Raw genomic sequence first — 238,076 nt, 5'->3', positions numbered from 1 at the left:
ATGACAGCGGTCGCAGTCTCTAGACCTCTGGAAAGGGATTTCAGTATGTTGGCTTGTATAATGCAACGAATCAAGGGGCCATCAGACAGGCGTTAAGGCTTTTTCCGTCTTCAAAATGAAGAGACCAAAACCCTCTTCCCCTGAAAAACTGGATAAAATGAGCAAAGTTATGTGGCAGCTGCTTTCTCCTTTGTAGGAATGTTGCTGTCTTTTTAAACCCTGCACTGAGTGACAGGCAGTAAAGAGCCATATTGCCCTGTCAGTCCCAAATGCCCCACAAATGCAGTCTCCACATGGCGCACAGAATCAATGTGGGCTCACTTTCACAGACTGCTGGTACTTTTTTTACTTTACATTCCCTGGGGCCTTAATAGCTGTAAGAATTTCCAGGTGCCCATGAATTCAAGATGCACATTTTCAAAATTGTGAAAGATGACAGAATCCTACAGACGAACCGACGCCAGACATTAGGGACGTCATCACTGGGGAGAATTAGAAACTGAAAGCACTCTTCGACTGCGGTTTTAAATTTAGAATCACAAGTTGTTTTCGATTGCTAATTGCCATATCCTTCATAGAAGCACTGGGTAAATAGACAAAATACACACACCGTCCTTCGGAAAGTCTCCTGTCAGGTCAGATGCTTTTTTTGTCGTGACAGGAGAGCACAGAATCAACAGCATGGCTACGCATTCAGGCGCAGGAGTAGGGTAGCTCTTACTGATAACACTGCAAACCCACCGGTCACTGCATACTACACAGACAGCAAGGAAGCGCTTACTGACCTCAATTCCACTTATCTTCAACAGCTGGTGTGCAGGTAGTTGCCATCCCTTGCCATCTCTCAGTCAGCTAGTGGCACTGCCCAGATATGAGCCACTGTGGCCTTTACAGTCTCCGCGAGGGTCTTTGCAGGTTTGATTGATTCCAGAGCCCATCTTTACTTCTCTTTTGTGTGGACCTGGTGATTAACCATTACAATCTTCCTGTTTTTTGCTCAGAGAATGTTCTCATATAGGGGGCCCTACAGTTACCCGGGCCAAGATCCCTTTTTCCATTAGTATGGCGCTGACATGATGTCAGAAACACTTATGTTGAAAAGAGCAAACTTGACACAGGTAACACAACTGAGTCACAATACTTAGCAAAATATGAAGCAGGCACATACACAGCAGTATGTGCTACCTTGGCCATCTTAGGTTGTATATCTTGCAGGGCCTGATGCATAAGGAAGATTTATCCATATCCTGGTATTTATACCAAGGATGTGAATTTTATACTGCAAAACTGGTATATTCCACTCTGTCTGGGGGAAGATCTTTGTGACATGATAGAGGTGTGTATGCTGCATTTTGTTTTTCTATCCTGTCAATCTCTATTATCCAGAAACATCCTTAGATGAAGAAAGGAATACTAATTATTCAAAAATCAATTTTGTACTTATGAAAATTTTGAACGCTCTTGTTGTCTAATGAATATCCTAACAATGTGTGTACTGATTCATTAACTGAATCGGGTTTCCAGCTTTTCCATTTCTTCTGATGGTGGGGAGTCTCATTATAAACCTGCTACACTCTGCAGCATCTTACTTTTTCTTCCTGACGCATAATAAGTTTTTATTTAGGAAATAAAATCAGAAGTTCGCACTGGTATTTAATTTTAATTTCACAAACTTGTATTTTATATCTACTGACTGAAAAAAAAAATCTGAGAGGAGAACGTGCAATAATTCTCAGCACGTGTATGTTCGTCTCCAGAGCAATGAGGGTGTTTTCACCTATTTGATTTCATACAGAGTGTCCTCGTGTCTGCAGGTTTCAGTCCAGCTGGACTCTTAACGACCCCAATCAGTTCATTTTTGGGCTTACTTGGACCAGGTGCTGCTGCTTCAAAGAGACCCAGAAAATTCCTGTGGACACACCGGTGCCCCAAAACCAGGACTGAGGACCCCAGAGTTTACTGTATGACGTTTATGCGCAGAATGTTTCGTGCACCAGCTACCCAAAATGTCAGCTGCTATGAAGTTCTCCATGAAGGTGCTGCAGGCTCTCCATGTTGCCCAGGTGGGAGAAAACCAAATATGCTGGAGCCTGCCCTGTCCATTATTGTCCTATGGAATGGCATGAACCGCGGGCATGGAGAATAACAAGACAGGATGTGTTGTGGCACAGCTGTTTCTGCAGCTCTCTGGGGGAGGAGTGGCTGCACTCCCCAGGGGAGGCCGCCTCTCGGCCTGCTTGTGCTCAGCTGTGCCCAGCCAGTGCTCAGGCTGGAGCTCCCTCTCCTCCCACCTTAGGGAGCAAAGAGGCGGGGGTGGGGCGGGGACTGTGTGGAGTGTGCAGAGAGCGCTGATGAAATGTATTCGACGGAGGGTGATTAATTGAAGGCGCTGTGTTGAATCCCAACACCTTAATTACCGGCACAGGAGGGAGATTTATCGGTGGGGGCCGGGGGATGGATATTGGAGGCGGCGTGAGATAGAATGCAAGGGAAAGCTAATTATAGCCTCCTCACTGGAAACATTTTGGAAAATTTAAAGTGAAGGAGTCGGATTGTGCTGTGCGGCGGTAAATAGACGCAATTATAAGGGCGTTTAAACAGAGGAAGGCCACCCTGACGAAGGAAATGAGCTGGTAGTGAACATTTGGTGCAAAAGTAATCATAGTCTTTCTCTGCTGTGCTGAAACGTGAAGAGGGGAAGAAGAGGGGACTTGAGGTGAGGTGCAGGCAGAGGCCTTGATGCCCCAGTTGTAATGGGAGCCGGTTCTGACTCCTGAATGCGTTGTTTAGGACCCTACACAGACGGTATAATCCGGAGGTGACAGGAGTAGGACAGCAGGGGAAACGCGGGAGGAAAAGGACAGGGTGACAGATAAGGGGGGCGTGACGGCTGTGATCCGGTGCTCTGGGGGCGTGGCGCAGACGAACAAGTCCAACACAGTCCAAAAAGGGAAATCGGGGCACAGTCCATAATCCAAAACTGGGTGGTCCATCCAAGACAAGGACGATTAAAATCCCCTGGAAGGGGGAACTCGATCAGGAACACAAAGGTTAAACGGGTAACGAGGCCAGGCGCTCCGAGCCCCGGACCCAGATGGTCTCAGGACCAAGTTCTGAAGCCTATGCCGTCGGGTCACTCCTGGACCCGCTGGTAGGCGGGCTTCCAGATGCTGAGCCAAGAGCCACGGAAACGCCACACTTAAATAGCCATCGGCAAGCAGGGGGCAGGGGGCACATAATAACGAAAATAAAATACGAGACGGTAGGAGCGCCCTCTAGAGGAGGGATGACGACTGTGACATCAGTGGGGCTGTGAAAACAAGCACACCCCCAATAAAAGAACCAAAAGATAATACACACAGCGCCTTGCAAATGTATTCATCCCCTTCCAAGGATATCCCCTTTGGCTGAGTAACAAATGGAGGATATACGTTTTCTAGGTTGACACAATGTTTTTGGTATCATTTTTATAGATTATTCAGATCACGCAGAAAGCTGACTCTGATATGAGCCATTTACTTCCAACAGCCAAGGTCAAGCAAACATGTAGAAGAGTAGATTTCTGGTCACACTCTACAGAGGTCAAACTAGCCACAAATCAGCGTATTACAAAAAGAGCTAGGAGTTATAAAATCCCAGAATATTAAGAGACTGGCAGATGTTTGAGGCAAAACTGAAGCTCTTCTGCATAAAAACAAAATTAGTGCTTTACACACTTAAACTGCACTTCAAGCACCTCTATAAGGAAAATCACACAGATCACTACATATCAGCCTCTTTAGGAATAGTGAGGAGAAAAAAGCTAACTTTGTAGCTTCTGGAACTTCTCTCACCACATAAAACACTAACGAAAGTCCAATTTTTTTTACATTTTGAGTTAACACATTCGACTTAAAATTTTACAGTTAAAGCCAATTTAAATTTAAAGGACAATTTGAGATAACACAACAGCATCTGACAGGCCTGTAGAGTGCCACAGAAAGAGTCTGCTGTTTCTGTTTTCTTACGTCAATAGCTCTTATGAACACAGCTCTGCAGACTGCAAACCATACAGTAAGTCTGGAAAGCCAAGTTGGTAAATGGTTCCAGTTTCTCTGCTGAGTTCAAGAGTCTTGCTTGTGTTGGGAAACAGAATGCAAAGCATGCTGGGTCTCAGGGTGCCCTATGGCTTGAGATCACACACACAGTCAAGAGACGCAGGGCTGTGCATGAAGAGTAACCAGTCTGGATAACCTTTAATAACTGGGCTCAGGATAATGGTGAACAGATGGTTATCTGAGAATATAGACATACTAATTCTTCCATTCTTCCTTATTTTGTGTTGCTCACAGTCTGTTTTGAAGGTCCAGAGATTCCATGCTACTCAAATCTCCTATACTCCAAGGGGGCTGCCATCTGCAAGTCTTGACATGTGTCCTGATTTTGGAATCTACTGCTGCAGCCCGTCTGCAAGCCTCTGTCCAGTCACTACTGGATTATGTTGTCACACATTGTCTATATCTCATCCTAACCACCCCATCTCATGCTCCTAATGGCATAAACAGTAGGATATATAATAGGATGCTGTCCTGTGAGAACAGTATAGAAGCAGGTGGACACAGCAGGTGGCTCTATACGGGAGGCTGCATTGAGGTCTGACCCAGCTAAGAAGTCAACCTGCAACCCGTGGAGAAGCTCCTACTGGGAAGAAGTCCATGTTAAATTACCAGCAACCCTGGGCACTTCACCTCTGATTAATCTCATTTACAGAGCACCTGCTAAGCTGAAAAATGGATCAGCCATTTTTCAGCTTTTTCAGCTCTCTAGCCAAAGTGTAATAGACAAATAATGATGAGAGGCAGCACCAAGATCAAAATGAAGCAGACAGCAGTACATCCAGATATGGCAGCATCCCCTTGTGCACCATGCAGGGCCTGATGCAGATGCTGATACATAGAGCTGTTATCTTGCATACCTACAGAAGAAGAGGACAGAGTACCTGTAATGTCCTGTAATGTCAGGAAGGACTGAGGCTGTGGCACCTCAGAAGAAAGCCCATGAACACCCGTCTGGGTAAGACCTCTGCTGTCTTCTCACTGTGACAAGATTGTTGTTTCTCTTCTTGTTTTTGTGATCAGCTTCTCTTAGAGAAAGAAACAATACAAAACAGTGAGGTAACTCAGAAAGACACTTCCCTTTTTCTTCACCCCCCTCAGTCCCAAAGCCACAGGTAGAAAACCAGCCCTCCTCCCTGCCCTCCTATAGTTTCTCTTCTTAATCGGTTTTAGCTTTTTCTTTATGCAGGTTTAACAGATTCACTGTTGTTCTAATTCAATAAAATGCGTCCCCTAGCCATTTTTCTTCAAGGATAAAGATGACAGTGTGCCCACCTGAGCACAGTGCTGTAGAAAGGGCTGTGTTTGTGGAAGCAGGAAGGCCGTCCTGGGAGCAGTGCAGCAGAGGGGACGCAAGGTGAGAGGCGAGGATGAGTTCATCTTGTTCATCTCAAGCTGGAGACAGCCGGGGAGAGCTCGTGGAGAAGGGCTTTACAGTTTGTTTGTTTGTGTCTGCATTAATTATACTTTCCCAGGGTTGGAATCGGCAGTTGGTAGTAAACTCGGATTACCGCAGCATTGCCCATACCGCGCAGGCAGGCAGGATGTTGGCCTGAACATGTCATGTCCTCTTGTGCTGTAGTAGTGCTAACTGCACTGACAAACACCACAACAAATGACAGACCTGTCAATCAGGCCATTGCCGTGACAATGAGATAGGACTAGAGTTCAGTCCCACCTGAACATTCTCAATACCTGGCTATTTGAGACCTGCCCTTGCGATATTATGGTGCTCAGTCTTAGTGCGTTCTCAGCTGGTCTCTGCCTTTTTCTAGTGTGCTGCTTTGTCTGTTGATCATGCCTGTGTTTCGACTTTGCTTCTTGGATTTCTCTTTGGCCTTTTGCTTGTGCTCGATTTTTGCTTTCTCCCCAGTTTGCCTTCGGATCTCCTTTGGTATCTTTATTTGTGCTTCGTGGGCTTGCCTATTTGCTGACGTCTACCTTTGAAATGTGCTTCATGGGCTTGTTTGCTCTACTCGGCCACCCCACGGTGTACCTGGCCCTGGATCCAGTCTTGCGGCTTGAGATTGCTGTGCTTTTAGACAAGAGCAGCATTATTACAGAACGTGCATGAAACCCCTGCCTAACCCCCCCTGACACGCCCACCTGCCAAACGCATCCTCACGCATTGCCATGCTGCAGACTCCCCGGTCTCCTTATTGTAGAGTTCCGTTGGCGCCGATGTTAGGATGGATGTGTCTGTCACTCTCAGCTCACAAGGGCTTGCCACATCCAGCGGGCGGCTGCTGTGTTACAGGCTGATGAGCTCTGAGATCACTCAGCTTTAGCAGTGCCACGCCAACTTGCGTGCCACTTCTTGGGGAATCCCAGCCACCGGCAGCTGACGACACAGCCCAGGCATGCTCCGGTAACCGTGATGCTCAACCTGCGCTCTGAGTAAACTTTTTCCAGTTAAACCACCTGGGAGCCCCGACTACTATTCAAATATAGCTCTGATCTGTGGCAGTGAGTATTATTAGTGACTCACAGAGCCTCCTCTCTCTTCAGCTTCTCAAGGTGGGTTTTGCCTAGAGCTGGTGGCAGTTGTATTTGAAAACACTACCATGAACTGTTTTAAAATAACACTCACATGAATGCACAATGTATTTTATTCAGCTGGAATGAAGCACATCTTTTGTAGCTTCAGTAAACCCCATTTGGTCTTTCTGCTCATTCTGGTGTGTGGTGTTCATTTTAGGAGCCACATTTTGATGTCACCTTGGTATTAATTGAGATATACAGTATATATACATTTTTATATCTCACAACAATATCTAAATACAGCTACACCATCCACTATTTTATTTTTGTTATTTATTTAAAAGGGCTACAAGAGCAAACCAATTTAATATATTGCAATTTTGTTAGACAGATATAAAATATTTAAATGATACTGTATATCCATGAATTTTCTAATTGCTTTATTCAATACAGGGCTGTGGACAATGGGCACACCTAAGGCAGGACACACCCTGACTGGGCTAAGGCTCACACAAACACAGATACAAAAACACTCACACCAGGTCCAATTTTCCAAGAAGCCAATTATTCTCTTTGGACTGTGGGCGGAAGCTGGAGCTCCTGGAGGAAAACTCATGCGAACAGAAGTAGAAAAGTGTGTGAAACATACAAATTCAGAGACCATGCAGAGAGCACCCCAGAAATTGAACCCTGGGCCCCAGCATTGTGATGCAGCAATACTAACTACTGTGCTAATCACTGTGGTTGCTTGCCTTGTTAAGCTTCAGCTCTCCTGCAACCTTGTACTGGATAAAGCAGTTTAGAAAATGGATGGATAGATTTTACTGTTATAATGCTATTACCTTCCCAGTTTTTCTCTAATTAAGATACAGTTATGTGTGCTTTGTTCACCAATTTATGTTAAGGGCCAATGTGAAACTAACGAATATGTCTCGAAATGTTCTAAAATAATAGGACCAGGAGAGAATGCCAGTGTGCAAGCTCTGATTAACTGCTGTTTTATTAATCCAGTACGCATGCAGGCTAGTCCATAAGACAGTATGCAACAATTCTCTGATCACGGCTCACCAAGGCCCAACCTTTGTTTCATGCAGAAAATGAATAATTTAGAAGCAATAACTGCAAATGGCTGATATGCTTTATCTCTCGGGGAAATGAAGTGACCCCCTCCAACCCTTCCAAGCCTGGACCACAGCCAGAGAACCTGGCTCTTGTTAACACTCCTAAATAGCACAAACTTTATCTGTCGCCCTCTTTACAGCAGCTTGCCATGGCTGTGCTAATACGAGTCAGCAGGGGCAGTTGTGCCGTATGAGAAGCACTTACAGTGGGTAATAGCTGTCATCAGAAAAATCAGCCAGCATTCATTTTGTTCCCTTGAACACCCACTGGAATTACTGGTGACTGCTAGACAGCAGGCCCCTGATGGCCAGAGGTGTCACACTTGCTGTTTGACTCAGGTGTGCTGAGAAGAAAATGTTTTTTTTTCCCATTAATACAGTCTGGCTTTATTGTTCTCTGGTTGGGCTACTAACACTACAGACACATACCCACGCATGCCTTGCATTCTTAAGATTCAGGGTTTTTGTCTTCATTCCAATGAATGGTAGGGCTAAGGCTAAGCAATATCAATCTCCCTATCTCTGGGATGCCAGGCCATTATAGCCCTTGTCCCTGAAAAGAAATGCAGACATTAATTAGCTCCTGGGGAAGAGCCTTGTCTCAGCTGACTGTGGATAATAAAAACATCCAGTCATACAATGCCACACCACCTGACCCAGGAACATGGAGGTATGCACCCTTCAAATTTAAGCATATAAAGGAATCCCTGCTTTTGACTGACTACGTTAAGTACATCCAACACAATTCCTGGGGGGCCAAGTTCTTCTGGCTTGTGTTTCACATCTAGCTTGTCTAATTATTTAATTAACAGTATAATTGTTAATACTGCTAACCAGGCAGGAAGGTGTTTTATAGGTCTCACTTTTTAGTGAAGTTCATGTTTTAAGTAACTGTAAACGATATAAAAGATTATATGTCTAATTAAGAGAATTAATTTGATCAGAAACTGAACTTGACACTCCTGCACTAGGGTTACTGATACATGGTCCAGTAGCAGAGGCTCAGCTCCTTCAGCCTGGTGTACAGCTTCCTGCAGCCCTGCACCAGGCAGAGGAGATCATCCTTCCTGAGAACCAAAAACAAGCAGGACAGAGACTCCGTGCCACATCTGAGGAGTCTGTTGGGTGGGATGGTCAGGAAAAAACGAAGCCAGACATGGCTGCGAGGGGGATTTCCAGAATACCCAGAAAGAGGGTGATTTGATGGAGAACTGCAGGAGATAATCCTCCCTCATGGTGGACATTACCCAGGGATCCAGTGCAGTGTTTTGCCAATGATCTCTCTGGCTGGGAAGCATGCAAAAGTCCTGTAATCCCAGATTTAGAACCAAATTGTATTTGGAATTGTAAAACCACAGGCCATTCTTGAATATGTGCAATAGTAAGAAATACAAAAATCTCTCTCTACATTTCATTTAATTCAGTATCAATATATTCAATCCATTTGTAATGGTATAAATATTCAAATATTTTAGGACAAAACTAAATTGGTAGAACACTGTTCTTTTACGACTTTTAAACGTAGCTCAGTTACTTTCTCTGTAAAGCTCAACAGGTTTAAAGGCAATAAAAAAGAACGGTTCATAGGACACAAAGAAAAATCACAATCCGACTCACAATCTGACGTCAGAACTCACCTGTTAAAGCTGACGGCACCTGTGGGGGAACGATACCGACGTCAATCCTCAGCAAACCCCTCCCTAGCCAGCGGAAACCACACCTATGATTGGTCCCCTCCTGACACCTGCCTCCACTTCCACCAATCAGGGCCCAGCTCTTTACAACACTCCAAGATGGCGACTCCCAGTGCTGTATTTTCTGTTTTCTGCTAATATAAAATAATAACTCCAACAGTATTTTCACTTTGAGTTTTCAACAACTTTTAATTTTTTTATCAGCGCTTTTAAGAATTTGGATCAAGTGTTTGCTTGAAAAGAATCGGGGATTTCTCAGAGCATGACAACCGATAACAAAATCCAGTTTTGGAAGAGGAACACCAAGGTTCCGGGGAGGTAGGTTTCTCTGATACTGTGCATCACTGACATTGCTGGCCACAACACAAGGAAAACTCTGGCTGTAAAAAAAAACGAATCTGGAAAAAAATAAACGTAATAGTTCTAGTAATAATAGAATGCATCTTAGCTTTTAGATTAAAGGTTAAGAGGAAACCACTTCGTGAACTTCACCTTTGGAACACCAGGTGAACATTGATAAATATCATCTTGCTCCGGCAATGAAATGTGATTATATTTCAGAAAATCCACAAGACATTGGCTTTATTTTGAAATAAAAGCATGAAAAAACAAAAACGTAACAATGAATATTGTTATTATAAGTTTAATTCTGCCAAAGAACAGCTGTCTAGCATATGTAATGTTTTCAATTTTTGTAAACATAAAATACACCCTGTATTTCTAAATTTATTTTTGTTAATTATATAAAGAAATGTACTGGTAATAGGTGTCTGAGTTTATATTTTCAACTTATTTTATTGATATACGTACAAATGCTTGTCTGTTTTAACTGTTGCATACTAGGGGTTGCTGGTAAGGTTCAGTTTCGTTTCTATATGCAATTAATGTTTTACCACCAAGCAAAGCCACGCTGCGGTTAAACTAAGTTTTTGCGTTTGAAGAATATTCATATTTAATAATAGTAAACAGAAGTGCAGAGGGATTCTGAATAAAGTCATTTCTTCCTTTCACCATATACTGTATATAACTCGTGTAGGAGCTGTTGTGTATTGTGCTGTAACTTCAAACACTCATTGCTCAACAAAAATGAGCCCAGAGGCAGCAACGGATTTCAAAGAAGACTGACACATTTCAGACTTTTATTTTTGCTTTATGCTTCGATCCTTATAGTTTGAGTTGCATATTTCGCTTGTGTTTTTCTGGACTGGGATTGAACGTGAGCCTCTCATTAACTCTTCAAATTGAAGAACGTTAAAATGAAACCGAACTGTGTGGGAGAAGGGAAAGAGTGTGATTCACCTGGCGAGAGAGAAAATGAATTCTTTATGCACACCTGTGATGCTTAGGACGTTTGCTGTAGTCAATGAAATAAAAATTCTGTATAACAAAAATGTAATTATTTCTTTTCAACTGATTAGTTTGAATAACATAACTAATAAACAGAAAAACCTGTTATAGTCATGAAATAATCGATTTGGACATTTTGCTTTCACTGTACTATAAACGAATAGAATACTGTTGTGCTGTAGTGAATAAGGTAAAAGAAAAATGCAGTTGCATTAGTATGCAATTGATCTGCAGGGTAATGTGCACAGTCTGCTGTGCAGTTTCTCTGCTTTCACAATTTCCCCCAGTTTCCCTCCTGCGTTTATCTTTGGCACTTGTGTCTTCTGTCGAATACACACTTCCTGTCTGTGCTGGGGTGGAGTTTGCTCTGCACAGGCCTTTTGCTGTCTGACGTGTCAGAAGCTGAAGAGGGGGCCAGTGGTTTGGATTCTGTGCTCTAGTATGTGGAAGCTGTGTGCTGGAGCTGTCAATGGTCCCATCAGGTCTTTCCTTTCTGAGTGGATGGAGCATCTATTGCAGCCATGTTGCCTGTTTTTTTTATGGAGGCCTGGGTTCCAAGTGTACTTATTTTTTTTAATGCCAATGTTTAGTTTTAAGTCACTACATTTACATTCTTAGCATTGCAGCACAGTGAGGCACTACATTCACCGAAGCCCTGGCTCAGTTTGGGCCTTCTCAATTCTTTGTCATTATTTGCAAACACAGAGCCTCCCAGTGCATTCTGTCATGGCTTATCTTTCTGAAGTAGCTGTCAGTGATCAGAGTGTCAGAAAACAGCCAGCTGATCACGTTTGGGCCATCTATATCAGAGATGTGTGCGATACAGGAGCAGAAACATCTTTCCGCAGACAGGAGCAAGGCTGGTGCCCTGAAATATTCTTTCCCTTTGTGACCTTTCAGGAAATATCACACCTGGTCACCTCTTCTCTCTGCCTCCCACTGTGCAGTTCAATGCAGGGGCTGGAAATAACTGTCTTGTAGATATTTTATTTGTTTCAAGTCTTAATTGTTGCTCCTATTCCACTAATGAAACAAGCAAGTATGGATTTGTTTTCTTAACACCAATGGTCTGGTTTTTCCTGTGGGCAAATAGCCCATGTTATTAATTTGCTATGGAGTGGGTACTTTTCCATCACATTGGCCACAGGAAAAATAAGGAACCACATGTCCATTTATGCGCTTACTCCAAATAAGTGGACAAGCGTGAAATATCCAGCGTCTGGTGTTGGCTTATGTACAAGAGTCTGCATCTTATAAAATCTGGTACAGTTCAAACTGCTGAGTGATGGGGTTTATTGCTCGAGAACTGGGATGAACGGCGGCTTGCTTTGTTTTGGCCTTTGTTATTGTCCTATGGAAAAAAAGGTCATTGTGTCGGAATGTAATGTTTCTGTAATGGTGAATACAGGCCAGGAAGTGATGTGTATGGTGAGGAAGGATTGATGGGCAATATCTGGTTTGCAAAGAAAAGGACTAACCATTGCCATTTTTTTCTGATCACAGTGTTCACGTTTGTCTTTCTGAGGGGGAAAAAGTGCCTGGCTCATTTATTTGGCGATGATTAATCCCTGGTTATTTCAACTATTTATCTGGAGATTTTAGGGAAGCTCAGGAATTGCACTTAAGCCAGTCTCCTCCTGTCTGGGAGGAGTCCAGAAAGAATCTGAAGATTAAAAATGAACAACTTTCTAGCAAGCATTAAAAGTTTGAACATTTGTGCCTCTTGAGCTGCCACAGACACATGATGTACACATTTCAAGTCTTCTACTGCTATTGATCTGTGCTGCTGGGATGTCCCATAACACTGCTACCAAATGAGAGCAGTGCTCTTTTTTTTTCTCAGTCAATTCAGATGTGGATCATATTTGGTTGGAGTTGTCTGGTGAAAAATGACTGAGCTATGGAATATCCAGGAGTGGTCTTCGATATCTCCTTGCAGCTTCAGACAGTTTTTCATTACAGGTGCTGATCCAGACTGCAGTGTCTAAGTGTCCCAGAAGAGAACCAGTGTGGTGAAGAGCTGAGAGCCGATTTGCTGCTCTTTCATTCTGTGTTGATTCCCTTGGGCGCTTGTCTCTTGTATCACTTTAGAAAAAAAGAATCTGCCACTTCCAATTATGCTGATTTTGTACATTACGCCTAATTTCTCATGCCTCTTTAATGGAAGTACATGTTTGCTATTTTGTGCATTTATGCATATTGGTTTATTTGAAGAGGCATCTCTGCTCTGCAGTGTGGGGCAATCAAGATCAATGGAACTTTTAAATATTTTATCACTAGAGAGTTTTTTTCATGTGCTTTTGCTTATCCTTGTTAACAAACAGAGTTTGGATTTATATATATATTTGTTTGTTTGTTTTTTTGCTTTTGACAAGCTTGGCGGATGTTAGCGTTCCAGTGGGATATTTATTAATGTGAAAGGAAAGAGCCCCTCTGGTGTCTGTCGGAGGCAGTGCTTGAATGGAGTAAACTGAGCCCGTGACTCTGTGATCTTTGAATGCGAAGTGCAGCTGCAGCCTTGCAGCACAAATGAGAAACAGAGGAGGGACTGATGTGGTGTGATGTTCCATGCGGGGAGGAGAAAGCTATCAAATCGCAGTCAGTTAGCTGGTGGGGGAAGAACAGGCACAATTTGTTCACAGCAGAGATGTGCCAGACTCCCTCAGTGTCTCGGGGAGATTAGGAGTAGTTTAAGCCTGCTTGTCTCCCGGGGGACTTTGTCGATAAGAGCATTGCGTAGTTATAAGACACACTGCCAGCTCTTGCAGAGTACCAGCCCATCAGAACTACTGTCTTAAAATCTTTGAGACAGGAAAAAAATGAACACTGACTCTGACTGGTCACCGAAAGCAACTAATACGGTATATTGATGAAAGAACAATGCATTAGCTAATCTTGGGAACCATTGCACCTGAGATTATTAAATTCTATGAGTGCAGGGAAGTTGTATTGCATGCATTCCTTGCATGGCGATTTCTGGCCGGGTTAAGAATGACAATGACTGGGGAGCTTTATCACATAGATGTGAGGAATAGTGGTGAAAAATGTGCATTAAGCAGACTACTCTGCACATCATAGGGAAGGAAGGAAAGGCATGGATTTGCTTGGCAAATGAGGACTGGGATCATTCACACCCATCCCCTTTTTTGTGTCCTATTTTACAGTCCTATTCAAATGTAGGAATGTTTTGAAATGGAAGTAGTCATTGCGTAACAGGTAGGCCTAATACAGAGAGGCGATGCAGAGACTGTCATGTCAGTTTTTAATCCTTCTAGTGAGTTTTAGTGTAGTTCTGTTCTGTCCGGAGCCTTAGACTCTACTGCAGGGTGTTCTGGTGTCTTCAGAAGGGCCCTAACTGCCAGGGCAGGGTTAGTCTGATTGTCAGCCTCTGTCCCCTGCAGGTGCTCACAGCTGTGTTGCCCTGGGCAGCCGCACAGACCTGGCATGGAGATGAATTTGGCCATAGTGCTGGCAGACGTACGATACAGTGGCAGTCAAGGAGATGGAAAACCAGAGTGAGAAGAATTTCACCTTCTGTTGTTGAATCAGGGCAGAAAAATAAAAATACGTTCTGAAACTCACTTCTAAAAACTTTAAGTAGTTGTGTTTAAAGGACTTTAGACAGCACCACACGTTCACTTCTTCTCTCAGTTGGTTCAAAACTGGAGTTGAAAAACTTTTTCATTCTTAACAGAATGTCTCCCCTTGAGCTATTAAAGTGTCTCCTGGGGTTTAACCTGCATCATCCACTTCCTCATTTCTGGAGACAGGGGACTCTGCAGGGCAGTGTGTCCCTCAGTATTATCATTATTGTCCTGTCTCTTGGATAATACCCTGTCTGAATGTATCACCTCTGTCTTCTGTCCCTGGAGTTTTCCACAGAAGCTGCTTTTGCCTGTATAGCCTCTCCACCGTCTCTTTCTGCTGAGTCTCAGCTCATCACTTATTAATACATGGCCTCTAATGTCTGCTTTTGATGAGTTACTTTAAGTAAAGTTTAATTAGAACAAAATATACTCTTAGTAGAATCCTTTCTAGTGTTTCTGTTAGAAGTGGGCTTTAAAAATGCTGAGATTAGTGAAGGGGTTTGCTTTGAAAAGCCTGAGAATAATTAGACCCATGGCATAAAGACAAAGGACTGTTTGTGATTTTTAATTTTACTTTTTGTGTTCTCTAACATTTTTGATCTTTTTTTTGAAACGCAGTGTTGGCAAACATAAGTCTTGGAACATTATGTCCTTAATTTAACTCGCTAGAGTTTAACACTGCTTTCTTATGTGCAATGTTAGTTAATGAGCTATTTTGATACATGAGGTGCTAATAGTTGAATTGTGCAGCATTGTTATTTATGAGGAAGTGTTTTTAAAACCAAGAGCTGGAGGCATGTCTTTATGCAAAGGGTTGCAGGAGTATGGAACAAGTTATCCAGCCATCTATGTCAAAACTAATACCTTTGCTTTGTTCAAGAAACATCTGGATGAAATCCTTGGAACAGTTAACTACAAACTACTAAACACAGAAGTAGGGTCTCAAGTTGTTTTTGACCTTTCTTGTTGTTGTTCAGATTTCTGAGGCGCTGATATAGTTTGCAAGAGAGGAAGAGTGGGGAAAAACGGGGAGAGAGAAAACGAGAGAACACTAATGCTAATGTACGTTTGCATGCCTGGTTTATTATGGGAAGGAATGGGATAAGAACATACACTGTAGGTTTGAAAAAGAGCAGGAAAAGAGAATCAGTTCAGTTAATTCAGTTAAGTCGTAAGTAAACAAGGAAAACAGCAGGAGGCTAAGCACACAGCCGAGGTGCACCTATATTGACGGTCAGTGTGGAAGAAGGCTTTCCATCGACCTTCATAGTCTGTGGTCTGCCAGTCAGGAATCCTAGTCGGGATAAGGAGAACAGCCCAAAAAAAAGGTCATGTGTGTTTCTTGCTAAGGAGAGACTCCTCTAGGAATTGCACAGGTCCCCCCTTAAGGGGGCCCTTTTATCTGGAAGGGGTCCCAGAGGGGGACACGGAGGACCACGACTTTGATTTATCTGTGGTCCTGCTAGGGGGAGACTGAAGGAGGAAGTGATGGGAAGAGAAAAGGGCAGAATCTGCCTATGACGGCGAGAGCAGTTGCACAGTTCCTGTGGGCTGTGTGCTGTGGCTAGGGAAGATCTTTTGTATTTGAAAGTAATAGAGGTTAGTAGTGGCACTGAGGCCGTTTCTCCTGTAGGAATCCCTCACTATACAGTACTGCGCTCCGCAGCAGGAGCTTTCTGGAGCACTGTGCTGCTGGGCTTAGTTCACACAGACTCGTAAAAGGCAGGGCTTCAGGAGATGTCAGTGCTGCACATATGCTCATAGCCCAAACATTATCCCTTCCATTTGGCAGAATTAAAAGGTTTACTGTGTCGTATGTTTTATAGATTACATGGATTTAACCTGCTCGCACAAATATAAGTTCATTTTCCCATGGGTTTTTATTACAGTAGGCTTTTTTCAGGTTTTTATGCTTTGCTGCTATCGGAATGATTAGGGATAACATTATGTCACAGGGTCATCGATAATCCCAGTCCCAGTCTGTCATCCTCAGTGGCAAGGGCATGAATTTAAACCATGAAGATATGCAGAAGACACTGAAGCGTTAGATAATTCTAAAGGTGAAGACTGTTATCACACCAGTGCTTAGTAGTGACTGCCATACAGAGCAGTACAGTCGCCTGCAGGTATGATGTGTTAATTAGCTATCAGCAATCAAGCGATCAGAATTAATCAAATGGCTTTCTCTTGTTTGAAACACTAATGTTTTATGTTCTTACAAGGCAAGAGATTATATTTTAAGATCCATTTGCTGTTTTCCTTGCAGTTTTTAAGAGCTAGGCATCACACCTAGCAGCTTTTTTGTTTCTGGTTCTTGGTGTGTGCACATGTTCAATGTGTGCATAAAAGATCTGTTTCATTCTGGTTTAATTGAGACCAATTATTTCTGTCCAGCCTAACAACAGCCCACAGTTACAATACCATCTGCTCTTGGACTGTTGAAGTTACAGTGCAGTGTTGACCATGAATGTAAAATCCGGTAGTTTTTTTTTTCCCCATATGCACAACTGTGCTCACTGCCTATTGCCTTGTTTCTCCTGCAGTATACAGCCTGTTTATGGAGCTCAGCATCCTCCTCTTGATCCAAGAATACATAAAACGTAAGTGTGCTATATCAGAGATGTGTATGATATGAATACATTTTGTTTGCATGTGCATCTGGTGATGTTCAGCCACTCAGGGGTGCATGGTTTCAAAATCCTGTTGGTGTTTTTTTTCGTTACAGTTTTATTTCAGTGAGTTTGCACCATGTTCATAGCATGCTGATGTCTCTCTTTCTGTTGTACAAGGAACCCCTTTCAGAGTTATGGTTATGGTGAAACAGCTGTCCAAGGTTGCCAATGTTGGCTTTAGTTAGCAGCCATGGTCTGCTTTTTTGCTTTTATTAGGCTCATCTGCTAACTTTGACAACTGAAGTGGACATTTACAGTATTCATGTCCTACAACTAACATCTTTTGGGCTATGATGACTTTTAAGAGCAAGAAGCTACTTTATGGGAATGAATCTTATTTAGCCCTAGCCATCACTATATAGTTATTTATTATTATGCTCTGTGTGTACAAGGTAATTATAGGATGAGTGTGCAATAATATCTAGAAGACTCAAGCTTAAGTCTCACGAGATTGTTAATCTGCATCTTTTTTAGAGTATACTATTGTGTATAGCAGATTCCCCTGTCTTCAAGAATAAGAAATCCTTTTAGAAAGGATGCAATTTCTCTTCATGGACTTAGTAGTGTTATTATTATTGTGCTGCATTGCATCAGGTGGTTTTTAATCTTGCAGAAAAAGGTCATTGGAGTTGAGACCTTAACAAAAAGAGTGCATGCTTGCTCAGTGCAGAAGCAGTACAGGACAGTAGGGAGGGACACCATCTTGTGTCAGAACTGTCTCAGTTCAAAGTCTGATAAAGGATCTCTGTGCTCTGCAGCTGTGTGACAGCTTATCATCATGAACCTTCTATGTGCTGCGAAAGGTCAGAAAGATTCTCATTTCGCTGGCGACAAATTTCTATCTGTGAAACTGGATGGTAATGAGATTACAACTATTTGAATTGAATACAGTATAGATTCAAAGGCATTGAACATTGATCTGAATTTCGACAGAAGGGAAAATGCTAGCTGATGACAGGCTGGAGTTTTAGATAGTTTGAGAGGAAGTTGTGTGTGGGTGTCATATGGCTGAGCATGGCACTCAGTTGTGCAGGGAACTGTGGGGATGTGGTCTTGGGTAAATGCAGACTGGACTGGAAAAACGGTTTTATTTATTTATCTGTATGCTGGCATTAAAATACAGTAAAACGCCAAGCGTTACAACTTTTCCGAAAGTTACAAAGTGAAAGGTCAAAAATCTTTGTGATGTTCTTTTAATGTGATAAAAAGATATCTTTGAGATATCTGTGATGGGTAAACTATGACAAAACACCATTCATAATATGGAACAGACACAAACATAACAGTGGCTGGCAGTCTGACCTAGAGCGTCATGTAGGGCCAGATGCAGATGATCATGTACTCTGCAAGACTTTTATATATGCTGTGTCCAGGCAGGGATGCATTTTGCATCTCGAAACTTATGAAGTTACACTAAATTGTCTTGCCCCCATTGAAAAGCAGACCAGCGTGTGTCGTTTCCTGCGTAAACCTGCAATGCTCTCTGAGTCTGCAGGCTTCACTGAGATCGTAATGCCATTGAACAGGAGGTAATTGCGGTGATTATAAGGGCTGGAGCAAAAGTTGTGTGGAATCAATGGAGCATCACATTCTAAAGGCAGCAGAATGCAGTGAGGAGAGGGGTAATTGATTTCAGAACCTGCTCGGGGACAGGCTTTATCTCAGGGAATAGACGCAGGACAACGTGTGGCCAATGAAGATTAATTAGCTCCTGTTCTGCTAATGAGCACGTGTGGGATGTCTTCTGAAGAGTCATTTTGCAAGGTCCCTCCCAGTTTTAAGTGCCGTGCTCTAGAGTGGAGCACAGCTATGCGTGTGCAGAGCTGGACATAAATCAGGCCAGAGTTTTGGCCGAGTGTCTTCGCCAGCTCAGCTGTGCTGAAGGACGATGGGGCTCTGCACGTGTTCTTCTGTGAATGTATACCTGGCCTGCTCTTGGGCATATTAAAAATGTATTTTTCTGGTGCTTCACAATATCCCCAGCCCTCTTCATTAATAATAATTGTAATATAAGAAGAGTTACGACTGAGTGAAGGCAAATGGTAGCTTGCTCAGTAGTTAGTGGCTCATTGATCCAGGGAACTAATCTAGCGATTTCTTGGGGAAAAAAAGCTAGGCTGGTGTTACATACTCTCACAACTCTTTGGTTCTTAAAAGGTGTTTTAAATGCACTTTCATGTAGTTACTTGTGTCCTCTGGTTTGTATAATTATGGTAAATCCTTGCATTTCTGTAGCACTTCTCACCCAAAAAGATCCCAGAGCACTTTACATTCAGTGAACAGCTAGCAGGGTGACACGCTAGACAGCAGATCGGGAGGAGAAGTGAAAAATTCCTTCACCATTATACCTGCACCCTTTCATCGCTGTCAAGGGACTGAAAGGTCTGGCAGCCTGGGCGCTAAAGGGGTCTCTGCTTAACTTTCCTCTGCATAAAACAGGTGCCATTGCAGGGATGAGAATTTCATGTGCAAAAAGTGTACATGTTTTATTCACCTTGCTTGTAACCCTGTCTGGTTGGTTGATGAAAATGTTGTTTTTTTTCTTTGTTTTCTGTACACAAATAATAAACAATTCTGCTCTGGAATGAAAGCCCTTTTGTTTTTTTAGATTACATACTGTACTTCATGGACAGATTGATTTTGGGGTTCTGCATGTATATGTAGGGTATATACATGTTCCCCCACATGTAAAACGAAGGAAAGCTGAAACCATAGATTCCGTTTTTCTTTTTGAAAAGAAAAGGTGGTTTCAGAGCTGAGGCGAACTGGGGGTATCGCTCCCCTGGACTCGTTTTCTATTCTGTATTTAAAACTGTACATCTGATGCGCTCTAGGAATGAGAGCTGTCAGCCCCAAAAGGCATTTTGTCCTTAGCTTCTGAGCTTACCTATCAAAGAGATGAAAACCCTGCTGCAGATGTGATGCCTTCTTAGCCTTGATTTAATATCAGACCCCCCCAGGGATGCTCCTCGGCTTAAGCACCCACAGGGATGAAACTGAGCTGAGCCACGGCAGATTCATTCGTGCACTAACATGAAATTGCTGTGTACATCAACACGCAGTACATGCGCTTTGTCTAAAGTACAAATAAATACGAGGTGAGCCATTAGGTGGCAGCACTGCACATTATTGAGCCAGAAGAGCCAGATCTCAGGGTTAAGAGAGAGAAATAAGATCAATTTATTAGCCATATACAATTTCTTTCATTAGGATTTCGTCTTTTCTCATACCCCAGCTTGTTTTTCATTAGACACAGACCGGGAGAGAAGCTTGGGGTCAGAGCGCAGGGTACAGCACCCCTGGAGCAGTTGGGGTTAAGGGCCTTGCTCAGGGGCCCAACGGAGTAGGATTCCTCTGCCGGCTGCGGGTTTTGAACCGGCAACCTTCCAGCCGCAGGCACAGCTCCTTAGCCACAAAAAAAGCCACTTTTTATTTATTTTTTTTATAAGATGATCAAGTCTTTGGTGAGGGGCTATTTGTTGGAGAATGGAAGCTTTCATGCACTCCAGGACAGTGAGCCACACTCTGTCTAAAATGAGACATTCAAAATGGCACGGAACTGGGCTGGAAGATGGTTGAAAATTAGTGTTTGAACGACTGAGGCTGTAAACAATATTTGTTTTCAAGCTTCAAGTACTCTGTCACCACCAGATTCGGACTGTGTTTCTGTGTTGTGGTATTGCACTGGGCACCTGCTCACACTGGGAATATACTAATATTAAAAGCAAAATAATGTACTTGAGTACTGAGAACAGTTGCTGTGGGAATTCTGAGCTGAGAGGGCAATAGAGCAGTGTTGTAATTTAAGGGGGAAACTAATAATTTTACGTTTATATATTACCTTAATGTTCCTAATTCTCATCCCAGTCTCATGTCTTGTTTAACAGAGCTTTTGTAATGGTCAGGCAAATATGCAGACTGGATATCCCAATCAGCGTTTTAAGAGCTGAACCAAAACGTAATTGACTGCCTTGATTAGAAAATCGAAGCCAATTAGTCTGCGATTAAGAAAAAACCCCAGAAGGGACAGGAGTTCCCCAGGATCAGGATTGGGAACCAAGGCCCAGGATACACTATTTGTGTCAGTGGGCGTCTGAATTCTTCACTCAGTGGTGCAGAGCACTCGCAAAGCATTTTTAAATCCCAAATGAAGCTAATCGCTTCATTTAGTTGGGCACTAAGTGTTTGAGAGGACTTTAAAGAGCTTTCTGAACATTATCACTGATGTTTGTGCTTACCTGAAGGTTGAGCTGTGTGTTTTGAAAATGCGTTGTGTGATCTTTGACTCTCCTGGGAATTAATAAAAATGGCCGCGTTCATGAAAGCAGATACATGTCTCCTAGGAGGCATTTTCTTAGTGATGACAACAGTTCAGCTGGTTAAGCCTTCTGGAGGTGTTAGGTGACAGGGTAAGGCTTCTTTACAGCTGAAACATTGTTTTTTCCCCACTTTTTAAAGTGGAATTAACCTTTAGGTGTTCCGTCTCAGCTGAATTATTTAATAGGTAGCCTATTTCAAACGTGATTAGCACCGACAAACACAATATATTGCTGGTCTGGCATCCCCTGGATCCTTGTTTTGCCAGCTTTACTGTGTTTTCTGGTGATACTGTTGTAAATTAGCAGTGAAATTTGCCATTTGCTGGATAACTGGACATGCAGTAACTTCAAATGTCTTGACTGCCCATTTGTCTGTGTGGTTGTCAAAGTTAATGGAATCATGTCAGGTGGTTTTAATTCTCTTTTAACTGTGCTTCAGTCTGATTACATTATGGGCTTGATGTGTGTGTGTGTGCATGCATATATATGTTTCATTTTGTGTGTATTGCATTACCTATAGATCTTTTCCCTATGATATCCGTACCTGCCTTTAGTCTCTTGTTACCTGAAGATTGTTTGAAGCTTTGTACACAGGATCTTCTAGTGTTATGAGCTGGGCTGCTCTTGTTTTAACCCCTTTGATGTAACAGTGTGGAAGGAGATGCTTCTTTTAAATGTATTTATTATTATCGTTATCATAAAGCCTGAGCCATGCCAAGGTCTTTTCACATCCTGTTTTGATTCACTCCTGGTTGCCAAGAAAGTCTTGCTCATTCCAGTGCTGTTCCCCAGTTCCGCTTGATGTGTTTTGGTAACGCCTGTTCTGCTATCTTATTCCGATTGGAGATGAAAAGCCACACCGACCAAACTCTGACTTCAAAACGAAGACATGCAGGGATGAGAGAGAGTGTTCATCAATGAAAGGTGCACCACTGGACCTTGTATACAAGGAACTGTGTGCTGGAAAATATGTTTTTGTACATCAAATCTAAGGAGTCCAGAATTAAGCAAACATATGAAATGACTACATTTTAAGGTTTAGTCTACTGAAATGTTAGTACCACAGGAAATGGTATCAGTGTTTCTAAAACACAAAGTAGTGGTCACTGCTTCTGGAATTGGAATTCCCTTTTTTTCTCCATGCTAATGAGATCAATTACTTTCCTAACCATTCATTTTCTGGATTAACTGCTTCTTCCAGGGCTGTGTGGGGAGCAGGGGCCTATCCTGGCAATGAATGCGTGTCCAGATACGCCCTCATTCCCGATTCCTGACGGGATGCCAGTCCATTGCAGGGCACACACAGACACAGACACGCACACTCTCAGCAGGGTCAGTAATCCCAGAAGCCCCACCAGTGTGTTTTTGGACTGTGGAAGGGAGGAAACTGGAGCTCCTGGAGGAAACCCACATGAACAAACACACACACATGCAAACTCCACACATATAGTTCCCAGAATTGAACATAGAACCCCAGCACTGTGAGGGAGCGAAGCTTACCGCTGCGACACTGTGCTGCCCCCAGTTACTTTTCTTTTCTCCTTTTTTCATCTTCAGGTCATACCACAATCAGGTGTTGCTGTAAGTGGCTCCTTCACCCAGTGCTTTTTAATGGTTGCTGCATGCCAGCGCTTCTTATCAGCTCTTGCTCTCTCTGTCTCCTCGCAGGTTTTTAAAAGATGGCCCCCGGACTAACGCACTGCCCATCAAATCCAAGAAGGCCTCCAGTTTTCACGAGTTTGCCCGGAGCACCAGCGACGCCTGGGACATCGGGGATGATGAGGATGATGACTTTTTAGGTGGCCCTACCCTTCCTTCTCTGCCGCCTCCTCCTCCGCCCTCTGGCCACATCAGTTCCAAGGTAGCTGTGACAACGACCAATCCAGCCCCGCACTTCCAAGGCTGGGGGCGGGAGAAGCTGAAGACGGACGGTTACCAGAGCAATGGCAGAGTGGTGAAGTCACAGAGCGAGGCCCAGCTCAGCACAGCCACAGGTCAGAGGGAGAGGAGGGGGTTGAAAGTGAACTGTAGAGGAGAGGTAGGAGGCCAGGAGGGAGGGTGAAACACTCTTCCATCTTGATAGATTCTGAACTAAAGAGAAACTTTGTAGAGCTAAACTGTGAAAAACTCTAAATACTCTGCTCAGTGATACTGTATATCCTATCCTATATCATCTCCTAATATATCCTTCTATATTTAAATTGAAACCCCACCATGCTCATTTTTATTGTTATTCTACAGCAGTGTGGTTTTTGTATTCTACAAATGTTCTCATCATTTTTGGATTTTTTTTTCCTTCTTAATAACTTTAATTTAGCTTACAGAAGTTTTTTTTATTCTTTTTAAGTGGCATGTTTATTTTCACTTGTTCCCATAGCTGAGGAAGATAGACATTTACAGATAACTGGATATTAAGGATACGTAAATATTGTATCATTTGCATCGTAATTGGTGGATCATATTTAAATGACTAATTAGTACTGCAAGGCTAAACGTTTTCAGCAGTTCTATTTTAGAAATTAGCACTCCTTACAGGAAGCCTGTTTGTCACAGAACATGACTGGAGTTGTATTGCAGACAATTTAAAGCGGGCCAGTTGGTTTCTAGTTTCTCGTTGAGTTTTTTTTTCCACTGTGGTCTTTAATTGGGGCCTCTCTCCTCCCAGGCTCGTTTCTCAGCTATACTACTGTGAATTGCCCCCGTCTCCCAGTGGCTATAATGTCAGGCTGAGCTCCCGCGTGAGATAGTGGCGAAACAGGTTAGACATATACATGATCAAACAGGACTGTGCAGTAACTCCCTGGTGCGTGTGGAGCACAGTGTGCTCTAATGAGTGAGCTTGGGGAAGAAAAAACAAAAAAAAATCACTCTCGCTGTCTTCTTCCTTTATCTCCGAGTGACCCTGCTTTTTATCTCGGCGGAATACAGCACATCAGCATAGTGCCTGACCGTGCTGCACAGCTCAGTCCACTGGGTTTGGGCCATCAAATTGCGGCCAGCTTCACACAGTGATTTGACAGGTGATCTCTCATGAAAAGGACAATTAAAAGGAGAAAAAAATATGCTGTGAAATCCCAAACCTTAGTGTAGCTTTTTATGGGTCTTTGGGTTGATTTCAGGTTGACTTTTTTTTTGTGTTTCCCCTTGGAATGAATGCCTGTACTTGTGTTTAAACCACAGTCCCTCAGCCCAGATAGCACTATTGTTTTTTTCTGCAGCTTGGCCCAGGAGAGGGGGTGGTGTTGTTGAAGAGATACCCTCCAGTGTCTGGGAAGAAACTTTAGAGAGAGAGGGGGTGAGGAAAAGGCTGCTTTTTCTTGGTAGAGCTTGGTATTAAGATGCAGCTTATATGCCATTTCTTGAGCCCTTTCAAATATCTTTGAATTTTGTTGTGTGTCTTATGGGCACACTTTCCCACGTGTGTAGATATGTCGGCATGTCCTGCAAGGGAGAAATGGTCCTTCTTGAAAACGGGGAAGAAGAAAATGACCAACAAATCCCACTGGCTGGCTTTTAATGAAGCCAAATCACTGGAGGGGACTATCTCTTCCTTCTTATTGAGTACTGCTGCTGTGAGTGCCGTACTTGATAGCTGGACTGTGTGTGTTGTGGGCTGCAGCGATATTATTTTACTTGGCGAGGCGCTACCAGTGAGTGGGACTGGGAGGTCTGGAGGGTTACATGCTGTGTTGTGCCACAAGGGGCAGGTGTGTCTTTGCCGCAGGGTGGTGCTGATCTCTGCGTTGGTGCAGGCCACACGGGCAATGGTGCCAGCAGTGGAGTTCCCAGAACCAACCAGACATGTGTCACGTTGACCAGAGTCGAAGCTGCAAGCTCCTGCTCCCCAGGGGGTCAGCCCTAACTTTAATTGGATTAGTGTTTTTTTTAATAGCATGTGTTTAGCTAACAAGTTTATTCCTTGTTTATTTACTCATGTTGTTTTTTTTATTTAATCTGTGAGAGACTGCTGTCTCCCCCCCCCCACAGAAACTCTTTAAAATGATTGCGTTCAGCAATATGTCACTGAGGCCACAGTAGGGATTGATTTTTTTGGGGGGGTGGTGAATTTCGATACATTCTCAATTCTCTGATGCTTCTTGGAGATGAAGGAAGGCCTGGGTTTTTTATTACAGATAGCCCTCATCTGTGCTCTGTGGACAGAGCGATGAATGATTAGGGTCCAATGCTAACAGGATCATTGCTGTATCTATCATATTTAATGCCGGACTGAAGCAATTACAAGGGCGCACTCCCTGGGATAGTGGGTAATTTTAGGCAAAGCTAGACTCTGCCACTCAGCAGCCAGTGAGCAGATATAAATTGTTTCTGGGATGGTCCTGTCCCAGTGGGGGGTTCACAGCTCCACTTTCTCCAGAATCTGGGTCACTTCTATTTATCCGTTTTTATTTATTTACCCCCCCTCCAGCACCCCACTACCGTCTAAATTTCATGGAAGGTGGCTTTGTTTATTCTGATGTGTGCAGGACTTGTAATATGTAGCATCAGACGGCAGACGGTGATTTATGCCCTCAGTTTGGCTCTCTGACAGTATAAGGATTCCTGGATGTTTTATATCTGTTAGTGTTTTTGTGAGAGGGGGATGGGACAGATTGCTGCTCTCCACATGCCTGTCTGGTACAGAGCCGTTTTATGGTAGCTCTTTTATATATAGCACCTTTCCTAATAAACCTCCATGTTTAAACTCTTTTCAGGTCTTCACGATACACTGGGCTTTTCAGGTTTTATACCGCATTAGTGACCAAGTCCAGTCCTACAGGTTTTCTAGTATCTGTAACTCCTCAGTTGGTGGAAGACTTGGAAAAGAAGTAGTCAACAGATCAAGTAATTATGTTTGATTCAGATCAGATTAGGAAAAGTAAGACACCCCTTTCTCTCTCTTGAGGCCAGACCAACCAGGAATCAGTCATAATACCGCCATGCTGGTCAGTTAGGTCACTGGTGGTCAACAGCGGGTTGGTTGCTTTTCTTTCTAGTTCATGTCTTTATCAGTGGAGACTTGCAAGGGAACTAGGAAACAGACTGAACTGTGTATCTCATTGGCTACAGGGTGCAGACTAAGTGCCTTGTTGGTTTTCAGTGTTTAAATGAGAGCACAGCTGGAAGAATAGATATTTTATGTATACAACAAAAACTAAGGAGTGAAACAAGAGGTGGGTGAAGATGAGAGAGATGAGAAATAAAAATTACCTTTCGGTTGCAAAAGTTTTTTTTTTTCTTAGCTTTTGTTTCAGTCCTTTGTAGCTTTTGCATGTCATTATGTGCGACTTTGCGTATTATCACACGACAGTGTGTTTGCTTTGATGCAGCAAATGTTTTCTCTCTGTGTTAATTGGCCTGCATTGCAAATCTTTCCTGGATTCAAACTGGCATAGAACAATGCCCGAGTGAATGCAAGGCCTGCTTGATTCACTTGAGATGCAGTGCACACAAAGAGGCAGAATGGCTTCCACCTGTTGGAAGTTGGAGAAATGTGCTGAATTAATAATAATTATAATAATTGCTTACACTTATATAGCGCTTTTCTGGACACTCCACTCAAAGCGCTTTACAGGTAATGGGGACTCCCCTCCACCACCACCAATGTGCAGCATCCACCTGGATGATGCGACGGTAGCCATAGTGTGCCAGAACGCTCACCACACATCACTTACTGAAGAGCATTGTCTTCCTCTGCCTGCCTGGGTGTTTCTTTAATGACGGCCTGCAGGGATACAGTTACTAATTAAGTAATTAATGAGTGGTTTTAGCTTTATTCTAATAAGAAGCAGCTGAAAAGAACGTGCCAGTGACTTGTGGTTGGGCAGCCATGTAGGGAGCCACAGCCAGCAGTGTGAGGTCTGCAGCCTGGCCCCAGCAGTTTGGGGAATAACTCTTGCGTTTGGTCGATACAGTGAGTTTTATGTCCTGACTTCATGCCCTTGCATCTCCATGTTACTTGATGCAGAAAAAAGGAGTGAAATACCAGCATCAGTATTTTGTATTGTCATTATACGACTAAAGGTGATGGGCTTCCTTCAATAAGGCAACATTTTTCTGTAAAACCTTTTAGCAGGAATCTGGAATCTCGCCATTCACCCTGAAATGTAGTGGTCGCATCGGGTCACTACAGCAACATTCTTCTTTGTGCCAATTTCTTTTTTTAATTGTATAATTAAACAATCAGAACATTTCAATTCCATGCTGAGGAAGAGGCGTCGAGGCTTTGTGTGCGCTTGCTTACATGCGTCAGCTCTTTTCATACACATGTATTCTTTCATGTTGCTTCCAGCTGAAAAGTATATGTAGCATTTTTACATTGCATGACAGTGAATATTAATATTGGACCCAAAGAACTACAGGTAGCACCTCTAGTTTCAAGGGGCACTGGGCTGTCCTGTAAAGGAAGGCTGTGTGCTTGGCAGTCTTTAGAGGCCATGTGCTCTTGCTGTGGCTTGTGGAGAGGGTTTGCTGTTGGCTCTAGCTGGAGGTCTGGAGGCCGGACACAGGCAGATGGCTCTGACAGGAAGACTGGTGAAAGGTGGCAAGGGGGCAGTGGAGCAGAAGGGAGGGGCACGGAGGGGGTGGCACTGCCTCTGCTGCCCCTTGGAGCAGCAGCAGATGTTTAATGCCAGGACCCCCACCCTTAGCCCTGTATGGGATATTGTCAGCTTACAGATGCCACTGTAGAAGTGTGCCTGTCAGGTTGCAGTTTCTATTTGAAGTAGCAGGTGGAGAAGGGGAGAGTCTGTTTCTCCGTTTGAATTAAGGGTGAAATGTAGGTATGCTAGGCTGAGCAAGCCTGAAGCTGAATATAGCCAGGACACTTGGGTCAATGCCTTCTGTTACAATCATTGCCAGTGGTCTGAAGCAGTCATGACCTTGGGTTTACATCTCATCTGAAGAATCACCCTCCTAAAGCAGAGTGTTTCCAGACTACCACACTGGAGTATTGGTTTGGAAATTCTGGTCCGGAGGGAAGAGCAGCACCTGGTGTACCAACAAGCACCCCTTACAGCAGTAAGATGGTTTTCATTAGGCGTCACTCATCCCTGTAGTGACCATGCCCAGCCTTGCTTAGCATCTCAGTTCCGATGAGATCTGGTAGTTATGCTTCTTTGAATGATTAAAAAGCGTTCATTATGGTTTAAAAAGGACATATGTAGCTGGAAAAATAAAGATGGAACTGAGTTTATTGACTGAAAAACAGTTTTTTAACTGAGCATACAGCAGCCATATCATCACAGGCTGGAAAGGACTTGCAAAAGACCAGCCTTCGTCTTCTCCATATTAATGCCAGCATTCAGTACTTGTCCATTAAAAATGTATTTCCCCTTTGAAGCATTGATATATAGCATAATTTTTTTAAATTTGCAACGAGTGAAGAAATTGACATGTGACCGTGCTTTCCAGCACTAAATAAGTAAAGATTCTCTAGGCAGCCATTCCACTTAAAAATATATAGACTTTTCTGAGTTATTTTTGACTCTCGTTTTTCCTGTCCTTTTTTCTTCTTTCATCTGCCAGTACAGAGAAAAAAAAGCACTCACAGAATTTGTAATGTTCTCTTCAGATTTCTTTGTTTAACGCAGAGCAACATTTGAAGGTCAGTGTTTGTCTTGAGAAATTCTTCCTCTCGTCTTTCATTTACCTGTAGTGTGACGGGAGTCCTCATGTCTACCCAGAGTCCTCTGGGATTCCTCGCTCTTCCTCCGCTGTCAGGAGCAGGCCTATTCACACACTGGCAGTCCCTTTCCTTGTCAAGCAGAAAATAATTGAAAATGGATAAAAGACAATGAAATATACTGAATACACATCATGGAAAAATGCTAGGATTTGTATTCTTTGAGCAATATGTCTAGACATTGAGTACAAACACAGCAGATAAGTACTTTTATGTGGAATATTGTAGTATGTTCAAATGTGTTGTGAATTTGGTGGACTGAAAGGATTTGAGAATCAGGGGTGAAGAATGTCATGGCAAAATAATGAAAAAGCAACCCACTTTAGGCACTCTGTCTGCATGCGAACTGTTTGTCTGACCGTGGCCTTTACTTTTGTCTTCCAGAAGGCCCTCCAGTCCGGAACACACTCCAGAAACAGCAGTCCCTGCCTCTGCGGCCCATCATTCCCCTCATCGCCCGCATCTCCGACCAGAACGCCTCGGGGGCTCCTCCCATGACCGTCCGCGAGAAGAGCCGGCTGGAGAAGTTCAGGCAGCTGCTGGCCAGCCCGAACACTGACCTGGGTGAGTGTCGGAAGACAGCAGCTCAGGTTTCTGCAGTGCCTTTCCATGCTTCATCTCTTTGATTTGCAATTACTGTTCCAGCATTGTGTGTGGGGGGGGGAATCTTGTCACTTTCCAACAATTTTCTCTGATTGCAGCCTCTATTGGTAACCATGGGCTCTTAAAACTGGTCCTTGAGGGACACACGGTCCTCTGGTTTTCATTACATCTAACTGATTTAACTGAACTCATTATTTGCTTGACTGGACCATTCTAACTCTTTTGCCTGTGTCTTAAGGGTGATTTATAGAGTCCCTCAAGCCCGGTTGGATGACAGTGCTTGCAGACCAGAGTTAAGGATACCAGTTCAGGCCCTCATACCTGTTAACTCAGGATTTGACTGCTGTTGAAGTGCTTTCAGCCTGGATTCTGGCTTTTTCCTAATGCTGACCCGGCTTTGGTGATGATCATTTAATCTCTCCAGCACTGAACTCTTCTCATTTCTCACCCAGCCCCCTCGGCACTGCTTCTATAAGTTGACCCAATAAAACACAATCGAAAAAATTTCAAGTTCAGAATGCTCTAGGGTGAGTTCCCTCGTTGCCCTCCTACAGATCCCACAGACATTGCCTCTCCTCTAAGATGTCTGCCCTTTGTCAAAAACTGCCACTCTAGTCACTCAATCTATTGCTTTAAAAAATTAGCTATACTTGCAAGCAATTTAGCTGTTGCGGCTGTTAATAAAATCTCTAACTAACACCCTGCATTACAAGATGGATCCGAACCAGATCAGCAGCTTCCACGCCTTCAAGCAGTCTGGCCGACACCAACTAACAGATGTGCTTGAAAAACACGCATTCCAGGCTTTGAACAGAAGTGTTTACTCTTTTCAAATAATTGATTTCAGCTTGCACTCTCAATATTTATCTTATTGGATGCCTGACTTTTATTATAATATTTCTGAGATTATTTTGAAGGCATATCCTTGTATACGTATACATTATTTATAATTTCTCAACAAAAATATTTCTCATGCCTAAAAAGGGCCACGTTAGAAGATAACTGTTGCACCAGCAAAAAATACCAAACACCACACAGTTAAGTAACATTGTTATGTGATGTATAGCTTGGACTGTTGGGCAAAATAGTGATTTAGGAAGGTGTTAATTTTACTAATGTTGTTAGTAAACAGCTACAGATATGTGCTGTGTTGTACTTTTGATTCATTAACTACAGGTATCTTGCACTTTATAACGTCTTTGCTGCTGTATTGTAATTCAGACTCATTAATCTCAGTCAATGACATATTTTTGTAGGCTTACCTTTCACTACAGCTGTACTCTGTAAGTGTACTCTGTCATGCACTGAGGTGAAGTTGGAATTGATTACCGATGTATATGTTGGTAATATGCAGCTTTGTAATTTGGTTAAGGTGGTGGTTTACTGTACTTATTGAGTTTCAGTAGTGATAGTGATCGGTAATAGTGTTTTGTATTTCTGAACCTGTAATGGTGTTTATAAATGTCCTATACTCTAGCAGATTTTCACATACGGTATGAGAGTAATTTATGATCATATGTATACATTATCATAAAGCTGATTAGGTCATGGCATCTTGGAGATAATCCCAGAAGCAAAGGGCACAAGGTGGAACTACACCCTTGTGGGGATCGGTGTCCACCAACAGGGATAAACACACACACACACACACACACACACACACACAGCTCATGGAGACGATTTAGAGTTCCAATTAACCTTTATTGTCCGAGATCACAGTCTTGGTCTTTTGAAAGTGGGAGGAAACAGGAGCACCCAGAAAAAAACCTGCGCAGTCCCAGAGGGACAGGTCAAACTTCACACCAGTCCTGAATGAAACACAGTGCATACGTCATTCTGGAGCCCCTGATGTAATGCACTGTGGATGTGATTTAGCAAAGACAATCTTTTACACTGTTTTGCAGTTGTAATTCAATGTTTTCTGTTTTTTTGTTGGAATATAGTGCAGTGTACCACATTGAGGATGCAAGTCAGTAATGACAGGGGTCTTGAATAGTTAAATATGGTGAAGAAGAGTTTTACCATTTCTGAATCAAAACACCTTTTCGGTAATAAAGTGCTAGGGCCAGAGTAGATGCTGCAAGTAAATACTACAAATGAAATGCAGTGCCGTCGTTACATTTTTGATGCTTGAGAATGAACCAAAGCTCGTTTATGGGATCCCGGCGCAGGAGCTCTGCATTGTCAGAGATTTCAAGACGGCACAGTCCCTGAGTTTTGACAGGTCCTTCCCTTCCTCTTCGCTCTTTTATGAGTTTTCATTAATTGCAAAATGCCACATGTGCCTTTCCCCCTCCCCGCAGCCCTCAGGGGAGTTGTCGCCCGCCGTCTCGCACTGGTGTTCCAGCTGCTGCGGGAGCGCTCCGATTTGAAGCAGCGGCACCAATTACCGCTGTCCTCCGCCGCTCCGCAGTGGCGGGCGGGTCAGGCAGCGGGGCCCGAGTCTGCTGTCCGCCCGAGACGCCAGTGCCCGCCTGCCTTTAAGGTCGGGAAGCTGGGCGGCAGCAAAGCCAGAGCGCCTGTGAAATGACTGTGTGTAGATGGAGAGGGAGAGACCCTGCTCACCGCAGTTCAGGTGGTAGCTCTCTAATCACCAGGCCCGTTCACTAAAACGATTTGAGTAGTGGAAATCGGCAATCTTTTCACATAACTTGAATGATACCCAAGGCACAGTACATGTATTCTTCGATGTACCGTGCAGTGACTTAGAAAGGCCAGAGAACAGAGCTATGATTTTAAACCCAGATTGTTGTTAAAGTAAAAAGTAAAAACAGTTTTAAGGAATTTAACCAAAGTTCCTTCATCCAAATTAGGGTAATCTATATTTAATTGTACATTTATAACTTTCTTTTTATTATGCCTTTCCATTTTGTGTCCGCAAGTCTTCACTGAATTTTGTCTGTGATTTAAAATTTTGATGCCCTTGCTGATTAAATTCTTACCATCCTGAGAGAATCGGCCCTTTAGGTATGAATGATTGGATTACAGTGGAGAACATGAAATCTGTATAATGGACTTTTACACTAATGTGTTTCCATACTGCAAAAAGGCCTTTTTTTCAAAATTTGGAGTTGTCATTTAGTTTTATTTTATACCTACCCAAATGGGAATTTATCATTGTTTTTTTAAGATTTGGGTTTCCAGCAGCAAGCCCTGTACCTACGTCAAAGCCTTTGAGGATATTTAATACTTAAATTAGTCTTTGTGGTCTTCTTTGCTGAAGACTAAAACAAAGTTCAGTTAATTCAGCTTGTCAGAGTAGGATACTCCCTTAAGCCTTGGTCCATAGCAGAAATATTTTGGACAGTATTCTAAATGAGGTCTTATTAGCTCCATTGTGCAACTTCAGTTTTGCGACATTGGCAAAATTACTTAAGTTACTCTCGCTTTCAGTTGTAGATCATAACTGCCTTATTTATGGTTTCCACATCTGTGTAGATCTAAATAATGTCAAGATAAAAACATAAGTTTTTTTTAAATAGCTTCCTCATGCTCAATGTTTCCCATCTCGTAGTGTTTATGCTTCTGGTGCCTGCATTAAATGGAAATCTAGTAGTGCTTGTTGTCCTCGTGTACGACAATGTGCTTAGCCAGCCTTTGTGGTCTCTGTTCTTTGAGGAACATGCAAACTGAGGTCTCAATCCATCCAGAATTGCCAGGGGCCTTCTTGCTTAAATGCACCCTGTTTAAAGACATGCTTAATCATTGGTAAGATCTGGTTCTCTAATTTTCAATGCATTTGTTAATATCTGCCAACAAATACTAGATGTACAGTATCCAGACAGCGGAGGCTTTTCTTGAGAGTTGGAAGGAGTTATTAGCACCAGAGAAGAATTCTTCATACCAAAGAGTTTAGTATAACAATCTGTCAAATAAATTAAGTTCCCTCTAGCAGGCTTTGTCAGTCTCCAGACCCCGTTTAATATCTTTTCGCATTTGTTATGCTAGATATTTTTACAGGAGAGAAGAGTGAAGTCTGCCTAGTTGTTAGGAAAATGGCTTGATTGCACTGATTAGCGTCGTAAAAAAGTGAAAATTGGATCTCATGGGGACTGCAGAAAATCCAGATATGTCTGAAGTATGTTATATCCTAACCTGGAGGCCTGGTAATTTGCTCTGCTGTACTTACAGCATAGCTAACCCACTGAGACACAGGCCCTGCTGCTACAAATACAAAGAAGCAGTGAAGCACACAGACATAACATACAAACCCAGGTTAGGGTAAAGTTTAAACATGCGGTTCTGTCACTGACTCTCTGTGCGTCATTCTGAGCCCAAACCCTTTGTGCTCTATTGCTTGGCTGAGATGTTTAACCTGAAGCCCTGTTGTAAGTGATTCTGCAGCAATAGTAGCTGAAGCAGCGTCTGTGAAGCCGTGCTCTTTTTCTGAGGCTTCTGCATCTCCAAGTAAATCTGCTTAGGCTACTGCTCTGGAGGAATGAAAAATAGTGCAAACCAGCTCAAGGATATACCTCAGCAACCAGCAAACATCTGGCTGTGCTCATGCCCTGCTGTCCACTCTTCACCTTCAGCAGGACACAGGAGTGACATGCACTTCTCTGAGGAGGACAGCAGGGGGAGCTGGCTGGCAAGTATAGGAGAGCTGCAGAAAAGGCACAGCTCCCCTGCATCTTGTCGTCACTTAGTGATACTGTTGTAATACCACTACCATTGCTAAAAATAATTAGAATAACGCTAAGCTCCTACTGGGGCTACTGCTTTATAAAAAATGCTGTTTTACTGTGCTTAGAAATAATAGGATTTCTGCTGCTAATAATAATTTCATGATGGAGATAATAATTACAGATCCATCACAAGGACAATAACGATGATGAAATTATGATTATGAAATAATGAAGGTTATGTGAACACGAGTAGTAAAGGAATGCATGCTTGGACCATTATGTTAAGAATCCCTTCTGTGGTTTGTTTTTGGCATTGACAGCTCTGATTATTGACATCCTTTTACAGTCACCTGTCAGATTAACCAGCATTACTTTGCATTATCCCAAGCAGGGGTTTCTGACGGCACCTAAAAAGTAGTGAATTTTTAATACTTGGCCTTTGTGATCTTTAAATTAACCCCCTCTTGCTGTCAGCGAGCGGTCTCTCATTTTGTCAGTCGGCGCTGTGCCTGCCTGTTGTAAATGCACGTAAGCTTCTAAGGGTGTGTCGTAGCGCAGCTCACTGGCTGTGTCCTTTCTCCTGTCTTCACATGGGCAGCAGCAGAGATCACAGAAATCTTCGGTACCTGGGGACCCTCCCACCATCGCCCTGCAGTTTCAGTTGAAGTCTTTCCTCGCCTTCCACGATTATTCCTCATGCAGGCGAAGGGAAAGCTGGAGAAAGAAAGAGCTACAGGGGTGCCGTCCTTGACAGCCCCCTGAGCTGCTCTGTGTCTGCATTCCAGCACCTTACGCTAGAGGGAGAGGCAAAACGATGCATTTAAACCGTCTTCCACTCCAATAGAAGTTTAATAGATCTCACTGTTACTTTACTTTTAAATGTGTGTCCTTAAATGGAAATTAAAAAAGCAGCTAGTTTCAACTAGCATACAAAAAGTTTACATCATAAATCTTTCATTGACGCAGATTTGTGTTTTTTTTACATTGTGCCAAAAAAAATGCAGCTGTACTGTTTGATTAGTGATGTAATGATAATCAGTGATACGCCTTCATGTAAAGTGTTCATTGCGTTCGTTAGTACTGGGAAAATCCCTCCTGCCAGGATGATTCGTCACTGTTGTTGCAGCCTTTTCTGCACCAGAGTGCTCTGTCCAATGCAGGACACTGAGCAGACTGTACTGCTTGAATTTGCATCTTTGGATGCAGTCACACTTAATACCTTTATAAATGCTGTTTGTTATGGCGATTCTTCTGTTATTTGTTAAGAATAACAGTGCATAGAAGTTAAATGAGCACCTTCATATTCTGCATGTGAGTACTGTATGTGACATGCTGGTGATGTTTTGGCCAAGTGGCTGAAGATGTCTAAATAACCTTGACTGTATGATCCAGTAGTCAATTAGAAACCTTGGGAGAATGCAGCATTTCTAAAATTGCCATTAACCTTTAATGACATTAATGTGTCATTTGAGGAGGAAACTATATTTGTATTCATTTCAATATTGCTACCTATTTACAGTGCACACATTTGTCTTTATGAATGTAAGAAACTAAAGCATGAGCTTCAACAATATGGCAGGTTAGCTTGTTACTGTAGGTCCAGCACCTGATCTCAGTTTTAAATGCACTTCCTGTGAAGTATGTAAGCAATTGAGAGTTCAGATAGTGGAAACTGTGGAAAAAGGTGTTCTCCACTGCCTGGTTGAAAGTTTAAAACTTGGAGCTGTTTGATTATGCATCGCTGGTCAGGTGTGCTGGTTGATTGGCACTGCCTGCTTTTCCCATACAAGTACGACGTCGTCCCCCGGATGAAGTATTAATGTGCTGAGCTGGGAAGTGTGCTGTGCGAGCTGCTTCTCCTGCAGTGTTCGTGTACTCAGAAGTTGCGGAGGTATTTCTTTTTCAGCTAGCGCATGATCTCATTTGAGCTGGGATCGTAATCAGGCACTCAGATCTGGTGCCGAGGAATGTTTTGCCATCGGTGGTAAAACTCTGTGCTCCACTTTCCGAGTGCAGTATTTTCTTTTGATGCACAGCAGGAGAATCTCCGATTATCATACAGTGTCCCGTTTCTCATTCTTTTCCCTCCTCCGATGAATCTAGATGAAACTGCAAAAATTACAGACTTTTGATATTTTTGTGCGCAGAGACATCACAGTTTTCTTTGCAGTGTCAGAAAAGGCAGTCACGCAGAAAACACAACCTGTGTGGGCATTTCAGGTTCAGTAACGCGCTGTGTGGGCATGTCACTTTGAATAGTATTAGAGATGCTCTCCATTGGGTTGAGGAGGGAACTGAAAATCGGTCAATGTGCAGCCTAGTAAAGTCCTCTGTCATCTGCCTTTTCTGTCGCTACCCTCTGCCTGCCGCAATGCACTGCTGTTCTAGAACCAAGGGTGTGGGGCAGCTGGGAGAGCTGACTCGCCTGCCAGTATGATGGAAAGGAAGTGGCCCTTCACCAGGCCTACAAGCTTCAGTGGCCGAGCACTTTACATGTCTGCACTGTGGTTCCCTCTACATCAGTGTGTCGAAGCAGAGAATGTTAACTGACCCGGTTGCCTGATGTGTTCTGTCTGCAGAGGAGCTGAGGAAGCACAGCTGGTCAGGGATTCCCAGAGAGGTGCGGCCCATCACCTGGAGACTGCTGTCGGTAAGAGTGTTTCCAAGCATGACACCTCAGAGTGACACTCCACTCTCCATCCATCTAAATTCTAACTGCTTATTCCAGTTTAAGGAGACACACAGATACTCATGCAGTCACACCAGGGCCAGCTTTCCTAGAAGTCAGTTATGACACTGGAGCATCTGGAGGAAACCCATGTGAAAACAGGGAGAACATGCAAACTCCACATAGATAGCACCCCAGGTCTGGAATTGAACCCGGGGGGCCCTGTGCTGCAAGGCAGCAATGTTCACCATTGCGTCGCTTGCTTCCCTCTCTATGAAGCAGAATGTCAGCCTCTGCACAGACCCTTCATGGTTTGTGTTTGGCATTTTCCACTTGTACCACTGACTGTGCAGGTCAGAGCTGCTCATTTTATTTTGGCTGGGTTCTGTTCAGCACGCCTGCAGTTGCATATACATTTCTACAAGACGAATCATTGCAACAGTGTAGTGGCTGAGCCTGACAATCAAGGTCCCCCCTCCCAAAGCTCAGACTATTTATTATTCTCCCTGCCAGTATCTGTGCCTAAAGTACTAGAGGGTTTATTCATTTTTGTTTTGTTTTTTGAGTGTTTGAATGCTGCTTGGCAAGGGGCTTTAAAATGCTGCCTGCTGCATAATAACTCCTTGCCAATAAACATATCCTTAAGGTAGGGTTTCTTCAGCTTCTAATTAAGGTTCATAATTACCAGCTCATTGATATTAGTCTGTCATGCTTACAGGGTCTGCTGTGTTTGATCATTCCAAGTATTCTCACATTGTCACACATGTTGCCATTGACAGCCTGCCTGTCACCAGCTCTTTCTCTGGAGTTCTCATGCGCTCTTTTAGTACGGATGACCTGTATTATAGAACAGTGCACAGCTTGATTTTGGGATCTCTCTGGTCTCTGTTTATGCCTGTCTGTCAATGAAAGATTCTGGTTACAAACAATAGTTGTTTCAAGACAGAGCTTCAGGAATATTAACCTGTGGCTTCTGACTTCTGTTGCTCCTGGAACAACTACAGTAGTTCAAACAGAAGAGTTTCAGCGTTATACATATTGTTGGTATTGTTGCTGTGTTTAGCACTGTATATATGGTTACTTGAAGAACTATTATAATATAGTAATATTTGTTAGTTTATTTGGAATATAGGTAGAAATTTATATATTGTAATGAGACTGTTATTTTGATCAGTTCCCAAAGTGTTTTACCCTTCAAACCTTTTCCAATTTTGTGACACATATGGTCAGAAATCCATTTTTCCTACAGCTTTATTTTCTGGTGTGGTATTTTGCAGTATCTAATTTCTACACACTGGCCTCAACATATTTCACATAACAATCAGATATAGAACTATTCCTGTAAGATAACAGGTTTCAAGCTTACAGTTGACCTGCTATCTGAGGTTAACAAAAAGCACAAGATGAAATAGATCCATGGTTATCTGACAGGAACAAGGTGAGAAAAAGGGTGACTAATGAAGGCCTCTCTGCCTCTGCCACGAGCTTGTTTAACTTTGTGTCTTTTGAATAGTAAAAGATGAAATCTTGGCTGCAAAGACGGTTTGACTCTGACATATTGGGGAAACTGCTCCCAGAGACGGCCCCCGATACGCGTGACCAATTTCAGTGGGACGGCCTGGACTGTAAAAGAAAGAGCCCCCATGGCAAGGACACTGAACTGCAGCCCTGTGCTCCCACAGCGCGGCGAGGCAGCTGCTTGTGTAATACTTAATTAAGGTATTATACCATAGATGTAAATACGTGCTGCTACCAGTAGCACTCTGTAAGATGCAGCAAGATGTAGCGCTGCCATTTCAGAAAATGACTTTCTAAAAGCAGAGGTATTGATCCCCAGCCTTCATTGCCTATTTACACCGTGTGTTCCTGTGTAGAGCAGGATGTTGTTTGATTAAAATAAAGTGTTCGTCGTGTCTCATTTTGCTGCACTCTGGGGTCCTGAGATGCAGGGATCCTTGTTGTCTTTGTTTCCTCTGGGGATTCCGCTATCCAGCTTGTGTTTACACAGCTGGATGTTCTGTCACGAACGCATGTTCTAATATACATACTGTAGGATTCATCAATCAGTTTTATTCCGCTATAGCGCCTTTCAGTGCAGATCACCCTCAAGGCACTTTACATAATATATACATTAAAAAAATAGTGTAGCAGAGAGAGTGTATAATAAATACCAGGCATAAATAAGTAATTAAAGGAGTGAAATAGCTTGGTCCTCTAACATATGATGTCAAGTCCTTGGAACATTAAGGAGCTTAAAGCCAGCTTAACAGTGTCCTGCTTCCTTTGTTGTGCTGCCTTGAAAACTACCCTGTGAAATTCTTTAATTAATTCCCACGAGTTGCATGTCCTGTAGAAACTCAGTCTGAAACTAAAAGTTTTGTCGTCTTTTTTTCTTTCTGTTGAAACAGCTGATGACAACAGTCCAGACATATTTGTGCCTTTTTTTCTTAACATATCTACTCCTCCTGCCCCTTCGCGTGTCCAGTATAACGTTCTGAATATTTGTTCTTCTCGTGTTTCTCATTGTGAAACTCTACAGCAAGTCAGACCAAGCTACACAGGTATGTCCATTATTGGTGGTTGTGATATGAATTAAGCTGTTTTTTAATCTACAGTTTGCTTTCCACTTTTTATAGGTGGTAGATGATTTTTGCTTTAGTTGGTTAGATGTCTCTGTAAGTGACAGCCCTGGTTTGACAGGGTGCGTTTTAACTGTGCTAGAAACTCTGTGGCAAGCAACCATGACATCTGCACAGTATTCCCATTTGGTTGGTGAGCACATGTGTTTGAAGATTAATGTCAGCTCTGTGTGCAGAGTGGTATTCCATTAGCAGTCTTACGTTGTGAGCAACAGTCTCCACTTGTGCTACAAACCTTTCCGTTCTCAAGCCCTGCATCGCAAGCGAAGGTATGCTCTCGACAACCGTCATTCATCTTGACATTGTGTGATTGCATTTCTCCCTTTCAGTGATTTTCCTTTGCTCCCAAGTTGCTTGGAAATGCTAATTAGCATCATGCTCAATAAATAATGCAGGGGAAGTGTCTTATCTTAGTGTTGCACAGCGCCTGAACGTTGTCTTTGATCGCTCTCGATACATGTGCCCTCCCCTCCTGTCTTCAGAACATGCCATTCCCCAGGTCACTGCATCAATAATGACCCGCAGTTTGGGAATTCTTTGTCCTGAAGCCAAAGAAAAAATCTTTTTGAAGAACAGCGCAAGTTAATCTGAATATTTAACCTCCTCTCTTGTGGAAGGAGCACGTTGTTGCAGTTCAGATGCGTGGTTTAGCTTGTCTCTTATCATGTCAGAGCTGCGTTTAACCTAGTCTTTTATTTTACAGGTCTTCAGTATCTTGATTAAATGCATTTGGCTCCACCTCTGTTGCAGTGTAAGAGAGTCACCTACTTGTATACCACTCAGCTTTATCACTCTGATTCCGTAAAGGTGATTAGTAAAACCAAGTGTGGGCCAGTAAAGTGTGATTTATATTCTGAAAGCTAATCTCAGCTGAACCTGTCTTATGTAATGAGTAAACACTGTAAAAGCATATTCATAGTATGGAAGCCTGTCTGGTACAATTGTAAGAGTGGTGTTCCATCTTATATACTGTATCTCAGTTTCCCACCTGTTCCTAGTGCAGGTACTATTATCATAAACGGTCTTGTGTATAGCTATCTTATAAGCTAGTCTATGGTCTGTTTTTTCTCCATTTCTGTTCTGATATGGCTATGAAATGAATGTGCGAGAGGCCTACCTCTTTGCCCTTTGCTCTGGTCATGTGCACAGGTGCTGCTGGTGATGAGGAAGACAGTGAAGCAGACAATGTTCCTGCAGGAGAAACAAGGAGCAAGAAGGAGAGGTTCTCATTAGCTTGTCACAGGCTTTGCTGTGCGATTAAAAAGCTGTTTGTCTGTGCTAAACTCTGCGGCATGATGGCTCGAGGCTGTGAGGGGTGGGGCTGCCCTTTTTTTCTTTCACCAACATGCATAGCTTCAGGCTACGGAAACATTAGCAGGGATGAGACAGTGCAGTGGCAGCTGTATCCGTGTTAGATGAAGGTGGCCTAAAGTCAGATCTGGACTTGAAGCTGAGGTTAGCATCACCCGCGCACACGGGGCTGCGAGACAGTCCGCCCTGGTGATAAATTCCTCCCGGAATTATCCTCCCACGCAGCAGGCGGACATTGAAAGCTGCAGTCAAGAATGCTCCTACACTTCAGATGGGTTTCATTAAGCCAGAGCTCAGTGACAGCTCCTGCCTGATCTGCTGGAGATTAATGAGCTCCAGAAAAAAATACTGGAATTCCAGTTCAGTCCTGGTCCTAACGGGAGGCAGTTCCCCTCCTGGATTTGTTATTCACACCACAGGGATAGCTTACCGGACAGCCAGGTACAGAGGACTAATGGTTTCAATTAAACAACTGGAACAGAAGTGAGATGAGAGAACTGTGCTGCATTGAAAGAGCCAGCTCTGCAAATCTCATCAGTGTTTCTAGAAGCAGTTCACATTTAATGTCCTATTTCTAGCCCTTCTGATTAAGGCACACTCCAGTCTTACAGAGTGGAACACCAAGCTAATTGTATGAAGATTTGGTTTTACTCTTTGTAAAGTGTCTATGCCTGCCAGGCTGCCTGAGAAATAGCACCTGTAATAGAGAAGCCCCCCCCCCACCACTCCTTTTTGCAGCGAAATACTGGATATAAAAAGAAGTTTAAATGCACACCCCACTCCTCCCTCCCCCCTTGGGCATTTCATACTGAATCGTAATGAGAAAAAGGAACACATACTTAAGAAGAACTGAACAATGCAATTAAAGAGACTTGCATAAATTATGCACTCTAACATTTTGCCGAACCTAATGGGATGCTGAACGGTAATAAAGAAAGCACCTGGGGAGCCATCTCTTTGCAGATGGCCTAGAGCTACACTTAGAAGTTCTTCTCTTTGACACGTTCCCGATTTTAAAGTAATAAAAGGTTACAGTTGACTTTAACGCAGACTCCAGCCTCATTTTGTTCCCAGTATCTGCAAACAAGAAGTGCAATAACTGCCAGCTCAGTCCTCATTATATGGCAGGCTGCTGGGCTTTTCTGCTCTAATAGATGCAGGCAGCGCCACCGTGGACGTCTGACACATGCATACCCACGCCTACTCTCTGTCTTCATCTTTTGCAGAATGGGATGTAGATGGCTTCTTTAATATTTCTAAATAAATATGTATTGATAGGAAGATTTGTTAATGTTTTCTAGGAGTTGCTTCAGGAGGAGGAAATCTCTTTGTGCTGATTAACTCATGGGCGGCAGTGGAAACCTAATTAGAGCCTAGCAACTGAGCTGGATCAGAAAGTGTGTGTCTGTGTGTGCGCGCGCGCATGCATATGCATGTAGATCAGTGTTTCCGAACGCTGCCATCAGCATCAACTGGCTAAGCTTTTGCGAGACCCAGTGCTGCAAGGGTCCAATCACTTGACCTGCCCTAATCTGGCCTTTCTCTTATATTTTCAGTGTTCTCTTATCTAGTATAGTGAACAGCAAGCACTGCATGAATAGAAATGAGACTCCCATTTCAAAGCAGTTTGATCCACTTCAGGTTCTGTGAGCTGCAGATCCAAATGGTTTGTATAAAGCAGAAAACACTGTCATCATTAGTATGCTTTTGCTTGCTTAGCAGACGTCTTCATCCTGGGTGGTAAATCTTATCCAGCTGCATAAATCAATACAGTATTGCGTTAAACAAAATAGATAAAATTCCAGACTTACAGTATATCAGCATAAATATAATACAATGAAGGAACAGATAAGTGCCAATAAATCTTGTGTAGCTGAGCGCTAATTGGAGTGGAGTTGTGGAAACATGAAGTTGATCAGTAATCTCATGAAATGGTCCATTCTTTAATGCAGTTCTCTGTCATAAAATAATAGTAGCCCTACATTTTATTGATCTGAAATTTATTTTGGATCTACAGTACCTTAAGTGACACAAGCAGTAAACGAGAATGCAAACTTTTGCTTTTGGAAATATGACAAAAAGACACTGCGCTCGCTGGAGGAAGTACAGTACTATGACAGTAAAGAAACCAGTTATATACAGCTTCAACCACAGAACAAGCCAGTCTGGGTGATGCAGGCTCCCCTGTTGTCTATGTCTTTGGAGAATGAACACTTTCTTTGGAAAATGAGCTGAGGGGCCTCCAACTTCTAATGTTTGTATGTTTTTATGGTGAACTGTGTAGGGGTGAACTGAGATAGTTTTACCTCATACTATTCACCTGTCAGCCTACAGGACTACATCACTGCAAGTTACTGTCCTGCCCTGTTTTTATAACTTATCTTGCTGAGACTTTTATGTTTGAGGTCTTAAAGGAAGGAAGGCTCAATCGCCAAAATGTTTCAGCCTTTACTTGTTCTTTTTTGCAGCCAACGCCTGCTGACTCAGCTCCTCACTGGAGCTTCATTGATATAATGCCAAATGACTAAATTTGATCACCTGTTAAACAGTTGTTTTTTCTTGAGAAGTCTGTGGTGGACTTGACTCTCTGCACTCCTGTCCAGAGGGTCAAATCCTTTCTGATTGAGATCACTGGACTACCACTCTCTCTTGCCTGTACCTTGCTATTGTATGTGTTCTTGGAGTTCAGATAAATAAAGCTCTGGCAACAGGTTAGTTAAAAGTATAAATTGAGGAATGATGTATTACCTTGTATGGTCAATCCACTTAACTCTAAAGCTATCCATCAGTTTCGGTTCTCCTTTATTTCTTCCTAGTCTCCTTGTCGTTGGGCAGCTGAAGCATAGGGCTGTATTATGCGATGCTGAGAGGTACAGCAGTCAAGGCTCTGCTCCCTAACACCTCTCTGCCAGACGTTTAGTCAATACAGGGTATGGTGCAGGGAGAATGCTGGAAGAACTGAGAGACTGCAGCCTGGGGTGGGTGGAGGAAGAGATTGAAAATGTGTCCTGAATCGGTGAAGTCGTACTGAAATAGAACATGAGCAGCCTGAAGCAAAACAAAAAGTTTGAGTCCCGTCATAAATATCTTATTTTTTTGTGTCCCCTGCGTCTCTCAGGGTTGTATATAAAAAAAAAAACACTGCATTGAATTCTAAATAAATCTGAAAGTTACAAAATCGGAAAGAAATGTTTAAAGTGCCTTGAGGGACCCTTAAATGAGCATTCTGAAAGATTTATGTGACACTTCACAAACATATTGTTTTCTTACGGAGGAGAAAAAGAAAACGCAGGTGTTTAAATTGTGGTGGTAAATTTTTGATGAATATGGCGCAGTATTTGTCGCCATGGTTCAGGTTTCCTTTCTCTTTCTGCAGAATTGAAGACCTGTAGCTCTGGATTAGACGCTCACAACCGAAACTTTGCATAACCGGGTCTGTGCTTTAGTGATCGCTCTCCTGCGTGCTCTTCTGCGCAAACATTTCCTGTATTACTCTATTCCCCACGGGTTCTGCTCTTGTCTGGGGAAGGGATGTTGTGATTAGTGTCCTCTGATCATCAATTAGTTGTCTGTTCCCTGCAGGATTTAAAGCAGAACACAATCCTCAGGTAGGTAGGAAAAAACACTTCTCACCCCTTAAGCGGAACATAATGCTAATTTGTCTCCCTTTTATATAATTGGCGGATTTTAATATTCATCATGAGCTCTGCTCGGTGTGAGCATGCACGTTCATAAGATGTCATTTCCTTCTGTGTAAGAATAAAAATTAAAAGGAAGTAGAAGCATGAGATAAAATGATGGGGGCATTTGGGAGAGACGTTGATATTTTCAATTGTTTCGTGTAATTTTACAGTTTCATTTATATAAATGTATGTGTAGAAGTCATGGTAACTGCAGAAAGGCCTGGCATCTATTGCCTGTTTTGCCTGTCTCTTTAATGTGGGAGACTAAAACTGCCCAGCCATGTTGTTGCATCAAATACCTTGGCATCTTTAAAAAAATGACTGCATCAGATCCTAAGATCAATTAATTTCTAACTCCCAAATGGACTAGATGGAATGGGCCTCTTGTTTGAGACCTTTCTTAGTTTTTTTTATTGTATATTGTCGGCAAATGAACATGTATTGACAGGCATGAAAAAAGAGTAATGTACCCCATATTATTTGGTGTGCTTTTAATAACGTCCGCTTGTATAAAATGTGTGTGTAATAAACACACTAATATATATTATTTTTCTTATTCCCATTATTTGTGGTGACCTCTTGCTTTCGAAAACACTGTAACCCTGAAAGGTGTTTCTTATTATATATATGCATATAGAGATTAAGTGAAGTCCAACAGATGCACTCTGACTTCTCTCATTTATTTTAAATACTATTCGCAAAGTGGCTGATCCACTGAACTGTATTTATAAACTAATCTGATGTCCCTCCACCCCCCTCAAGAATGCTGGAGACATTCCAGAAAGTGAAGCTTCTTCTGATAATGTACATGCACAGGCTATGTATAGCGATTGCCTTTGGCTAGAGACCTGATTTTGTGACTTAATTCAGTACCTGGGATCTGTGCCAGAGCATCTTAATTTCAATCGGAATATTTCACTTTGACTCTGACCTTCTGTTTCTCTCTGGAGAGGAAGATATTTCCTCTGCTCACTCATTTATTTAATTAATTTGTTCAGCCGCTAAAAGAGTGGAGCAGGGCTATTTTCCTCCAATGATGGCAATACAAAAATGGAGTGCTCCCATTCCAAATCAGTTTAAAATAACATGCTAATTAGGGCTTTTCAGAGGCTCCACCAGTCAAGGTACTTGTTTGGAGAGTTGGTTGAGCCTTGCAGCCCAGTCACTGATCTGCAGGTGTTCTGAGTTTTGTACACATTATGTGGAGAAAAATCTGAATGGTGCTGTGGCTCCTTTAATACTCTTTTCAGCTGGTCAGACAAATTCAAATTGCATTCAACCTCTTGCAGGCACACAGACGGGATGATGCATTCATATATAGATAAAATTCAGGGGGACATACCTGCAGTTCTTGAGGACAGTGTATGTGCATGTGTGTGGGTGGGCACGCAGACTTTATTTAATTAATCCACTTGACTTTCCAACCATGCTCAAACTTGTAAGAGTTTTCCACTACTGGAATGATTAAAGCAAGAATTTGCAAAGAATAAACACAGGATGGGTTTTGCTTTGGAAAGCTATTCATAAACTGGATTCCATTTTGGGAGAGTGCTGTTTGAATTACCACCTGTAATTAATACATTAGGAAAATGTTTTATTCAGTACAGTTGCTGTTTTCTTTGTCATTTTTTATTGTACTTACTGAAGCGTGCACATACACTGTACAAGAACTGCAATCATGCACCCTGTGTTTCTCTGATAAAAGAGAGAGAGAGTTCTGAACTCAACAGCAGTGAGGCTGTCAAGTCTGTATAATTGATTGAGCAAAACAAGAAGCAGAAATATCTGTATTTTTCTTAACTTTCTAAAGCCTTGGAACAACCTCAAGAAAGCTGATAAATGGACAAAGCAGTTTGATATATGAGAGAACAGTTTGCTTAATTTATTGCATCAAAACTCCTGTCAAGGGGGGAAAAAAACAAAAAAAGCTTTGCACAGAGTATTGAAAGATGGGTTGGAGAGCAAGGGTTTTGAAGGAATCAGCCATTTCTTCTAGTTAATAACTCAAGCCTTTTGAAAATAAAAAGTGGAATCAAACAATAAACCACTGCAAAAGAGCTTGCTTAGTAAATTGGGGCTCTAAAGAATACAAGAAAATTGATTCATCTTGAGTATTAATGCTCTCTGATGCTATACTTGTATTCCAGGAAACATAAGTCTGGAGTTAGGACAGGCAGAGTGTTGTTTTGGGGCTGGTCCAAGATGAACAGTGGCTGAGAGGAATAAACCAGTTGTTAGAATTTAAAAATGTCACAAGGAAACCATTTATGCTTCAGGAGCTGTTGCGTTAATTGGTGCGTTGCGTGGGGTAATGCGTAATTAGGAGGTCCAGCTGCACAGTTTTGCGCAGTGAGTACGAAGAACAGGCGTACTGTATTTCTTTAATTTGATTTGCGAAGTCTGGAATGAAGTCAAAAAGGCTTTGCCTCACTAACAGGCACACATGGGTGGCTTTTTGAGCATGTGTTTTCAAATTGTTGATAAATATCAGGGAAAGCTAGTTACACGAATTCAGACATAAACTGTAGAATAGCTTAGCAGCAAGTGCCTTGTGTGTAGGAAAGAATCTATTTTGCTGCGAACTCTGGTCCAGAACTGAACCCAGGGCCCCAGCACTACAAGACGGCAGTGCTAACCACTGTGCCTCCTAGCCACCCCTTGTGTGACTTTCTAATTACTTTTTTATATTGTCTTTTGAAAAATAAAATGTGGTAACATTTTGTAATTCCATTCCATTTCCATATTAGCAAAAGAGAACAGTTTGGAATTTCTGTCCGAAAGCTTGTCTCTATTAGAGCAGAAACATTTGAGGTGCCTGTAGTATCATTTCTCATACTTGATTAAACTGAGGCCAGTTGGTTCAGGTTCCTCTTATTCACACTCATAAGGGTTAAAGGCCTCTGGTATTCCTGTGTTGAAGGGAGATCTGTAGGGATTTCAGACACCTCTGCAAAGACACCCCCTCCCTTCTGACTTCTGTCCTCCCCATCTGTAAATTTCTGACAAGCGCTAAGGAAAAGGCCGATCAGGATATTGGAATCTTTTGTATCCTTTATTCGTATCTTTTTTTTGTTAATTAAAAGTGTTATAGATTAGCTATTCGGGCACTTGCCGGGAGATCAATACTTTGTTAGAGTTGGGCTTTCTTTTTAATCTGCAGCTGTAGACATGCAGCTGTCAGGACAGGGCCCTGATTAATCGCCAGGGCTCGCGGCGGAGCCTAAACGGTCAGATCTTTGTCAGCGTGAGAGTCGTTATCTTCCATCAAAGCCCTGTCAAAGAAACTGAAGTGCTTCACAGAGCTGGAGTTGGTGAAGAGGGTCTATTTGTTTGGATTGGCAATTGCTTTTCCCTTAGTTTGTGTGTCTTCAGAAACGAAAGTGCAAGGGAGAAGACAACCATCCAGTTCATGCCAGTCTACCAGCCTCCTGTCCAGGTTTTGAAAAGCTAAATAACCAACGGGGGAAGGAGACCAGGAGATTCATGGCTGGGGTTTCGCCACAAATTTAAGCAGGTTCGAGCCTCAGAATTTCAGCCCACCAACCAAGCACACCATTCCTTTAAAACACATTAAAACCCTGATTTTCCAGTGCTGATAATGGGTTTGCTAATTAGGAGGGCCGCTCCACACGCTCGTTAAAGTGATGAAAATGGAAATGGGAGCCTGTAAAAATCAATCTGGGAGATCACAGGGTAAGACCTGCTGAGCAAGAAAGCAGGAGCTTAATTAGCATAACGTTTCTCTAGAAAATGGTAAAACAATCATTGCACAACACAAAGTGCTTTTGTTTTTGATTAGTGCCCAAAATTAAAACCTTTATTCCGAACTGGTCATTGATAAAGCACTTTGGAAAGTGTTAAAACGTAATTATTTAAGAATTAGCTTGTATATAGGATATGGATAGATGTGTACTTTTCTGGACTGGAGGAGCTGTGTCAGAGCGGTTGGACTTTATATAATTTATCTGCCTGTCATTGTAGTCCAGGAGACAGATCTGGCAGTAAGGGGTGGGAATCACCTAAGACCCTGTGCTCATGGGCATGCAGTGAGGTGGGGAGCCCAGCTGCCTCCCTTATGGGGATATATACCCAGCAGGACACTTTTCAAGCAGCCAGTCTTGTCATTAGGAGGGGTGAAGGAACCCTGAGAATCTGGTGCAAAACCCACACAAACATGCAGAGCACATGCCAAGGCTGTTTCACACTTAACGCCAAGGACCCCTGAGCAGTGAGGTACAACTGTGCCAGCTAGCTGCAGCGTCAACAGGGATTAATGTTTATCTGGAACCCATTGATCTTCCAAGGGAGGTGGGGATCTCAGAGTAGCTGACGTGTCAAGAGTCTCTTTTGTGTTAGTTCATTTATTTGTTGTTTGTGGTGGGTGGGGTGGGGGTGAATAAAGTGACTTCTTGATGGTTCATTTCAGCATTTAATACAAGTCTTTAATAAAAGCTAATGGCAAATGGTTTGACCATAAAGTCACTTTCTTGCCCTGTGACGAGTGTAGACTCATTGCACTCCAGGCTGTGTTTTGGAGTGGGCATGCTCCCTTCTGGCCTTTCCAACTCTGGGCAGGTCAGAACTCCAGCTGAACCCCGAATCTTGCATCTAATGGCAAAATAAGGGAGTGTTTCTGCTGTCTGGTCCTGTGTGGCCACTGCAAGGACTGGCTGCTCATACCAGCTCACAGATCTAATACACCGGCTTTGATTTGCAGTGTGCTTTACTTGAAAATTCTGTGGAGTTATCTAAATAGGCAATTTATTGATCATCTAGTTTTCTCAATGACCTTAATGCGCCATGCGTGCAATCCATTTAAAATAGAAAAACCACCAACAGCAAAGTCCATTTACAGTAATTTCACAAGAGGGATATGGAGATACAGTGCTGATATCAAAGGTGAACATACAATAAATGCCGTAGTAGCTAAGACATTCTTTGAATGAACTTGGAATTTAGAGCAGCAGTAAGAATTTATTGTGGATACTAATATTAATTATCTGCCTAATCACCATGTTAGCATACTAACTTTGCCTTATATGTGCAAAAAGGTGTAATAAGAAGCCATTAGGCAGTTCTGTGTCCTGTGGCATTGTGATTAGCTGAAAAGCTAATGAATATTCATACCCATAATACATTGGCTAAGACACAAACGCATTGTCAGACATGTCCGGGTGTGATTAGCGATTTGTTAGTTCCGTGTACTGTACCATGCCTTCTTTGCAAATAGGTCAGAAGAATATATTTTACTCAATGTGTATTTTGTATGTGCAAAGCTCACTAAATGATATATGTGGATAACGAAACCAGTATGAAATAGATGCATTTTCAAGTTTGTGCTCTAACATAAGCATATATACATAAAAAACATCTGCAGTTTTTTGTGTCAGTTAAAAACTAAACTCAAGATGAATCTTTTCAGTGGAAAGTCTCTAAGCCCCATGTGCACTTCACTATATAGATTCAAAAAATATTCTTTTGGGGGATGTAATGCTTTTTCATATAATGTGTGTATATATACAGTATGTGTGTGTTCTTTTGCCAGCAAAAACAGATTGAAAATAGAATTACTTTAAAAAATCATCAAAATGTTAATGTTAACAAATGGGCTGTTTCTTATCTGTGCACTCCAGTCCCACTAGAAGGCAAAAAAAAATCCTCATTGCATATCTCCATGTACTTGCAAGGGACTCTTGTGAAATGTATCCATTCACTCATTCATTTGATCAGTTAGCCAATCAGTCATTGACGCATTTTGCTCTTTATTTCAAAATGGAGGGACAAAAAAAAACCCAGATACATAGTAAAATCTGAAATTCCTTCTACCTTTGTGAGCCGGTGTGAGTTCTTTGAGAGATTACGTCTGCCTGCTGGTGTCTGAGCTGTGTTTACGTTGGCACGGCTGTTTGATGTCAATTCCAGTGATTTTGGGATTACTTTTCAATAACGGATTAATTCTGTAAGTGCCTTTGGCTGCCTGTGCCCAGACTTTGTAATGCATTACAGTGTGCGATAGGGGAGGAGGGGTGGGAGAATAACTGATTATACACTGTGTTTACTGTAAACATCCTTGGGAGCAGAAGGCCATAGGCTTGGAGTATTAACCTTAATGCCTGAAATATTCAATTTCCTCACAGGGTTATCTGCCTGCAAATATGGAGAGGAGAGAACTAGTCCTGCGCCGAAAGCGAGAGGAATATTTTGGCTTCATCCAGCAGTATTACGACTCCAGGAATGATGAGCACCACCGAGACACCTACAGACAGGTACGGTCCCAGGAGTGTTCCCCCCTCTTTCCCTGAACTCCCTTCCTGTTCAGTAACTTACTGTTTCACTCTCAGCGTTTCTCCTCAAACTGCAGGCCTTCAGTCAGTGCAGTTCCGCAGTTCCGCCAAGAAGTGTTGCAGGAACCTCTGATTGTTTTTCTGCATTAAGCGACCCTGTTCCGACTTCTCCCAGTTCTCCCACTCAGCCGTTTGTCCTCAGACACACTGTCAGATCTGTACGACCGTACAGGTGAGCTGCATTTGGAGGAGTGGTGCCTCTCTCTCTCCAGGAGCCCAGTAAGTGCCAGGGGCACTGTTGTGAGGCAAGCTGTGGACACTCTGCCTGATTGAGGTCCCCTAAGTGCACATCATACAACTATCCCAATAGTGCGCTGCTGCCTGGGTAATCCTGGCCCTAGTGGGCTAAAGACACACCCCAGCTCAAACTGTATTATAAGGTTCAGCTGGCACACTCATTAGGTCCTTTTCTGTATGAGACACATGGGAGCTCTAGAAATGTCATGTTTCATGGTGGAAATAAATATTCCTGCATGGCCCTCCCTTTTCAGAGAAGCACAGGGTGCGTCAGCCTTATGAAGGACATTCATCATGGTTTTGAGTGCTAGTCAGGCCCACAAACTGCTCTGTTTCGCATTAGTGAGACATGGGAAGTTACAAATTTATGTGTCCATTGGGGACACCTCAGCTTGTGAAGGCCCTGCTCAAGGACTCAGGTTGGGCTCTATAGTTCAGAGGTGACTGCTTCGAATCCGGGCTTTGCCATTATGCAGCTGTGAATGAGATTTTTGGTGGGGTGGTGCACATTTTACTGAGTGTCAGCTTCTGTGAGCATAAAGCAGTAAGTGAAAATGAATAGATGATACATGAATAATACATCATTAAGCTTTACGTTGCATTCATAAATCTTATTCATTGTATCTTTTTTATGCCATTTTGCACATCAGACTTCTGAGATTTTTGGAATAATTTAAGTCCTACTTAAGTGTCAGCACGATTCTTGTGCTGAATTACTGCCGTCATGATCACTGGACAGGTTAGGGAGAAAATGGAGGAGTGAAGTGCTGGCTATCTGGGATTTATTATTGACTTCCCCAAATTTATTTTTAATAATTTTTGAGGTATTGACGTGGATAATCGCATTTAGAAAGCCATTTAGGAAATTCCACATCTTTTAGCAAAGGTAAGAATTTAGTAATTTTTCCGAAAAATGCCCTAGCTATTGGAGAGAGCTGCGTTGGTCTTCTTTTTGATGTCTTAACCCTGCATTTTTGCTGGCAGTGATAAGAGAAGCAGAAGAACTGAAAGTGTGTGGGTTGGTTATATCTCTCCTTCGAGGGTTGTAGTCATGACCTCAACAGCTTAAGAATTAGGGTCTCCAGAAGAAGGGTTAATAGTTGGCAGTTAAGACATTGTGGCATAGCCTTGCCCATCTCCTGGAATAAACAGAATGCCCTTTTGCCCTCTCTAGGGAGAAGTGACTTAACATTCATGCCTTGATGTACAAAACTATTCCTCTAACTAACTGGCAAAACAAACTCTTGCCATCATTTTTTTTCCTCCCCTGAGATATTGTTTAATGTGTGGCACATAATCCTGCAAACATCGACTGCCTTTAAACATTTCCCATGGCCTTTTCTTGAACGTTTTACTGAGAACTCCTGCAGACCCCATAAATAAAGCATGAGCTCATATGTTATAAAAATTTGTACAAGTTGAATTTTAATTGCACATGTTAAATATTAGCCATTAGCTTAGGCTGTCTGCCCTGTAACTAATGTTAGGCACACGTCTAATCGCAGTGCACAGCTCCCTTGTTGATGTTCACTTTGGAATTGCTGTTGTTTCAATGTGTAGTTCTTCAATTATTAAAACACATAATTTCATATCCAGGCTTTATGACAGAGGAACGGTACTGATTTACAATGTTTTACTGCAAACAAGAAATGTTGCTCAGAGCTGCAGGTTATGATTGATAAAAAGGTTAAGATAACATTTGCAAGTAATCTGAAGAAGTCTTCTGCTTGGAGAATTGCTTTTGTAAATTGCCCTTTTCTTCTCATCCCAGGCTGTTTTCAGATTGGTGGCTCTTGGCATGGCAGGCAATTACATCTCAGAATTGGGGTTTTCTCAGGTGGAGCCTCGTTTGCCTTGCCTCTGTTCCTCCTCTCTGTCATGTTCTCAGCTGTCAACATTAAATCAGGGAGCTGGGAATTTCTCCTCATTCCTAAGGAGACAGATATTTAGCTTTGACATTTTGTGCTGTGGGGCAGCATGGTGGCACAGTAGTTAACACTACTACAGGTACCTTGCAGTGTTGGGGTCCGTGTTCTGTCCTTGGGGTGCTATCTGTGTGGACATCATATGTTCTCCGTGTTCCTGTGGGTTTCTTCTAGGTGCTCTAGTTTCCTCCCACAGTCCGAAAACACACTGGTAGGTTAACTGGTTTCTGGGAAAATAGACCTGTGAGTGTGTGTGTGTGTTTCTCTCTGTCTTCTCTGCGGTGAACTGATGTCCTATTCAGGGTGTACCCTGCCTTGCAGCCACTCCTTGCTGGGATGGGCTCTGGCTCCCCTGGGACCCTGAATTGAATAAAGTGGTTAGAAAATGGATTGAAGGGTGGAGGGATTTTGTGCTGTGTGACAGTGTCCTTCACACCCTGGCCCTGCACTGCCCAGAGATCTGAGGAACGTAGAAGGTTGGCAAGGGGAGAAAAAAAAACCTGCATTCTTTCATAGTATTTCCTCTGAATGCGGAGCAGTTCAATGATTTCATGATTCCGATGATAAAAACAGTCTACACTCCAGTACAGAGATGTGTACTGTAAGTCTCTTAAGTAAGCACACTCCAATTTCCCTGTGTGCCACTGCAGAAAGGGTAGTGTTGATGGACAGTTGCTTAAAAATACGGTATATTAAGCCTGTATGACTAGGATGCTTTAAAGGAATAAATAAGAAGTTTTTGATGAATCATAATGTGACAGACTTTGCTGTCCACACTGTTTATTCTGTAATTGTTTCAGAACATCTACATAAAGGCACATAGCCAATGTCCCACATCAACACTTTGCTTCAGCTTTTTCTGCGTTCCTCCATGAGACTTGCCCTTTGGCCACCTCGCGCAGATTGACTCCTGCCCATCCAGACGTTGGGTGCACCCACACCATAAAAAAGCTGTGAGAACACCTGCATGGTAGGCTGGTGCTAGGTTAGTGGTTGTGAGGGAGAGAAAGACTGATGAAAAAGTGTTTTTTTCTCAGAAAATGGACTTAGACCTCCAATAGAAAAAGTCTGTACTTGTTGCAGCTTACTTTTGTAGAAAAGCAAATTTAGTGATAGATATTGACATAAACTGACACAGCAGAAAAGGCATTGTGTGGTTCAGAGCTGCACTGACTAGCACTTTGTCTGTTAAATACTGTAGCAATTGATGGGCAGAAGTAGAGTGAGTTTTCAGTAAAGTTTTTTTTATAGTAAATTAATTTGAAAAATAGATTTTTTATGCCTAATGAACTCTAGAAATAACATTTCTTAGCAGATACTTATGTCTGCTGGTAGATTTTGACTGTACATTTTTGTTGCGAGTACATTCTCCTCTTATTGGGAGGTAAACCAGAGACATGAACAAATATACAAATGATAAAAAAAAAACTTTTTAAGACTGCGTTAGTGCTGCAGCCTGGTCTTTTCTGGTGGTTGTTTTAAAGGAGACCCCATTGCTTCAGGGGCAGCAATCCATTGGGTTTTGTTGACATAAATGTCTGTTATCAAGTATATCGATGTTTACGTGTTAAATGTTAAGGATTGTCTCAATATTACAACATCTGTACCATTAATATGTGGAGTTATTGAACTACTTTTGACTGTTTTTACATTTTTAATGAAGCTACAGAAATGTTTTCTGAAATTACAGTGTTTGTAATCTGTACAGCAAACAGAATTTAAGAGCATTTGTGTCATCCTGCCTTTTAACATAACATCACTTTATTAGCCCTATACAATTTCTTGCATTAGGGAATTTGTCTTTTCGCATACCCCAGCTTGCTCTCCATAAGACACATAGACACACAGAGAGGGAGAGAAGCCTGGGGTCAGAGCTCAGGGTCAGCTATTGTACAGCGCCCCTGGAGCAGTTGGGGTTAAGGGCCTTGCTCAGGGGCCCTGTATTAGAGTGTTAGAATATGGAATATTAGATCATGTTACTGTGTATCAGTAAATTTAGTTTTTGTGTAGTACAGACATAGATTACTTTATTTACTAAAGCAGGTGTCTCTAAGCTTTAGATAATCTATTTCTAAAGACTGATAACATCTGTATGTTATTGATGAATGAAGCTATTTGTTCATTTAAAGTAGTTTGTTCAGTTAAATACACACTGGTCCTTAAGGGCCAGAGTGTACTCAATTTATAGTCCCACATGGTCTCGATCTAAATTAACAAATCGCTGTCTTATCTGGTCACAATGAAATTGTTTCAGATCTTTAGGAATATGGTGGTTTAATGGTGACCTAAAACAGTTGCTGGTCCCTAGAACCAGGGGCAGAGACCCCTGCCATCTACTACAAATGCACACAGTTCTCATCCAATTGCTTTGAAAAGAGGAGTACCTTATCCTTTGAAGTGATTTGATAGATTATAGGAATCTCTTTTTCTGTTTGAGATATTCAGTTTACGGCAAATGAATGTATAAAGAGATTTAGATCTCTTTATATGTGGTAGATGAGTTCAGATTGAATGATATAACAGATACTACCTCAGCCTGGGTTCAAAGCGTGCATTAATGCACACAATCACTTAGTTCTGCTGTTGGTCTCTACGCTACTGAAGAATTATTAAGTTAGAGTTTATTAGTGATGACACGAAGCAGGAAGTGTTCCGATTTAAAATAACACTGGTTGCGGATTTCTTGATGACTGTGGCAGGAGTTTGTGTTAAAGCATGACAAAATCTTTAATCATTTATCAGATGTGAAAATGTGGCTTGTTCCTTGTTTGTAAGCTCTGTATTACTTTCCATTCACAGTGTCAGTAAAGAGGGAACATGACCACACATTCCTGCACAGGTGATAAAGGTTGAACTTCATTCTATTGGGAACATAAATCTTCATAACAAAATCTCTTTTTACATTACAAGTGATTATTTGTTTAAACAAGTAATTAAGAAACATAGGCATATTTTATGAGGGGTGATTAAATTTGTATTTGAAGAGTTTTCTCTTTCTGCTTATTAAAGAGGTTTCAAATTTAAAGGATGACTTGGTATCTTCAGATCTGGGACATTTCTTTCTGCTTTGAAATCAGTCAGCGCTATAGTACATTTCCATTGGACTCATTACAATAATAGTTTTACACAACCTCAGTCTATTTGGCCCTTCCCAATCAATTTGTATTTATATTGTATAAATACTTTTATTATTGTTTCCTTGGAAATAAATGTTAACTTACCACTGACCCAGCAATAAAATGCTTCACCATGGCAAATATCAGCAAAATTATTGTATTGCTAAGGCTTAGCTGGATGTGTTCTCAGTGCTACATCATTTTGTATGACTCACAGAAATTGCAGGAGTTTTTTTATTTACTTTTGAACTCCTTTTGCTCCTTTAACCAAAATTAGTCTTTCTGTCTACATTCCCAGGTGATGTAATTCGTTTGACTGCAATTGTATTATACATTCTTTGTTTTTAAAGGATTCTTTCACATTTCCCTTTGCCCTTTACCAGTCATGTTCTCCTTATAATCCCTATCAATCAAATGACTTCGTGGCTACCAACTGGTGTCGGTAGAAGGCAGTGCCTATTACCTGTAAAGCGCTTTGAGTGGACCTTGAATCACGAGCTGCTTAACTTCTATCCAGCTAAACCATAACCAATCTACTGTAACACTCTTCTGAAGTCTTGTGCTGTTGATGAGTTCAGGAGATCTAGTGAATGGTTGCCCGCAAGGATTGGACTTGGGGAGTTCCTGTTTAAGAGCATAAATATCATCAACACCTGTGGACTGATTCAGGTGGTAGTATTTTCAAATACTATACAGTTTGTGGGAGGTAGAACTACAGATTAATAAACTGGATCCTTATGGGTCAGTGAGTCTCGGTAGCTAGCTCTGTAGCTTTACCTTTTTGAAGGGCAGAAACATTTGAATCATCTCTTTATTCCAGCTGACCCATATCTGAACTTGAGAGCGTCTTTGCCCATGAGAGAGCCTGAGAAATGGCTGATTGTGATGCACCGTTCTGCACCATAATGACTAGAGGAAACGGTGCTGCTCTTTATAAAGATGCTCGTGTACAAATTGGCTTGGTTTGTGCAGCAGTTAAGCCTCTATGAAAATCTTCACTGTAATTTCACATGGCAGGAAGGACAGACAATTCTCAGAGGACAGACATCCTCTCCTGGATGAGATCGAGGACCACAAGATCTTCAGAATCTTCTGTCCACACTCCACATATGCCACTCTGTGGTTGATGCTGATGACGATGAGGATGCTGTACATAGTGATAAAGGAAAAGACAAAAACAAAAAATACTAAACAAGAACATACCAGATAAACTGTAGTGCGTCAAACATAGGCCCTAGTAAAAAGGTGAATTTTTAGTTTAAATTTGAAGAGAGTCAAAGAATTTGTTTCTCTAAGAGTCGGAGGTAGAGCACTCTATAACAATGGGGCAGTGACAGAAAAAACTCCAAAAGTCCAAGATTTACTCCAGGTTACATCAAGCAAAGGACCAGCCTCAACTGAATGTAGCCTATAGTAGGGAGTGCAAACATGAAGTTCAGAGATGTATGATGGGGCCAGATTATTTAAAGCCTTAAAAGTTAGTAACAACATCTTATACTGAATATGTGATTTTACAAGTCACCAATAAGGAGATTTAAGTGTAGGAGTGATATGTTGCCAAGGTCTGGTGTGAGTTAGAAGTCTAACTGCAGAGTTTAGGACATTTTGTAAATTACGGAGAAGAGAGTTGGGGAGCCCATAAAGAATTGCAGAAATCAAGCCTAGATGTTATAAATGCGTGAATCAAGAACTCAGCATTGGACATTGATAGAAATTGCCTAATGTAGGCAATATTTCTAAGGTGAAAAAAGATGACTTAGTCTTACTTTTTCCTCATGGGGCTCAAAAGACAAGAGAGGATCAAGAGGGACTCCCAGATTCCTGACTACGATAGACATACAGTACAGTATGAATGTGGAAGCCATCCATGTTTACAGTGAAGCTCTCCATCTTTTCCAGCTGACATTTGCTACCCAGCAGTGAGATTTCTGTTTGGTCACTATTTAGGTTAAAGGAATTTAATATCAAATAGAGCTCGATGTCAAAGATATGAGATCTGAGGAAGATGTTGTAATGTAAACCTGAGTATCATCTGCATAATGGTGAAACTGAAGACCATGTTTGTGTATAATTTAGCCAAGAGGAAGCATATAAATAATAAAAAGTAGTGGGCCCAAGACTGAACGCTGAGGTACACCGTGATTGACTGGGGCCATTGAGGATTTACGAGGACCAAGGGAAACAACATGCTGCCATCTGGGGTTCCATGTGTGTTTGTGGTGTCCCCCCTTTCCCTCCTGCCCCCTTTGTGCAACATGGCAGTGCTGCTGGGGAAGGTGTAGTGCAGAGGTTGTTTCACTGGAGCTGGAGCTAATGCACAGACCAGGGACCATTGATTAGTGTTGCCTGAAAAGTGGATGGAGAAATACAAGAATAAAAGGATTATTGATTGGGTTGAATATCTCCACTTGAGCAGAGGTGTCTGCGATTGGTTGAGGTGTCCCAGGAAATTCTTGCATCATTGGATTATCATGTGATTGTTTGTAGTGAGGAGGTCAGGAGGAAAGCACACTAAAAATGGTTAAAAACTTTCTGAGTGGCCTTTTCGATATGTGCAGGCTCAGGTGTTTTTTGGCAGAGCAGTAACACACCTGGGCCTTTCAGTAGATCTTCGTGATTAATAATTCATGGGCCACATTGTTTTTGGGTATGAGTGACTGAAACCACTTAACCACAAGTAGTAGCAGTCCTTCACTGCACAAAAGATGTTCATAGATGTTATTAAATGGCTTGTGAAATCACTGTGTCTGCCATTGAGCTAGTGCTGGTCAAAGTCCAGGTTGTCTCATAAATAACCTGGCACACAGACTCTTAAGTGCTCAGGCAGCTACAGTAGGCTTTGCAGAAATTGGCATATAATTGTCAATAAGGAGGATATTCTGGCTCTTCTCCCTGCATCTGTGCAACACAAAGGTTTTTATTAATATTGACAGACCTGCTTATATAGACATCATATCCCCCCATTGAATGTTGTAAATTCAGGACAGCGTTAAGCCTCTTAGGTCTGTAGGAACCTAAGTCAATCTTCTGTAGGTCATTCGCAGAAAAGGCATATTAGATAGGATATGACCATTATTAGTGAGTGAAATTTGGACTAGAGGTACTAAAGAACATACTGTAATAAAATATACAGATGCGATGAGGCCATTTGACAGATTTTGAGCATCCAGTTCTAAGCAATAAATAGCTAGTTAATAAGCCTCTCATAAGGCCTAATTTAAAATACTGTGAACAGTTTTGGTCATCACATTATAGAGGAGATATTGCTGCTTTGGAATCAATCCAGAGAAGAGAAATTTGATACATTATAGGACTTAGAGGAATGTCCTATACTGACAGGCTGAAGGAACTGAACCTTTATAGTCTTGAATAGAGAAAACTAAGAAGAGACCTGATATAAGTGTTCAAAGGCACTGAGTAAGTCATTGCAGTAGACTTCTTCAGAGCCAATAGTGAAACATGAACCAAAGGACATATTCAGAAACCAGATGGAAGTACAATTAAAACTGAGAGGAGGAAGCACGTCTTTAGACAAAAGGTTGTGGGTGTCTGGAACAAGTTATGCGGCTGCATTGCTGAAGACAGTACCCTGGTGTCCATTAAGAAACAGCTGGATGAGATCAGCAGTCAAATTGGATAGATGACCTCTTTTCCTGTGTAGCCTTTCCTATGTTCTCAAGAACGTCATGAAGATCGTTCTTGAATGACCCCCGATTCTCAGCATCCACAGTGTGACTTGACATTTCTTTGCATAACCCATGCCTGTTTAAGGAATTGTCTCTGTTTCAGACCACATCTTTTTATTAAGCTTTGGAATCTTTCACAATTAACTATATTAGTTATCTTACAGTAGGTTCTCCATCACCCCTTCCCCAAAGAAACAAACAACAGCAGCAATGGTGTGCAGAGATGGGCAATGCACACATTTTATGTTCACTGTCCTTTCTCCTAGCTGTCACTTATTTCATGGTCAGTGTCCTTTGGGTCAAATCCATGCATTTATTTTCTCTCCTCCTGCTTTCTCTGTATCTCTGCCCTATTCCACAGTCACAGCTGGTTTGGTGTGCTTTTCCTGTGTGGATGAAAAGCATTGTATATTTGTCACAGTGTTTTCAGACAGGACAGGGGCTTGGTGTTTGGCATTCATTTGGCTCCTTGTCAGCAGGTGAGGTCATTCATATAAATTCATCTTCTCATGTCTCTCGCTGGACAGTTTAGACTAAAAACACCTCTCTTGCTCTTTCCAGAAAAACTTCCATCTAATGTCTTTGTAGGGAATAAGGAGATGGTACCTTAAATTTGTTTTCAGCTACACCTGAGAACTCAGTTTTGAAATATCTGCTTTCTTTACCTGGAAGTTTTAAATATTTATTGCCCACCAAGGGTTTCAAATAGTTTATAAATATTCCAGGAGGCTGTTTGAATGTGAACTCTACAGAGCTGGTGTCAGATACATGGTGTAAAGAGACTGAACTCAGCCTCAGTAATGTATTTCTTACTGTGTTTCTTTCTGTAATGCTGTCCTTAGTGCTCCATACAATCTCTCTGTTGTTCTCCCTCTGTGAAATACAAATTAATTAAAGCCCAGTGTTTAAGCTCTCGGCATGATTTTTTTTTAATATACAGGTGAAAATGGAACATAATTAAAAGACAATCCAAAACATTGACTAGATCCTCTGCAAAATAGCTCTTTTGTCACCGCAGAAGAAAATGCGTCTAGCGGCAAAAAACCCAAAACAAACAAAGCAAAAAGATGCTGTGCCGCTTGTGTGATTATATATCCTAAACCCAAATGAAAAAGGGAAGAAAACATATTTTACAGCATCTCATTAATGATTCTGAGCAAAATCGATTCCCTCACAGCCTGTAAATCTCAAGTTAATGGTGCAGGGTTGGTGTTCGATAAGTATTGCAACTCCCCCTTTCCTTTGTCAAATAACTTACAGAATAGCTATCAAGTTTATTTATGTAGCATTTCAGCTTTATCATAATGGGCCCTTTGTCTGAAATGGGCAGCTAATATTCCAGAAAGCTGTTTTTCTGGGAGTGATGTTCATTTTGATGAATATGCCGCCTAGGAGATGTTTAAACAGTCGCCCTCCCATCAGGCAGCTCTTGATTCCTGGTTTATAATGGGAGCGTCTGAGTGCAGACGGACCGGGGGGGGAGAAGACGAGGCAAAGCGATTGTTATTTCCATTGATATTTCGAGCATTGATGGAAAGCCACACCGTGCTTATTGAAATTAGTGCCGCCATTCACGGCTCCAGAAGTAATTACCAAAGAAGCAAAGGACAGCTCTGCCTTTCTCCCCTAGATGCCCATTTCTAATGCCTCTACAGCGGTGCACAGACTTAAACACATCAGGCTTCCCTGAGCTTGTTGAAAAGAGCATCAGTGTTTATTTTCTTCCTTATTGGCCCAACAGTTTTCTATTGAACAAAGGGGAAAGCACAACAACAAGGAATTAAGCACAGTCTTTCCTCCATATACCACCAGTTCAAATTCAGAGGCAAGCTAATCACTAGATGACAATATCATGGCATAGCTATAATCTGGTCCACCGAGAAGAATTTAAGAGCCACTGTCCATCATACTGACTGGGAGAGGCCCACTCTTTTTGAATTGTCTTAATCAGCTGCATGGAAAGAAAGCTTGAGTTCAGCTTCCGGAGACAGAGCTCTTTTATTTGCACTGCCATCATTTTTTTTTCAACATCATTAATGTTTAACCACATTATCATCATGCAAAATTTTTAAAGAGGTTTTGGGGAGCCCAGTTAAGCTTTGGGGTTCCCGTTGCAGTGGGTTCTCCCTCCTCAATACCATTTAAAGTCGCTTTCAGCTGTTTCCATTTGCAACCTCTTATCTTGCTCCACATGTGCTGAATTTCACAGTGCCTCTTTTTTTTTCATTGCAGATTCACATTGACATTCCCAGAACAAACCCCTTGATTCCGCTCTTCCAACAGGCGTCCGTTCAGGAGGTGAGTGTGTGGACCCATCCCTTACAGTGAAGCTTAACTAAATTTACCCAGCCCATATTGCACACTTGTGCAGACCCGTTTTTCCAATCCAAGCTTCTTACCATTCCCCAACACCCTCAGGAAGAACTAGGGCATCACAAGCCAATTAAACACTACAAGATCACAGAGGTCTGCCATTTTAAAATGAGCACACATGCTCCCCCCCCAGAAAAAGCTGTGAAATAGCCTGTGATTCCTGCAACCCATCAGCATCACTAAGGTGTACATATCAAGCTTTTCAACGAGGTGACACTTTCAGATACAGATGTTTTTGCCAACTCCATTTTATGCTCAGTGTTTTGTTTGCAGTGTATTATAAGTTATTTTAATAAGTAATGTCTTTAAAAACATGATTGGAGATCAGCTATCTCCTCAGCCAGGATGTACAGTACCTGCTGACTGGACACTGAGCAATATGAAGAGACTTTACGGCCAGTAATGTGCGTTGCAGCACAGTGAATTCAGATGGGGGTGATGCTGTGACGTTCGTTGGGATTAGTGTTGGTCACGAATAGTGCTGGTCAAATCTATACATTTTTTGTTGCTGCTGAAAGTCCAAATAGGCAGCCAAACAGCTATGTGTTCGTTGTCCTTGACAGTGTGCTCATTGCTGGAGGTCAGTTGCTGTGCCTCTGACACCTCAGCCCTGATTACAATAAAAGCTGCATGGGAAGAGAGAACGACAGAGTAAATAAAAACAGAATAAAGGAAATCATGGTCTTATCTACAAAAATGTTTGAATGCACAAAATAAATGCAGTACTTAAACGTAGACCTTAAACAAAATCATACAAAGTGTTAACAGAAATACAGGTAGAATGAGGCTTAACATCAGTGCGGTAGAAGAATCTGTCATTGTCATTAAACGTCTTCCTCCTCACCTGCGGGTTCACGTACTCGCTATGTTAGACCAAACCTGGCTTTTGAGAGGCATTCGCAAACCTTCTATCTAGAGCACTCTCAGATAGAGGCCTGAATCTTCCCATGCACTCTCAGAGGCCCCAAGCTTCTGGAACACTCTCAGAGGCCTGAATCTTCCCATGCACTCTCAGAGACCCTGAGCTTCTTACACCAAGGCTCAATTTAGAATTTGCACACAAATGTTTTCATCCTCATTGTCTATGGCATCTGTCCCTCTTCATCACCTCTTCCTGAAGATCAGTGTGCTCAGTAACTGTAAAGGTACATACTTTAGGTAATTTTTGTAATATTCTTTTTTATAATGGAAAACTGTTTAGCATGAGGTTTATTTTCTGTCACAGTTTTTGGTTATTTAGTATATGTCTATTGATTTACGTGGTGTATTAGACATACCAATGGTACATCCAGTATAAGGTTTAGGAGAGATTTGTCCCAGCGTACAGGATTTCTGTACCCACAGACAGTTCAGGAACATGTTCCTCATAAGGAGGAGTAATTTTTTTTAACTTGAAATATTTTTTGTATCATTTGGAACTTATTAATAACCCCAATTTCATTATGGGGCTGGTAGCATCTGATTAATCCTTAATCTACTACCTTGGCACCTCATTTTTTCTGTTTCACCTGAAATACCCACAGAAATAATAGCATTTCCATCAGTAATGAATCTGGGCCATGGCGCATTAAACCCTCAAACTGCTTTCAATTAACAGGTTTAAGATGCCTGTAAAATTATTTCCACCTGTGAAATGGGTCACCTCACGTCTTTCTGCTGTGTTTGATTAAATTCACTGTGGCCACAGGCATTTTTAATCAAATACAATTAAAGTTCATTGAAATATTGCTCAGCTGATTTGGGGACAGTAGTTAAGGATTAGAACTGAACACTGTGGGTAATTAAACATTTTCAATTTAGGCAATAATTGATAACTCTAAGCTTCCATTGCTCAGAAGTAAGGGATAGCCTGCCATACAGAACCTATGTGACTTTGACTTTTCAGGAGCTATTCACTTATTGACATTTTCACAGCAGGAGGAGTCCCATTGCTGTTGCTGTGTGCACTCCCTTGCATTAGTACATCACTCACTGTTCATGGTTTAAATTATCTGCTGTTTATGGTTGTGTGCATTTGAAATAGAATTGTCTAAGCAGGGAAAAAAGCATATTCTCCTGCTGTAATAATGCCAATAAAATATTACAAAAGGCAACAACACTGCCGTGATTATTAATTGTATTCTAAAATGTAGATATTTCCATATCTAAGAAGTCCAAACATGCCTATCTGTAAAGAGGGTCTTAACTCTCTCAGCGATACCAAGACCAGGTGTCCGAATTATGCTAGAGGGAAAAGGATTGATGGCTGACTGCAGTTCTCCTGAATATGAAATGCGTCTGAAGTGTTCTGGCAGGGCAAAGCATTAAACGCACTCCGGCATCACACACCCACACAGAAATTGATGGAATTCTCTATGAGTGAATCATGTACAGTAGTCAGTATAACTAAAGGTTCTCGGATTGTAGTAAATTGTTTTCTCCCTATACATTTGGTAGTATAATATCTGCTGCTGTACTGAGCTGTAAATGTGGCCCTATGGGTCAATGTAATAGTCTGAGAAACCTAAACCTGTCAGATTGTTTCATCTGAAGTCATTTAACAAGAGAGAGTGCCGTGGTGCTGGGTGAAAGTGCAGGAGACAGCTGTTTGAACATTTTCATAGCTATTCAAGACCATGCATTACATTTTTTTTCTTGCAAAGATAGGGGATATGCAAAATCAGATAATTCAATTTACCTTGAACTTTGGAAAATTACATTAAACTTTAATGTACTGTTACAATAATCATGGTGAACGTTAGGCTTCTAGCTCAATTTTGAAGGTTTATATAATATGCATAGGAGATTAAAAATTCAACTTCAGCTTCATCCTGTATTAAATGAAGTGAAATAACAAAAGGCTTCCCATTCCTGGGTCTGGCATTAAAAATGCACAGAATCCCATATGGAACCCAGCTGGACAGGCATTATGGGATTCTTAAAAAGGAAAACAAAATTAAACACTTTGCTGGAACAAACTTTAAGCAAAACGGAAAATTCAACATATACGTGTATAAAGAATACAGTGTAAATATTGCAGGGGTTTATATTTAACTGATTTGTTGATGCTTGTAAAGAGCTAAATTATTTAGTAGTCTCAGAGAAAGATCGCTGTAGCTTTGCAGAGTCAGTGTGGATTTGACCTGGCACCCCCAGGCTGCTCACTCCGATGTTAGTTCAGCCACCTTGGGAAAGGGATGTGTGAGGTTTATTAAAGTGCTCTTACAGAAGGTCTTGGGGTGCAAAGAGTGGAGGGGGAGCAGAGCCCGCGTGAGACGAGCCCCAGTCTAGCTGAGGAGGTGGAGGTCTGGCTGGGATCAGGCAGGAAATTAATGATTAAAGTGCCCTCTCAAACAGAACAGGGTCTGAGAACACCATCACAACACCCAAGGGTGACGCTCCTTTTTTTCAGTCTTCTTTCTGGCTAAAGGCTTTATGTTTTATAGAAAGAAAAATATAAAAAGGTACAATACTTTTTTTTATCAAAGCACATATATTTAAAAAAAATATTGTTGCGATTTTGTTGTCCTTGGGGACGCTACCATCATTATTATTTATCAGAGATTTCTTCTATTGCCTTCAAACTGCGATCCAATTCACAGATAGGAGATTTTGTCAAACAAACTGCAGAACATTGCAGTTGTCCCATCCCCAGAGGAGAGAGGTGTTCTGAATTGTTCATTGGTTCTTATCAGTCTTGACTGTGTTTTCAATTTTTTTTTTGAGGTGCTCAAGAATAATATAAATTGAAATAATGTCTGCATTCAGATTTATTATCATTATTTTTGTTCTAGTATTATTGTTATGTTTCGGTCTCATACAGCTTGATCCAATCTCTTCATCAGTGGCTTCAGGGTGCAAGTGAACTTTCAGAAATACACATTCAGCTATTTCCATTGGAAATGCAATTTCCCAGAGAGAAAATGAAAAGAATTAGTAACGGCCAGCACCTGGTGAAGGAAGTGTTTGTATTTTACCAGTCTGACTTCATAAAGTCACACAAAACTGACCTGAAGCCAAGGGTTTTGAAGAGCCGTGTCCATTACAGCAGTTGTTCCCATACCCAGTCCTTGGAGACTACTGTGTTGATTTTCATTCCAACTGAGCTGGCAATCACTGGGGCTAATTCATGGCTTTATCTGTTTGCTTGTGTAGACTTGAGGTTAGTCAGACTCTAGTCAGTGCCGGTTTTCAAAAAGTCCCAGACTCCAAGGGTACGGTTTTCAACACAGAGCTTTAAACAGACTCTTATTAATTTGATAACCCTCATTTCTCTGTAAACAGCTGTTAATAGGTGATCAGTTGATGCTGAACAAATGCAGGCGACAGTGACTGTATCAGGTATTTTGCAGAGGTCCTGGTGGTCACATTTCAGGCATCAAAGCCTGAATGAGGTCAGTTCTGAAACTCATGGCTGATACCAATCCAGATCCCATTCAACCTTTTCAGAGCTTGAAAGCAAGTTTAAAAGTGTGCTTTAAAGAGAAAACTGAAATCAATTAGCCAGTAAAACGCTCAGTTGGAACAAAAACCAGAAGAGTCAGAGGACAGAAGGCAGAAGGGTGGAGTGTTTTCAAAAGAGAAAAGATCACTGGTTTTTTGAGGTGTTGAGTAACTGATCATCTGAACATATGTTTTCGAAAGATGCTGAAGCACAGGTCTTTCAAGAGGCTTAGTTGCTAAAGCTGCTTGTTCAGGCTGTCCTTTTATAGTGCAGACATCAAGGGATAAGTTGAGAATTTTGATAAGGTGTCAGGGCCCCGCAGTGGGATATTAGCTATGTCAGGTTTGGTTTTCTTGTCTTGCCAAATACCTGTCAGCTTGCAGTGTTTCTTTATTTGAGTCAACAAGTATTTTATTAACCTCCCCAGTTTGGAATAGCCAGCCGCGCTATAGCCAGACGGCTGGGCTAACCACAGCAGCGCCTGTTCCCACACAGAAGGAGAAAGGGCAGACTGGTTCCTCCTACCTGTGGAGCTCTTGGTCTCTGGCACACTACCAGCTCTTCAGCGCTGCACAGGAGTGTCGGTGTCTGTTGGTGGAGTCGAGCAATCGCTGTTCTGCTGGAAACCCTGAGAGGGAACTGGCAAGGCTGAGACACGTGATTGTTAGCAGTTTGCTGGCGGCATGACTAAGGCTTGAACATGCGATGTCTTGCTGAAGAGCTCATCCTGCCCCTGGAACAGGAGCCCATGCTGCTGGTGACACCTGCGAGCCAGGCTTGCCGTGTTTCATCACCAAGAGCTGGTTCGCTCTTCACTAGATGTTAACTTTGCTGCTGGCGCCGCGAGGCCAAAAGGTCAAAGAAAGAACAGTGTACATAAAGTCCACACTTTGCCCCCGTTTTCTAGAACAAGGGTCAGAGAGACGACCAGAGCTGATTGCCAGGTAGCAAGTTCAGGTGATGGAGAGCAGAAAAACTGTGAAGGTTTGGGTAGCATAGATGATGGAAGGGATGGAAGCCTGCTAGGGAAGAACTTTGTGTCAGTTTTGTGCAAGAAGGAAGGATCTCAAAGTGTGACATGGGGTGACATGGGGCTGCAGTCCTACAAGTCCAATCCTGTGCTTGGCACCATGGTCCAGATTAGCTCAGTGAGTTTCATGTGCACTAGCATGCTCCTGCCAGTGAAATGTTGTGCTCGAATGACCCTTTTGAGGTTATTTAAACAAATAAGTCATTCCCAATAGGAAGAGACAGCAGCAGCAGCTAGGCATGGAAGATGCAGTTCTGATCGAAAGCACCACAAGCTTGCAGAGCCCAGGAAGCTCATGGGGTCATAGTGGTGTGTGAGGATGTGGATAGCCTGGCAGACTGTGAGCCCGGCCCACCCCTGTGATGCCAGCAGTGCGCCACTGCTGGGGTACCCCTGATCACAGCCAGTGACATTGCCTAGGTATAAGCCACTGGTCTGGAGCTCAAGTGTGACGTCTGCATAAGCCTTGTTGACTGAGGCACTTGGGCCCCCCCAGCTGTGTTTTTGTAGCACCTTATTTATTCCAGACACTTCCCTACAATGGTTACCATGATCTTGTCTCCGTTCTCTTCTGACTTTCGGCAGTAAACCTTACTCCCGCAAGCTTTAAGATAAAACTCTTAAGACAGACAACAAAAAATGGTGTGCTGCTACATATTAATTCTGAGTTTAAACCCTGGGAATGACAGTTTACACAAACAGCGGTTAAGCATGCTTTTGTCAAAAGACACTGGTGTGGCTCTCTCTCCTGGCTTCTTCTTAACTCATTTTGCAGGGTAACTGCTGTGTGAGCTGAGCCATTTAATCCTGTTAAAACGGCCTTGGGTATGTCTGTAAGGAGGAGAACTTGTATGGTAAACATGATCGGCACCCGCCTGCTAAGTGCAAAATGTTCCTGTGAATACTTGTTCAGCCGAGTAGAAAAGCCAATTTAACTGAGCCTAGACTATTCCTCTAATAACATTATAGGCAATTGTACCCTTCTGTTACAAACACAGGCCATTCTCTTCAATAGGTGGGAACAGGCATTTCAGTAAATGATATCCATACAATTAATCTGGGATATAATTAATAAGCTCACCTGCTTCCCCATGTTCTCCCAAAGCGTTTGGTTTTGCTTTCATTTTTTCACAATGGGCTCCACTAAGCTGCTAGCATTTCAATACAGAAACTGCTTTCCGTGTACTTTACAACTGCAATTACTATTGAAGCTGTAATTTTCTTCTCCTGCTGAAATTCAAATGCCATTTTTACCTTGAGCATTAACCTTTAGACTCACAGCGGTTGATTTTTTTTAGAGGCGTTAATAATTAGTATCAGGTTTTTCTGAAAAAGGAAAAGCAAAGAAATGTACTGCTTTTGTGAAAGTCTACATTGTGCTTAGTTCTTTGACCTCTGCCTAGGAAAGAGCAGTTGTCCAAAATAAACTTTGGACAGCTAAATGGTAAAATGTTTTTTTTCCCTCTTGCCTGGCTTTCACACATCTAGTCTTTTACTAGAATGATTATTAGTGTCCTTCTGGAGTTGAGCACTTTGTCTGGGAAAGAATGGCAACATACTGTATATTATCAAAAAGATGATACTGATAAAAACTTTCTCACATGGTGAACTCACCTGTCACATTTATTAGTCCTATTAAACTTACCATGCTTTAATTAGTATTTGTTTAACTTTTATCAAGGTTTTCTATTTTTACTGTACTTGACCTTGCTTTCATCATACTGTGCATTCCCACACTCCTCCATTTACCGTATTAGGTTGATAATCGCTTTTAACATCTGTTGTGTGAGACCATGGAGTTCTTGTAGTTTAATGTATTTAAGTTTATATGGTAAAATGAATAGCAGATAATAAAACCAGGGTAAAAGCACAGAATCACAATGTAAATGGAAATGGGGAATGTTCTGAGTTACATGTGTTAGAAACGTGTGTTAGAAAGAGAAAGCAGTATTTGCATTCCTGTCTTATGCAGCAGGGTTTAATCTTGACGTGGGTAATTAGTGAGATGGTTCAGTGGTTATGTAGCTATACCCATAAGTTTTATGCTATGTTTTTTTAGCATATCTATCTGAACAGAGTTGGCTCCAGAACCTTTGACAAGTTGCCATGACTGTGATTTGCTTTGATTGAACAGCTGAGATTTCAGCTGCAAACCATGTTGCCCTTATATTACATAAAAATCACTTTGATGGTGTTCACGGCAACGAGCAAGGCCACCTCTACATCTGTTATTAGTTGCCTCTGCTGGGTTTAAGTATTAGGCACAGATAAAGGGTTCTCTGTAGAAATGGATACCAGAAACGTGTAAAAAAAAATCAGAATCACAATGCTGAAGATTGAAGTACAGTGTAAGAATGTGTGTATGTGTGTATGTAAAATCATCCCCCCAACACCCTACTGCTAGATCAGTAGCAGTAAAGCCCAGCATACAGATTGAATAGAGGGTGCAAGACACAACCTCTGTTTTGTGGACAAATAGAGCAGCTGCATCTCAAGGGAGTAAAACAAAGCATTATTTAGGGATCTCTGTTACATACAGTTTATTATTGATATTTTTGCTCTTTTTCATCTGCTGTAAGCTCAAGAATTATTGGCACCCTTGATCAAGATGAATAAAAAAAGCTACATAAAATAAACAGCACAGATAATGAGCTATACTGTATGCTCCCAAAATAGGAAAACGACAGGCTTTTATTATAATATAGTTAGTTCAAAACATGTTTTTAAATGAGTAATGCTATTTTTTCTCCAAAATAGAGGTGTCAAAATTACAAGTTCCCTACGTTTTGTTAAAGGACATCAAACAAAATGCAATCAGCAATTCAATTCTGCTTATTTAAATACAACTCAGGAACCTTTTTTGGACTTCCTGTTTCACCAGGGTATAAAAAAAGGTGAAACACATGAGAAAAACCTTTGTCATCCATCACTATGGGGAAAGGAAAATAAAATCGAAAGTGACAAGCAGTAGTCAATTTTCAGGTAATGGATACAAAAATATTAAATATGCCACTTAGCACTATTAGGGCAATAATCAACAAGTTCAAAATGACCGAAATGGTAGTTAACCTACTAGGAAGAGGATGCAGGTGTATCTTGTCTCCACACACAGTGAGGCAAAAAACAATCCAAGGTCCCAGTTGGAGTCACTTGGTGTCACCAAGTTTTCTAATCATCAGTTAGACATTACATCCATGCCAACAGGCTATTTGGAAGAGTTGCCAGAAGAAAGCCCTTACTGACAACAAGAAACTGAATTGGCTGGAGTTTGCCAGATGAGTTTAATTGGAAACAGGTGCTACACTCAGATGCGAAGAAAATTGAACTCTCACACCATCAGCACATATGGAATTGGAGAGGGATGCATCCAAAGAAAAGAATCTCATACCCACTGTGAAATATGTTGAGGTAGTGGGGCTGGTTTGCTGCCACTGGCTCTGGGGCACTTGTTAAGCTCAATGTACTAAGTATCAGGATATTGTGGCGAAAAACCTGGCTGCCAATGCCAGAAGGCTGCAACCTGGTTGCAGGTGAATCTTCCAACATGACAGTGACCCTAAACACACCTCAATATCAACAAGGAAATAAATGACTGAAGACAATGGCCATCTCAGTCTCAGGACTTAAACCCGTTTGAAAATCTGATGTCTGAATTGAAGAGAGCAGTCCGTACGAGTAGACCTAACGACATCAAGGATCTGAAAAATGTCTGCATAGAGGAATGGGCCAAGTTCCCTCCTGATGTGATCTCCAACCTTATTAAACATTATAGGAAAAGGCTTTGTGCTGTTATCCACACCAGAGAGACAGGAGATCTAATCAATTTTGACAGTTATGCTTTTGAGAAAAAGTAGTATTATTACTTATTTCTTATTTTGAAAAAAAAAATAATAAGGACATTGTAAAAGAGACAAAAGTCTCCTTTCATTCAGAGAGAAGGGGACAGTTCCCTGTGTCAGAATGCCAATCCATTGCAGAAATTACCCCCCCCCAACAATGCTGGTTCCCACTTATACCTCTGGATGGACTGGGGCAACTGGGGTGAAGCACCTCACTCAAGGTCCAATACCAGTGTCTGCAATGGGGACTTGAACCCACAACACACCAGTTATAAGACCAAAGACTTGTTCACTCTGCTGGACTGCCCAAGGACACAGGAGTACTGGTGGAAAAATTATTTTTGTGGGTGCTCATTTATAGAAGAACAGTGACTAATGAAATAATTGTGGTTATATATTGTTTTGTGTCCAGTGCACAGGTGTGGACAGGTCTTTGTGATGACTGCATGTCTCCATCAGAGTGATGTGGGGTTCATGGGTCGGTCTGTGTCATTTTTCTCCATGGCTGGCCTGGACTGCCCTGTCCTTGCTGGGCCACTCTGGAGAGAAGGAGCATTCCCATCAGACAGCTGGACTGTACTTTGCAGACACCTGTCCGACAGAACTCCACATCTTGAACTGCAAAGGGGTAACAGGTGTGGGAATTCAAAAAAAAAATATTACATCTTGGTGCCCCCTTGTCCATTGACTTAAAAAAAAAGTTCTGGCTTTTCCTGTGCCTGATTAACAGAGAGCAGCATTCTGACTGACAAGGAAAGTGTTGTTTTGATATCTTATTATTTCCCCCTTAGCGCCCTTTGTAGTTCCGTCACGCCTGTCAAAAATCTTGTCCAAACATTGGCTCTCCCATCTGCCCTGGAAAGAGGTTTAAGGACTCCTAGGTGAACTTGAGAGACCTTGTGTTGACAAGACTCTGAATGATAACGCAAGGAGCTCTCACAGCATTTTGCAGAAAACTGTCAAAGGCAAATAGAAATGGGTAACTCTTTCTCCCCCCTTGACATTTATGCTCCGTGTCTTTGGCAGTAAAATCAGATTCATCTTGACAGAAAGATGTGTGGGACAGTAATTAAAACGCTTTCTTTCTATCTTCTCTGTGTCATTGACAGAAAAGCTTTTGGTCAGCGTTGGTAGTTGCGTCGACAATGGCATCAGTGAGGAGCTCAAGCAGAGGAGCAGTGGGATTATGAGAAATATTGATTACTTGCAGTGTTCCTGTTCTGCCATCGCATGCTGAACTAGCATCTGCATATGAAAGTTGAAAAGGTGTTTGAAAAGGATTATTCAGACGAGATTCAGCATCATAATGCTGCCCAAGGCCCTCAGCTGTGTTTGATATTTCAGAAAGGCGAAACGAATCTTATCTGTGCTTTTATTCCCTCTTCGTTCTCACAGTTGTTGAAGTGCTCATGGCTGTGGGAGAGGAATGTTTGATGTATCCCATCATCAGTTACTGGCTGGGCTAGTGCTGATGGGTAGTGACAATAGACTTGTGTGCTGGTTTCCGGAGGCCATGAGCAAAGTCTTGCTCTGCTTAGCTCGGATACCTGTCGTAAGAATAGTTACTTCACATCACCAGTCACCACTGGGGAGGATTGAAATCTTCTTTGCACACTGATGTGTGAAAGCCACAAAGCGTATTTTAACTTCAATGCCTTGAATTGGAAACGGTGTCCCATCGCTCTGTGAGTCATTTCCAAAGAGCAGCCTACACAGCTTCTCGGAAGACTCTCCTGCTCTTCTGTTTTCAAACAAGTACCCAGGGAAGCACTACAACCACACATGAGCTCTAAATTGGTTCAATTATGTAATTAATTAGTTCAATTAAGTAATTTAGAGTTAAATTGCAATGAAAGCCAGGAGTCCCAGTGCGTGTGTAGCATTGAGATGCTCATCCCAGCAGTGCACGTTTTCCTGCAGGCTTGACGTCTCCCTGCGTGATGTCTCTGTGTTACTGATCTTATATTCCCTGGACTCAGCTCCTGTGGGCGATGCTGAGATACCCATTTCCTTGGCAGAGAATTTATTTTTCTTTCTTCTCTTATTTATTTCTCTTTGTTCTTTTTCTGTCTTTGCTGTTGTTTTAGTTTGGTGCCTTGAGAATCATCTGCCTTGATCAATAGCCCACTGAACAGGACTGTGGTGTTGCTGATGCAGTTATTGTCATTTGTGTTTGAATGTTGGATGTTGCACTGAAGCCGGGCAGGTGTTTAAGATTCTCATTACCTGCAGTCTAATTTAGCACAGGCTAATGAGCCCATTCAAAGAGGCATCACTGCTCAGTGTTCCTGGACATGGCTATTAGTTAAAAGTGGACCACAGAGAGGCAAGTGAATACTCTAATTACCTGCTGGGCGTTTGATGGTATACGCACTTAGTTTTGTGTCATGCTTTATTCCATCAAGGTTTGGGATTAATCGTCTAATTAGCCATGTTCCACAATAACAGATTCAGTGCTACCACTTGTTCCCCAAACGACAGATTCCATTACTCACTCCTCTTCTCCCTCCTCACAGGATGGCAGAGTAATTACAATCATTTACCACCACTTACAACATTGAATTTCATTTTTTCTTTTTCTTTCATTCCTTCTTTGCCTCTTTCAATCTACCCATTTGTTGATAGATGGGAGATTTTTCAGAGTGTTAAAAACTACTGTATATACAGTGTGGGATGTATAGCTTGCAGTTCATGACGCTGCTGCCACAGGAACATGAGAATAACAGAAGATAGCAAATTGCAACATTTCTGCAGTTTTGAGCCATTTGTACTGGGGGCAGACAAGGGATATTGTAAAGATGCAGTAACAGCACATTCATTTTTAGAGTTGCTGCAGTGTACTGCTGTCTATCCTATCATTTTGCCCCATGCTCTCTGACTTAGCTGTTCCTATTGCCTGTTTAATTAGATCAATGTAAAATGTCTTTATTAATTTTTGTTAGTTTACTTGAATAGGGTTACATTACACTGCCATAACTCTTTCATAAACACTACGCAAGATCACCACATGCATAAAAACCTAAATATAAATTCACTTTAACGTACTAGGACCGCTGTTACTGAGTTGCAGAAAGCCCTTGTCACCTCTCAGGTCACTCTTAAGGTCTTCCATCAGTTTTACCTCTTGTTTTTATACCTGGAGTTCTACTCTTAGCTTTTGGCTGAAGCTGTGTCTGATTATGAGCCATTATGAGTAATTGAGAACCCATAATGTCTTTTGCACAAATGGATATACATTATGATATGTGTTTTTTTTTGGTGACAAGTTATGATGGTGTTATGTAACTCCACTCAATGAAGCAATACCTGCAATGAAAAGCAACACATAGCAATGAAGCAATTTTATATAACAGCTATAGTTGATATATAGTCTTCTGCCACCTTGGTCATGTAATTGGTCAGGCACTGAAAACTGTCAGTAAGTAGGGATGATGTTATTCAGGGCTGGTATAAAGCAGGTCCACTACAAATTGGCACAAAGCCATGTCAGAGAGAAAAGTGGACGACAGTGATATCAAGGTTAGAGATTCCTGCAGACGTGGTCATAGGTTGTATTGCTGCAGTGATTGCTTCATCACCACAATTGCTGAACTTACACGCATTTTGTCATCTTACTGCTGTCACAGTAGGTATGTGGGTTTACCTGAAACATACCGACCCACAGCAGTCCAGCAATTGGACAGTGGTCTCTGATTACGTGGAAGAATGTCATTTTTAGGATGCACACAGCAGAGCAGGTGTCTACATTTGTGTGCACCTTCATGTAACAGACACACTTGATGACATTGTCACTATTTTTTAAAGACAAAAAGCTATGAGTGGGGGGAAAAAAAACAATAAAAAAGCCGTCAGAGTTCAGAGTGATGGCTTATGTGTTGCGTTCATAACTTAAAATTCAGGACTAGTGAATTAATGGCATTTAAAATAAGTCTACTTAAAAAAACCGCTCCTGTTGCCCCGGCAGGTGAATCCAGGTGCAGTGCTAGTCTCTGTCAGGGCTGCTGTGCTTCATTTCCTGTGGCCGCACTGTAACCGCACCCATGCTGATGCCCCTCTGCCCTGTTGCAGGTCTTTGAGCGGATCCTGTTCATCTGGGCCATTCGCCACCCAGCCAGTGGCTACGTGCAGGGCATAAATGACCTGGTCACCCCCTTCTTCGTTGTCTTCCTCTCTGAGTTTGTCGGTAAGTCCTTTGCTAAATATAGTATAAGTTACAAAATGGTAGGATAGGCTCTGTGATTCTGTTTTGAAAAAAGCAGTTGAAAATGGATGGATGAATGGAGAATGTTATTTGTGAATAATAACAACATGGTACTGACTGGCTTCCCAGGTGGCTTTGGGTTACAGTGTGGTCCTGTAGTCCCAAAAGCGCGGGTCCAAACCTGGGATGGAGCAGGCTGTGGCAGTTACTCCAGAACTGTCTGCACTCAAATGGTGGATTGCAGCCGGTGTTGTAGTTTTAAATTGCTAAGGATGAGCTTGGCTCGCCCTGTAGCAGTGGCCCAGGGGTCCTTGAGTTCTGTTCCCCCTCAGTGGCTCTAGGTTTGCCCCTGGTGGTGAGGGGCTCGTGTGTTGTCTGCAGGCCCGTGGGTTCTAGCAGAGAGCTGAACCTGGTTTACAATTGACAGTCACAAAAACAAGGTACCTGGAAAGAGAAGAAAGTGCAATGTTTTGTTGTAATAAAAATAATTCCCTGCATTTTTGTTTATTGTCTGTCATGCAGAGGATTCCCAGAGCACTTTAAATCTAGGGAAGGAGTCACTTTATCTTTCAGTGAAGTGCAGCAACCACTTGGGTGGTGCAGGGCAGCCATTCTTCATGAGCGAGCGAGAAAGTACTTCAGCAGGTCAGCTATTATAAATAAGCAGATTAGAGAGCCCGAACCTGAACTAGAATTAAGGTCTCATTAAGGACACTGAGGTCTACTCTGGACACCCCTGCTCTTCTGAATATTTCTGTAAGCAGGCAGGATCTTGATTCAAAATCTCAAATGCCATAAACCCCATCTTGGCTGAGCCTACTGTCCTCTGCAATGTGACCTGCAGTATCATGGCTTGAACAGTGTTAGACCTGTGCTCCTCTTACATCTACACTTTTCCATCTGCACAGAGGAGGAGAGAGGTGATGAGGGACATGAGATGAGAACAGAACACTTTAGTATCTCGTTCTTAAGTCCAATAAAAAGTAAGAAAAGGAATTTCAGGCAACAATCTGCCTTTTTTTTTCCTTTTTGACTCATGTCTAATTTCCAGAAAAAATGCGACACGACTCTCCTGCTGTCTCGGTGTGCAGTGGAGCTCTGTGTGATTGAGTAAGAGAGGGACTGTCGGACTCGAGGCCTGAGGCTGTTTGAGAGCTCATTCCACATTTGTCTTCAATTTCAGAGTAAATACCTGTGTCTCTAACATGGTTTTGCCTAATAACAAAAGTCTATGGTAGTTTGCAAGACATCAGTGACAAAATGAAATGCAAATGCTGTTCAGGCATTGTCTAACTGTAGCCTCTAAACAGATTTATTGTGCTGTGTTCAAACAGGCCATTTTTAAAGCATGCTGTTGAGGAGTGTCATGCCTATTTCTTCCACAGTCTGTAGTAATAGTTAAAAACAAGGGGTTTTATTTGTGTTTGAGCACTCGAAAGTGTTTCAGGACTGGCCTGGTCATAGCCTCCCCAGTACTCCCCAGTAGAGACACCTGAGTGCTCTGTGCTTGTGAGCAGAGTGCTGAGAGAACTGTGTCTCATTTTCAGATTGCCTGGAAAGATATCTGTGCTTCAGATGGAGTTTGTTCTGTCCTGTATCATAACTGCCAGAGGGTGTTATATGAAGCAGCCGGCACTAGAGAGAGGGACCATTAACACCCATGTCAAAATAAGACAAACCACACTTACTGTAATAGAAAAAAGCTCAATTTCTCCTGGAAATCAGACAAAGCGTGAACTCCATCTGTCTGTAGAGGGCTCAGCCTCGTGTGGATTGAAGGCCTGGTGCTCATTGCCATTTGTGGATTGAAATTACAGCTTTCTTCAGACCGTGACTTAGGATACTCTGTCATTCCAGACAAGACTGGATAAACATATCAGATGCTCCTTTTTGTTTTTAACCTTTGTTACCAAAGTATTTTATTCCTGCAGGTGAATGTCCTAATTAAAAAGGCACACTTCGTTTTTAACATCTTAAAAATAGACTCTCTCTATTGCTCTGACTGGAGTGTCGTTGCCTTTTCTTGGCCCAATCCATTACCCTGCATTTGCCAGTACTCTGGTGACACACGCAACTTGACTCTTTTTCCTTTCTTTTTTTTTAATTCTCTGCAAGGTTAATTACTTATAGATAGTTAAGGATTAGCGTAGAACAAAGGCATTCCAGTGCAAATGAATTGATCTCATCCAGTCTTTACCACCACTGAAATGTCATTAGTTTACACACAGAAAGATTACCCCTACACCGATCAATGACATTGCTTGTTTTTTCCATCTTACTTTCTTCTTCTCTCCCTAAACCCATTATCGAAAAGTAGATTTTTCACATTGGCGCCTCCCCCCTCTGTTTGATTCCGGGTTTGTTTTTTCCAGTTGAAAGCGGGGCCTGGGATGCATGGTCAGAGAGCCTGTAGTCAATAATTCAAGTACAATGAGTTGCATTGATCCAGGGATTTATCTGTTTACAGAGCAGGCTGATGGAGAGGGAGAGGGGCTTTGGCCAAGATCAATTGTGGTGAATGATACTTCTAATCCTAACATGCTTCTCTGAAAGGCAAAAGGTGAAGGGCTTCTGGCATCTTGCATTTTGTGTTTATTAATTTCTGTGTATTAAGAAATGCAGCCATGTTATGCGATATGTAGTACCTCGTGAAGCACACATCCATTTTCTTTTCTTATTACGCAATGTAGGAATCGAATGTTCTTCCACCTGTTCTGGATACTTTTTCCTCTGATTTTCATTGTCTTTTTCCTTGATCTATTCTCCCATATTTGTCTTCCTTCATTGTTCTTCAACTTTCTTTTCCTCGAATTTCTGGTGCAGTTCGTTCCTTGTTCTGCAGCTGCAGGCTGATGTCTGATTCTCTCGACTCTTTTCTTAGACTCTCTCAGAGTTTCTCCCACAGACCCCGTCATGCTCTCACCCACATCATCTGCTTGGTGTCTGTGAGCTCCTTTGTTTTCCTCTTGTCTGTGTAATTTATTTTCAAGCTTAATGATCCCTTATAGCAGATGCTTGTGTGAAGTTATTTGCTCCACAGAGGCAGTTAAAGGAACCCCGATGACAGGAGAAGCTTGAGTTTGTTTTTCTTTGCTTTAATGGCCTGCTTGAGTGTGACTGCAGCCCAAGAGCAACAACATTGTGTATGTTTTGTCATCACCTGTTTGTAATAATTTATTTCAAGGAGCTGTGTAGATCTGCAGGGTAACACACACATTAAGGGGGGAAAACGAATACATACAGTACAGACACAAACATGCACCTGAGATGAGCACATCTGCTTTTTTTAGCCCTCCTGGACTCTGCAGTAAGTGGGCTCATTGCAAATTGTCACAGAATTAGAGGTAATGCAGCTTTGACAAAACACAAAGCACGAAATGGAGCAGGGCAGACATGGCCAGACTTTTGAGGTTGGAGTACACTTTGTGCAGATACTGTGAGATCTCTAACCCACACAACTTCAAGTTTGTATTTCTGTTCTTGTGAGGACATCATCCTTGACTCCCGCTGAATGGAGGCGCGAAACATTTCTAGGCATTACTATCTTGACACGGATGTTTTCTCAGATTTAATCTTCACAAATGTAGTACTACCTGTGCACACTCATTCTCGCTGAGATAACCGGGGTTCGGTTGGAGCTCAGGGCTGAAAACCTGCCTTGTGGGCCTCTGGGGGAAGACAACACATCATGAGTCCTGGAATCTATAGATGGTCGAAATCAGAGATGATTTCCCCTGGAATGCTGATGAAGATGAGTGTACGCGCCTTACAGAGTGCTTGCCTACAGGATGTACAGTAACACTGTAATTATATTCATTATTAGACTTTGTAACACAAATTTGTATACTCAAACTATTATTTTGACCCACATCCCAGAACTCATTGTTATTACCGCAACTATTTGTTTGCATGCTTTTCTTCAAGATTACAGAGCATTTATAATTTACAGTAATAAATGTTAATTGGATTATCAGTACAAAGCATGTACGTTTATTAAACTAGACATGAAAATGTACTACGTGCGTGTAAATAAACATGTTTTACTGAAGCAGCATCTGCAGGGTCTCGGGTTAGATTCCAACACCAGGTGACCATCTGTGTGGAGTCTGCATGGTTGCTTTCCCTTTCGTTGTGTAGGGTTTGGCCTTGTTCTCTGGTTTCTGCCCACCTCCCCAAGATGCGGAGGAGAGGTTTAATTGGCTTCTGTAAGTTGTACCCCTGGGGTTTATCCCCGTGGGGAAGGTAGCTGTGCTCCCCACTTCATTGCCTACCTGTGAGACTTTGGTGCCTCTCTTGCTGTATAGCCAGCTCTGGTTATGTGACTATTAGTGAAAAGCTGGCTTTGCTTGTAAGATCGAGTCATTTTAATGTGAACTGCCTCTGATGCACTCCTTACTAAAGCTGCTGGTTCTGTGACATCAGGGCTGTAGAATGTAGATGAATAGCTGTGTGGCTAGCGTTTGATCCCACAGGGTAATATCTAGGCTGCACTTCCTTGCTTATCTGCCTATTAACACCCTGTCTTCTAGAAAGATCACTGGACATATTTTTATATTACCCTGTGTATAAGATAATACCAGAATGATGTGAAGAATTTTGACACACGCATGCATTGTGTGTATATATTCTATGTGTGTAATAAAAGATTAGCAGTGTGCATCAATCTAGTTTTCAATTTCATACATGCAAACGGTACAAAGAAAAAAAAACAACAAATGGACAATTTCAGTGTAATCTCTGATTATATTTCAGAGACATAATTTTGAGAATGAATAAAAACTGAAAGACCTTCTAGCTGTTATATACCATCTAAGATGTTTCTTATGATGAAATTGTTTCTGATACTATCACTTTTACTTGTAGCAAGAGGCACTGTAATCATGTTACAGTGTTGTTCAAGGGCACTGGCAGGATTTCAGTGGAAGCCTAAAAACTATTTCATAGGCTTCCGAAAGCTTCCATCTGCGTTCAAAATGAGAGGTGGCTGTCTCTCCAAGAAAGTGTAAAAAAGTCATATGTTGACCACTCATTTTGATATGAAATTCTGTTTTCTTGGGTACTCTGCAGAATCAGCCGCGTTTTCAGCACTGCCCAAATTATATTTTTATCTTTTTCATCCACTACAACTTGAGCAATGAACTTTTTGATGACACTGAAATCCCTCATCCTTAAATAGAGCTGCAAGAAAAATTTCAGAATCACTCTGTCGACTATATTCTACAGTTATCTTGGTTTTGTCATGCTGCATAGACTCTATTCTATGCGTACTGTGGTACAGTAAGTATGAGTTTCACTGCTGACGAATGTATATTCTCAGTTACAAAGTGATGTGGATAATGCTGTTTGCAAAGCTAGACAGGAAACTTGTGCAATTAGAAATTATTATTGTGACACAGTGCATAAGATCACAAATTCCTAAATGACATCCTGAATTCCTAAATGACATTCTCCTAAAGCCTTGATTCTCAACTAGTCTGCTGCAGCACTGTGGGGCATGTTCAGAGCAGCAGAACTTTGGAAAAGGCACATACTGTATGAGAACAATAAAAAATGAATGTATGAAATGTATAGTGTTGTTTGCTCGGTTTGTACACGTCAGACAACTGTTCATGTAGGAATTGCTTGCAGGGGGGCTAGATTCCTTTTTCAGGTTTGATGGACATGCTTTAAAACAGAAACCGTCTGAAGAAGAGCTCCACGTTTCAGCATCACCAGCTCCTGCCAGAATGAGGAGACTGCACATTTCAGATTAAACATTAAACATAAAACATGGTTTTTGTTTTTTATTTTTAATAATGTGACCTGGGTCATATCTGTTGCTGCGGATTCACATGTTGGGTGTAAGAAGCATGCACATCATTGCAGCACAACCTATGCTACTCCCGGCAAGCAGTCGAGTGGGTTGATGAACACGTTTAAACCGTGCAGTTTGCATGCAAGGGGGAAACATTTCAAGAAAGTAAAAGTGAAATGTGAATAAAATCAAAACTACTTGGGCTTCTTTTATGTGACCAGCTGCCCTTTGCAGTTATAGTACAGCTCTGTTCTCACGTAAATGACACAGGCCAGAGAGGCTCCTCGGATTCCAAGTGTTTGAGTTGGCAGGCAGGTTATCTCCAGAGCTGAACTAACATACATTCTTCTGTGTATTAGCATGCAGAACAAAGGGAGGATGAAGTTCCTTTAGAAAGTCCTGCTCACTTAGACAAAAGCCCCCAGGAGCTCTTTCTAATCATCCTTTCACTGACCAGCATGGACATATTGTTTTCTGTGCCTGTTTGTTCGGTGGCTTTATCTGCAGATCCATACCAATTGATTTAATTATCTTGTGTATGGTGGAAGGAGAGTATGCAGAAAAGTGCCTGTTGGAAAAAAAATGATCCCTGTTTTTGACTTTAGTGGTTCAGGATTTTGCGTAGGGTTAAGGGAATGTTTGGGAACAGTAAACCAAACATACCTAGAGAAATAGCATCAGCTGAAAATGTTTTTTTTCTTGTTGTTCCTCTGAGGAAAACCATTCTTACTTTCCATACTTTGGTGTTTAGTTTGATGGAAAATGTTGGTGTTTCCTTTTGTTTTTCTGTATAAAATAAGATAGCTTGACAATGCCATTGTGGCCTTTCATTATCTTAAACCCGCCCCTTAATTCAATCAATAAAGTAGTTCCTCACTTCTCCACCTGATGTGCTGTGGAGTGAGGGCACTGCCGCAGATCGCCTGGCACACATCATCCAGGTGGGTACTGCACTTCAGTGGTGGATTACCACATAGATGTAAAGTGCTTTCAGATCCAAAATATTATTAACAATACTAAGCAATCCTGCCGTTTTTAAACACGGAGATATGGGAACAACAGGGAACTGGGGACAGCTGTATCATCCTCACACTTGTGGACTGTTTTTTCTGTCTTGCTTAACTTGTTGTGTCCAAATTACAGAAAGCAGTAGCTGGTAACACTGACCTCATCTGTTTGGAATGAAACCGGGAGCAGAGGGATTAGAAGGTTTTATTTGATTTTTTTCTTGAAGGTTTTACATGTGTTTGTCGTTGCAGGCTATGCAACTTGGTTTGTGGAAAATAGAGGCTCTGTTTGTCTGTCATAGCTGAGCTCAAGAATATGATTAGCCATGAAGATTAGCCTGCTAAGGATCTGTAGGTAAACTAATTGTTGAAGGAGGGGTAGAAGGTGACTTTCTTCTCCTTCTGGGGTTTAATGTATAATGTTATAGGATTGCACAGTTTGTAGTAGGGATTTTGTGAGATCATCTTTAAGCTGGTCCTCCTGGATTGGTAATAGGTTTGTCGTTGCTTGAGACTTGCTGTCTCTGTGACCTTGTAAAAGATGTGTGTCAGGCTTTGTTTATGTGGTTATTGCAAGTGATTTTTAAACAGTAAAGACTTCCATTGAGCCACTCACTCAAAACTGTGTGCTTTTAGTTCTATCAGACACTGTGGCCTGCTGCAGACAGCTGCTTCTTTACAATCTGTAGTGTGAAAGCTTTCAAAAAAGAGTTCACTGACATATTGAGTCCAGTGACTGGACTGCTTCTAGGGCAGTGGTCTTTTAATACAAGATTTCTCTGTTGTGTATTGAATTGGGGCAAATGAACCCAGGAGATCTATTTTGATAGGACCATCCCTAAGCAGTGCTGAGTATAGACCAGCCCAGCTCATCACGTCACAGTGATCAGACTGGTGTTGAAATTCACCACACAAAAACACTTAAAGTCTAGTTGGGGACGACATAAGCTCTTGTCTGTAGACTAGGGCAACATGAGATGTTCTTTTATTTCCAAGAGTGGGTTAAAATCACATTGACAGACATACTGTAATTACCACTTAAATCTGAGAAGAGCTACAGAGGCTTTGAATTTCCTTGTTAGCAATTTGTGGGGAGCAGTGAAAGAAACTAGTTTACCAAGAGTGGGGAGAAAAGAAAGTAAGAGTACAAACATTCCTGTATTCTCAGGTTTTGTTCACTGTTAGTAGCAAAGTGCAAAATTGTTTTTAAAGCAGCAGTTTTCAGTTGATGGCATAAATATTGAAGTCTAAGAGATAATGCATATGATAACCATACATTAACAAGCTTTTTTAACTCTGAATTTGAAAGCTCCTGCAATCTTTTAATGTTGTTGAACACTAGAGGCTTCACTGATGTGGGGTATTTTTGTAGGATAAAATAAAAATACCACTGATTGCATGATTTTGTATGAGGGTCCGCAAAGCATATAAAATGTGAAATGACAATATTACAAAAGCTAAAAAAAAAATACGTGTCCTCCACAGTTTATTTGAAGCATTTGGATTCTGTATTGTAAAAATAAATTGTACCCTCAAGCTAGCATTTGACTACTTGAGAATATGACATTAAAACAAACAACCGAATGCAAACAGTGTTCAAGTAGAAAGACCAGTGTGGCTGGGGGTGGGGTTGCAAAATGGCTCATTTAAAAAATAAAAGAGCAGAAAAAGCAGTGAGTTTGCCTTTCATTCTTTTTAAGAATGCTTGAGCCTCCCAGGACTGCTACAGTTATGTGCAATGAGCGAGTTATTCTACTTAACAAGTCTGGGATGAATAAATGAAGAGAGGAGAGAGGGTTTGCCTTTCGTTTCTGTTTTCAGTGAAACAAAAATGGTAGGGCACATTGAGATTGGCTGCAGATGGAGCTGGGCTGTGAGCAGCAGGGTGTCGTCCTGTGACAGTTAGCGTCAGTGTAAGTTCTCACTCAGAATGAGCTGACAGGCCCAGCTGTCACTGCGACTGTCAGGACACTCAGTTCCCCTGGGCCCTGTCACTCCTGACTGTGAGCAAGCTAATTGCCACTGGCCCCGGGTGCTGTGGAAGCAGCAGTCTCACAGTTACTCACAATACACTTATCCCCAGTGTTCACTATCTCTGTGTGGCTCTTTTGTTGCATTCTTTATCTTCTTCGGCACTGGGGTATGTCTTTTTCAAGAATTTATCACCCCCCATTCATTGCACTCAGCAGAGAGCTTCTCTGCAGTGTCGTGTTGCACGGAGTCCACTACCAAGTACGAAGCTGATGTGGGTCTTGCTTTGTTTGAATGCAGTACAAGTCTATTTTTTTCAGAAAATGTAATAGGTCCTTTTCATGTGCAGGATTAACAAACCCAAATCCTAATCCCAGCTCTAAGGCTAAACCTAATATTGTTATATCCATCCATCCATTTTCTAACTTCTTTATCCAATTAAAAACAATGGGTGCACGGCAGGATATACCTTGGACAGGCTGCCCTCCATCGTTGGGCGAACAGACGCAAACACAGACACACACACGCACACACGTCAAGTCCAATTTTCCCACTAGCCAGTGGACCTACAACTGTCTTTGGACTGTGGGAGGGAACCGGAGCACCCAGAGAAAAACCCAAGCGAGCACAGGGAGAACGTTCAAACTCTACACAGATAAGAACACAGGTCCGGAATTGAACCCAGGGCCCCACTGCTGCAAGGCAGCAATGCTGACCACTGCGCTACCGCTCTGCCCAATTGGGTTGAATAATATGGTCCATTGTTAAATAATGATTCTGTCATTCGGATCCGTGGCCATTAACGATTATGAAAGCTGTTGTAGCCTGAGCCTGTGCAGACTGTGTGAAGGTGTTGCAGTGGCTGTATGCGGCACAACATTTTGCATAAAAAGGAGCCGACATCACAACAGTATCTGGTGATATAAGTCCTGATGCATACCCTCCAGCAGAAGGGTGATATTTCTATCGGCATAAACCTGGGAAAACTGCATGTTTCCACTGTGTGGCACACATGTTTTTCATTTTGTTTTTGGAAAGTGCCTCTGTGAAAGTGTTTTGAATTAGGGTGTTAATTATCGCGTAAATCTAAAATAAAATGTGAAATTGTAGACTTATTAGTCTTATTATAGTTATTGAACATAGAATTCTGTAAACTGATGCTTGTGTCAAACGAGTGTATAAATCAATGAAAGCTTATATAAAATAAATTAAATTACAAGACAACAATGGAGAGGGAGGAAAAGCAGAATTACTAGCTCAATTACTCGGTTACTCTGTGGCACTGATTAGTGGAGCAGAGGATAAACAATGAGTTAGTAGGGGCCTGGGGTGGCTGTCCCCTGTGCATTTATCAGGAAAAGGCTCATTATAGTAATGGAACAAATACAATTAAATACTTTTCACAATTAATAACTTCCACTTAAGTTTAAGAATGTGCTGCTGGCGTTCAGTGTTATGCATTAGGTGGAGAGTTTCACAAACAATTAGTGCTGCCACTTCCCAGCTTATGTACCACTCAGTTTGCTTGAATTCCACTGACTTTCTGTAAAAAAACACCAAAACCGAATGAACAAATTCCAGTTTTCATCAATTTTTACTGATACGTAAGTGGAAGCTACTTCTGGAAAGGGTAATACCTCCTTAAGTAACTTCTGCTATCTAAACCATGAGTTTTTATTTTCAATTCTGGAGAGCTTGTTTAATCCATGAATGATTTTTTTTTGCATTTTATTGCAGAATGTGCTGTATTCATTATTAGACATTCACACATTACACATGATGCTGATGTGAGCTAAGCAGTATGGAGAATGGAACAGGAAACTACTGTACCACCATCAAAGAATAAACTAGTAAACGTGCACAAGGCTCAGGAGACAAATCTGCCTAATGGAACAGTTTCCACACTGAACTGTTATGGAAGTTGAGGACATATAGGACTCTAAGTTGGCTGGCCTGTTTAAATAACTGCTGAGTCAAATGTGGTACACTACATGTACAAATGAGACCTTGATCAGTATTTTGTATATACAGTATAATACCATAATATTATATTATGCATTATGATAAAACCATGTTTCCATGATGACTTGCATGGTTTGTGGAGCGCAGCATGAAGCTGTTCGGGGTCCATTGGTGCTATCCGTGAGCACATGATCCCCATTGCTGCATTTCTTGTTGGTGTACCAATTTTTTGTTGCTCCACAGTGTGCAGTTTTCATTATGCAGTTTGAATATGCAAAGGTCTTTATGACACGCCTATTTTTATATACACTGTATATGGAGTGTCATAATCAACCATTCTGAAGGCCTCCTCAAAGGTCCTCCATTATATATTTATAGCCCTTCATGACTCATATACAAATAATAAAGGAAAGATATATTTGTATTACATAACTAATAATGAGCCCATAGTTCTTCAGAGTATAAACCCCAACTGGCCTGACACCCACTCGCTGAAGTACAGAATCCATCCCTGGAGAGGACCCCTGTGGCAGGCACTGAAAGAGTCTCTCAGTATTAATTACCCAGTTTTTCTAAACCCCATCGTTACAGCTTTAAAGGTCTTTCCTGCTGGGGTCGGTCCCTCAGTGAACAGTATGGAATTCCAAAAATAAGGAGAGATTGGAAATCCCAGCCTCCGCAGCTTCATTAATACAGTTGATCAGTTCATCAGTCACAGTTCCATTGCATTGACATTGTCTGGCTATTGTGATGCCCAGCTTTTTTCTTTCTTTACAGACAGGAGTAAATAGATGGAGCTCTTGCATTGGTCCTGTAGCAATGAAATTAAACTGAGATCTCTTACAGAGGGATATGGAGCTGCACTCTCTACGCCCTGTGGGCCTGGAGCCTGTGATGGTTCTTCTTTATGGTTGAAATGTTATTCAGTTGATTGTTGCTGTAAAAGGTCAAAGAGGTATCCTATGATACCAGAACAAGTCAGTGCGACTGGGACTGTGATTTCCAGTTGAAAGGGTTTAGGGTGGGGTTGGGGTTATCCCTCCAGGCATCTTTCAGATTTCACAGGATCTGTTGGGATCCGATGGACACCCAAAGGCTTGCAATGATGTCAGTGAGACATCCACTTGGCTCTAACTCTTCTGCTATGTGCTGTTACATTTGCAATATGTTAGATAGCAGTAGTGCTTCCATCTTGTAGACAGAAATCTACAAGTCTACAAGGATGGACTTCGTTGATTCTTGGGCTTCTAAGGAAAAACAGGTCTCTGATGTATTGTAAGAGCTCTTAGTGGACTAGAGCTTTGCTGACTTTGCTAACCAGTGCTGCAATAAGTTCACAAAGGAGCACAGTGCTGTTGGAGGTTCGAATAAGGTGTTCACCAAAGATCCTGAATACTTGAATGTTAAGGACCACATTACACTTTTAGAAAGAGTTAATCCCCATGACCTGGACAAATTTCACTCTGGTGAAACAGTTTGTGCTACTCTGTCAGATTTCCTGTATAGTTTGGCTGCTGTGCATCACACAGGTGGGTACTGTACTTTAGTGATGTATCAAACAGATCCACTCCTGTTTGGGATCCTTTAGAGGGGGGGCAGCTGCTGTATACTGTACATGCAAGGAATGTACCTCAAAAAATCCCAAGTCATTTTATATTTGACAATCCTAAATTTTAAAGAAAAAATGTTTTCATGTCAGTGACTTCTGCCTAAAACTACTTTCATTCCTGGTGTTTTGTTTGCAGAAGACTGTGTTCTATATGACCGGCATGAACAATTTAGAAAAAATCAGCTAGGTTGTTCCTAAGATTTACAACCAAATGCATCACTCACCTAGAGGCATCAGTCTTCTTTTGTATGCTGCGGATCAATACCGATGATTACAAATTTCTGTCTAGATTTGAGCTGCCAGTAGGCAGCTGGAGCAGCGAGCTGGTGAAAGTCCTCTAGCCCTCCCCCCGCGAAAGAACGAAGGGGACACTCAGATGTGTTGTGCTCTGTTGCTTCATTTTCCGTTTGGTGAGAACATCAGATAATGCATCAGTAAACCGCACTGCACGGCACTGTCCTGCATTGTTAGTGTGTGTCCGTATGGAGCATATGGAATGGGACTGAGTCAATGCTGGAATTGTCAGGCAGGATCAGGAGATTCTAATGATGTCTCTTGAGTAGCGAGTCTCTTGGCTGTTGCTCTTGACATCCATATTTTTGCATTCATGAATTCTTCCATTGTGGTATTTTACTGTGAGCCACAGCATGACGTGGGATTAGAATGTGGAAAATTGAAATATAATTATCTGAACATTAATATCTATTAATCTATTTTTCTTTACATCCACATAGTTTAAATCCAATTGTTAAGATATTTTAGGCTGTCAGGGTTCACTTTAGTCTTTAGACTACAGCACAAGGACAAGGTGTTTGTTCTGTCTTCTCCCCTTCACAGTAATATCGACATTACCTCAATTCAGTATTGCAAGCTGAGTTTATGACATACGTCTGGGAGGGAATACACTGTTTCTACTCCACTGTTAAGGGTCCTATTGACAGACCCGTCAGCTCCTTAGCTGGAGTGTAAGTGGGATGTTCAAGGCGTTCCTTCGGGTTTCATCACCTTCTCCCCAGCGGAAGAGTGGTGGGTAGAAATAGAGACTGTGTCGACAGGCCACTGAGTGAAAAATGAGAAAGTCGTTGATTGACTCTGGATGCTTTTCTAGTAACATGGCTGGTAGAGTTAGGTTTTCATTAATGTGGGGGGTAATGCAAGTTGTGTGTCTGCGATCAGTTTGCAGGTGAAAGAGCTTGCAAGGCCTGACACTGGTACTTCAAGCTGTATCTTATTAACAGCACTCACCAGGCAGCCTCAGAAACTGACCACACTTGCTTCTTTAATTTAATATGCTCCATTAACTTCTGGTTGCTGATATAACCTATTGGGTGAGTGCGAGTGCCGTTGCATGTACAGTATATTCGTGAGCCTGCAGAGGTGGGGTCTGTTTGTGTTGCACGTCAGGGTGCGTTAATTGTGCGTGTAAAAAAAAAAGAAGAAATTCATGCCAATATGTGTGTGTTGATTGGAAACACGGGCCTCTGAAAAGCCTTCTTGATCAACAATTAGACTTGGTGAAAGTGTCAGGCACTCCTGCTTTTTTGCAGAATAGTGATTTTGAATAAATTGGAGTTAGGAGTCAAATAGGAAAGTGTAGAGTGAGCTCTCAGGAGAGACAATCCTTCCCCAGCTTTGATGTCTTTGGCTTAGAGTTGCGTGTGATGTGAAGTGCCTGGAGGGAGAGAGTGCTTGCATACAACATGTGCTCTGAATGCACAATATGTAGGACGGCCTGCAAGATGGAGTAAAAATAGGTTTTCATATGAATGAATTAAAATCAGCATTTCTGCAAAAAAAAAAGTACAAATCAAATGAAGCATATTACGCTGTGAGTTCCACATTGTGCATATTAATATGAAGCACTTCATTCTGGGCTACAGCTCTGATTCTGACTCACAGTCAAAGCTTGCTCATGGGAAGATGCACTTACTCCTCTTTTGTTGTAGGTTTTCTAATTAGTGGGTTCTTTTTCATTCTGACCCAGGTGTTTCCAGGCCCTGTGATAACATGCTGGTAGAATTCTTTGTCAGGCCCTACTCTGTTAATGCACAGAGAGAGGCTGCAACAGGTTCCTTCCCTACTTAACCCCCTTCATGTTATCACAGCTCCCCTTGCTCTGGATCGGCAACCCAGGAAGGAGAGACTATAGTAGTCTTCCTGTCTACTCCTGTCAGGGATGGATATGAACAAATAAGTTTAAATGCTAGTGGGTGTGCTCCTCGCGGCTACAACGCAGAACCTAATAGCCATTTTGAGTGCAGTTCAAAGCATGCATGTGAAATGAGATTCCTAATATATAAAGAGCCTGTTATGGTGACTTAGATCTCCTGGCTAGCTGAGAGGCTCCAGAACTCCCCTTTCATAGAATCACCCCTTTTGCATAGAAAGGTTCTCATTTCAGCTGGGCTGTTTGGCTTCCACAGAGAGACAGAGTGAATCCAGGAGTCTATATGTCAGGCTACTGTGGAATTAATCCATGTCATGTGTCCTTGCTCAGCCTCCGTCAGGGAGTAATCAGAGCAAACATTTTTGTGTACTTCTTTTTGGTTGTACTCAGTAAGGCAACTGACAGAGCCTTCCCAGTTCTTTCTGCATCTGATACTCCTGCGTAGCGTCTCCTCCTCTGTAGTGAACACTGGCTGTGGCTGTACTCCTTGTGCCAAAGGCAAGACACCTGAAGCCACAGAATGCACCCTTAATAGGCTTTGACAGAGCCAGCCTGCTCTGCACCAGTTAGAGAGGTGTCAGCTTGTTTCACATCAGCTGAATTCACTCTGGGTTCTGGCAGATCTTTACAGCCAGTCAGCTCCATCTCAGATCCTAACTTCTTTGATGGTCAAATGTATTCCGGATGGACGATGACTTCAACCCCCCCCCATGGTCTTGTATTTATAAAACTGGAAATCAGCTAGATATTTTTCTATTCTAACCTCCCAAACTTATTTTCCATAATCCTATGCGCTGTCGGAGAGACGAGTGAGCAGAAACATTGTGCTTGTTTTTAGTTTTGAGATGGTATTTTCTTTTATTTTTGCTGAGAGATCCCTCTCTTCTTGCCGTGTACGATGACTAAAAGAAGCATGATATTGCTCATCCCGTGTCCCGTGTGGACAGCAGCTGCCGATGTAATAAATAAATAAGAAGAATGGTTACAATAGTAAATGAAAAAGGCACGCATTGTTAGTTGGTGGAGAGTTTGTATTGAGATTGTTATCAGGGCTGGTGAGCCATACAAAAGTGGCGAGATGTGGGATTAGCGGTGCTCCGGGCTGCGCCACACTCAGGGCATCCTGCAGGCAGCTGATAACACAGGCAGGAGAGCAGAGCTGCTGTGATGCATCTTTACCTCTGTTGAGCCTCAAAGAGAACCTGCTCTGCCTGTCTCTGATCAGGGATTTCGTGTAGCTCCATGGAGTGGGCTGAAAACAAGGCTCAGAGTGAAACCGGGTGGACAGGAGGAATACAGTAATTATCAATAAACAGGGCTTTAAAATATCTGAGTGACAAAATCACCTTCTTTGGGTTGCAGCTGTACAGCGCTAAATGTCACTCTGAACATTAAACTAGACAAGCCAACCATTTTAACACACATATAGTACAGAGGTTCTGATGTATTTTACTGCACTCTATCAACTGCGCACATCCCGTATAACAATACTGATGTCTTCTCCTGCTCCAGAACTACACTCTTCTGTGCTGATTGCAATCCAGTCTAGCACACTACACACTGAACTGAGCAGCTCATCTGTCTTGGAATATATATAGCACTGCTGATAACTATAGCTTCTCACTCAGATAAGCTCTAGTGACTGTGATGATAGGAGCTTTAGCCCATGATGTTTCCGGTCTCTGTGTTGTCACGCATTCTGATTATCACCTGTAAGTCATGTGCCTCATCAGCAAGGTGATCTGCTGTCTCTGTGTTATATTGACTTACTGCGGTGCCGTGCAAAAGTTTTATTCCTGCTTCACCAGCCTCTGTTTAATGTAGTGAAGCTGACAGGAAGTTTCCTGAGTGAACACCAAATAAAAAAAAAACCTTCTTATTCGGAATGTAGATAGTGTTCCGTTTCCAATAAATTGACTTCCGTTCCTCGAACACAAATCAGAACATTTTCCATTCCAGTATGCTCCTGGTAGAATTTTACATGGTTGTGCGAGGCAGAACTGCGATGCAAGGACCCTCAGGGGTAGTTTTATTATTATTATTTTTTATTTTTTAGCAGAATATAAAGAATCTCAGTACCATGGAATAGGCATTGTATTTTTCTCCTTTCTCGGCTCATTTGTTCCCAGAATTCTCTCCTGCTCTGCTGTTCTTGGCACCTTAGGGGTTCTCCGGCTAAGGGCTGAAACTTTACAGATCCTTGTAGAACTTCTGCCCGATCCCCAAAGACCAGCCACAGACCAAAGTTTGTGTTGTAGTAGAGACAGACCCTCAAATTGAGATGCATCTGTGTCTGCATTAAGGGCAGAAATGGCTCTAGGTCATGACTTGAAAAGACCTGTAGCTCTTTAAGTTAACATTTTAAATGTGGTGCATTATGGAAAAAAACTTAATTTGGTTGTCTTCTTCTCTCTTGCTCCCTCTTGTGCTGTCTCTTTCACACACAGACGTCTAAAGACCTCCAGCAAACACTCACTCTGATTAGAAGAAGAGTTAAAAATGTGACTATTAAACAATGGTCCAGAAGAAAAAAAAACATTTTTAGCTGTGTTGCAGCCACTAAATCAATCTAGTGAAATTAACCCGAGACTGAGCGCAGATACTGCTGTCAAAATTCAAACTGATGGAAAGGCTTTGTATTCAGTGCCTTGTGACTGGTGATGTGACATGAGTTTCATAAACACCCCAGTGTCTTTGCAAGGTGCACCATGAGATCCTTGGTAATTGTCAAGCCGGGGAATTTGCTGGAAGCTCTCATTCCCTTCATTTTTCCTCTGCATAGATTTCCATGAATGAGTGGTGTTATTCATGACCTGTAGCATTCAGGTACTGCTCTTTCACTCTTCTTGCCCTGACTCCACACCAGAGAGAAAAGCAAGGTCAGGTCTTCACTGCACTCCCTATAGAGTATCTCTGTAGAGGGTCTGACACTCCACTCTGCATACATTTTTAAAGTTTAGTCTATCTGGATGCACCTACACAGAGAGAAATGCCGCAACATTTTACAAAATATAAATAAATCTATTTTTTTTTCTTTTGTCGGAAGAACATTTAAAGGTCAAAGCTGACGGTGAGAGAAATCCAAGCAGACATGGTGAATTCTGCAAAGACAAGGAGATACCGTATGCGCAGTGGAGGTGTACAGAGGTGGCAGCCTGATAAGGTCATGAGAACTTTGGTCTCTGACAAGAGTGTGCGACATTCTACACAGCACATCAGAGAGAGGAGGTCTTAGCAATGAATAAGAACAGGTGCAGCTACAGAGAAACTTTCAAAAGCAGACAAGAACGAAAGGGAAGGGATCCAGGAATGGATCTGTGTAAAGGCAGAGCAGAGCTGTGGAGATGAGTGGCTGCTCATCTCAATTTAGAGAAGGTGCCAGATCTGCCTGTAGCCTTGAATGGGGCTGCTGATCGGGCAGGTGATTAATGAGGTGCCGTGTGTGCTGGCTGCCGCGGTCCCTCAGAGTTTCTGAAGGGCTGGGGTTTTTGAAGACGTTCCAGCCACTCCAACCACCTGGCCAAGGAAGGACAGTGATCACAGGGAATCATCTTGTGTTCACTCAGATAAAGGCAGGCTTGCATTCTGCGACATTTTGTTTTTATTGTGGGTTTATGTACTTTTTTATTAAACTTGTGTTTTTTTTTTTACCTTTCCAAGACTTTGATTCGGGTGCTTTGCAGTAACCTGCTGTTTCGTTCTCATACTGGTCTTATCGCTTTCAATTAAGGTTTTTTCCCTGGCTGGCTGAAAGGGAGCTGAGCTGTAATGAGCCATGCGGGGATGGAGGATGGTTGTGCCAGTGAATTAATAAGTACTTAGAGACTGCAGTAGTCTGCAGGGTTACCAATGTCATGAGTTCCTTTTAGGGGGGCTTTGCACCAGAGCGAGATGGCCTCCTGATGAGAGCCACTATGCCTTTGCTCTTCCTTTCCCTACCTCCCAGACCTTAAAGCTTGGGATTCTGTCACAGTCATCCATACGTAACAGTCATGACTTATATTAATCTATATACACGCCTTCTTCATGGTCTGTCCACTGGTGCCTCACCAATGTGGAGGATCGGGACAGAAGCACTCTTTCAAAAACAAAGTTTGATGCCACAAGTGGGATAGACCTTGTCTGAGTTAATATACATCCAAGGTCACATTTTATTCCAGTGTCCTGTTGATTCACACTTTCTTCTTGGATCAATTTGAAGGTAGCAAACAATCAAGGCTGATGGACCAAATGTTCTCCTCTTATTTGGCAACTTCTGTATGTGTTTAAAACCTTGTTTTTTGGAGTCTGTGCCTTCTTTCCAGGTGACAACCATGCTTCAGTGCACAATTGGCTAAAGCCAAGTGAAGCTGAAGGCAAGCTTGCTTGGGGTTGGTTAGCCTGGTCTTTTTGAGCTGCCCAGGTGCTTGCAGGCTTGAGGTGATGTTAGGGAGGGAGCTCCCCTTCTGCAGTAAGACACTGAAGCCTCTGTAGACCACTGTGGAGCTTATAGTGCACGTAAATGAATGGCTCTATCAATAGAGTCCTTTTCTCTGTGTGGGAACTGGGGAAAAGTAGGAGTGTAAATCTGGCATCCTGGCCAGATTTCCCATTTGCCTTTACCAATCAAATAATCCCCATCTATGAATTGACTTCATCACTGAGTTCTCCTCTCCACTGTTAGTTGATGTGTGGTGAGCGTACTGGTGCACTATGGCTGCTGTCGCATCATCCAGGTGGGGCTGCACATTGGTGGTGTTGGAGGGGTGTCCCCATTACCTGTAAAGCGCTTTGAGTGGAGTGTCCAGAAAAGCGCTTTAGAAGTGTAAGCAATTATGAGTCCCACCATGACAAAATACAGAGCATAACACTGAGTCTTAAACATATCTCCTCCTCCTAGCATCATGCAGGGCTTGGTGCAGGTGGTCACATGGGAATCTGCTTTGTTTACCCATGTGCAAAAAAGTCAGGAGACATAGATTTTAGAGGGTGACGGTGCTGTTTGCTGTGTGTTTTTTTTTTGCAGAGGAAGATGTGGAGAACTTTGACGTTTCAGCTCTGCCCCTGGACACGCAGCGGAACATCGAGGCCGACAGCTTCTGGTGTATGAGCAAGCTTCTGGATGGCATCCAGGTACACACGGGCACAGCCAAGTGAACCAGCAGGCATGGGTGTCTACACGCTGTTCACAAATAATTATTGTTGAAAATAATGCTCTGATTGGCACAGTCTAGAAATGAATCTGTCTATCTGTCCTTATCTGCGTCTTTATATATAATCTGTTCAAATGAAGCATGAGGCATGTACAGCAGTAATCTGAACGCTTTAGTGGTTTCATTACAGGAACAACTACACGGTCTTCAGATCCATGCAGATTGATTAGTATTACTGATATTTATTACTCAATAACATTTTTATTTGAAGAATGGTATCAAATTGTATGCTTGTAGAGTGTAATTGCTTGTTGTTATTTATGCGCTATTCCTCTCGGTGTTGCTTGTATTAAAAAAAATGCAAGTGAACCCTTTTCGCTTTAAAGTTCACACGCTTCGCACGTCATGTTGAAATGCTGGCTCACTCCAGGCTTCTTTTCTCATTAGCGTACTTCGATCGAGCAGAATGCTATCTTTGGAAATCAAAAAGCTTTTTCTGCTATATTTGTAGTGCTTCATACGTGCCTTCCAATTAAGCATCTATCATGTTTTTTTCATTTGATGAAAGAAACATAATATTATGTGATTCTTACTTTTATATTCTTTTGATGTAATATATAATATGTTATCTGTATATAATATGGATTTTTGGCAACTTAAGTTGCTTACAAGCACATCATTTACAGAAATACTAATGAATATGGACTGTATAGCACAGGCAGAAGTTCAGATGTGAGGATTTAGGAATATTAGTACTGTAAGTGGCATTTGTTTAGATAAAGAGTAGCAGGTGTCTGTTGCAAACTGCCTAGCCATGTTTTTCAGCCTGAGATTTTCTGAGAACATGGATGACGTTCTGGGATCAATAAGCAAAAAACATAACTGCATGCAAAGAAAATCGATTATATGGCCTCTTACTGTTTTGTTGTATTCATGTTATTAAAATTAAAGTCTTATAGTTGAAGAGAGGCTAGAGGAATTCTGCAGCGTGAGATTCCCCAATCTCTGGAACTCGGGACCGAGTCTGCTTTTGCTTTCCTAGCCTGCACTCGGTGATTCCTATAGGAAACCTGGCAGAACCATGCCGGGGATGTGTTTTATAGGTCAGCTGCCACCTGAGGTTAGACAGCAGCAGTTTACCAAACATGAAGGCTCCAAAGCACAAATAAAGCCCAAGAATGAAAGAAAACAAACAAGAGGAGGGAGGCGACAGTAATAGAACTCTTCCAGTCTTCATTGCAAGCTGAAACAGCTGGGAAAAATGCGGATGTGTGTTTACAGGCCTGGTCTTTCTACCGGAAACCATGAAGGGATAGAAACTATGGGGTGAGAGCAAGAGAGATGAGCAGAGAAGGTGGGAGAGTGGTAAGAGAGAAAAAGAGTATGGGGAGGAGGGAGGTGTTTGCTGGAAGCTCTTGGAATTTATTTCTTTTGCCATTCTATTTATTATCTTTTTATTTCCCTCTCCTGCCGGCTGGAGGGAGGCGGCTGCTCGTGTCGTATTGCAGAGCCTGACGAAGTGGTGCCCCTCTGGGATTTCCAATGAAAATCGGGGGTTTGTCTGAGCGATACAGACGCTCCCGACGTGAGGGTCATATTAAGCCCCCGTGGAGCCGGAGGAGCTATTAAACACGAGGCGGAAACATGCTTTATTTGTGTGATAGCCCAGACCGTCATTGTCTACATGGCATTATTAGTTTACATTGGGGAATTGTAATAGAATCAAAGCTTGTTGGAACTGCGGCGCGATTCAGAGAAGCCAGGGGAAATTAGAAGGATGTGCAGTGTTCATGTTCATAAAACCAAATCTGTCCACATTACTTATCCTTTAAAAAGGACGATAAATTAATAAAACCCCCTTTCTTTCTTGTGGCATTTTATTCATGCCATAAAAAATAACTGAGGGGAAAAAAAAGAGAAAAGGCAACTGTCCATGTTCCAAGTGAGGAACGGATACCCAGAGAAAGGTTACCAAATTAGTAAGAGGCTAATTGGCCTTTCTTGTTAATTTGGTCTCATCCATTCATTAAAAAATCTGCATCGACATCATGGATGGTCAGTGACTTCCAGACACCAGCAACCCTCTGTGTAAAGTAGTGATTCCTTTTTTTTTGCAGTCCTGGAGGTGCCTCTTCTATGTTGGCTTTCTAAGTAGCTGTCAGGAAACTGACATTGATTAATCGTTAGATGTTAACTGTTACTGTTGAAGCTGTTGATTTGTGTCCCTAAAGGGGACATGGGCTCAGGCATGTACTGTATGTGTGCGTACATATCATTTATATAACGGTGTGAGACGTCTCTCTAAATGGTTGTGCTTTCTAGTTCCAATTAGTATTCAGATTCACTTAATTGGTAGTGACCTCTTGCTCTTAAAAGAAAGGTGTTCCTTGTCAAATGCATTGGCATTTAGAAATATAACAGCAGAATTCATCTCATTTTTTTTGTCTCACTTTTGTTTTTCACTGATCTGTATTTTTTTTTTGCGCAGGATAACTACACCTTCGCTCAACCTGGAATCCAGATCAAAGTGAAGGCACTGGAGGAGCTCGTGAGCAGAATTGACGGTGAGGCCCAGGGGCTGTGGTCAAGAGCTAAGGCTTTCAGTATATGGGGGACAACACACTATAGGAGGAGAGGGCAATTCTGCACTTGCACATGGGTCTCCTGGAAAACCCTTCATTCACTGGTACTGGTTTCTGCTAAAGAGGTGATACAAGAAAAGCATTTCTGTACTGGTAATGCAAGATATTTCTTTTTATTCTTCTGCATATACCATACACCTCTTGTTTAAAATTATTAAATTATACTCTGAATATCTGAGGACTTATAATTGTTTGTAAGCAGTTAAGCAGTTCATTTGTGAAATCAAGTAATTTCAGGATAATTTACAACAAAATAATGTGGATACAACTCATCCTTCATCTGCCAGTTTTCTTACAGTTGAACAGATCTCTTGCTTAATTAACCAGGAACTCACAGGTTTTCCTAATCTATAGCAACAGCAGCTTTCTGAAAGCCTACTGGCTGATCGTTGCTCTGAACCTTTCTTTGTCTTCCCCTCACTCTTGTCTGTTCCTTACCAAGATCCTTCTTCTTTCCATATCTCTCTTCTCTCCTCTGTCTCCATCTCTCCTGAGTGTGGTCAAGTGTGGTGATCCGCTGTTTCCCGACTTGAACTGTCAGTCCTGAACACAGGGCTGACTGACTTGTTGTCCTGCTGTCACAAACACTATCACCACGACAGTAGTTTAAAGCTGCCTGCCTGGCTCTAGGAAATATTTGTCAAGTGATTTTTTTCCTTTCCTATCTGTTGCTGTAAATGAGGAATTTAAAACTTCCAAGAATGTCCCATCTTGTCACTAAGAGCTTCATGTGCTATGAGTTTTGAGATCTCAGAAAAGCTTTCTGAAGATTCGCTTTTAGGCTGGTTGTCAAACCTCAGAATATTATATATTATATATTACAAAATGTCAAATCAACCTATGACAACGGACTTGGACATAGTACATTTTCTAAGACTCACATACTGACCTTCTGTTCTCAACCTTATGGCCTGCTCCTTTTTCCGTAGAAAAGTTGTTGCAGAACACAATCTATTTTGAAAGGCGTTGTCTCATATTAGTATTTCCTACAATGCAAGCTACCATATAAAGGATGTTGTCCAACCGTGTCAATGACTACATTACATCCTGCAGGATTCACAGGGCCAGGTTACCCTATGTGCCTCAGCCTCTTGTGACTGCTCAGTTTTGTGCTTGGTGTTATGTTGTTTGTGTTTTATCTCCATGTTGTACGACATGGCCCCACATCGGTAATGGAAAATACACTATTAAAACAGCGATGGGAGATGTTGTTTGTGGCGTCAGTCATAAAGCAATGTAATACAAGCCTCCTCTGACCCTTTGAGAGAAGAAATTGATTTTCACTGAATCCCAGAGATGTCGGAGAGGGAGAGAGAGGGGAAGAAGCAGAGAGGGAGACGGGATGATAGCCTCTCGGCAGAGCAACCGTCCGTCACAGACTGATGCCGTGTGTCACAGCTCCACATTAACACTTAGTTTTCTAACTGGGGGACGGAGCCTTTCACCAACAATCAAACACTTCGCGTTCCATTCGGAGCCTTTTGGCTTGTGATTGCTGCTTCGCTGCTGCCGCCTAAGCCCAAAACAGGAAAAAAAAAGTTGATAAGATTTTTTTGGGGGGTAGTGAGAGAGAGGGGGAAGGAGCAAAGAGAAATGTAATTTACTGCTCCAAGCGCCCACAAGATTCAATTGCAAGTGAGCCCCTCAAACACTTGCCTGATTCAATTTGTTGCTGTCTTCACAGTTATCAAATGTGACTGCGCTCCGTGTCTACTGTCTCACACACATTCTCCAGGGGTGAAGGGGGCCCACTGCATTCTCCTAGTCAGGCAGAAAGCACTCCCCGCAAAATGATACACAGCCCCCACACTGCATCACAGCCAACAGCAAACACTCAGCTGTACAAGAGGAGGAGGATTAAAGAGCATTGCTTTTTAGTAACCCTCTGCAAAGCCAGAGAAGGCAGTTAAAAATCGATTGAAGTTGTATGGTGTCCTCTCATATTCAGATTTTATTTTCATTTTTCGATTTTCCTTTTAAAAAAAAGTCCAGAGCTTATTGGGGTTTCTGAGGCATTTAGCAGCCTAAAAGTAATGTGATTCCCCCACTCGATGGGACACAGATCTATTGCAATGTTCCTCCTTTTTGAGACAGGGTGCATTTGGTTACTTGAGGTAAAGTACTGTACTCAGGGATGCAGCAGCAGGGAACTGAGCCCATAACCTTCGTTAAGAGCTCGGATCCCTGGCTACTACACTGCCCCCTTATGTGTTTTACAGAATAAATGTCCAAAGTCATGTTACAAATGTGCTTTGAAAGCCTCTAGAGTTACTCATGAAGTGAACGTGCAGGATCTGAGCTCTGCTCTCAAGCCTGGGTCCCGTAACTAGCTGACTGTGACTAGGGTTCCCCAAGAGACAGCACCCTTGTGGCTCAGTGTCACCAGGGGTGGGGTTCGGACTAGTCAGATAGGGTGAAAAAGGATTTGGTGAAACAGTGATTCAGTGAAACAGACTCCGTGTACCTTGCCGCATGCCAAATGTAATGGCTGTGATGGACAGGCGAGTCGGAGGAGTGAGTCTGCCCCTCCTCATTCTTCTTGTACAGTACTGGAGTCCGAGCAATGCTGCGAGATAAAAACCATTCCAAACTGAGCGGCTATAAAATGCAGTAACGCGAAATAAAACCAATTGTGATCTGAGGTTAAATACAGTTTTGCTTCTTATGCTGTTCATATTACGCTTCCAACAGAGCTGTGATGTATCTGTTTCTGTTAATAAGACTGCGATCTGAGAGGTAAGAGTGGTCCTGTGTCTCCTCCAAAAAGCAAACGCAGTGTCTTTAATAAAAGCTTTTTCAAAGATCAAGAAATTAGACAAGGCCGTTTTATCCATTCTACCAATTTGATAGTTTGTAGCAAATCGATCCCTAAATGTTTCTTAAAGTTTCTCAGATATCTTCTGTTTTGTTGCAGAGAACTAACACTCTCCGTGTAAACAAGTGCCACCTGTTTCAGTAAAAAACACACTCTCCTATGACTCTTAATTCCTCACCTCGCTGATGCAGTCCCTTGAATTGACTTTGCCAGTACCTTTGAGGATTTTGAAAAGTTGAATGAAATCCCCCTGCAGTCTCCTCTGTTCAAGGCTAATCAGATTGTCTGCATGGATTTGTGAATTGTGAGCTCTTCCCAGTGCTGTAGTGACATTTGTTGACTAAATTAAGCTTTTAAGAGGCATTTTATGCAGATCTCCTCCCCTTGTATATGTATCTGCAGTAATATACAGTACATCCAACTAACACTTAGAATTAACTTCATTTTAAAGTATCTTAGTCCAGATCACATGGCAGAAGTGTTTAAGACAGCTGGGTTCTTATGAGAGGTCCTGACTTGCTTTAACTGGAGTGATAGTAATAATGCTTTTTTATTTAATAATGCATTTGTTGAATAACACTAGGTTTTTTTAAAGGGCACATTTTTAATTTTTTTAATTTACTTCCTTGTGAAAAGGCATCTCTCCTTGACCACTGATTAAGATGCTAGTTGCTGACTGTGTTTCATTCGGTGTGTCTGAGAGGAGGTAGATAAAGAGGTTAATTGGGGTTTTGAAGTAAAGACACTGTGTAATGTGATTTATTTCTCGGAAGCTCAGGTTTGTCTCCAAGTTTTATTTTCTGTAATTCTGGGAAATTAAAACAAATGGGGAGGGAATGGCTGTAATCGTTCCCTTCTGTCAGAGAGGGTTTCATCTGGGAGGCTGACTGTCTGCAGACCCCGGGCCAGGGGAAGTACTCTCCTTTTCAGATTAAATTAATAGATTTAGCACATGCATCTTGATTCCAGTTTGGAAGGTCTAATTCAAGGTTCTTTGGTTTCTTATGCACGAGGGAAGACTGCTGATGTGTTAGGGTACTCTCACCATAGTGTTCAACCTCATTCTTTTCTCTGGGGACCTTCTGAAATTTGAGGTGGGTGAATGGTGTAACACTGCACCCAGCCCTCCAGACCAGCATTCCTGTCCAGTCATGCCACTGAGGTCTGCCTTATCGACCTGTTTGTATGTGTTCAGACTCACAGTACAGGGCACGTCATGAAGCATGCACTGAAATTAAATTTCATTTGGGCTTTTATTTGTCTCCTCCTCTCCCGCCTTCAGAGGACGTGCACAATCACTTCCGCAAGTACGAGGTGGAGTACCTGCAGTTCGCCTTCCGCTGGATGAACAACCTGCTGATGAGGGAGTTGCCTCTGCGCTGCACTATCCGCCTGTGGGATACCTACCAGGTGAGCAGAGAAGGGGGCGTGGTCTTCCCAGCACTTCCACCACTGGGCCACAAAGCCCCTTTCTGGGGTCCTCTTCCATTCGCTGAGACTGGTGAGGTCCCTTGTGCTTCACGAAGGGCTAAACTCACAGATCTGTTTCACTCAGAGAAAGAAGGAAAAGATGAATATCAAACAGTATTCATCTCAATTGGTCAATTTATTAATTAAGTTTATATTAATGAAACAATTATTCCTTTAAAGGTTCTGGACTGTTTATTTACCAATTAAAAATAAATGTATTTGCAGATCTTATTTAATTTCTCTAGTAGTATGGAAATCTGGATGCCTGTTGGTTAATAGTGATATTTCATCTTGATATTGTCTTTGGTGCTGACAGGTTGCTGGATTTCATATGATCACGGTAAACCCATGATGCATGTAACAAATTAGCACATGTTGCCTCTATAGTGCTTCCGATGTGTGTGTTCAGCTCACGTTGTGTTTTTTCCTCACCTGGTGATCTGCACTAGTTACATCTCTGAAGTGTATTAAGATCTGCTACCTGTTGTGTAAATAACATAAGTTCTTCAGCATTCAGAAATTTGCCATTTCTTTGTTTCTTGTCAGCACTGCAGCATGGATACTGATACAACTATCTGAAATATTTTAATTCCATTAATTAATGTCATGCATTTTGTTTAGTGCTCATGCTGCGCACCATTAGAAGACAAGATAGTATTCTGTTCAACATATTTTTTGTGATGTTGTTGTACAAAGCACTGCTACCATCCTAGATTTCTTGATACTATCCCACATCATCTTTGAACTGATTCTTAAATTAAACTTTTTATTGAGAACACAAAAAGGAACCGATACCTCATCTGACCCCTTCTCATTATTTACTCAGCCCATCAGCTAGTAGTTCTGTAATGAAAAGTAGTATCATTCCTACCATTTTCTATCCTCTTTATTCATTTAATTCACGAGGGAGCTGGAGCCTATCCCGGCATGCAGTTGGCACAAGGCAGGATCCATCCTGGATAGGACGCCAGTCCATTTCAGGGTAGACACAGACCCACACACACTTACACCATGGGAATTGCGAATTGCACCAATTTTCCTAGAAGCCAATTAACCACCAAGTATGTCGTTGGTCTGTGGGAGGGAACCGAAGCAAGACACAAACTCCATGCAGATAGCACCTTAGGATTTGAACACAGGGCCCCAGTGCTGTGAGGCAACCACTACACTGCTGTGCTAATAGTATCATGAAATATTTACATTCTGTTGTATAGTATATACAGTGTGACTATTTGATGATGTAAGGTCCATTAAATGTGTGTAGAAGCTTACAAATAGACGTGAAACCAGGACGCAGAGCCTTGCACTGTGCGGAGCTGTATATAGTATGCAGTATAGACTGCAGCTTTGACTACACTGGACTCATAAAAGTGGCAGCAGACAGACATCAGATGCCTGGATAAAAACTGCAAAAATGCTTGTAATGTAAATTACCCATGGTGTATGCAAGAGAATTCCCCTATTAGAGATTCGTTGAGCTGTTCTTATTTATCATTTCTACAGTACTTCTACAAACAAAAAAACAGAGTGGGAGTTTGTGACTGGCTCATTTTGTTTGAGTTTCCTCCATATTTTGTGATGGTGATTCAGGCATTTTTGGATCACTTACATAAAGCAGAGAGAGGAAAAGGTGCTGTCTTGAAGACTGGTTTGAAGTGCCAGCTCTTCTCGCCCGTGCGGTGCTTGTGATGTGCGATTCTTTTGTTTCTGAGTTCTTCTTAAGTGCAGTCACTCTGCGGTATCTCGGTGGAAGATTATTTATTGTTGATGTCTTTTTCAGGAAATCAACAGAAAGGCAGATGAGCTGCAGTGTAGCACTGTTTTGAGAAAGGTGAGGGGGAAATGAGAGGAAAGCAAACAGAGATAAGACTCTGTACATTAAAGATGGGAAACAGAGGGAAGGAATTAGTGATAAAATGAGGTGATCAGGCAAACCGTATCAGCAGGACGGCCTCATTCATTACATACAGCACGAGTAAATTTGATCACGAAAATCGCAGAGCAAACAAGAAGCACTGTGAAGGAGAAATAAGATGTTAATGAGGACATTAATCTCTGCAAAATGTGATTTCTGAAACTCAGCACCTGGAAATTGCTCAGAAATCTGACAGCATGGTGGATCACTGTTGTTTAGGGAATACAAATATTAAAAGGAAAGATATGAATGTACAGAAAAAACTTCAGTATCTTTGACGGGGCTAATCACCCATCGGTTCAAACCACAAAGTCCATGACAGCAGAGGGCCTAAGGGAAAGAAAATTAGCCACTTGATCCATATCAGGTTTTATAAGCAGCAGGTTCATGGACTGATAGAACAGAAAAGTCAAGCTAGGGATTCCCAGTCCTGGTCCTTGAGACTCTCATGCCTGCTAGGTTCTGTTCCACCTGATGATTCAATTAAAATAACAGAGCTCTCATTAATAATAATAATAATAATAATAATAATAATAATAATTAATTTGAGCACTTTCATTTTTTCAGTTCCAAAGCATACTTGTTTGGTATTCAGTGTATTAATGATCCAAGAATTTAGTCAATCCATTTCTCAATCCGCACTCAACTTCACAACACTACAGAAGATACGGTAGATAGTTCCTGACTCCCATAGTCGTCTGTGTGAAGAAGTGTTTCCCGCTCTCAGCCTTGAATGTTCCTGAATTGTATTTCCTCTTCTGCTCTTTGGGTTTTTGTGCTGCTGCTGAACTTGAAAAGCTCTCCCAAATTGACATGTTCAACGCCTTTCAGAATAGTTGAATCAAGTCCTCATCCTCTGTTCTGTCCTGTCTAATAAAGATTCAGTCCCTGTAGTCTGTAGGAATATGACTTTCCCTTCAGACCAGAAATTAATTTTGTTACTTTTCTTTTCCCTGCGTCTAGAGCAGCGATATCTTTCTTGTCATATTATTTTAATTCCACTTGAGTCTATCTGAGAAAGAAGCTGTTGTTACCTTATACACATGAGCTTGGCGCTCATTAGGCTGAGATGGGAGTCCTATTTACATCCTTGCAGTGCTACTGTGCAGTGCCACCATTTTAAAAATTGGTTGTTATTTTAATGATGTATCTAGGAGAGTCTGAGATGACTGCTTTTTTTCTGTCATTCTTCTTATATCTTATGTCTTGAGCTCCCCACAATAAAAGCGTGGTTTACAACATTTTCTCTTGATCGCTGTGTAAATGGTATTGGAGTGCTCAGGCATGCTCTGCTGGAGTGAAACTGGTAATGACAGATCTGTAATGCTCTTTTTGCCTGCTGATTTATTTTGCATTTGCTCAGCGTTGCTCTCTGAAGCATTTCAGGGGCCTTATGCTTTCACCCACGTTTTGAGACTGACGTGGGATCAGCTAGTTTGAAATTCACACGGTTTGGGTTTTGCAGTGGGTAGGGGGAGCTGTCTTGATACCATTGCATCACAAGTGGGGATATCCAAAGGTTGCAGTAGAGAAAAATATGGTGTTAGGCTTGTTTGGGTTAAAATCAACCATTTTTTAATAAAAGTTTTTGCTGCAGAGCTAATATTGTTGTCATTTTGAAATGCATTGTCAAAAGATTGATTGATTATTCCTATAGATATTTAGTTTATTTTTTCTCTGTCAACTTTGACCCAGATTTGCAAAGGTAATATGTGTAAAATTAGTTTTGAATATTTTAATGCAGTTGTCCAATTTGAGATTATCTGTATTTAATTATTACACCTTTCCTGTAACATCATCTATAGTTAAGTCTTTCTTAATTATAGACAGTCTTACAGTCTTTCCAGCCTGTAAATCTTGATGGATTTTACAGTTTCTTACTTGCAGATTTTAAGTTTTATTTCTCAGCTTGCTGATAAAACCTTAACTAGCTTTGCAAAGTCAGGCCATTTGTCTCTAGATTTCTACCTGTGAGATTCTAAAATTACACGAAATGAAGAGCAAAGTTTGCTTTACTGCACAACCCTTTGACAATCCTCGAATTACAATTTTTTTTGTTTTTGCAGTTTAAGAGTTTTAATGCTTCTGTTTTTTCCTGTTCTCCATTGTTGTCCATTAATATGGTCTTGGAAACATTTGTGACAATTTTAAGGCTCTGGTCTGGCAGACTGGTGGATAAGGCCAGAGGATGGGGGAATCTGCCCGTAACTCATTTTCATTCTGGTAATCTGGTGTCATATTCCCCCAGTGGTGCAGAGTTCACGCCTCTCCCTGTCTAATCTTCTGCTGCAGGCAGGCGTGAAGCAGAGGTACTGCTGCAGGACCTACTTAATGACATTAAGCAATTCCTGTTAGGCGCTGCAATAGGCGAACCTGTGTGTAATCCGTTCAGCAGACAGGCGCGGGCAGCTGCTCTACAGTCTAATCACAGCAAGATCACTGCAGAGCTGGAACACATCCTGCGGACCTTGAATGGAAATTTTGGATGTGCTTTTAAGAGCTGTAAATGTTCTGATGTTCTGGTTTTTGCTGTCCTGGCTCGTTGTGGCTGTGGTGTGGGGAGTGTTTTTGCGAGAGGCCTCTTTCTTTCTGCCAAGGAGGGTGGGGGCAGTATTTCTATACTCAGCTGTGTTGGGATGTGCCAGTGAGCAGAGCTGCCATATTCAAAAAGGCAGCAAGACTAAAGAGCTGTCCTGTCTTTTCTGACAATGGCACCACATGCACACTGCGATGGGGAAAGTGCCTTCAGTCTGTCATGCAGACAGGTTTGTATTCAGCTGCAGGCTGCTTGCTGTGCACACTTAAGCTTAATGCCTCTCCCCAGGTTCCCACTCAATAAAAATCTCCCACTCTCTCCAGCAGAGAGGGAGCTGACAGCTTGGAGAATACTGGATACGGTTCTTTATAACAGTATTGTAGGGTTTGTACTCTGCTACAGTAGAAAGTACGAGCCGGTTATTAGGTTTAAGTACTTCAAGATAACAAAATGAATTTAATAAATCCTCTTTAGACAGAGTTAGATCACAGCAAGTCTCTAGCTTTTCCAGTGGTATACAGTATATACAGTATTTGATGTGTTTTATTTAATAAGTGCTAGTGCATGCAGTTTAAGTTTATAACATCTGTACAAACATGGCCAATATACAGTATTAGTAGGCACTGTGTGATTCTGCTTCCTTCCAGAGCACTGTAATTTCTCCCTGACCTGGCTCTTGCAATATAATTGAACATTTTTAGTTTTTTGTGATTTCTTGTGATAATGGCTGAATTTTGAAACACATTGAGCCTTTACCTGCAGCTTACTAACTGTATCACACTTTTTACTACAGTATTTTATTCATAATGTGATTACCTTGTACTTTGCACCTGCTATACAGTATTGTACTCCGACTTTCTAAAGTGATTAAAAGTTTCTAAAGTGGGATTTAAAGTGAAAAGCATTAAATGGAACTTTTTTTTTAACTAAACAAATTACAGTACACTATAACACCATGCAATTCAATAACAATATAACAATACTAACCATTACAACAAAGCTGAATACAGCACTACACAGATTTTCTTGTATTTTGTCTCTTGAGTTCATGTTCACCACTGTGCAATATGAGACTTCACCTCACCTCCTTCATGTACTGACCCAAATGCTACAGGGAGTATCTACTGTAGATGTAGTGGTGAGGATAACATTGTTGACAGGTTTCTCTTCCACCTCTGTTCCTTATAACCTAGTTGAAGTAATTATTAGCTTAACTGAACCACGTTAATACTTTGCAAAGGTCTTTAGTTTAGATATTTAGATTTAAAGAGAATTAGAAAATCTGTTGGATTGTGACTCTCTATCTGCATGGAGTCTGTATGGAGTTGGGCACCTTTGGTTTAGTATAACCTGAGCTGGATATCCTTATTGTAGTCAGCAGTGCAGTGTTTCTTTGACTTGTTGACAGCTCATTGACAAACTGAGTCAATTTTGCAACAGCCAGGACATGAACATGTGTGATTTCAGACGAATGATCTGCACGGTCTGTCAATCCCTGTCCGAGTGGCTCACAGGAGGCTGGGCTGAGAGCATTCCTCTCACTCCACATAGTGCCAGAGCTGCTCTTAAAGGAAGAGACAGGGAAACCCCTACCCTGCTAATGAAATCCTGCTAGGTAATGTAGGTATACACAAAGGTTTTGTTCCTGTAGTGTGATCTATTAATTGGGCTGCATGGTGGCACAGTGGCTAACATTGCTGCCTCACAGTGCTGGGAGCCTGGATTCAATTCTAGACAAGGAGTGCTATCTGCATGGAGTCTGTATGATCTCCCTGTGTGCACGTGGGTTTTCTCCAGCTACTCCGTTTTCCTCTCCAAAAACATACTGGAAGGTTCATTGGCTTCTGGGAAAATTGGATCGAGGTGTATGTGTGTGCATGTCTGTGTTTGTGTCTGTCTATTCTGTGTAAACAATTAGATTGAAACTGACTCAAAACCATAATATCACCATCATCATTATAAAAAGCAACTTTGTTTTATATAGTGCCTTTAAAAGTATCTTCTCAAATACTTAACAGGAAAAGTGCAAAACACTGTTTAGAAGAACAGTAACAAAGATATGAGATAACAGCACAAAGACACACAAGGGATTAGAAATGTAGGAGAAGATGTAAGGAACAATGAACAATCAGAGACACCAATTACACAAAAGCCTTTCTGAGGAAAAAAGGTTTTGAGATTGGATTTGAATGCACTCAGGATAGTTGACTCCCTGATATCTTTGGAGACAGAATTCCCAGGCTTGTAGGTATAGCAAGAGAAGGCCCTTTCACTCATAGAAAGTAAGCAAGCACCCCCAAACATTGCCATCTTTTCAGCTCTGTCACACCCAACTGATCATGAACATTACCCTGAAAAGGTGAGTTGATGGTGATTTAATGGATGGCAATTGACAAGATTGTGTATTAGTAGATCTCACCTCGATCAGTAGGAGAGGAGGCAGTGTTAAATTTATTAGTGTATGCAACTGCGTTAGATCCCAAGTCAGAACAGGAGACCAGAATCAGACAAACGAAGAATGCAAGGTAGGGAATAGGAAAGTAATAAGTTAGATAGGTGCAATACTGAGGTGCCAAGCAATGTAAAGCCTTGTAATGAGGATTTTGTAGTTAACGCGAAACCTGATTGGAAGCCTGTGTCAGGACTCCAGGATAGGAGTAATGTGATCACCTGGTCAGGATTCTGGCTGCTGAATTCTGGACATATTGAAGTTTAAGTGTGGATTGAGGTACCCCAGTATGTAGGGTATTGCAGTAATCAGTTCTGGAAAAGACTACTGTGTTGACCATCTTTCCTGCTATAGTCAGAGACAAATTATAATCCTAGTTCAGCCATTCATAAACTAGGAATGCTACAAAGCATATGCACACATGGCTAAAATTCTGCTTCTCATGAATAGTAAGGCATAATTTATGACAAAGAATATTAACTGATTGAAATTGTGGCAATATATTTTCATAGACATGTTTGATAGCCAAAATGTAAAGAATATTCATATAAACTGCTAAGGTTAGGTGAGCAACAGTGCATGGAGTTTGTCTAGCCTCAGACGGTCAATGACACAATGGCGTTGTTCTCTTGATAAGCTGGGAATATTAGTCCCTTTTTCTTTCCTGATTTACACCAGGCTTGATAGTCAACGGGTTAAATCACCTCATTAACTGTGACCAATCTATTCTCCCACTAATGAGGTCATCTAGTGCTTATGCAATAAAGTCACTTGAGTGTGTCACAGTCAGTCATGAATCATCTATTATTAAAACTGATGCCAAAAACATTTAATCAAAATCCATGTACTTTATTCTTATAAGAACGTGCATTCACAGAGTGATAGGTTTCTTCTGATTCTCAGCACTTGAATTCATTTTGCTTTTATTAAAACCAGTAATGCCTCATTTAGTTAGCTTGTAAGGGTGCAGTACAAAAATCAGTGAAGCAGCTGGATTTGCACATCTGGAATCAGAAGTGGACTCCAGTGCATTAGCAGGTGCTGTTCAAATGGTTGTACAGTAGCTCTTCTCTGTCCTATTGGGTGACACCTATCATTCGCACCCCCCATCTTTTCTGATCTGTCACACCCACTTGATCATGAACATCCAGGAGTTTGAGGTTCCCTTGAACGGGTGAGTTGAATGAATGGCGGTTGGTGGGAGTGCGTATTAGCAGATGAGCAGAACTCACCTCGATCAGTAGGGGAGAAGGCAATGTTAAATCTATCAGATCAGTGTCTGGAACTGCATTAGAACCCGAGTTGGAATAAAAGGACGCAAGAAGGAAGTGTTCTTTCTGACATTTTGTTTAAAAATGCAGTGTCGGAGCCAGCGCATGTCTGCCCTGCTCACTGTGACCTGCATTATCTCTCGCTTCGTTAGAAAGAGCTCCATGCAGGGTGGCTCAGACGAATGAGTTAAGAGTCGGAATTGCCAGGAGCTGGAGACTGAGATGGCCAGACTCAGAGCCCATGTGCCCAGGAAGGGCAGACTAGGGTCTGCATCTCCGATAGAGATACTGCTGCATGCCTGTCATCACTCGTTAACCTCAGTGAAGGGGAGATATTTCTTATTAGGCATAAACAGGAAAGGAGAGTTTCGAGGTTTTAATTCACAGTGGCAACCATGGGCATTTTCCCACAAGCCATGACAGGAAACGAAGGACGTGCTGGCCCTGTTCTTTTTATGTGTGTGAGAATATATCTGAGCTATGACTGTGTCCTTGCATTTTTTAATTGAAGGAATAATAAGAAAGCATCAAACGAAAACTGTTGTTTTACTAGAATTTAAAGGTCTTCCTTCCTTGCTGATCACTGCTGTTTATCCTTAAATTGTGCTGCAGCTAGGATTTGATGCATCCAGTCCCTGATCAAAGAGGCTTGCAGGACGAGGAGACTTGATGAGCCACAGTCACTCAGTTTGGGATTTCTCTACAGACAGGCATTGCTGCATTCAGCCAATAGTGGATGGATTAACCCTTCGGGTAACCTCTGAAATTCATATGCAGCTCAGTGTGCCTGCCAAGTGCATTTCCAGCCAACTCTTCCTGAGCTTTCTTGGCTTATGTTTATTCAGTTTATGGAGCCAAGGAGTTGGATAAAGTGCTTAGCAATTCTTTACAGAAGAGCCAGAATATATAAACATAGGCTTCAGGGCTACTGTGTGCATTACCTTCCTTATAGCATTACTGGATTGAAACATCCCTTTGCGGAAAGGGGATCTGAGTCAGTATATTGTGATTTGTATTGGTGAGAGCACTGCATACTGTACATTTTGCTGCCCAAGAATAAAACTTCCAGGGATGCTGGTGTAGTGTTTCATAGCCGTTCAGGGACGCCAAATATGTAATCATAGTGGCTCTCTGAAGGCACCAGTTCTGTAGGGTTTGGGCATTTACTGAGACAATTATTAATTGTAGCAGTAAATCACAAAATTGATTCTTTTGATGGCTTTAGAATCCAACCATGCGACATAACTCAAACAACGCACACACACAGGTACTAATACACGAGGATACATTTATTAATACATAGAATATGCATGTAAACCTAACAGATCTTATCGAGAGGGTTATCAGAATACAAAAGGTATATATTCAATCAGTTACGAAGTGTTACACATCAAGAGGACATACGTTCAGTATATCATTCATTAAGACCGTTTCGTAAATGAACTTGGTTATAACTTCTACATTAGATACTCAAAACAAGTACATAACTCTTAGGAATTAAATTGATATCAACTGGTTGGGATAACAATTGAATTCTCGAGCTATAATGCATTGAAGTTGAATACTCATCCAATTTCTGGGGATTCAGATCTCCTGCAGGCACAAACAATCAGCTGCAGGCTTGTTGCTGTCCAATCCGCGCTCTCTGGCTCCGTGCCAGGCTGTGCTGTGCGGCTTGCGACGGTGCGCTGCTGATGCTCACTGACCGGCTAGTTAGTGTTGGCTTTAACTAGCAAAGTTTGTGCACAGGAGAAAAGATGACTGTGGATCCCAGCAAGTCAGGAAGAGGACCGGTTCGTTCCTGATGAAGAGCTAGTTCTGAATAGTGATTCAGCTGTCCACAGTTCTGACCTGTCCACGAGGCCTGCTGCTGGTTACTCTCTGGCAACCTCCACTCTAGACTCTTAGAACAAAGGAAAGTTCTGGCACTCGGACACACTGGCCGTTCCGTGGTTGTCCGGGCTGAGTCTCGGGATGGTCAGGAGGCGCGCTGCGAGAATGTCCTGCCCTTGGGAGCCTTCTGCTCCTGGGCCGTCCTGCCCTGGAATTCTCCTTTGAACTCCCTTTAGAACAGTCCACAGAATCCTCTCCAGAATCTTACTGAATCTCCCGAATCTGAATCTTGTTGAATCTCAATCTCCAGGCCTGTGTTGCCTGTTTTTACCTGGAGGAACTTCAGCTTGTTGATTGGCTGAAAGTTCCATGGGCATCAGAGTCCCACGTGGGTTACTCAGCCCTACCAGTCCCTGATTGGTTGATCAAGGTGAGATATGAGTCACTTAGTCCTGACACTTAGTAATGCAGTCCAGATGTCCATCCGGCACTCCCTAGACTGATAGGCGCCAGTGGATGACCATTGATCATGATAGCCAGACTTAGCTAAGTGCATCCCCCTTTGGGAGCTTGCTTCTTATCAAAAGAAAAACATTTTAAATCAACTTGCATGAATTCTTTCTCTGTGGTTGCACCACAGAGATGGAGGGTGAGATGGGGCCTCCTTTAGGAGCATACCAATGCTTAACTCTGTCTTATTACAAGCATTGCCGCTACACTGGAAAGGATTGCACAACGATCATAAGCATCCCTGAATTCATTTTCTTCTTGCATAAACGCAGGGAAGATTCTGTTCATGGCTTTTCACATACATGATCCTTTCTGTGGTGAAAACAGTGCACTCTAAATGCACCCACCACCAGACTCTTTGAAACAATGCAGAGAGTGTGTCCAGGCCGTGGTGGGAAATTGAAGCGGCCCTGATCTGTAAAATTCAATGGCGACCTGACCATATGTTACAGTCAAGAATGATAAATTGTTTGTCGGTGATACGATCATCTTCTAACCATGCATCACCGTGCGCCTGTCACGGAAAAAATGTGCTGTCAAGTCACTGTCGGAATTTTTAAGGTCAGGTGTCACTGTCACTGCCACTGCCATGCCGAACATGCACTAACTGTAATTAGAAAGTCACTGTTGTGTTCTCATGGTTGAAATATAACTGTTTTCTTTCCGCTTAGGGCCGTGCAGGCAGAGAAACAAAGTTAAAGCCAGATGTGGCAGTGGCAGATTGAAACTCATCTTTTACAGTTACAGACATTGTTCATTTAATGTTCATTTTCTTTAAATTCTGTTCCCTAATACAATCGGCACAGCTTCCATTCGCATAGTTTTAAATCACTCCAAATGCTCTGTGGCAAAAAACATTATTTTAATAGATAATTTAATCCCAGTGTTTGTCAGAATTTTATGCCTCTATTATGTGAATTATTCTTTTCCAAAGTGGTTTGAACAAAAGCAGAAATTGCTCTGTAAGGCCCTGTCCTGGGCTTTTATCAGGTAATACAGAGTGATTATCTGCAGTGGCCTTTTGCTCACAAAAACAACCGGCTGTGAAGTTCACAAGCACTGGTTTGCTCACTCCCCTTGTAATGGGTTGGAGCTGTATTTTTCTTGTTTGATAGCAGTCACTGAAGATCACCGCCTTTGACTTAGTTTTGCTGAAACAAACCCCTTGGCTTTCACTTGCTGTCTCCTAAGGCTACGCTGAGCAAACCACCCTTTTCAAGCTACAGCACTCATTTCTGTGCCATTGTTATAATCTACCTCAAGCAAAAGTAAAGGAAATGTGTGTCGTTTTAGATGGGGGAAAAAAACCCAACTACTCAAAAGATACCAGACACAAAAACCAGATGCAGTGCCTCCTTTCCATATGAGAGAGATTTGTGATGGACTTGACATGAGTCTTAATGCACAAAGGAATCCAGGGAACTGTTGGGCCCAGTCAGCCGCCTCTGGGCTCCGGGAAGCGCTGGAGTGACGGCAGACATGCCCTGAGAGCAGAGGCCAGCTTCTGTCCTCTCCCTCTCCCAGGTGTAATAGATTGTGTTGCACGGAAGAACTCAGCTGACCCTTTCACAGTAAACATGTCCAAACCTATGGAGTCGGTTTGAGTATTAGAAATCACTCCAGACAAATGATTGTGAACTACTCCTGCAGCTGAGGTCAGTTAAGGCCAGCCCAGTTTTAGGCTTGGCTAATAAAAATGCTATATTTTTTACAAAAGTAGGGGTTGTGTTAGTATTAAAAGGAGGGAATCCAATAATTGTTAATAATCTTTCAAAGTAATTATGTCAATGTTAACACCCACCTGCCTAGTAAGTACAGTACATTTCTAAGATAATCATAAACCCCACATGGAGCAAGTAAAGGTTTATTCCATGCTGAAAAGAAAAGAAAGCAGACACGACATTTTAGTTGTGGAGCCTTCTTCAGGTGAAGTATCACAGCCAAAACATTGTGTCTCTTTCCTTTTCAACATGGAGTAAACCTTTACTTGTTCCTTTGCAGCCTATGCATATTGACGCAGCCACCTACCTGAACTTCATAAAACCCACATGTCAAGCAATACCAAGTAAGCCCATGTGACTTCTTTATTCTTCCATGAAAAATGTGGTGGAGGACAATAACTTAAATTACACAAACTAACAGACATAAACCACACACTATCAATAAAAAAACACACAGCTCTATTTACCACTTGATGCTTCTTTGACTATCTTTGACTAACCTAATGCATGAAGAATTAGACATAAGCCTTTACGAGGGTAAAATGGGACTGTAATACTTCGTAGGAGAGCGTGCCTTCTAACCTGATGCTAATAAACAGTCAACCTTTGGTCCAAAACAGAAACACATCAAAGAGGAACAAACTCTGCTTGACAGATTAATAAAAGGAAAACTTCATACAGTAGTTCCAGATAGGACTGTCAAGGAGGAACCCAGTGAGAAATTTGGATGGTTGGCTTATTGGCTTCTTCTCAAATCTTTTTCAGGCTCCCGATGTATCACATCACATCACATGGTTGCATTGACTACTGGTAATCTTGTCAACTTCCTGGTCTGTTTAGAGATCTAACCATCCAGCTCTCCATTTCCATTGAGCTTGGAAATTAGATAAATTTGTAGCTTGGTGAACCTTGGCTTAATACCCACTTCATCTGGAGGTTCTAGACACACTGGAGTCTCAAACTGTGGGAAGTTGCTTTTCAAAATAATCACTGATTCTTTGCACATTATAAAGACCCTCTGACTTGCAACAACATACAGTATGTAAAACTTGGGTGCAGGATCACCTGAGGATTCCAATGTAAAGAATCATAGGAACAGATGAAGAAAAATCCTAGTATCTGAGGCCTTAGCAGATAAATGGAGAAACATATGGAGCAGGGATCAGATCAGCGCGATGTGTAATTTATTAACACCTTCAGCTGAAACTTTCTCGACAGCGTCGTTTCGTAGTATAATCATTTAATTTTTGCAGCTCTTGTCAGGTAACAGTTTTTCAACACTGCAGAATTTAAAAAAGTGTTTTTTTTAAATTAAATCAAAAACCCGAAGCCACAGCCTTGTAAGATAAGCCGTAGTTAAGAAGAAAACAGAAGGAGGTGCAAATTAAGTTCTGTCTAATTGAGCAGCTGAGCAAGTAAAGTCCGGTTTAAGGAATTAAATGTGTAAAAGTAGCTGGAAGATACTATGCAGGGCTTTGCTCCTCATTAAAGAGTTTAAAGTCAATTAATGGACACCCGTGGCCATTAGTATCAACACTAATCACTGCTGTGCTGAGTAGCCACTTTCTGCAAATTCAGCACTGTGTGCTTACGCCATCTGAGATCCACTCAATACACAAAGAGCTGAGAGCTCCTCATCTGTGTGCCAGTTTGTCTCTCTTGAGGATTGTGATCTATAGGACAGAGCTGTATTGAGTCATCTGCATCTAGGCACACTACAGCTCTCATCAGCAGCATGCAAAACACTATCACAGCATTACTTTACATAGGAAACAGCTTTCCAAACCATTCTACCAGGCTGGCCTATGTTTATAAGTGTCACCTGCGTGACATCATGGGTCCAACATTGTTTTTGATCAGTAACATTAGAGGTTGTTTATTATAATCAAATCCATATCTGTCCATATGTGTTAAGCAAATGCATGTAAGTATACAGTGCTGTGAAAACGTAAGTGAAAAGGTATGGGTTTTTCCAACATGTATGGATATGTGATCTTTATTTCAACAAAATTGATAGATAAAGGTGATCTAATTTAACAAATAACACTGAAAATTATTCTTTGCAATCAGTTATTCAACAAAAAAAGTCAGAAATGGAATTGTCTGCTGTGGAAAAGATAAGTACACCCCCTAGCTTCAATAGCTGGTGTTGCCCCCTTTAGCAGAAATCACTTCTTGTAGGTGTTTCTTGTAATTGTCTATCAATCTCCTACATCAACTTGGAGACATTTTTGGCCACTCCTCCTTATAGAACTCCTTCAACTGTGTGATGTTTGAGGGCTTTCTTGCATGTACTGCCTGCTTCAAGTCCCCCCACAACGTTTCTATGATGTCAAGATCTGGGCTTTGACTTGGCCATTCCATAACCCTCCTTTTTTTTCTTGTTGAGCCATTCTTTTGTGGAGTTTTGCTTGAGTGTCTCGGGTTATTGTCTTGTTGCAAGGTCCACTTACAGTTCAGCTTCAGCTTTTTGACAGATGGCCTCACATTCTCCTCAAGTACTCTCTGGTACAATGTGGAATTTATTTGTTGACTCTATGATGGCAAGCTGGCCAGGCCCTGAGGCAGAAAAGCAGCCCCAAACCATAATGCTCTCTAATGATGTTCTAATCATTTGCACCTGTTTTGGTGCACCTGATTCTAATTTTAGGCATTTGATGCAATGATAGGTGTGTACTAACTTTTTCCGCACAAGGAAGTTGCATTTTCTTTATTTAAATAGTACAAATGAGTGCAAAATGTGATTTTTCAATGTTATTTTTTTTATTTGATCACCTTTATCTATCAGAATTGTTGAAACAACGATCAAATATCCTTTTGTCCAAAAATGTCAAAAAAGACAACCCTTTTCATGGGGTGTACTCACTTTTTCACACCACTGTATGTGTATTTTGTAATGAAGTAGATATTTAGCTTAATGAACAAACTGTTGGCTAAAAGACCTTCGCCTTTTTAAAACTTAACAGAGAAGACTATGAGGACACCCGATCAGAATATTCCAAATTCTCAATTTTCAACTCATTTCTTTAGTTATGTATTAGATATAAATGTATTGAAGGAGATCATTGACTCCCACACATGGAGTTCATAGTGCAGTCCTAGAGTTTGAGAAACTGGCTGATGGTGAGGTCTGTTTGTCCTCTTTGAAGATGAATTAATAGTTGTGTGGGTGGAGTTGGTTGCGGCTCTCTTTTCTTCTGAGGGTCTGCATTGTGCTGCCAGTTCCCAAAGTTTTCCCCCCCCCCCCTTCATCTTGAGTTAAATATGAAACATTTCCATTTAAAAGGCATGCTGCTATCTGAAAGAAGCAATTGCAGAATCATGAGCAAATCAAAAGCCGCTGAGTTAGCTTTCCTCCAAAATAGATTACAACTGCTTATTTATGAAAGAGCTGAGGACACTTCCCAACCAATCTCATTCTGGGGGCTTTTCTGTCGTCTGATCCCTGTAATCTTGCTATTCACTGTAAAGTCACAGATAAAACGTTTATGGGGACTTAAAGCATAATTATTTTAACTATCTTATATTTATTTCTGTGTGTTCTCTGAATGCTGGTGTATGCAGAGGTAATTAGTTGGGTTATTTGACAGCTAGACATGCTCACAAGAATTATTACGTGGAGGAGAACAGACTTTGTATTCTCTGCAGAATTCCCCCAATTCATACGCTTTGCATCCTAAGTACCTTTAGGAAAATCAGCTGCAGAGAGTTCAGAGCTGTTGTTAAATATAAAAATGCCAACTTACAAAATTCTATAAATATTTAACCTTAATAGCTATTGTATGTTAATATCTAGCACATGTACTGTACCAACTGATAAATCACAGATACCATATCATTTGTGTTTGGTGTTCATGAACTATACTTATGTATATGTATATCATAAAAGCAATGAGTCATTGTGACATGGGTCTAACACAAGTCCAACATGATGCCAAGCACAAAATGCAACAGACACAAACTGGACACAAATTGGATATTTCCACTATTTTGAGGCCAAACTATAGCAATAGTGCTACTAGACATAATAATGTCACCCCATGATTACACCAAATATCTTTATAATGTCACCCTTGTACAGTATGTCATCTTTCATTCTTATTTCAGTTTTTGTGCTGAAATAGATGTGTCCTTCTAAGTTTGCTTGCCTAAGACTTAGCAGTGTAATGAAGGATTGCTTCATTTATTCATTCTGATTCAGATTAGGAGAACTAAGTCTGTTGTTAAGATCAGAAGAATGTGAAAATCATTTATTTTCACTCCTGTAGTGTGGCACCAGCAAGGATGATAAAGTTCAATTACAGTTTCTCCTCCGTCTCTTACTGTGATTGGTCCATTATCGAGGACGATGATGGAAAAGCATTACATAATGGCCGCAGGGTTGCTGACCTGTGCCGTGGTGGGACTGGGGACATATGGAAGCCAGAAATTTATCTTCTGATGTTGCTGGTATTTAAATACCTCACTCTTTGCAAGAGCAAGGCTAACTTGCTCTCTGGCCAAACCATAGCAGCTTCCATCCTCTTCACTGGCTCCAGGCTCATTAATAAAATTCTCAGAGAGTGGTGTTGCATGTGCACAAGGAACAGAGCAGTATTCATGAAATCCGGGCGATAGCAGGAAAATCGTCTTACCGATTATTTGTAGATGTAGTATAAAAGCTGTTTTAAATTATGTTGAGTCAGTTGTCATTGATATAATTGTTAAAGCATTGCAGTTAGCATAAACCAGGAAAGAAACATGCAATTGTTGAAGTATAAGCGTCATACAGACTCTTACACCAGCGCTGAATTATACAGCCCTTCATGTCTTTTATTACACTTGCATTATAAAGACTAAGTGCAGGGTCACAGGAAGTCACTTGCAGCTATTCTCTAAACTCTGATTATTCACTGTGGCATTTTCAGTGACCTAGACAAAGGTTTCTCTATGACAAACTTAGATTGATTTCCCTCCTGCCATCAAGACTGACCCTGGTTTTTTTAATAAGCTAAAAGACAAACTTTTCCAGCCCACTGCTTTTTGACGGCCCACGTTGCACCTCTTTGCCCATCAGCACTTCCAGCGCAGCTGCGCTGTTTCACAATTTAATGTCAGTGACCTCTGTGCTTTGGTTGGGAAATAAAAATTAATTTGCTGTGCTTTTATCCTAATCGCAGCACTTAGGAGCCTTTGCTTTGACAGCAAAACCTGCAGGCGTGTCTGCTTTTAGTATTGAGTGTGTGTGTCCCTGCAACCCCCAGCACATGTACAGGAGTGTGCGCCTGTCTCCATGCTTGTTTGCCCATCTGTCTGCCTCTGCCTGCCTGCCCGCCTGTTTATTTGCCTGTTGCCCTGCCAGTCTGTGCGTCTACCATCCATCTGTGTGTCCAAGGAGGGTGGGAGCTGTCTTATGTCACTTCACCTCCTCTGTCATAGAAAACCACAAAGCCTTCATGATACTGTAGGGACAACCAGTCAACTGCAGCTGTGTGCACATGCTACAGTAGATTAGAAGAGACTGCTTAGCTTTCAGTGGTGCACCTTACCCCCGTTATAAAACTGTCAGAAGATATATATTTTACAGTGCATAATAATACATGATTGCACACTATAAACATGTTGCCAACCCATAGATAAGAGAAATCCATACCTGGAGGGTGACAGAGACCTTGATTACGCAGGTATAAAAATAAATGTTTATATAGAAGTCTTTGCGGGGATGTCATCAGCAGTGTGGAGTGGGTATAAGAATAGGCTTGCGTTGATCTGGCCATGAAGGACATAACAGAACATACCGAGAGGATCTTTCACAAGGGAGAGATAGATGTTGTGAGGCCTGTTCTTACTCTCCTTTCTCTTTAAGACCAATTAATGGTAATATTAAACAGCCTATTACTTAATTTAATAGATACGCTTAACTAGAGTGGTTTACAGAGATATAGGAGTGAACTGTTGCGTTTAACAATATCAGCTGTAGGAGCACTTGCAATAAGATTTTGGGTTCACATCTCATTTGACGGGTGACAAGCTCCACTTCTTCACCTCGGGACCACCGAGCATCTTGCTGTCTCTCCATGGGAGCAGTTTGTGAGATGAGAGGAGATGAAACTATCAGTGCTCACATTCCCTCATAGTGTTTGCCTCCTGTGCTGCTCAGCACCTTGGTATTTTTATCTTTGCTGTCCTGGGATCATATTAGATTTTTTTTCTTTGTGTTCAGTGTTGCTTGTGACAGACTAGAGAGGGAAGGTTCACCCAATGCACTCGATTCGCGCATGTAAATAACACCTTGGGTTACGGGTAATGCATGTTTTTTTCTAATGCAGCAAAATTTGCTTTTAGTAATGGGGGAGATTTTTTCGCTCTTGTTTTCCATTATCGTCGCAGAATTCCCAAGGCAGGTGCTCAGGATATTCTAAATTGGGGAAGACTGCCTGAGGTAGGGGTGGGGTGAGGCGTCATGTAGTAACCAAGTCAAAGCCCACACCTTCATACATGATAGTAAAATTAGAATTAAAAGATTAGAGAGTAGCTTGTGCAGAGGTTTTGAGAGCCTAGAGCCTCTCTGCAGCATGTCCAGATCTTCAACAGACTTCTTATCTCCTTCTCTGCAGTTTGTCTGTTGCTTCTGTGGGGGTTTCCCACAATCCCAGGGGTGCTTCTCTGATCTGAACCCCCATTCCCAGAGCAGCAGCCTAGATTTTCACACAACAACAGGTAGCAAGATCAGGTTGATGAAAAAGCGCAATCTTGCTTTTGGGCTAAAATGAGATTAACAGATAATCACTCATTCACTGATTCAATACATCCAGACCTTTTGCTGCCTTGTTTGTGCTTTCGGTCACATGTGCTCTGGGTGGCATTTTGCCCGGCTGACATGCTTGTACCTTTGCTGGGAGGGGGAGAAAAACGGTTCGTTTCTGTACTCCCTGAAACTGGAGAAGCTTGCATATATAAATGATTTATAGAGTGAAGAAAGGGGTTTTAATTTATTTTGCACCGGCTGAGCTGGCTTATGTGCAGTCAAGGCTTAATTTCAGAATGTCTTACTATATTAAGATGGAGGCTAGGATGCATGGAAAAATAAATGGAACATTTTTTAAGCCAGGAATCCACTATTTCCTATTAAAAATGGTTTCCAGCTCATAAACCCCATCGCCATTTATACTGTTATGCATATGCATTTATAGTTTTGTTGCCTGTGAAAAATAAGCGTCTCCAATCTGCACCACAACTTTCCTGTCTTGGCTGTGACTCCCTTAACAGTCCTAATAAAGTCATAATCAGCTGTCGTCGGTCTAAAGGCAGTAGCAGCTGAGAGCCCTTAATCTCCAATACTGATGATTTTACTCTACGTTTGACCTTTCTCTTTTGGATCACTCCCTGGGTGACCCATGTACATCCTAAAGCCCCTCTGTAATGTGAGACGGGAGATAGAGACTGTCAGCTCAGCCTCGTCTTCCTTCCTCGTTCCGCTAGGGGATTTCTCTCTCTCCATCCCTCTCGCTCTGTGGAATTGCTTTATGTTCGTCTTAATGTTCTGACCTCAATCACAGCAGAGGTCGAGGGATCACCCACAAGAGCCGGTAAAGCAAGATGTTTAGTGCGACGGCCGAGCAATTTATGAATGGGCAAAAGCCAATTTTGAAGATGAAAGAAAAAAGAGGAAGGCCCAAATGCACTGAAGGTTAATCTCTCTGTTCTTTAATGTGGCCCATCATTCAGCCCTGCTAACTGCTTCTCTGAAAAGAGCGTCTGGTGTCACCTGCTGCTATGAATCTGTCGCAAGCTGAGGGGAACTCGCTCTGACACTGCGCTTCACTGGTTCCTCCTGGGTTTATTGTTATTTGCACATCTTCGGTGCATGCAATGCTCTTTTCAAATCTCAGCCTGTACAGCCCATTTTTTTATTAGTCTGAGACAGTCAGTCATGGGTATCAGACTCACTATAGCTTATGGTGTCTACAGTTTCAAAGGAGCCTCTTTTTTCTTTTTATTCCCTGCTGATTTGGAATGGCCAGTTGTTAATCAGCTCAGCTTGCTTCCTCAAGCATTGTTGAGGAATGAAGGCTGTGCATGCTTTCGTCAAGCCAGTCAGTTTTTCGCATTGTAAGCCCCACGGGGCCTTACTGGAGACTGAGTCTCTGTCACTAATGACGCTGCAAATTCACAGGTGCCTGGAAAAGCCCAAAGCTCCTTGGTGAATGGTAAGATATTGCGTCTTGGACCTGTGCAGGCCTTCTTAATACCCACAAACCTAGGTCAAATGTACTCTGCCCCTCGGGGAGTATTAGTCAGCATAGGCCAGATATAAGCAAGTGATTTCTTTAGGGGTCGGTCAAAGCCCTGAACAAGCTGCTTTACAGGTTAATCTGCTTGGGAGTCCCAGGAATATCTGTTATTTTTTAAAGAGTGAGGATTTTTTCTGGGGTGGGGCTGGCCCATTGCGTGACCAGAATTGAGACCTGACCAGTCTTGAGAATCTGGCTGCCAGGTGGGCGTAGAATATCCATTCCATTTCCACTGCCCCTGACTGTAAAGGATGTTTCTAAACCGAAGTAAATTAACTTTCCAATTGTGCATTCATCCAATGCTAAGTTGGTAGTCTTACAGTATTTAATTGACAGGAAGAAGGAATACAATTGTTACATGAAAAAATACCTCATCTAGAGTGTTCTGTATTTTCCTTATTACTTTCACAGTTACTGATGCTATGAATTGACTGTCGCCTTGTGTAAATTAATGTATCACCTTCATTTAGATCAGAAGTAAATAATCAGCTATTTACGGTATCTGATCATTCAAGGCTTTTATCGACTAAAATTGAATAGGTTATATTGTTAATCACATTCAATTTACAGATTCATTTATTTTAGTTAAGTTGCAATTTAAAAAACAAACATCTTATATCGAAAAGGCCAATCTCGTATCTGTGGGTCATCATAGTTAATATACACAGAAGTGTATGTTTACTGTATGTTGAAGTTAAAGAAACAGGACAAAATTAATGTTCCCAAGGCGCAGCAATAAGTATGTTTTTCGTAAGCAACTGCTTTGCTCAGAGTGACTTTACAAGTAATTATTATTTAGGATTTTATTTTTTTACAAGTATTGCTCCTGGTTTTTGAGGCTCTAAAAGGCATATGTTCCCCCTGCCTCACTGATCTTCTTTTTCAAGCTTCACCTCTGTCTTTAAGATCAAGTCAATTTAACCTACAGCTGGTTCCCAGAAGCAAACAATGAAAGAAAGTGCCTTTTCCATCTATACTCCTCACTTATGGAATATCCTCCCTGATCATCTCAGACCAACTGTTTCAACTGAGACCTTTAAATGATCTTAAAATCCTTCTCTACCTATCAACTTCCAAATCTTATTCCTCCATTGTATTTTTTAAGTTCCTTGAATTCTTTTACCTACAGTATTTTTATTTGAAGCACACTTTTATTCAAAGTCATTATAATGAAATGTGCTATATAAGTTACATGATTATTAATATTACTAAGTATACTGTTGTACTAAAAGCATTTCTGCACTTTACCCAAAGTTCCTAGCTTCTTAGCATTTGTAATGCCAAAGGCGTATCCCTGGCCTTTGAGATCCATTGTTCCTTTATCAAGCTCTTCTAATTACTCTGTCAGGGCAGGAATACAAAGGCTGTTCTGTAGATCAAATAATAAGTCATTCAGTAGGAAACTTAGACGGGTTAGACAAAGACAAGAAAATGAAAAATATGTCCATGTCTGTGTTAGGTGATAAGGTGTCTACATCTTATTTTCAGTCATTAGTACAGTTTTCCCAGGGTAAAAAAAACAGAGGACTGGGCTTCTAGAAACACTCAAGCAAGCTATAGCATTCTGTAGCAGTGGCTTAGTGATCAGTTGAAATCTCAGTGTGACTATTTTTGTGTTCTTGTGGTTTTTATGATTACAACTTAGACTTAGTTTAATTAAGTAATGAATCCTTTAATCCAAATTCCAAATATCTTGTTCCACTTTAGCTTTTTGTTTGCCAGAGCTTTCTTGAAAGCATCTAATGGAAAGCAGCACTAAAGTATGGGGACTGGGTGCTATAATTTGAGTGCCAGGCATGTTAAAGGTCAGAGTTCTTATGTGCCCAAGTTTGAGTGTTTTTTAAATCTTGCACAGGTTGAGAATGTAGTGAGAGATGTAGTGCTGCACAAATCAGGCTTGGTAAAGGGAGTAGAAACTACTGCTTTAACTATGATGTACTGTAATTGCAGTTTACAGCTAAATGGCTAACACTGACAAATGCTGCAATACTAGGAGTACAGCATTCTACAGAGACAAAAAAGAGGTGGGTTGTAGCACTATATGAATTACAGGCCTCGGAATTGAATATGAATATGGGAAGGACTTCAGAATTCACAGTGTTAGGATTATGCTACAGACCATCATATTTGGATACTGAATGCAACCTAATATAATTAAATTTGCACTGAATTTGTGAAGAAGTGGTTATCATGGTAGATTTTAATTTTCCTCACACAGATTGGGAAAAAACATCAGGGTCAGAATCTAATACTGAAATTGTAGAAATGGTAATAATTTTTACATAATGCGTTTATATAATTGTTCCATGAGCTAGTGGAAAAACTTGTATTAAGCCAGTCTTTCCTGTCAGCCAAAATAATGTAAGCGAAACAGAGGTGAGAGAGCTATTTGAAACCTGTGGTTGGTCCCACTATAGGCAGGATACAGCAATCTGTCATTTGAAATTATAACAGTGACAGCTGACATCACATTGCCAAACATGTTTGCTCCACTTGAAAACAGGACACATTGCCACACTATGAATGCTGGAGACAGTCAAGCACCAGTCACACGCCAGTCTCAACCTTAGTGCCACCAAAACCACAAGAAAAATATATTATATAAAAAAGTGTAGGTTTTAGGAGGCTTCTTTCTCAGAATAACTGAAAGTGATATACTGTACAGTATGTCATCATAAACAACACACTTTCCATATGAAATGCATTCAAAGATCATGCAGACAAACTGAAGAGTAGGACCAAATCGTTTTTTGCTACCTGCACATTGCAAAGGTGACAATCGCAAATGATAATCCATAAAGAAGACATGTGGGCAAGGATGTGGTTTGATAAATAAGACTTTAGCTTTTTTGGCTCTTGGAAGCCTTTCTAATGCAGAGGCCATCTGTATAGACACAGTGGATTCCATCAGAATGCAATGAGTTTCTGTTGGTTTTGTGTGAGGATCTGAAATTCAAAAATGTTTCAACTAGAATGGAAGGGGGAGAATCAACAGGAGACACACAGGGAGTAGAGCCGAAAAGGAAAACCCAAGGGGCAAACAAAATGTCAAAGAAGCAGATAATTAAGTGTGTATACCTAAATGCCAGGAGTATGAGGAACATAGAAATAAAAAAAAGAAATATAAGGTAGTGTTAGCATGCAATTATGATTTAATTGGAATCGGAGAAACATGGCTCACAGAGAGTGATGGTAAAGAATGCAGAATTAGTGGATACACCTCCTTCCAGAGACACTGGAAAGTTGGTAGAGCTAGAAGTGTAGATCTTTATATCAAAGTAGCATCCTGGCACAGGAACTTAATCTGGATGAATTAAGGGTCTTAGATTTATATAGGACAGACATGTAAAAATATTTGAAGGGCAGTTTTAGGAGTATACTACAGACAGCCAAATTTATATGCCAATTAGAATGCAGTCTTGTTTAATTAAATCAAGCATGAATTTGTAAAAGGAAGAAGTGGTTATCGTGGGAGGTTTTCATTTTCCTCACATAGATTAAGAAAAACCATCAGAGAATGTCAGCATCTGAAACTGAAATGTTAGACACGACTAACGATTGCGTTCTTGGTTTGTCACAGCACCGACAAGAGGGAATGCCTGTATTAATCTAATTTTTTCAAGCAATCAAGTTTGAATAAGGAAAACCTTAGAGGTGAGAGAATCATTAAAGAACAGTGAATCCTAATGTAGTATGGCTTTGAAGTACTGTATATTTTGAAACAGTATAAGTAGATTCCAAAGCAAAGTTTTACTGTTTCAGGAAAGCAGACTATGAAAGAATGAGATAGCATTTAACAAAAGTGCAACAAGATATACATTCAATAAATAATTGATGGCAACATTTAAAGATATTCAACTTGAAGTTTCATTACTAGAGTAAATAAACTGTAGGCTGTAATAAAGCAGTGGCAAAAAAAGACTTAATAATTCAACATAGGAAAAACATAAGGATAAAGCAAGCACTTTATAAAATGCATAAAAATGACAACATCCGTGGTATAGAGTCTCAGAGTTAATAGTGGGGATCTGTAGATGATGATATCAAAATTGGCAATAAATTAATGCATTTACCATGGAATAAATTGATGACAAGACCCAAGCTGGACAAAGGCAAAATTCTTTTGACAGTCATTTAAGAAGGGGGTAATAGCTATTGACTGGAAAATAGCAAAATGTAACACCCCTCAACAGAAAGAATGAAAAAAAAAACAAACTGAAAGATTATAGACAAATATTGCATGTAGAGCTTTGACAGCAGGATTCTAGTTGGTAACATGGATTTAAAAAAAGATACAGTGTAGATCTTATCTTCTTAGAGTTCTTTGAAAAAGTTACGACAGTAATGGATGAAAATGTGTATATGTTTTAATTTAGATTTTCAGAATGCTTTTCATATTGTTCCACAGAAAATATTCCTTCTTCATTTGAATTAAGATAACTCAAGTTTTTGGATTAAACTGGTCAAGTTCACATATGATACACATATGAAAACAGAATAGCAAATACAGCGAAGGAAAATCAAAAAGATTTAAATAAAAAGAGCTGGTTAAACACTACAAAACGTTCAATGTACGTGATGCAGGATGATTCATGTAGTTAGCAAAAACATGATTTATAGATATTTATAGAAGAAGGGAAACACTGAGTTTGAAATGTAAAAAAAAAGTATCTATAGTGACATACTGTAATTTCTGTCTTTTAGACAATGTGATGATATTAAGATGTACAGTATAGATAAATGTGTAGAATTTAAAAATAAGGGATGTTAATATTACAATTGTACTGGGTTAAAAGAAGTGCCCTAATCTTTCAGGCTAAAAGAACTGAATCTTTTTAGTCTTGAACAGAGCAGATATGATTCAGGGATTCCAAATCCACTAAGGCACTGATCATTTCAACTCAGAATGACCTGTGCAACAAGAATCAAGGGACACACGTGGAAACTAAGGGGAAGTGCATTTAAAACTATGGAATAACCATGTTGTCAAAGCTGATACGTCGGCTTCTTTCAGGAAACAGCTGCATGACTTTCCAAACGAACAAGGTGGGCCAAATGATCTGCTCTCATTTTGCAAATCTCATATTTTTGAAGTAGAAATGTAAATATTAAGATCTGAAACTGCAGATTACAGGGATGTAAAGTATAGTAAGCTGTGCTGTGGTAGGATCCAGTAACACCTTTCTTTGCACTTCTGTTTGTGCCAAGATCTGTGTGTGTCATTTGCGTTGACCGTCTCATTCCTCCGGAGATCTGGTCTATCCCTGTCATCCCTGAGGGCACTGGACAGTGCAGCAGACACAGCAGGTTTGAGATCAGAAGCAGCAGTTTGTTTGTATCTGCTGCGTGCCCTGTCTCGCTCTCTTTTGGCTCCGGCAGCGCTTTCACGAGCTGTCACTGTGCCCGGGAACAGAGCAGCCCAGCGACTCGCTTCTCAGATGCAACACAACACGTTTACCAAAAGGGAGACAGCCGAAAACAAACAGCCAGCGCAAACAAACTATTTTTAGTTGTTGTCCTCCTCAGTGTTAAAAAGTCTGGTGTGCAAACAGAAAGGGGAGATGATCAGGGGGTGGGTGACAGCTCTGTCAACGGGATTTTGACACATTGTTTGCGGTGTTCTTGATTTTTTTTTCCTAAAGTAGCTCCCCTCAGTTAACTTTTCACTAGTACCATTTCAAGAAACTAGAAAGAGCTACAGGGAAGGAGGTATCTGACTGTTGTGAAGAAGCCTTTTTGTTGTCGGTCCGATCACAGTTCAGGACTCCCTTCCATGGGTTTGGTAAACCTTACCATGGAAACCAAAGGCCTGTGAACTAGATGGCATCAAGTCATGTTTTCTGTGTCAGCAGTACACTGCCAGTGCTAAAGCGTTGAGATAACTTAAGCATATTTTGAGACGGGGAAACATCTGTAGTGCAGTCCCTGTCAAGGCCCATTTCTGCTCCAAATAAACGATGGCACGTCTAATAAACATTACATGTAAAACAGCTTTATCTTCCATCTGACAAAATTGTCTGTCTTACATTGGAAAGTTCCATCTTTCATCTAAATATTCAATTATTCCTTAACTTCAAATCACCCAAAAGGCTGATTTGCATACGCATGAACAACAGGAAAAGCTAAAATATTGCCTCTTCTGCATTTAAGCTAGAGTTAAGTAATTCTTCAAAAGGATGATTTTTTCTAGACTCTAGATTTGTCGTGTCTGTACAACCACATAATGTTATTATAAATGTAAAAAAGTACAGTATAGTATGCAATATTAAAAAAAACAGTTAATGCACGGAACTGCTTATGCATAGTTTAAACATTTATTTTTTGCTGCTTTTATGTAACTCCTTCCACACAACTGAATAATCATTTTTTCTGTAGATTTAATAAGAGTGTCTGTATTGCTGCTACTATATATAGTTGACTACTTTGGAATTGACTGCTTGGCTTTTGGTGAAGTTTGCCTCATTTCATTCAAGAAGAGTAGTAAAGCACGTGTAAGCCTGCCTTCAAGGAGGAGACACTTCACAGCTGGTATCTGCTATTCCGGATCTGTGCTGCCCATAGTGGTGGTGGGGGGTGTGTTGTGCTGGTTTAGATCAGAGTGACCCAGTTACTGGTGAAGGCTAATGTCTCTTTGCTAAGGCTGTACTGGCAGTCCTGATTAGGCTGGAGAGAAAGATGGACAAGATTAAATCTGTGTTTGTATTGAGGAAGATTCAGGATGGAAACAGTGCAACTGAGAAGCTTTTACTTCTTCTTTTCATTAACACAGCAGCTTAGCTTTTTGTTCTATTTCTTTCCACCCTAAAAAAAGAGTACCTCCCATTTTCTCATTTTTGTGTGTCCTGCAATGTGCTTAACACCAATATACATCCTTTACTGAGCATTATTGTATATAGGATTGTGTGAGCAAAATTGTATTCTTGGTTTGTTTGTGCAGTCTGATATTTGATTCACAATGCATATGCATACACACAAAGTCCAGCAGTATACAACTAAGCAGTGTTGGTGTAGTGTCTGTGCTGCACAAGACCAAACACAAAAGGTACAGTCGGTTGAACTTGTGCATCATATACAGTAGGGCCTGATACATATGCTTAGAATGAAGGATGTATGAGAATTAGGTAATTCCAATGCGTACAGCTGCTCGTTTTAACAGTTATCTGTATTGATAACATACTGTTATTAATTAGGTTTTCCTAATAACAACAACAACATTCCTTACACTTCTATAGCGCTTTTCTGGACACTGCACTCAAAGTGCTTTACAGGTAATGGGGACTCCCCTCTTCCACCATCAATGTTCAGCCCCACCTGAATGATGCAACGGCAGCCATAGTGCGCCAGAACGCTCACGACACATCAGTTATCAGTGGGGAGGAAAGCAGAGTAATGAAGCCAGTTCATAGATGGGGATTATTAGGAGGCCATGATTGGTAAAGGCCAATGGGAAATTTGTCCAGGACACCGGGGTTACACCCCTACTCTTTTCGAGAAACGTCCTGGGATTTTAATTACCACAGAGAGTCAGGACCTTGGTTTTACATCTCATCTGAAGGTCAATGCCTTTTTACAGTATAGTGTCCCCGTCACTATACTGGGGCATTAGGACCCACATAGGCTGCAGGATGAACACCCCCTGCTGGCCCCACTAACACCTCTTCCAGCAACAACCTTAGCTTTCCCAGGAGGTCTCCCGTCCAGGTACTGACCAGGCTCACACCTGCTGAGCTTCAGTGGGCTGGCAGTTGTGAGCTGCAGGGTGATGGCTGCTGGCAAGTGGTATTTGTGGTAGTGCATTGGGAGCTCCTTTACAACAGTAGGTGTGGGGTATGGGTCAGTGAGAAGCTGCTTAGAGGAAAAACTACTGTACATCCTTACCTTTGGTAAATTTAATACCATACTAGAACATAAGAGCAGTTAGAAATAAGAGAAGGCTTTCTGGGCCATATAGCCCATTTGGTAGTAAATATCTCAGGATAACATCCAATCATTTCATGAAAGAAGCCAGGGTATTAGCTTAATAACATAGCTGAGCTTTATAGCATTCCGTACTCCCACAGCTGTTGGGTAAAGTGCCACCTGTCCTCTGTTTTAAATTAACTTCCAGGTAGTTTACAGTACCTGTGTCCTCTAGTTTGTATTTGATTCAAGACTTTCACTGCGTTGACTTCTTCAGTGTCCTTGATAGAGAATACTGTAAAACAAAAAATAAAAAATAGACTAAGACTTCTTTTAGGGCCCTGTTTGGAGGAATGTTTTTTTAGACTAGTCTAGGAACAAACACATTAAGAAAATATTGTCAGAAATTAAAAGCAAACAAGCTGATTTATCATGCTTTAGAAACATCTTCGTTGTAGAATCGGGTGGTTAATTTTATTTTTAAGCTTCCTGAAAAACAAACCAGGGTTTGAAAGGCAAGACTAGTAACTGGCTTCAGGTATTTTGTGTGAAGTTTTTAATTTAGATAACATATATATCCCATTTGTCAAATAATGCTTGTGCAGAAAATAACTATATTATAAATATACACCCGAACAGACACCCGAAGAAGGCTCCACAGCCGAAACGTGTTTTCTTTCTCCTCTTTTCAGCATGGAAAAAAACTATCACTTGTTCAATTTGCATGTTATAAATATGTTTTTTTTGCAGTGCACAGAATTGTTTTTCTCTTCATAGCATGCCAAGAACAGGCACAAATTCAAATTTATTGGGTACAGATCTCAGGTGCAGAGCTGTCTGTTCTGAGTATAATTCAGGGATTGCAAGTCACCTGTGGAAAACACACTTGATGTAGAATTTTTCTCCTTGGGGGTTTCAGATATGCAGTCTTGTACATGTCTTTCTTTGTGTTTTCTTTGCTGTTGTCTTTGTATTCAGTATTCTCATCAATTTCTCATTAGGGATCTGTTTTCTTTCCCTGTAAACAGCATATTTGGAACAAGTGTGTTTTTTGAAGTTTTTGAGAAAGAGCTTTTGTAATTATCATTCAGGCCTCCCTCGCTGCTCTGAAGCCCCTCAGTGTTTTGGATCATCATTAACCCATTTATGAAGGGTATTCAGAAAATTATTATTTTAGTCAATTATTATATTGAAGGTTGTCATGCTGATTTTTGGCACCAGACACAAAATGTTTTCTGAAATGTTTTTTTTTACTGGCTTTGCAATATGTATATCGAATATGTTTATGACTGTTAGGTCTTTGTTTTAATCACAGCACTAAAGGAGGCAGAATTGTCATCCAACTTTTTATTCTGCCCAGTCAAATTTATCAGCCAAGCACCACTGCTCCACCTTCATTAGGCCTCAAAGCTAACTTTGACCAGTGGCACAGATATACAGTATTAGAATGAGCACCTTTCCAGGTCAGGGTGGGGATTAATTGATCATTATTGTCTTACATCTATGGAAAATATTAAGCTTCAGTGTATCATGTGTGTTTAAATTAGTATACAGTGTTTGTGGTGTAAATAATATAATGAAAAAAATGGGCAGCATAAAATGAGTGATATTTTCGTTTTTATCGTTTTTTTTAGTTCTTCTTGTTAATTTATTGGATATTATCAATTGGGTTTCCATGTTTCAGCACATACTGTTATTTTTCACATTTATTAAGGCCTAGAAGTAATATTATCTGTTTTTAGTAAGAAACACTCAAGTTTAATAACAATTCTGTTAAGTGCCGCTGAAGTCAACTTTTTTGTATTGTTAAGTATTGTTAAATACTTAAGAAATCATTAATACATATTTAAATGTAAATTGCCAAATACCTTGTATATAGAGTTTGTTGGATTTGTCCAGCTGAATAAATTACATTTTTTTTAAATTAGAATGTCATTTTCTAATGATTAAACAATTACAGCTGTATTTCAATTAGAATTCTTCAGTTTCAGTAAAATAGAGAATTTGCAGAGCTGACTGAATTTTTGTAAAACAACCCACTGCTCTTCAGCTGAAGTAGTAAATTACCCCATAATCAGTATCATTTAACCTCTTACTGACAGGCTGAAAGTGACATGACTCTCCTGACTGTCCTGTTATTGACACTGCTCATCATTCTACGGGTGTCTGCTGCCACCACTGTAGTGCTTTTGGGTGGTTTTGTCTCTTTACCCAAGTTTTTGAGCCAGAATTATTTGTTTTATTTTTGCCTGAACGGTCAGGAAGCTCTCTTTATTGCCTCAACAGGAGAACATTTTCAAAGGTTAAGAATAAATTAAAATGATTCAGAAAAATAAATGCCAATAATGCTGCTGAAGTGAGTTCTGTATTTTTCCATGAATGTTAAGCCACTGTAAATGGAAAGTCAATTGCTAAGCATCAGTTTTAAAAAAACAAAACAAAAAAGGCCTGGATATGATTTTGCCAGATTTTTATCTAGGGGGCATTCACATTAAATAGCTAAGAGAGGTGCCTTATTTTTACCACACTCTTGATGAGATACAGTATATTTCAACCTTGTTTTAAAACTGAGAAATGTAGAGCTTGTTATCTTTTTAAGGAACAAAACCCCACACAAACACACCTCCATACTCATGCTTGATCTTAAACCACAATATCAGGAAATCCTGTGTTTCTGTTTCCTTAGGCTGAGGCAGAGGGATTTTCTCATTTCCATCTCTACGTCTGCGCTGCATTTCTCATCAAGTGGAGGAAGGAGATTCTATCCATGGTAGATTTCCAGGTAGGTACCTACAGTAAAGGTTGAAGGTCCTCATGCCCAGCTGAACCGGTATCTCGGATCCAAATGTTACAACTAGGGTTTGTGTTTTCTCTAGTTCTCTCTGTCTTTTTTTTTTAAAAGAATCACTATTTTGTTATTATATTCCCCCCATTTTGGGATTGCCAATGGTTGCTTTACATTTTGGCTCACAGTGACATCTGCTGTCTAGCGTGAAGAGAATGAAGAAGGGTAAACTGACTCTTCTTAGCTGCACACTCACGGAAACATTCACCTATTAATACAATGCAAGTTCCCCAGCAACCTGCAGGCGATAGAACTGACTGGAGGAGCAGTGTGCCTTTCACTGGGGTCATCACACCCTGAAGAAGCACTGGCCGAATAATCCCACTGCTAACCCCAGTGGACTGAGCATGTTGTGTGCTGACACTGTCTCAGTTGGGCACTGATGTGACCCAGACTTTACTGTCTCTTTTTAAGGTCTGTTGGCGCAGTAGAAATATGGATTTCATTATTTTTAAAATCCTTTCAGAACAGCAATACTTATGCATTGTCCAAACCCTAAAGTAGATATTACAAAAACAGCACTGAAGCATCTTCTGATTTATGTTTCCAAGATGTGTCAGTATTCCAGTGGCAGTAACTGTCATATCAGGGGTGTCGCTTAAAGACGGACATCCTTTGACCTCAACCTAGTTAGAACTGTTATACTCTTCCAGAATGTGTGCATGTTACATTACCAAGCAATACTAGGAGGGCTTTGAATGGCTCATCAAAAAGGCTTTAGCTTTTTTTCTTCGGAATAGAAAACAGACACTTTCAGACAATGGAAACTTTTATTGCATTTGAAGACATGTCTCCAGGTTGGCTTTTGTCAGACAATTCAATAATCTTAGTGTGATCCAGGCGATAGGGTGCAAGGCAGAGTAACATACTGTATCTGACCTTGACATTTCCTGATCTGCGTCATCTGGTGTGATAGGACACAGCACTTTTCTCCTCGTCCTGTATTTTTTGTTAAATACAGGTGGGGTTAACATCATGAATGTGCTCATTTCAGGCCTGTTTCACTTTCTGCAAGAAGCTTCTGTACTGTTTAGGGAGCACTTGTCAGACTGCTGGTCACTTCTAAAAGAATTGCTGTCACTTTGATGGTGCCCAGTGAAGAATTTCACACTTTGACAAGCTTGAATTTGTAGCATATTGTATTTTTCCTTCCTCTTTTTTTTCTTTTCTTTTTTTCTACCTGTTTCTGTCTTTAATTCCTTCCAGCTAAGCCTGGGGCCTTCAATGGAAGTACGACTCTCCAGTTTACACTCATTAGACTTACTCTGAACTGTATCTTTTCTCTGTGCTTGCCATTTGGTTCACTTTGCTATTTAAAGAGATGGTATGGTAAGAAGTGGATTGTTTCTATTCCATTGCTGTTCTCTACAGGAATGTTTTAATAATGAGAGGCACTAAAATGCAATGTGCTATTGGTTTCAGTACACATTTGTTGCGTATTTTATGGCTTTCAGTTTTTTAGTCATGATTGACATTTATCATCTTGGATTACTACTTCCTTTTCATTTGCACCATAGGCCACTCCATTCCTTACAGATGAAAGAATCACATTTTCAGTCTGCTTTTAATTTACCAAACATTAGAACTGCATCTTGTCTACTGTGGTTCTAAAGGAAACCTCCTAGGCTGATTGTATTTTGTCTTAATGTTAGCTTGCTCAGGTATGTAAGCATGAAATACAGTGAAATATAGTGAAATACAAAACTGAATTAGCTGTTCTTCTACCTTGGTCTATCCATGGTTCAGAATCACACTAATATAACAGAGAGTGTTCATCCAGGTTTCCCACAGCACTTAAACACGTGACAGTATTTTTTGCTTGACCCTCTACTGATCCACAGTTCACAACTTTTAAATCTTAGTTTGAGCCTGCTCCCTTTAGTGCTTAATGCTTTGTTTCTTTTGTATTATCTCAGTAGCTAGGCTGTTTTGTTTCTAGGGATTTTCAGACAGGCGTTTGGACACATTCCTATATGACTCGCTACAGTGAAGTAATTGGCAATCTTCTTTGTGCTACAATTCCATTCTTAGTCTTGATGCCTCCTGGTTGTTGAACTTCAGTGAAGGAAGGCATGACTAACATTACTCAGAGACAAAAGAGGGACTGGCTATATGGGGATGCAAGCTTTTTGAAAAGTAAGATGAAGAGTAAAAAATAGTTACAGTGCTGCTGCCTCCCAGTAATGATTAACAGCTCTTTTTCGTTAACAACTCTTTTTCGATGAACAATGTATTGTTGTACCGATCCTTAAATTAAATATACTATTGTTCTTTATTCCTTTTATGTAAGTGGAAAAGAGGGTTCCGTGCCATGATGCCTTCTAGATATGATGAGTTATACGGATGGAGAGGATGTTCTCTCGTGTGTGAGTGTCTGACTCTGTGTGTGGCATTGCGGTAATGGATGTTTCTTTTCTTCTTTCAGGGCCTCCTGATGCTTCTGCAGAACCTCCCCACAATACACTGGGGGAACGAGGAGGTGGGGCTGCTGCTAGCAGAGGCATACAGGCTGAAGTATATGTTTGCAGACGCGCCCAATCACTACCGGAGATAAGGCGCTCGCCCTCGGCGGCACACGCGCACGTGCTTGCGCGCACACACCTGAGCACAGGGGAGACAGGAGAGAGGCGGCATAGTGTGGCGTGGGCAGGGCTGGTGGTGAAACCGCATTTCAAGCCCAGTGCTTTTCAACCTTACCTTCATGTACAAAAAGTAATGTGTGATTTCCTGGAGGAAATCCAAGGAAATCCCCCCTCCAGGGGGTAGAAAAGTGATATTTTTTTATTTTGCACTCCCTCTTGGAAGGCCACTAGACCGTGTCCACTTGAAGTCCTTCTTATTTTAAAAAGTAGCCAAGGGGTTTCAAACCATGGTTGTGTACCCCAGCACTGCAAACCGATACTGATGGACAACACAGACGTAAGAGAATATAGGAGCCTCATCTCGGGTTATAGTGAGAGAAGCTCAAGCACTTGTTCAACACGGAATATCGACTTGTCTGGGCAATGGCGCCATCCTTCCTCAGAGCTCCAGTACAACCCAGGCTTTTCACTGATCCTAGAGGTATTATTTTTATTTACCTATGTTCTTATTGTAGCTCTTTTAGCAGCATTCACATTTTAGAAAGCGTAATAGAAGAATCTCCTCTCTACGGCACAAGGAGCACAGCACATGCCTTATTAAGACTACGTACGTCAGACTCCTTCGTCGTGGACGTTTGTCCTGTGCTCTGCAGCCTGATTAGATGTTGTTGGAACTCACTGGTACATGAGTAAATGCAGCCGATTGGATCCGGGTATGGAATTCATTTGAGTGCATTTGTGCTGACATGCTTTCTCAATCTGCCTATGAACACAAGGACAATCTGCTTGTTTTAAAGATAATAGCATTGCAAAAAAGCTGCAAATATGGTTCTGAAGAAACAAGAAATGGTATGGCTGGGGTATTTAGAAATATTTAGTTAAAAAATATTTAGGTATTGTTTTTTTCAATTATTTATTTTTTTAAATCGTACTATAGTGTTGTGTATACTTTCATCTTATATATAAGTGTAGATATATAAACCACTGGGGGCAGAACATTTTTTAGGACATCATAATGGAGTTTTTTTATCAAAAACAAAATTGCCTTCTTTCGAGAGTCGGGCACAATAGGTTATTTATAACATTTGGAGTTACACTGTTTTTGTGACTGTGACTGAAGTGATTTGAAGTGTAGTCAGGGGTCAGTCATAACTGCCTATTGCCCAGGGGTCAATCCCATTTTTCCATAATGCCTGGAAACTCCTGGGACATGGTTATTATTATTATGGTTGTTATTCCCAACAAAATCCCACACAATATTAAAAAAAATGGGAATATGCAAATGTGACTTGTCAAGTTACCTGAAAAACTAAGAGAAAACACAATTACCACATTAAAGTACTTGGGTATCATGTATAGTGTGAGAGTAGCTAATCTTAATATTCACAGTGGACAACAACTACCTACTGTATAGTATATTACAATTTGAGGTGTGTTGAAAAAGTACCACCCAAATGATCTGAGTATCAGCTATATGTGAGGGGTAATGTGAAAACTGGTAGAAATCCAATTAAATTTTCAAATAATGTGAATGTCCAATGTACATTCTGGGACTGGATACTGGTTTCAGACAACTATAGAATCATTTAATACTTGAATCTAAATCAATGCAGCAATGGAGCTGAAAGAAGTGCTGCCGGTGTAACACCGTCCTGTATTGTACTGAACAGCCAGAATCGTGCTGTGAGTGTTGCAGAGTCCTCTGCACTCCTCTCCCACTCTGAGTCCGTCTGCAAAATATAGGTCTCCTTCCTTGCACAGCCTGAGAATAAAGCACATTGCTCTCGAGCTGCTAAAACGGGCTTACCCTTAGGAGAATAGCATTCTTAAGAACACCTTGTCTGCTTTTCCATCTGTTGATGCCTTACAATTTACAAAGCAGCCAAAGTACAAAGTGTACATATAGATACAGTAAGTATATATTATCTGTATGCAGTGGTATTGTGCTTTGGTGCTACAGTTTCTGTTTGCTTTAACCTAGCAGGGTGTCAGCTTGTTCATGTCAAAGCAAGATGGTTTCGGCTGGGCTGTATTTTTTACACTGGTAAAGGAGAAAGTAGAATTTCGCGGAGGAACTGAATACGGCACTTAAAACCAATGACTACTGAGTTCCCGAACTGATGAGAGAATAGAATCTGCAATTTTAATTTCCATCTTGCACATTGTGTTTTTCTTTTCTTTTTTGTGTATAATAGTGTAAGCAAAGATTTGATGACACTGTGGATAGACGTTTTTGTGTAAAAAATTATTTTCTTGCGGAGATTATTTCCTATATGTGTCAAGCTGTAGAACATTGCTATACTTTTCAACTTTGGTCCTGGTTTGTTTTATATTCACTTTTAATTTCATTGCTTAATGATTTTAAATGAACATAACCACAGTAAGAACTTAACTCTATTCCTGTCTGAAGTTGTTCTGATGTCTGAGGTGGATTCAGCTGTATTTCTAAATCCAGTGTGAACACAAATAATGCTCTATGTGCCAGTGATATACAGCCTTGGCTCTTTAGTTTCATTTTGTTTCAGTCTGACCACTGCTTTGTTCTCTTAAAGGCAAACTGCAATGCTATTTTTACATTTCAGGGTTATAATGAATTGGCAATGATGAGTGTATTTCAAACCACAGTGAAACTATGAAGTACACAGTCACATGAACATCCTCCAATTTACATCATAAAGAGAAGTTTCAATGTATGCGTAGCGCCATATTGCCATCATTGTCTGCGATTCAGAACGAGGCAAAAAAAACTTCCAGTGACTAGAAAGCAGCCCTATTACATTGTAAACATGCTTCAGACCAGGGGTCTCAAACTCACATGAATATGGGGGCCGCATTAGATAAAATGCGCTAATCGTCGGGCCGCATTCATACACACACAAAATGCATCAAATCTTTAAAAATTAATTGAAACTGAAATTATTTGAAACATGTTGGTTAACGTTACTCAATGTACTCGACATCATGTGAGGTTATTTCTGAAGTTCTTCATTCTGGCTGCTTCGTTGACAGCGTTTTGCAGAGACCAGAATGTGAACGTTAGGCCTGATATCACATGAAGTAGCCAATCACAATGTTGCTCGTAAATGTTCATTGGTGAGTCTTGACGGTAAAACTGATTTGTTGATCTTCATTGACGAGAAAAACTGTTTGCATACGTACATACTGCCAACCATTGCTATGATTCTAGCAGACGCACAGACTAACTTCGGAAACCTTTCTTTCTTTCTACTTTACTTACTGACAGAACTCCGTCAGCCAGCAATCAAGCAACAGAGACGTACACATCAACTCCTTGGCTTAACACACTCACAGGAGCTGTAAATAGGACACATACAGTATGCAGGGTGGTTACAAGACAAGGGACAATACAGGAGTAAACAATTAACTACTATTTACATTAGGTTTTATAGTCACTATCTACATAGGCAGGGTGATCTAGTGGTCACTCTGCAGACCCTTAGAACATCTCCCGGCCACAGTTCCCAGCCTGCACTGCGGTGCTTGCATTGGCGGGTGTGCCTCCGCTTCGTCACCCGGCGTGGGTGCTACAATATTTCCATGGCAATTATTGAAACAGAAAATGAATCTATGGAACAAAAAATGTATCAAAAGACCAAAACAACCTAATTTTATTGGTAAATTATTGTTAATCCAAGTGAGTCGTTGCGGGCCGCAGATGATTACTGGGGACTGCGTGTTTGAGACCCCTGCTTTAGACCAAGTGAATTTTTGCTACTATATTGTAAATATTTTCATGAAACCGGCGCATACAAGGTGACTTGTTTTTTAGATACTTTTAAGTATTTTAAAAAAAGAACATCCTGTCAGTTAATTAAAATACCTTCATAATAATTTTTTAACCATTTTTCTCATTTGCTTACAACGACTAGTGAGCAAGAAGGGCAGCTTTCATGTTACAGTTCTTGTTAACTCTCTCTCTCGCTGTGGTGAAACTAGCTGCTTCTCGTCTGCCTGTGACAACATGACAGCCTTACGGTACTTTCACAAAGCTGACAATTTTACACTTCATTCGAAATTTTTTTAAATTTTGCTATACCGTCGATTATTATTTTTTTAACTGAAATTTAATAACTGGTCTGAGAAATTGAGACTGCACTTCCTCTTTAAATAACACCCTTATTTATTTAATCAACACTGCTGCAAAAAGACATGTAAGAATCAGCCTTTAAATACTTTGCAGTGGCAGGAATGGAGGTGGTAAACTGGGAACCTAGCCCTGTTGTAAAGGAAGAAGCCAGTATGCAATGGAAGATGATTGGATCACAGTGGAACAACCTTCGATACTGGACTGTTTCCTCTTCTTGCAGACCTTGCCTTTCTGTATTAGGATTAAGGCTGTATTAGGATCAACCCTGGAAAGGGTTTTCCAGCTCCAGTCCAGAGACTCCTTTACTCACAACTTTCTTTGCTTCCCATTAAATTTAAGTCACTTCTACTTTATATGCTGGGACTTTGTTAACTGTGGGAACTATTGCTTGTGTTCTGACAGTTTTGCAGTGTGTTTTTATTTTGAGAATAGAAATGGTTAATTTGGAGTGTGTCAAAGGTCACATCTTGACCTTTCTTTCATGGGCACAAAGGTGAGGGTACACCTGTCTATGAACCATACCGGCAGGACTGCAGGAGAGATAATTTAGTTGTATATTGAAAGTCTGTGGCATTTATCAGATAGGAAGCTGACAGGTCACGACAGTATATGAGCTGCTTTCACCTGTAGGAAATATACGGTGCGCTGTGTGCCATCACAGAAAATTGCCAAATTAACCTTTTAGGCATTTTAGTAAAATAATTTAAAAAGCTGGCAAACTGAAATTGGTCTCTGCGGGTTGTATTGCATGATGTTCAATTAAGTAATAATTACTTCCACAAATTGTGTTTTACATTTAACAGATTTAAAAGTAATTTTGTGCAATTACGCTATTTATATTAATAATCATTCCTTGCATTTTTATGGCACTTTTTGTCCCCGATGATTTGAAAGCTCTTTGCACATATGGAGGGACCCATGTCGTCCACTGTTGAAGGCGAGCAGCCACCTGGGTGATGTGTGCAACCATTTAGTACCAGGTACCAGCTTTCCATGACACTGCCGATCAGGTGAAGGGAGAAGCCGCTTCACCAATTTTAGGTCAAGGGGGGTCTTTGTAGATAACCCAGTTTATTCACGTCCAGAAAGAAATTTAGCCTGGACACGGGGGATTAAATTCGTGTTCATACACGCGGTTCTATAGGATCCTTAATAAACAAATTCTCAGGAGCTTGGTTTAACATTTCATCCAAAGCATAGCACCTCCTACAGCACTTTGTCCCAAGTAACCATACTGGGATGTTGGTTTAGAAGTTCTGGTCCGGGGGAAGAACATCACTTACTGGTCCACTACATCCACTTCATGCAGCGATCTGGTATACCTTAGATGTCTCCTTTCCCAGTCTCGCTCTTGCCCTGCCCTGTCCTGACCCAGGCCTGCTCGGCTTCTGAGATCTCTACATCTTCTGTTAGCTAGCCCATTCAGACGGCTGCACAGTGAAAACTGCACACTGTGAAGGAATAAAATTTTGTCCTTTACAACGGAAATACTGTATATAGAACGTGTTCTCATGGAAAGCATCAGTACACTGAGGGTGCTTTGACAAGTGTCAACCAGATGATGTACTCTACATCATACATGTGATGTTTGCATTGATCTTTATACAGCAGCCCTCTGCTGTGAGCAGTCATTGGAATACATCACCCCAGTCAAATTTGTATAGTCACTAAATTGCAGGACAGTGCATGGTTTTCTCAAAACAGATTTTCAAATGGTCAAACTATAGAGGAACTTTGTGTATATTTGAATAGAAAGTATTTGGTCTTTTATTATGCAGCTGTTACATTATAATAACAAAGTTATAATCAGCCAATTTCAGAACTGCCCAAATCCCTGCATCTGAGGCACAATAATGAGAAGCATCAATAAGAAACTGAATTTGTTTATGGTTTGCTGTACTCTGCCGTGTTTGTGTTAGGGCTGTTGTATGTGCCAGGCTTTGTTCCTGTTCCACCGCTCTGCCTGAACAACTCCAGCTGAAGCATAAAGCCTCACAAGAACACTGACTGACAAAGTCTAATTTAGCCATTGCTAAAAAATTTCTGTTGATTAATCTTCCTTACATTGAAATTGAGACATTCTGCAGCATTAGACGTGACGAATCACTGATTTTTTCAGAGCCCAGACTACGGTGTATGTCGTTCCTAGGGAAATAACTTAATAGTACGCCTTTTGATGTCATGTAGTTATTATTGCTCATTCTTACAGGTGAAGAAAATGTTGTGTGGGCTTCTTTTCAGGCCTTTTTAACCCTTTGACTTTCTGGTATGTTATCATTGCTATGTAAAATTAGAAAAAAAGATACAGAGTACAGGTTGTTCAGATGCTTAAATTCAAATTCTGCCTTACAAGTAGTAACAGGAATTCTTGTTTTTTTATGGTGTAGAAACAGAAAGGGATGCTGAGAGCTCTCATTGGAGGAACATGTGAAAAGAGTCAGTCCATCAGAGCCCTGTCCTGTCCTCTGCCCAGCTGGTATCACTGAGTGAGAATAGACTCCAATGTACTGCTACATAACTAAGTAACAAAGTTAAAGAGCTTCATGTTGTGCTAGCTGTGGCTTAAAACTAGTAACTACAGCTTCAGCAAGTGAACTGTACTTTGGCACTGTGTACGGTGCTGTTGTGTTGACATCTCTGGTTCAGATCCCTGACTCAGACTGGTGATATTGTCCTAGTGTGCAGCCTGAAACAATACAGTCAGTCATCAAGATACTCGAAGAAACATTTAACAGTTCTGCATTTCTTAACACTTGGATTATATATTACATATTTGATGGCCAGAAACTTTGGAAAAGCTTTGTTACCATTTGCGTATTTGATGTTTATTGCATTTTGGCACAAATCTCTGTGACTGAGGGGGGCGTTAGTGCACATCCCTGCCAGAAGTATACAAAAAAGACTTTAAGAAGAAAAAGATTTAAAAAAAAGTGCTTCTCACCAGTGTTAATTTTAGTTTTTTGTTACCCTTGTGAACTCTTCCTAATATTCCAAAAGAATTTGAGAAAGCTTAAAGTTGACTTTAAAAAAATATGAAAATTCTGCTTTTCCATCTATACTGCCTCTTGCAAATAGCACCTTGAAAGTTTTAAAATTATTTTAAAAAACTCAGAACAGCTTTCGCCCTGGAGCAAGAACAGCTTTGAGACTCACTTTAAAATGATAATGTGGGGTTGAAGCTGCACGGCGGAGGTAACTCTAACTGCAGAGTGGAAAACGAAAGATCATCTCACCCTGACCTTTAAGAACTTCAGTTTGAGGTCTGAAACAGCAGAATGGTCATTCTGATTTTCTGTCTTGGCCGTATTTTTGTCTTAATGTGCAACCCATGTACAGAAGGTTCCATGTATACTTGTCTATGCCCAAAAGCATTGTTCTGGTTGATTAGTTGATTTTTTAAAAGTTGACATGTGTAATATTAGGCTACACAATACCTTAAAGGAAACACTTTACCAAAAAGTCTTTTATAATTTTATAATATTTACAGTATATCATAACATCAAGAATGAGGAATTCTTGTTTTAGGTTTGGAAGTCACAAGTGTTCAAGACTTCCTACTGTACATTGGCACCACTAACATATCCCACTATTCAGATTCTGAATCTGACATTCATTTTTTTAATCTGATCTATTGTTGTATTGATTAGAAAAGGAACCCTGGTCACCCTGGTCATGAAAGCAGATTGATCCCAAAGTAAACATTGTAACATTGGAAGGTGGTCTTGGAGAAATCCAGATTTCTTCTTGATACAATCTGTAGAACTGTTTAAGAGCCAAGAGCTTGAGTCTGCAAACAGGAGCTTCAGCATCTGTTGTAGCAATTGTCACCATATTTCACCATATTTCTTTGTTGTTAATGTTTATTTTTTAATTTTTAAAGGAAAAAAAGAAAGAAAATATTCCTTCCAAAAACTGGCTTGAGATTTCTCTTACTCCCAAACACAATTTGGCAATACGGTTCCACTATTCACAGTCAAGTGCAGGATCTCTGGAGGAAGCGATTTAAAGATATGGAAAGCATATGGAACCATGGGGAGACCTAGGGCTCTTTTGAGGATGCAGTACATACACAGCATGATTATCATGAAATGTTAAAATATACCTTTAGGGGCCAGAGCTGTGTTCTGATCGACTGTTTAATAAGCATTTGAGTGCAATGGGAAGATTAGTAAGGTAGTAGGGTTCCTCTGTGAGGAGCTTTATTAATAATATTAGGTACTCTGTTTCTCCCCAAATCCCATTAAGAGGTCCAGAGAGGTTGTCCCTATCCTGCAGATCAACTGATTTTATCTTTTGTTATCCCAATCTATTGCAATGCAGGCCACTGAGATAGTGTTTGCCAGTTTACAGCAAGATTCTCTATCTAATAAGTCTTTCACGCAGTACAGTCCTCTAATCCTCTAAGGCAGGGGTGTCCTGGTCCTGGAGGGCTCATGTATTTGCAGTCTTCCCAGGTTTCTTTAAAGCTGTAGCTCCTGAAGAGCCAAGAGATGCTGTTAAACTGGTGCACTAACCAGCTGGTTTAGCTCAGTATGAGCTGAGGTGGAATGAAAACCCACAGACACATCTGCCCTCTAGCACCAGGAACAGACAGCCCTGTTCTAAGGGCTTCTAAAACTGTGTGATCACCTTTCATTCCTTGGGTGTACAAATTTAGATCTGCCCCTTTTGCTTTTGTTTCTTAAAACACCATCCAAAGTTGGTTTTATCCAGAATCTTAGCTTCTGTGATCCTTTTCCCATGAATTTCCCATCTGGTGGACATTTCAACATAAATAATGCTAATGTTAACTGTATAGACTATTCTGTGCTCCTTGGTCATTGTAGTTGTGCAGCAGTTTTGAAGTTACATGTTGTTCAGGTGCTAAATATCCTACGCCACTGTTTCATCATGAAGATACCAGTGTGCCTTTGAGAAACCTCCCCAGGCTGTTACAGGGGCCTCAGTATAGCCCGCCATGCTAGTCTCATGTCTTTGCTCTTTCTGCTCACATGCACTGTGGAACATTGCTGCAGCAAAGTTCATTCTCTTTCACATTTAAGCTTCATTCTGACTCGGTGTCTGCCTGTGCCCTCAACTAAACTGGTATTGTTGGTGGTGATGCAGGGCTCATTAGGACAGCCCCTGTTTCTAGTTTATGTATTGAGCGTGCCTTAGTCTCTATTAGATTTTTTGTTTGGTGTACTAAACAGTGGCTTATTATTGGGAAGTAATTCTCATGATCCCACGTAGCTGAGGAACTGGAACAGCAGATCCCAGGTGAACAGTAAGGGGTCAAAGCTGGAGCAAAGGTCTTTAAATTAGAAGCTCTGATCTGAGGTAGGGTCCCTGGAGTCCAAGAACAGAGCCTTGTGGAAAGCAGAGAGGAAGACATTATCAAATTAATGCTCAGGATTTATCGGTCAGGTCTTTCTGACACTGAGGTTAGGACAGTACAAGATTATAAACTATCCTCCTGACCTTTGGAGAGATTGTTCTGGTCTAAAGCTGTTTACTTTTGTCTTTCTCTGCCATTTATCAGATATTGGGACTCTAACCTTTCTCTCTGGCTGATTGTCTAAAGATCTTGACACATACTTAGAAGCAACATGCTTTGATTGTCATTCATGAGGACGTACTGTATATGTATTGTACACATACTGCTTTTTGTCTTCTGAAAACTAAAAATTTGTAGTACTTAATTTGGTTGCTTTTCAGATCTTTGGATTGCTCATTTTTTAGATGTACTGTACTGTAGATTTTTGCACAGTCAAGAGAAAATGTCTGATCCTAATCTTCTGAAACTCACCTTGATAAGATAGCATTTATGGGTTATCAGCGAGCAAAAGAAAAACAGCAGAGTATGTCAAGTTAAAATCTGAAGAGCATCATCAGCATTCAAGGAAAACCGGGTTTTAAACAGACCTGTAAACAGATGGGGGAGTTAAATAATTGAGGAATACACAATTATAAAGTTTTACTGCACCAGCGGAAACGCATGCTCATGTTATTTAGCAATCCTGCCATAAATAATGCCTCTGAAGTAATCATCCTTCATACGCACGTCACATTCAGTATTTGGCACATCTCCTCAGTGCTCTTTGCAGAAGCAGTCATCCGGCAGCGTTTTGAAAGAGGCTTACAGCTTGTTTGCAGAATTAAAGTCTTAATGGAAATGACTTATAACAGACGATTGGGGTGCCACGTTGCGCCGCTACTCTGTTAATTACATTAATTAGTATTTTCTGCAGTCCTGAAGTTTTACAGGAAAAGTTGTGGTGCCTCTAAGTAGTGTTTGAATCTCTTCTCAGCCCGCCAACACTCACAAACGGCACACCTGCAGTATGTGCTCCATCATCCTCTTTTGTCATCAGCTATATCACTTCAATGCCTCCAGGCTAACCCGCATGTCTGGGATCTGCGGGCCACAGGGTAGTGCTGCTGTTACACTCTGTGATGACGGTGGGGTTTCATTGGGTTTCACTGCACTAGAGAGCTGGGATGGCCTCCTCTTGACATTCCAAGCAGCCGGAAGTCACTGGGCTTGAGTGGACCAGAGCAAGCTGTTGAAAGAAGCTGTCACGATCAGGCTCCCGGTCTCACGCTGGACATACTGTAATCACGTTGTGACACATTACTCCACCACTCTGAACATACAAATTGTAGAAGCTGCATATACCTAAATGAAATCGGAGGGTAGAAATCCTTTTTTCGACTGCTGTCTTAGTGGCATTTATTGGGGTGGGGGAACTGTGTTCCTGTGCTGAACTGTTTCATTAACAGCAGTGTTGTTTCTTAAAAAATGTCCTCCTTCTCCCATTCCTTCTATTTCTTCTCATTCACATTACATGTGACTTATTTCATCTTGTTATACCCAATGTTACTCAGAACAGGCATTATACTGCGCACTCTGCAGTATGCAAGGTAATGTATCTTGCCAGTAAACATCACATAGGGCATGCACCGAACAGGAGTCTCAAACCTTTTTATATTTGCCTTTGTTTTACTGTTTTTTGTCGTTGTTTTATTTGTATTGATTGATTGACATGATTATTTGTGTGATCTTTGCTGTTTGTTTTAATCTGAGGTCAAGAGGTTTTGTCTTGTCTTGTCTTGGTACAGCTCACACATTGGGTACAGCAAACTGGATTAATTAAAAAAAAGCACCTTGTAAAGTATGTTAAAAATTGACAAATCTCTGCGATTCTGAACCAATCAGCAGCAGAAAGCGATGTGTCTGTAATGTTTTCTTTTCTTTCATGAACCATGCCAAAATGTTAAAGCCATTACTTTGGGTTTTATTAACGCTTCTGTGGTTGATGCTGTTATGAGCCTAAAAAGAAAAGATAGTTATCTACTGTATATTTAACTCTGATTTATATTAAATGAATTGGTTCTCTAAAAATTGTGTCATCTTTTATTTGGAGACAGGGGATCTGTTGATTCATCTTATTTCATCTCTTATGTTTTTAACAGGTTTCCTTTTCATTTTGTCTAGAACACAGTCTGGTGCAGTAAAAGTAGGGAACAGAGGTTTGTATTCACAAAGAGTTGACCACACATTTCCTATTACTGACACTTTTTCTTAAAGGACTTAAAGTGCAGGTTAAAACAATAAGTCGCAGAACACTTGATTAATTGTCTACGTACTGTCTGTGAATTCTGTAAGTCATTCTTGAGTTAAATTTACGGCTTATGTGGTCATTATTACACTTAAGAAAACATGCTGCTCACGGGGAGTTTGTGGATGGAAAACAGTTTGTGATGCAAACCTATAAAATCTTCCCTGTGCTGCTTCACAACCTCATCTCACCCCTCAGCTAGATTGTTCCTCCCACTCCCTCCTGGTCTGCCAGTCGGCTGCGCAGTGGGACTGTGCCAGATTGTGTCAGGGCATGTAGAGATGTGTGGGAGCAGTGCTGAGACTGACAGCTACATTTAACTGGGGATTTCAAACTTCAGAAGTGTCACGGCTGAGGTATAAGCGCATTGCTGCTCTCCGCTCCAGGATTCGTATGAACCAGGTGAGGGAAGATTCGAAGCTGCGCTCTGATCTCTCTTTAAACAGGATCGGATTGATCGCTTCTCAGAACAAGGGAAGCAACAATCTGTCAGTGTCCCAATTAGTGAGCTCAAAACCGAAGCCAGCAAGGAATAACTGTCTGCTAAAGTGTCGCAACTTCACTGATGCAGTTTTTCTGCTCCCTTTGCAACTTTCTTCAGGAACACTGATCAAGCACAGTGTAACTTGGAGTGCAGTTTCTGAATTTCTTCATGTGGAAAATGTTTCAGTTCCAACAAACAGTTAATCAGCACCAACCCCAGAAAGATGCTATAAAAAAGCAGTTGTATTTCTCAGGCAGCTCCTCCATCTTGAGCTCAGGTTGTTTCAGACATTTAACCCTCTCCAAATTTTCAGGCCTTGTTACTTTTGTACATCTGTCTTTCGGGCCTGTACACTGTGCACACTCACAGGTAGGGATGCTGGCTGGTTTGCAGTGAGCATGCCTGTCTTAATCGGTTACGTCTTGGAATTGTTGCTCTTTAATGAATTTGTGTGAAATAAATCCAGTTAATCCAATTACAAAAAAAAATACAATTCCTTGTCTATGTGTTTTTTTGCTTATTGATGCATGGATAAGTTCCTTGCATTAAGAATTAAGGGAACGAGAAGCACATTGGATGAAAAAGTGAAGGTTTTTTGCCTAATCGGTATTGTGTTCAAGTGAATATGTGGTACCTTGTGTCTTACACAGTGCGCCCTGTTCTGCGGTCATTCTTCATTAGAGCTCGATCTGTGGAAGGGATTAGACAGGCAACCTGGTGCGTTCTTACGGCTGTCTTGCATCATTGATTCATACCTGTGAACCAGGAACAAAAAGCTTTTAGAAGTAATTATCTCAGCCACATCAAAGAACACTTTATTACAATAAAGAATCCCATTTCTCTCGCTTGGTAATTCACAACCACTTTTCCACATGACTTCTCTGCTGTGCTCCTGAGTGACAGGACTCTCCAGTGCATTTATTTATTTATTAGCTTCTAGAGCTGGTTTTTGTAGATTTTTCTCCTTTTTTTTCCTTCTTTCTTGCAAATGTTTTAACAGCTCTCACTGGTACCTTATTACATGAGTGGTGATGTTTGTTACCGGTACATGATTATTAGATGATTGGTCACAGGGGCCTACACTGGACAGGGGCAGGCAACAAAAATGGGTAGTTTGCTACCGAGCTGACTGTTGTCCTGCCCGTCTGAACTAGATCATGTAAAAACGAAATGGAAAAATGTTGAAAAGCAAAATAGCCAAAATATGATTATAAAAACTGTTCATTTGCAGGTTTTGGTTTTCCCACACCTTTCCTCCTTTTCACCCTGGGTTTGGAAACTCATTCTCACCTGCTTTATACCCATTTCCTCACTGCTCCGTTCCCCTTCTTGCCTATTCTGTCTTTTTTTCCTGTGCCTTATTTATCTGCTACTTTGCCTGTCTCCCTCACATCGTGAAGAAGGCTCCCCAGCCGAAACTTTGTGTTTCTTTTCCTTAGCTTTCAGCATGGAATTAACCTGTACCTGTTCTTTTGCAGCCTATGCATGCTGATGCAGCTACCTATGTGAACACGTCCAAAATATGCAGAGGGGAACAAGATGTGTGGAGTAAACCTGGTGCAATCACAGGATATAATTCACCCCTTCTGCAAATTTCACAAGGGGGTGATTTTGGGCTGAATGAGTTAAACAGTAGTTCTGTTGGTGAAAGCTGTCTCAGGGCCGGATTTTGGTGATCGTAGGCCCTAGGCACTTTCACTCCAAAATGTGCAAAAAGAGGGGTAAACGCCAATTGAATTACTTTGATTGACATGACACACTTTGAACTATTCTAATGCTAAACCACGTGATTGATGGAGCGAGTCGAGCGACCATCACTTTGATACTTCTAGTTTCTAGAACAGCCGCTAGATAGCGGATGATTATTGATCTGGAGCACCTAGTCGATCACAAGCATGTTGTTTCAGCTCCTTTTTTGTTAGTCACTAGTGTTTCCCTCCTTCATAGGCCATAATGGGAAATCCGGCACTGAGCTGGCTGGGCTCTACATATTCACATATTCATTGGAGGAACTATGAGCCTGTACTACAGGAAAAAGTTAACCCAATTAGAATCAGCGCAATGTAAAAGCCATCCTCCTGTTAAACTTTTTGGAGTGTTGAATGGTATTTATGGTCTCTGAAGATTTAATGCATTGTTGACTTCAAATCTTTTGGAAGTGTTTGGCTACAGCTGGGAATTGGAGCCCATTGTATGGTAGGAGGTTAACATTCAAAATCTTCCCTATAAACTCTCACAACACACATAAATACAAGATCAGGATTCACTATGGAAACCTCTGTAGAAATTGGCCTTCCGCAAATTATACAACTTTGTGAACCTATTTACGTGGTTATGCACATGAAAAAGAGACAGTCACTCATGCATGATGAATCAGTTTGCAAAGTCACTGACTGGCTTTCTTAAATTGAGCCTGAATAAAAATGATTTATCTGTCCTTAACCATAATCCTTGTTCGGTGGTGCCCTTTCTGTCTCAGGCACAGTAGGGGTTGGCTGAATGAAGGTGTCCCAAGCATCCACAGTGGTCAGTGAGCTAAAAAAAAAGCGCTGCTGAAAATTTTAGCAAGTTCAGGCTAAGATCAATGTGTTTGGAGGGATGTGGCCGTCAGACTCCTGCGTCAGTGTGAGGAGCCGGTCATGTGCGTCTCTGAGAATTTGTGTCCCCGCATTATCATCTCCCCTAAATGTCAGCACTAATTAGAGCTCATTAAGCATCCTGTGAGGTTAATGACCTACGCAAGCGTGGAGGCTGGAAATAGTCTACTGGCTGGGCCACAGGCACTGGCTCAAATCTGCACAGCTGTCAGATCCTGTCTCTCATGGCTTCTATACAGTATGTGTGCTGGGATCAACTTTTTAAGGTTGCAGTGCAGGGAGTGCTTTTCATTGTGGTATTGCCTTATTCCAGCATAATGGAATTTCTCAGGTATCCTGAAACACATCCCCATCTGTGGTGTGTATATGATCACAGCTGAGCATCTACATCAAACCCTGTGTGAGATTAAGCTTTCAAGTTGTGCAGGGGCATTACCATGGATTTTCACATTAGAGCACCATAACATGTAGCTGATAAACACTTTATAGATGGGGTAATAGACACTATCTACCAAGGCTGATCTGTCAGTTGGCTGACCTTTACTCATATCCAATCTGTGTCTCACAGAGATTGGACTCTGAAAGCCAGGAGAGCCTATCTCTCTTTAACCAGCCCCAGTCTTCCTGCAGTCTAAACTCTCCCTACCGAATCTCCTTCAGACACTTAATTAAAATTCCAATAAAGAACCTATCGGAGTGGAACAAATGCAATTACTTTCTCTGACTTTTAATTGCCCATCTGTATTGGCAGTGTATGCCATCACTGACTGGTTATGGCCTCTTTCAGCTGTGTTGTATAATTAATATGTGCCGTGAAATTAGCCTTTATGGGTAACACTGCTCTGGCACCCAAACACACACTCCAAACAGTGAGCAACATGTTTTATTGTTGAGTGTTAGTTGTATACAGTATGTTAATTTTTAGGGTGTGGGGGGACATTGTTTCCAAAGCACAGATAAACATCTTGCCAGGCCTTTGTCAGATTCCTTATTTATGCCAATCTTGTTTATCTCAGGTAAGTGACCTTTAGGCAAGAAATAACCTCAATTGCTTTGCATTTTGTCTACTGAGGTTTGTCACAGGACTGAGAGAAAGTCAAGGTGAAAAATAAAGAATGGCATGCTTCATTAGAATCAAGACATTTGTCATCAATAGACCTTTTTAACACCAAGGTAGTTTTGTGATAAAGGCAGCCTTTCAATCTGTCAGGTGGAACTCAGAGATGGAGAGAAAGGAAACGGATTATCCTTTTCTCTTTTTAAAATAATGCCATCCCGGGTTTTGCTCTGATATCGAAGGGAAGAACAGTGATCTTAGTGTGTTCTGCTACTTTTAAAAGTAGATCAATAAATAATTATATGAAAAGCCCAAAGAAATGTGAGTGCCTGTAGCAGAAAGGACATGAGCTCACATAAGACTGTGGCCCTGGACCAGGGGGCATTGTAGTCAGGGCATTTTTCACAGAGATAGGAGGCAGAATTTGCCCTTGTCATTAAGCCAGGAAGTGATGATGGAACTTGGGAACTTGGTGTTTTTATTCTCTTCCTGTTGCCTTTAAATCTGGGGCCGAGCTGTCTGCTGCCGTAGGGATCACAGTTACTTGGCTCCTTGCTGGAGGTCTGTAAATAAAGTAATATCCTTTGATCCGTAGTGACATTTACCTACAGAAAGGTTCACAAAGCGGCACAAGCACACCATAATTGTGCAATTATTTTGCATTCATGTTGTTTTCCCATCAGTCTAGGAATAATTCACATTCCTAAGCATTCTGTTCTAAGTCTAAAATCACAAAAGGATTTATATGTTAAAATACGGTACTGTTGAAAAGAACAAAGGAGTAGAGGTTAACGTTGTTGCCTCAGAGCTCCAGGATCCTGTATTCTCCATTGTCCCCTCATTTACATGTTTCTTTTTGACTAAGGGTCTGGTTTCTTCCTACTGTACCTCTCCAAGACAGGCTGACCAGGTTTGATTGAATTAGTTGAATAGTCCTTCCTCTGTAGCCCTGTGATTGACTGGTGTCCAATCCAGTTGTGTGCACTAGCTTCTGCCTTGCGCCTTTGTGCTTCTGGAATGGACCCTGGCTTGGCCATGACCCTCACCAGGATATGTGTCGTAATGGTAAAGGAAGAATGGAATATCCAGTAGGGCTGATTCCCCACAGGAAGAAAATTCCCAGGAGTACTGCAGACCTTGTCATCTTCATATCTGTGTGAACACCCATGCTGGAATTTAGTAATAGTCAAACCAGGTCATATCAGGGGTCAGGTGAGAGTAGGGCAGCATACGGACTTGACAAAAACTTTTTTCTTGCTCAACAAATTAGATATTTATGTCTAATGTTGGTGGTTGCTGATTTGATGAAAGAATTGTCTGCTGTGACTTAAAGGCACAGGCAACTGGCAGGAGGCACTAGGAAATAATGCAGCAGAGTCAGAACACACTTGTTTCTGCAGCAGTTGCTATGATGTTATTTGAAGTCCTGAAATGAAACGCAATCAGCTCGACACTGCACCTCAAGTCAATTTGACACAATTTGAAGGTCTTCAGGCAGTTGCGTGAGAACTTGAAAATATAATAACTTTTACTTACAAGGAAAAAAAACTGACTGCTGTGATCAGAATGTGCTACTTACCTCAAGGACCTGAGTGGCAGATTCTCAGGAGCATTGAAAAAAGCAGCCACTATCAACAGGGATCATAAAATAGACAGGACACAGCAGAAAACTAAGGGGAGTGTGTTTAAAATGGAGAACAAAGGACTTACTTTATACAAAGAGTGCTGGGAGTTTCCCAGTTTCATGCTGTTGAGGAGAGTTTCACAGCTTCTTTCAGGAATTGACTGGTTGATATTCTTAGTTCAATTAGCTACTAAAACCCCAAGAATCTAGATGGGCCACATGGTCTCTTATTTTCACATTTTCTTACATTCTTGTCTCTGGGTTACACTGAAAGTGCCATGCTACATACTACAGTATTCCTTGAGCACAAAATAATGGGGAGTTTCTGCACAGCTGAAACTCCAACACACACCCCAGGAGCCAGCAGGCAAGCAGCTTTTTTTAGGTTTCAGAGCTCTTTTGAAATATTAATTATAGCTTTGAGAGGAGGGAAACAAAAACTTGTCATATAAGAAGTGCTGCTGGATGAGTCGTGGGGCACAAAAAGCGTGAAATGAGATGTAATGCTCCTGCTCCCTCGAAGGTAGAAAGTGTGTCCTTTGTGTTTCATCACAGTTCTGTGGTGACATTCTTGTTGTCTTCTTTCTACAAGGGCAGGGACCCAATGGAGCGATACCCTGACCTGCTGATGCACAGCTTACCTGCTCAGTATACAGGGCTCTAAAAAAAGTGTGTCCATGTTGCAACAGCACAACCACCCTCAAGCCTGATCTTGACAGATCACAGAAGCTAAGCATGGTTCTGGTTCTGGTCAATACTGGGCTGGGGAACTTGTAGGGAAAACCAGGTTGTTGATCTAAGTGGTGTTGTTGGACCAGTATTTGGCACTTTTACCCTCAGGACCACAGGTTCCAGTCCAATGTCCCAGATTGGTGAATGCAGATACTATGCTGAAGGAGGTGTCATCCCTGAGGAGAGACATTTTGGGTCTTAGAGATGCTACTGTTTGTAATAAATTGCAATATTAACTCTGGTATCCTTGCAAAATTCTGCTCTGAGCTTGACTATCCTGGCCGACCTAAAGTAACCCCTTATTTCAACTGGTTTAGGAATTTCTTTCTTTATCCTTTGTGTCGTGAGGCTGCTGGCGCAAAATGGCTGCTGTGTGTCACCTAGAGTGGGCTACATATCAGTAATGGATGAAGTGGACCCCCTTCCTTCATGTGCAGCGCTTTGGGATCCTTAGTGATGGAAAATGCTGTATAGGTTCAAGGAATTATTGTTGTCTTTTTTGTATTATTTTTATAGAAAAAATGTAAAAGACACCATTTAAAAAAACAAAGGCTAAATATGACGTTCTTCAGAAGATGCACAGTTGCTGTAGAAATATACAGTTGTATGCCAGCTTTTTCCATGAGCAAGTTACCCAAGTCAGCCAGCAGCCATATCACTCTGCAACTCACAACAGCAGCCCTTAAAGCTAAGTAGGTGTGAGCCTGGTCAGTACCTGGATGGGAGATCTCCTGGGAAAAAGTAAGGTTGCTGCTGGAAGAGGTGTTAGTGGGGCCAGGAGGGGGCACTCTCACCCTACGGTCCATGTGGGCCCTAATGCCCCAGTATAGTGATGGGGACACTATACTGTAAACAGGCGCCGTCCTTCAGATGAGACATAAAACCAAGGTGCTGACTCTTTGTGGTCATTAAAAATCTCAGGGCATGTCTTGAATAGAGTAGGGGTGTTACCCAGGCATCCTGCCCAAATTTTCCATTTGCATTACCAATCATGGCCTCCTAATAATCTCCATCTATGAATTGGCTTCATTACTCTGCTCTCCTCCCCACTGATAGCTGATGTGTGGTGAGCGTTCTGGCGCTCTATGGCTGCCGTCGCATCATCCAGGTGGGGCTGCATATTGGTGGTGGTGGAATGGAGTCCCCATTAAAGTGTCCAGAAAAGCGCTATATAAGTGTAAGCAATTATTATTATTATTAACCTGTAACTACTGGTTTAATGGATGAATAATGGAAATAAATACACAAAGAAAGAAAGCACTTTATAAAATGATCCAAAGAACAGGAGCAAATTATGAAAGGGATGTAGTAAATGGCAAGTACATGAACAAAAGGATATTAGACAGGGCAAAAGAAAGATAAAAAAGAATAGTATCTTAAATAATTTAAGTTTAGCTTAAGGTGTTGGCAGCTTTTTTCCATTCAGTTTCCGTTAGTAACAGTTACACAGTGAAGTAATAGTAGAACAGAAAGGCAAGAAAGTTTACAGATACTAAAAGGAGGAAATGAAGGATGTATAGTAATTCATAGACCAAAAGGTGTGTATCTTCTTATCGTTAGATGCTACAGGTTCTGGTACAGCTCGGCAAGTTTACAGTTCATACCAAATTCGGAGGATTCACAGACACTGTAGAGGAAGCAAATGAAATTCCAAAAGATTGTTAAAATTCTAGATTGAGCAAAAATCTAGCAGATAACATTTAAGGTTCAGTAGATACAGTAAGCACAGAGTGTTACATGCAGATATCGGCAACATAAACTATAATTACAAGATGGGGACCGATGAGTTTTAAGATGCTATCTGCTGCGACAGCATTTTCAACTTCTAGACAACTGGAGAAGCAAAACAAACAGCATGCAGAATGTAAGGATATAGATATAGAAAGTCCTGCAATATTTTGAAGGAAATTAATAAGCAATTTACAGATGACCTTCTGTCCTCAACTGGGAGGTTTCTGTTTCAGTTTGTGGTCAGTCTGGCCATATCAGCGGTCACCCTGACAGGGCTATAGAAGGTGCAGACCATGGATGTCCCTCCTGAGCCCAGCTATCCTTCATTCTTTTGCTTTTGTCACTACTCTAGGCACCTCTTAAAATGAGAGGCCTCAGAGTATCGGGGGGGGGGAGGATACCTTTCACAGAATTGCGTTTTCATTTCCTGGGATGCGGCAGCTGTTTGATTTACTGAAAGGTCAACCATTGTGACAAAATAAATATGCTGACCTTTCGCGGTGCGTTTAGGGCTTGGGCAGAACGGGTAAATTAGGCATTCTCGACTCACCGTGCCGACAGGATCGCTCCATCCCTGGGCTCAGGACGCAGCGCGCTTGGAAGCTGCAGTGATTTTGTTTGTTCTGGTTTTGTGTGAGTGTGTGCACAAGCAGTTTAATGTGTTTATTTTTATCATGTGGATCTCAGTGCGGCAGCCCTGGGTCATTTGCTAGAGCCAGGGACTGGGTCATGCAGCTGTCATTGTTCAAGGGAAAAGGAAAAAGGGAAGAGCAATCTACAGTCCATCACATTAGTCAAGACCCCCCTGCTGTGTGAATCTGGGGGGGTTACAGAACTCTGTCATTCCTTCTTGGTGGTGCCTGCTGGTGTTGTCAGGAAAGGCTGGTGATGCCTGCTCATCTCTTTTTCCAGCCCTGAAGTCTTGCGTGTTAGAAAACTTCAGCTGGCGTAGGAAAGTAAGAGTGAAGATACTGTGATTATGCATGTCTCTGCCTCTGGTTTCTCCGGGTCTGCCTTTATAATAATCATTCCTGGTTATGTAGCTCTTTCTGATTTGTTTTTTTTTTCCTCAGTAAGAGAAGAATGGAAAGATGAGTAAACTTGAGTATTGCTCTAATACCTTATTGCACAGGGAACTGGCATCACAATCAGCTTACCCAGCTGATCAAAGTGGGGTAAATGAAAAATGCCACTCAACAGAAGAAATAACGAGGGGAGATAGGAGACGTTGAAAGATTTTTATTAATTTGCTTGGGACATGGGGTGATGGTGAGCACCACAGCTCTTGAGGGTCGTTTCCTGCCAGTTACTTTGTAAGCACTCTGTACATACAAATTCATTTGCTCCTGGTCTGTCTTGTGTTTATTTCTTAATGAATCCATCAGTTAAAACTATGGCTGGTTTTTGTGTGGGAGGGCTTATAGTGTTTTTGAAAGCCCTTCTGATAAGCCCACAGTGTTATATTGTGATCGGTTTGTCAGACCTGCCACAGCTCAAGACGACGATGGCGTCCATAGCAGTTGGAGGTGCTTGAGAGGCCTGAAACAATCCGTTTCCTTTAATTAACAAGGAGGAGCTGCTGACAGTAAGGGTTGGCTGTGCTTGGCGAGGGAGCACAATAATGCTGCAGCTAAGTCTGCACATGCACGTACAATAGATGCAAGCATTCAAATGGCATTTAAACAGTCGTGCTGTGTTTGTGTGTCTGCCCTGCGGTGGACTGGCTCCGTTCGGGGTGTATCCCACTTTGCACCTGTTGCTGGCCGGGGTAGGCTCTGGCTCCCCTACGACCCTGAATGGGGTGAAGCGGTTAGAAAATGGATGAATGAGATGAATGGAATGGGTTCGACCCTCCTAGTCTTTGGAGGTGCCTGCAAAGCCGGGGTGCCGGAGAGACTTGTAGGTCGGAAAGAAGGAAAAAGTCTATGATGTTTCACCTTACAAGGAAAGAAATAGACAGCATTCTTAATTTTTAGAAAGCTTTTTAGAATCCTTCAAAGTTCAGGTGTGACAATTCCAGATACAAGAAGCTTTATGTTGTCTGCCGTGATAGAAAGGGAAAACGTGTTTTGTTTGCTGGCCAGTAGTGAGCCAAAAACTCATCTTGTCAGCCTCATGAGCGCTAATGCTGGAAGGGGATACCACTGGGGCAAATCTAGTTGCTGTTGTATGTGTAGATCTGCTGTCAGTTGACCAGCAAGTGGCGCTCTTTCCTCAGCACCAGAAACGTGCATTATCCTGAGATTGGAGATTACTCCAGTAAAATTCACAGCTGTGTAAATGGTTCCAAATGCAAGTCACTTTAGATAAGCCGAACAAATTAATAATAATTCAGGCATGAAGTGTAATAGACAGAGCTTGCCTTTGTTGATAAGAAGCATGTCTGTTAATAGTAAACTTATAAAGGTCAAAATCCTCTTCTCTCTGAGTGTATCAGTTTACTGATTTGACAGGCACTTTTGTCCAGGGCTCCTCTCGTATCTCAGTCTAAGAGTGACTCTTGCAAGAAAGATGCATTACAGTGACATCATAGAGAGATGTAATGTTAACTCTCTTGTCTGGTACTGTGGAGCTGTTGTTTTATATTTTTACGCACATTTTGTTTGTAGTTATACAAAACTCATTTGTAGTTATACAAATGACATTGCTAGAGCATTTGGGACAGTCCTTTGCTCAAGTGGTCCACCTGTGACTCAATCCTACATCCCTACAGTCAGGAAATTCCCTTTGGAGGAAATCTTTCCTAGTTGTAATCAGCATGTCTGGCTGCTGTAGTCCTTCCTTGCACGCTTGACAGGTACTGTAAAGTGTTTGTAAACCCTTGTAGAGAGCACTGTTCACTTTCAGCAGCATCTTTACAATTTAAAAGTGGCTTCAGGCCCCTTGAGGTAGTTATAATGCTCACAACACTTCCTCTATCAACAGAAAATTCCAGAAGATGATGAGAAACTGTGTGGTATGAAGACAGCCAGTCAGAGAGAGGTGAGAGGTGAAGGAAGGTGGACCAGAGAAGATTTGACTGTACTAGGGGCTTAGCTATTTCTGCATAAAAATAGCTAAAAATACAGATAAGACAAAAAAGAGAACTGCTGATTTGCCTTTTTTAAATGGTGGGGGCACCACAAACAAGAGGAATGCAAGACTTCACTCTCCAGAGGGACTGAAGAGGAGATTTACATTTCAAAACATGAAAAAGGAAGACAAGTGAAAAAGCAGTGATGGGGAGGGACACTTCTTTAATTGGATTTTTCTTAACCTTCTTCACACAGAGAAAGAAAAACAGCTTGGTTTCTGACAAAAGTTCTGACAAGAAAAAGGTGATTAGAAGAGACAAGGAGAAAGAGGGATTAAGGACTGCAAATAGAGGAGGAGGGGGTATTAGAGACAGTGTTGTCTTCTAAATATCGACTATAAGGTCCACTAATGAACTGGAATTGCCTCTCCTCTATGCTCAGAGCCTGGGTTTGGGTAGGTAGGCTGGGGATAGGGTAGTCCCTGTTTGACATGAGGAGTCAGAGAGGGGTTTGGATTTCTCACTGATGCTTGAGGTAGTGAGAGAGGTGTGGGAGTTAATTGAATTAAATACAACCCCCTCTCATCTTCATATTTTTCTCAAGCATCAGTCACTGTGCCTCAGATCAGCTTCACTGTTAGTTTGGAATGGATTTATTTTCATTTAGAGCACAGCCACAGTGTATTAAGGAGATGTGAAGATTAGTTCTGCATTAAATCCTTTTTTCCACTAGTAAGATAGTTTTGCTAATTAAATTATTACTTGCATTGTGAATAGTAACAGCTGTTATATTGTGTTTTAGTATTAAAATGAGCGCTCACACCTTCCAAAACTGTATAATTGTGTAGTTTTCATACATTTTACTTTACATGATCTACTGTAAATACAGCCTTCCGCAGCTGTCTCGGACCCAGTATTATACTCAAAGCTAAATGCAGTCATTCAGCTCCGTTTTGTGCCTGGTGTTGTGTCAAATGAGCGTCATCTGTTTATATCGCAGGCCCTTACACTAGTACCTCCAGTATGGCTGATTTTGGCAAATGCATGAAAAAACAATGCCAAAGCTCTGCAAACACGTTTGATTTCCTTCTCTAACAGTCTTGGATTTCTGCATGAATTAACTCAGTATTGCATTACCCAGGCGTGTGCATTTCATCCAGATGGGTGCAGAAGCTCAAACGCATTAGTAAAGGCGCCAACACTTATCCGTCTTCGCAGAAACACATTTAGGAACCGTGTGTTTACGGCCGGGGTTTCTTTCCAGTCAACCGAGGGGCTTCCTGTCATCGAAAAAATCAGCAGCACACGCTTAGGTGCGAGCACGTCACCCGGCCTGAGAGAAGTGATGCGGGCTGTCATGCTGCGAGGCGAGGCTGGGAGAGAGAGTTCGGGCCAAGCAAAGCATGAAGCCGAGCCTGAGCGTGCCCGTGAGCACAGAGCAATGAACACCTCCTGAGCCACACATTGCCCTCCTGCCAGCAGCGGTCCACACTTGACACACTGTGCTGCTTCCCTACTCCAAGTGATGATCGAAGCCACCGACCCCGCAGAGACAAAGGATCAACAAGGGAGGCATGTCAGATTTTGACGTACTTTTCTGAACTTCGTATTGACCTGCGAAGTAGTGCTCATCGTTGCCCTGAGCAATCACTCTTCCTGTCTCACGGCCAGTGAGGAGAGAGAGCGCACAGACAGGTCACAGGCCTTTACCGGCAGCTTGTCCTTTAACCCTGCAGGACCTGTGTCAGACACAATGGATAAAGGCGATGTATGTGGGCTTTCTGCGGAACACTTCTCTGGGGTTTTTCTACAATACGGTATGATACCATATGACATGAAACGATAATACTTCGTTGTTTGATTTCTCAGAAATTTGTTTTGCATCCAAGCAGCTCAGTTTTACATACATAGAGACTTGTAAAAACGTACAAAACATACAAATGCAAATGCTACAAATAAATCGTGCATAAAAAATAAATATAACATTACATAAAAGGCATCAACCCATGCCGTGCATAGTCATTATGCACCACTCCTACAAGAACCCACACACATTGCCAGAACGGTTTAAGTTTACTTCTCCTTAATCACCCCAAGCCCCTATAATTGCACAATATCCCTTCACTTTTTCATGTAACCACTAACTGCACTTGCCCATAAAGCAATCCCTCTTTACTGTGAACTCATTTATCGAAAGGTTTGACTGAATGTGTGATTAAGGAATTCCTCATTTTGCATCAAAGGACTTAGCAGTCTAATCCAGGAATGCTCCACAACAAAGGCGCTTACCTGAGCTCCGCCAAGGGTGTCATGAGACTTGTCAGCCAGAGCTCTGTCTACTCCTGAAGGCACAGGGAGCCCTGTGGCATCCTGAGTGCGACTCAGCCTAGTGAAGGGCTCTGGTAAACTCAGAACCAGATTCAGTAAGTCTTCAAAAATACCCACCAATTACAAATTCTTAGCAAAAAGCCACAAGAAGAAATAAAGTTCTGTATTTGCAAAGGATTAGATTTAAATCAATTAAATTAAATTAATGGACCCTAGTTCAAAAGTATTTATTGAATTACGGTACATTAATTTATTGTATTATCTGGATATATAATATTATTGCATTTCTTGTATACTGTATATGATACATGTCAACTGCCGCTCTCAAATTAAAGGCTTAAGGCTCACGCAACATAAAATAATAAATTGGATTTTTTATTCGGTTACAAATTCTCAAACTCTTAACTATTTCTTCTTCAAAATTGAAGAAGTGCAAATAACAAACCAGAAATATACAGTTTTTGGAGATGGGATTTGTAAACTTGAATGTGTGTCTACTTTTTCAAATCCTGACAGGTAGAAGATACTACTGTACTTGCTGCATTACAGGTGTGACATCATGTGGAAGACAATTGGCAGAAGTGAAATTAAATATGGGCTTAAGATACTCTTAGTTGAGTACTGATGGTGCTAAGCTGCTGTTTTTAGCAACTTTGGGATTTCACAGAGATAAGAGAGGTGTTTGGCCGAGAGCTGAGAATTCAAACTGAGAATGCACAGTTTAAGACATTATCCTGACTGTGTTAAATGAAATCTCTCCTTAGAAATGATTTAAGGGCTAGGAGTGTGGACAGACCAGAGTGAACCAGGAGTGCACAAGGAAATCTTGTTCTTGTGGTGGGTTTTTGTCACTCTCAGGGGACAGTTCCTGATGTGGAGAGAAGGATTTTCATGTGTCAGAAACGGACAAGTCTGCAAGTAAGGAATTAATGCCTAATCATCTGCTTAGTGAGTTGACAGGATGCCTTTCTCTTACTGTGGTCCACATAGACAGTACCGATCAGATTGAAAAGCCCTTTTGCTTCTGAATAAAATTAGCTCCGGATTTTTTAAAAGTAATTAACAAACTTCAGAAGCGTGGGCCACTGGGGTCACACAGGAGCAATTATCACGTCAAAAATTAATAAAAAGCCCAACTAAAAAAATCTATTTTTAAAATAAGGAAAGATTGTGTGGATCTAAAACACGGTTTTAGTTTTCTGTGATTCCTGTGACTTATGGATAGTTATGTGAGTGAAATGCTGCCATACTTTTTCACTACCCGATTCTCTTACTTCATGTCTTGGATCTCTCATATTAGTGGGCTTTCAAAAGACGTTTGAATTATTTACAAGGTCATTGAATGACAATTAATATGCAGGGCATTTTTTTCTAATTGACACCTGAAGCTTTTTGCACCTGAAAATATTTTGACTTCATGTTTAAAGATTCACATCTACAGAACTTTATTATGGAGAGGAAAAATGTTATGTTTTTTCTCCAGCTCAGTTTTACTCAGAGGTTATAAAACTAGGGCAGATTTTGCAATAGAGCCAAAGGGCTTTGACGTTTGTGCCATGTATCACCTGCTGTGTTGCTTGTATGTTTACAACATTTTCAGTAAACAAAGTGTACAGTAGGTAACTTTCATTCTTTGGCTAATATGTCTTTAGGGTGAAACTTGCAGGGCATCAGAGTCATTTTTTTTGCAAAAGTCTACCAAATTGTAGTATAATTATATGTTTTTTTTACTTTGCCATGTTTCTCCTGTTTGCCTTAAAATAATGCATCCTTTTACTGCACTTTTACCATGATATAAGTATTACAAGGTTTGACCAGGTCCCAGTGCATGTGGTTTGTTCATCCGTAAGGATGGTTTACTGATGGATTGTCTGAGTGTTGTGCCCAAGAATTTTTAGACCTCAGGTAATCTGAAATCCTTAAACAGAAGCTGCCAGGGCTCTGCAGGTAAAAGAACAGGGGGGCATGATTCACCTCAGTGCTGTCCATGTCACTCAAACCCCTGCCATTGTGTAATTCATTCCTGCTTTCTTCCTAAAAATCATAGTTCCCATGGTAACCATTCAAATACATTTTAATTCCAGACTCAGAGTTTATCTCTCTTCATATCTTGCTGAAATTAGCTCTGAAATTGGATGCAGGGTGTGGGCTTTGGGAACCCTGCCAATGTGTCTGATGTAGCACAACAGGCTTCTCATATCACAGATTGCTGCTTGCAGGCTGCTTGGAATGCGGAGAATGGCTTTTTAAATATCTAAATAGATTTCTTTTTATTATTTTGTCATTTCACTTGTTGATTTTGCATGACAATCTCAGTTGATAATGCAAATCCAAGCTCCAGGAGAAGTGGTTCTGAACTCGCCTGGCTTTCCAAAAGCAAGACTTTCATCAACAGTTCTATCACATCTCCACCAGCCCCTCAGTCACAGAGATAGGAGTTTAGTGTGGATATTTCTATTAGAGCCGAGGCCTGTTATCACTTTGACTTAATATGCCACCCAGCCCATAGCCAGAGCTGGATGTACAGGAAGAGAGGCACAAATGCCACTTTGCTCATAGGCAGGCAAGAAGGTGCAGAGCCCAGCTGTCTTCTTCATAGGGATAAACCATGGGGGTACAATTTAGAGAAGTTACTTTGTGTCCCTGGCACGTGGGAGGAAGTAACAGGTAAAAACCCAAGCAAACACAAGGAGACCTCACAAACCCCATACAGACAGTAACTGAAAGTCAGAATTGAATCCTGCATCCAGGAGCTGAGAGACAGCAGTGCTAAATTCAATGACACCATGCCTGATTTAGTGCTAGTATAGTTAACATCATTGGTGCTGTTATAACAGCGCTCCTTCACTGTAAACCTGTTATTGCAACGTAACTGTGGAACTTGAGAAGCATTACAGATCTGCTGGGTCACATGACAGGTGTTTTGCCTCAAAACCTCTGTCATGTGACCCACCTCAGGGGAAACTGAAAGATGGAAAGTAGAAACCGGTCAATGGCCAATGGGATACCGCTAATGACAAAAATGATTGTCTTCCATTATTATCCAGGAATGTGTTCATTGCCTTCTTCTTCATCATCATCTTCTTCCTCTGTGATTTCCAGCATGGTTAGGCTATCTGAACATCTCCTCCATCCGTCTTCCATCCCTGGCACAGCCCCTGCCAGCCTGGAGAGGCTGAGAAAACCTCCTGCCTGAACAGCACAAGAAGTTCAACACAATCTTTCCACAATGACAGCTCTTATATGAAGATGAATTAATAGTCACCACCAGTGAAATACTTGAGCCAAAACAAGTTATTTGATTGCCTGACCACAAATTAAGTTAGTGTGATTCAATTTTCGATTTGGAGTGCTCCTACAGCCATACATCATACCAGACATATTTCATTACACAGCTAAACTGGAGGCAACTAATAGTGACTTTCTCTATAGGAAGATATCATCTGCGCATTATGACATTTATTCAATAGTCTCGGGAGACTGGAGGAGACGTAAAGCTCATCTGTGGCTGAGCCTGTTGTATTTTCTCACCCCTGTAAAGGCTATTTATAACACAGAGTGTAAACATTCAAGGGAACAAGAGTGTGTCTTTCTCCACTGCGGCCTGGCATCGGGCACTGTCTGGAAATCACCAAATTTGCAAGATGGAATGATACTGGAAAAGCAGCGTCTGACAGCAATCTTATCAGCTCATGTTCAGAGCATCGCCGCCCTCCTCCCCAGTTTCAAATACCGTTTTATTCTGCGCTCTTGATACCAGCAATTACTGCTGACAGCTTGTTAATTAATCTGCAGCCATGACTGCCAGTTAGACAGGGCTGCTCCTGAGATATCACATGGGGGAAATTAAATAAATAAAAAGCAAATCACTAGCGATTAAGGAGTAATTTTTATTTAAACGCCCTGTTCCTAAAACTTCTTTTCGCCTTCTTATTTTGAATTCTAATAACTGCGACTGGACCCCAGTAATGTTATGTCAGATACTGTAGTTGCAATTCAATGTGCGTATTCACTAATTGCTGAGCAATATCAGTAGCTTTAAGAATGTTGTACAGAAATGCGATATGCTAAGCTTTTTTTCTGTATGACATAACAATAACCCTGAAATATTGCAGCACATAGACTTGTAATAATAGAATTGGTATTCATATAATTGTTTATTATTAGAAATGATTTAGCTACCACCAGCACTTATGAAAATCCCCAAACAATTTAATTTTAACTTTCTACACGTCAGCTCAGTGCAGCGACTCCCTTGCTCTCTGTATAATATTGCAAAGGACCTGATGTGGATTAATTATAGTTGTTGATGGCAGGAGCCAAAAAATTGTCAATGGTAAGTTGTTTAAATGCAGGATACACCCATTGTGTTGCTCGTTTGGCACGTTAACTAGATGGGTTTCTTATTGATTTGCCAGTCAGTGGGCTGTGACTCTTCCTGGGGAATGGAGAATTGTGGTCAGTATGCAACTGACTGAATTATGCCTTTGGACAGGAGGAGACATACATGGGAATACTCTGCTGCCAAAGGGGAAATATGGATTAAGTGAAGCATGCAAGAACAGGATACTGCTGCACTGTCACTGGCACTGCGGTGTGTCTGCTGCATCCACACACCTGTCTTTCTGTAGATAATTCCTTGTGATTTCCATGAGATCCCCCAGAAATAACTTATTGACCTGGAACTGAACCTTCACTGAATGATCTGCAGTCAGAGAGAACAGAAAGGTGTGGAGAGTTACCATGGGGACGGGGGAGGGGCTGGTGTGTCGGTGGGAATGACCACACTTGCTGTCTTCTAGGCCTGAAATGTATTCAGAGCAACTCCATCAGAAAAGTCCAATTCATTCCCTGTTATCTGTTGGATTTTGATACCTGTTTCTTTTCTTTTGACAAGCATGAAGTCCTACCAACCAGTCATGACCTACCCGGCAAATGAAATGTTCTAAACCATTATAAAACATCACCTTCACTGCCGTCACATCCTAGTGTGGAAAAGGTAGCTGTTATTCAAATACTGAGCTTAGCATTTCATAATGATTGTACCATAGATTAGAAAAATAATATCATGCTTGCAATTTTTAAATAAAAAAAGACTATGTGACTGCAAAGATCATGTTTTGATGCTAACCTTGGGTTCAGTTTCTCTCAGGAGTGTTTCACTGAACTGTACTTGGCCTTCATTGTTATTGGAAATGAATTCAGGTCGGCTTCAGTTAGCAGTTGGTGTTCTTTTCAGCAAAACAGGTCTTGAATTTACAATGATAAAATGAACAGTAGTAAATCCATTTAAAAATCCACGAAGGGGTTTTACGAGTGTTTATGGGGATAGAAAAAAAAGATTGTCAGGCTTTAGGCTTTTCAGGCTGTGTGGAATTAAATCACTCTGGCAATTTGGTAGTGTGACACCATTGCCTCACAGCTCTTCGATTCTGTGTTTGGTTCCAGTCTCGGGAGCCTTCTGTGTGGTGCCTTTTGTGTCTTCTCTTTGTGTTTGTGTGAGTTTTGTCCAGGCTCCCCAGTTTCCTGTCCCCTTCAAAAAGGACACTCACTAGGACTGGACCGGCGTCTGTAAATTGTCCACATATGCTGGTGTCTGTGTGTATGTGCATCCCATGGTACACTGTTGTCCTGTCCACAATGTAGTTCGTCTTGTGCCCTATGTCTGCCAAGTTTGGCTCCAGCTCACCAGCCCTCTCTAGAGGATGAAGGATGATCGATAATGCTCAAGTAAGGTGGCACTGTATCCTTCTCAATTCTCTGTCCCATCTGACTCTACCAGCTCTGATTGTTATATTCATTGTATCCTGCAAATTATAGAGGACGTCTTATGGTAACCTAAGACCTGTGCTCTGAAAGACCTGGAGGCTGCCTGTTTTTGGTTCCTTTTCCTCATCAAAATTGATTTTACATAAAATATCTTCTGCTTTGCATTTTAAGGGTAATAAGTGGAGGGCAACTATCAATACTTTTTTAATGAACAAAGGGAGTATTGATTGAACTCACCATGGCCTCTGCATGGAAGAGCTGCTGATGAGATTGCGAGCCGGCAAGAGGGTGTCTGCCCACACCGTCTGTCAAATTTACCTCTGCAGCATAATTGTGCAACTTGTAATTAAATAACAGTGCAGTTTAGAAACTCCTACTCTGGAAAATCCATGAGCCACTACGTATCAGCATAGCTTGCAACAGGTGTCAATCACAGTTAAAGAACCTTTAGAATTTTTAATAATGATGACATTCTTTATGATGATGTGTGTCACTGTAAATTTCAGTGTAATTGTAATTTTAAGTTCAAAGGTTGCAGCCTCATTGTAATTATTTTTTAAATAATTGGATGACTGGCCTGTGTTTGCGCAGAGTGCATGGCAGATGTCAGCCACTGCTTTCAAGGTTTCAAGATTTGAGACTGCACTTTGCCAGATATGTGAAGTCAAAATGTTGCACAGACTTCAGCCTGTCTTGAGGGAGAAACAGCTACAGAGGGAGAGCAGTATTCCTATTGGACTCCTACAGTATTTGCAATCTGACTTCTCTGGTTTTGCACCAAATAATGAAATGGGAGTTGGTAGCTGTGAATAGTGGACTTTCATCAGCTACTCCTGATGAACTAAGTATATAAGTGAAGACAGTTAGCTGTTCAGGGTGTGCAACCACAGTCCTTCAGCCTCATTGAGCCAGCAGTCATTCCACTGACTCAGAAAACAGTCTTTCTCATTTCTGCCGCCAATTTAAAAGCTATTAAAAAGAAAGGAAAGAGCGTTTTAGTCCTGCACTTTTTTTTTCTTGTTGCCTATGTAGCCAAGACTCTGGCTGGTAGAAAGATTACAGCCCACATCAATGAAAAAGGGCTAAAGACCAGAAATAATGTTTCTTCATTAAACAAATTTTGCATGTCGAGCTTAGCAGAGTTTTAATAATAATTGGCAAGATGATTCTTTGTTGGGAGAGCCAGGAGCTCAGAAATAACTAGAGAGACAGTCTGAGGGAAAGGGAGGGAGGGTGAGACTACTGCAAAGTTCAGGCCGCAGTTGATAAACAGAATTTACATTTGACCGCACAATTAGCATGGCTGCGAGCTAAGGCTTCTAAGCATTGCCTCTCTTTGTGCATCACTCAAAAACAAGTCTGTAGCTCAGAAGCCTTCAGGGCAAAACGGTATGGTCATTGCGAGCTAGATGGGAAAGGAGTGCAGAGATATTTACGTGGATAAAGTACTGTTTCTCAGCTGGGAACACATGTCTGCATGTAATGCATTACTGGTACTGGTTGTGCAAATGGTGCTGGTGCCTGCTCTACTCCAGTCACTGGAATAGAAACGGGTTAGAGGCAGTACAGTGAAACTTCCAATCAGTCTAACACTGTCTTAGCAACCACCCTTGCTTAGCAACTGCGAGGCCGTTACTCTTTTTCTACCAGCCAGCTGGTCTGGGTACAGTTTTCTCCTATGCAGCAAAATCTAATTGCAGTACACATTGTTGGATGTATTTGTACAAGTTTAATTGGAGGTCTTTCCATATTAAAATGAGCACTCAGCTCAACAGTTGTAAGATAAGAGAATATTGTACCACCCATGTTATACATTTAAATTTTCTGGATCAATATTACTTAGGCATTGTTCCAAGCCAAAAGATCACATGGTGTTTACTGTATGTCTGCTCCATTTTGTGCCTGCCATTGAGTTACTTACTCATTATGTGTCAATGGCTTATTTTAATATGGCAGGTCTGTGAACGGTAGTATACTACATGCAGAGGCATATATTTTTTTAGTGGTCAAAGTGGGACAACTAGTCTAGGTGCTCATGCTAAGCTGCCTATAAGACACTGAAGCCAGAGGGACTGAAAAGCTGCTTCATACCTCCTGATAGTACAAAGCAGAAAAAATGTACTTTGGTTCATAATTATTAAAATTTCTCCCTTTAAGTCCTTGCATCCTCAGAGTAAAAATACAAAGGGAGTTGGCCTCTATTGACCTCCAGGGGAGATGTTGGTGTATTTCAGGAATAATGCATAAATTGCTGACACTTAACAGGCTGCGCACTGGGAAGCTCTTTGTTTGACTGGTCTCAGAACAGCCTGGAGAGATCCACCTCAGCTCTGCGGACCCTAGTCTCAATCCAGCATGGGGACTGTAGTGCAGGCAAAATGACATTTAAAAAAACATGATAAATATTTAAGAGAAGGAAACAAAACTTAACTCTAACCTGAGCTGAACAATAGGACACCCTTCTTTACACAAAGGGTTCAGGAAGTCAACCAAACATATTGTTTGAAGCTCATATTATGGGATCGTGTAAGAAATGGCTGGATGAGTTGTTCAGGTGAATAAGTTAATAACCAAGAAATAAAATACCCTTTCTGATGTGTTTACATCCATTCCAGACTTTGTAAGCTGCAAATTATAAATTGAACAGATTTTACTGTTAAATTTATATTGTATTGTCTCAAATTCATTTCCCTAACTAAGAATGTGTTCTCAATCTGTATTATAGTATTCTGAATCTGTTTCCAGCTTTTATTGAAAGTGGCATCTAAAAAAGTGGTAAAACTTGTAACTCAAGCTGCTGAACAGTGGGACCCTTATTTTGAACCCTGTTTGTAATTCATATCTCCCTTGCTGAAGAGCCCAGTTCCACTGAATACATTAAAATTGTTTTTTCTCCAACATAAGCACAAATAAAATGTTTCTATGTAAAGCCTGACCGACCACTTGCCATCTAAACAGGTCAATGTTTCTGCCTCACACTATTCGTTCAATTTCGAGTTGCTTTTGCGAAAATAAAGATGATCTCCTCAAATGACTGAGGAGACTCAGAGGCTGCAAAGAGAATATCAGACTGACTGTGTTGAAGAACTCCTATTGTACGCTGATTATGGGTTTGTACTAACAGTGGATGGCAATAGGCTTCTGATAGGCATCTTACAGACCTAATAAGGAACCTCAAGGGCCATTCCTGAAGTTTTAAGGAGGGAAAGGGAATGTCTCTGCAGGAGCTCCAGTATTACACTTTACAAGCCTGGTGTGCTGTTGACTCTTTTTCCTGCAAGCGGGTTTATTTCTGTTGTGAAGCCTTCTCCTTCAGTTGCCTGCAGACATCAGAAGGCAAGAAATCAACCCCGTTACATAACTGCGCTTCTACTGATGGGCGTTAAACTGCTCTCCTGTGAACATGTGTATATATTTCGCATTCATAAACCATCCAGAAGCAAACTTCAAAGAGTGAAAAAATGCACAAGATCAAAGAACCCTTAGTGATTTTTTACATTTCCTTGAAAATGTATCTATAAGACCTATACAGTATGTAACTCCTATAAGGCACTTCTCTAGACAGATCATCGTGGATGTCTTGGACTGATGAGATCCTGGGCCAAATTGTTACTAGCACTCAGACCACCTAGATGAGCTGACTGCCCCCCTCCCCTTCCATTCATGTGTTCTAATGACTGCTGAGAAATGGCTTGCATAGTGTTGTTCCATGGGATTTCTCTGTGCTAACTATGCTATTCATTTCAGTTCATTCCACGGTCTTAACCAAACCACCACTTGTGCTTGCTCACTTTATTGGGATACATAGTTAGAGCATGTACAGTGCATTGATAGAAGCCTGAGGCTACTGCTAATGTACCCTCTTTCTGAGGGCTTTGTAACAACTGACACAAACTCGTTAATTAGTCTAGCTCTTTGGGGAGCCTTTGATTGGCTGATTGCCAATAGGTTAAAAGTCTTCGTTTTGTCCGTTGATTAAAACAATTATGGGACCTTTTCTTTTTTTTCACTCTCCAATTAGTTATTGCTTAAGGAGATACCAGCAGGGGGGAGGGTTATTTACAAGACAGAAGCGAACACTGGCTGCCAAGGTAGAGGCAGACAACTTTCGTGAACGGAAAGAAAGAAAATACCTTTTGAAATCCATGTCAAAACAATTAATAAATGCCACTCGGGGGTTGCAGTCCATGTTGAGCGTGTCACTGTGAAACCTTGCAACAGACAGGAGAGTTTCACATAAGGTTTGTGCAGGAAGAACAAAGCAGGACGCACTAGCATGTGGTCTTGTGAGCCGTGCAGGGCCTGATGCAGATGCTGACAATTGTGCCATTGTACATTGTAATTTGACCAACTGTGAAGTGTTGTTGGGAAACTTAGCAGGGCACTGTAGGTCCCAGATGTTTGTCCTGCTACAGAGGGCTTGGAACATCCATGCTTTGAAAACATCCTGGGATAGAATTCCCCATCCAGGTCAACAGCGGTGAGTTATGAGATGTTGTTGCTGAAGCTGCCAGGAAAAACAAGGAATTTTAACTTTGGCGAATGAATGCAGAGTACTTAATGAAGAGGAGTGATGTTTTCCTGGGGGTAAAATACTTGCTACTGTCGTTAGCATAAAGCCTGCTGAGTGACCCATGAGTCTCTGCTGCGCTTTAGTTCTGATTATTAAAATATGTCTCCTGTACTTGATAGCTCAATTGTTTTAAGCAATATTGCCACTGTAATTCACATCAGCGCAAACGTCTTTCAGCTGACACGACAAATCCAGCAGGAATCTCTGGAGCTGTGCTTACTGAGGTAAGTGATTCCTTTGTGTGTGAGAACCTGCCTCCCACCCAGCCAGTGTGTCAGATCGGACACTCGCTCATTTAAATTAAGACAAAAGAACGCAAACACAAATCAAGTACTGCTAAGCAACAGAGTGTAGTTAATTTAAAATCACAAGAGGCCCTTAAGATAAAAGCGTAATAACAATCTAAGCTGTAGAGTGTAAAGGAATTAGATTGTTCTTTCCAACAATAATATTTAATATACAGTACAGCTTTTGATCACTCTGATTTATAGCAGAAGCACAGTACGATCTGAACAGCAGTAAAAATAACAAAGGGTAAACAGAGTTTATCCTGTAATTGTATGAGAGACCTGTGCTGAGAACCTGTGGGTGTGTGTGCCTGTGTGTGTGTATACATCTTTCTGCCATTCAGGAGAAAAGGGACCTCTTGAAGAAAAGCTTTATGAAACTTTAATGTTTTATTTTATGCTACCCTTGCTAAACTGGGGCTTGTCAAAGTGAGGCAGCATTAGTTTAAACTTTGGAGACAGGTAAGGTGTTCTTAATAGCTGGTATCACTTAAGTGGCTGACAATTGTACATGGTCTCCCTCTTGAATCTTTAACGATGAACATCCATTCAAGAGTCTGGCCCTCTGTGTTGCCATCACAAATGTACAGCTCTGGAGCAGAGGCAGCAAGCTTCTCTGGAGGTACGCAGGACAGTCAGCGTGAAAACGTTTGAAGTCAGAGAGGGCTGATTCTCCTGTTGTGTCTCAGCAGCTTCTGTGACAGAGTTATAACTTGGGGTTTCTGCAGGGAATGAAGTACACAGGCTGCCAAGGTAAAATGTGCAATCTGGACCCAGGGCTCATGCAGCTGCAACAAAACACCAAGCACAAAAGGGAGCAGACACAAAGAGAGTCAAGATCGTCATCCCTCCTCTAGAGGGCGCTCCTACCCTTTTCGTTGAGTTCCCCAGCCTTATTTGTCCCAGCTGTTTCCTATTCCCGTTCCCCTGTTTAAGCCTCCGCGTCTCCGTAGTTCTGGGCTCAGCTTTGGTAGACGGACGTCTGAAGGCCCGCCTATCCACCGGGCTGAGGAGCAGTCCAAGGGCAAGGCCTTTTCCCCAGACGTCCTGACCTACTGAGCTCGGAGTGCCTTGTCCTATTATGGTTTTAACCTTTCATATTCCTACTTCCACGTTCCCTGTGTTCGTCTCTGATGGATCTCCCGGCACCTGGATCTTGGGCTTCGCCCCGATTTCCCCCTTCGGACTTCCTTTTGGACGCGTTCTCCTGCGCTCCCCCCATGATCACCGTCTTCACCGCCCCCCTGTCCATCATCCCATCCATTCCTTGCCATGTCTTCCCTGATGTCCTTCTCCAGTCACTTCCGGATTATACTGTATAATCTGTATACGGATTATAGAGATAATTACTGTCAGTAATTATACTGATTATACACATAGAGTCTTGAACAACATACAGTACTTCACAGGAGTCAGAACTGGCTTCCGTGACGTTGACCTTGTGCACTTTGCATAATATAATGCAGGCAGGTAACTCAAAGGCAGATATGTACATACATGGGAGTGGACATACAGTATTTTTTGGAGTATTTTATTTCACCATCCATCTATATGTCTGTTATTGTACACCCTAATATTATTAAAACAAGACAGGTTAAATGAGTGGAGCATTTGTTTCTGGTTTTCACTCCATTTCAGATCTTAATGACTTGAAGCAATTAAGTGGATAAGAAATAGATTACCTGCATTTTCCAGGCTTCATTTAATTGAAAGGCGCCTGTAAAACCTGTAAGAACCCAGCAGGTGATGATCCAATCACAAGGAGAAGTCATAGGTCCTTTAGTGTTGTGATTGGACAAGAATTAATTAAAAATCCATGCCTATAATTACGGCATGGTTCAGATACTCGTGCTGTAACCTGGGACTGTGTTCCCACTTCTTCCATACTTTGATTAGATATATAATCAATCAGACATTGCCCCATTACCCCCTAACACATCATCCATTCATAATTCCCTATACAGGATAACAGGCCATTGGACTACAAATTGCACAATCAGATGCCTTCTGTTAGATTATTAACTAAGTCATGGGAAAATTCAGAACAGGCTTTTCATCTTTTATTGAAAAACTATGGGAAAATTAGTGAGAGGATACTGGCCCGCCCACACCGACAGTATGTTGGAAGATACTTCGTGGGTGAATCCCTGTGGCAGACTCTGTACTATAGTGTAACACATTCCGTTGCAGTCCACTCTGCTGTGCTTTACTTCACTGCACTGTGCTATTCTCCATTGCATTCTGCAGCACTGCACTGTACCACACAGTACATCAGGACCAGAAGGGATTTCCCTAGTTGGAATCCCCTCTTTTGTTAACCAGTTTTCATTCATTTTATTTTAAAAAAACGGAACACCTTAGGACAACTCAGCCCTATTTCAGAATCCCTTTCTCCAAACCCTCCATTAGTGAGGACATCCCCTTCCTTGGGGTTCCTCCCAAGGGAACCCAAAAAACTGACCAGAAGGTACTACTGTGAAATAAGGTTTTGACATTGTCAACAGCAGCATCCCTCCCTTGCCCATGATTCCAAGCAGCAGAGAACGCCATGTAAATCGTGAAAATCATGTCGAGGTTTGGCAAGATCCAGTGATATCAGAGGAGGGAATGTGGAGGCTTCCAGTGCTGCGCACACATCCGGATTACTAGGAAAGTGCACGGGATATTCTTGTTGAGAACAGTGGAATAAGGAGAATAACTACAGCCTTACCCTCCCAAATGTGCTGTGTATTGGTTGCAGATCATACTAAACTATAGGAAGAGCACTTCTTTCAGACTGTGCTGTGTCCCTTGCAGCTGTGCTTTTATGTAAAAAGAGTCCATTAGTAACATTTTATCAATGCCAATTCCACACATGCATGAAATGATGAAAAATATTTGAACTGTAGGTAGTAACATGTTCTGGCCTTGAATCCCATTTTGCTGCACTACACTTTCCTATGTTTTTTCTACAGTTTACAACAGGAAAGCTTATCAGGGGATTTAAAGGTATACGTGTCTGCTTTTCTGCCTCTTTATACTACAGCGTGACTTGGAGGTGCTTTGTGCAGCAGGGCACATTAGGCTCAGGGAGTGGAGAAAAGACGATTGAAATAGAATAAATTATAGATGTGATCAGATTCATTTCTAGCACTTAATGTCACCGTGCAGAATGTTCTGTATCCTTGTGCAGATAATGCACCCTGTTGTTGGGGATGGAAATTTCCAAGGTTCCTTCAATTAAATGTGAGCAAAGTGTGCTTCTTTAACTGGAGTGCAGCATTAAAGAAAAAACACACACCGCTGCAGCAGTAAAAATAAATCTGGAATAAATCTGGAACTGGAATAGTGCGGGATTCTGAGATATAGGGTTTCTGGTATTGGTGCACTCAAAGGGTGTATTTCCTTTTGCTGTAGAGTATGCGCTGCTAAGCCTGCCCTTATAACTACCGTGGGTCTGACATAGGACACTTATTTTTGCTGTGTGTTTCTGGTCAATGTGTGTGTTGCCCAGTGTGGGGCTGTCCTCTGATTCCTCATGCTCAAGATCACTCGAGAGGCTTTTTGTCAAAGCCTGGCATGTACAGTAGCTGAATAATGCCTCCGCAGGGCATCTATATTTTGGTCAATTCATTTTTAACTTTTCCCCTCCTATTGTGCTTGATTTCTTCCTCTGTAGATGACGTGCACCAGCAGGCGTGGTTTACACACTGCCTGATTACCCCTGGCGCTGCGTATCTACAGTGCATCTCCAGGGCACCTCTAATAATTCAGTTCGCTCCATTCTGCCACACAGCTCCTGAGACGCCTCGCGGAGCCTCGTCCTAAACAAACACCTCACGCTTTAATGGAGGCGGCGCGTTTACATTTATGTTCCCGGGAGCCTCCAAGGACAAGGCAATTCAATTCCATACATATGAAATAATAACCATTTCTGTGCACCTAGCATCCTATTGTTCCTCTTCAGATCTGAGCTAAGCTGCTTGTTAACTTGAAAAGCAGAGAGTTGTTCCATGACAAAATAAGTAATGGTCTTTTAAGTCACATTTAAGTATTATGACATTAGACACTGTTGGTCTTAAGTTCAGTTAGCAAATGCACATATTATACAAAACTGGTATGTGTATATATGTGTATGCATAAGTAAATTCAGTGTGCTAATGGATTTAGTTGGCTTATTTGAAACAAATGTACAATATAAAGAAATCTGCCTTACTGACCACATGCAAATAATATGTTGGGGAGCATCTTTGAGTGGGCTGTGATATTACATGACAGAGACCACTTACTGTATATCACTGGCTCTACCACATCTGATACCCAAGAGTGAACTACACACCCTGTAATGGACACTAGTGCTGTCACCCCTTTCTAAAATGGACAATCACTGTCTGGGAAAATGTTTTCCCCCATGATCTGACTTGTATGTACAGTAGACTAAATTGCTCTGCTCCACTATGCTGCTTTTATGATATCATTGTTGAAAGAAAGCACTTAACTTCCTAAGACCCTGTATACTGTATGTGTGTAGACATATATGTGCTGACAGCGTGGAAGTAGTACATTCATGGATGTGTTTCAAGCAAAGGTGTTTCTGAGATCAGTCAGAGTGGATCTCCTCTGACCTGAGAGACGATGTGGAGGCAAACCAGCCAGGGTGGCAGCAATGTTAGAACCCAAGATCTGATGTGACAGCACGAGATAGAAAGAATGGACTTTAAACAGCCAGTCACTTCCTCAGATCAAACCATGCACAGAACCACTCGCAGCTCTTGTTTGTAAATGCTGGCAGTGAGTAAATATTCCCTTGATAACCTTGAGCTGCTGCTGCACACAATACAGGAGGATGCACAAACACAATCCAAGAAAATGAAGGGATATCTGCTGCTTGCACAGCACAGAATGTTCTGAATATTCCATTACAGGTAAATGATTGCTGAAAGACCCTGCCTTCTACACAAAGCACATCTGTAATCAGTGTCATTTCATATAGAATTATAACAGCATTGAAATGTGATCAGACGATATTGTTACTGGAAATAAAACTGATACAAGAATCTTCCTCAAGGATACAACTGCGGTGTCCCAACCTGGAATTTGAAACCAGTTCCAAATTCCGATCCAGTCCTAACTATTACTCCAGACAGCTTTCATCATACTGAGATTATCAATGGTTTCTGCGTCCAGATCAGGGCAGCAGGGTCTTTAAACATTTTGGCGTAAGTGCTTTTTTGTTCAGGAAAATTGCTGTTGATGTTGGTATATTTACAGAGAATTCAGATGTACGGATTCACTATATGTGTATCTGAGATTGATGTATAATTATGTGTATGCACAAAGTCTCTGTTCTGATTTATTTCCTTACACCTTCTCTTCTTTCCTTGCTTGGGGGAGTAGAGGAGCTAAATCTTGAGATCAGGACAAAATTCTTTTCTCCACACTGCACAAGGATGCAAGGATTCTGCATCCCTAACTCTGACATCCCCATGTCTAAAGATAAGATGTGAACTATAACAGTAGTTATCTTAACACATTCAATACTTACTTAAGACACATGAGTTACATCTTATAAACTAAAGATGCATAGTGCATTACATCAAGTAGATAGCTGTGTCAGCATGAGGAGGCCGCAAAGGAACAAATAAAGGTTTATTCAATGCTGAAAAGAGAAAAAAAGAAACACAATGTGTTTCCGGAAGAAGGCTTCACAGCTGAAATGTTGTGTTTCTTTTCTTCTCTTTTCAGCATGGAATAAACCTTTACCTCTTCTAGTATTATATTGGTCTTATTTAGCTGCCTGCTGTCCACGTGCTGTCTTCTCTGCACTCTTTATGCTAATGTTTGGTCTTCTTTTTTCAATTTGACTGAATTTTTCAATGGTATTGTTTTCTTTAAAATGCACAATGCACAATGGTTATGTTAACCCAATAAGAATGAACACTTTATTAAATTGTATAATAAAAGTCAATGAAGCACTCCATCAAGCTTTCACATACACTTGAAATGTCTACCGTGAAGAGTTCCTGTGGCTCCCAGCTAAGATTCTGTGGGAGTTATTGTGCTTTCATATTTGGTGCCTTTAATGAGACATTAAAATAATAAAATAATGTTAGGTTTATATTCTCTTATGCAAGTTATGCAAGCCCCAAGAAGTATCACTTGTCTGCAAAGTAGAAGGCATACTCTTGCAAATGCCAAGGGTAACAAGAGCAGGAAACGGCTTCTTACCACATAGATCAGAACTGTAGACATCTCACGTTTATGTGATATCTCACTTTTAATCAGATATCTGTCATTGCTCTCTCCTGCCCAGCTTCAGCTCCCAATGACAAAACCGGAATTGAAGCCACAGATCTATCATTAATAAGAAATTATTATTGGTCTGCTGAAAGTCACCATTTCTATCAAATGGCTACAGTTCCTGACCACTACCAGGCCCAAATTTCCGATGGCTCATGGAATTGATTACTATTCTGGTACTCATAAAGATAGACTTTGTACCTCAATCTTTAAATTCCTGTTCTATACTGATTGGCAGCTCATCCTACAGCCAGCACAAAAAATGTTTTGTCTGCTTAAATGATCCCATTTCCAGCTTGGATTGCTGAGTTTCCTGCTTTGTCCAATAAATCTGAGAATCAATGTCCAGTCTAGTCTGTTTAATACAGGACAAGTGGAAAGACATGTTTCAGAGAAGCTTGTCTGCTGCTCCATTGGACTCTTTATCATTAGTCATTGGGAATTGATCTTGATTTTTCCTCTCTCAGTGCGCTCCCTTTTGTATAGAATCATGTTGTTACTGTATAGTGTATTCTAGGCCTTTTTGGAATAGCAGATAATCTGCTTCAGTGATACAGAATGTATGTGAGTGGTTCTAGAGTTCTGGACTGGGGGTACTATTATGCACTGCTGTTCTGTAATTTTTGGTTTGGGATTTTCATGTTATAAATTATAAGAATTGCGTTGGGACTACATGCTTGCTGTGCAATGTGTTGGACTTCTGGGTCCAAAATACCTCAGGATGAAGAAACCTCATCTGTGTTTGAAATCTCAGAAACCTTAGATTTTGACTGCTCTGGTCACACAATGAAGGTGAGTTCAGAGTTGTGGGCTGCCTTTTATCTCTGCTAGACAGTGTAGTTCTACACAATGTTTGTTCATGTTACTTACATTGCATTTGTACTTAATAGTTAAAAAAATATTATATTCTTGTGAAGAAAGTTGCTTGGGAGGTATGTTTCTTTATCTCCTGCTTGGTTTTTCTGTGTTTTGTGGTATTGGAAGGAGGTGGTGAATACAGTAATTGGCTAAGAAGGTATTTGATAAGTATGTAACAATTTGTGAAGATAGATGATTGTGAAATCGGGTTACATTAATGTGCTTTGTGGCATTCCACAAATATCTGAATTTGGCCCTAAATGATTTGGCTATTGATAGATTTCTAAACATTTGTATATTGTGTGCTGAAAGAAGTACATTTTTAATCATGTAAACTTGGTGTACAACAAAAAACCTTCCTTTTATATTTCAGTAATTATTTACAGACTGTAGTTCAACCTCCTCTAAAGACTATCCATCTCGCTACAGCACCATTATTATTGGTTTTTAAATTCCTTTAAATTGATGGCTTGTAACATTTATAATGTATCAAAGCTACTACAGTGTAATTTAAAGTATGCACATATGATGCTAATATAATTTTGTTCACAAAGTTATCATCAGCAGCTTAGCAAAATGGTCAGTAAGGAATCTTCATAAGTAAAGTAAGACTAATTATATGTTACAAAGTAATTGTAAAATAGGTTCACAATTAAAGCCAGTTATATTGATTTACAAATAGTATACGCTACTGTGCACTATTCTTAGATAATTTTCATTCTTGTGTTCTTTTCATTCAATGTTTTTCCTTCTTTATGCAGAAATACAATTCCAATACAGTCTGTTACTGAGTAATTTTGTTTTAAGGTAAAGCTTAACTCTGATAGATCTTCATCTTGTGATACAAAAAGAAATCTTTTATCTTTATGCAGTAGATGTGTAGAGGGGAAGAAACTTTAATGACAAGGAACACCTGGCAATGAGTCAGCCTGAGCTGGTAAATTGGTAAATTTGATTGATTAGATACTACAAAACGTCATACTGGCTGCTCATGCATAGTTTATATTGAGTTGTGATTGCATTTTTGAAGATTCTGATCAATGTGAATAAAAGATTGCTAAAAGAAAAGCTTAATTTCATCTCACCCAGAGGGTATAATAATAGAAAACATTAGTGGAAGCTTTAAGTAAATTGATGCTGATTTTTAAAAGGTCCTAAGCTTTCTGAAAAACTATTATTGAACTAGTGCAATCAAAACAGTCAAAAAGTATTCCAATTATGAACAATACATTTATTATGGAGCAGTGCTCATTGTATGTTGTTTATTATGCTTATTAGTACACATTATTGTTTTTGTTTAGATTTTTTGGCAAACATTATTCAACTAATATATAGATTCTATTTATATATTACAGAAAAGAGCAATAAGTGCGGCTATCAGGAACAAGGAAACAAATTATTAAGAAATATACATGCTTTGAAGCTGAAGTGTCTTATTGAGCCAAAGGCAGCATCCATTATGTATAAATATATAATGTCAAAATGGATTGCTGGAAAAATATCAAAAAATGTCTACTATGGATGATATGTCATATGAAATAAAAAGGAATGAAAACTTAAAAATTGCATATGTCCATGCTACTAAAATCTAAAGAATGTGCATCTGTCATTTGTTATCTTTATAATTCAAAATCTTTATAGGTTTAAATCATTTAAAAGGATTTCTAAGAATAGATACTGTACAATTGTAATTGAATGAAGTGTTAATTTATTCATGGTATTTATACTTCTTTAGTGCAATAATCGATAATAATGAGATATAAAGTAAGAGATATATGTGTAGTGGATGAATAATATATAATTATCTCTCTATCAATAAATTCTACAAATGTTTAGTTATAAAATGTCCATCAACACTGTTTGTCTAAAGATGTGTAGATTGTATCCTGTAACATCTGAGTTTTTAATCATTTAAACCTGATGTACAACGGAAAACCTTCCTTTTATTTTTCAGTAAATATTTACAGAGTGTGGTTCAGTTTCTTCTAAGGACTGTCTATTCATCTCACTACAGCACCATCATCATTAGGTTTTTAAATGCCTTTAAATGATGGCTTGTACTGTTATGAGCTGAATATTTAGATTTTTACTCTGGGAGAAAATTTAAAGTGTTTTGCTTTGGGTGTCTGCTGATGTTCATACAGTAGATATCAAATTAAAATCTAATGTCATTTGCTCATTCTTGAGTGCTCAACAAAACAAAAGGTCGGTCTTGTAGCGGTTGATGGGAAGATAAATTTTACCATCAATGGTTTCAGCAGAGACCCCGAAGGTCACTTCTGTCAAGTGACAGTCATGTTTAACAGAAATAAGATGTGCCTATGCTCAGTTTACAGTACAGTATGTAGTCAGTGTTTCCGTTCTGCACAATGTTTGGATTACATACTGTAAGATGTGGGCTCTCAGCGTTCCCAGAGGATTTAATTGTTATAAGAACAAATTTTAATTAGATTTTAATCAAGTGCTGGACACCATTTCGCCAAATGCATCCCTGCCCCCCTCCTGTATTGCTAAATGCTTTAAAACCTTTTCACAAAACATGGAATCAAGAATTAATGATGTAAGAGACTGAACATTTTTCCATGCAGATTTTCAATCGCATTGACTATACGGTATGTTTGCGTCTCTATCCTCACTACATTGCATTTACATTGCAAATGTGTTTCCAATTCTGATGTCTGATCGTGCCCTGGTTTTGTACTTATTTGATCACAGGAGCCACTGCTGGCATTTGAACCCCTTCTTGCATCAGAATGAGGCCTTCTTAAGTCATGTCTCTGATAGGTTTATTAGATCTTTTAGAGCCCAAGAAGAGTCCTGAATTCATCTCTCATTCTTTCTGGGAGGTTACTAAATGCTTTATTACAGGGTGGTGAACTGCTGTTTCTAATCTGAACAAAAAAATACAACAAAAGGATTTCTCATCTAGGAGGTACAGTTAGGCAGTGGGAAAGAGAACAAAAATGTAACTTCCTGCAGAGTGAGGCTCCATTCTGAAAAATAAATATAAAATCATGTTCTCACTCTTAGAGCAGAATTCCTAATACACAAGACAAGAGGGCTGTACATGGTTGAAACCCTAGTAAGGGTCAAACAAAATTAGTTGCTGGTTTGGTGATCAAGGTCAGTAATGATGTTGCACTCCCTAATCCTGGACGGGCTAATGAAGTTCAGTGGGATTTTTGTCACAAAGCTCGGTCTGCTTGGGCTAAGTGTAAAACTTTCTCTCTTCCTCCACCTACTCCCACGACATAAGAACAGCACAGCATCATTGCCGAGGTCTGCAAGAGAAGTAACAAAGTGGCCCAGGGGTTTGGCTTTTTGTTTTAGAAGCTCCTGCTCCCCTTCATTATCACCCACAGTGACTTTTAAAGGGACAATTTCCTTTTTCACACATATTTGAACAACAACATGACAAGTAACTGTAATTTTCCCCATTGAATACATATGTACTGTATACCTTTGTGTGTGTTTGATATTTTTACAAAAAATATTGATGACAAAAGTATCATGATATTGTGGAGATTACATGATGAAACATGGTGGTTACACACAAATGTGACAATCTAGCAGAAGAGACCTGCTTGCCTCCAAACCACTAGATGGAGCTGTGGAAGCAAGCTGGTGGTCATCAGGTCACATGTGCCCAGGCTATATCTTTGGCCCTGGGATTGAATGTGGTTTTTGTCTATAGTGAAGGTTAGTGAAATTAAAAAACCCAAACCAAACTCTAAGCAAATGCCCCTTTATGTTTTAATAGTTAATTTCTTTTCTTTTCCTTTCTTTATTGGGGCCTGGAGTTGCTTTAAAATGTGTGGGAGATGGATTTGTTCATTACAGGTAAGAGCATTTAAATTTTGATATTAAACCAAAGTTGTTTTTTTCTGCATTGTCCTGAGGCGAATGGTTACACACTGGCCCCATGAGGTTCCCATTACTCTTGTGTTACAGGAGTTCAGAAACCTCTGAAAGTGACTTCAGTTAACTCCTAAACTGGGAGTTAGGATGCTTGTATGCCTGTAGCTGCTCAGTCTATAAAGAAGTGGATATCTGCTTAAGAAGACATACCACTTTAGTTGTTTAGTTGTTTCTAGTCATGTGTGACTGAGAGTATTTATGACATGGTCAAGTTTGTGCACTTTAAAGCAATTACACTTCAATACTTTTTTTTATTTCTGCTCCCAAGGACATAACTGTCTACCTTTGAAGGAGTTCAATCACTGTAACCTCTCTAGATTTGGAGAAAAATCAAATCACTTTTATGGCAGCCCTCCAAAATGCATAGGTATCTTCTTACTCGTGGGCTCTCAGCTGTTTACCTCCCCACTCTGGTCTACAAGAATATTCATACAGTACTCTTGCTCAGATGACTGCGGCGTATTTCAGGATCTCAGAACAGCTTATTCTCTCCCTCAGTTTTCTTGTACCATGAATGGATAAACATGGCAAATGACATTTAAGATACACAACTGGGGACAAATGTAGACTATGTGGGGAAGCAATACAAAAAGCAAACAGAAAGTTAGGATGTATAGTTAAAAATGAAGAATTTAAATCATGGGATGTTGTGTTCAAATTGAACACTGACCTAAAAAGATTCCATTTAAAGTCTTGTGTACAGTTTTGGTCACCACATTCCAAAAACTAGGATGGAATCAGAGATGTCTATGGGATTTAAGGAATGCCCTTCTCTTACAGGTTAAAAGAACTTTACTGAAACCTTGTAGTTTTCGATTGTTTTGGAAAAACTGAAAAACTTTTCAGCCTTGAGGGCAGAAGGATGCGAGAGGGCCTGATTCCTCACAGCCATCAACAAAATCAAACCAATAGATTTTTTTCAGAAACAGCAGTAAAACACGAACCAGAGGACACAAGAGGAAGCTATGGGGAAGGTTTTGCATTTAAAATGGAGAAGACAAGGCACATTTTTCTCATGAGGGCTGTGGCATTCTAAAAAAAGCTACCCAGCCATTTTGTCAGAGCTAAAAATCTGTCTTTAATAAAAAGGGTGGATTATTAGATCTCTTAGAAGTCATTCCCTTGTCACTCTTATGTTCCCATGTTATATCTGAGCTCTTTCTTTCTTCTAAAATAAACCCTTTCCCCTAGTTGTCTTTATATAAGACTGAGAAGAAGCTAAATTGTAATGTTGATCGGGACAATACATTCTATTCTAAAAGCCTAGCATACCAGCTAATCTGTTTTTAAAACTGAAGGTTCCAGGTGTCTCTTACTCTTGATCTGCATCTCTGTCAGAGGTGCACTCAGATCCTACCCTCACATAATTTGGGAGCATGTCCACCCATCAGCTATGTCAAATAAATATAATATTCATATCTGTGGATGGTACTTTACTTGAGTTTCAACGTAAATCGAAGAACTTGGGAGTAACATTTGATCCAGGCTTGACGTTTGACCCACATGTGCAACAAATTTTAAAAATGTCATTCTTCTACCTAAGAAATATTGTCAGACTGCGTTCTATTTTGTCATTTACTGTTGCTGAAATTCTCTCAAATTAATTACTGTAATGCCCTACTCACTGGGGTACCTAAATCCACACTGAACAGACTTCAGTATGTCCAGAATTTGGCAGCCAGATTCCTGACCAGGTCTAGTGCATATGATCACCATCCCTATCCTGGAGTCCTTGCACTGGCTTCCTATCAGGTTTTGTATTGATTTAAAAATCCTCAGGCTCACCTACAGTGTAAGGCTCTACATGGACTGTCACCTCAATACCTGTTAGAGATGCTACTCCCATCTTGCAACCTTTTCAGTCTAATTCTGGTTTCCTGTCTGTCCCCCAAGCCTTCTCCTGTTATGCCCTAACGATCTGATTTCATCCGATAATCAGATAATAACCTTCTCTGAACTCTTTCAAATCCAGACTCAAAACCTTCTTCTTTAGAAGGGCTATTATTCTACTGGTTTTGTACTGGTTTACTGGTTCTGCCCCTTTGCTTTCCGACTGTATTGCAGACCCTGCCTGTAGCTGTTCAATTCTGCTGTCTCCTCTCATTGTCTGCTTTTTTTCTGTAAAGTGCTTTGATAAGCCACTTTTAAAGGCGCTATATAAATATAACATTTATTATTATGTGCGTTCTGGTGTGACTGATGGCACTGCTGCACAGAGCCCTCAACACCTCTTTCTCAGCGATGATTCTCAGATTAATATCAGCCTGAGGCACAACCTTTTGTGATTGTGGGAATAACTGCAAAAGCAAATCTATTTTATGAGGCTGGGTGGAGCTTGGGCTACTCTTAAATTGCACTCAGTTGCATTCATTTGCTGTAATTGGTCTTCTGGAAAGCCGTTTGGCTCGATTACATTGTGCAAGTGCAGAGACTGTGACAGCCTGGACAGATGCCTTTTCTCATCTTCAGAACCTGTTTAATTAGCTCTCGTTTCCCCTGTTGTGCGTTTTTGTTTGTATTCTGTGGTGTGGCTTTCAGAATTCATAAAGCGTGTTTGAAAGCCATCTATACCAATGGGAGTTCATAACGAAAGTTCGGGAGGGATGACATCAGCCAAGTTCAATCAACCTCAGTGATTTGTAACCATTCCCGATATCGTTTCCTCACATAGAAAACACATATGTAACCCCCTTCTCTCTCTTGCATACCTCTTCTGCATCCCTTTCCCACCCCATCTCCACCTGTACAGCTGCCCCATGGTCACTCCTCACTCTGCATGGGGGTCCCAGCCTCCTTGTCCAATGGTCAGGAGCTTGGCTGTCAGCTAAGCAGGATCAGCCTGATTTACTGTGACTGAGGCACTCAACAAACCTTTCATCATGCTTAATTCTTGGGTTCTGTTATTCCCTGTGAAATTACATTTATGATGTGACAGTGCAGTCATATTGAAGCATTGTGAAGAAGCATGTCCCAATTTTCTGAATGTCACATTTCTTTTTGGTGCCTTGGAGACAAAGGTAATTTAACTCAAGAGCAATATCTTTCATGTTTTAAGAAACGCCCAAGCATTAATAGGATTTTAATGATTTCTCTAATGCTGCAGTATTCATGAAAAACAAATAATCTTTTATGACTGAAAATTGACGGATTGCAGTAGTATCAAGGAGTAAATGGAAAATTGATTGGGCCTGAAAGGGCTGTATGGTTTATTTTGCTGTTTCACACAAGATTGCTAGGCACATTATGCTTATATGCCCTCAATAATATGTTAAGAACATGTTAGGGACATTAGTGACCTAAATCCACCTGAATCTCTTCGATATGTCTATATTTCCTCCACACGATTAATAAGCAGCCAAGTCAAATGAAACGTGTTTTGTTGGGATTTTGAGTTTCCAAGGAGTCATCCATTGTGAGTAATCAAAGCACCTTCAAAGCATGAAATTGCTTTCAAGAACAAAAAGCATTTTCATTTTCAGATACAGGCTGCTGCCGAAAGTGGATGTGAGGGACAGGAATCTGGTGCTTTCTGCTTCTTTACCCAGACCTGCATGTGCTTGAGAAAGAGAGGCAGGACAGTGCTTTGAAAGCACTTCACACATTCAAGTGTTCTCAGTTCAAGTGTATCAGAAACACTGAAGTCACACCATTAAAAAAGCTGCAAGACCACAATTCTACACTTTGCCAAAACTGAGCAACGAGAAGTCAGCCGTAGAGTTAAAACTCTGTAAAGTGAAAGATGGACAATCAGAATCAAAGAACTAGAGTGTAGCTGGATCCACTTTCAAGCTTGTGCTGTTAAACAATTGATTAAATAATTATTTTTAACTGTCTTGTTCCACAGAATTTCACAAAGATTACAGTACTAAACTCATAAATGCACAGTCAAATAACTTAAAACCATAGAAATGTAAATTATTTGTGAAAGCTCAGCGCAAGAAACAGTGGAAATACATGCTAACTGGAGCCTTACACTAATGCAACAGATGTGTGCAGTGATAGCAGCAATGCAAAGGAGTGTCAATGTCACTGCAGATGCAATGTGAAGTCAGTAAAAGCCCAGATAATCATGGGAAGTTAGATCCTCCATAGAGAGCTAAAGGGAATAGCAGGGGTAGGCGTAAGGAATTGCTCATGTTCTTCTTATGTTTGTACACATTACTGTCCTGGTTTAATGGACACAGCTGCAGTTCAGAATATAGAAATACTGAATCTTTCAATTGTGTTGCAGAGGGCAAAATCCCTAAAACCTGTTATTTGTTTGGACTCCAGCAGTAAAATTGAAACTGATCTGCTTTTATTGAATTTTAGGTTGTTTTTTTTCAGCACCACTACACCAAAAAGAAACTAGAATGTGGCAAAACCACATAAATAGATGCTAATAGAATCCTAGTACCAGCTGAACTGAAAAACAAAGCATGCTTCCTTCCAGCATGAGAGAAAATCCTCATTGTTTTTCTCCTGCTGAGAGTGCGAAGAGACAACAGACGCCACTGTTGTACACTTGTTAATCCTCAATAGGTCTGAGGAAAATCCTTATTTGTATTCTTTTGTTCAGTACATCCTGAGCCAAACTGTATTTCATTTATGAAGTTAATTACAGCTGACAAATCACATACACACAAACTCACATTTATAGATATATCTCTGTTTCTGAGCTCAAGTTTTTTATATTTTTTACCTTCTTTTTATCCAAAGCAGAAGGTAAAGGGATGTTTTTGCCGCTCTGTGAATCCCAGAGCGTACTGAGATTTAAAATGGTATTAAAAGGATTTACATTCTTTTCACTGCTTTTCTGGGCACTTTGCAGTTGGCGAGGGACTTTGGTGTCCTTATGATGGAGTCAACTCTATTTTAAAAATGTCAGGAATATGGTGTGCTTAATGCAGATCTTTCATTTCTGATTAATTTTGTGCTTAAAGACTCCTGGAGAATCGTCTCCCAGGTGAGATTCCATTAGTAGCAAACGGGCCTCTCAGAGTGCTAAAGTGTGTGCACTAGCTTTGAAAGGCTGTTGCGTATGTTATAGGCTTATAGGGCTGTAAAACCTATTTAACAGGGAATCTGCAGAACTGCTGTGCAAAGCTGGGGAATAGCCATGGGAAGAGAAATTAAAAGCTGCCAGGACTGATATGACCATTTTAATTAATTGTCACCACACATGGATCATCCCAAACAATGGAAGAAGGGAACAATGGCATTGTGCCACTATGTCTGTGATGTTCTGTTGAACTTCAGACAGTCTTTGAAAGTTGCACAGAGCAAGAGAGCACAAACGGATGGAGTGCATGCAGTCTTCCCTAAATAGCTGCAATAGAAACACTTTGGAAAGCAAGCTATTGAATTTGCCTACATGTGCTGGCATCAGTTTGCAAAACCAACCACCCTTTTCCTTTCTACTGAAAAGCATTGCTGCTAAGACTTATTCTGTACCTGGGTGTTGTTGTCGTGTTTTCAATTCAAAAGAATATCAGATGTACTGTATTGTGCCTCTTTGCACTTGTACGAAATGGTTAACCAAGCTGTTTCCATGTTATAGCTGGGGAATTTCATCTGCAGACCAGATAACACTGGCAATCTCAATTAGACAGCAGATCACCCAGACAATCTCAAAACAGCAAGTGATAGCATTGAATATTTCGTCTGAACACTGGTTAGCATTGATCTTCTTAATCTGCGGCTTGATCTTATTTGTGAGGGTGCTCTGTTATTAGAAATTTCTCAAAGATGTCCAAAAAGGCAGTGTGGAAGGGTATCTTTTGTTTTAGAATAATGCTTCTTTGTTGCATTGAACCAGCACTGCTTTTGTCTTGTCTTGCATTGTACTGTTCGTTTTGAACTCAACCTCCTTGTGAAGGCCTCTTTATAGCTAATGCTGTATTAAAATATTAAACACCTAGTAGATAACCCGTGACTTAACTTTTGTGTGAGTAGGTTTTTCGGTTGGTTAACTGTATTACTTTTCAAACTGTTCTGGATCATCTGTTTGTGCTTTGTGGAGTTAATATGAAATTATTATTAAGTAATTAAGTAGTTGTTATATTATATATTAATATTGCTAGTATGTAGTTACTGTAACTAATATGTAAACCAAGAGAAATTAGAGAAGCAGGCAGGACAGACTGACTTTCTGTGTCAGGATAAACACTCTGCTGGACATGGGCTTCAGAATCTATTGAGTTCTGGTCTGTTCAGCAGTATGGATGGGACTGCTAATGGTTACAACCTGTCCCTGGACGTTAGAAAAATAAAGCCTGGATGTTCTGTCTACCCTGGAGAAATCGGCTATGTCAAAACACAGGTACTGAATAGCCTGACTGATGAATGCTCCGTAAAGATGGTCCATTGAGAGAGTGTAACATGCATGGTGAGGTATGTTTTTATTATATTTGCTTCAATACAAATCTCTCTGCCTGTGAAACAAGGTTATTCAGTGTTCTATGGAAAGTAATCCATGTTATTTGTTTAAATAATCATATTTATCTATATTTATCAGTGATGATTGGTTTACATTTATTGCCCATTCATCCATTCAAATTGTAGTTCAGAAGTTCCAGTAAATTAATTCAGTTAAGAGTCACAGGACTGATACGTCTGTCTCCAGATTTGTCGAGTATGAGTCTGGCTCAAACCATTATGTATGACTGTAAAAATAAAATCAGCCATGAAGATTCTAGGTGCATACTTTGCATTTAAAAGAGGGTGAAACAATGTTTTGCATGAACTTCAATAGCAACGAGAGAGTTTAGAATGTTTTATTTTGCTTAGCGACAGAAGCTGTATCAACAACCTTAACTCTGGGTATCATATCCATTCCATGTTGGACACATTCCTGCAGGAGGAAACTGCTGAACCTCCTGGCTGGCTGACAGAAGTGTTGAGTGGACGTTTGAGGAACCAAACAAGTGCAGCTGGAAAAAGCATTTTGCAGCTGTGCCCAGTGCCCATGGAATAAATGGAATCTCACTTGGTTCCCAGTGAAGCTGGAACAGTGATTAGCCACCTTCAGGGTCATGTTGAACATTCAATGCATGTTCTTTGTCAGGACTGTTTGGAATGACACCATTTTCCGAAACACTGGGATGAAACATGCGGTTCAGCTAACTCATCTGCATTTTTGCAATGAAATCAATCCGCTGCTGCGTGTTTCTCTTCTGACCTCGAAAAATGGGAAAGGAAAATGAAAGCGGAAATGTTTACAGATATTAGCGCGCTCTGGTGACTGGGTGAGTCACAGCAAGTACAAACAACAAACAGGGGTTAGATACCACTTTCAGCTAATTGTCGTTGTCTGCTAATATAATTAGGAACGGTAGAGATAACACAAGTTTAAAGGCTGAATTATAAAAAGAAAACATGCACAGAGCAAGAATCCGCTTAAGGGAGAAAGATCAGTTAGGATGAACAAGCAAGTGGCCTCGATCTTTAATCTAGATCTCAATAAACGTGGCCCATGATAGTGGGGACATTATGTTTACAATGCTATTTAGATTAATAGGATAAGAATAATGAACATGAAAGCATTATTGTCATGGCTTTTGTAGCTTGACCTGTCTGAGCACTGTGGATAGTGGATCACTGTGGATACCAAGGGAATAGATGCAGTCCATTTCACATGTTAAATGCTACAAGCAGTGCACAAATTCCCCCTAATTAGGGACACAAGAAAAAATCTTTTAATAGTATAAACCCAGATTCCTCTGGGTTACGTAAGACCTGCATGCCATAAAACCTGATTTGGCTCCGATTGCTTTGAAATAATTTTTATTCCTAACACTTATTGAATTTAGCTCTGTATTTGGGATCAAGCACTAGCTATCACTCTCTTTTAAGCCTCTTTTGTTCTTGCTGTTGATTAAGCATGGGCTTCCTATTAATTTTTAGTTCAGAAACGTATTTGCTTCATTATGGTTTTAACTGATTGTTTTTTTGTCAGTGTAATTGTGCTCTGCAGCATTTACCTGGCAGACTGATGGGAATGGCAGATGGGAGCAGTCAAATTAAGTTAAACTTAATTTTCAGGCTTTCAGTTTAAGAAAACATAGCTTGATCTCCCTTAGCAATTCCGTGCACACTTATTTATTAAAATGTCCTGGGCTTTTACGCATCTGCTCAACTTTAAATTGCCTTATAAAATAGAGATGGAATTCTGTCCTTAATTGCATCTTATTGAAGAAAAGAACCCACTTTCTGTGCATTGTTCAGAGCACAGATGTTCTCCTATGTTTTCACAATCCTTCTGTAACTGTGGTGTAAATTTCATTCCTACACTGTGCACAAGGCCAAGCCTTCAGATACTGCTTTCTTTGTATTGCATATGGGGTGATTGCATTAATGCAGCAAAAAAACAACCTAGACTTCTCTGGAATAGTGTAGAATTAATCATTATACATCCTTCATCATCATCATCTTTTTCATTAACCTCTTATCCAATTCAGAGTCACGGTGGCCCAGAGCTGATCCCAAGGAGCACTGAGTGTAAGCCAGGATGCCCCCTGGACAGAATTCCAGTCCATCACACAGCACATAGGCACACACCCACACCAGGGATAGTTTTCCCAGAAGCCAACTAACCTACCAGCATGACTTTGGGCTGTGGCAGGAAACCGGAGCACCTGGATAAAACCCATGTGAGCAAGGTGGAGAACATACAAACTCTATTCAACATTATATAGTTTACTGTACTTACACAAACACAGCAGGAGAAACTTCTAGAGCTGTAGTGAGGTAGAGTGACTCTGCTGGAGGGCCTCTGAAGTCTTTTTGGAGATCCTTTTGTTTACATGGTGGCTCTGGAGCATGTGCAGCTGCGGTAGATCCATGTCTGATGTAAGTGAAGAAAGCCTGGGGTCTTGACTTGAAACCCAGATCGTACAGACACATGTTCAGTACAAGCCTGATTATGCAATCACATATCCCCTCCCCCCCCCCCCCCCACACACACACACGTTCCCCTTTTCCAAGCCTCTGCCTTCCCTGAGTCTCCTAGGTGTTCTTAATAGTACGGCGCAATAAGGCCACAATGTCTTGGGCTCACTGCTCCATTAATAACTCCGCTGTCAGCACATTCATTCTGTCCTCCTCAGAGAGAGGGAACCACCTCAGAACAGAGTGCCCCAGAGGGCAATGGCAACACTTTCTCCCACCTGCCAGTCATGCTCCTGCAGCAGCTGCCCTGAATGCTAACCAGCAGCACAGCTCTTTGCTTTGATAAAACAAGCCAGCACTTCAGTGAAAGGGCCCTGCCAGAAAAATAATGTTTCTGAAAATAAAATGAGCCAATTTTGTATTTTGTTTCTTAATGTACAAAGTGATTTGGTTGGTACTGTTAAGAATCCAGAAAGAACTCAATTATCTCTAAATGTCCAGGGCATCGGTGAAAGGATTCAGACTAAACATGTGATGTCCTTCTTCGTGGAGAGATCCTGCTGGTTTTGAAACCACAAAAGAGATTTGAAATGCATCATTCATACTTGTCTAGCTTCATAAACATTGCATGCAGAGCAAATAAACTAGTATAGGCATTAAAGTTTTTTCACGCACTTCAGCATATGCTACTGACAAACATAATATATCTGTCATCTTGCTATCTGTCACCATTCAATAAATTTGACTAAAAATGTAAAAGTATTACTACATTTTATGTTTACAGAGGTCATGGCACATTGTACTGCTTCGATAATTATAGTCCAACCATAATTAAATCAGTACACCATCCCAAAAAAAGTTTTCCTCCAATACTTCCACATTCATAGTTTGAATTCTTTAGATCAAGTTCTCAGATGTACAGTAAAGGTGTTTGCTCTTCATACTTGGTGTTTTTCTTACATTCTCATGCTGCTATAGTATTCAGACTCTTTACCAAGACGCACAGAGAGACTAAGCATCATTCAGCTCATTCAAAAGCAAAGAGAAGGAGTGGGGAAAAGCAGGCTTGGTGGTAAGAGTTGTATCAAGCCAATTATCGAGCAGTTCTTAGGACATCTGGGGAGGATTGTAGGAGTATTTTGAGAATTCTATTTGAAGTGTAAGATTACTACCTGAGTATTTTCAGGCACACACCTCTGTTGCTCAATAATTTGCAAGTACCCTTGTGTTCCTCTGTAGTGTAGAAGTTAAGGCTGCCCAATGGTTGTGTTTTGAGATGATATGGTTTCAATTTCCACAACATATTTATTGTTCCTGTTGTTATTATTTATTATTAACAGTACTGTCTACATTGTGTGGTGTTGTCTGTTGTACTGCGTATGTCCAAAGAGATCAGCACAATTAAGAATTACAGTGTACATGTACATACAGTATGGCAAAAAACACCTCTATTCTACATGCTATTTTCGATGAACTGGCCATAAGGAATAAATGTGTGCAGTACATGAGCAGTCTTCTGAGTGCCTATGTCTTTGTTATGCATAAGCCTGTTAAAATGGAGACAGGTATCGAACAGGTTAACATAATTGTTTTCTAAAGCATCATACCATTCCTGTGCACTGCCAAAGGTAACTCTCTTCAGTCTGCTGATATGTACAGTAGTAATATCCTTTACATCAAGAAGGTAACTGAAAACAAAGTTGACCAAAAGTTCATCCTGTTTTCTGTTTTACTTTTACTTTACCTCAACGTGTGCTTAGCTCCAAGTGTCCAGTCTACAAAACTGTTTGTGCAACCGGTTGACCTTTTATTCAGCCTAGTTGTGGCAGCATTCGGGTTTTCTGTGTTTGCCAAGCAGCAATATCTGTGCCGACATGGGTCGTGCCTGACATCTGCTTATACAATATTCTTTTTGAAGTCTGTGTTGCTTGTGCTTGTGCCTGCTGCAGACAAGGGAATAGAAGGACTGCCTTCTGTGACATGGCTAGTGCATACATTATTCATGGCCAGGCGAATGGCAAATCTGAGCCACTGCCTGAGCCAGTGCAGGAAGAGGGATGAAGATTAACGCTTTTGATCTGCCTAGCTCCAGCGTTGAACATGAGGCCATCTCCGCTGGGTTTTAATTACCGCTGGAGTTAAATATTAATTATTCCTTGGAAATGAGGTTTTGAACTCTGGAGGTTCACGTTGGTACACAGAAAAGGCACTTTTTCCCGGCTGCAGCTGTAACTTTTTTGTGCACAGTGTCTTTGTTTCATTTCCTGAACTGGCACTGACCAAGGATGACAGCTCTCATTCTACAGTATAAGACCACATTCCACCAAGTTTTTAAAATCTTTTTATATTCCATGGACAGTTGGGCTCTTCCTCGCTAGAGTTGGTGACTTAGCATAAGGGTCTCTAACACTGGTCCTGGAAAGCTCAGAGTCTTCAGGTTTTCAATATGTTTTAAGTTAATTCTCATTAGGCTAATAACTGGCTAACTGGTGAGTAAATAAGTCAAGTAAGAGGCACCAAATGAATAGTTGAAGTGTTCATTTAATTGGTAATTGATCGTTTCCAGGCTTTCATATGGTGTTACAGTCCTTGTTCTACATACTGTAGCTTACTTCTATTCAAAGTAAATGTTGCAAAAACAACTGACAGGCACTGCAAGAATACTCATGTGTGTTCAGAGGGAGCTAATAGCAAGTGTGCCCTGTGTGTTTTACAGACTTCTGTGACTCCAAAGTGTCTGATCTAGAAAAGCTCATTTGAAGTATAGATTGCATATCTATTGTTCAGACCTCATTGGTTTGGTTTGTGCTCTGGCTGTGCTATTTGCTGACTCTGACCAGGGTTCCTGAGGGACAGAACAAGTGGCTGAACTCCTTTGGGATTGAGTGGGCTCATGCTGGCAAGGGTTTGCATATCCTGTGGGACTTGCTGTTAGAATGAGTTCCCCTGGGGCATTGTAGACTTTGCAGCTTGCCCAATAGAGATGGGCTCAAAAGGGAGTTGTCAGAGGAAAGCCTTTACAATCTACACTCCCACCTTGTCAAATGGGGGTAAGCCAAGCCGAACAACGTCAGCCAATTCCAAGAGGAGCAGATAGAAAAAGACAATGAATCATCCATTCCGAATCGCAAAACAAAACATCTTTCATTTGCATCGAATATCTAACAGCGTGTGAAGGGGGCCGAGTGAAAGTGAAGAAATTACAGAATAACTGCTAAGTATTGGCACTTCGTTATGCAATGAACACGTAGTGAATATCTTACCATAAGCACCGATTTGGAAAGAAATGTGTTAAAAGTAGCAGGAATTTGATAATGGTATCACTAATATGGTTTAATTATCCACACTTTTTAAGGGGTTTTGTGAATTTGCCCTCACTCTTCCAAATGCTCACAGATTCTGCTTTTTTAATGCATATTTTTTCATCACCTGAGATCAGATTTGCCAAGCTTTCTGTCAGGAATTTCTGTCAGTGTATTTTTGCTTGCAATCTTTATTTTTCCTGCATTGAAAAAAACAGATAAGCAGATTTTAAATCTTAGTGCAAGAAAAGGTGCTCTGGATGACCTCTTGTCTTTTGCCCTAGGACACGTACACTATACCTCCAAGTGAGCACTAGTCCTCCTGACCTCATGACCAGGAGAGAAAATCCTGAGTCATGGATTGTTGCAGTGCTGAAGGTTTTCATTCCACTCGAACTGCCTTTAACTGGAAGACCTAACTGATCTACTAATTGCTGTATCAGAATGAGTTCAACATATTTTCCTAGTTCTTTTTTTAATTGTACAGATGTGAAGAGACCTATAGTGCTGCTGTTTCACCAACTGCAAGCATGGAGTTGTACACTCCTGTCCAAGACCTGCTATTTACAGACATTGCTTCCTTTAGTTCTATGAAACTGTTTTACCAGAAACAGTTGCAGCCAGTCCTCCTCCATTAAAATGCACAGCCTCAACATAAAGATAATGCATCGGTTGCTAAACACCAAGCACAAAAAGGAGGAGATGCAAATTAGCTTCCATTATCCCTTAATTCTGCAGACACTCCACTCATGCTACAGTAGTCCCTAAAATGGTTTTTGTTTTGCATTCCCAAGCCCTGCTGTATAAAATTAACAACTCAAACTAATGTTCTGGGGAGATAGCACAATTCCTGTATGTTTAGGGGGGGGGGGTGGTATTAATTTAGAAAGGCTCTGTACTCTGTGTGAATCATTCAATGAGAATGTGCCGGGCCCTGCATGAGACAAACTTGTCAATATCTGAAGCCTGTGCTCCATGCAGGATTTAATGTGGCCATTTAGTGAGAAAGATACTCAAGTAGAGCTCCAGTGACCTTGAGCAGGGCAGGGGCCTAACAAACTTAATGTGGACTGAGACAAAATGGCAGCTATGAGTTTTCCAGATGGCTCTGCGTGAAGGAAAAGGATTAACATAATTTTAATGGGCAAGCAAAATGATACAAAACATGGGCTCTCATTTTCATACCGACTTGACAAGCTTTTCACGTTTTTATTGTTCTTTCCTTTTTTTTTCTAAAGCAGCAGCAGAAGCATTAAATGTTCCTCTGAAAAAAATATGAGAGGGGAAAAAAATCCCAGCTGTAGCTGGCCAGCGTGACAATGGCACCTTGAGCTGCTTATAGAACAGCAGCAATTTTACTGGTCATTTCTTAGACACTGGGTCCAAGGTGTCTTGGCAGCCATTAAAATTCATGTTTACATCATTTACTCTATTGAGTTATTGGACATCTCTAGACAGTGTCATAAAATGCATTTGTGTGTGCCTACATTAAAATGAGCACTAATCAGTGTATCCAGTTTGCACACAAAGTCGTCTGCACACTTTTTTTTAAAAAAATCTCAGCTTTCTACAAGGGCATCTGTGTGTTATCAGCACCTGACACATTTCCCTGGCCTTGTATATCACACAGAGCCTGATGTAGATGATCATGAAGAAAGCTTATATTTATAAAGGAAGTTAGAATATACTAAAACATTAAGTAATTCTATAGTTTCTGGGTGACTTGTGTTAACTTGATTAGAGTCTGTAGGGTCCACTTTGCTTAAAAACAGGATTTATGAGAAACCAAACATGTCTTCGTATTATGGCCAGTATGGTTGTTCTTTGAGTTAGCAAGCAGTCAGGTGTTTTGGTGAATGATCATTTCATGATATTTTCATGGTGCTTTTTTCCTTGGTTCTCTGGGGCCTTGTGCTTCCATTCACAGCCTCACTGCTCCAGCTCTGGGGAATGTACAGTATACAGTATACTACTAACCTAGAGGAAGTTGCCCAGTCTGAAGCTCCAAGCATCAGAGCCTCCCCTCTGCTTCGAGGACTCCAGTTGTATGGATAATACAATGGGAGACCTTTGAAGATGTGTGGCCTCCCTGACAACAGAGATAAAGATCACTATGTACCCCGAACCTGGACACTAGCCATTCAAGTCTTCCCTCTTGTTAAGATAAGATCACTTTATTGGCTATATACAGTTTCTTGTATTAGGAACTTGTCTTTTCGCATACCTCAGCTTGCTCTCTATGAGACACACAGACAGGGAGAGAAGCTTGGGGTCATAGCGCAGGGTCAGCCATTTATATGGCGGCCCTGGAGCAGTTGGAGTTAAGCCTCAGATGCAGATCATTAGCCACAGAGTCATCGTACCGTCCTATATTGCAAGTGCAATTTGAATTAGAAGCAGGCAGGTCTTCTGTTATTGATGCTGCAATGCACAGTCCTGAGGCACTGGTGTGAGATGGTCATTGTGCAGGAGGTTGGTGAGAATTCAAAGACTGTCTGGATTTCCTGGATCAAGAAGGGATGTGATTGAATGCGGGTGTTCTTATTTGTTCTTGCCCATCATCTGCCCTTCAATTCTTCTCCAAATTCCAGTCATCAAGGTCCATTGCTGAATACGCAGGGTTGCAGCAAAGTGTACTTTGGGTTGGATTGTGTTATTGTTCTTAGTTTCTTACAGAGCTTTGATGTACAGTATTAAAACAAGCAGCCTTGGCATAGCTGTACTGTAGCTTTGACACAACAAGGCTGATAAAAAAACAGGCATAAAACATTCATACTGTATCTGGGCACCATCCATCCATTACAGGCAAAAATGGTCCTTGGGTGCCATTGGGGGGCTGGCGGTTTAAAGAGGTAGATTAAGCTGTGAGGTGTTATTGCTGATATTTTTTATATTATTCTTAGAGGACAGAAACATTTTAAGAGTGATGTCATGGATTTTGTCTTCTGAAGTTCTTGGTGTTGGTTAATTTAGTCCTCCTCCATCTTTCAAACAAGAATCAAGCGAACAGAGCTTAACAAATATAGATCCTCATGTGTGCAATTTGACTTCACAGGCAAGCCCAGGGGCACTGGGATGCTTTTATCTCCTCTTGTCTAGATTTATTGGAATTTCATTCAACTAATAGTCTGCCAGAATTCACCTCAATCGCTTTAATGGTTTGAATTTTCTATCATTTGTAATAAAGATTTTTAATTTTAATCTTTACTGTTATGTTCTTTTTCAAACTGAAGTTTAGCTGTTACATTGGGTTTTAATGATTAAATTCTTTTGCAGACAGATACCATTTATTAATCTTCTAAAGTGGCTTGTCTGAATCTCTCAGATAGAGCGATATATCAGACATATGCAGATAGATGAACAGGATAGATAAATTGATCAATCCATCGATCAGCAGATGCAGATTGACAGAAGAGTGGGCTGAATTGGGCAGGGCTTCTTTGGCTTTGACTCCTAGACGCTTCCCAGCACTTGAACTCTCTGCAATCCTGGGAGTTTGCAGTGATATCAGTGAGAGACGTGTCACTCCTGTAGGGCACAGTGTCACATGACATATGGCATGGGCACATGTCCGTATTCATCCCATGTGGTGAAGAGGTCATAAAGTAAGACCAATTGAATAACATCTATCAGTTCTAAACTGGATATAGGTAAAATTGAAATAATTGTTGATTTTAACATCCAAAGACAGAAGAAAGCCTAGTAAAGGTACAGGAGGAATGAAAACTTCCGTTCATCTGCCATTACCCATAAATAAATGTAACATTCTTGTTCTTCCGATTCCTATGCAGTGAACCAAGCCTTCACATTTTGCAAAGTGCCATAGGCAGCTGGATCAAAATTGTGAAATAATTCAGACCAAAACCTTACTATCACAGTAAAAATGTTTGAGTTTGAGCGACGGAGTCCCAAACCAGGAGTGGATTGGGTTAATCAAAAAGATGGCAAAAATGATAAGAAATTCATTGCATATGACACTCATAAGGAGGAAAAGAACTGACAAGCTTATTGGCTGGAGTTTTTACATAATGTATAAAGCAGGCAAGATAAAACCGCAGTGACTCTATTTATGAACATTTAAAAAGCCGTAGTCATAAGTTTCATCTTAAATTCAGGAGAATAGCTCTACTTGCAAGGATGAATGGATATACACCACATAGTTGAGGTTTCAATAAGACATTAAGGTTACACTTCAGTGTTCAGCCTTGGCATCTTTAATGACCAAGTGTTCAGTACCTCCTACAGTACAGTGTAGCCAGTTCTCATACTGGGGCATTGGTTTGTAATTTCCAGGGGGGAGGGGACCACCTACTGGTCTACTAACACCAATTACAGCAGCATCCTGGTTTTCCTACAGGACTCCCATCCTAGTACTGAGCAGGCTCAGCCCTTCTGAGACTTTTCTAGAAGGCGGCCACACTGTTGTTCAGCAAGGGGGATGTTCTTTGTAGGTTATTAATACTCTTGCTATTAATGCAGGCAATCAAAAATATATCAGTAAAATTTGCAACCCCTGAAAATATCAAAATAATTTAAAAACAATACCCATTGTTCTTCATAAATAGGTGAATAATTTTTCTTTAAACACCAAGAACAAATACATTTGTAAATGTATAAGTACAGTAACTAAATATTTATATACAGCATGTTATACTGAGATCTAATATATATTATTATTATTATTAATGTTTGTTTTATATATATAATATCTGCTAAAGATTTTAAGAATCGGCATCAGATTTGAACTGCTGAGGATATATATCACACATTTATTTCCTCTTGGAAAAGAGAAAACACAACCGACATCACCTAAAGATTTGGTGCCACAGGCATACATTTAACCCAAAAGAAAAGCACTGGGTATGTGAGAGCCTTGTGATAAACTGCAGAGATTCTCCCTTTAGTGTGGTTGTGGGAATACCCACATCACTGCTGTTTTAAAACTTTCAGGCTGTGCAGAGGCTATAAAATACAATAACACTATTTTCAAATAAAGAGGAGGGGAAAATAATGCCAAACAAAAAACGTTCAAGCAATTTTCAATGTTGTCCAGTGGGGAATCATTTATGGAAAGGATGAATTGATAAGTAAGAACAGACATTTGAGGAGGGAGCTGCAGTTTCAGTAACCCTCATTGTACCTCCTTGGACTAAATCCAGTTGTACTGCTGGTAAGGGACCGCGGCCTCTTTTATCATTTTGGTTAAAAGTATTGAGCAGATATTGAGAATCTCATCCCAGATAGCCTTCCTGGACACTAGACAATGTCCAGTGTATCGCAAAACAAAGATCAGCTAGCGAATACCAGATCCAAAATGAAGTATGAATCTAACATACACCATAACCCTGAAAGCGTCTACTACTAAGGTGACTTTAATTAAGGTGTCAAGAAACTTCAGATGTTGGAATTCAGGTGGTGTAGAAGGAGACTGCTCTGTAGAGATGCAGAGTCCAATAAACACTATTTGTTAGCTTTTTTATTTAAGTACAGTACCACCATTACCAGATGTAGACAGGTTCCTATGAATCAGGTGTGGAATCTTGCATCAGCCCATACAAAGCTGCCCTGTGAACATGACCACCATGCGGCATAGCTTGGTACTGCTCCCTTTGCATTGTACATTATTGATCTGAAAATCTACATGATAAAAAGCAGTCATGACAGCAGTAAAAGAGCAAGACACAACACCAAGCACAGAACGGAGAGGTTCATGCCTGTGCATCATGCTATTCCTGAAAGGAGCTGAGTGTAAGGTACGTATTGCTGTTGGTCCTATTTGCTTTATTCGTTGCAAGCTGAGAGAAATATCATGGGCTTCTTCCATTTATAGAACTCGGCCTTCTCTTGATTAAATTCCAAAACAACTGTGATTCAAAACAATAGTATTAGCTTGGCACGCAACAAGCTCCTCTCATATACAGTTCACTCAATGCAAAATAAATCCCATAGACAACACTACTCAAACGCACATACTCTGCCTTACTTATAATCTTCTAATAGAACATCACATACATTGCTCTGAGCACCTTTGAGGAGGACTTTCTTCAAAGTTTCAAACACACATTGTTGTCCATCTTTAATTCTTCTGTGTTTTGGGATTTTTCTTTTTCCATCTGTGCTCTCACATTCTTTTCTGCCCTGCAGTGAGTGGGAATAAAAATCTGGAAAAAGGAAGATATGCAGAAAATTTGAATTTTGGCTCTCCAGGTGCTTTGAATGCCCCTTAAACTTGAGAGCCTGCTGTCATTGCACAGAGGGTAATGCAGTGTTTTACACTAAGTGCCTCTCACTGGAAAGGGCTATCTACAGGAAAAAGTACAGTGGCAGCTCACATGTAATGCATGAAGAGCTTTAATGTGTGTCAGGAGACCTGCCGGTCCATTTCAAAGTAACGCTAAGCTGAATTCACGGGCCCAGGCATTTAATGGCAAGTGTGGAGGTTAAGGGGAAGCAGACAAGGAGAGCAATAAAGGGAGTCTAAGGGCTTATTGAAATATATTGTTAGGAAGCTCAGAGGACCCCTTCGGAAAAGGTCGCATCTTGTCCGAAAAATAAAAAAATAGAATAAAATAAATAACTGACCTTTTAATGGATTCACTAAACCCTACTGAATCAAAAAAAAACTATATTCACTCTTTGAAAGAAGAGCTCTTGAGAAGACCGCTTGACCTTTAAAGATCATCTTTGGTCTTGCCTTTTAACAGAGCAGCTGAGTGATTCTTTATCACTGAGGGCCTCTCTTTCTCTTTTCCTGTCTTTAATCATCCCTGCTTCACTAACTGCTGTTGGAGAATATTGGTTATTTCCCCTTCTCTCAGAGATCATTCATTCTCACATCAATTTCTGTTATTAAGCTTTGAAACGGCAACAATTTTATTCTTACTTTTACTCTGCCTTCCTAACCCAGATTTTGGAACACGTAATGAAGTCAGGTAATTGCTATCTTGCTTGTCTTAGCCGAGGGGAGATGAAGACAGTGTACGTGCCTCCTCCAGCCTGTGCTGTTTCAGCCACCCTCTTCTTATCACATTACTAAGCCCATAGTGCTGACCGCAGAGATATGGCTGACATAGGTGCAGTACAAACCTGCTTCACAATGAATGCCCAATTCTGTGCCTGGTCCCAAGGGATATTTTTTACTCTCAGTACAAAAACTGGGATAAAATATCAGGGATGTCTGCACTCTCCCACTGACCTACAGTATACTTCAGGTAGTGACTCTAACCTGCTGGATTGGTCAGGAGTCCCCAGCATCCTTTCTTATGTGATACTTCTGAACATTCCAACAAGTAATCACTGACAAGAGGGAAGTCTTTACTTGCCTTTTTTCATTGCATTGCTCTACAACAGCTATCTCCAAGTGCACTTTGCCTTTAAGAACTAAGATTTTTCCCAGCGCTGCAATTGAATGTGTTCAATATTTTTGCTGGGTATAGAACCGCATTCCAAACAATGGAAACTATGGAGAAATCCATTTGTCTTTTGGCAGGGTGATTAATTATTCTGCTTCGTGAGTGTCTCAGGCTGCTCTTCCTTCTGCTAAGAGGATGCTGTGTATTAAGCCCACTTGGTGACGGCATTAGCAGTTGTAGAAAGTTTGAGATCAGTGGTATCAGGAGAGTTCTATCTGTCCTGTGCCATGCTAACTAAGCTAGTAGCACAGGGATTTAAAAAATACAGAGCACTGCGATGTTGAAATGAATAGTTTTCAAGCACATGGAATTGGAAAGTTTTCCCAATGTTATCCTTGTTATATAAACTGTACATTGTTCCTGAACCTTATGCATTATGCATTATGGACAAGCTGATGTGCACAGCTGGGTTTGAGGATGCTCTTTTGATCATGCTTTTGTTCCTGGTGTTGCTTTATGTGCATATCATACCTTTCCCAAGGTATTTAATTTTAATATACCCGTATTCTGTTAATATTTGTATACTGGTATTGAATGCAGAAGACCTAGAAAGCAAAAGAAAAATCAAATGAAGGGATGATCTCTTGAGTTTCAGTTGATCTTCTGTGGTCTGTTCTCAGAAGTAGAGATTTTCTTTTGTCTTCTGCTTCACCTCAGTTTTCACTACAATTTCTCTTCTGTCACCAGGCCTCTGATCTCCAATTGGTGTCAAGGGGAAGTACTCTTCTGTACAGTAATACAGTCAATGACTTGCAGACTGCTTGCTTTTGATATCTGAACAGTGTTGTTCTCACATTGCAAAACAAAGCCAAAATACATTTTTCTAAAAGAATAAATACTTCCAGATTAATTAGCAGTGCAACGTAAAGCTTCCAAAACAGTTGTGATTGACATTTCAAGTGATCCATAGTGACCTGTACTGAAGCAGTCACAGCGCTTGCCTTCCACAGATGGATGACATTACGTATTAAGAAAGCAGAGCCTTGAAGCTAACTGCACTAGCCTTGTGGTTACAGTTCTGTGGGATCTTTCTGTGGCTTGGCTAATTGTGGCTGGGGCAGTTCATGTTATGTTGTTCAAAAAAGCCACCAGTCTCCTGGTAACTGATGTCCTTTAGTGAGGCCAGGGCAGGAGCAGAGCAGTGCAAGGCATTCTGGTTTGGGAGTAGGACTGTACAACAATTGTGACATGGCTGTGTTGTAGTACAACAGGGGGTTCTGTTAAAATACCTGTACTGTTTCTATCAACAATCGTTGGAACTGCCTGTTACAAATACCATATATACTCACTTGGTTTGGCATCTCCAGATACTAAAAACTCCCCTTTCAGGCAGCAATGCCTGTACTTCACCCTGGACTGGCAGATTTAGTCCTCTGACTTGCCCCACCTTATAGAGCCAAACAGGTTTTAACATGTTGCAAGCTTCTCAGTGCATTATTGGAGAGTTAAATCAAACTTTCTCTGACATTACTGCAAACTTGTAAGAGTCTAGTGAGTTCAAGACGTTGACATTGCACCCAAAGCCAAGAGGATCCTAACCAGATAATGCCCACCATACCCCAGTGGTACTGTGCTACTGCTTGTTAAAACCTAGTTGCAGTCAGCAGGTGACGTGACATAGGCTGGGACCATTGATGACTGGACTGCAGGGCTCGACCTGCATTATGGCTGTGTGACCAGATGTAGCTGTCTCACCTTATACTATGAGATTAATTGCTGTTTATTTATTTTCCAATCTTACCCTTTTGACAATGTGTTGTAATTCTCAAAGACCTTTATGTGTGGATCACATAAATACTTTCGTGTATCTTAGAGATCTTAGAAATATATAATTTTTAGTTAGTGCTTCACTAATGACCATTTATCAACCTCTAATAGGCATGGTGTTATTTCAGAGATCTAAGATCCCTACAAACAAATACAGTCTCTGTTGTGTTCATAAGCATCTCTACAAATGCCAGATGGAATTATGAAAAATCAGGGCTCAATATAAATGCTACAATATATCTGTCTTCCAGTGAGTCCTAAAGGCAATTACTAAACTCAGAAACAACTAATTTAAGGGAATGAATGACTTGGATAGTGAGCAGAAATTGGGAAAATTCTCTCTTTTTTGAAGACCACATTATGTATTCTATTAACCGCCCTTATAAAGGGTCCCTGGGATGGTTTCATTATTCTGCACCATTGTGCTCCAGGCGGTGATGTGCCTTAGAAATTCATTGCCAGAATTCCCTGAAGTTTCCAGACATTGACAGCAAAGTTTTTCATTCAGTTGTTCAATTATTTTCCAGTTCTCGGGGCTCAGTCTGTCTGTGACTTCGGTCTACAAAGTGAACAGTAAATCTTGTCAGAGGGCTGCCAAGTTGGAAAGCCTCAGCCTTGACATTCTCACCAATGTGAGATTCCACATCTTTGAGCTCACTGGAATCTCAGTTCTTCCCACTCTGTGTTCTGAGACTCCCATGACTGCTATTATCATGTCAATGCAGTTATATATTCAGAACGTTAAAGCAATGCTTAGTAGTAAAGAGAGGCTGGAATATAAACAATCACTGTTAATGCATCATGTGTAGAAATCCTCCAAGCAGTTTAAAAACATTCAGATGCAAATTTCTACTGTCATTAATGAGAAGTATCCATAAGTAAAGATTTTTTGAAACTATAAAATACTTGCAATCAAGGAATAGTCAGGTTTTTTAAGTTCATCTTCTTGACACTGTGGGCAGGTATTAAAATAGCCAAACAGAATTTTAAGATATACAGTTCAAAGATCAGAATTTAAATTAAAGGATTAAGGGATTTCATGTTGAAATTGTGAAGTGTACTAATAATATTCTGAATTTGAATATTGTGTCCAATTTTATTCACCATGTTACATAAAAGATACTGTTGCTCTGGATTCAGTCTAGAGCAGAAAAGTCAGATATAGTCCCGGGCTTGAAGGAAAGTACTGCTCTGACAGAACTGAACCTTTTTCTTATTGAACTCAAAAAAAGACCATGTGGTGACCTGAACTGAGTATTCAAAATCCTTAAATGTATTCACAACCTCAGCTTCTTCAGAATCTGCAGTGAAATAGGAACCAGAGATGACACGTGGAAGCTACAGGGTAGTGCAATTAAAACTGGCTACAAGAGGCACCTCTTTATACTTCTTTATAGGATTGAGGCGATCTGGAACAAACTATCCAACCAGGCTTGGATTGAAGTCAATACACTGGCTTCCAAGAAACAGCTGGGTGGGATTCTGGGATAACATTTGTATTTGCCCTATGAATATGAATGATGTGTCAGGATATAAAGCTTAAGCAACTAGTACAGGTAGAGCTTTTTATGCCAATAGAATTTTCTTAAACTCAATACAAAAAGAGACTGGGAATCTACACACAACTGGATTAATATGGAGTCCTGTGGCATACTGTATGCATTCATGATATTTCAATCAGCTGTGGATTTTGAGATTAGGCAATGAAGAAAGATATAAGATGTGAAAAAGGGGTTAACTGATTTCTTTCTGCACAAAGACTTCTTGTGGCACCAGACATTCCATGCTAAGGCACCTTTGAGTTATGGCTGGGATGGGAGTTAATTGATATGAAATTCCAAGTGCAAGATAGAGACTCCCTAACTAAAGAAAGATAAAACCGACCATTAAAAGTGTTCAAGGTCTTGGGAATGTCCAAACACAGGTAGTCCCCCCATTACCATGGTAACAAGTTGCGTCAGAAGCGGCTTAAATTTGCTATATACACTGGAAATTTTGTACCTATATTTTGAACAATACTTTGGTATTTATTGTTCCTTGCATGCAATAAACTCAGTTGTTTAAACTTCATCTCAGGTTCTAGAACTTATTTGTCTGTTACTACAGGAAAGAGGACACAATTTTGTCAGAACTATGTGTGTGAGGAGGGGATGGAACATTACCACAACTTTATTAAATGAGTTTGTGCACAGAAATCACACTGAGGTGCTGTTAGACACACCTGTCAGCGAAAGTCCTTCTCTTTCACCTGGAAAGTCTGTCAGTTGCTGCTCCCTCTCGCTCTTGCTGAAATGCAGGGAGGATCTTCTGCATCACAAGCAATTTGCTAGAGGGACTCTGCATCATTTGGGAGCTCATTCAGAAAAGATGCCACGGCAGGCCTTGAGGAGAATGCTATTGCTGACACATTACGCCATCACCATGTTTGCTCTTAGCCAAGTATATATCACTCAGATTGCAAATGCCGCCCTGTGCAACAGCTTTGATTGCCGCGGATCACTCCTGATTTTACAGTAATGGTACACTAACGGACATAACAAGACGGCATCCTTTTAGACTCCAGGGTAGTACCACCCTCTTCCTGTGCTATTCCACTCAGGGATGTGCGATTTCCCTACAGTGAATTTATAGAATAGCACTTTTGAGCTAATACTGTATGTCAAATACAATATAGCCCAATAAATCCCTTTTTAATGCCTTTGTGCAGCACATTATTTATTTTTTTAGCACATTATTTCTTGTGAACAAACAAGGTCCTCTTCATTCTGCCCTTTGGGTGCAAGGTTTGCTGATGAGATTCAGCTGGCGATTCCCTAATGGATAGGTATGTAATAAAAAATCATTGCAGATTCTAAATAAAAAAAAAATTGAGATTTTTTGCAGTGCAATTAAAAAAAATAGACTTATCAAAGCCAGTGTCCTCCCTGCCTTAATAAACCTTGTTTTTATTGACCACAAAAAGAAGCCATAAACAATTCTTGTTGAAGGGCAGCCATGAGCCTGGAGTGTAGACAGACCACAAAGTGAGAATGACAAACACTCTCAAGTGTCTGTTTATAGAGTTGTGTGTGTTTATAGAATGTGTTTGGTTACTGGGGAGTTTGGGGGCAGCAAGTGTACAAAAGGGTGTACAAAATGCCTGTGCAGTGATTTTGCTCCCATGAGATATTAAGAACATTAAAATAACCCTGTGCCAGGCAAACCTCTTGTTGCATCAGGTTTGACTTCTAGCACACTGCTGTACTCTATGTGTGCAGAATTTGTAGCTTATTGCAGCAGAGAGTGTGTCCCGCCTGACTCTTTATAGGAGTTATAATCTGCTAATATTGATGCGCGGCACCTGTGAGCACACTGGCATTACCAGGGTCAGGCTTCTTAACCTTTGCAGAGCTTTGTCAAATTGAGCTGTGGTTTAATTGCTTTAATGAGCACAAAACCACAGGGGGAAATGCCTTTTGGTTGTACATTCTCCAGCAAACTCACACATAACAATCAGAGGTGAAGCATATGCAGTCACCTTGCAGAAATTGTATTTAACCCTCCCCTTCATTGCCCCCCGTCCTTCCCTCCTTCCTTGATTAATAGAAGGGGCCCTCTCTGGCCTGTGGAGCCCAGGGGGACCAATGCTATGGTAGTAAGTGCTTATTTACTACGTGGGCCTGTGTGTTTAACCTTTGTCCTCCTGTGATCAATACTCAGCCTGCACAAGACCGAAATACCCAGTACATGCAGGTCAATATCTGTTAGCAGCTTAATGTCCCTCTTGCAGTTTTAATACCCATTGAGTACATTCAATCACTTTCCACTAAAAACTCTTTTACCGTACTATTTTTAAAAATTATTTCTGCTAGTTTGCCTGCTGTGGTTTATATTGGTCTCTTCTTTGCTGGGGCTACAGAGCCCATAAGCTGGCATAGTTCACCCATCCACTGATGACCTGGTGATACAGATAAGACTTGGGCTCTTGAAGTGAGAAGGGTTGTCAAATGTCACCAAATAGGGGACCTTGCTTCATGCTTTTTATTTATAGTTTGAATCATGTTTGCTTAGACAAAAAGTTTTTCTCTGTGTGCCTGGCGGCACTGGAGTTGTCTTTTTTCCTCTCAGCTTGATTCAGGTTTGTTCTGTAAGTGGAAAACCCCCAAATTCGGACCTTTACAGCGTGTTTTCCATAAACTTTGCAGCTGGTGATTATTTTTCTTTCTCTCCTCAAGCTGTAACAGTTCATCAGACCTGCTCTGTAAAAATCCCCTGTTCTTCCTCCTTGCTCCCAGGTTTTGAATACTGTGCACCCCTGTGATAGGAAGTCGTGAGTCTCCAGTCGATCAGGGAGTTTGTGCTGTTGCTGCAAGCGCTGCTTTGCTGCAGAGACAGATGTGGACGCATATTTCACATGCATCAGAGTTCTGGCGATGTCAGAAGTCTAGATGAGGAAGGAAGGCTTCAATATGTTGCTTGTGTTGGAAAGAAACTGTAGCTGTGCGAGAAGACAAATCTGACAGATGCTCAAGGTCGCAGAAAAGGTCAATCTGACTAAGGCTTTTTTTTCAAATGGATTTCCCTGTAAGAGGCATACAGGATAAAATAAATATTATTGATGTCCTGCTGCACATTTTCTTTGTTGTGTCTGCTGTTGATGTAAGGCTATGCTGTGCTCTGTGTGACAAGAGGCTCATTACAAGCAGCATATGGCAGTGAGTTTTTCAAAGTATCATATTAGGTACACCGAGAGCCCGGGAGATATGCAGCAACATGCTTAAGAACAAGGCTAAGTACTAACGTGTTTTGGATTCCACTATTCTCCAAGGGCTGAATCTGGAATACATACAATAGTATGTGATGGGTATAATAACTGTTAAGAAAAAACTGTAATCAAATTCAACAACATACACTTATGATTAAGTGAATTCAATACATTGAAATATATCTGAAGAGTAGCATACTGTATGCGTTCTTCATTAAGGGTGTCGGATGAGCCAACCAGTCAAGATCCACCCATCAAGATGTGTACATATAAAGTATTAGATGTCATATGACCTTGTTTGATCTCAGGAAACTGCCACGGTGTGAGGAATAGTCTTAACAGACTCAAGGCAAGTACACCACATGTCCTGGGGATTATTGAAAGCTCTGTCTAATACATTGAGCTTTATTCTATCACAGGCATTATTTTTCTGACTGCCAGCACAATGGAGAACAAGGAAACCAATTCAGTGGAAGAGCTAATTAAATATATCTCGTTGCTGAGGTAGGACAACCAAGGTTATTAGATTCTCTTCTGTCCTGTTCCTCTCCCAGTCAGCACAGTGTTCTTATTGTTGGCCTGGGGGTGAAGTGTGTCTGTGGAAGTACTCTGAATCATAGTAATACAGAGGTGTATACAAAATCTGCATCATTAAACCCAAAGATTTCTCTTCAGCTCAGTTAAGAAGAAAACATGGGCTTTGCATTTTGAGCAATAAGAAGATGAAGCGAGCCATGTGTGTCTGAGATGCAGAAGAGACGATGAAAGCCTTCATTTGAAATGTCTTTTCGAATTAGGCAAATCGTTTGTCATCTCAGTCATCAGGGCATAATTGAATTGTGGGAGTTCTTTCTGTGCCTGAGTGCATGTTGGACGATGGGAGCTCATGAGTTTGTATTAGACCATGGCTCTGGGTCATCTGCCCTGCTAAGTGTCTTTTTTACACTCCAGTCTGATAGTATCTCCATTTCAGAGTCCCGGGAGGGAGACAGGGCACACTTTCCTATAAATGCATTTAGCTCATATTCTATCTCCTGCAGGCACGCCACTGTACTGCCGAGGAATCTGATTTCCTACTTGCTCTGTCATCTTGAGTTCTGTATGTACAACCAAGATATTGGCTATGTTCCATTAACTTGTCATTCCGAAGCAGCTGGCCTCTTCTCCCTTTACACAGGCACTTAGCTTAAGGAACTTCAGCTTCTGCAGTTGTGCATCAAAATGGGTTAATCACAAATTAACACCACAGTGACCATCTACCTGTGAGTACCATTCGGTCCATTGCCCTAGATCCAGAGGATCTTATGCTGCCATTTCTCAAAAGAAGTCATGATTCAACAACATGACTGGATAGCCTGTTCCAGATTCCCACAAGCCCCGGGTAAAGAATTGCCTCCTGTAACGTCTCTATAGAAGTGCAGTTAAACAAATCAACTGGACGAATTAGCCCCCCTGTTTTTTCATTTTTATCTCAAGTGTGTGGTGACTCTTAAATGGTGTACAGTGGTGCAGTTAGTGCATAGGACAGCCAAGGCTGCAACGTCCTGTGAACAGGGACCTTCAATACAGGGGAGAGAGTGTGTGTTTGTGTATCAAGGTTTGGATTCCTCAGCATTTGGATCACTGGCAACATAGTCCTTGAAAAAAGACGTCTGTGGCTGATTACCTGTATTGATATACACCAAAGGCGAAGTTAGAAATCTCTTTGGATGATTCTGCACCCTCAGCACTATGAAATGGCAAGAACTGATTCACATACATGTGTGTAATGTATAATGACTGCATGCTCTTAAAACCCCCCACGCACATCACTAGACTGAAAGTTGTTCCTTCTGAGATAGATGCAGAATCCAACCAAACATTGACCAGCCACTCTGTGTGGTGTGCAGGTCTGTTCCATTTTGTTCTTGGTGTTGTTTCACAATTGTACAGCCAGCGTGTCACTGTTGCTTATTTCAATATGGCACGGCTCTTGGAAGCCGAGTGACCTGCAGTTTGTCATGTCTGATGGCAGCGTGCTGCAAATATATCAGTTAGAGATGAAATGGTCCCTGCTGCTGGCAGACATACTTTTATAACAGTTGTGGGATGAAAGGAACATGAATAAGCGTGCTGTACCGCTGAGTCAGGGCTGTGCTGTGAACACTGATCATAGAGCAGTCAGTAAGACTCCATATCACTCAACTACAGACTTGGAAAAAAAGGTTGTACTCTGCACAATTGCAAAGTTTAATTCTCCACAAAATGAGCACAGAATTGTGCATGTAAACTTAAGATCTTTTTGCAATTTGAAATCTCATTTTTTTTACAGCATGATAATTCAGATCTGGTTTGGAACTGAAAATACTGTATTGTAAAATTGTTTACAAAAGCAGTTTGGTATGGCACAATGACCTGGTAGTTATATGGTGGAATAAGGGCTTTCTAATGATGGATGATTGAAGCTTTTTATTTACAAAGATGGCACAAATGCCCAGATGGCACATGAAGAAGGACTAAATATCTAATGGTTTTAGCTTGTTTTCACCGATCCTTCTAAAGTGACAAATGTACCACTGTAAACCAATGTACCACTTAAAACTGTAAAGTTGCATTGCACTGTGCTTCTTAACCTTTACTGTGGCAGTATGGTAGTATAGTATGACTATATTCAGAGGAGCTGTGTATAGTCGAAGTCAGGATTGTGGGTTTATTACTGGAGGATTGTACAGTAAGTTAAGACCCCACTGCAGCTTACTGTTGTACTCCTTGAGCTGGGGCTTCTCCTCACTTGTTCCAGTCCACCCAGCAGTACAAATGGGTACCAGCATTGAGGATACCCGAGTGCTAGGCCAGTGTCCTCTCCAGGAGGAATCATGGACTCAAAGTCCATTTAACACTGCAGAAACTGGGATGAGCTCCAGCCTCTCTATGAGTCTCTATCACTCGAGTCTGATTTACTTTACTCTGGTATATTTTGGCATTATGATAGACTGGTTAATTACTTTGAAGGGCAGATAAAATGTATGGTAAGACTTTGAATTCAATATACTAAATCAGGGTAATTGTTCATTATGATACCAAGGTGGTGCTGCACTGATTTGGTCTGTAGGTTTTGTTAGTCAGTTAGGATTAGATGGTGAAGCCTTTCATCAGCACTGCTATTCATTGTGAACACACCGTTGTGGATTTTATTTTTAAAAAAGCATTGCGCATCTTCACAGACACTTCGATGTTTATTATCCATCCATTATCTAACCGCTTCATCCAATTCAGGGTTGCAGAGGAGCCTGAGCCTTTCCTGGTAAGCAACGGGTGCAAGGCAGGGTAGACCCTGGACAGGACACCAGTGCACTGCAGGGCAGACACACTGACACAAACACTATATCATGCCCACACTCACACGTAGTCCCAATGCCAGTTAACCTACCAGTATGCTTTGGGATTGTAGGGGGTAACTGGAGCACCAGGAGGAACCCCACTCAAACACAGGGAGAACATACAGACTGAACACTGATAGCACCCCAGGTCTGGAATTGAACCCGATGTGAACCATTGCATCACCATGCTGCCCTATTTTCTACGTAATTTTTCTAAATTGAAAATGCCATGAGGTTTAAATCTGTATGCTTCAATGATAAGATGCCAGTAATTCCATTTATCATCCTAACAGTGATGCAACTACAAAAATGAATGTTAAAGACATTGTACACAGATCTGTTTAAATCTGGGCAGCTGTGTAATGATAAAGATAATAGGGACTGTTAGCAGTAGTAAAGGTTACCTGGAGTATCCGCAGACCCTCAGGGCTCACTGTAGATAAGATTGTTTAAGAGATCTTGGCAGTGACCTTGCCATTATTTTTCTGCATTTCTGTTTAGTTCGGCTCCTTTAAGACAAGGTCCACAAAAAGTTCTCTATAAAAAGTATCATAAAAAGTACCAAAACTGTGAAACTTGTACCTGGCAAACATGAGAAAAACAATTCTAGTAGAGATTCTCGTTTTTTGTGCATTCATTTATTTATCAGTCGGGCAGGGTGCTGTCCTGTATCTTGTTCTACTGAGGTCTGTTATCGAGGTCAGGCTGGACACCGACTCATGGGATGTGTATTAAAATCCTGTTTCCAAGTGGAGAGATCCATCACAATGTGACAAGACACTCATCAGGGAGTTCTGAGCGCAGGCTGGAAGCTTTAGCCTCTAGGCAAAAAAGAAGGAAATAACAGAGAGATTGTGTATGTCTGTAGAAGAATTAAAAATAATGTCTCTGTTCATGGGGATTTTAAAACCTCTCTCAAAAAGAATCAGGATGAACAGAGGGATGTCACTCACACTTGTTTTATCATTTTTTTCAAAGCCACGTCTATATACAGTGCGTAGTCCTTATAACTTTGATCTTAATCTTTTGAATATGAAAACAACTGTCATAAAATCTATGCTTGCATTTCTTTTAGGTGCTCAACGTTTGCATTTGATTTAAAAGTTATGGATGTGTGAAAGATGTCTTAATTAACTCATAGTCACTGAGTATAAAGATTATAGAAATGTAAGGAATTAAAATGCAATTGCCATATACATTATCTGTAATCCAGTGGGGTCAAACCTGACTGTTGTTAAATATATAGTCCTAAATATATACTGTATATATAGTTTCAAAAGAGTGTGAGAAACACAGCACACGGAGCCAGTCTGACACCTTTGTGGGGAGTGCAATTTACTCAACAGACTGATTAGGATTAACTCTTGGAGATGTCTGATAGCTTACCTGTAACCTTTTTGCTCATGCAAACGTTATCTTTTGGGGGGATCTCTTGATTCACCTCCATTTGTCACGGATGTTTTGAGAGAATCAGATCTGTGACTAGCCGTTGCTATTAGATTCTTCACAGTCTCCCTTGCACAAGCTGGACCAAGGATCTGCAGTCCTGGCTTTGGACTGCAAATACCTTCAAACAATTCTACCACCTGGGAAGCGCTCTGAATGTCTTAATTCAACCAGTGGCACAGGTAATAGCATGCTTGTGGACTGCATGTACAGTATGGCTCTTGCAGAACAGAGTAATTGTCATGGGCAGCAGAACAGCCAGAGGGACTGCTTTATAGTCTTTCAGTGGACTACAGAAATCAAAGAGGGGGTGTGTGTTACCAGTTCTCATGTGTTTCTCAACTTTTATATTTTTGAGAACTGATCTTAAAGCAATAAAGAAAAGTGTAGCTATGAGTTTAAACCACAAAGTCAAACTGCCATCACAGGCACACCTGCAAAAGCCTAATAGTAACAGACCTAATGAGCACCACACAAAAGTCTGCTGTCTTGAAACGGGGAGATTTACCCATCTTTAAGAGACTCTGGCTGTGTCATCTCTATACTTGTCTCACTTTACACTTGTGTGAACACTGGCTTGAACATTATATCCATAGGCAGCTCAATTAAAATTCCAACAGTACTGCAGGTGTCCGTTGGAGAGAGGCTCAGCTAACAAAAAATGAAATCATCATACAATCACAGTTACTGTACATGTTTAAAGTTCCTTGTGGGTTGAAAGGCTTCCCCACTGTGACAGCTTTCAGCTTATGCCTACTGATATTAAACTCTTTTGATTTGCTGCTCAATTGACTTTTGTCACACCCTCTACAGCTAGAGGGCTCTCCTACTCTGTCCTGTTCCTAGTTTTCCCTATCCTTTGCTTGTCTTTGTGTGGGCCTGTACATTTGCGGGTCACCCTTTCCTCCTTGCTAAGCATTGAGGGTTCGGATGTCTTGAGACCTGCCTAGCACCAGGTTGTCTCCTCCGCGGCCTGAGGCCATAGGTTTCTACCCGACATTGTCTGACCTCCTGAGCCCAGGTTAATCCCCGTTTCGCCGCTACGCATTGGGTCTTTTTTGCTCTCCTGGCCATTCCACGGCATGCCCTTCTGACATCCGTGACAACTTCAGATACAAGTGTTTGTATGATTGGTGCCATACTCCCAGACTTAGATTGTATGCAATGTTTACAACACTCAGGATTGGGAATTAAATTATCACATGTCTCAGGCTGTACTGTAGCTGGAGAATGGATACAGACCCTCAGAGTGCTGTGATACCAGACAGATCTGTTCTTAATGGACTAAAATCCACCATCGGTGAGATGACGTTAAGGAGGGGGAGAGATTTTTACTTTAGAGCAAAACTTTTTCCCTTGGTTTCTGGAAGGTATTGGGAGTGTTTTCTGCCTCAAACCTAACAAAAGACTGTACATGTATGAGAACAGAGAAATATATATTTTTCCCCACTTAATTGTGGTATTAAAATTGATTATTACTGAAGCCAAAAGCTTTAAAGGTTTTCCTGACTTTATTTGGTTGTGGACTTTAACTAATTGAATGAACAGGAAAGATTAAAGCAATAATAATTATTTGAAAGAAATAATTGGCTCTTGGGTTGAATATTTGTTGCTATGGCTGTTCCCTTTGTTTCTCTGCTGCTTAACAGGTATTCCATTGATTGGTGATGTTGCTTTGAAACCAGAGAAGAAATTCACAATGGTTACTTACACATCGGTTTTATTGGCCTGAATGTGAAAGGACAAATCCTTTTCATAAGGTCATGATATTGTTATCCCCAGCCATGAGGAACAATGGTACCGCGCAGTATTGGGTTATCTTTTTAATCTCTTGTCATGAAAGACACCCAAAAGACATCAACAGCCAAAATCCAATCTCACAGCTTTCCTCCTTGTTTTTTATTGCTATTGTTTTCCTATGGAAGGAAACATTTTAAGCACTTTAGTATGCATTCATGTTATGCAACTGAGCAGCATTAAAAACCCATTGCTGCATATCAGAAGAAAAAAAAAAATAATGGCATGAAACTGGAAATTAAAGACTGGGAACTTTATAATTTGGGTTTACAACATCATACATTTTTGTGCAATGTAGATACATATCTCACAAATAACCCTTTGTTATAATCTCATGTTTAGCTGAACGATTCCCAGGAAAACTCTGAGTGAGGTGAGTGAGGAAGAACAGGATTTCCTTCTGTGTCACTGTTGGCCTAGTGCAGAGAAGCTGTACCAGTAACACACCTGCCAGAGCCATTCCCTATTGCACACAGGAGTATAAAAACATCCTGGACCTCCGAGGACAGCAAGAACAGGACATGGTGTGTAATCCGCAGGATAATTAAATATTTTCAGACCAGTCCTAATCCAATTTTCCAGCAGGATTGCCTTCAGGTGAGCTTGTGATAAGCGTTTAACAGTGTGCAAGATTGAACGGGACTTTCTGTCAGTTTCCAGTGCAACTGAGTTCTGGGCAGGGAAGGGGATGGGAATCTGTCTCATACACCTCCTGCCACTGAGAGCATCTTTTCATTTGACTTGGGAGAGGTGGGAGGATTCTAATATTTTGCTGACCCATTTTCTGTTCCCGAGAGAGTCTATTAATTTGAATAAGAGTTCCTAATATCTTGACCAGTGGGCATCTGTGGGTATATAGAGTATGTAGATACTGTACGTATGCCTATAGTTGTGCATTGATGCATACATAATTGTAGAAAAGCACATTTCAGGGTAGTTAAAAAAATATCAAACATTCTTAATAACAAGGTAAGATGCTGGTTGAATTCAAAGCCATTTAATAGAGAATAATCCCTATTCGTTTCTCAGGCAAAGTGTCAGTGTCAGTGACTGTGCAGAAACAGTTGAGGCATAGCTCAGTGAGCCATAAGTAAAACTGACAGTCCCTAATGGAGTAAGTCTGATGTTAAGAACACATTTTCTCTCTTTTTCTTCTTTTTCTCCCCCCAACATTGGTGCTATTTAGCTATGCTTTTTTTGTGGAGTGTGTGTGTCAGAGAGTATGACAAGCTGTTGTGGAAGACATGCGTGGAGAGTGATAGTCTTCACAGTGAGAAAAGGAGGACAGAGCACAGGCAGAGAGGGAGTCTTGGGAACGGGGTGACAGGATTTCCACTGCGGAGGTCCTGACTTTGGTACCAGCACTTCAAACGTTCTGCGTCCCCCCACCCCAGGCACTGTAGTTCCAAGCGACAGAGAGTTTCGTGTAAATAAACTCCAACATGGACCTACTGTATGAAGATCTTGAGATGTTCCCAGTCAGTTTACTCTTATCTGGGGTTTTATTTTTAATTGTAAATTGTAGAATCTCTTCGGATACATGCATTTACAGCCCCATATTTCAAATCCCTAATTCTGTATCAAGTCAGCTCACAGATGAAAATTTCATACCATTGTAGGAGAAATGAAGACAACAAACAACAAACATATCCCCATGAAACATACTCTGAGCTAGCTAGACCATCCATTTCTCTCTCACAGTGTGAGCCTCGTAGGGTAATCAGTAGAGGGAGGGTGTTATGCAGATGTTGCCCAATATGATATCTTGACTCCAACCCTGGTAATACTTGGTCAATAGTGAGCAACTGCTTAAGAAATCCAGGACACACCTCAGATTTAACCCAGAGAGATTGAGGTCACAGGGCTCAAATCGAACAAAAGAAAAAGAGATACTACTGGTTTGAAAAACACACCACACTTAAAGGAATAGATATAATCAACAGTCATGCAAATACTTTTTAATTGCTGTCATTGTGTAATTCAGTTTGGCAGCTTTTACAAAAACTTGATAAACTAGTCTTGGGCAAAATACTGTTTAAAACTGTTTCAGCGTTTGTGTTCCACACTTTTTACAGGATTACTTGGAATGACTGTAAAAGATAAACCTTGAAGACACATTATTTGGTAACACTTGAGTGTTGGGACTGCAAATGACAGCTTTAAGTGCATCACAAGCTACATACTGTAACTAGCACTGAGTTGTCATTTAAGAGTTTTATGACAAGATCCATCCATTTTCTATCCAATAAAGGGTTGCAGAGGAGTCGGATCTATCCCAGCAAGCAAGATGGGATACATCTTGGATGGGTCACCTGTCCATCTCAGGACAGACACACACACACTCACAACAGGAACAAGTAATAGGTTTATTCCATGCTGAAAAAAAGAAGAAAGAGAACACAACGTTTAGGCCGTGGAGCCTTCTTCAGGTGTGAGCCTCACACCTGAAGAAGGCTCCACGGCCGAAACGTTGTGTTCTCTTTCTTCTTTTTTTCAGCATGGAATAAACCTATTACTTGTTCCTTTGCAGGCTACGCATGCTGACGCAGCTCCCCACCACTCACAACAGGGTCAGTTTTCCTAAAAGTCAATGAATTTACCAGTACATCTTTGAACTGTGGGAAAAAATAGGGCATCTAGAAGAAACCCACACAAACACAGGGAAGAGCACCTCAGGAATTGAATTCAGGGCCCCAGTTCTCTGAGGCAGCAACATTGACTGCTGCAGTACTGTGCCAGCCTTTTAGGCAAATAGTCTGAGTAACGTGTTATTAATCATAAGTTAAGATCAGTTACTACAAAGTTATTAACATTCTATCAATACTAATGTATGTTAGATTAATATGGGATATAGAAAATGATTTCTTTCTGTGAACATAGGACCTGGCAACATCAATACATTTAGTGTCAGGCGGTCTTCTTGTTTTCTTCCAGCTAAGTTTTTGATTTGCTGATCAAGCTAATTATTCACTTAATTAAGGCTATTGAACTATTCTACTAGGCCTTAAGCATGCAATCATTGAGCTGGATTTTGATCCCAGAAAGTCCAGGCTGGAGGAGTGGTGCCTGAGAGAAAAAAAGATAATTCTGTTTCCTACGGTGGTGTTATTCTCAGATGAAGACCTTTCTGTCATACCAGAGAATCTTTGCTGTATCCAGTCACAATCGGCTTCACGATAAATGAATACTGACTGTAAATGCTTCTAAGAATAGCAGGCCCTCCCATTCATTAACCAATGAACTTGAATTCTGTGCTTAAACTCAATTATGAACACTCCCTCTGTTTACCATAAGGTAAATGGCTGCTAGTGAGTGCTAAGAATTCGATTTTCAGTGCACCGCCTGCTTATTTTGGGATAGTATAGGGCACTTTCCTCTACTTGGCCTAGTTCCTAAATTAAGGGCACCAATACACTCAAGTTCTGTACTGAAGAAGAGACAGTTTAAAAACATAAGTACTGTAGGGTGACCAATAAGAGTTAATTTGACCCATCTTATTTATTTGCATGGCAGGAGTTTTGTCTGTCTATGAAAGATTCCATGGAATCTGCTTCAAGACCATGGCCAGGCAGTTTGTTGCAGACTCCAAAAAGCACCGCCTTTTGGCTTCCACTTGCTGTCTTTGGGATAAAAAAACAACTTTTCAACAAGGCCTGGGTGTCTTCTGACACGGAGAGGTTTTTTAAAATCTTTCAGAGGCATGCACGTTTCCCAAAGGTCAGTCCTCATTAGAAGACATTTTAATTTCATTATTATGCTAAAAATGTTTTTTGTCCATTTGCACAGCACAGGGAGGGATCAGAACCAGTGAGGAAACGAGACAGGAGCTGTGTCAGTGTGTGAGACATGAGTAGAGGTTAATTCCTAAGCTTTTTACAATAGCAATGATTGCTGGAGTCTCAGTGGTGTGAATACGGTCACACTCACTGTCTGATGTGAAAGTGTTTACTGCTCAGGATGCAATGTTCTGCTTTTAATCTTTCTATTGCCCCTAAAATTCAGGCTGGTGTAGAAGCTATTAAATGATTAATTTTGCATGAATATTTAATTATTTGCATTTGTTCTGTAGCAACTACTTATATTCTGGATTTTCAGACTCTGGATGAGTGGATATTCAAAATGTTTCCGATGTTGTGTTGGGGTTTTTAATGGCAGGCTGAAACCCCACTCCCACCGCTTCCAAAAATGATCTTTTTTCTTCAGAATTCTAATGAAAAAGCTGGTGTGAAAACGTGCATTTATCGGATAATAAGTGGAATCCTTGATTTACATTTTTATTCCCTTTTTTTATGAAGTACTGCATGCAGCGTGGGAAGAGATCTTTTGCTTTGTTTACGTGAAACAGTTTAGTCGCTTGTAAGGTGAAACATTTCTCTCTTCTCAAGTGTTTTATGAAACAATTGTGTTTGAAGCGGAGAGCAAAATTATTGTACATTTATATGAACCGCATTCATGAATATCTAATAAGAGGATTAAAAAACAGTCTACATTAACTTTAATTTATTTGGAACAATTATGCATACAACTGCAAAGATGATTCCTGATGCTGGTGGCTTGTCAGTGAAAAAAGCAAAAAGAAATAATTATTATGATAAATATTTGCAGTCTTATTATTGAAATTACCTAATTGTTTGCAAGCATCCACAGAAAATTAAAGAGGACAGAACAAATGCTTGCCTACAAGCCTCTGAGCAACCTTGATGTGATGCTACAGAAAATTTGGAGTTAAAGGTATGGAGAAAGCGAGGGGTTTCTAACTTTTTGAGTCAGCCTCAGTTTTTGAAGGAACTGTTTTAATATTTTTCATCTGTTAAAATTGCAATTTTTGTTTGTAATGCACATCTTGATAAATGTCCTCAAAGAACATCAGATACAACTACAATAGGCTGACATAACATAGAAAAAATGCAATGTTTCAAACCTGAGCTTAATTTCAACTCATCTGTTGTCATGTGTTTCTGAGTCCTGGTCACCAAATCGTACAGTCCAGCTGACATATGACAAAGATTAGTTATCTTTAAAACCTTGACACTTGAAGACTCGTGAGTAGCAGGTTGTGTGTTTAACTTCACACTGCAGACACTGCTGTTGTATCTTGAGTGAGGTACTTTAGCTCAGTTGCTCCAGTCCACCCAGCGGTTTAAATGGGGTCCAGCATTGCTGGAGGAAATTCCTATGATGGACCAGTACCTCATCCAGGGGAGTAGTCATGACTCAGTCCAAACTGCTCAGTGCTACAGAAAGCAGGATGAGCTCTGGCCTGATGAGCTGCTGTGGATCTGGCCTGAATTTCACCTTTTTTTATACAACTGTTGTCTTGTGGCACTACAAGGACAGGACAACTGTTAGAGGCCCTTTTCGGTTAAGGTGAGCTTAATTAACAAAATTATTATTGTTTGTCTTTAGTTGTCAGCCATCTTGCTAAAGGACTAGGAATTAACCAAATGCTCTTGTCATTTAAATGAGATTCCCTTGTGATTGAAGCCAGCTGGCATAACTTAGTTTAAAGTAAGCAGCACTGTGCAATGTTATTAGCCCTCTGTTATTTTGAGCAGTATTTCTGAGCCATTGCTGGTCCCATTCCTAGGGCTTATTTGTAAGAAATGTGATTTTCCAACTGAGTAGTGCATCCAATTAGAAAGAACAAGCAAACAAACACTTACTTCATAGAATACTATAAAATATAAATATTAGACACATGGCATAGCATTGGTTATACTGTACAGTGCATTCAATTAGCCTAAGACGGAAAATGACATTTGCATCAACACATTTTTGGAACTTTGAAAGAATGATAAAAATGATTCAGGGGAGAGCCGCATCAGTGTGGATTTAGACTGAGGGCTATACTACATTTGGAAAGTTTCCCACTAGTGGTTCTGATGAAGGCATGGTTCTGCTTTGATGGGCTTTCTTGTGTTTTTTTTCCACTGCTTCAGTGAGACCTTCACCACACTGGTGCTGAGCTCTGTGCATTAGAGCCACGCAGAACGTGGACATTGGCTGATGATGGCTTACAGTCCAAGGCTCTGAAACAGCCCCCTCTCTTTGCAAGGTGTCTGTCCTCTGGTGTGTGGTGCTGTCACTGTGTCACAGGCAGAGACGTGATTTCTGGATTTCTGCTGCAGCTTAAGGGTGATGGCTAATTAGAGGCTCCTATGCTTGTCACCATTTGAGTCTCTTCTTCTTTTAATAGTGGAGAGAACAAAGGCAAAAAACACTAAAGTGACATTTGGAATAAAAAGAATAACAGCACAACATTAAAGAAAACAATGACAACAGCTGAAAAACGTGGTAATTGACACAGTTGACAGAGTAAAGAGAAACGAAGGCAGTGAAGGGCAGGGAGAGATAGATCATACCAGAAGTTCATAAAATGCTTCCTTAAATCTGGATTAAGGCATGACTGCATGGATAATTAAATTTCGTGTTGACTCTTCAGTGGAAAACAAACCTTGCCTTCAAAACAGGCATTTCTTTCATCAAAAGCCTCATTATCCCCCTCCAGATTAGGCGCTGGCTTTAGGTAAACATATTTAAAACTAGCTCCCTTGAGCTGTTCCATCTTGTGCAAAGCTGGAGGAGCTGCGATTAGGAGGTTGATTAGTTAAGGCTGCAGTCGCCCTGATAACCAAGGAGCTTGAAAGGGCAAGGGAGCAGACATAATTTCTAAGCATTTGTTTTGAATGAGGAGATATAATTTTTTCTTACCATTTAAATCACTGATTATTCACACAAAGCAATTGAAAAAAATGCTGAATTTCCATAACTTTCACTTTTTAAAATCTGTGGACAGGTGACAAGCAAAAAATCTGTAATAACTATTGTATTGGCAGCAATGTTATTCCATTGTAGGTTGTATTGTTAAGTCTCAGAAGCTAAGCAAGACTGGGCATGGTCAGTACTGGGATGGACAACCTCCAGAGAAAAAGAGCCTTCTGAAGTAAGTGTTATTGGTGAACATGTAGGTGGTGCTCTTTCCTCTATACCAGAATTTCAACACCAGTGTCCAGATTGTGGTCACCAGGAACCCTGTGCTATAGAATGTGCCATTCTCTGAATTATATATAAAATTGAGCTTCTGACTTCTTGGTAAATAAAGATGTCATGAGATTTTCTCCAACGATTGTGGGTGTTAACTAAATTTTTTTTGTACAAGGCTTTGTACAATCTGCCTTAATTTAATTAGTAAAGCAATGTCTCTGTTTTTTTACTGTACCTGCTGTGCAGTGGGGCTCTGTGTTTTCATAGATGCTGGGACCGGACACCTGGGTTCAGTAAAGAGCTCAAAAGGTGCTTCACAGGCAGAAATGTTTCCAGGAAACTGTTCACTCTTCACTAACCTTCCTGTAACATTAAAGCTGGCGCTTCAAGTAGCAGACTGCATTAAAACAAAAAAAAAACATAAGAAAAGGCAAACAGATTGGAAGGAGGCACTTCACCCAGGCTTTGTTCACAGTGATTATTGGAGACGTATCTCAGAAGTATCCTGCTGAAGAACTCTCAACCCACACAGGTGCGGAAATGGAAATGAAGCCATTTATATACCTAGAGAATTATTTTCTCTTTTTATGTTTCTCTTTTTTATGTTTTCATCATATTATTTACACCAGCGGTAAAAGCAGCAGCAGCAACAGTAGCAGAGTCACTAGTGGTTTATGAAAGGTCTTGAAAGGTTCATTGAAAATTCTAGCAATTTCTGTATCACAAAGTAAATTTCTTAGTAACAAATTCTGTAATTATGACATTTTAACTGCAGAGGTAAATTAGCCTTTTCCATTTATTTGATAGAGACTTCTGTACCACCACCAGGGAGTGTTAAGAGTGAACAAACACTCCTGCTGGTAGCCAGTTTGCAGCAGACTCCCTGGAATTGCAGGCAAACAGAAAAGAAGGGAAACAACAAGGTCTGAGCCCAAGGGCTCCTGTGTGCAAACGACAGACCTTTTGGCTGACATTTGAAGACATTCTCACTGAATAAACAAGACAACATTCTAGCAGACTTGTTCGGTTCGCATGGAGATGTTTATCTGAAGCTCAGGATACATCATCTCGGCTCTATCCACTGAAGTCATCTCCAAATGTCAGCTGAAAGATGCAGCTCTTCCCGGCGCTCAGAGAGCACAGCTTTGTGACTATATCTGCAGAAAGCAATTCCAATTTTTTTGTACACCCCACAAACGCATATACTTTGCCTGCTAATATCTGAGAGATAAGAGAGAGATCCAGATGTCCCACCACAGGTCCATAATATTAATGTCAGATTACTGTACAAACGTGTGCGTCTGGCCCTGCATGATGCACAAGGCCAAGTGACTGATACTACTCTGTTTTGTTTCTGCTTGATTTTGTGTGTGTTACTTTTACATCCACTTACATCCACTTGTTAACTTTTTTCACTTACATACTGTGGTCCTATGTTTCTGAACACCTAGGCACTTAAATCCCCAAAGAACGCAATAAGGATTTCAGAGTTTTGAATAGAGGATCCCGTGTATTTGAGGGTTGTGAACTTTATTTTCTAAATTAATTGTGTGTAATTTAAAATATAAGAATAACTTGTTTTAAGCATTTGAAACATAAAATATATACATTTTTAAAAGCATACAATGCATATAATTATGTGTGTAACACATACAGTACATACAGTCACTGACATACTGTAGGTAATTGCGTGCTGTACCTGGAACATGGTTATTCAATTAACTCCTTGTAATAAATATAGAATTGTTATATTATCTGCATTCCCTAATGATATATTGCCTATCCAAAGTGATATATTCTGTAGTGAATAAGTTTATAGATTCTGAATAACATCAACACATTAATGTGTTCAATAAAGGGTGGGTGCTCAGGGTTTCATGTGCAGTGCCCTCCTAATGTATTCATAGCCCCCATAAACTAGGAACAAAAATCATTATGTAACAGAAATATTTAAGACTGGAAAATGTGTTAGTTATAAAAATACTAAAACTCTTATATTGTAATCTTAAACATAATTCTACTGTAATTGCAGAAAGTTTTGCTCAAAACACAGTTATATTTGTTGTAATTACAATCCAGAAAACTCGAAGGTCATATTTATTCCCTCTAGATAGTATTTTGTAAATCCTCCCCTGGCAGGGATTACACCAATATACCGTGTGTTGCGTGCTATGGGGCACTACTTTTTTATACCATTCCTCTAGACAGAATTGTTCAATTTTTTTTTATTTCCAACCACACACATTCCATGGTCATTGAATGGTAGTTTTTTTACACTTTGTATCCTGAAAATTCAGCTTGTGTTGGAGATCTCCAACTCTTGTCTTTCGATTTACATTTGGCTCCCAAACCATTTGTCTCATGGTCCATGGTGGTGATATACACTTGCGTTATCTTCCTTGGCTATCTGGATTTGTTTAATGCCATCCCAACTTGTAGGGGTCAATGAACATTTGCCTACAGTTTTCAGAGTGCTCTCTGACCCTACCATGATGTGTACTACTGAATCTGTTCTATGTGTTATCTTCTTTTATAGCCCAGGTACACAGGAAACCTTCAATGGCCTCTATATAGCGCTGGAAACTTCCATTGCACTTCCAAGTGCCAAATGTTACCATAGATTTGTTTTTGTTGCTTTTAATTTAGAGGTTTGAATAAATATGACCATCATGTTTTCTGGAATTAATTATTTCAGACAAAAATGACTGGTGTGTGCAGTTCTTTAATGATTACAGTATAATCTTTTTAGAGTTTTTACGCAAGATACATTATCCAATCCATAATCCAATCTGTTATATTCTGTTTTTTGTTCTTATTTCATTTGGGGATGAATAAATTTGGAGGGCACTGTATAAGCGAGTCCTTGTGTGTGTACTCATTTATTCTTTGAAGATTATATTTTAGTAGATCATGTAAAATTTGTACTTTAAATTCCAGAGTTTTGTTAACACAATAACAATGCTACAACATATTTTTCTCACTTTCCTGAATAAAGTAAAGGAGACGATTGATTGCCTGAGGCTTCTAAAGCATCTAACAAGGTTAAACAAAAATTGTTCTATGAACCAGTAGTGCCAGTAGTGTGATTAAAACAAGAAGAAGGAGAAAAACTAATCGTGTAATTTATGGTGGCAACCCTACACAACAATTACTCAGGAGAGAAGAAGACCCCTACGCACACAAAATAGGTGCAGATTGCTGAAATTTTGATTACGCTTGGGGGACTCCGAAATTCTACAACCTCAATTGAAGCAATTAATCAGGGAAACATCTGTGAGGAAGCAATTATCACTTTTAACTTGATATTCCTTACTAGGGAATGAAATTACAAAATAAGCAAATGTTAGAAAAAAAGGAATTTTGCACAGAATGTAATTGACAAAATTAATCTGTTGCTGGTTTACACATCCGATTAAGCAAAACGAATTGCTTCCGCGCTTACTCAACAGGTAATGTACATTGAATTCATGACAGCAAACAAAGCGACTCTTAAAGGTAGTTTCCACTTTATAGAGAAGAAGGAGCCCTACAATCTCTGTTATCAACAGGTATTTGCAAATCTTAAGACAGAGAATGTTGAAAAATTGTCAGTGATCCAGTTTGTGGTGACGTCACTGCTGTCTGAGCAACAAGGTTGCTATGGTAATTGTGGGTCATGGTGCACCCTCTTAAACTGACAATATGACATGGTTTCCTACTTCCTGCCTCTCCTTTTTTTGGTTGAATCAGTGACCAGGCCTGAGTGTCTTTGTTTTTGATTGGCCCAAATCCCCTCCAACCCTGTCCCCCACAAAATGAAAGGAGATGATTGTTCAGCAACCCAGAGATTGCGAAGAGAAGTAATTTAATCAATACAGGAGTGAAGCATTACATATCTTAACACAGGGGCAAGAGAAGACATCCTATTTATGACACTGCACAACAGCTACAGTACTAATTCACTGTTCCAGGGCCAGGGGTCCATTACGCCAGGTGTTCCATTTTCCTCCCAACTCCTAAAGACAGTTCCAAGCAATGGAATGATGTCCCCTCCAGGGGGAGTGCTATTTCAGTCTTGCCTTGTATCTGGTGTGTATAGGCTCTGATTCTCTGTAAACCTCTCCAGGATAAACAGCTTCCTGATCCTGATTATGAATTCAGCCTATACTGTTAATTCCATGTATGAAACACATCTTCTTTCCAGACTGATGACGTCTTGTCGGAAGTCTTTCCCCTGTGGCTGAAGATTGATGCTCTATTGATGTGTTTTGTTCCTATTAAAAAAGATGGTATTTGTGAAATCATTTCTAGTCTGGCATTGATCACTTCCTACAGTTATCATGCAAACTAGAGGAGATGATTGCAGTGCAGTACAGTATGTGTCTTTTTAAATGGGACAGTCTCTGAGTTTCTATGTTGTCTTTAAGATCTAGATTGAGATTACCCTCCATAGCTCAGAGACACCACACTCAAAATCTGTTTATTTGTTTACTGATACTAAGTTCACTGTCTGCCAAATGTTTAATTGATATACTGTAAATGCGAGAAGGTACTTTGCAGATCTCAGTTGCAGAAAGGTATTCAAATCACTGGTGTGTTGGAGGGGAGGCAGTACTGTGGTAGCTGTTTTTTTTCAGCTTCATGCCAAATGTGTAATTACGATACATCCCAGCAGTTCATTTGCAGATCACCACCAGGGAGAGCTTAATTGCCAGAATTAGAAGACTGGTTCAGCACGTAGAGGAAAAAGAGTTTCAGAAACACTGCACTGATTAGAGATTTAGTCCCACTTTGCCAAATCTTCATCTGTAATTCTCCTTGATGATCACAAACAAGACAGACAACTAACTAAAATAAAAAATAGAAAATAGAACAGATTTTAAGCAGGCTGTGTTGACTTGTCTGACAATAGCACAGAATGCAGTTAATATCCTAAACGTCAAAAGATCATAGTGGTCAATTAAGTTAACCAAAATTGGATCATGTCAATCTACTATCCATAGGTGGCTAGTTAAAATCCCATCAGTCAAATTATCCGGGAAGTCAGGTCTGATCATTTCGGCTGTCAGACAAAAATGTTTCTGTGGCCACACCATGACTGAGAAATCCAACCAGGAGATGATTCAATACTGGATTCTAAAGCAAAAAAGGAGAGAAACATTACATGGAGGAGAGATGATGAATATGGAACAATTAACTTGAATTGATTAATTTTAAGGATGACAATGGAACAACAGTACAAAATAAGAAAAAAAAACGGCATTACATTCTCCATGACGGTCGATCAACTTCACTCACACTTCCCAATTTTTTTTCTCAACATTCATAAGGTCCATTTACTTTTTTCTCCAAGTAAGTTTCAGCAACCTCTTTAAATTAGCTTTCACCGGAGGTTCAACACTTAACTGTAGAGGAAAGAAGGGAGAATTTTTTGATGATTATTCGGTTGTCAGCTCACCTTGAGCCTGCTGAGGACGGGGAGTTGGAAAGCACTGGGGAAACCTGAAGATCTTTTCCGCTTCCCTGTGCAGCAGCGCCCACCTTGCTCAGGTAGACAGATGTTTGATTGGGATTCCAATCACACTGTCGTGCCATCCAGACTCCTGTTCCCATATCCAATTTGTTTTTCTCTTCTAAACAGATGATCAGACACATCCATGGCATCTTGTACTTCTTTCTTCCTGTTCTTGCCAGTGAGTACTGGAGAACTGCCACTTTTTAAATTGTTTTAAAATCATTCCAAGCTTTTGTCCTCACCTGAGCCCTCTCAGAGAGGGAGTTGTGTTTTAATGCCAGCAACTATATCACCCTGCAACTCACAGCTGGGGAGACCTCCGGGGAAAACTAAGGTTGCAGCTGGAAGTGGTTTTAGTGGGACTAGTAGGGTGTGCTCACCCTGCAGGCTGTGAGGGTCCAAATGCACCAATGTACTGATGGGAACACTATATTGTAAAAAATGTGCTGTCCTTCAGATGAGATGTGAAACCAAGGTCCTGACTCTCTGTGGCCATTAAAAATCCCAGGTCATTTTTTGAAAAGAGTAAGGGTGTTATCCCCAGTCACGGCCTCCTAATAATCTCCATCTTTGACTTGGCTTCATTACTCTGTTCTGCTCCCCACCAATAGCTGATGTGTGGTGAGTGTTCTGGGGCACTTTGGCAGCTGTCATCCAGGTGGGGCTACACATTGGTGATAATGGAGGGGAGTCCCCATTATCTGTAAAGCACTTTGAGTGGAGTTTCTAGAAAAGTAAGGGTAGTTATGATGTAATTATTATTAAAAGTAAGGATATTATTATGATGGTGGAGCCAGCCATGTTGCAAGTCATCTCATTGAAAATGCTGTATGTGTTGAAAGAAGTCACTGTTTAAAGGACTGCAGATTCAGATTTATTGCCAGTTTCAGAGTTGTCACTCCTTCCCATTGATCTAGTCTTGTAAGCTTTTTTAGGCTTCATGCTCTTCTTGTTCGTCCTACCTCCAGTTGAAAAGACATGAGAATACAAAAAGTGATGTATCCCTCACTTCACAGTTTCCACCCTCGATCGTGGCATGCAATGCTCTTCATTCATGATCTCAATCGACCACATACAGTATTCTCCTGTCATCAAACTGGAAGGACTAGTGTTTCATTTGCCTTAAATGTCTGTTTCTTTTGAGGTTTCAACCATTAAATTAAGGAGGCACTCACAATAACAATAGTTACTGCATTCCACAATCTGTTGAACCTAAGAGGCAAGCAGGCCTCAGGTTATTTATTACAGTATGTGCTTTACATAATGATGCTTTACATTGAACCTGGAAAAGCAGTTTTGCACTTTATTTCTGACCTCTACGGTTTTAAATCAGTGGACGGGATCTATCAGGGTTATAGAAGAACATTTCCTGAAAAGACTTTGTTATTTACTCCCTTCCTGATTGCTTCTAAAGACTTAGGATACTTTGTATGCATAATACTTTTGGTGTCCCAGATTGCATCTTTGTGTATCCCTGCTCTGATCTACTTATTCTTTTATACTTCAAACGAAAAAGAAAAAGGATTCCCAGTGGTTCAATTCCAGTGGTTTTCATCTCTGGAGGTTTCCCTGATTCTCGGACTTTGCCACTAGAATCCATATGTAGGTCTTCATCTGGAACCTGCAATACAATAAAAAGTTCACCTTCGTAAGCAGGGGTAGTGAGCACTGTCCATAGCTACAACTGGTCATCAAAGATTCAATAAAGTTTTGTAAATCAGTGTAATTTGGCTTCGATTTGCAGTCTCCTTGATGTGGAATGGTAAATTATATTTTTCACCGTCCCCTTTTTTAAAACAATCAGATAGCAATTCCCTTGAACTGTCAGCTATGGATTTTCATTTTTAAAAGAATTAAATTACATTTTCTGTGCGCTTTCTCTTAATATTCACTTAAAAAGACCAATTCGTTGACACATATTGACAACCAAAATATTTCAGTGTAATTTGTGTGCAAATAGGTGTGAATCCTTGTTAATTAAAACCTTCTCTTGCTTTGACTCCATTCCTTCACATCACAAGCAGAAATCAAAAGTAAAGATAACAAAATTATATAGCAAATTGAAAATAAGAGGGCTGCTTTGTATGCTGTGTACTTGCTTTTTTTAGGCTGAGTGCCCAGATTAAGAACTAATTCCCGATGAAAGTCCTTGACAAAAGCAATTTTAAGTGTTTTGACAAACACCACAGTAAATAGGCATACAATTATGAGGAGAGTTCTGTTTTGGAGCTGGTCTGTACATTATGTGACAGATACAGTTAATGTATTGCATTCTAACTGCTAAATCCATGTGCATTTTGTAAAGATTACAAAACAAACTAAGAAAAAGTCAAGGAAATCAACATAAAGCAACCTTTTTTGGTTGTGAGAGGGAACTGCTAGAAAAGGAGTTTGCTCAGGGACTATTTCATGATGTTGATGAAAACCTCGACATGCAAATGAAGATGAGGATTATAACATTTGCTGTCTCTTGCAGCTAAAAGTGGTTTTTGCAATCTGTGCAGATAGATGTCTTTTAAAGCAGTATGCTTGATTAATTTAAAACCACCATTAATATATGTTTTGTATGTAAAAACAGAGGCAGTAAACATGTGGTCTGTGTGGGTCCTAATGCCTTGGTATAGTGGCGGGACACAATACTGTAGTGGGCGCCATCTTTTGGATGAGACGTTAAACCAAGCTCCTGACTCTCAGTGGTCATTAAAGATCCCCAGACATTTCTCGATAAGAGTTGGGAGTTATCCCGGTGTCTGGGCCAAATTTCCCCCCCGTGGCTTTTACTGTGGCCTCCAAATTGCCCCCATATATTATTGGTTTGCACTTGCCTTGCGATGGACTGGCACCCTGTCCAGAGTGTACCCTGCGCTTGTCACTTGCTGGGTAGGCTCTTGCTTCCTGTGACACTGTATGTTATAAAGCAGTTTGGCAAATGACATGACATGACAACAGGGGCAGTATTGTGATTAGCACCTTCTTGACAAATGCAGGGACTCATGGGTACTGGGTTCAATTCCTGCCTGTTTGAAAACATCAGTTTGAAAAGTGAACATGTTTTTTTAGGTAACATAAGAAACACAGGTTTGCATCTTTTACCTGAGTTCTGTCAGGTTTTCTCTAAAGTGTTCTGATTTCCAGCAGAAACTTTTTTCTCTCCCAGGATTCAATCCCTTGTTCACATGAGAAAGGTTACTCGGTATCACACCTCATTACTCTGCTCTGGTAAGTAAGCTCAGAACTTAGATACACCGTACACGTAGTCTAGATATTCAATAAAATTGCAGAAGAATTAGATTTAGCTCTGCATGTTAAAGATAATGTACTGTGTAAAACAGGAAACGAATTAAACAGATGAATAAGATACGTGCAGATGGCCAAGCATAATGAATCCTACTAAAAGAAATGTCCCCTCATTGACGACATTGGCCATGATCCACTGTGTTGGTCTGAGACTTCTGGGAATCAAATGCTTTTTATCACGAGTGTCTATATATAAAGAACAAATTATAGCCCATTCGCTTAGTAGCATGGTATTGAGCACAGAGTAGATCTGGTAGTGTGGAGTAGTGGCTGGGTTGAAGCTTTCTGATGATAAGGTGGAGATTTCAATCCCACAAGGGACTTCTGTTGCTGTACCCCAATGGCTCCAGCAAATCTAACTGTATTAATGGGGACCATATTCTGTAAGAAAAAAGGGGTCATTGTTAACTTCACATTTTGCTTTTGAAACTTAATAACAGATTTAAGTAAACACACATGCTGTAGATGTATATCAGAATCACTTTATTTGCCAAGGCCATTTGATGTGCAAGGAATTTATTTGACATATACTGTACCATACACAAAAAGACAATATATATTATTAAGCAAAAAGACAGCCTTAGGAAAGAAGCTATTCAAATACTGGGTGGTTCTCATTTTAATAGAACGGCAGTGTCTTCCTGACACATGTTTATGAAACAGGTGGTCACCTGGGTGGGAGGGGTGATCAGCAATTTTTCCTGTGCCTTTCCTTGATCTTGAACAATATCACACTGCAGTTTTCCTTCGGAGACACATTGCCAAACCAAAAAATTATATACTGTAAACAGTCAGAATGCTCTCAATAATGGCTCTGTAAAACTGAATAGAATTGGTTGAGAGACACCAATGTTTTAGAGTTGGGGCAAAAAGTACATTGTCTGCTGTGCTTTCTTTGTGATACTGGCCATATTAATTTTCCAGTTAAAGATATTAGAGATCATAATTGCCCAAAACTTAAAGGACTTCACCACATTCACAGCCTCATGATTGATTGCCAGGGAGAGAGGTTTGGGTGAATGTTTTTTTGGAAATCAACCACCATTTCCACTATTTTAAGGGTATGAAGCTCCACGTGGATGTTAGCACACCATGATAGCAGCCGACTCATCTACCTCCTGTACATGGTCTCATCATTCTTAGTGATGACACTTACAAGGGTGATGTAATCTGCCAATTTAATTAATTTGATGGAAGAGTCACTGGAGGTGCGGTCGTTGGTGTACAAGGAATAGAGTAAATAGAGTGGGGAAATCACAATTCCTTGAAACACACCAGGGCCTAGCTGCCCTCATTGTTTTTCATCTCTGGGAGAGTTAAAAATCCACTTGGAGATGGGAAGTGGAACATTCAACTGTAAAAAAAAATATTGTGAAAGAGGTTTGAAATGATAATATTAATTGCTGAACTAAAATCCACAAAAATAATTCTTGCAATACTCGCCTGAGGATTCCAGATGTTGCAAAATGTAGAGAAGGCTCATTTTAACAGCATCATCCACTGACCTGTTGGCCCTAAAGCAAGCCGTTGAAGATCGAGATGTGAATCTGAGATAATGAAGAATCAGACATTCAAAACTTCTCATTATGAAAAAGTAAGAGCAACTGGTAGAGGAAGAATAATGGAAGATTGAAAGTGGGTGGGGACCTTACACCGATCCAGAGTCTGATTAAATATATGAGTGAACACCAGGGCTAACTGCTCTGCACAATACTTCAATGCAGCAGGGGAGACCAAGGCGGGCCCAGCAGCTTTCCTGCGGTTCTGCCTTGCAAAGAGCTTTTGAACTTCCCCTTCTGTGATAATTAGAGGAGGCTGAAGAGGAGAGGCGCAAGCTGAGAACTCAGTCTGTGCTAGTTGCGTCTGAAGGGAAGAGCAAAGTGATGAGGTACGGGCGAAGAACTTGAAGAGGTCATCAGAATGCATGAGCTATGATCATTAAGGAGCTGTGTGCGCTTATGTATTTTGCCCCGTTGGCTTAGGCATTTTTTATTATTTTTTGTGTATGTTTTATTTCTCAGTTTTTTTATTTAAAGGACCTGGTGTTTTTTTTTCCCTGCCAAGAATTGTTTTAGCACTTTCTGAGCGCTGCAAAACAACCGCCAGCTTTTGCAGAGCCTGTTTCATTACTGTAGGGCTGCACGATGTCTCCCCTTGCCTCTTACTGCACCGCTGCCTGTACCCCCAAGCAGCTAGATGAATTCAGGAACATTCCTCAGGGGAGAGGAAAGCTTAAACTTGGTCCCACCAAAAGACCACAGCTGGAGAAGGCAGTGGGTTGGTAATTGTCACACTAGTTCCACATTACTGTACCTGGCTGCTCTGAGATGCTGTGGGCTCTTCAAGTTGCATTGAAACCGAAATAAATTAACATGCAAATTGAGCATTGATTTTTTTGCCAAATTAGAATCGTTCCTTCATAACCATGAGGCAGTTATCTAGAATATTTGTGTTTTTGTTATTTTTATTCTTTGTCTTTTTTTGGAGCTTCAACCCGTTTAATAAGCTTGTCGTCGCCTTTTGTAAAGTAATGGATCACACTGATTTGCACTTTCTTTCACAGACGTAGGCAGCTTTAATGAGCTGTTCACATGGTCTGATTGGTAGAAGTGTTTGTCAAGATGAAGTTAAAAAAAATAGATACAGTAGGCATGCACAATTTACATGTTAATTTATTTACACCTCGAGGCATTGTGTGGAATTGCTCATGTCTCAAAGTTTTAGGTCATTTTGGTGCTGGTTGACAGAGTCTGAAAGTCTGGAGCAAGTGAAAGACTAGTAAATCAATTGCAATACACAAGCTTAGCTTTGGGAGTCACTGTCCCAAAAGGTTCTCCATCTAGTCTTCCCCCATCTTTAAGCATTAATGATAGTTTGTTTAGGATTTGAGAGAGGAGATAACAAGATTTCACTTAAATCTTTCTCTTTAAGAAATAGAAAAAAAAACTCCTGAGGAAGGTTTCATTGTATTCAGTTCTTAAATAACCTTTAAGAAATGCAGGCTCACAATACCATTATTTTTTGCTATTTCTTTACTTGTAACCTAAAGAGTTTAACTAACCAACATTAGGTTAAAATTAACACTCAGTGTAAGAGATGATACAATGCAGTAGTTTGTATAGGATAACCTAGAGAAAGACGTAACACAATTGTTTTTAATGGATGATTTCTTTTTTTTAATAGAACATGAAAATTTTCCAATTCAGTTGTCTCATATACCAGGCCTGACTCTGTTGCTCTTTGTAATTGGATTCCATTTGGTTTATTCTCCCTCCACAAAGACAGCCATTAACTCCTGTAAATCATGGGCACATTGGTATACATCTGAATAATTTGGGAAAGATGGGATTATCAGATTCAAAATGCACACAGACAGCTCTCACGGATGCCTTCCCCTCCCCTTCAAATTGCCCATTCTGTCTGATTGGATATGTCAGGAAATAAAATGTGTCAGTGTTGCCCACAGAACCTGAAAATGAGACTCAACAACTCATCATTCTGTGCTGTGAATTAGAAAAACAAACAAATAATTGTGGGACCTCAGATATATAGTTCTCCTTTAGTGCTAAAGTATGAAAATACAAATGAACGGATTCACTGGATTCTATTTTACTGTAAACACTAAGTCTGTTAAAAGTTCAGTCTTGAAATAGCATTATACAAATATATAATCGTGACATATATCACTGACTTGAGTATAAAGTTAATAACAATAATAATTTCTTGAATTAACATAGCACTTTTCATCCCAAAGTATTCCGAAAAACATTAAATACAGAAATACTCCACTATAGTGCAGTACTCACCTAGTTGATGCATGCCAGGAGACCCACCACACAGCAGATTAAGGGGAGAAATGAGAAATGATGGTACTTCATTGACTGAATTGATTGAATTGAGGGGGATAGTTTTTGGTAGGCAAGATTTTGCAGCCCAGAGTGGAATGTAGTCACAAAACCAAGGCCGATATCCCTAGTCTGATGAGTGGTACCATATAATTTTAATGACTACATTCTTAGGACCTCAGTGTAACGTTTCATTTGAAAAATGGAGTCTCCAGTGCCTCCTGTTTGCAGACTAAGGCCCTGGATTTGGAATTCTGCTCCAGAAGAAAGAGTGCCACCTACTGGTCCCCCAACAATACTTACATGAGCATTGTGGTTCTTCAGAGGTCTCAGATCACATTTCTGAACACACCCAAACATATACTATATACTGTATATCACTGGCTTGGACCATGCAAACAGTACGTCATGATCAAGCCATCACTTTAAGCTGTGTTCAATGCTGTGTATTGCTAATATACAGTACATTGGGAAGTATTCCATTTGAACCCATTTGTATGGAACCCAAATTTTATTGTACAGTTTTAATTTTTTTTTGACTGACATTTTTTCCAACAGGCTAGCTAGCTTCGTGAGCACATTGCCATGCCAGCAACTTTCTACAGTAATCGAGAAATGCTACCATGGTACTGTATTTCTTGTTCTTAGTACAACAGAGGGCCAGGAACTAATCCATTTAAAATGACATGGACACAATGAGCTGTGGCTCACGTTGGCCAGAGCATTATACAGGTAAATAGAAAAGAGTGTGGATAAATTACTAATAAGAAATTCATTGAACAGCGAGTTGTTTATGTGCACCACTTAAGAGATTGAGCGGCTCCACTTGCCCTCTAAAGACACTTGTGACTGACACGCAGTGGCTTTACAGACCAGCTAGCTGAGACATACCAGTTTTTGAAGAGCATTTGTATCATTAATCACAGTGGCATTGTGCACTATGTTTCTTGTGTGCGGTGTGATATACTGTAGTCGCACCAGGTACAAACTTGAAGATCAGATCCATTACTGTAACCCTTATTGATTACTTTACAGAGAACTGCAATGGCTTTGAACTCAAAGGCTATCTGCTATGTCATTGCACAGCTGTATTTCATGATGGATTGTCATCTCCATATCCAAACAGAATCTCCCATCAGTGGAACACGCAGGTTAGGTTTGGCTCTGTATATGCTGACGCACTGAATAGTACAGCAGAGGTTTTTCCTTATCAGCAGCTGTTGGCCAGTCAGCTGCTGTAGTCAAGGTTTTGATAATTTCTTTAGGGTAGAACACAGTAAGTCAATGACAGAGCTGGGGCTTGAACCCTGAACCTTTTGGTAACAACCCACTTTCAATCACCACCTGTTGCCCCTATATTTTGAAGCTGTATCACAAATGCTTGGCTTCCTCAAAATGCTGGGGTGCCTCTTATACAGTATACTGTGGAAGTGCATATTACTGCAAGACTGTATCACTCATAATTTTGAAACTGCAGTAGTTGCTCCAGTTTTCTGTAAAACCTAAAAATAATCAGGTGATGTAGCCCTGTTGAATTGCATTACACAGGGAAACAATTGAACAGCACCCTTCTCTGATAACTGTTGCCTGCTTTGTTTACAACCTGAAAGGTACAAAAAGCTCTTAGAATTGTTCGATTGTTTTCTTTGGACTCGTCAAGATTTAAAGATGTTGTTTTATCTCCTTTTGTTTTGTGCGTGCTGGTTTCTAAAGGGCTTGGGAAGAACATAAATTGCAATTAAATTATTCATTCAAATTAGTGTTTGGTATTTGGCATAGAAAGATTTATATCTGTATCACAGTTATTGATTAATATTTATGTCTAGGACAAGCTCAATGTGTGTAAAAAAACAGGGAATGCCAATTACTGCTAATGAACAATGGACACAATTCTGTGGGTTTGTATGAAGTCTTACAGAACTCAGCACTCCGCACTCTGCACCAAAATGAGAATAAGACAGATGATGCCAGAAAATCTGAGAATGCACAGTAGGAGCAGATGGATTCTGTGGATGGAATATTATGTGTGGGGCAAACCTATGGATGTACCCGAGCATCATAGCAACACCACTCTGTCAGAAACAAAGAACAGAGTCTAGTGGACTCAGAAATCCAAGGTCCTGTTTAAAAATAAATACATGTTTATATATAAACAGCCACATATAGTACAAGTCAGGAGCTGCGTCAGCATGCGTAGGCTGCAAAGGAGCAGGTAAAGGTTTATTCCATGCTTGAAAGAGAAGAAAGGAAACACAATGTTTCGGCTGTGGAGCCTTCTTCGGGTGTGTACATGTAAAAGCCTAGATTTAATTATGACCTGTGAGAATGAAATCATGCTTAGCAAACAAGGAGGTGGGTATCGATGACTGATATTTTGCAAACAATGCTCATTCCACTTTAGAAATTTGTGAATAACCTTGTGTAAATATGAGGAACACGCTACAAAGTAGGGTACTGTATTCTGAGGCAAATGTATACAGTACATACCATATACAGTAGCTCATCGAACATTTAATAAGACTGTAACAATATTCTATTTAAATCCGTGTTTAGGTGGAAATGTGCCTTTATCTAGCGCCACGGGGTCTGCACAGCATCCACACGGCTGTACAGAACTGACAGCACCCGGCAGTGCAGTAGTTATGGCAGGCACAAGTAGGACATGTGCGTTTCCCATTTCATCTGCTAAACCGAGGTGCT

General features: G+C 40.9%; 1 protein-coding gene across 2 annotated transcripts; it reads left to right on the top strand.

Annotated features, from left to right (window-relative positions):
- The first annotated feature begins 9,547 nt into the window (after positions 1-9,547).
- Positions 9,548-138,980, top strand: tbc1d22b (TBC1 domain family, member 22B). 2 transcript variants are annotated; one of them, XM_088922158.1, is made up of 13 exons: positions 9,548-9,708; positions 16,868-16,924; positions 22,984-23,309; positions 29,381-29,560; positions 36,804-36,874; positions 50,663-50,791; positions 62,066-62,131; positions 75,567-75,681; positions 95,215-95,321; positions 97,830-97,905; positions 102,081-102,208; positions 133,362-133,457; positions 135,946-138,980. In XM_088922158.1, exons 1-13 carry the CDS (start codon positions 9,653-9,655, stop codon positions 136,072-136,074), a joined length of 1,536 nt encoding a protein of 511 aa, XP_088778284.1. In that variant the 5' UTR covers positions 9,548-9,652; the 3' UTR covers positions 136,075-138,980. The 2 variants fall into 2 exon arrangements, with proteins under 2 accessions (XP_088778284.1, XP_088778285.1); XM_088922159.1 differs by lacking the exon at positions 16,868-16,924.
- Positions 138,981-238,076: the final 99,096 nt, after the last annotated feature.

The sequence above is a fragment of the Atractosteus spatula genome, chromosome 7 (genome assembly GCF_055471065.1).
Source record: "Atractosteus spatula isolate fAtrSpa1 chromosome 7, fAtrSpa1.hap1, whole genome shotgun sequence".
NCBI lineage: Eukaryota > Metazoa > Chordata > Actinopteri > Semionotiformes > Lepisosteidae > Atractosteus > Atractosteus spatula.
The sequence above is the reverse complement of the archived record's forward strand: the minus strand, read 5'-3'. Positions and strand labels throughout refer to the sequence as shown.

Coding starts and splice junctions, on each gene's coding strand:
- tbc1d22b (XM_088922158.1), top strand. CDS start 9,653: ATGACAACCGATAACAAAATCCAGTTTTGGAAGAGGAACACCAAGGTT. Junction 16,925..22,983: donor GATCCAAGAATACATAAAAC/GTAAGTGTGCTA, acceptor GTCTCCTCGCAG/GTTTTTAAAAGATGGCCCCC. Junction 23,310..29,380: donor CCAGCTCAGCACAGCCACAG/GTCAGAGGGAGA, acceptor TTTGTCTTCCAG/AAGGCCCTCCAGTCCGGAAC.